We start from the raw sequence: 278,302 nt of genomic DNA on the forward strand, positions 1-278,302 counted from the left end.
CATAATGTTCACTGTTTGAGTGCATGCCACAGGTATGTGCAGACTGCTGGTTAATTTTCCCTGCTGGCTGTATGGATTTGGTTGCTTTGACCATGAGAGGGCAACATTTCTTTGATTTTCCTCATTTTAAGTCCTCCGATGAGTCTATGCCCAAATGGTATGTTTAAAAAAATGTTTTATTAGCTGGGTGTGGTGGCTCACACCTGTAATCCTAGCTACTCAGGAAGCTGAGGTCTGAGGCTCATGGTTCAAAGCCCGCCCCAGCACTGAAGTCTATGAGACTCTTATCTCCAATGTACCACCAGAAAACTGGAAGTGGCCCTGTGGCTCAAGGGGTAGGGCGATAGTCTTGAGCTGAAGAGCTTAGGGACAATACCCAGCCCCAGAGATCAAGCCCCAGGACTGACAAAAGAAAATGTTTTATTTTGTCAATCATGGGGTTTGAACTCAGGGCCTGGGTGCTGAACCTGAGCTTTGCGTCTCAAGGCTCTACCACTTTGAGCCACAGCACTCCTTCTTGTCTCTGAGACTTTCCTGCCCAGGCGGGCTTCAAACCATCGTCCTCAGATCTCAGCCTCCTGAGGAGGCAGAAAGACAGGTGAGAATGACCGGTGCCTGGCTCTCTGTTTTTGTCATGAGCTTGACTTGCAGCCATCCCTCGCTCCTGCCTTCCAGCCTGGGCCAGGCCCTGCTCTGATTCCCCCAGAGGGAGGGAGAGGGGGTTTCTTGATTACCATTGTGTTTCCTGGATGCAGAACACAGTAGGTGCTCAATTAATGCTGGCTGCGTGAGCACTGCCAAGATTTTCTCCCTCCACACTGCATGTGGCTGGTGATTAGAGACAGAGCCAGGCGGCCCGATGCTCCTCGTGCCTGATGGATGCCAGGGTGTGTGTGTGAGGCGGGGGGAGGGGGGGAGGCTGTCAAGCCAGCAGAACTTTCTATATGTTCCAGGCGCTGGGTAGACTTTTCTTCACAAAGCTATCTGGCACAATCTCAAGTTGAGAAAGTCATTAAACACATACACACTCATCCACGCACACACACGCACACGCGCAGACACTTGCTCACACATACTGTGGGAGAGTGTCTTGTTCCTGAAAAAAAACATTGTATATATATAAAAAACAACACGCAATTAATATATAACTGCAAATGTCACAGTCTGCTTCAGAAGGCAGCAAGGTCCACGGGTCACAGGGAGCAAGAGGCAAGGGGACCCCACCCCCATCACGGTTCTTCCTCCCCGTGCTGGCAATAGAGTGGCACAGTTAGTTATTTACTTATTTTTACATGATCTTGCATTGGGTTCTCAGCACTCTGTGTGTGTGTGTGTGTGTGTGTGTGTGTGTGTGTGTGTGTGTGTGACTTGAACTCACAGCCTGGGTACCATTCCTGAGTTTTTTCATTCAAGGCTGGTACTCTACCACTTGAGCCACAGCTTCACTTCCAGTTTTTTGCTGGTTCATTGGAGAGGAGAGTTTCATGGACTTTCCTGCCTGCGCTGCCCTTGAACTTGAGGCTTCAGATCTCAGCCTTCCACATAGTGGACATTATAGGTATGGGCGCTAATGCCCAGCTAAAGGCTGCTCCAGAGAATGAGGTGGAGTTAGGTGGATTGGAGGGGTAGGAGGGGGGCTGGCAGAGTGCAGTGATTGGATTATAAGGGGTTTTGAAAATACAAGTTTGGGCTTCTTTGGAGGGCACTGAACAGCTGAGGGGTGCTAGGGACAAAGAATGGTGGGAGGGTCAGGCTGGGATGAGAATGGGTTGGTCCTTGCCCTTCTGCTGGTTGTGTGGGGAGACGACATTTGTGTGAGCAGATCTAGCAAGTGACAGATAGAAGGGTGCCCTGAAGTCAGCTGTAATTATCATCCATAGGTGGTGGGAGCCTGTGCCTAGGGCTTAGGGACTGGAGGAGGGGCCAGGGAGGTGTGTTCCCAGCATTCCAGACAAGAGTGGACCACCACTGGGGTAGAGAGGCAGGGATGGGGGTCAAAGGAAATCATGACCAGTGAGTGATCGCTGGTGGACTTCCAGGAAGAGGTATCACAGAGTAGATGGATGGATGGTGGATGGGTGGATGGGTGAATGGGTGGATGGATGGGTGAGTGGATAGGTGGATGGTTGAGTGGATGGGTGGGTGGGTAGATGGATGGATGAGTAGATGGGTGGGTGGTTGAGTGGATGGGTGGGTGGATGGATGGATGAGTGGATGGGTGGGTGGTTGAGTGGATGGGTGGGTGGTTGAGTGGATGGGTGGGTATATGGATGGATGGGTGGGTACATGGATGGATGGGTGGCTGGGTAGATGGATGGTTGAGTGGATGGGTAGGTAGATGGATGGATGAGTGGATGAGTGGGCGGTTGAGTGGATGGGTGGGTAGATGGATGGATGAGTGGATGGGTGGGTATATGGATGGATGAGTGGATGGGTGGGTGGTTGAGTGGATGGGTGGGTAGATGGATGGATGAGTAGGTGGGTAGGTGGTTGGTGGATGGGTGGGTAGATGGATGGTTGAGTGGATGGGTGGGTAGATGGATGGATGAGTGGATGGGTAGGTAGATGGATGGATGAGTGGATCGGTGGGTGGTGGAGTGGATGGGTGGGTAGATGGCTGGATGCCCAGCTGGGTGTGTTTGCAAGGGAAAGCACTTCTCCATCTTTGTGGCCCGTGTGGCGTTGGTGTGCTGACAGTGTGTGCCCTGGATCTGTCCTCTGTCCCCATCTTGGGTCTCCCCATGTCTGGGATGGCCTCTCTGGGATTCAGAAATGATTTGAGGGCCACACTGTCTATCTGTGGTCAGCAGTGGGCATCACAGAGTGGCTCTCTCTGTGCCCTCTCTGGAGACACAGCGTGCCCTGCATGTTCATGAGCCACATCCTCCCCAGTTCCTGGGGACAGGGCCAGTGGGGTCTCCCCAGATGCAAGGCATGTCCCCCAATCAGGAGTGGATGGATGATGCCCCTGGGCATGATGGGAAAAGCATTTGGGAGTTTGTAGTGCACTGGGGGCCAGCTTTGCTGGTGGGATTTGAATTCAGGGCTTTGTGCTTGCTAGGCAGGCGTTCTACCACTCAAGCCACATCTTCAGAACACTGGGTCTCCATCTTCCTGCCTCCACCTCCCTGAGGTACTGGAATTACAAGTGGACACTGCTGTACTTGGCCAGGGGCTAAACCTTCAAATCTGCAACACGGAGAGCTCTGGGGGCCCCAGTCTCCCCCCCCAGAATGACGGGTGCCTGCCCGTGAGCTTATGAGTGTGTGTGTGTGTGTGTGTGTGTGTGTGTGTGTGTGTGTCCCTGTCCCCATGTGCCTGGCTGACTTGGGGCTGGGCCCTGACCTTCCTCAGGTGTCCCGGCTTCCTCTTCTCGTCCCTTCCCCCACCCCTCCTGCCAGCCAGGACCTATGTGTTTTCCCTCGATGACATTTGGGATCTTTTAATAGTTGTCACATTAGCATAGATTTGCATATGTTATGCTAATCAGGCTATTTATTTTTTGAAGGAGCACTTTGACTCGCGGGGCCCTTTGCCACTGGGGATCTTTCTCTGAGTTTTTCCCCTGAAGATGGCTGTCACATCCCAGAGGGGCTCGGGGACGGTGGCTTGCCGCAATGTGGGGGCACAGAGCCCCTCCTCAGATGAACCCCGGGGTGAGCCTCTGCCTTGCTCTTGGCTGGGGCCTGGGCGGCCATGTCTGTCCCTCAATGTGGGAGAGTGGCAGAAAGGAGGGTGGTCCAGGATCCAACTGCAGCCACCTTGGTTCAGTCACCTTGATGTCACCTTGGGGGTCGACGCCACCACTGGGCCTCTCTTCCACTCCCACAACCTGGACTTGTGGTCCAGCTCAGCTGTCACTCTGCCTCAGGGACTGTGGTCTAGCTCAGCTGCCACTCTGTTCAGCCCCCTCCTCCTGGAGGCCACCGGACTTTCTCTATGGCCCTCCCATGATCCTCCTTGGTACCTGGCCCCAGCCTTGACACCAGCCTTGAGCTGGTGGCTCAGGCCTGTGATCCTAGCTACTCAAGAGGCTGAGATCTGAGGATCACGGTTCAAAGCCAGCCTGGGCACTAAAGTCCATGAAACTCTTATCTCCAATTAACCTCTAGAAAACCAGAAGTGGCGCTGTGGCTCAAGAGGTAGAGCAGTAGCCTTGAGCTGAAGAGCTCAGGGACAGAGCCCAGGCCCCAGAGTTCAAGCTCCACCACCAGCACCAAAGAGAAAGAAAGAGAAGAAAAGTCCATGCTACTTGGTGGTTATGTTTCCCCAGGCAAGTGTCTTTCCTTCTCAGAATCTCTATTTTCCCATCCAGAGAAAATGGGCAAGCCTCGACCACACCCCACCAAAGCCCTGCAGATCCATCCACCAGTGTAATTAAAAAAACAGATTATCCGCGGTGAGAAGTAGCGCTGTCTGCCATGCATGAAGCTCAAACATTTTCAATAAAGAAAAACAAATCCAGTCCGACGACTTTTCTGATTTATAGTCCTTGAGAAGCAGCCATGGTTTGCTCTAATTGCCAGGGTGGAGGAAATTGTGGGGGGCTCTGTGGGAGTCCCCACCCCGCCACGGGAGGGAGGAGCTGCAGCCCCCATCAGGTTAAGCAAAGCCGTTACTTTAATAACCCGGGGAGTCTGTGCAGCCATTAGCAAGAGGGTAAAATAAATATTACCCCGAGAAGCTCCGAAATGACTGGCTTTATGGCTCAGTTTCTCCCTGTGCTTTTTACTCTCAATTTAGATTCTCAGGAAACCGGCTCTGGGTTCACTTTATGTATGAGGAAATGGCAGCATTTGAAAAATGTCTGATTTTTTTTTTTGCCTCCAAGAGGGTTTTGCAGCTGGGATTTTTCTGGGTCCAGTCAGATCTGCTTGCTTTCTTGCTTGCTTGCTTGCTTGCTTCCTTCCTTCCTTCCTCCCCCACCCATCACTCTCACTCTCTCTCTTCCTCTTCTTTCTCAGTCCAGAGGCTTGAACTCAGGAACCAGGCACTGGTCCTGAACTTTTTCACTCAAAGCCAGCCCTCTACCACTTGAGCCACAATTCTACTTGTAGCTTTTTGGTGGTTCATTGGAGCAAAGTGTCTCCTGGACTTTCTGCCCACGCTGGTCTCGAACCATGATTCTTAGAGCTCAGCCTCCTGAGTGGCTGGAATGACAGGCGTGAGCCACCGATGCCTCACCTGACTTTGTCCTTCCTCTGCACCGGTCAGTGTGTTTACTGAATGAGGGGAACTGAGGCTTAGGAAGAGGCCGGCCATGGGCTCTTTGGCTCTGCTCACCTGTGGGTTTGTGTGTTTGTAGGGAACTCACCTGGAGGCAGGGGTGCGTGAGGAGGGGATGGATGGAAAGACACAACACTCAGAGAATGTTGGGAGCCAGAGTGGAATCAAACTGTACCTTGACTTGCATCAGATGATGGCTATATTGTCTTATTGCTTTCTGGCCCTATTCTATGTAAATGACCTGAGAATTACCATATGAATGTAACACCTGGAGGTTCCCTGGGAGAGGAGGAGGGAAGAAGGGGGAGTGGAAAATAAACGCGCGGCAGTCTCGGCAGTCTTTGCCTGGACTGCGGACATCCCGGACCCGGTGTGTCTGTCTCTCTTCTTTTTCTTCCTAGTCCTTGTCCCCTATTTCAGGAACCCCAATCTGCGAACCCTGGTTTGCTGCCGGTTAGCCCCGGCAAGAGAAGACAAATGGACGCTCTCCAGAACCCAGGGGTGGGGGAAGAGGTCTGAGGAGATGCCCTAAGACAATGCACAAAAGAAAGAAAGACAAAAAGACCTCGATAAATTAGACTTCATCAGAGTTAATAAATTTGCCAAGTGAAAGGCACTGTTTTAAAAGAAAAATTAAAAAAAAAAAGATGAAAAGCCCAGAGCTGGTATGGCAAAATCCACTTGCAAATCACATCTATGACAAAGAATTCGGGTTTGGAATGGACGAAGGACTCCGCCCACTCGGCAGGAAGCTGCTGAACAGCCAAGGGCAGGGGCATGGACAGAGCCTCTGATGGAGGGGCAGCCATCAGGGTGTCGTATATATGCCTGTGTGTGTGCATGTGGGCAGACAGTGGACCCCTGGGCCTTTGTACATGCTCTGCAAGCCTTCATCACGGAGCCACACCCCAGGCCTGGGAGAATGCAGACAAGATATTTGCTCTGGCATCCAGATTGGCATCAGCTTCCCACAGGCTGGGCACCCAAGCTCATACTTTTATACCTGACACAAAATGTAAATGAACATGTTGTTGTTATGTGAATAATATCTCCCTCAAGCTCATTAAAAATTCATAGAACTCAACACTCCTCAAAGAAAAAGTCAATTTTTCTTTTTTTCTGGGTGCCTGTGGCTCATGCCTGTAATCCTAAATACTCGGGGGGGCTGGGATCTGGAGGATGGTGGTTTGAAGGCATCACGGACAGAAAACAGGTGCCCACCACCCATTACCCAGCACAAAGCCAGGGTGGAGGCATGACTCAAGTATTAGAGCACCTGCCTCGCAAGCTCAAAGCCCTGGGTTCAAGTATCAGAACTGCCAACAAACAATCAACCAAAACACAGTTCCTTGCAATCCAGACTCAACGGTACATGACTTCCAACCCATACTTGAGAAGCTGAGCCTAGCTGGGTCCACAGCAGCGCCTGGCACACAGCAGGCACTCTGTTAGTGTCAGGAGCAGACTGGTTCCTTGGCTTCCACTCACCAGCTGCCCCGCCTTCCTAGCGTCCCCCACACAGAATTAATCAGATCTCCATGACTGCACCAAGACCTGCCTGGAGATGGCCAAAGATGAGGACAGAAGGGGGCCCTAGCCCTGTGGCTCAGGGCCTGTGGCAGCTCACCCAGCATGATGGCTGGGGGAGGAGGTTTCACTCATAGAGGCCCAGAAGCAGAGAGCAGAATGGGAGGGGCCTCGTCCTCCTCGAGGCCACGCCCCAATCACCTCCCTTCCCCCACTGGGGTTGCCTCTTCAAGGCTCCATCACCTCCCAGTAGCAGCGCCTGGGAAGGCGGCTTCCACTCATGGGCTCTTGGGAGCCATTCAAGATCCTATGCTCTAAGATCCAGTTCTAGAAGACTCTGTCCTGAGCACTGTCCTTGGACTTTCTCAAGGCTAGAGCTCTACCACTTGAGCCTCAGCACCACTTCTGGCTTTTGCTATGTATGTGGGGTAGCTAGGAATCGTCTTCATGCATGCTAGGCAAGCACTCTACCACTAGGCCAAACTCCCGGGCCCTCCACTCCCATCTTTTAAGACCCCAGTCATTTGGGAGTGTACGATATAAGGATCAAGGTTCAAAGTCAGCCTGGGAAAGAAAGTCCCTGAGACTCTTAGCCCCAATTAACTACAAAAAAAAAAGTCCGGAGTGAAGTGGTGGCTCAAGTGGTAGAGCAACAGATGAGTGAGAAAGCTCAGGGACAGCACCCAAGGCCCTGCGTTCAAGCCCAGGACTGACACACGTACATCCCAAAGTAAAAGACCAGAGCTTTTCCACAACAGTAAGATCTGCATGTGACCCACACGCCACTGAGGAACCTCTGCGACCGACAGGGAGACCACATGGGAACAAAAGCTCGTGGCTTCCCCACACACCCCCTTGGTGGAGTGTGTCCCATGACTCCACCTGCTGCGAAAGTGCCTGGAAATGGAGTCCACAGCTGGACAGACCGACAGACACCTCTCAGGCAATCACGTCACCCCATGGGATAGAGTTTTATAAATGCCAGAACCTTGCTCCCCCATGATAATGGGGTCACAAGAAGATCCTCGGTGAACCCCACAGCGTCCAGCCAGGCAAGGGAAACCAGGAATGGACGTCCAGTGCTTTCTCCAGGGCTGGAGCCTACATTCTTCCTTCCAGCCAAGGCCGTCTGCCAAGCCTGGGCCTTCTCCTTCAGAATCTTCAGCCAGGGTCCTCCTGCCTCCACCAGATCCACCCTCCCATCCTCAGATCCAGCTGGCTGAGTCTCCATCTCTCAACACCCACACATGGCTCCACCTCCATTCCCAGTGCCCTGAGATCCTGGGGTCGTGATCCTCAGGAGCTCAGGCTAAAGGCTGGAGAATGACCAGGAACTTGTCACGTGCGGAGGCCTTGGGGGAGGGGGCTTGGCAAGTGCAAAGACCCTGGGGCAGGAGCACCCTGGGGTGCTGGAGGGAGGGAACCCAGTGGTTGGAGATGGGGAAGGAAGGAGAGAGGGAGGGAGGAAGGGAGGGAAAGGGAAAACAGGAGGACTGGGCTGTGGGGAGTTCAGACAATTTAAAACTACTCAAGAGGCATCAGAGAGGGGGAGGGAAATGGGGACCAAGACATGAGAAAGGGTATCAATGTATGGGAATTAATGCACCTTCTATCTGGTGAATATCATGTAACTCTTCTATTAATTACAATAAAAAATATATGAAAAAAAAAGAGGCATCAGATAATCTGAATGAGTGAATGAGTGTGTGGCTCAATGCAAAGAACAGGGCAGCTGTGAGCTCAAGGCGGTCCCCTGCCTTCAGCCTGGGCCCCTGAAGATGACCCTCTGGTGGACAGGTCCCTCAGCTCACCCCATCCATGCCTCAGTCTATCTTAACTCAGGAAACCAAGTGGGCCCATCACAATTATTATAAAATATTAAAATGATTCACAAAATCAATTATTCACTCACCTCCGTGCTGCCGTTTCCAGGTGCCTGGGGCTGGTGAGATGAATCCCCCCCTCCTACCAAGTTAAGGAGGTGTGGCCCCTCAGCCCAGTCTCTGAGCAGCTGGGGACACTGAGGCAGGCGCGGAGCTGGCCAGGGGCGGGGATGAGAAGAGATAGGGGCGTGGGTCTACAGGGGGTGTGACCGGATGGGGCCGAGTTGTGGGCTGGACTTGGAGGGGACGTGGCTTGGAGGGGCGTGGTTTGGGCAGGGTGGGCGTGGCTTGGGCTTGGCTCTGCAGGGATGTGACTTGACAGGGCTATGGGCGTGGCCTGCAGGGGCGTGGCTTGGGCGTGGCGGGCGTGGCTTTGGCTTGGTTCTTCAGGGATGTGACTGGACAGGGTCATGGGCGTGGTCTGGAGGGACGTGGTTTGGGTGGGCGGGCATGGCTTGGGCTTGGCTCTGCAGGGATGTGACTGACAGGGTTATGGGCGTGGTTTGGAAGGGGTGGGCGTGGTTTTAGGGTTGGTTCTGCAGGGGCGTGACTGGATGGGGCGGGGTGGTGGGCGTGGTCTGGAGGGGCGGGGCGGCTCCACCCAGGCTCACACCTGTGAGCTGCTCTCGCACCCCCGCTCAGGTCAGCACCTCAGCACCTCGGACAGCGCCGAGCTCGGGCTGGGGCAACGTGTGAGGCCATCGGTCCTCTGGGCTCCAGAATCCACCAACTTTCCCAGCTGCCCCACCGCAGCCGTCCTTGCGTGGACCCGCGGTGACCCTTGGTAAACTGAGGCTCGGGCCTATGCAAGGTTCAAAACAGACCAGGAGTTCCTGAGGCAGATGGAGAGTGAAAGGAGGGAGCGTGGCCTCGTGTACAGGGCCTGCCCAGCACACACGCAGCCGGGCTCCGTTCCCCCGCCACGCACACAGAGAAAGCCGAAGAGGTGCCGAGGCTCGAGTGGTAGAGCTCTAGCCTTGGGACAGCCCAAGGACAGCGCTCAGGCCCTGAGCCCAGGGCTGGAAAATATATACACACCAACGCGCGCCCCTTTCCCAGCTTGGCATTCCCTGTGGGTTCCTGGCCGGCTGGCCTCCGGGGGGTCAGCTGTGGGAGGGGCTTCTGCGGCAGGGGGCCCGGGTCACCCGGGAGGCCCTCATGGGAAGGCTCAGGGCAAGTCCCGTTTGGGACATCAACCCCATCCCCATCATCAGAGCTGAGCCCCACACTTCCCAGGCATGGCCCAGCCTCCCCTGGGTCACCCCAAAGCCAGCTGTAGAACTGGGGTGCGGGTGGGGGGACACCCCACCACAGCCCCGTCCCCTGGGTGGGCTCCCCGGCTCCTACGTGGGTGTCCACTGCCTGCATGTGTCTCTCATGCTGTCAGCCAGTCAGCTGGGCTACCGCTGCTGCCATGGAAACCAGGGCACCCCCCCTCCCCCAGGGAGCTGTGTGTGCTGTGTCCACAGCCTGGCACACAGTGACCCCAGCCCTGGTGAGTCAGGAGACAAGGGGGGCCGTGACAGATTCTTCCACGGCCCCCCTCCTCTCCACTGTCCTCCTGCTCCCCCAAGCTCCATGGAAGAGCTGAAGGCTGCCTGCCTTGGTTTCCCCTCTCTCCTAGGTCCTCTGTGCTGCAGGGGTCTCCTTGACCGAGTGCCCAGGCTAGGCATTGATGCATTGGCCGGCCTGAACAACATGTCAGAAAGAGGCTCTGCCAGTGAAAAGGTCCTGGGGCAGGACAGGGCCTGACAGGGTGTAGGAGCAGGGAGGAGCCTGAGGGGCTAGAGTAGAAGAATGAGTAGGGCAGGGAGAGGATCGGGAGGGTGGTCTGCAGGTCCCTGGGGGCTGCAAGAAGGACTTGAGCTTTGGCCTCGAGGAGATGGGGCTGTGGGCAGAGGAGGGAGGGAAGGATCCGGGGTACTGTCTGGCTGTGGTGTGGGGGGGTAAGAGCCAGGGACCCTCAGGGGGAGAGATGGTGGGTGCTCAGGCAAAGCCAGGTTTCCTGACGTGGTGTAGCATGGTCCCAGGCAGGCATACGGAAATTAGGACATTGTGTGTGTGTGTGTGTGTGTGTGTGTGTGTGTGTGTGTGCACACACGCAGCACGTGCCAGTCTGGGAGTTTGAACTCAGGGCCTGGACACTGTCCCTGAGCTTTTTTGCTCAAGACTGGCACTCTGCCTAGCTTTCCTGCCCCGGCTGGCTTTGAACTTCAGCCTCCGGAGTAGCTGGGATTCCAGGTGTGAGCCACTGGCTCCAGGCTGACTTGTGTTCTGTGGACGCTGAAAGCAGAGGCTGCTGGACTGTGAGCAGCGCCCCCGGGGGAGGAAGGCCAAATGGGGGAACAGAGCGACAGACTTCTAATAAGCCAGCCTACTCGTGAATCCAGCCGCTCCTGAAGCTGGATCCTGCAGCTAGCACTTATCTAGAACCATTTGTGCTCTTCCTTTCTGACTTCAGTGTGGCTATGTTGCATTGCTCACCACCAAAATATACCAAACATCAGCTTCTTCTGCCATTAAAACTGATACATCCCTGTTATTTCTGTCTCTCCGCCCCCCACTGTGAGTCCAAAAAGAGAGGCAATCCATCTATTCTTTTTTTTTTTTTTTTTGCCAATCCTGGGCTTGAACTCAAGGCCTGAGCACTGACCTTGGGCTTTCTCCAGACTAGAGCTCTACCACTTAAGCCACAGCACCACTTCTGGCTTTTTCTGTGTATGTGGTACTGAGAAATTGAATCTGGATCTTCGTGTATGCTAGGCCACACTCCCAGCTCCAATCCATCTATTCATTTGGGGTGTATATGTGTCCAGATCTTCCCAGAGGTACCTCCTGTGTGCTTTTGCATGTAACTATACAACAATAAACATATATGCTTAAAATACAGCAGTGGCCATGTCATATCAGCTCCTGGATCCAGCCATACCTGAAACCAATATGCAAAACTTTTCAGATACAGAAGCCAATGTCATTGCTTCCACAGTACTGAATTGTGTGGGGGGAAGGGGGCGGGTTTGTGTCCTATCCCCCAGGCTACACTTCCTCCACCCAATCCCCATGCTGCCTCAGTTTCTCTCCTCCACTGTCCACTCCTCCTCACCCCCAACTTGAGAGAATGAATACCTACTGAGACCACAGGTCTCCCTCCTGTCCTCCCTGGGAGATGCCCCGTGGGCCATTCCAGCCCTTCAGTCATAGATGAAGGCTGGGGGAGGCCAGAGGCTGGGGTGCCAGGGGACTTGGGTTCGAGCCCCTTCTGGGAGCCTCCTATCTAGGACTCCAGTGGCTGTCTTGGTTGTGGTTGTGTGACTATCCTGGTCCTGTCCCTGTCTCATTCACCCACCCCTAGCCTCAGTTTCCCCACACAGGGGGGAGGGAAGGCAGAGCTGGGCCTGGAGGCTGGGCCTGGCCATCTGCTGGGCCCTGATTTCTCCCCACCCCGGTTGCCATGGCGACTGTGAGCATCCTCCAGTCTGGGGCCCAGGGACCAGGCCCTTCCAGGGGACCACAGCGCCTGCTTGCTGTCATGACAACCGTTGCCAGGCACCCATGTGGGGCTTTCTGATTGGCTGAGCCGGGCTGCCAGCAAAGGTCACCCCTGGGGTCACCACTGGGCGGGAAGTGAGAAGTCCACCTGAGGCTGATGTAAGCTAAACACATTCCCCCATCCCCAGAACTGGGGATGATGGGGAGGGGGGAGTGTTGTCTGTTTATAGGGGTGCTGCTCTCTGAAACCCCAAAGTCCTTAGCCAAACATCTTCTACACAAACAAAACATGTCCTGTGGTTTCTCAGAGAGAGAGACAGAGAGAAGAGAAAGGAAGGAAACCCCTCCCTCAGCTTCTAGAACCTTCTCCCAACCAGGAAGAGCTGAGCCCTGGCTGAGCCTGGGAGTGTGGGGGGCGGTGAGTGGATGGAAAATAAGTTACCTGAGAACCAAGGCTAGCACCTGGTCGGTGGTCCTCGGTTGTCAGTGACCCGCAAGGAGCCTGGGACTTGGCTTGGGTACAAAGTCTTGTGGGCGAGGGGAAGAGCGAGACAAAACTCCTGGCTTCAGATATGGGGAAACTGAGGCCTCAGGGGGAAGGGGAGTCTGAGAAGAGGGCTAGGGGCAAAGGGGGATACATTTGAGCTGGGGCTAAGCGGCTCAGCAGAAGTGAGTTAAATGCTGGGCCTATGCAAAGGCCCGGGGGCAGGACGGAGCCTGAAGGCGAGGTTGGGAAGGGGCAAGGGCAGCGAGGGAGAACATGAAAATGTCCACCCAGGGAAGGCCAGAGAAGATGGCTTCTGCCAGGAGGGGCCATGCAGGCTGAAGCTTTGGAAAGCAGAACGAGAAGGCAGGCAGCCATAGCAGGTGTGGGGAGGCCTTGGCAGGTGGAAGGGCCCTGGGGTTGCCAGCACCGGGCTTGCTCACCCAGCACCAGGGAGGCCCAGAAAGCAGCATCCGGAGCCAATCTTACCAGGTGCTGCCGCAGGGCCGAGGAATCCAGGCGTGATTTCGAGAGATGGCAGCCGGGCCTTGGTGCTGGTTGGAAGCGAGGGGAGGCAGACAAAGAATCAGGGTTAAGTGTCCACCCCGGGCCCTGGGAAATGGTGACTGGCAGCCATCGGGGTGGCTCATCACCCCAGTCCCCTCACTCAAGGAAGCAGCTGCTTCTCCCACCTGCCACCAACGCTGTGGCCAGATGCTCTGTACCAGCGACACCTGTGCCTGGCCTTCCCAGCATGGAGAGATGAGTGGAGTGCTGGGGGACCCCGTCTCGGGGCAGCCAGACAGCTGGGCTGCCGGCATGGGAGGCACGGGGTGCTCCCCTGTCACCCCGGTTACTTTGGAGGCTGAGCGCTGAGGACGGCGGTTTGAGGCCAGCCGAGGCAGGGAAGTCCACGAGACCCCCATCTCCAGTGAGCGTGGGAGGTGGTGCCGTGGCTCAAGAGGAAGAGCCAGCAAGTGAGAGGGAACACCCGCCCGATGAGCAAGCGAGAGGGAGCACCGCCCGATGAGCAAGCGAGAGGGAGCACCCGCCCGATGAGCAAGCGAGAGGGAGCACCGCCCGATGAGCAAGCGAGAGGGAGCACCCGCCCGATGAGCAAGCGAAGGGAGCACCCGCCCGATGAGCAAGCGAGAGGGAGCACCCGCCCGATGAGCAAGCGAGAGGGAGCACCGCCCGATGAGCAAGCGAGAGGGAGCACCGCCCGATGAGCAAGCGAGAGGGAGCACCCGCCCGATGAGCAAGCGAGAGGGAGCACCCGCCCGATGAGCAAGCGAAGGGAGCACCCACCTGATGAGCAAGCGAGAGGGAGCACCCGCCCGATGAGCAAGCGAGAGGGAGCACCGCCCGATGAGCAAGCGAGAGGGAGCACCCGCCCGATGAGCAAGCGAGAGGGAGCACCGCCCGATGAGCAAGCGAGAGGGAGCACCGCCCGATGAGCAAGCGAGAGGGAGCACCGCCCGATGAGCAAGAGAGAGGGAGCACCGCCCGATGAGCAAGCGAGAGGGAGCACCGCCCGATGAGCAAGCGAGAGGGAGCACCCGCCCGATGAGCAAGCGAGAGGGAGCACGCCCAGACCCTGGTTCAGGCCCCAGCGTGGGCAGAATCCAGCCCAAACACAAGACAACACCACCTCAAAATCAGGACCGCTGTGTGGCTCAGTTTCTGGCATTGAAGTAAGAATCTCACTGATCCCCCCCCCCCCCCGGGGAGGTGACACACGGGGAGCCCTTGCTGTTGTCCTCAACCCAAAGCAATTGAGATGGGACTGGGAGAAAGCCTAAGATGGCCCAGCTGCTCCAGGCCCTGACAGACGCTCCGGTGAGTGGAGCTGTATTTTGATGGCGTGTTCACAACTGATACGGCTTTTAAATATATTCCATCGCACATCGCGCATTGTCTGTCATTGAGAAAAAGCCTCTCCCGTGTCTCTCGAGTTTGCATTTGAAAGGTTCTTCATAGGAACAGTCTCCAAATCGAGTGTGTGTGTGTGTGTGTGTGTGTGTGTGTGTGTGTGTGTGTGTGTGTGTGTTTCTTCTTTTTTGGCTCCTTCCTGTAGAATTGCCACAGGGCCCCCCCCCCCCCCGCCCCGCCTGCGTTCCCACAGCACCTGACTGTCTGCAGTCCTGGGGTTCTGAATGCTGGGGTCAACGGCGGGAAGCTGGGCTCCTGCCCCCGTTTCTCTGAGATGGGGCGGAAGGAGTCACAAGCAGATGGGCAGAGTTGGGGGGTGAGTTTGTGCATAGGCTGAGGAAAGCCTGACTTTGGGGACCCGCCTGGGCGCCCCAGGGGACTGCTGAACCCCCCATAGTGAGCTTAATTATGCAGGGAAGGAGAATTAGGGAAGGGCTTTGAGGCGCCCAAGCGGCGGGTCTGCACAATTAGACATCAGGCCGCCTGTACAGGAGGTGCTAATAGCTGGGCTCAGACCATTAATGGGGACAGCTAATGAAGCCACATGGAGCCAGCCGGGAAGGGGGAGATAGGAGAACTGGGGTCAGGGTTCTCAGGCTTGAGTCCTCAGAGGGCCTCAGAGAAGGGGCTTCACCCTGTCCCTCCACACAGACACAGGCACCCAAGCAAGGACTCATCCCTCATGTCAGGCTGGGCATGCCCAAGTCCTAGGAAGCCAAGATAGGAGGATCAGAGTCTCAGGCTAGCCCTGGCTTCACAGAGACCCCACCAAGGGAGTGGGGCCGGTGTACAGGGTGAGAAAGAGCAGTTCACCGACACAAATCGGCAGTGCAAAGGCCCTGGGGCAAGCTGAGGGATGGTCTGAGGATGTCACTGGGCTGGGTGCTGTTTCTGGGGCTCCCTAAGAAACAAGGATATTTAGGCTGATCTAGGGTATCCTGGACAGGATCGCCCTACATGAGTTTAAGAAATAATCTGAAAGCTAGGTGCCAGTGGCTCAGGACTGTCATTTCAGGTACACGGGGGCCTGAGGTCTGCGGAGGATGGGAAAGTCTGAGTCTTCTCACCAATGAACCACCAAAAAGCCAGAAGTGGCGCTGTGGCTCAAGTGGTACAGCTTTTGCTCTCATTACCTTAATTCAGTAATTCAGTTCTGCCCTTCACTGCCTCACTCCCCATTTCTTTTCCTCCTCCTCCTCCTCCTCCTCCTCCTCCTCCTCCTCCTCCTCCTCCTCCTCCTTCTGTTTTAAATTGTACCAGTCCTGGGACTTGAACTCAGGGCCTGAGCGCTGACATTTCTCAGGGCTAGTACTCTACCACTTGAGCCACAGCACCACTTCTGGCTTTTTCTCTGTATGTGGTACCAAGGAATCGAACCCTGGGCTTCATGCATGAGAGGTGGCAAGCCCTCTACCACTAGGCCCGCTCCCGACCCTCCCTGAGCTATTTTCCTCAAGGCTGGCGCTCTACCACTTTGCGTCCCAGAGCCATTTTGGCTTTTTGGTGGTTTGTGGAGGTTTAGAGTCTCCCGATGCTCCTGCCTTGGCCTTCGTATTTCCTTTTGAAGTGCTGCCTTGGCTTCTGGACGCATGCCTCACCTCCTATGACCCTGGCCCCCAGCCCATCCCCATCCCAGCCGCCCTCTGGCTTAGGGATAGGGTCCAGGCCTCACTCTCCACAGCCGCTCCACAGCCCGTGAGTGCCTGACTTGGCCCACGCCCACTCTTCTCCCAGCCACCCCGCCTGCTGGGACTTCCCACGTCCTCCTCCTCCACGAAGCCTCCCCTGCTGCCAGCCACAGGCCTTCCACAGGCCCCAGGCCACAAGCTCCACTGCAGGAGGCCTTGCCTCCTCCCTCCCTCTCCCTCCTCCCTCCCTCCCCAGCCCTCCTCCCTCCCCAGCCCTCCCTCCTCTCTCTGCCCTCCCCCACCCTCTCCCTTCTCCCTCCCTCCTCCATTGCTCCTCCCTCCCTCCTCCCTCTTCCCTCTCTCCCTCCTTCCTCCCTCCTCTTTCAGCACCATTTAAAGGATCACAAAGCTGCTATTTTTATCAGGAGGAAAATGCAATTATAGACATTGACCTTTAAGGTTGGTTCCCCCCCCACACCCCCCAGACTCACGTGGTGTCACCCGGCCATGATGCAAAGGAGCCAGAGGGAACATTCTGGAAAGAGAAGCTCAACGTGGGAGGGGGAGGCGGGAGGGCAGCAGGGCGATGGGGGGCTGGCCCCTAGCCCGGGAGGTGGGTCCTGCATGTGTGGGGAGGGAGGGGGGAGCTGTCAGTCCCCCCCCCTCAGTTCTCAGCTGGAACAGCCGTCCAGATCCCCCAGGAGTCTGGACGTCAACCCCGTACATGGGCTGGCAGGAAACCCCACGGTCAAGGAGGAGCACTGAGGGCCAGAGCCCAGGCAGGCCGCCGCAGACACAGCGGCGCTGGGTGTTTGGACTCAAAAGCCTGTGCTCCGGGTCCCGTGAGGGGCAGAGTGAGGATTTCAGTTCAAGGACAGCCCGGAGAAGCACGTGGCCAGAACTCATTCCATGGTGCCGCAGGTGAAACAGGGGGATCACGATACAAGCCGACCTGGAACAAAAAGTGGCCAGAGCAAACTGTGTCTCCAGCAGCAGAACCGTCACCGTGAGGGCAGCTGCTGGCCCACACCGCAGTCCCTCCCAGGACGGAAAGACAATATATGAGGGAAAGAGGGTGGCTCCAGAGACAGTGAGAACCCAGGAAGACAGAGCATGGGGGCCGTGTGGGGCAGGGAAGGGGGGCCCCCACAGTGACGAGAACTGTGTACAACACACACACACACCTTCATCCGCCCATCTGTCCACCCATGTGTCCATACAACTATCCACCCACCCAGCCATCTACCAACCCATCCATCCATCCATGCATCCATCCACCCCTCTTATTTTGTCTTGGGGCTTGAACTTGGGGCCTGGGCGTCATCCCTGAGCTCTTTAGCTCAAGGCTATCACTCTACCACTTGAGCCACAGGCCCACTTTGGGTTTTCTGGTGGGTAATTGGAGATAGTCTCAGCACTTTCCTGTCCGGGTTGGCTTTGAACCACAGTCCTCAGATCTCAGCTTCCTGAATAGCTAGGATTAAGGGCATGAGGCACCAGTGCCCAGCTCTAGCCATCCATCATCCATCCTCCCACCCACCCATCGAGCATCCATCACCCATTCTCCCACCCACCCACCCACCCAGCCATTCATCCATGTACCATCTACCCACCCACCCACCCATCGAGCATCCATCACCCATCCTCCCACCCACCCACCCATCCATCCACCCATTTGTCCACTGGCCCACTCCATCCATGATCCACCCTCCCTTCCTCCTTCCCACCCACCCACCTGTCCCTCCACCTACCCACCTACCCAGTCATCCATCCACCCATCTATCTATACTCATGCACCCATCCACCATCCACCCTCTCTCCCTCCCTCCCACTGACCCATCCATCCATCCATCCATCCACCCACCCATCCACTCACCCATCCAGCATCCAGCATCCAGCATCCATCCATCCATCCATCCATGTATCATCCACCCATCTCTCCACCCACCTGTCTATCCACCCATCCATCTATCCATTCATTCACCACCCACCCATCTACCTACAGGCCCATAGAGCCCCTCACCCATGCCCCTGCCGGGTCTTCCCACCCTTACTGCCCCCTCAGCCCTGTCAGTCCCCATCCTCCCTGTTAGGGTATCCCAGGAGGCATCCTCCCCTCCCCTGTGCTGTTTCCCTCCCCCTTCCCTTCCCCCTCCCCCGTGTCCCTTTGAGGCATCTGGCTGTTCCTCGTCATTTTCTGTCCATCTGTGCCCACTCTGTCCATGGCAGAGCAGCAGCTCTCCCCTCCTGTCCTGCCTGTGTCTGTGTCCAGCTTGGACAGAGCCCATCCCCGCAGCGCTTCTCTGAGGAGCTCGTGCAGGTGTCCACGTCTAGGCCCCCGCTTCAGGATGACCAGTCCGACCTGGGGGCACCCAGAGCCGAGCGCCCTGGAGCCCTCCCAGTCAGAACAACTCCCCACAGCCCGGAACAGCTCCTTACGGCTCTGTCTTGTTTCTTGGTTTCCATTCTCTTTTTGGCAGTACCGGGCTTTGAGCTCTGAGGCTGGGCAGCCATTGCCAGGAACCCCCCTCCCCCCCAGTGTGCCCTGAGCCCTTCTCACTTTCGCTGTTGTTCCAGTGAGGGCCTTGCTTTTGTCTAGGCCAGCCTGGCCTGAGACCGACGTGCACCTCCTGGAAAGCTGGGATCATAGGCGGGAATCCCACGTCTGGCTTATGGCTTGAGATGGGGTCTTGCCGCCTTTGTGCCTGGGCTGGCCTGGAATCACCACCCTCCAGCTCTGGCTGGGATGACAGGCATGAGTCACCGCATTCAGCCATTTCCCTGCTTCTTGCATCACCCCAGAAGAGACTGGGAGGTGATGACCCCCACAGAGCACACTGAACCCCCCATGCCCCAGTGGGAAGGGGCCTTGGGCCCCACGGACCCCCCGTCTGGTGGGAAGCTGTCTTGGTTTTTACCTCTCTGAGGTGGAAAAACCTGGCAAGATGAGAAGAAGAAAGCTGGCGGGGAGGCCAGGCCCACAGGCGCCCAGGTCCCTCCTGGGGCAGCCCAGGTCCGCACAGCCCTTGGCATCCTGGCTGCCATAGCAACGAGCTCCTCTAGGAAGCAAATGAGCTCAGGAACAGGAGACACTTCCCCCTCCCCCTCCGGGGCCCTCACCTGCCTCCCATGCCCGCTAGGTGCAGTAAGGGCGGGGGGGGGGGGACCCCCGACCATAGGGACAGGGTTGATTTCCTAGGGTTGAGTCACACTTGTTGTCCCAGGGGGGCTACCCGGAGTGAGCTCACCAGCTGGGCGCAGGAACTAACAAACACCCTCTGTCTGCCATTGCCCGAGCCAAGGAGCTTAGTCTTAGACATTTCTTTGTTCCACTCAGTCCCTGACAAACCCAAGGACCCTTGCCCCAGGCTCAGTTCTCCTCCCCCACTCCTCAACCGGTTTCTTGGTATCCATTCTTTGGCGTCTTCTCCTATATAGTTCTGAGCTGGCCATAGGCACAGAGAGGTCAAGCACTTCCCCCAAGGTCACACAGCGGGGTCACACAGCCCTGCTTTTAACTGCTGCTCTTTCCCACCTTCCGAGGTGCAGAAGGCATCAGTGATAAAAAGTGAAATAAAGCCAAGGGCAGTGGCTCTCGCCTGTCATCCTAGCTACTCAGGAGGCTGAGATCTGAGGATCCAGGTTCAAAGCCAGCCCAGGCATTAAAGGCCGTCAGACTCTTATCTCCAATGAATCTCTAGGAAACGGGCAGTGGTTCTGTGGCTCAAGGGTAGGGTGGTAGCCTTGCGCTGAAGAGCTCAGGGACAAGAGTTCAAGCCCCACAACAGACAGAAAGAAAAAAAGAAAGAAAGAAAGAACAGGGAAAGCAAGGCGCAATGCAGCGCACTTTGCGGGTGATAGCTGATCACCCCGAAACCACGTGCAGGGAGGAAGACAGCCCGTCCTCTCCAGGCCCTGCCACCCGCCGTCCCCCTCGTCCGTGGGTGACCGGGGCCTTTTGTGGCTCTGTCTCGATCCCCGCATCCCGAGGCCCAGACCCGCCCGGAGGAGCCGGTCCTGCCTCCGCCGCTTTGTTTTCATGTCTGGCTGGGTTGGCGCTTCGCGTGGTCACAGAAACGCTTCCCTTGCCGAGGATGGTGAATCGCACTGCCGTGAACGTGGAGGGGCGGGCGTGTAGGAACACTGGTTTGTGATTCTTCCAAAGCCCGTCGCCTGTCTCCATTGATTTCTCTGCCTTTGGCAGGGATGAGGTTTGAACTAGGGACCTTACACTTGCCATGGAGGGGCTCTACCAGCTTAAAGCCTCGCCCACCAAACAAACCACGCCCACCACCTAAACCACGCCCCGCCGGAAGCCACACCCACCGCATCCAATCACAAGCCATGCCCACTACCTGAGCTATAGCCATTCACGAAGCCACTCCCACCAGCCAAACCACGCCCACCACCCAAACCACACCCAGATCGCCAGTCACGCCCACTATCCAAACGTGCTTGACGACCAAGCCACGCCCACCACGCAAACCACGCCCACCACGCCCACCAAGCCGGCCAAAGTCCATCACCAAAGACCACGCCCACTCACAAAGCCACGCCCAACAATGAAGCCCTGCCCACCTCCACAAATAAGCCCTGCATCTACCATACAAACCACGCCCATCACAAAAGACCCCACCTACCACAGAACCCCTCTCCCAACCACTCATGCCACACTGACACTCGACCCGCCCCCATCACCTAAGCCCGCCTCCGCAAGTCACAGGCCCCGTCCCACCGCACAAACCACGCCCCCACAAGCCACGCCCACCACCCTGGTCAAGGAGTCCAGCTCCAGTCCTTGGTCTCCCTAAACCAGGAGTTTTCCTCTGAGTCGATGGGAGCCCTGAGCATGGTCATGAGCCTTCTCATCATGAGGGCCAGGCCCCAGCTCTGGGGTCACCTGCTGCATTGTCTGAGTGTCCCCGGCCAGGCCTGTGCACAGCAGTATTGGAGAAGGGTTTTATGAAAACCTGATGGCTCGCCCCTGGGCGGGAAGGGCAGGGAGCAGCAGTTTTGGTGGAATGGTATGCACGGAGGTCTTGAGGAAAAACTGAGGTGGGCGGCAAGTTCAGAGAGCAGGGAACCGGAATGGTAGGGGTGGTGTGTGTGGGGGGGGCTCAGAGTCTTAGAGTATGAGACCCCAGCTGGGGGCGGTGTGTTGATGTGGTCACGGGCATCCCGTGGTCTCTGGGAGAGACCCCAGCTGCCTCAGGTCTGCAAGATGGGCTCAACCCCACCCTAACTGTTCCTTCTGTTCTTTCCATCATTTTTTTAGGCCTGGCACAAGTAGGAAGCTTTGGTGCCCGGCGGTGGGGGGGGGTGGATGCTCCTCTCTCCCTCTGGCTCATGACAAGCATGGCAGACTGGTCGCCGCCACCTGCAGCATAAATGCCTGGAGAGACGCTGGGCCAAGTGCTGGCTGGTGGCCAGGCCTGGCAAGAGCTGGTCTGGCTGGGGTCAGTCCAGGGAGTGGAGGCCAGGGGTGGGCTGCCAGGCCAAGCTGTTCCCCTGTGCCTTCTTACCCTTCCATCGCCCCTTGGCCGGGCAAAGTGGGCAGAGCCCAGGTGCGAGATGCAGCTGGGGCCGCTGCCAAGGGTGGAAGCTAGAGTCGGATCCAACCCATGGCTGAGTCTAGGGGTCCCACAGGGAAGGGGGAGATCAAGTTTTGAGGCCAACCTGGGCAAAACCAAAAAAGAAAAACACTGGGCTCAGTGGCTCACACCACTTAGGAGGCTAAAACCTGGAGGTTTGAGGTTCAAAGCCAGCTTTAGGGAGAAAAGCTTGAAGAGAGTCTTATGTCCGGCCAGCCAGTAGACAGACACCTGAAAGGTGCCTTTCAGGTTGGAGGATCTGAGTTCAAAGCCCAGTCATACTGTAAAAGAAACAAGAGAGCCAGACTCCCGTGGCTCACGCCTGTCATCCCAGCGACTGAGGAGGTTGAGATCTGAGGCTAGAGGTTCAAAGCCAGCCTGCGCAGAGAAAGTGGGTGAGACTCTTTAACTCCAATGAACCACCAGAAAACTGGAAATGGCACTGTGGCTCAAGTGGCAGAGTGCTAGCACAAAGAGAGGCTCAGGGATAGCACCCAGACCCTGAGTTCAAACCCCAGGTTTGGCACACACACACACACACACACACACACACACACACACACACACACACAATTAAAATACTATCCACATTTGACCAATGGGGCAGCAGAGGCCCAGAGAAAAGGTGACCGTCTCCCCTCCTGCCCTCCAGCCTCCCCATCTCCCCCACCTCCTCCTGCCTCCTCCTCCCCCTCTGCGCAGGCTCCTGGCCCAGGCCAATAGCAGCTGTGGAGTCCAGCCCGGAAGACAGGAAGCGTCTATCTTTGCACCCTGCAGTCACCCGCTCCCAGCTCCTTCTAATAAACCAGAGTGTATTTCTGTAGCCCTGCCTGCCGCTTGCAGCTCCAGCCCAGGCTCACAAGGCTCCAGAAACTTCTGACTGTGTCAGCCTGCTTAACCCTTTCCTCTCCTAAGAGAGGAATGGGAGAGGAAGGAACGGGGAGAAAGGAGGGAAGCATGGTAGCCCAGCTATCATCCCAGCTACTCTGGAGGCTGAGATCTGAGAATCTCGGTTCAAAGCCTGCCCAGGTAGAAAAGTCCAGGAGACTCTTATCTCCAATGAACCACCAGAAAACTGGAAGTGGCTCAAAGTGGTAGAACGCTAGCCTTGAGCAGAAGAGCTCAGGGACAATGCCAAGGTCCTGAGTTCAAACCCAGTGACCATTACTGCTACCACCACCACCAAAAACAAATAGGAGGAAATGGTGCCTCTCTGATAGACCAAGCCTAGAGATGAAGCATTCATGTATTGAGTACCTGGTGCATACAGAGTGCTGTCCAAGGTCCTGAGGCCAAGAACCAAACAAAGCAGGTCGAATGCCTGGTGCCCAGAGAGTCAAAGTGAGATGAGTTCAACAGTCAATGGCTTAATGAAGCACAGCGGTTAATAATAACTTTGATTTGGGGGAGCAGTGGGAATTGGGCCTCCCTTAACTTCCAGACTCACTGGCCGGCTCTGTCAAACTCCTACCGCCTTTCCTGTTCTCCACTGCATGGTGCTGTTTCCTGCCCTAGGACCTTTGCACATGTCATTACCTGTGCCAGAAGTACTGCTCCCACACAGGGTCCCTGCAAGGATGAGTTAAAAGTGATCTGGGGGGGGTCGTCCCGGTGAGTTCTGGGAACTCTTAAGAGCTGGGTCCTATTTGGAGCAGCTCAGGGAAAAAGAAAAAAATGTCAAGCATGGATTAATTTGTTGAGATCGTGCCGGGTCCTGAACTGGGTACCGTGGCCAGTGCACCCACAGACGGCACCAGAACCAACAGACAGTTGCTGGGTGAAAGGGGGAAAACAAAAGAAGACAGAACAAAAACACTTTTTTTCTCTCCTGTTTGGGGCTTGAACTCAGGGCCTGGGGCTGCCCTGAGCTTTGGTACTCTGTCACTCTGAGCCACTGGGACCTGGGCTGTCCAGGGCCCAGGTAGGTTGCCACACACGCTGTCTCCTGACGCCCTCTCCCCAGGGAGGGTCCTACTCCAGCGCCCAGAGGTGCAGCTCACCCCTCCTTGAGTGCCCCTGCACATTCCTGTCTAATAAAACCACCCTCACCCTGGTCACATCAGCCAGCTGTCCTCCAATGGCCACCAGAGGGCACCTGTGAGCAGAGTCCCGTCCCTCCTCTCCTCAGCCTACAGCTTCCCTCGGGGTCAAAGCCCAAGTCCTCCCTGTAGCCCCCAGAGCCACGTTCCTCCCATCCAACCCATCCAGTCCAGTCTTGTCCCTTCCCTCCTCCCCCCTCCATCTGCCCGTGCACAGTGGTTGATGGACAGATTGTTGACTGAAGCACAACTAGGTAAACTGAGGCCAGCTTCATCATTGCAAAGTGAATCCTTGCTACTTGGTGAGTTAATGGCAGCAGTGCCATCCTCAATCCATTAGGGTGATCTACACCCTCACACTTTAATGTCCCCTCTCCCCCATCCCAGTCCCCTAGTTCTCCCTGCCCCTATTCAGTCTCAGTCCCCTTCATCTGCTTTCCCAGGGGCTCAGGATTCCCCTCCCTCACCTCCTTCATTGAGCAGTGGTCTACTCCCAAGATGCACTTGGGGGAGAATATGCAAATGAGTGGGTTCACTGTTCCCACACAATAGCTTGGCTCTTGCTACCCTCTCCAGGAAGCTTGGGGGGGGGGGTGGTCAGCTGCAGTGGTTTTTCTGAGAACTACAAAGCCCGGGAACCAATGCCAGCAGCTAGTGACACAGCTTTGGTTTGGATTTGTCATTGGGTCCTTCCATCACTCCACGTGCCAGCCATGCAAAGTCTGCATCTGAGTACATGGCTCCAGGAGCCAGGCCTGGCTGGTCTGGCGTTCACACTGTCTCCACGCTGAACATTTCTGTGGTCTAACCCTCGCCAGCTGGGCTGCTTCATTACAGCAGCTCTGCAAGTAAATACAGGTTCCTGGCGAAGCTTGCTGCCGGCCTTGGGGACCTCTAGGGCTCCACCCCACTGCTGGCTTCAGAATGTGAGGTGTGCCTCAGTTTCCTCTCTGGTTCATGAAAGCGTAAATGAGTCAGGTGCTGGGGCTCACGCCTGTCATCCTAGCTATTCAGCAGGCTGAGATCCGAGGCTCAGTGTTTGAAGCCAGCTTGGGCAGAAAAGTTCATGAGACTCTTGTCTCTGATTAAACAGCAAAAAATAAAATCCAGAAGTAGAGCTGTGACTCAAGTGGTAGAGCACCAGCCTGGGGCTAAAAAATCAGGGACAGCACCCAGTTTCTGAGTTCAAGCCCTAGGACTGGCACACACACACACTAAAAAGTGTTCATGACAGAGAGCCTCCTCCCACTGAGTGGGGGGTGGATAATGTGGGCAAGGGGGCGTGGGTAACAGCTCACAGCTGTGGGCTGGGTTAATCAGCATAGCCTAATGGAAAGGTTAGCAAATATAGAAAAGGAGAGGTGGTTCTCTCTCTTATTTATTTATCTATTTATTTATTTTGCCTTTCTTGGGGGCTTGTGTTTAGGGCCTAGGTGCTGTCCCTTAACTTCTCAGGCTCAAAGCTAGTGTTAACCACTTGAGCCACAGCATCACTCCTGGCTTTTTTTCTGAGCAGTTTCTTGGCAGTAAGAGTCTCGTAGACTTTCCTGCTTAGGCTGGCTTTGATGTATGATCCTAGGATCTCAGCCTCCTGCGTAGCTAGGATGACAGGCGTGAGCCACCAGCGCCTGGGTACAATCTGCCCTCTAACATTCATTTATTTTTCAGGCTGGGGTGGGACATGCTTCTAGCAGGCACAACGTCCTGAGTTCCATTCCCAGAATCTTCATCCCTAATAAAATGATGCTTTTGGGGGGAGGGTGGGGAGGGAGTGTTTAGTCACAGGACATGAACTCTGGGCCTAGGAGCTGTCCCTGAGTTCCAGGCTACCACCCCACCCTTTGAGCCACAGCACCACTTCCGGTTTTCTGGTGGTTAATTAGAGATAAGAGTCTCATGGACTTTCCTACCTGGTCTTGGCTTTGTACCAAGATCCTCAGATCTCAGCCTCCTGAGTCGTTAGGGTGACAGGTATGAGCCACTGCACCCCGCTTATGATGCTACTTTTGAAAGAAGGATTTAAACGACCCATCAAAACCACTCTGGGGTTATTTATCTAATGGACACCAAAACATATGCCCACGCAAAGAGGGGAAACCAAAACATTTGTTCTAGCAAAGCCGGTGATGTACACAGCCAAATTTGAGCAGCAACAGGGGTGAATGACATTTGTGTCCTGCTTGAGGAATGGAGCCAGACTGCAAAGGGGACCTATCTTGTGATCCACATCCCCACTTCTAGGGCACCCAAGGAAAACCCCCCCAGATATGGTGAAGAAAGTCACTAGAGCTGTCACTGCTGCAGCTGGCTTGAATGAGAGGACTGAATGGGTTTTCTCCTTTGCTTGGTTAAAAGATGGATGTGGATGCCGAGCTGGGTTTATACATATGCAAATATATTCTTTTGCCTATATTAAAAAGAATGACCTGGGTGTGGTCGCATACACCTGCAAGCCCCAGCATGCTGGAGGCAGAGGCAGGATTCGTCCCTGCAGAACTTGAACTCACAACCCTCGACTGTCTCGGTCTCCTGCTCAAAAAGTGGTGAGGCTACAGATAAGCCAGCTGGGTTTTGCTAGGCACTGGGTTGAGTTTAGGGGTGTGTCTCCATCCACAGTCATCTGCTTTCATCCACGAACATGGGGTGGAATTGTTGTCTTCATCACATTTAGATGCTATATATATTATATAGTATATAATATATAATATATATCTACATAGTATTTGTTGGTACTGGGGCTTGAACTCAGGGCCTGGGCACTGTCCCTGAGCTTCTTTTGCTCAAGGCTAACACACTACCACTTGAGCCACAGTGCCACTTCGGGCTTTTTCTGTGTTTGTTTGTGGTCCTGAGGGATTGAACCCTGGGCTTCGTGCATGCTAGGTGACTATTCCACCCCTAGGCCACGCTCCTGGCCCAAGATGTCTATTTTTTTATGCTTGGCTGAGCTGTGGTTTGAATTCAGGGCCTAGAGCTTTGCAAGGCAGGTGCTCTCTCATGCCAGCCACACCCCCTGCCGGCTGACCATGTCCACGACCCAGCCACGCCCCCCAGCACCAGGGCTACTGGAGGGCTAACCATGCTCCCAAAAGAAAGCCACGCCCAAAGATGAAAGCCACGCCTCTTCACAAACCCCACGCCCCCAAGCCTTTTGCATTGGTTGTTTTTGCCCTGGGCCTGGTGGGAGCCTCCCCCAGCCTCCTTGAGCTTCCTTGTGTGTTGCTGGGAATGGAAGGTGTGTGCCACTACCCCACTTTTGGGGTCCTCCCCTGTCTGCCTCCCAGGTCTCTGGAACTACAGGCGTGAACCAAGACTCCTGGCTGAGAGATGCCATGTTTCACCTCATTATCTTGCCTCCTTGCTTGGCTATAACTGAAACACAAAGTGGGATTGTCGCTTCTGTTTGGGTTTTTGTGGGGGGGTAGGGGGACATTCATCACTATCAAGTATGATACAGGCTGTAGGTAGGTGATACTTGTCAAATGGAGAAGGATCCTTACAGTTCCAGTTTATGGAGTGGTTCGATCAGGAAGCATTGCAAAGGCCACGATCAGGATTTGAACCTAGGTCTCTCTGATCCTCTGACCCAATGAACACCATTAGTGGATTCCCAAACAGTCTCTGCATAGGGATCCATGGAAAGCAGGGGGCAGGGTTGTGTGAGAGGGGAGAGAGAGAGAGAGACAGACAGACAGACAGACAGACAGAAGGGAGAGAAGCAATAGTGGAATGAGTCCCAGGGTGGATTTGTGGAGCAAAAGGGCAGATGTCAGGCCTCTCTCAGGGACGGTAGCTCGCTGCACACACGGGATGCTAGACTTGGCATGAAGAATCCTGTGTGATGGACGGCTGATAGTTCCCGGGAGTCAACTGAACAAAATCACCAAGGAGCCAATTACCAGGTTCTGTAGACAGAGGGAAAAGGAGGGGTGGGCGGCCGGTGAGGGGGGACCCCTCCCGTGCCCCAATTCCAGAAGATGGGGCTGATCGCAGAGTGAACTTTTCACTCAATAATGAATGGGTCATGAATCGTTAGCATGCGTGCCAGGCACCGAGGTTGGCAGACAAGCAGAAAGCCATGCCCATTGTACCCCACTGCACCCCACCTTGCCCTGCCTCCCTCTTTCTTACACTTTTTTTCCACCCTGTAGAGAGCTAGGCTCACCTGGGCCAGGACAACATAGCCTCCCTTTTTAGCCTCCCTCCAGATCGCTGCAAGATTTGGCTTGTGGAAGTCTCCGGTTGGCTCTCTTGAGTCCTTTAGCACCATCTTGATAGCTGCCCAGAGGCCCCAGCCTGTCAGACTAGATTGTTTTATTCTTTGTGGATTGATTATCACTATTTTTTTTCTTTTATGGTGCTAGAGATAAAGCCCAGATCCTGCTCCCCCCTGCATCTCATCCTGGATATTCTGGACAGGCCCCCCCATGACTTAACTGCACCCCAACCTTTATTAAATTGATTTTTATGATTACCTGGCATTGCTGGCAGGGCAGCTGAATTTTCTCATTGACAGGTGACCTGTGTTGGGTGGAGGGCACAGTTCATGCAAAGGCTCTGGGGCAGGATGGAGCCTGGCACCATGGAGAAGCAGCAGTCAGGAGACCCACAAGGCTGGAGCAGAGGAAGCCAGAAGGGGTGGGGGGGGAGCGGAAGGAGACAGGGAGGGAAGGGGCAGGTGAGCAGGGCCTCTGGGCTACAGAGATAATAGGCTTTTACCTACAGTGAGATATTGTCTATCTCCTCCACTGCACAGTTAACTGGAGGGAGTGTGTGTGTGTGTGTGTGTGTTTTGTTTACTTCTGTGTCCAGAGCGTTGAAGGCACGGTGGCTCACGGGGGAATGGATGGCCAGTTCCTGGGCACTCGTACACGGCATTTTACATCTGTTTTCCTTCGCTGCTCACCAGTGCCCAGGAGGCAGACACAGTTAGCACCTTCTTTAACACAGATTGTTACAGGAACTGATTCTAGGCCCTTCCGTGACAGCAGCCCGGCCCCTGTCACATCCACTCCGGCCTATTCAGCAGCCTCACCCTATTCTGCTTTCATACTCTGCAAGGTTTGAGCATGTAGGACATACCAGAAACTCATATGGAATACCCACTCAGTGCACCCCATTCCGGCCTTCAAGGTGGGGCTGTGTCCCCATTGCTCTGATGACAAAATCAAGGGCTGATTGTCAAAAGGCCACATCAGGGTCACTCAGCTAGAAGGCGGACAAGTGGGCTCTGCCAAGCTGGCCGCTGTGCTGCTGCCCGCTGGGAAACTCCAGGCTTAATTTAGGTCCTTGTTAAATTATTCATCCTCTCCTCTATCTTTCCTGTTTATGACTTCCGCCGCCCCATACCGTTCTTGTTCCCGGGGTTAATGCTTTTTGTTTTTCTGAGTCTTTGGCCTGCAATGAATGAATCAACGGTTTTGAAGAGGGCGGGGAGGGGGTGGGGAGGGAGGGGAAATCTCAGGTTTGAAACTTGAGCCTTATAGAGCACAGTAAGCCCCCTTCACATCCCTCACACAACCGGAATACAACTTGGGTTCCCACATTCATTCCCCCCCCCATTATTTTTTCTGGTGGTGGGACTTGAACTCTGGTCCTGGGTGCTGTTCCTGAGCTATCTTCTTGCTCAAGGTCAGTTGCTCTAGTACCAGTTCTGGCTTGTTCCTGTGTATGTGGTACAAGGGAAATGAACCCAGAGCTTCGTGCATGCTAGGCAAGCACTCTACCACTAGGCCACACTCCCACCCCACCCCCTTTTTCTTTCTTTCTTTCTTTCTTTCTTTCTTTCTTTCTTTCTTTCCTTCCTTTCTTTCCTTTCCCTTTCTTTCTCTCTCTCTTTCTTTCTTTTTCTCTCTCCTTTCTTTTCTTTCCTCTCTCTCTCTCTCTTCCTGTCTTCCTTTTTTTTCCCTCCCCCCCCTTCCCTTACCTGTTTGTTTTCAAGCCCCTACAATAATCTAATCAGGTTTGTTGTGATATTTGTCTTTCAACTCCTATTGCCCCCGCCCATCCCAGTTCTCAGGTGAGGACTGAGAACCCCTGACAGGTAAAGGTGGGGAAGGGTAGGGGACTCAGAGCTGCTTTGTCCTTGGTCCTGGCTCCTGGGCGAGGCTGGGGACCAGGGGGTCAGGTCAGGGAGGCTCTGCTTGGGTGTGTGTGGGGGATCCCAGGCCCTCAGGAGCCCCGCTCCGCCAGGCTGCAGGAAGAGCCGACAGATGGGGCCCGAAAGGGGCCGGGGCCGGGTGCTGGGGCTCTTGTCTTCCAGGGGTCGAGAAAGCTCAGGGCAGCGCCCAAGCCCTGGGTTCAAGCCTCAGGTCCAGCACCACAAGACGACATTGAAGACGCTGGCTCGACCGGTCCGGACAGGGCCGAGGGTGCGAGCTGGGCCGGGAGGAGGCATCAGAGGCCGCCGCCCAGGTACCCGGCGAAGCGCGGCGCCCCGCTGCCCACGTGCTCCCACGGCCTTTTAAAAGGGGCCAGGGACCCACGTGACGGCGCGGCGTCTTCTCATTGGCCAGGGGGCGTGGCGCCGTGGCGACTGCGCAGTGACGCGCGCGGGCCGGCTCCGCCTCCCGGCCGGCGGCGGCGGCGGCGGCAGGGGTGACGTCAGCGGCCGAGGGGCGGGGGGCGCGCGGCGGGCGCGCGAGCCGGCGCGAGCGGAGCGCGAGCCGCAGTGAGAGTCCGCGCGCCGCCCGCCCGCCCGCCCGCCCGCCCGCCGCCCGTCAGCCCGGCCATCCCGGCCGGCGCACGCCGCCCGCCGCGGGCGCTCGGGCTCCGCTCGGGTCTCATGCCCCAGCCAGGATGTGAAGCGGGGCGGTGCGCGGGGAGCCCAGCCAGCCAGCCTGCAGGTGAGGGCCGGGCCGGGCCGGGGGCGCCGCGGCGCGGGCGGGGGTCCGGGCAGCGCGCCGGCTTTGTGCCCGGGGAGCGCCGGCCATTGTGCGGCGCTCGGGCCGCTGCGGGCCGGCGGCGCTCGCGGGATGGCGGCGGCGGGGGGCGCGGGGCGCTGCGGGCCGGCGGCGCTCGCGGGATGGCGGCGGGGGGCGCGGGGGGCGCCGGGCTGCGGGGCCGGGGCGAGGGGGCGATGCGGGGCCGGGCTGCGCTCGCCCCGGGACGCCGCATTGGACGCTGCCCAGCGCCGCCGGCTGCACCGCGGGAGCCGCGGGCGGGGACGCGGGCGGGGGGGCGCGGAGGGGCCCGTGGGGGTCCTCGGGGACCCCCGAGTGCGGCCGGCCGGGGCCCGCGGCGGACCCGCTCCCTTCCCGTCCCCGTGGACCACCGGGGCCTCGCCCCACCCTTCTGCCGCCCGGCCCCCTCCCCCAGGCGGGCGGAGCCCCAGCCCCCTCCCCACCGGCTCCGGGGCCCCCGACACCCCCCTCGGCACCCCGGTTCTCTCTCCACACGGGGCCCCTTGGGGGGGAGAGGGAAGTCACCCCCACAGCGCGCCCCGCGGGGTCCCGCACGACCCGGAGCCCCCCGGGGGCTGCGGCGGGGGGAGGGGAGGTGACGTCATCGGGGGGCCGCGCGGCCGCCGCCGCCGCCGCGGGCCCCGGGGTGAGGGGGGTTCGGGGTCCCCCCCGGCGCCCCGTGAGGGGCTCCGGCCGGGCTGCGCCAAGTTCACCGCTCTGTGTGGGGACCGCTCCTGAATTGGTGGGGTGCGTGCACAAAGCCCCGGATCCCCTAACCCTTCGGCGCCTCCCCCTGATTTGGGGGAACCCCCCTGTAGCTGCCTTCTTCCCCCCAATCCTCAGACCCGGGAACCCCACCATCACCACCGCCACACATTGGAAATCATTTTTCAGCCACACCCCCCCAAATCCGGAGCCTCCCGCCTAGGCTCCCCCTGCCCGGACCGCATCCTTTGCCAGCAGCCGCCCCCGAAACGTGTAGACGCGGAGGACACCCCTGTTCTGTGAGACCCCCCCAAATCCACCTACCCCTGAGGACCCACAAGCCAATACTTCTCCACTCCAAGGTCTCTCCCGGGGGCTCGTCTCCTCATTCCCACCCCCCAGGACTCTGGGGTCCCCCCCAATCTCAGTCTAGCTGGGTCCCCCATCCTGAACCAAGGGGTCCTTCTGTCTCCTGCCAACACCCCCCCAAAAAAAAAGACCTCCAGCCAAGTCCAGTCTGCTGGCCAGGGGGTGTCCCTGTCCAGGCTCCACTCTGGGGACCCTGAGACGCCAGACAAAGCCCCAGGGTTCCCAGGGTTGAAAGGATGGGGACCCACCGGCTCTGGGGCCCCCATCTTCATCTTCCTCCATCCGTCTGGGTTCCTGGATGTTCCCCACTGGTGCCGTCCCTGGGGCTCAGAGGTGAGGGTCCCCTTTAGTCCCGGGTAGGTTCTGGTCCCCAGCTCAGCGCTGCCTTCCTGGAGGAGCCAGCTTGCTGCCGGCTCTGCTGCCGGCTCTGCTGCCGGCTCTGCCCCCGGTTCTTATTAATGGCCAGCACTTGGGCACCGCTGCCATTTGCATAGCTCCCCTCCCCCTCGGGGTCCCCTTCCTTGGTGCCCCCTCCCCCCTGCCAGGCTCTGCTGCCTTCTGTCCCTCCTCTCTTCTGCTGCCAGCTGATACTTTGGCATCGGAAGGCAAGCAGCTGGGGCTGGGGGTGGCTCCCTCCTGTGAGTCCCACAGCCCCTTCAGCTTGAGTCTGGGGCTCTGGCGGTCTCACCACCCCCCTCCCTCCCGTGTCCCCCAACAATGCCTTTTGTGGGCCATCACTTCCTGCCTTTCTCCCATCCATGCTGCCTCTTCCCCCACAGGGCCCTTCCTCCTGCCCCATCCCCTGGGGCAGGTGGGGGGGTGCACCCTCACCATGACGGTGCGATTCTGCCATGGGGCCAGCCCTCCCCAGTCCCTGGGGGGCCCCCACCATCCCCGATTGCCCTGAGACTTGGCATAATTGGGCTCAGGGCACAGGACGTCGTGGGAGACCCGTCCTGCCTGGTGAGCTCATCCGCTCGACTCTTTCTATTCATACAGCTGTGGCCCCTGGGGACACAGTGACATCCGGCCCCCCCCAGGGGCTGAGAGGCTGAGCTGGGACAGCTCCCACCTCATGCTCTGCAGGAGATGGGTGTTTTGGGGTGCTGTAGACACAGCCAGAGCTGGGCTGGAAGAGGGACTCTAGACAGGAAACCTACCCAGAGCTGAATTCCCCCCTCTTGCAGTCACGGGGTGATTTTACGATAGCCCTGGGCTTCCTAGGGTTTGGGGCATCCTCTTGCATTCCTCCTTGGAGACACAGAGCTCTCCCCCCAACTCGGGGCCACTGTGAGGCATGGAGATGCTCTGTGGATAAAGGAATTTGTGGCCCATCATGGAAGGGTCTAGAACTGCCTCTGCCCCCTGGTTCCTCTGGGTTCCCAGAACCCACAGGGGGTGTTCCTCATGTTGATTGGTGACTTGGTTTCCCCCACCTGTCCTGGGGGGGGGTTCACAAGCGTCTGACAGCAGCAACCCCACTTCCCGGGAACCTGGTGACCTGTGGCTCTGCTGACTGCCAGGTGGTTGCAGGGGGGGATGGGGACTGGGTGGGCCATGGCTTGGTGGCACTCGCCGTGTGTGGCCCGCCCGCTGTGTGGCCCGCCATTCACCTCTGTGACTCCTGGAGCTGCCGCCGCTGCCTGCTTAGGGAGAAAGAGGGGGGCGTCAAGAGAGTTCAGGACGGGGGCGAGCCAGAGGAAACCCTAAAAATAAAGGTGGATATTTATAAACCTGGCGGGTTTGGGGGATAAATCCACACCGCTAAAGTGCTCTCCACCTTCCCCCACCCCACAGCCGCCTTTGTGGAGTCCGACAAGCTGCGGGGCTCAGCCCCGGGTTTCCCCCCTCCCCAGGTAACCAGTGGGGTGGGCTGTGGCTTCCCTGAGCCTGCTCTGGGCTCCCCCTTTCCCACTCCAAGCAGAGTCTGGTCAACCTTAAGTCCTTCTGTCCTTCCTTCCATCCTGAAGCCCTAGCTAGAGGATTTGCAGAGTACCCAAGTGCACTGGCTTCCCTCCGCTGCAGAGAAGAGGGGACCCTGGGAGAAGAGGGGGTCAGAGGATTTGGAATAAAACAAAGGCACCCCGGGGGAGCCTGGACCTGGGACCCGTGCCCTGTAACTCTTCCTGCCTCTGAAGCAGGGACTCTGATGCTGGAGGCAGGGGGTCTTGGGGTGCTGTTACCAAGGGGGATACTTGACATTCTGACTTAGGGGGACAGTGGGCTGGAGCGGAGAGAGGAAGCTGAGGCAGGAAGGAGGAGATGCTGGGCGCTGCATCTCCTGCCTGTAATTCTGGCTACTTCAGAGGTGGAAATCTGAGCATCTCAGTTTGAAGCCAGCCTAGGCAGGAGAGTTCCTGAGATGCAGCTCCAGTGAACCACCAGAAAAGGCGGAAGCAGAGTGGTGGCTCAAGTGGTAGAACACCAGTCAGGAGCCAAAGAAGCTCAGGGACAATGTTCAAGCTCCAGGACTGGCACAGACAAGAAAGAAAGAAGAAAGGATGAGGCTGGTTGCAGCCTCTTGGTCAACACTTGCCAGGCTGGGGTGGGGTGGGGTGAGGCGAGGAGGGGCCAGTTCCATCTCAGCACCAAATGAAAAACAAAACAAAAACAAAAACAGGGCCGGAGCTGCTGCTCTGTCGCGGCTCTGGCTGATACCCCAGAGATGGGGGGGTGCGTGGGAAATATGAAAAATCAATTGGCTTTACACTTCTGCACAGCCGAAAATTACCGAGCAGATAAGGGTGAGTCACGGCGGCCTTGGTTTTCACATTGTATATTTTTGTCTCTCTTTCTCCCTCCTCCTTCATGCTTGTCCCCCCCTCCCACCAGGCAGGCTGGCATTGGTGGCAGAGGGGGGGGAAGTGGTGGGGGGGGCACGTGGTTGGTGATATTCTCTGGTCTGAGTGTGGCATCCCCTCCCATTCTGCCCAGGTTCCAGGGATCCCCCCATGTTGGGTGTTTGAAAGAGCTCGAGTCAAGGGGTTCCATCTCTTCCTGGGACCTGCGTGGCCCCTGCTACTTTTAAGTTTTATTTTCAATTCATTTATATATAATCTTTGTTGTTAGCTCTTTGTAGAAAAAGCAGGAGGCTCCCGTCTGCCCTGATTTGGGGTTGGGGGGGGGGAAGAAATCCCAATTTTACTTTTTTCCGGATGCTCTGCTTCCCTCCCCACGACCGCACCTTTGTGCTTCTTGCAAACACAAATAAAATGAAGCAAAACAAATAAAAGAGGGGGTAGCCTGTGCGACCCCCTTCACCTCAGCCACCTCTTTGGGTCCGTGGCCTGGCCTCTCTGTTCCTGTAAGCGTGCAGCAAGGAGGGGGCTCTCAGGTCCCCCATCTCACGGACGGCAGCTTCCCTAGGATTTCTGGGTTGGGGGACCCTGGGAGGGAGCAGCCTGGCAGATGCCCTGCGTCTGGGTGGTCTCGTGAGTAATTGGGCACCGGTGGAAACTCAGGGCTTCTGAGGCGGGGGAGGTGACACGCTGTGTGTGTACAATGTAACGTCTCTGATCATCCCCACGATTAGGAAATGAGGGGCTGTCGGGGAAGGGGTCATTGCTCCTCCGCCACCCAGTGCCAGGCACCCCTCTGCCAAGCTTTCCCTGTTGGCTGGGTCCCCGCCCGCCTTCCTCTGGCCCTGTGCTGGACTCTGCGGCTGTATTGGGGAGAGTAAAGCAGAGGCCCAGAGAGGGATGTGCACCCACCTGGGCTCACACAGCCAGCAGAGTCCCCCACCCGGGGTGGGGGGGTCCCCACCCACCGTTCTTCCTGTGGCTCAGGGCCCGTTGGCAGGCTCTCGGGCTCCTGTTTTTTACCTGCAGTGGCGCTCCTTTTGAGGAGTTGTGGGGGGACTAAATGAGTGCACCTGCAGAGTAACCTATGAAATGTGGGGTGGTACCTTTTTTTTTCTTTTTATGGCTGTTTTGCTTTGAAGCCCCCCAGGAGACCCTCTGTTCTGTGGCAGGGCTTGCAGGTGGGGTCCCCACTCCACCCCAACCCCTCTGCAGGGTCTAGCACCGGGCCCGGGATGAGTCAGCTTGGAAACTGGGGCGCGCCTTCCCCGCCGCTGCGGCCTGTCTAATCAAGGCCGCCCCACTTCCGCAGAAGCTGAGCCATGGGGGGCCCCCTGCAAGGGCTGGGGGGGCAGGTGGCTGCCATGGGGGTATCACGGAGACCCCAGGAGGACTCCCGCCTTCCAGAGACCCTGATGGGATGAGGAGAGGTGGGGAGCCTTGCCCGGTTCCTTCATTTATTCATTCATTTACCCGAGCTTCCCTCCCTCCCTCCCTCCATTCTTTCGCTCGGTTCTGGTGGCACACTGGCCTCTGGGGACGCTGAGGGCCGTGTTCTGGATTCCAGTCCTAGCCCTGTTTCTGGCTTTAGGGTACAGAGATGGCCGCTGTGTGACTCAGTTTCTCATCTGTGAAATGGGTCCCTTGGGCTTGTGGCCCCCATGGCGGAGATCTGGCCAGGATAGATGCTGCGCTCCGCTGGGTAGACAGGCCGCAGTGCGGACGTGTCTGCCCTCCCCCCTCCCTCGCTCCTCCCCCCCATCCTGCTTTTCTTCCTCCCTCCCTCCTTTCTTTTCAAACTCAAAGTGAATAAAAAGCCACCTCTGGGTAGACCCAGAACCCCCACGCGCCAGGCTTTGCATCCCAGACCTCTCAGAGGGCAGCGAGGGCGGGCAGTGCACGGAGGGCACGGGCATATCTATGTGGAGGGGCAGCATTTTAGCCAAGTCTCCAGGGCCACTCCAGCCAGCGAGGGGACAGGAAAGCTGGCACTGGAGAGAAGAGGGGCAGGGGCTGAGGATGGTGACTGGAGGTAACGGGAGACAGGACAGCTGCCAATGGCAGCAGAGACCTTGGCACTCAGGAAATGTCCCTTGTTTCGGCAGTGTGCCTGGGCTCAGAGAGGCCGACTGGGCTAGGAGAATCCAAGCCAGCCCCCAAGGGGAAATTGAGGCAGGAGACACAGCCAGACTGTCACTGTCAGTCCCTGTACCCCTTATGGTGGGAAGTGGGGACCCTCCAGCCCTGAGGGACTCCAGCAGGACACCTGCCCCTTAGTGAAGGGAATGCAGAGTCTAGACAGAGACATGTTCTACTTAAAACAAGCGCTGGCCGGGCGCTGGTGTGGCTCACGCGTCATCCAGCTCCTCAGGAGGCTGAGATCTGAGGATCATGGTTCGAAACCAGCCAGGGCAGGAAAGTCCATAGGACTCCATCTCAATTGAACTACTCTGAAAATCGGAAGGGGCGCTGTGGCTCCAGTGGTAGAGCATCAGCCTTGAGAGGAAAAGCTCAGGGACAGCACTGGGCCCTGAGTTCAAGTCCCAAGACCGGCAAAACAAAAGCAGTGGCAGAGGGTGGGTTCCCGGCCTGGCCCCAGGCGCTCTGCTGCCCTCACATCCGCCCCCTTGTCTACCCCAGCCTCGTGCTAGGAGGGGAAGAGAAGGGGGATCAAAGTTCGGGGCCAGCCAGGGACAGTGGCTCCTCGGACCCCATCTTAGCCAGCAAACCAGGTGCCCTGGGGCCCTCCTGCCAGAGGCCAAGGCAGGCAGCCTGGCTGCCTGGCCGGAACTCCTCAATACAACCACCTCAGAAAAGCAAACAGAAACAGAAAACTTGGTCCTGAGTAGGAGTCTGGTGATGTCAGCAGTAAAGCAGAGGATCCTTGTTGGTGGCCCTGGCCGGGGAATCTGGTGACAGGCATGGCTGGAGTAGCTGGGGGAGACCCTGGCCTCCGGGGAGCCTGCAGCCCCCCCCTGCTTCAATGGCCTGCGGAGTGGACGATTTCTTCCTGAATTCAATTAATGAGCCTATTAAAAACTATTTATTTTCTCTGGCGGTTGTTTACTAAGCAGGAGATGGATTGGGTTGTGTTCACCAGTTCTCTCCAAGCAGAGGGGGCCATGTCTGGGCTCCTTAGCCCCAGGGCCTGGGGCCTGGAGGCCCCATCCAGGCTGTCTGATGTTGGGATCATTGAGATGCCCACACGGTTTGAAGGCAGGTCACCTGTGGGCGGGCCGGGGACAGGTTTCCCCGTGTCCCTTTTGTGCCATCTGATTCATTCTAGGATACATATGGAGGATTTCCTGGAACTGCCTTTCAAGGGAGGTGTCATGTGCTCTTTTCTAGTCTCATCTTCAATCCGGAGGAGGTGATGGCAGGTGCTCAGGCAGCCGTTTTGGGCTATGAGACAGGTGTCAGGGAGACTGGAGAATTAAAGAGATTGAGGGAGCCTGGATCTTGATGATTATGGGGTGGGCAGAACAAGTCCTGAAAAGTCCCCCTCCCACCCTGGTGATGGTGGGTTTCCCTTATGTGAGGAGAGAAATGACTCATCTCCTATGGATTGGGAATGTGGCTGTCCTTCCCTCCACACCCCAGAGCTTGACTCCCAAACTTTGCCTGAGGATGGGACTCATCACTGCCCCCTTGAAGCCCAGAGAAGTCGTGCCAATGGCCCAGGGTCGCATAGCAAGTGTGACTGAGCCAGGATTGGGCCATCCCTGTCTTTGTGTCTCTGCCATCCTGGCAGAGAAGGGTGAGGGAGCCCAACCCCCTTTGTCCCCGCCTCCTTCACACGGGGTACTCCTGGCCCCCACGTGAGTCCCCCCTCAGGTATCCCCACGGTTTGCTCAGCGGGGAGCAGGGTTTTTTTCCTTTGGTTGGTTGTGGGGCCCGGGTGCTCTTTCTTGCTCAACTTTGAGCCACAGCGCCATTTCCAGTTTTCTGGTGATTCATTGGAGAGCAGAGTCTTACAGGCTTCCCTGCCCGGGCTGGCTTTGAACTGAGATCCTCAGATCTCAGACTCCTGAGTAGCTAGGATTACAGACGTGAGCCACCAGTACCCAGCTGAGACCAAGTCTTAAAGACAACACTAGCAAGTACTTAATGACCACCTACTGTGTGCTGCCAGCTATGAGTGGGGACAATGGCCTTGTCTCTTCTCCATACTGCGGGTCCTGTCAGCTCAGCTGGTCCTTTGCTTTGCCCCGTCCGTCATCCCTGCCACCACCAGAGGGCACTCATGGGCGCAGAGTCCCCCCTCCTCCCTCCTCTGTCCACAGCCCCCCAGGACTCCCACCTCCCTCAGCGGCAAAGCCCGCTCCCTCCCTGCCCCTGGGCCTTGGCACGTGCTGTAAGTGTGATCTGCCGCTGCGGATATGAGCAGCGCTTGTTCAGGTCTCTGCCCTCCCCTCTCCTGCTTGGCTTGGACGCAAGGCGCCGCCCTGGCCAGCCTTCCACCAGCTGTGTTTTGCGCAGGTCCCGCTGCACCCTCTCCACGGCAGCCCAGGCAGAGTAGGGCTCTGTGCAAGGGTTTCCTGGGGTGAGGAGTGAGCTGGGAGGGGCTGGGGGGTCCCCACTGGCCGGTGGTGTCCTCCGCCTCCCTCGTTCTCACCTCGGCGTCCAGAAATATCCCTGTGAAAATAGCAGGGCCCGCGTTCTGCGCTGGCACTGGCGCCCACGCCGTGATGGGGCTGGCTTTGAACCTGACGCCGAGCTCGCGGTGCTCAGCGCGGGAAGGGCGGCCAGCTGAGGGTGCCGGCGTGGGTTGTGGGGTCTGAAGTCAGGCTGCTTGGCGGGGGCCTGCTTCACCCCCAGATCCCAGTGCCTGGTGGGCCTCAGTTTCCCCTTCAGGGAGGTGGGCGTGGCCACGTGTGGGGCCTCCCTGCAGAACTAGGTTTGAGGATACACAGGTGGCAGCTGATGAGGCCCAGAGAGCAGGCCCTGGCTTCCTGTGGCTGCCCCAGCAGGTGCCTGGCCCCGTGCGTGGGTACAGGCACTTCCGGCACCAGCCTGGGGGCGGGCCCAGCTGTCCCTATGGCTCCAGGCTGAAGCTCCGGGACATCCGGGAGGTATAGCGGCCACTGGCCAGGACAGAGCGTGTGTGGGGGAGGGGGGCTGGGGGATAAGCAGGGGAGGAAGGAGATGTGGGCCCTGCAGCTGGGCTGTGGTTGGACACCAGAAGCTGAGTCTCCGGGGAAAGGCCCGGCCTGTGCAAAGGTCCTGCAGGGGCACTGTCTTTTAACAGCTTTCTTTTTTTTGGTATATTGGGGGACTTGAACTCTGGGCCTGGGTGCTGTCCCTGGGCACATCGCTCAAGGCTATCGCCCTTCCTCTTGAGCCACCGCGCCACTTCCATTTCCTGGTGATTAATTGGAGATAAAAGTCTCATGGTCCTTAGTGCCCAGACTGGCTTTGAACCTCGGTCCTCAGATCTCAACCTCCTAAGTAGCTAGGGTGACAGGTGTGAGCCACCGCCAGCTCCATGGACACCTTTTGCAAGGCGAGGGCTCTGCCACTTGAGGCACAGCACCATCTCTGGCTTTTCCTGTGTGTGTGGTATGGAGGAATCGAACCCGGGGCTTCGTGCATGCTAGGCAAGCACTCTACCCCTACGCCATATTCCCGACCCTCTATGTTTTCTTTTATAGACCAGAAACTGACAGCCAGAGAACTTAAGTCACCTACCCAGCATCCCACAGTGCCAGTGGTTGGCTGTACCAGTGCTGTTGGCTAGGTGCTATTGGCTGTGTGTTTCCTACTTTCTGTCTTCCTTATTCACAGGAATATCGGGTCAGGGGTGGAGGCAGGGCAGAGCTGCAGCCCTGCTCTCTGAATTTATTATTATTATTATTATTATTATTATTATTATTATTATACTTGTCTTGGGGCTTGAACCCAGGCCTAGTCACTGTCCCTGAACTTTTTCTCAAGGCTAGCCTACCACGTGAGCCACAGTGCCACTCCAGCTTTTTCCATGTATGTGGTACCAAGGAATTGAGCCCAGGGCTTTGTGCATGTTAGGCAAGTACTCTACCACTTGGCCACATTCCCAGTCCCATCTCTGATTTTCTTGAACTCAGGGCCTGGGCACTGTCCTTGGGCTCTACCACCTGAGCCACAGCACCACTTCTGGCTTTTTCTGTATATGTGGTGCTGGGGAACGGAACCAGGGCTTCGTGCATGCTAGGCAAGCACTCTACCACTAGGCCAGGCTCCCAGCTCCTGGAGATTTTTTTTGTCAGTGGTGGGACTTGAACTCAGGGCCTGGGTGCTGTCTTTAAGCACTAGCGCTCTACCACTTGAGCCACAGCGCCACTTCTGGTTTTCTGATGGTTAATTGGAGATAAGAGTCTAATGGACTTTCCTGCCCTGGTTGGCTTTGAACCAGAATCTTCTGGTCTTAGCCTCCTGAGTAGCGCAGATTGCAGGTATGAGCCGCTGCTGCCTAGCTAGCTTCTCTGTGAATTTTAAGACCTGTGTGAACTTGAATTTCCTTCTTCCAGTTGGGACCTGTCCTACGAGGTCTCAGAGAGGTCCCTGGCTACAGGAAGCCCAGCATTCGGTCCCAGTTGCTTCAGATCCCACTTTTTCCTCCTCTGTGCTGTGTGACTCCCGGCCTCTCTGGTTGCCTCTTCTCTGTGTCTTCAGACCCCTCTTCTTGCACACTTAACCAGGTGGTGGTGATTCTTCAGGCATTGTTTTTGGCCAAGGTTTCATTCCTAGCTTTTGCCGAGGATTCCCAGGCCCCTGAGATCCACCAGGTCCCCAGAGCCCGGTCGGTCACAGAGGAAACTGCTCTACCCCTCGAGCCACAACTTAACCCCCACTCCAGCTGTTTCTCATTGATAAAGATGAACGATAAGCGGCTGGGAGTTTGGCCTAGTGGTAGCGTGCTTGCCTAGCATGCGCAAAGACCCCGGTTCCATTCCTTGGTACCTCATACATAGAAAAAGCTGGAAATGGTGCTGTGGCTCAAGGGGTAGAGCTCTAGCCTTGAGAAAACCCAAGAACAGTGCTCAGGCCCTGAGTTCAAGCCCCAGGACTGAAAAAAAAAAAAAAAAAGGATTGAAGACAAGGTCTCAAGTCCTCTGCTCCATCTGCCCTTTTTCCTGCTTCCTGTCCTAGCTGGGATGCGAGGTGTTTGTCACTAAGCCCCGTGTTCTCTGTGAAGATGAGGTCATGGACTGGACTTTGGTCCCCCAGTTGACCAGGAGCTATGACTCTCCCAATCTCAGCTTGATGTGTAGTTTCAGCTGCTGGGGTGACCGGTTGAGGCAGTGTCTGCTCACTTGCTGCTCCCAGTCCTCCAGATCTCAGCCCCGCACACAGAGGGGATGGCGAGCGTGAGGACCCGTGCCCAGGTGTAGCCTTCTGCTCCAGGTTCAAGTGACGCTGGAAGTGTCTTGATTTACCGGGACCTAGAGACACAGAGCATGCCCTGGGCCTCCCCGACCCAGGGCAGGCCTCCCCGAGACCCACCCTGCCACTGTGCTGGGTCCCAGGATGCCCTGCCAGCCCCGTGTCACCAGCCTTCACTGCATTGTAGCATTATTATCATGCTCACTATGTTGGCATGAGTACAAATGCAGGTTGACTGTTCTGCTCTCTGAATTCTCCACACATCTTTCTTCTTGGGGTGGGGGTGAGGGGTTGGTCAGTCGTGAGGCTTGAACTGTGGGCCTGGGTATTGTCCCTGAGCTCTTTTGCTCAAGGCTAGCACTCTACCCCTTGCGCCACAGCGCCACTTCCGGTTTTCTGAAGATTAACTGCAGATGAGAGTCTCGCAGACTTTCATACCCCGGCTGGGATTCTCAGCAGGTGTGAGCCGCCGTGCCTGGCTTCCACACATCTTGGGCCCCATGTTCTGTACTCTGACCCTGTAATAGCTGTCTTCGGGGCCGTGGTGTGCAATTTCACCCGTCCCTCCTGGCATGTACCTGTCCTCATACAAGGCGAGCCATTGGCTTGGTCATGCACAGGGACAAGGAAGGGGTAGAGAGGGAGCAGGTGGGCCTGGGGGCCACAAGGAGGACGTGGGCTAAGACCCTGAGGACCCCAGAGGAGAGAGGGAACTCTGCTCTCTGGTGCCCTTTGTCTCTGGTGGGAAGCAGAGGGGCCATGGCAGGGGCTGGGGGGCCAGGGCAGAGGATATGGTAGGTTCGGGAAGGATTTTTTTTTTTCCAGGACAGTTGGACTGATTGGCTAAGCAGTGGGGTGCAGAGGACTTAGGGTCCCCACCCTGGACAGCCTCAGTCACGCTAGCGTCACCTTGGTCTCCCCCTATCTACAGTAAAAACAGTGAATTAGGGCCCCGAATGGTGGTACTCAACACAGCACCAAACACAAGTACCGAGCACAGCAGCACCCAGTGGAGATTCCAGAGCAGCGTCCTCTCCTCCCTTGGTGTTTCCCACCCTCAGGGCTGCCAGCTCTAGATTTGGTGGTTTCCAGAATTCCCCTCCCCATCTCCCCTGGCTCTAGCCTGGCACCCGCCTCCCGCCCCTGCAAGCTTTGTACTCAGGGCCCAATGCCAGCTGGCCTTGGAGACCAGGGGCTCTTGTGAGCTTCCCCCCACTTTACACCCACAGTTCTTTCTGCCCCATTTCCCCCGCCACCCCCCCACACCATTGCCCCCCCCTCCGTGCTCCCACTAATGAAAAAAAAAGGAGCGGGAGGGAGTGAGCGAAATTATATACACACGAACATATAAAAATGAGTTTAGGATTGAGGCCAAGAACCACTTGCGCTTGGCTGGGCATTGTGGGTAATTCATCGCTCATTACCATAAAAGCCATAGCCCCGCTGACAGGCGGCTGTGGGGCTTTTGTTTAAGATTCTGATGGATGCATAATGTCTTTCCCAGCCCTGGGCCCCTGGTCCCCCCCACCTCTGCCCCTGCCCTCGCCTCCCCCCCCTAAAAAAGAGACGGCCGTGGGGGTCCCGGGGGCAGGGGGGGTTGGCAGCTCTGGCTGTGGGAGAGGCCAACAGGCCTTTGCCTTTGCCCCCACCCTGACCCTGAACCTCCTCATTTGTGGGTTTATGGGCTGTGCGCAGGGCCTGGCGTGTGTTGGAGGTGTCCTATGACTGGGGCAGGCCCTGCCCTGGGGGTGCTGGGGTGCCAGGCCGCGTCAGCCCCATCTCCTGCGGGGGACACACAGACACGGCCACTCCGTGGTTTGGGCCACTGCAGGAGGAGGAAGGGGCATCCCTGAGCCCCGGGCTCCACTTATTTTCCTGGCCAGATAATGGGGGTGGGTACGTTTCGGGGCACCTGTGTTGTTCCCTGGAAGCTGTCTCTCAGCTTTTCAGGCGATGCCATCTCCATAGATCCCAATGAATTTGGTCCTGGGAGCAGCTGAGGCTGTGGCCAAGGCCAGTGGACGTGGCTGTGTGCCAATAAAACTTTATTGACAAAATCACCCGGCGGGTTGCACACCACTCCTCCACCTGTCTTTGCTCTGCAGCAGCTGATCACCGGAGCTTCCCTCCCTCCTTCCTTCTCTCCCTCCCGGAAGGGATCCCTCCTTCCTTTCTTCACTTCCTGTGCTGGCTCGGGGTTCCACTTCTGGATCTTTGGTGGTTTATTAGAGATAAGAGTCTCCTAGACTTTCCTGCTTGGACTGGCTTCGAACTGTGGTCCTCAGATCTCAGCCTCTTAAGTAGCTAAGCTAACAGGGGGAGCAACCTCCCCCCTTTAGATAGTTCTCCTCCTCCTCCTCTTTCTCTTCTTTTTTGTATTGGTCATGGGCTTTGAACTCTGCCCCTGAGCTCTTCAGCTCAAGGCTACCATCCTACCCCTGGAGCCACAGCCCCTCTTCCCATTTTCTAGTGATTCATTAGAGATTAGAGTCTCAAGGACTTTAGTGTCTGATCTGGCTTTGAACCTCCATCCTCAGATCCCAGCCTCCTGAGTAGCTAGGATGACAGATGTGAGGCAAAGTCTCATGGCGTTGCTTAAGCATCTGTGGTGGCACTGCCACCAGCCAGCCTGGGCCTTCAGCCCTGGGCTGGGAGCTGAGTGTCACTAACCCATCAGTCATGCATGTGTAGGGCTTCCTTACTGGAGAACACAGATCTGGACTAGAAGACAAATATGCCAGTGGTTCTGGATGACAGGAAATGCAGCCCTTGTGACATAGCATAGGAGGGGTGGTTCTGAACCCTGGTGGCAGGGTAGGGGGTGATGAGAAAGACATGACTGAATATGTGTGCAGCCTGCGCAAAGGCCCTGGGGCCAGACAGAGCCTGGTTGAAGCCTGACTTGTTGGAGGAGCAGCCAGAAGGGGCAGAGAGGTGGTGGGGGGCAGTTGGTTGTGCAGGGTCCTGGGGCTGCAGGGAGGACATGTTACTTTGCCCCTGGGGGAGGTAGGTGGGAGCCCTGGAGGTCTGTGGGCAGAGGAGGAAGGGACTGGACTTGGAAGCTGCTGGGAGCAATAGTGGGTAGGGACTGGTTGAGAAGGAGCACGGAGAAGGGGAGAAGGATTTTGGAGAGAAATAGTTTTTCCAGGCCTGTAACCTTTGCAGTGGGGAAGGAAGGGGGTCCTGAGCCCCTGGAAGATCTGTTACCACCCTTCCTGTGGAAATGTGGAGGACAGGGAGTGGCAGGCTTGTCAGAGGACCCCCCCCCAGAGCGTGCTGGATCTGCCTCACCTGATGGAGGGCGCCCAGGGCCTGCTGGGGAGGAGAGGGTGGTGCTGGGACTGGTAGGGAAAAGGGGTGAATGGGGCAGAGGCACAGCTGGGTGTGCCTGGCCTGCCTGCGGGGTGCTGTGGGCGGTGGCTGGCCGGCACATGCCCGCCCAGTGCCCCAGGTGTCGAATGCCAGGCTGGGAGGGAAGCCACTGTGGGCACAGGCTGCAGCGTGCAGCGCGCCCGGCGGGGGAGGAAGCTGCCACACCAGTTCATTCTGCTGGAGGGCACGGGGTTCGGAGACTTTAGGGGGCTTAGGCCCCTGAAGGAGCTGCCTCCTGTGGGGGAGTCCTGTGGCAGAAAGAGGGGACCTGGCTGTGTAGCTGGGCCGATGGTAAGGGGTCCACGCCTTTAATCCCAGCCACGGGAGGCTGAGGCCAGAGGAAGGAAGGGGGTTCCAGCTGAGCCAGGAGCTCCAGTACCAAGAGCCTCACAGACAGACAGACAGACCCCACCCCTGCACACGGTGTGTGTGGGGGGGGGTGTCCAGTAGCCCTCCCCCCATTTTCTGGCAAAGTGTGAATGAAAGTGGCCTGATGCTAACCCAGTCTGTTGAGGCCCAGGATGGGATTGTGGGTAATTTTTATTTTCTTCTTCTTGCTGATTTTCTCTCATTTTCTGCTGCACGCGCCTATTTTATAATTAGAAGGAAAAGTTATTTTGAAAAAAAAAATTGTGTCCAAATGTCCCAGCTGCAGGAGCGGACGTGATCCGGCCGGCGCCCCTCCCCCCCTTCCACCCCTCCAGTGGCCTCCCGAGTGTGGTCCCCAGGACGTGGTAATGGGAGGCCTGGGGGTCCAGGATGGGCTCCCTGGGGGAGGCAGCCCTAGCCATAGAGGCTCTGGGACCAAACCCCACCAAATGCATTCTCACTTCCCTTCTTACCTAACCACATGGCACAACCAGCCGTCTACCCAGAATCTCCCTCCCTCCCTCCACCTCCTCCTCTTCTCTGCTCACAGCCCTCCATGGCTCCCACTTCCTCAGGGCAAAGCCCAAGTCCTCCCTGCAGCCCACGGTCCTGCATGACTCCCACCCCTACCCCCTGCTCCCTCCTCTCTGAGCCCTCCCCATCCTGTCCTGCTCCAGGGCCTTTGCACATCCAACTGTTTGCATTCATCTTTCCCCCCCTGAACATGCATACTTCTTGGTTTGGTTTTGTTTTTGCTGGGCCTGAGCTTGTTTTGTTTTGTTTTTTCTCTCAAGTCAAGCACTCTACTACTTGAGCCACAGCTCTACTTCTGGCTTTGGTGTTTAAGCGTCTCAGGGGGCTGGGAAGGTGGCCTAGTGCTAGAGTGCTCACCTGGTATGCATCAGGCCCTGGGTTCCATTCCTCAGGACCACATATACAGAAAAAGTTTGTAAGTGGCTTTGTGGCTCAAGTGTTAGAGTGCTGCCCTTGAGTAAAAAGAAGCTGAAGGACAGAGTCCAGGCCCTCAATTCAAGTCCCCATAATTGCTCCCCCCCCAAAAAAAAAAAATCAAGAGACTGCCAGGGCTTTGAACTTTGACCCTCAGACAGGCATGGGACACAGTGCCTGGCTCTGTGCCTGCTTCTTTGAAATGCCCTTGTCTCTTTCTCTGTTTGCACAGATGTCACCTTCCTCTTCCCTCTTCTGTGTGAGTCTCATCCGCCTCGCCACCGGGCCCACTGCACGCCACCTCACGACGTCCGTGCTGTGTTTGGCTTTTGGTTCTGGGCACCAGCCAGGACCCCTCAGCCTTGGTCGCTGCCATGTGGGGAACCTGGCTTGGCATTCAGTGTGCAGCACTGCTTATGAGGGCTCCCGGTCCTGGCCTGGTGTGGGTGTGGGTGTGGGTGACAGTTCATGCTTCCTGAGCACGCCCCTCACCCCCCCAGGTGTCAAGGGCCTGTGCTGGCTGCTGGGTCACAGCGTTGTCCAGGCTGGTAGGGTGGGGATGGGGGTGGTGACGGCTGCACTCCTGGCCCTCTGCTGTCATTGCTGTCAAATGGGGACGGGAGGTTGTCTCTAGGGAGACAGGCGGGAGGCCAGGAGAGGCACAGGCAGCCGGGGAAAGGGTGGCTGGCCTTTGGCCTTGAGGATGTTCATGACACAGCCTGTCTTGATGCAGGGCCGGCCCCTCCGTGGGTCCTCCGTGGGTCCACCGTGGGCCTTGCTCTCAATGTTCCTGACACCCCGCTGTGTGCCATATGGGGGTGGGGCGCTCGCGTGTGCCACTCTTTGCCTGTGGAGAAGTCCCAGGGGCCAAGTCTGCTATCCAGGGGCCCAGGCCCAGGCCACTCTAGAATGAGGGGTTCTGTAGAATGGGAAACTAGGCACAAACGGGTAAAGGGTCTGTGTGCGCCCCAGCTGAGGATGCACTGGATGTGGAGAGGGGGCAGGACCCCCCTTCCTCCCGCACTGGGGGTGGGGGAGCTGCTACAGCTTGGAAGGGTCCTCAGAAAAATCAGAGGGGCTTTCCATTTGTGGTGAATTCTCCCTCCTGCTGCGGGTCTTCCTGAATCCGGTAAGTTTCCTGCTCTCCAGTCCCTCTAGCTAGGCCCTTGGGGTACAGGAGAAAGCGGACGCCCCCTCCACCGTGTGCAGCCGCCAAAGGGGTTCCCCCTTTGCTTTTCCCCTGATCGGGTGTGGGTGGCCGGGGAGGGAGCCCCCCCCGGGGTGCCCCTCCTTGTGCCCCTCCCTGCAACCCGTGCCAGCCTCCCAGAGCCCCCCTCCCCTCCTCTGGCCCGCCTCCCTGCAACTCTCCTCCCTGCGAACCCCCTCCCCGCACCCCGCCCCGTCAGGATCGGGTGTCCCGGCCTGGCACCACTGCATCTGGTTCCAATCTGCCCCCTCCCCCCGCGCAGAGTGGTGTCTGGGGCGGGGCCTTGGCCACGGGGGGCCCCCAGGGCCCTCGCGGGTGGGAGCCTCGGGCCCGGCACCCCGCTTCGGCTGGGAGCGGGTGCGGGGCGCCCCGGGGCGCGGGGCGCGGGGAAGCCGGGAAGCGTCTCCTACCCGGCTCGGGCCTGGGACTGCCTCCAGCTCCCTCACGCGTTGCCATGGCCACGGCCAGAGCAACAGGAGGGGGTGCCCTAAGTGGGGAACCACGCGCACCCCCGGGCTGCCCTGACGCCCCACCCAGAGCCCCAGCGCCCCCGGACGGGGGGGGGAGCCCCCACTTCCGGCCGGGACCCCGCCCACCCGCGCATCTCACCCAATCCCGTTTCTCTCCCCGCCCCATCCCACCCTCGGCCCCGCCCCTCCCACCCTCGGCCCCTCCCCTCCGCGGGCCCCGCCCCTCCCACCCTCGGCCCCGCCCCTCCCACTCGTGGCTCCGCCCCCGGGCCGGGCGCTGGGCCGCGGCCTCTCCCGAGTGCTCGCGGCGCTGGGGGCCGGGCCGACCGACCGACGGCGCTCGGCTCGGCGCGGGCAGACGGACCGGAGCAGCGAGGCAGCCCGAGGCCCGCGCGGTTTCCGGGACGCGGGCCCCGACCTCCACGCCGCGGGTGAGTGCGTCGGGGCCGCTCTCCCGCCCAGGCCCTGGTCAGCGCGGGGCTTTGTCCGCTTTTCCAGTCCCCCGACCCCGGGGCTCCACGCCTGCGGCCCCCACGGCCCTGCGAGCCCGCGCCCCGCGCCCCGCACGCTCCCGCCCCGCCGGCGGGGCCCCGAGCCGCGCCCGGCCCGCGCGAGGACTTGGGAAAAGTGCAAAGTGCGGACCGTTATGCCGGGCGCCTCCCCTCCCCCTCCTCCTCCTCCCCCTCCTCCCTCGCTCTCCCCTCCCCCTCCCTCCCCCTCCCTCCGCCCCTCCGCCGGGGGCGGGCGCTGGGCGCTGGCGGGGGACCCAGGGTCGGGAGGGCCCCCAGCAAGCCGCAGCTAAGTTTTCCTCGGAGCGTCTGTCTCCGTGGACCCAGGGGTGGCTGCGAGGCCCTGGGACCTGGACCACAAAGCCAGGACGAGGATGTGGTCCAGGGAAGGCCTCGGGTCACCCCTGCTGGGCCTGGGGAAGGCGGCTCCCTCCTTCCCGGCCCCGCGCCGCCCGAAGCCCCTGTATGAGCACCCTGAACCCAGGACTCCCCCAGCCCCTCCACCCCTCCAGCCTCCCCTGGCCGACCCTCAGGGCAAACAGTGGACACACCTGGCAGCCCAATCCAGCCCTGCCGCCTCAGTTTCCCACTCATGAGGAGTGATATGGATCAAGTGTCCGGCTAGGCTGGGCACACAATAGGTGGCGCGATGTGTGCAGAGGCTTTGTCACCTCCCTGAGGTTCCACAGCCCCTCTGGTGGGACTGGGACTGGGACTGGGGCTGGGTAGGCAGGTGCCCAAGGTACAGGAAGCCTGGGTGGGTCCTGGGCCCACCCTGGGCACCCAGAGGGGCGTCCTGGGGGAGCCAGCTTTGGAGACTACGCATGGGTTTTCACCGATGGTGGGGGCTGTGGATGATTCTGGAGGAAAAAGCAGGGCTTGGTGGGGGTTCAGCCTGGGAAGGGGGCGCCTAGCACAAGGCCCTGGGTCTGAGGGCTGCCCTCAGGGTATCTGGCTGCGGAGGAATTCTTGAGCTCTGTTGGCAGAGCAGGAGGAGCCTTGGCAGGTGTGTGGCCTGGCAGGATGGCACCCAGACGGTGGGCTCTCACAATCCCCCCAGGACCTGCCTGGGACAGGCTGGCCAGGGTGAGTGACAGCCCACTTCAAAGCCTCAGTTTCCCTACCTATCAGGTGGGAAGAGACCCTGGCACAGAGCAGGTGGGACTGTTGTTCCTTCTGGGCTGGGCCGGGCCTCTCCCACTGCTGGCCATAGGGACCCTCAGGGGACAATGTCTGAGCTTTTGTGTTTTCCCAATAGAAACGGATAGTCCATTAAGGCCGGACCCTCTGGATTCAGGAAGGGACACGTGCCTGGTGTCCATGCCTGGGGCATGGGCGTGGAGGCCCTGGGGGAGGTGCTCTCAAGCACTGGTGTCCGGGACACGCCTGGTGAGACAGCCTATGGGCTGCCGGCCGTGGCCTGGACTATAATCCCTCTTTATTCTCCTTGGTCTGCCTGCCTGCGTGGGCTCACAAAGCCAATCGCATGACCCGTTCTCCCACACTCACCACCCCCCAAAATGCAGCTCTGGAGTCCTCAGAGGCCTTTGCCGCCCCCTAGTCCTATCCCAAGTGTGGGGCCCTGCTCTGAAAGGCAGTCAGGGACCTTTGCTCATCCTCCAGGTCTCCCTACAGCCCTCCTGGCCACTCGGCATCCATAGCAGCTCACCCGACAACCAGTCCCTTTTAGTGGCCTCCACCTGTCTGTGGGGGCTTGTGGGCAGCTCCCTAGCATCCAGTCCCCCATCCCAGGAGGGGCAGGGTGGAGGACTGGCCAGGCACCAACCTGGCTGGGGCCTTCCCTGCCCAGGACTCTGCTGGCCTATGGGTCCCATCCACCTCTCCTTACTCTGGGTGCTGCTGCTTCTGAGGAGACTCTGTTACCATGCACTCTTTACTTTCCAGCCAATTAATAATGTTAGATCTGGGTGCACGTGCAAAGGCCCTGAGGCAGGATGTACCCCAGCGGTGGAGGCAGGAGAGCAGTTGGTACAAGGCCTGTAGGCCACAGGGGACTTTTGAACTTTGAGCTTGAGGGAGGTGGGCACCATAGAGGGCTGAGGGGGAGGGGAGAAAGGAGGGCCTGACTGAACTCACTGGTGCCCACTGGCAGCTGTGAAGGGCAGAGCAAGAGCAGAAGCTGGTTCAGGTGGGTAGGTGGAGGGCTTGCTGGTAATTTTAGGCTGACCATGGGCTTTGTAGGGGGTACTAGAGTATAAAAAATTGGTTTTGGGGTGGAGTCTGGGCTTGGTATCTGCCTGACCTGTGGGCCCTGGATGGGGCCCACCCTGTGTGTGTGGGGGTGGGGAGGTCAGCCCAGAGGTCTCCCGTGAGGTCCTACAGAGGCAGCTGATACCAGGGACCTCCTGTCCCTGTGTCCCATCTGCATATGACTCCCGTCTGTGGCCCCTGGGCTATGGGTGGGCTTTTTGCCTCCATTTCCCAAGCAACTCTCAGGCCTGCAAGCTGACTCTAGTGACCTGGGCTCAACCCCTCTCATTTGTGGCCATAGCCATACAGATGGCTCTGGGTGGGGCAGGCGCTGTGGTCACCCAGCCCCAGTGGGCACTGCCTTCCTCCCTGCTTGAAGATGCTGGGTCTTTATGGCCAGCGTGGGAGCTGGGCTCGGGTGTGTGTGTCCATCCATCCTGTACCCTTGCCCGCCTGAGTCCACATGTGTCTGTAGTCTGACTGTGCACATGGGCGGGGGGCAGCGTGTTTTCTTTGGGTGTGTGGTATCTGCTGGTCTGACTGTGTGCTATCTCTGACTTACTATGGGCTGTGTGCCCATCCATCTGGGTGTGACCCCCCAGCTCAGAATCTCCTGGGAGCAGCTGTCCCGAACCTCTGCTTCAGCTGGCTTTTTGGGGTGGTGCTCAGGCCTGGCGCCCTGGCTCAGGTGTGCCCGTGTGTGTCCAGCTGGGTGCATCTGGGTTGCGTGGCTGTGGTCTGTCTATGTGTGCATCCGAGATTTGTGTGGCCGTGGTCCGACGGCGTGCTGAGCCCTTGTCCTACTTTCTCCTGTCCCCTGGGACTTCACCGGGTCACCACTGATTGTCAGCCACCCTCGGGGCTGGCCTGGGCCGGTGACCACAGTGAGTATTTTGGGAGGCAGAATCACAGGGTGGCTCTGGGCTCTGTGGCATGGCCGGGACCCACCCAGGAAGCAGCCTGGGTGTGGGGGAGCCCCCGCACCCTTCTGCCTGGCTTTGGCCGAAGTGGAGATGGGGGGACCGGGTGCCCCTGAAGAGCGGGCCTGGGGCCGAGGCCAGAGCCAGCACTCACCTCTGACCAAGCTTCCTGGGGCAATGGCTGCCGAGCCCTGCACTGTCTTCCTGGAGGTCGGGAGCCACGGGAGACAGAGTGAGCGAGTGAGCCAGCGGCCGGCAGGCACGTTTGGGGACCCTGTGTCTGAGTCAGTTGTGGGGGCCAGGCCATCCCCAGAGAGGCTCATTAGAGAGTCAGAGCCCCATTTTCTTCTCTCTGCAGCGGGATCCATCTTGGGATGAGTTCTAGGCAGTCGATGCCTCCCGTGCTGGGATTCCAGGCTGGGGCCGCCATCCTGCGCCTGTGGGGCGGCCCATCAGTCCTGAGCTTCTCTGCCCAACCTAGTCCACACCGTCACACACCTTTCCCTTAAGAGGGCTCCTTCCTAGGCCAGGGACTGGGGACCCCTCCTCCTCGGCCCCCGGATCCGCCTCTTCCTCACGGCCCTTCTGTTGTCTCTGCAGACGCTGCCCCATTGCACGCTCAGGCCTCGGTGTGAGGGCCGGGGCCGACCCGCCAGGGCGGAGGACGCTGTCCAGCATGGCGCCCACCCGGGGGCCCCGCGTGGTGTCCGTGGCGGGGCCCGTGGGCCTCTTCCTCGTGCTGCTGGTCGGAGGCTGCGGGGCAGAAGGTAAGACGTGGGCCGGGCGCCGAGCATGTTTGTTTCCAGGGCTATGAGCCCCACTCTCTGGGGCTCTGTGAGATGACCCCTGCTCCTCCCGGGGTCCTCTACTCCTCTCTGGGGGGTGTCCCTGCGCCTTCCTGAGACTCCCCTCATGTCCAGGCTGCTCACCCACTATGTGCAGGGACCTTAGGACTCAGCACCCTGCAGAAGGAAAAGAACACCACGAGTGATGGACTCATGGCTGGCAAACCTCCCCAGGCTGGGACCCCAGCTTGAGTGTCAGGGATGGGGTACCTGGGTAGGTAGGAGTCCACTGATGAAAGCCACCTTCCAGGTGGGACAATCTAGAGGTAAAAGAAGTTGGTGTAGCTCAGAGGTGGACAAGGCTGTGATGCCAGCGCCCGCTGCCCCCTTGCCACCCTCACACACCTGTAGGCCTGCCCTCTCCGCTGGCTGGTGTGCACTCTGGGGACACACTTGCTTTGTGTGCCAGGCCCTGACTGTACACAGTAGGCCTGCGCTGGCTGGACATGGCTGCTCTGTGCTGGGCTTTTCCTGCTTTCATGGCAGTGTTAATAAATGCAAATTTTAGTGAAAGTCCAGGTTGGCACCTCCTGCCTGAGCAGAGGACATTGCCCCCTGCCCTCCACAAAGCTGGGGAAACGGAGGCACTGGGTGGTGACAGTGTCCTCACAGGTAGCATGTGACTGGGTTGGGTATGCTTACCTTTCCACTCATTCCTTTAAAGATGGGTTGGTTTTGTGCCACTCCTGGGACTTGAACTTGGGGCCTGGGCGTTTTCTCTCACTCAAGGCTGGTGCCTGAGTCATAGCTCCACTTCTGGGGTTTTGGTGATTAAGATAAGAATCTCACGGACTTTCCTGCCTAGCCTGGTTTCAAACCATGATTCTTGGATGGCAACCTCGTGAGTAGCTGGGATTGCAGATGTGAGCCACGGTGCCTGGCTTGTTTAGTTTTTTACTCACAGTCCAGCTGTACAGCCTGGCCTGCCCTGCCCTGGGCTCCAGAGTGCACAGGGCTGGTCCACGGGTAGGTTCCAGGGACTGCTCTTTGCGGAGAGCCGTCCTGTGTGTGTTTGGACGCTTCTCAGCACCCTGATGCCCTCAGTGCCCCACCGCCAGTGGTGCCTCTCATTCAGGTACAGTGTGGGCTGTACCGACCATCACACAGCCCCTTGCCAGCAGGGAAGCCAAGGCTGCACAGTTGAGGCCAAGGTTGCTGAGTTCACATCCTGGCTGTGACCGGACAAGCCTGTGCTCTTGTGAGCTCATTCAGTGATTTTTGACGGAGCTCCTGCCAGGGCTGGATCCTGGTGGAGGCCCCTTCCCAGGCTGGCACCCTGGTGGGAGCTTCAGTGAACAGGGTGAGGTGGCTTCTGGAAGGGCTGGGGGAAGAGCTCTGTGAGGAGCCAGGGGAAACGCGTCCCTGGGGGACTCAGTCGTTGCAAAGGCCCTGGGGCCCGGGGCGCAGCAGGGAGGTGCTTGTGAGCAGAGAAGAGGAAGAGAGGACAGGGAAAGGACAGGTGGCTGCAGGAGGACCTGGGCTGGCGCCATACCATCCCCGTGACTGTGCATACCCATGAGCCTGAGGCCAGGAGTTCAGGACTGCTGTATCCTGGAGACTTTGTGACCTGTGTGGCGTTGGCAGTGACACTAACTCAAACCTCTTCCCTGTCCCCACAGCTGGGACGTGGGGACCCTAGGAGGTGGGGTGCTGAGCCTGAGCTCTGGCCCCTGTGGGCTCCGTGGAGGGGTCTGGCCCTCAGGACTGTGCCCAGGGTCACTGGCTTGGCAGGGGACCGGCACACGGCTTGTGTGTCCCCATCCCGAGGGAGGGAGGTAGTGCAGAAACTGGTCCAGGGAGGCCTTCCCAGAATGCTGTGGGCCGAGCTCCCCAGCCCTGGCATGGCTGCTTCTGTGGAATCTGCAATGGAAAAACAGAATCAGGGCCAAGCCTGGCCTGGGCGGGAGACCGGGAGTCAGCTTGGGCTTCTCTGGGAATTGTGCTCTTAGCCCATGATGGGGTCATGGGGACCCCTAGTCTCCCCCACATGCCTGTCTCAACAGGTGTGTGTCTGCAGCTGTGGGGTTCAGGCTTGGCTCTGAGCTGTGTGGCAAACCTGCCCCCATCCGCGGGGGGAGGCTCGCCTGTGCAGGATGGGCACTGGGCCCCAGGCCTGGCATGGGCGGGGCTTCGAGGGCACCCAGGCATTCACTAATGAGGTACTATGGGGAGGCGGTTGTGTCCTCCAGACCAAGCAGGTGGGAGATCAAGGCTCCGGTTGTCAGAGAGGAAGTGGTGAGACCCAGGAGCCTGGCCCCGTGGGGCGGGCGGAGGACACCAGTGGAGGGACAGCCACAGGCTCTTGGGGATTGGAGGCTGCAGTGACTTTGTCTTAAGGGGGGGGCAGCTCAGTACTGTCCTTCCCCACCCCAACCCGAGGACCACCATAGGTGGCTCACAGAGGGAAGTGAGGCCCAGCCAGGCTCAGCCGGGTTCGGAGCCAGCCCAAGCCAGGTCTAGGGGAATCAAAACTCCTGGGGAAGTATCCCGTGTTCCAAGGGAGCCCAAGAGATCCCTTGTCCTGACACCAGCTGCTCAGAGACCGCCCAGTTCAACCCACGCCTGTCCTCACTCCCAAACCACCACGCTGAAAACCAAAATCGCCAAGCCCTGCTTTTGCTCTCTCTCTCTTTCTCTCTCATTTTTTTTTTTTTTTTGGTCATGGGGCTCTGCTGTCCCCAAGCTCTTTCTCTCAAGGCTGATGCTCTACCACTTGAGCCACAGCTCCACTTCTAGTTTTCTGGTGGTTCACTGGAGATAAGAGTCTCACACACTTTCCTACCCAGGCCGGCTTTGAACCATGATCCTCAGATCTCACCCTCCTGCATAGCTGGGATCACAGCACCGGCTTCTTTCTTTACTTTAGCACCTGCTCATTTCATAAAACAATTATATTGCATGAGTGCTGGGGAGGGCAGCATCCGCCCGCCACCCCCACGTCCCTCTACATGCACCATGTGCCTGCTTCCCTGCTGGGCAGTGCCTTCCCCCTCACCACTGCATTGTGCGCCCTGCCCTGCTGGGTCACATTGTGCCCTGGGCCAGCACTGGCGGCCCCTGAGCGAGTGGGTACAGGTCTGCTTTGTGGTGCCGCTGGAGGAAAGCCAGGCTTGGGCCTCAGTTTCCCTGTAGACAGAAGTCAGGGCGATGGTGGTTGAAAGGACTGGGTTGGGAGCGCCTGCCTCCAGCTCACACTGGACCTCCAGTGCCACTGCTGCCTCCCTTCGAGCTGCCTTGGTTTCCCCACTAGGGAAGTGAGATCATGTTATCCCCTCCTAGTCTTAAGGTTCAGCTGGTCATCCCCGAAGGCCTCCAGAATCTAAAATTGGGGGTCCCGGAGACTCAGGTACCTCCACCGTGGTGTCCAGGGGTGCTGGGTCTAAGCTGGCTGTGGCCACCCCTTCTCTGCTTCCTCTTTCTTCCTCCAGCCCATCCGTGGCCCGTGTGGCTGGATGGAGGACAGGGTCGGTGGGTGAACCCCGCAGGTCTGAGCCACCCCTCACAGCTGTCCCTCTTTTTGCCGAACCTCCAGAGCCGCCGAGATTTATCAAAGAACCCAAGGACCAAATTGGTGTGTCTGGGGGCGTGGCCTCGTTTGTGTGCCAGGCGGCGGGTGACCCCAAGCCTCGCGTGACGTGGAACAAGAAGGGCAAGAAGGTCAACTCCCAGCGCTTCGAGGTGAGTGGCGCGGGAGGCTGCGTCCTGGAGCACCCTCGTTTGGCCAGCACTGCCTGCCAGGCCCGCCTCCCCCAGGCCCCGCCTCCCCCGGGCCCTGCCCCTCCAAGGCCACGCCTCCCCGGGCCCCTCCCCTCATCGGGCCCCGCCCTCCACAGGCCACACCTCCCTGGGCCCCGCCCCTCCCCAGGCCCCACCTCCCCTGGGCCTGCCCTCCCTAGGGCCACGCCTCCCCGGGCCCGCCTCCACAGGCCACGCCTCCCCGGGCCCCTCCTCTGAGAGCCCCCCCCCTCCCCGCCAAGCCTCCTCAGCCAGGCCTTGCCTGCCCCCAGTCCGCCTGCAAGGCCCGCCCCAAGCCCTCCCTCTCACCTGCTGCCACAGACTATCGAGTTTGATGAGAGCTCGGGAGCTGTGCTCAGGATCCAGCCGCTCCGGACTCCCCGGGACGAGAATGTGTACGAGTGTGTGGCCCAGAACTCGGTCGGGGAGATCACTGTCCACGCCAAACTCACGGTCCTGCGAGGTACGAGGCTCCCGGGGTGGGCGAGGCCCCCACTGGAGTCCGGGCACAAATGCCCAGGTGGCCTTGAACTCTGCTTTGGGCTTTGCGGATGGCTTGATTTTCCTTGCCCAGCCTATAAGTCGGTCATGGCCTGGAGACTGGGCTGGTGGGCTGTGGCCCGCATCTGTGTCAGGCCTTGGCAAGGAAGGGAAGCGTGGGCCAGCTGTTGCGTGTGCATATTACCTCAGTCATGCGTTTCCACTCACAAGTGCCTGACCGGCTTTCAGGGGAAGAGCCACGAGTATTTGATTGCAGTGTCTATGGAGTAGGCTGGCTTCAGGTTTGGCTCAGTCCAGGGGCTCACTGGTGTTTTCAGATTTTCCTTTCCCCGCCTGTCCTGTTTTATTCCACGTTGTCTTGAACTCACCCTTCAGCCTCCCAACTGCCCAGTGGCTCTGGAAAAGTGTCCAATTGTGGCACCTTCCTTCTGGAACCACCAGCAGGTCAGGCCACAAGGAGGAGCTCAGAGAGGGACAGCTCCCCCAGACCCAACCCCAACAGTCAGGCAGTGCACTGAGCCCCTGGCTGCTGGCGCTGCCTCCCAGGCTCCGGCTCCTGGCTAGTCTGGCTGGGGTGGGCTGGGGATGCCAAGGAGTCCCCCAGCTGCCCTTTCTGCTGCCTTCTCCCTTCCCACATCTGGTTTTGGCTCACAGGCACCTCCACCCCGCCGCTATCACTGTGTGACTCTGGGCAGGTGCTCCAGCCTCTAAGCTATAGTCAAGAAGCAGTGATTGGTGACCTGGACGGGCAGTGCGTGGCTTGGGGACCTTGCCTGGCCACTGTTTAGTTTTTGCTGATTATTATTCTGGTTTTCACAAAGCGGCAGTCCTGGGCCAGGTGTCACCAGCCTGTCACTGGCTGCCTCTGTCTGTGGAGGGGGAGATGGGGTGGAGGGAGGGCTGGGAAGACACAGGGCCCACTGGGTGAGAACAGGCAGGCAACCTGCACAGCCTGCAGGGCCCTCCCTCCCGCCTCCTCCTTCCCCCTCTCCTCCCCCCCTCCTTCCCTCCCATCTCCTTCTCAAAGGCCCCTGGTCTCCAAGTCCCCGCCTGGAAATCTTTCCCCTTTTTCACAAGGACCCACAGTCTGCTGGGTTGGGGTGTGTGTGTGGAGGGAGGGGGAACTGGGTAGAGCAGGCGGGGTCTCCCCAGCCTCACCCCTCCTGGGCTATTTTTTGACTGACCTTTTCTGGTTGCAGACCAGCCAGGGCCTCACCATTGTCCATGCCGGCTCCCATTGTCAGGGATCTCAGAGCCAGGACCATTACCCACCCAGTCTCTGTGTGCAGCCCAACTCCTGCCCACGCCCCACTGGCCTCCCTGAGTGGCTGCTCTGGGCTGGCTGTGCCCTCTACACAGAGGCCCAGGCCTGTCCCTCTCCTGCAGGCCCCCCGCTGGGGCCTCCTGCCCCACAGTGGCTGCCAGGGCCCCTCCTCTCAGCTCTGCCTCCTCCTCCTCCTCCATTGCCATCTGATTGTGGACCCAGTGCACGCCTCTGCACTGTTGTTTTAATTAAGCTCCGAGGACGCCGGCGCATTGTGGAGCATGGTGAACGTTTTTGTTTAATTAGACACTGTTGGTATCGTGGGGTGGCCACGGCCCCTCCGTGCTGTGCTAGCTGGCTGCTGCCCACACAAGCACCAGGACCGCACAGCCTGTGCCATAGGCGCTTGGAGCGCTGGGTCCCCGGGCTCTGCTGTGTGCCCCATTCCCACGGCCTCCGGGAGCACTGGGCCTGCCATTTGGGGTGGTTTGGGACCCGTCTTGCCTGGCCCTGGATGGTGAGTGGGCCTGAGGCCAGAAGGGCCTGGTTAAGTCCTGCTGTGCCCTGTGCTGGGAATAACCAGGGTAGATGTGTCTGGCTGAGCCTCAGTTTCTCCCAACAGGGGGAACTCTGACCATCCTATGGGCCCCTGGCATGCGGTATAGTACATGGCCCGGCCCTGGGACTCTGCACCCCAGGGAGACTGGCCGGCAGTCCCAGCCTGCCCGCCCTTCCCTGGCTCCCTCCTGGGCCTGGACCCCGGCCCCTCCCCTAATGGTGCTTCTGCCTGGCCATCCCCACACTGTTTCCCATGGTCCCTGTCCTGCGGGCCTTTGTCAGCAAGCATGCACTGTCTGTAACCAGAGCTCAGCTCGCCACAGGGGTGGGGATGGGAATGGCCCTGGCCGTGCGTCCACATAAAGCAAGTGGGGGGCCCAGCATAGACCTTGGTCTATGCTGAACTTGGGGCACAGAGCCACCAACTTGCTCTGATGGGGGTCCCTGCCGGTCAGGGAGGGGTCTCCAGCGCCCCCTGCTGTGACTGGTGCCAGGGCCAGCCTTGGTGGGCAAATACCGGCTCACCCCTCCTGGCCTGTGCTGGGCTGAGAGCTGCCCAGCCCACCTGCTGCAGCGAACGGCAGATCCAGTCTTGGTTAGCGAGAGTCTGTAATTCTGCCCTGGCCATACTGACCGGTTGAGACTCAAACAACAGAAATGGCCTACTCAGCCCCTGTAGCTTTCAGTGCCTCCCTCTCTCTGAGTCTTCCTGGTGTATGCCTCACTTGCTCTTGTAAGGACTCCGACCTCATTTTGCCTTCATCCCCTCTTTCAAAGACCCTCTTCCTGGTGGCTCATACCTGGAATCCCAGCTACTCAGGAGGCTGAGATCTGAGGATCGAGGTTCAAAGTCAGCCTGGGCATGGAAGTCTGTGAGACTCTTACCACCTGGCTCAAGTGGTAGAACACTAGCCTTGAGTAAAAAAGCCCAGGGACAGCAGCGTTCAGGCCCTGAGTTCAAGCCCTATGACCAAAAAAAAGACCCGCTTCTGATCACAGGGTGCCCTGTGCATGCCATGTTTCGGCCAGTGGGCATCTGGTGGTGATGGTGGTGATTTTTTTTTTTGAGGCAGGGTCTCACCTGCCTTCCTGGATCACCTGACCCCCCCCCCCCGCCTTAGCCTCCTGAGTGCTAGCACCACAGGAGTATGCCACCGTGCCATCCCCCTCCTCGGGCTGCAGGGAAGGTGGGCAGGGCTGCGGTGGGCAGTGGTGGGTTCACAGCTGGGTGATGCCTGGCCCATCATCCTGGTGGCTGCCCAACTGGGGCTTGACCCAGGCCCACCCCGGGCTGTGCCCTCGGGCTGCCAGCTGGGACACCTGCTTGCGGAGGTGGGAGGGAAGGTGGTGGCGGGGACCTCAGAGGGCCGTGGCCTCTCACTGTGGCTGATGGGGCTGCAGTCAATGACCCCCTCTGTAGCCTCGGGGCTGTACACGTGTGAGGCATCTTGCTCATGCAGAAAGTGGGGTATCTGGGCTGTACCCACGCGACACGCCTCCCGGGCCTGGGGTGGCTGGGTGCCCCCCCCCAGGACCACCCATGGCGGCCATGCAGGGTCCTCGTGGTGCAGACGAGGAGCGTCCCGCCACGACCTGACCTTGGCCCCATCTCCCCTGCACCCCCAGAGGACCAGCTGCCCCCTGGCTTCCCCAACATCGACATGGGCCCCCAGTTGAAGGTGGTGGAGAGGACTCGCACGGCCACCATGCTGTGTGCCGCCAGCGGGAACCCTGACCCCGAGATCACCTGGTTCAAGGACTTCCTGCCGGTGGACCCCAGCGCCAGCGGCGGGCGCATTAAGCAGCTGCGCTCAGGTGAGGGGAGCGGGGTGGGAGGGTCAGGCGCTCAGGTTCGGGCTGGATGGGGGTCTGGGATCTGATCCCCAGGGACGGGGCGGGGGGTGTACGTGACAGGTAGAGACCCACGCAGGATGTGGAGATGTAGCCGTGTGGGCTGCCGTGTCCTCGCTGGGTACATTTCAGGGTGCAGTCAGCTGAGAGTGGGGAGCACGCCAGGTGGTGGGGGGCGTGCTCTGGGCAGAGGCCGAGGCCGTGGAGCCCTGTGGGGGGAGCCGCGGTGCAGGCGGAACAGGAGGCCCGGGGTGGAGCTGCAGTCTCAGCGGCGACCCGACCTGTCAGGGAGGGGTCCATGTGTGCCTCATGTCGCTGTCCCATCCTTGTGGCCTGTCTGTGTGCGTGTGCCAGTCCCCAAGGGGCCCGACCTTCTCCCTGTGTGAGTGACAACACGCAGGGGGCACCTCGGGCTCACAGTGGTCCTGCCGTGTGTCCCTCTGCCCTGTGTCCCCCTCCCAGCGCCCAGGTCGCTGGCCTGGAGCTCCCGCCGTCTCCTGAGCCTTTGAGGCGGCCCTGTGGAGTGGGGACCGGCCTCAGTTTCCTTACAAAGCAGCAGCGTGGGCTGGCGTCCTGACTCCCAGGCGGGCACCCGAGCTCTGCATTAACACTCTCTTCTCTTTTCTTGTCCCCCATAAACACTCAGAAACTTTTGGTAAGTCTGATCTCCATGACAACCACTAACGGCCTTCCTCCCTCCCCACACTAACAGCCACGTGCGGCCACTGTCCCCACGAGGCATGCGACTAACCACCCATGCTGCCCGGAAGGAAGAGAGGAAAGGGACCCGCTAGGCCTCGGGGCCGCATGGGCTGCAGAAGGGGGTCCATACCCACGTGGCTGCTGGAACTGTTCTGGCAGCACCGGTTCTGGGAGCTTCTCTCCCTTTTCCCGATGTCTAGCCTAAAGCCCTTGAAACCAACTCATTCTCACTAAGGTGTGAGAGACAGATAGTGGACCACCACGGCCCTTCTAGCCTTCCTCAGGCAGGGGCAGCTCAGAGGTGAGCCGCACGCGAGCCTGTGGGTCCATCACCAGCTCCACAGAGACACAATGGAGACTGCAATCTTTCACACATGCAGTTTGGCTGTCCTAGAACCCCTGGTTCTGTGGTCTCAGCTTTTAACAAGGCCTCGGGTGCAGGGAACCCGTGTAGGTCAAGGCTTGGCCTCTAGCCCTGCTGGCCATCAGCAAATATTTCCCCTTGCTTCTATGATGCCAGCAACATGGCCATCCGAGCACTGGGTGCGTGTCCACAGAGAACTTGAGAGACACCGGCAGTCAGGCTGGCCACTCCCTTGCTGTGGAGGCCTGAGAGCCAACTTGGAGGTTGCCTCTTTTGCTGACTGACCCAAGATACCCTTTTAGAAATAAGCCTGGGCCACCCAGAAAGAAGAGCCATGCAACTAATAACACAGCTTCTGAGCCTGGCCTTGGGCCCCCTCGTCCCCAGGGTAGAGACTGACCATTGGCAGGATGGTAGGACCTGGCCCCTTCCTGGCTCCATTGTGCGGGCGCAGCAGGCAAACAGCCTTTCCTCTTCTCCTCGGGAGCCTCAGGTGGCAGGGCTCCCTGTCCTCAGCGCCCCTCCCTGTCCTCCTCCATGGCCTGTTGGTGATGCCTGACCTTTGCTCCATGTCTGGCCCCGGGCACTAACTGTTCTCCCTGTCCTGTCTCTAACAAGACTCCTGAAACCCTGCTGTTCCTTCCCCCGCCAATCTGGACTTCACTAAAAGTAGCCCCTTGTTGGAACCCTAGAGCCATGAGAGGGGAAACAGCCCTCAGGCCAGGCCAAACCTGAGCTTGTGGGCTCAGCCTCCCTGGTACCCCCAATTGCCACCTCCTCCAGGAAGCCCTGGAGCCTGGGCAGCCCAGCCTGTGAGTCTCAGGCCCCTACTGGGCAGAGTGGACAGTCTGCAGTCCTGTCTCTGGCCACACCCCCACAACTGTCCTCATCTGAGTGGACAGGCCAGTTTGAGGTCCCACCTCCCTGGCCCTGCCCCCTGGCCACCCTCATTCATGTGAGTGGACAGGCCAGCTCGAGGTCCCACCTCCCTGGCCCCGCCCTTGGCCGCCCTGTCACTCACCTGACTCTCTTTGCTTCCCTTCACAGAAAGCACTCCGATCCGAGGTAAGAGGTCCCTCCCACCCACCTGCCACTCACTGCCCCAGCCCCACCCCCCATGACCCCCAGAACGTCGTCTTACCCCACCTAGCGTCTATCTGGTGTGTGTGTCTGTGTCTCTTGTCTGGGGCCAAGGGTGACAGTGGTGACACTTGGGGCCACCTGGTTGGGAGGGAGTGCTGGGAGCCAGGCGTGTGGTCACTGCTGGGTGCCCGGCCCTGCCCCTGGGCAGCTGTAGTTTTGCCACCTTTGTGGAGGACTCCAGAAGGGAACTTCCTTCAAGTGCTGATGGCCTCGGGGCAGCCCTGTCCCAGGGGCAGAGGCAGGCCCTCACAGGCCAGGCCAGGCAGGTCTGGTGTCTGCTCCCACATCCATAGGCGAGCACGTGGCCCAGGAAGCTCACCCTGGCCTGCACCCAGTATGCCTTGGGACCCACCAGAAAGCTTGTGCTTTCCTCCCTCTTAGAGGGCATCACTGCCTCAGTGGGCCTGTGAGCTTCATCACGCTAGGAGACTCGAGCACGGATTCTTGCATTCATGCACGCCGAAACCTTGGCTGGCGCCTGGAAATTCAAACGCCCCTAGAACAATCAGTTTCATCGTTAGGTTGACTTTAGACACACAAAGCGGGAGCCCAGCCCAGCTCTGTTGTAAGAAGCTATGGCACATTGCGTGGGAGGCCAACAGCGATCAGGAGGACTGAGGTTTAAGGCCAGCCGGGGCAGAATGCTAGTGAGACTTAACAAACACTGGGTCGGGTAGTGCCCGGCTGCCATCCCAGCTGCACAGGCAGAGTGGGTCCGAGGGCTGTGGAGCAGCCCCAGGCACCGGTGGGAGATCCTTCCTGAGAAGCAGTGAAAGCACACACGGCTGCCTACCAAGTACAGGCCCGAGTCAGGTCAAGACGTGGCGTGAGACCTTGGAAACTCGGGTGTGATGCTCAGGCTGCCTGTGCAGGACCCAGACCCTGGGCGTGGCTCGTGGGGGTCCTCAGTTCCTGGGGAAGCCCTGCCTGCCTCCCACCGGCCAGGCTCACAGCCTGTGCCTCACAGCCTCTCAATGGCTCCTTCTCAGCTTCTTCCCCTGGGCAGCAGAGCCCGAGCTCCACACTCAGCAAAGACACGTCCTCACAGGGAGAACTTCTTTTTTGGGGGTTGGAGTGGTATACAGGTGTGAATTGGGGACCTTGTGTTTGCTAGGGAGGTGCTCTCTGACACGGAACCATGCTTCCAGTCCTGATTTCCAGTATTAGGCCTTGAACTCTGGGCCTGCACGCTCTCCCTGAGCTTTTTGCTCAAGGCTGGCTGGTGCTTTACCATTTGTGCCATAGCTCCACATCAGGCTTTTTGCTGGTTCATTGGAGATAAGGATTTCCCTGCCTGGGCTGGCACTGAATGGTGATCCTCAGATCTCAGGCTCCTGAGTAGCTAGGACGACAGGCGTGAGCCACAGCGCCCAGCTTCACTGGTGAATTCTGAGACAGGGTCCTGCTTGGCACCCAGTTGCAATCCAGCTTCCCTGGGTATCCATGTGTGCTGGGGTGACAGGCACGAGCCACCACTGTCCAGCTGTCCTCCACTGTATGAACCTCGCAGACCTTTTCCAGGCTGGGCGGGCCGGTTGATCTCTAGATCTCAGCCTCCCTGAGTGAGGATGGCAGGCGTGAGCCGTGGGGTCCTGCTGCCAGCACTGCTGACATACAGCAGGACTCTGTGGGCCCAGGGACAGTCGGGGTGTTAGGCCAGCACCCACCGACACCAGGCCCTGACCACACCTTGCCTGCCCGGCCAGAACAGGAGCTGGACAGGCCGCAGGACCACCTTCCCAGCGCCCCCTGCAGTGCCCAGCTCTGTGGCCAAAGCTCCCTTCCTCCTTCTCCCCACAGGGGCCCTGCAGATCGAGAGCAGCGAGGAGACAGATCAGGGCAAATACGAGTGCGTGGCCACCAACAACGCCGGCGTGCGCTACTCCTCCCCGGCCAACCTCTACGTGAGAGGTAGGGAACGCCACCACGCTAGAGGCAGGGACCCCCCCGACCCCGGGCTCACAGCCACGGGCTCCCCTGACCCCAGCCCCGGCAGGAGGCCAGGACCCAGCCCTGCTGGACAAGCCTCACTGGTCCTCGCCTGGAACACGGGGGTGGCCGTCTCCTCCGCCCCACCCCTGTGGAAAGCAGGACTGGGGTGTGTGAGGGTGGGGTGGGGGCGGGGTCACAGGGCCTGCAGGGCGGGGGAGCCTGGAGGCCTTTGCCCTGCCCCCTCTCCCTCAGTTGGCTTTCGTGGTGTGTCGTGGCCTTCCTGTGTTGTGTGCTGGCTTTGCTTCTCCAAACTGTGGCCTCGTAGCTACCCTTCCCCACCCCACCCAGTGCCCTGGATCTAGGATTTGGGGAGGGGTTCTGGAGACTGCCACCCGTCCCTAGGGCCCCAGCAACCCTGGCTGTCCTGGAGCCCGGGTGGAGCCCAGGTGCATGGACAGCGAGTGACCCTCACAGAGGACCTGTCAGGCAGCTCTGTGCTGCTCACCCCAGCCAGGTCCAGCGTGTCCCTCCCTGACGGCTTTGTCCCCACCCCACCCCACCCCACCAAGTCTGCAGCAGGGTCCTTGTTCCCCCAGGGGTCTACCCAGTGTCTGTCAGCCCCTCCTTGACTCTCGGTCCAGTCTGGTCCGTTCAGAAGTCTTCATCTCCCCACTCCGCCTCTTCCTGTCTTCCCACCCTCTAATGGCCGTTCCTGTCACTCATGGCAGTTGGCTCAGTAGGAACTGACTGGGTTGCAGCCTTCTCCTATCCTCAGTTTCCCCCTAACCACCCCTGGGAGCCCCTCTGCCTTTCCTGCACCCCAGCGTGGCTCCCAGGTGGTGGGTTTATATGGGGGGGGCATGGGGGGCTGTGGGGTGGGCTCGTGGATCTGCCGCCAGGTGCTCCGGTGAGTTCTGATGCATTCACGGCTCTGGTAGTGGTCGTGAAGCTAACCTGTGTGTTTCCTGCCAGCACTGGGGATGGGGAGTGTCTGGTGGGGCTCAGAAGAGAGTGGACGGCAGGCGCGGCGGGTGGGCCAGGCCTCTAGTGAAGGCTCAAGGGGTCCTCGGCCCCTGGAGGTGGGGTCCCAGCCTGAGCCCCCTTCCTTCAAGGCCAGGCGAGGATCAAGCTCCGTCTCTGTGCTTTGCCTGGGTCTCAGCCGCTCCAGAGTTGAATTTAGATTGATTCAAAAAAGCAAATGTAGACTTTGTATGGCCAGAGCAGGGTGGAAGGCAGAAAAGAAGGTCATTGCTGTTCCTTTTCTTTTTTAATTTTAATTTTTTTTTTATTTTTTTGGTTTAAAGAAAAAAAAAGAGCAATCGATTGCAGCGTTAGCCTTGGGAAGTCCTCTTTTTACTCTCTGTATCTCCCCTATTTTTTCTCTCTCCCCCATGTCATTGTTCTGCATCAAACCCCCTTAACATCCCTCAGAGCTTCGAGAAGGTTGGTGTGTTTTTTTCCTTTTTACTTTCTTTACCCACATTTTTACATTCTGAAAAAAAATACACACAAGACACATACATGAGACACACACAGACACCACGCAGACGCATACAGACACGCACATGGAAAAAAAACGTCTAAAATATGGAATACAGATGATAAAACCAAAAACCACCAAGCGAGAGCAAAACCCAGAAAGACACAAAAATCTCAGCCGCGCCCAGCCCGGCCCAGGGCCGGCCGCACACATGCGATGCTTGCATTGTGGTCCCTCTGCATCCGTTGGTTATGTTGTTGCTAAGTTTCTGCACTCGTCGTCATGGTAACTGGGCCTGATGCATGCTGGGAGAATGTAAAATTTTTTCTGCATGCCACTCTTGTTGGTTTGGTGCCCCGCCCCCCAATGCCTTCTGTTGGAGTGTTTCTTGTCCTCTGTTCTGTGTTTCTTTTGGTTTTCTTGGGTTTTTATTTTTCTTTTCCTTTAAATTTTTTGTTTTCTTTTTCTTTTTCTTTTTTTTTTTTTTTTGGGTGGGGGGAAATGTGATTGGTTTTCCCTGCTCCTGCCCGCTCAGTTGTCCACTTCTCCAAAGCGATTGGTCTTTGGTCCTTCCTGTCTTGTTTCTGTGCTGTTTGGTTTTGGTTCCCCGGGCTGAGCTGTTCTGGTCTGTGGCTGCTTTCCAAATGCATTGTGACTCCAGAGCCAGTGTTCCTGTCCCCAGTCTCTACGGAGGGTGAGGGCTCCACAGCCACGATGCCGGTGCAGAAAGTGACCAGGAAGCCATGTGGGGAGGTGGGGGGACTGCAGCCTGGGCGCGCATCCCCTCTTCCCAGAGCTGGCTGGTGCCCAGGCAGACCTGTGGGCCTTTCCTTCTTTCCCTGGCATCCATTACCCTTGTAGACTGCAGCTGGAGGGCTCTGGGAGATAAGCAGGGCCGGGGCAACAGCGCCCCCTGCAGGCCGGGTGTTCGTGGCATTCTGCTCAGGGACCATTGGTGCCTTATGAGTCGTGGCCAGGCACAAATCCACAACTGCCCATCCTGAAACAGTGAGGCAAGGCACGGTAGACTTCACAGGGGCGCTCGGCCAGTCGTCTGGCCCCGGGCCTGGGCTGCCGCCTCCCTGGCAGTGCTGGCCCCTCCCCTCCCCGGCTCTGTGCCAGGCCCACAGGGAGTGCGGTCACTTTCTGAGTCACCTGAGCGTCGACGCTGTGGAATTCCACAGAAAACCGGGGGACTTCTGGACACGGCCTCTCCCCCACTCTCTCTGTCTTCCCAATCTTCTCTGCCTCTCTCCTCCTTCCCCCCCACTTCCCCACCCCACCCCAGTCTCTCTCACTTCTGCAAACCTCTGTAGGTGCTCTCCTCGAGAAAGGCCTTAGGGTCCCCTAAGTGTAGACCACACAGGGCCCTAGCAGGATTGCACTGCGCTGGCGTGCAGTACCCAGACGGCAGTGGGGCAGAGCTCATGCCCCTGCACCCCTGCCCTCGTCTTCTGTTATGCTGGGGGACCCAGAGCAGGCGCACTTGTACCCAGCTGCCCACCTGGCCCTAGAAAACCCGCGTGTGGAGAGGGGCCCCCAGCCTGCCACCAAATCTAGGTCCCAGCGCATCACAGCTGGGGGAGCCGCCCTGGGCTCCAGCCCCTACCTCATAGGCCCACTACGTCACATGACCCTGGGCCAGCCATTTGCCTTCTTGTAGTCTGTCCATATCCTAAGGACAAATGGAGTGGCGCCCCCACCCGCAGAAGTCCTCAGCCCGTGGAGTCCCCGTTTCCCACGTGCTTTGGCTTTCCTGCCCGCCCCCCCAGCTCCAACCCAAATAGGGGGCTTCTCCAAACCCAACTGCACCCCCTTCCTGCCCAGAAAGCCCCAAAGAAACCACAGTGAGACGTTGAGGGCTGAGCCCCCCTTGCAGGTGGCCTCCAGCCTGCTAGGACACTCGCCCCGTCCTGCTGTTCTCTGTGGAAGTGCAGGGGCAGGATTCCGCCTTGCTGCAGGTTGTCTGAGGGTCCTAAGCCTGTTCGCCCAAAGGCAAGGAGGGGCGACCACTCTCCCCACTAGTTCTCTTGTGTCCTTGAAGTTGCCAAGCCCTCTGAGTGCAGCTCAGTGGCCAGGGCTGCTGTCTTTACTGACCAATGCGGCCACAAAGCCCTGCTCTCCACAGTGCCTGCTGGCTACGCCAGCCGCCGTTGGCTGCGACCACCTTGAGCAGGTGTCAGGGATGGAGAGGGGACTGCTGCCCTGTCCACCCCCACATCTCCTTCACAGCCACTGAGCGCTGAAGACCCCGGAATCCATAGGGGTGATCTCTAGTAGCCCCCCTTGGAGTGGACACATGGACTGGGCTAGAACTCTCACTTCTCCCAGCCATGCTGGCCTTGCTGGCATATGCACACATGCACACATCAGGCCCCTGATTGGATCTGGGGCCAGCAATATATCAGGACCCCAGCCGCTGGGGTGAGGGGTTTCGGGGTACAGGGCTGCGGGGCACATGCAGGAACACTGAGCTGACCCGCCTGCTGCCTGTGCATTGCGCTTCCTGTGTGGGTGAGCTTTGGGCCGTTAGCTTACACCTGTCCTTCGGCTCAAGTGAGGGGTTGCTCCTGACAAGAGCTGGGGAGGAGACGGGGTGCTCCCCCCCCAACAGTTAACACAGGTCTACAGCACAGCAAAATGCCCAGCTCAGAAGCCAGCAGCATGGCCGGGGCCGCCAGAGCCTGGCGCTGTGCTCAAGGCGGGGGGAGGGGCAGCGCCCGCCCGTGGGCACAGGCGGGTACGAGGAGGGCACAGCAGGCTTTCATGGGGATCTCTGGCCTCCCAGGACAGGTGTAACCTATGCTCCCATCGCCTCTGAGGCTGCACAGCTCCCACTCCCTGCTTCCCATCCGCTCCCTCATTCTGGGGTGCAGAGAAGCTTCGCATTCTCTCTCTCACCCTAAAATGCCCTGCTGAGCCCCGCTTGCTAACTTATGGGGATGTGTGTATCACCGCTGAGCCCCACCTGGCGTCCACCCAGAGCACCTCACTTTTGAGTTCCCTCCCCACCCACCCTCTTCTCCCTGTCCCCCTTCCCTGAACCCCCACTTTTGTTCTTTGCGTTTTTGCCTCTTCCTGCCTGGGGGAGGGGTTGTCTCCTGGTTGCTTTGAGTTGTTTTTCCATGTGAATCGGGGTTTGAAGCGACCACCCCCTTCCTACCCTGCCACCCCGACCCCACCCCGCCGCCCACCTTCCCAACCCCTTGCCACGCGGTCCCTCCACTGGGAGCCCCGGCCGCTCGGTGACGAGAAGAGCTGGGGACCAGAGCCAGCTGGAGCGTGCTGAGGATCAAGGCTGGTGTGGTCCCTTATAACCTGCCTGGACCCTCCACTCAGGTCGGTAATCGGGGGCCAGGGTCCCTCGGGGCCTCTCCGTCCCGGGGGTCCTGCGCTCACCTTACTTTCTTACCCGCACCTCAAGCTTGCAGCAAGGGGTGGAGAGGACACGGGTGGGTATCCGCACCACGTCGGGCAGAACACAGCATTGGCCGTCCACTAGGCCGAGTGGGCCTCGCGGCAAACCAGTCCCTCCTGTGGGATCCTGCGGGCGTGGGTGACAGCTCCTGCCGTCTTAGTGCCCTGCACCGGGCTGGGCCCGCGTTGACAGCCTGCACAGCTGGCCTTCCGTGTTGCTTGGTTCCATGCCTAGGAGTCTGGGCATTTTCCGGGCTCCGGTGCCCTTGGTGTTTAGTGTCAGATCAGGTGTGTGCAGGCTCTAGTATGACATGGGGCCTCGATGGGGGGGGTCCCTGCTGAACCCCAGCACCCAGAATGGGGAGCTGCGTCTCTCTGTAGCTCCTGTGGGGGCCTCTGGCGGCTTCTGGGCATGAAAGGAAGCTGTGGGGGTGCCACCCCGTGGCCAGAACTCAGGGTGCACACAGCTGGTGGGCACGCTGTCCTGTGGTGTCCCCAGAAGACAGGGACCTAGAGGGAGTGGACTGTCCCCCCCCCCCCAGTGCTGGTGGGCAGAGGCCGTGCTGGCCAGGTTCATGCTCTGGCACTCCCTTCCTCACTGTCCTCTTGCGTCCAAGACCTCAGTTTCCCCATTTACCACTGCCCCACAGCTGGGGCTCACTGGAGCCGTGTGTCTGGGCTCTACAGGCCCAGGCAGCTGGCGGCCATGAAGCAGCCTCCACGCGGGACTGTGTTCACAGCCACATTAGGCCTGCATTTACAAGATGGGGAAACTGAGGTTCCTGTGGGGGAGGGCTAACACAGCTGGAGGTTCCAAGTCCACACCGGGTTAGTTGCACGAGTGGGGCCATGCAGACGCACTTGGGTGGCTGGTTTGCCATGAGGCCTCTTTCTCCACAGCACCCCGGCTCTGGCAGCCTGGGCTGAGGCCCTGACGTTGTGGGGAGGCCCGATCCTGTGTTCTGCCGGCGGGGAGGGGGGGCAACTCCCCGGGAAGTCACAGCCCCTGTGTTCAGACCCCGATTTTCAGCCCCCCACCATTCCATCCCCCCACCCCCTTGCTTTTGGGTGTTGTGTTTCATTTGGAGGGATGTTTATTTACGGGTTTTAGGATTTTTGTTTCTTTTTGCTTTTGCTTTATTTGGTTGTTACTTCTCTCCTGGTTTTGGTTTGGACGTTGGTGCTGTTTTCTGTGCTGGAGTAATTAGCTCCCTCGCTCATTCCATCACCTCCGTCTCCATGACAACACAGCCTCCGCATCGCCTGCCCACCCCCATGGAGGCCAGCCTCGGGCTGTGTCCCAGACCAGGTTCACTGGCTGGCCCCTGCTCCCCCTCCGCCAGCCCTGCCCGACGCTCCTCCATCTCAGCACCCTCACCTCGTCTGTCTGCATGGCCCATCTGTCTCCCCCTCCATCCCTCCCCTGGAGCGGCGCCTGCCGCCCTCCATCCTGTCTCCACTGTGACTCTGGACTTTTCAGGGGGCTCCTTTTCTGAAGGGCTCTAGCTCCTACCCTCGCTGCACCCCAGATTCAGGGAACAGGGGTCAGGGATTCCAATGAGGGACCAAGGCTGGAAGGGAGCCTTTAGGGCTGCCTCCCCTTGTGAGTGGAGCGGTGAGAGACTTTCTTACAGCAGTGCCCCGGGTCTGGGGCGGTCACTGCAGGCGTGATGAGGTGACCACACGCCCAGCATCAAGGTGCTGGGGACACAGCCTCTCCCAAAGCCCTGACCCAGCCCCATGCTTGCTCAGGTCCTAGAGGTCACTTGGGGCCAAGGCCTTTCTGCCCGAAGTCCAGCTTCACCCCGGCCCAGGTTTAGCATCTGCTCCCCCATCTTCCGAAAACGGAGCCCCCGAAATCTGTCCTGCCGCCTTCCTAGCCTGTGAGGCCCCCGCCGAAGGCGGCATCCGCCCCTCACTGCTAAGAAACGCCCAGAGTGGCTTCCATGTCCCCCCATTTCCTTGACTATCTACGACTGATTTTGTGCCAATGGCGTTGTGGGGATGTGGGAGCGTGCGCCCACATTCCCTCCCACCCTGTGCTAGGACCAACGCGCAGCCGGGCCCCTCCCTCCTGCCCGCCAATGCCCGTCCCTCTGTCCCCCTCCTCCCCCACTGTCCTCTGGTTCCCCTGCATCACCCTTCTCTGTCCCGCCTCCCCTCCCTCCTTCTCCCCCTCCCCTCCCTTCCCCTCCCCCCCCTCTCTCTTTCTCTCTCTCTCTCTCTCTCTCTCTCTCTCTCTCTCTCTCGCCCTAGTGTGCATGACGTCTGTCACTTTTGAGACCTGCATTTATGGATGGAAACTTGTCAGGTCTGACAGAAGCTTTAGAAGGGTTTCTATACCCCACACCACAAAAATTTCATCAGAGTTTCTCATCTTTTCCTTGGGGGGAGGGGGGGCACCCCAAGTTCCCAGAGCAGCCCCGTGGAGGTGGGGGGGGGCAGCCAAGCTCCAGGCCCTCCCTCTCTGCCTCCAAGACCCAGGGAGGTGACAAGCTGCCCCTCCCCCGGGGTCCTGCTTCCCAGCAGCTGCAGCCAGACCCTTGCAGCACCCCATGCCGTGGCTGCAGCCCCAACTCAGAGCAAAGATGAGAAACAGCTGATAAATTTTTGTGCTCCCGAGCGGCGACCCCAGCGGTCCCCGAAGCCCCGCTCTGACGTGCCGCTTCGTGTCTCTTGACTCGAGATGGAGAACTATTGTTTGTGAACTACCTTCCTTTGAAGTTTGGTTTCTTTGTGTTAGAATTTGGTTTTTTACTTTGGTTCTTTTGTTTTCATTTCGTTTTTTGGGGGGAAACTGACTGGGGGAAGAAGGGCCCTGTGTATATTTAAATGGTGTTCTGCTGTTTGTTTTTTTTTCCCTTTCCTCCTCCACCTCCGGTGCCCCTCCCTGCGGCCACCCCCCCCCAGTCCGCCGCGTAGCCCCCCGCTTCTCCATCCTGCCTGTGAGCCACGAGATCATGCCCGGTGGCAACGTGAACATTACCTGCGTGGCCGTGGGCTCACCTATGCCGTACGTGAAGTGGATGCAGGGGGCCGAGGACCTGACGCCCGAGGATGACATGCCGGTGGGCCGAAACGTCCTGGAGCTCACCGACGTCAAGGACTCGGCCAACTACACGTGCGTGGCCATGTCCAGCCTGGGCGTGATTGAGGCCGTGGCACAGGTCACCGTGAAATGTAAGCCGGGCACACGGGAGGGGGCCGCAGACCCCGGGCTCGCACTCCCCATCTGTTCTTTGAACAAAGCACGTACTGGTTGCAGAGCAGCCACGGGCGCTGGGCTTCACTGGGCAATGTCATTGTGCAAAGATGTGCCCTGTCTGCCTGTGTGTGACAGAGCTGGGGGTATAGGGCACTCCAGGCACGGGAGAGGCAGGGTGGGCACACCGGCAGACCCAGCAGGATCAAAAGCCCCAAACCAGCCTGGGCTACTACTGTGACTGCCTGAAAAAAAGAAAAAGGGGCTGAGAGGAGTGAGGGTGACCTGCCCAGCCAGTCACAGGAAACTTTGTACAGATGAAGTCTTAGGGCACCCTGCCTGATCATGTCACTGCTTCTAGGTGAAGCGTACCCCGGGGCTGGCAGCGGGCGAGGCTCCCTGGGGCTCACAGCGAGGTGCAGATCAGTGACCGCTGCACCCTGTCTGCCTCCAGGCTTTGAGCAGCAGGACGGGCAGTGGTTAGAGCCGGGAATGGCGCCCCGCTCTCCCAGTGTGGAGGGCACATGCGAAGAGAGTAGACTGTGGTGCTGCTGGCATGGGCAGCCAGGAATGCTGCCCAGTACACAAGGGCACACCACGTGCAGGGACAAGTGGGCGCAGACAGAGCCCAGGTGACCAGAGAGGCTGGGGCTGCAGACATCTCAGAGACTAAAATACGTGTGTGGGTGTGTGTGCTCACACGTCCACACACACTACACTGGACCTGAGGCACTCTCTGCACTTTTGTGCTCAAGGCTAGTGCTCTACTATTTGAGCCACAGCATTACTTTGGGTTTTCTGGTAATTAAGTGGAGGTAAGAGTCTCATGGACTTTCCTAAGCTGGCTTTGAACTGTGATCCTCCAGATCTCAGCCTCCTGAGTAGCCAGGATGACAGGCGCAAGCCACCGGTGCCCAGCTTTTTTTTTTTTTTTTTAATAAAGATCTGAAACAGGCACCTGAACTTGGTACCTTGGCACTTGTGCTCATTGGCTGGCACTCTACCACCTGAGCCATGCCTCCACTTTTCTGGTAAATGCTGTTCTTAGGATGCACATGTTTTCAGGCTGGGCACAGTGGCTGGCACCTGTAACCTCAGCTACCTGGGCTGTAGCATGAACATTCACAGGAGTCTCCCTCCATGGGTGGCTGGAGCTGGGGGACCCCGGCCCCACCCATGCCGGGAACAAGCTCATGGGAGGTTCAAGGCCAGGCTGACCTAGGCATAAAGTGTGACCCTAATATCTCAAAAACTAAGAAGTGAGATGGGAACTCAGTCCCGGGCTCTGTCACACACAGATCACTTGGTCTCAGCTTCACAGGGTGTGGGGTCGATGCGTGTGGCTTCTCCGTAGCAGGACAGCATGTCAGCGTGGCTCTCTTCCAGTAAACCCTGTGCTACAGAGCCGGGGTGGGGCCTGTGGTTCTGCCAGGGAAATGAAGGCTCAGAGGGTGGCCATGTGGGATGTGGTGGGAAGCCACACAGCCCGGCCCCCTGTCTCCCCACCCCTTGCCCGCAGCACTCCCCAAAGCCCCCGGGACCCCTGTGGTGACGGAGAACACGGCGACCAGCATCACGGTCACCTGGGACTCAGGCAACCCCGACCCCGTCTCCTACTACGTGATCGAGTACAAGTCCAAGAGCCAGGACGGGCCGTACCAGATTAAGGAGGACATCACCACCACACGCTACAGCATCGGGGGCCTGAGCCCCAACTCCGAGTATGAGATCTGGGTGTCGGCCGTCAACTCCATCGGCCAGGGCCCCCCCAGCGAGTCGGTGGTGACGCGCACGGGCGAGCAGGCCCCGGCCAGCGCCCCGCGGAACGTGCAGGCCCGCATGCTGAGCGCCTCCACCATGATCGTGCAGTGGGAGGAGCCCGTGGAGCCCAACGGGCTCATCCGCGGCTACCGCGTCTACTACACCATGGAGCCCGAGCACCCCGTGGGCAACTGGCAGAAGCACAACGTGGACGACAGCCTGCTCACCACCGTGGGCTCCCTGCTGGAGGACGAGACCTACACCGTGCGTGTGCTCGCCTTCACCTCGGTGGGCGACGGCCCGCTGTCCGACCCCATCCAGGTCAAGACGCAGCAAGGAGGTGGGTGAGCAGGAGGCCGGGGTCTTATTTAGGAGCCAGTCCAGACGGGAGCGTCCATGACACTCCAGGGCCCCATCAACTCCCCAGGGGCCAGAAACGGAGTGTGGGCCAGCGGGTCGGCCGGTCCCGCACTAGCCTTGAGTGAAAGCTCAGGGCAGAAAAACAGCCGTAAAACCCCAGTATCCAAATAATAACAACAACGACAATCCTGGTAGGGTTGAGAAGCTGAAGCTTCTCCCAGAAAGCCCCGTGGGGCTCCCAAGGACCATCTGACTTAAAAACCGCACCGGCTATCATCCCGCGTGTGGGCCAGGCCCGCGGCCGTGCCGCGCCCTCCCGGCTGGAGCTCGCGACCTGTCGAGCCAGGCAAGCACGCGGGGCCCCAGCTTGGACTTGGTCCTTGGGGACCTTTACTATAAAGCCCAGGTGAGAGGCGAGATGGCCAAGGGCGGGGCGCATGGGGCGCTCGCTGCCCCGGACAGCTGGAGCCTCGGGGACGCGGAGGCGCGACGCGGCGGCATCCTCCCTGAGCGCAAGGAGAGGAGGGCCCTGGGGCGGCCGCGGCCCCCATTTGTGCTCGTCTGCTTCCCCCAGTGCCCGGCCAGCCCATGAACCTGCGGGCCGAGGCCAAGTCGGAGACCAGCATCGGGCTCTCGTGGAGCGCGCCCCGTCAGGAGAGCATCATCAAGTACGAGCTGCTGTTCCGCGAGGGCGACCGCGGCCGAGAGGTACCCTGCCGCTACCCACGGTCCGCGCGGCCCGCCCGCCGCCCGCCACCCGCCACCCGCCGCGGCTCCTCCCACCACGGCCAGGCCCCGCCCCTCCCAGGCCCTGCCGTGCCTGTCCAGGCCCCACCGTGCCTGTCCAGGCCCCGCCCCTCGCTCCTCCCACCACGGCCAGGCCCCGCCCCTCCCAGGCCCCGCCCTCCATCTCCTGTGGCCTCCCCAGCCCCGCTCCCCTCCACCCCCGTCTCGCCTGTCCCCAGGTGGGGAGGACCTTCGACCCCACGACGGCCTTCGTGGTGGACGACCTGAAGCCCAACACGGAGTACGCGTTCCGCCTGGCGGCGCGCTCGCCGCAAGGCCTGGGCGCCTTCACCGCCGCGGTGCGGCAGCGCACGCTGCAGTCCAGTACGTGTCTCCTCTTGCTCGGGCGCCGCTCCCGGCTCCGCCTGCGGCCGGGGCTGAGCTAGGGGTGCGGGCGCGGGGGCCCCGCGGCCCCGGGCAGGGAGGCGTGGGCTCCTCTTCTCCCAGATCGGGCGCCCAGGCCGCGCAGAGCACGCCCCACCCTTGGCCCTTCGGGCCAGGTCCCCAGCTGCGGAGGACGGGAGCGGGGGGGTGGGGGGGTGGCGGGGGTCTCCGGGTCCCTAGAGTCTGCTGTGCCCGCCCGGCCACCCTGTCACATGCGATCGCGTGTCCCCCGCCGCCCCTGCTCCCGCTGGTCCTCTCCGAGCTCAGCCTCTCCCACGCTCCCCCAGTCAGTCACGGTCGCGCGCGCCACAGGCCCTGCTCCGGACGCGGCCCGAGCCCCGGGGCTGTGCACACGGGGGTCTCGGTCAGTCGCGGGGGGCGTGGACACGGGCCGGGGCGTGCCAGAGGCCTGGCCCCCGCCACCCGGCCCTGGGGTCTTCCCCACACCCTGCCCGAGCGCCGGGCAGCTCAGAGGCGCCTGGGTGTCCGTGAGGTGGAGGTCAGTGAGGGAGGCCTGTGGCTCGAGGCCGGCAGAGGTGGTGCAGGTAAGTACCAGCTGGTCTCAAGCAAGTTCACAAACACGACCCACCCTGCGTGCCGCCCGTCCCCGCCGCCCGGCCACGCGGACGGTGGCACCAGCAGCGTCCCTGCTCGCGCCCTCCAGGGCCTTCACGCAGGTTGGGCCGGATTGTGAAGGTCGAGGCCTTCAGGCCGTCTAGAAGGGGGCTTCCGCCCAGCCACAGGAGCCTCGGGGCGGCCCAGGACAGGGAGTGGGGGAGCAGGACCCACTTCTTGCCCCTAGCCAGGTGGGGCCCAAGGAATCAGCTGCGAGGCTCAGGGCCAGGCACGTCCCAGGACTGCGGGCTCCCTAGCAGACCACAAGGGTAGGTGGAGGTCAGAGCGCGGCCTGCCCGCCCCGCGTCCCGCTAGTCTCCTAGTGCACCCCGGCGTCCCCCGTAAGAAAGTTGTAATTTAGCACTCGAAGAGTGGAAGGTAGGTAACAGACTGGGAGATTTCTGGAAGGCGCCTTTCTTTCTTTTATTATGATTTTCCCCATCATCACCACCATCACCCTCGTTTCTTGTTTGATTATGGTTTTGGTTTTTTTTCCTTCCCACCTCTCAGCAAGTCCATCCCTCTGGCACATTCCCCAGTTGGTTTTCCACTCCTGCTTGGTTCTCCCAACTTCCCCACCCCCAGCACTTTTGGTTGGGTTGGCTGGTCAAGAAATGGGGGTGTCCCACACCCCATGTCTAGTTTCCAAGAAGGGTCTCCAGGCGCTCAGTGTCTGGGTGATGCCCCCAGGGCATAGAGCAACGGCTAAACACTAGTTAGACAAGCAATGCATGTGCTGAGCTGCCAGTGTCTTGCCCACAAACCAGAGGGGCTCCACACAGCAAGCAGAGCCTTGTTAGTGCAGGGGAAGTGGGGGGAGGTAGCTGAGCATCCCCATCGCCAGCGCTGAGAGCTGCACAGCTGGGCTTTGTGTCACCTGATGTGGGGACAGGGGACCGGCAGTTCCTACATGTGCCAGCTGGTAGTTACATGAGAAAATGCCTGCACAGCCCAGCAGAGGCCGAGCCCCTGAGGCAGGCCACAGAGCCTGTGTTGAGTGGGTAAAGGGTACAGGTGTGAGCTGCCCGTGGACTGGAAGCCCTCAGGCCACAGCTGCTCAGTACGTAAAACAATCACAGACACAGTGGCTGTGTGACCTGGGGATGCAGTTCTTCAGAGTCTGGCGCACATAATGTTGACTGCAATCTAAGCATGGGTTGGATGCATAATGTTGGCACTCAGTAAATGGGAATCTCCAGAGGTGCCCGTAAAACTTAAATCTGTGGCCAGGCACATAGTAGGTGCACAGGTGTGGGGCTGCGGTGGGGGCTGTGGAGCCCCCTGCACATGTCCTGCTGTTTGGTAACAGCTCAAGCAGTGGCATTTGCTGTAAGGAGGTTGTCCTCGGGCTGGGTGTGTAGCTGGCACTCAGATGGGTGCTGTGATCTAGGCAGGCAGGCCCTGCATGGAGGCGCAGGGCTCTGCTTCCATCAAGCGGCCGCTGTCCACAGCGCCTGTGTGCAGTGGCTCAGAATTCCATTTAAAGTCTGCTCTCCAGCAATGCCTGCCTAGTAGGTGCCTAGCAGGCAGGAACTAAGATTCTGGTAAAACCCCTGGCATGCAGTAGATGCTTATATAGGGATTAGGCCCATGGCCTAGTGCCCGGCACACAGTAGGTGCTTAGCATGGGCACTAAACTCAAAAAGTTTGTCATATGTGGCACTTAGTAGGTGGGGTTTGTGAAAGCACATAATACAGCATGGCACGTAGTGAGTGCTTAGTCTGTGGGGTTATGACTCAAAGCACCTGACTAGAACACAAGTTTCGTGTGAGGATTAGGACTGAGAAGTCTCCTACCACACTGTGTGTCTTACAGCAGGCTCTCAGTCGATGGGGACTGCCAAAGCCTCTGGCTCATAGTAGGTGCCGAGTGTGAAAGGCTTTGACTTTATTTAATAAAGCCCTTTGTGGTACCTTACATGCCATCGGTGCCACATCCCTGGCAATGGCTGGTTCTGTGTTCCTTGCCTGGTAATTGAGTCCTGCAGACTTCCACTGGGCTGCTGCACAGCCCCGCTCACCATAGGTGTTCAGGAGCCTGGCGCTTTCACTGCGCTCTTCTCAAGCATTAGGCACGCTAACTGGCACACAGTGGGCGCATGCTATTTTATCAATACTTGACGGGAGACCTGGTACCTAGTAGGTGCTAAGTGGCAGTTTGTAATCTTCCTGGCAGGATACATGGCACATAGTGTGTATCCAGTAAACGTTTACCATCCAGTAAATGTTTACCATTGATGACTCTGAGGCTTGGATTGCCATTTATCTTCACATAGTACTATCACATAGTAGGTCTCCAATAAAGGTGTTCAGGCCTTATTCTAAGAAGTCCCTGGTGCTCCAGTAGGATTTTAATAGGTGGAGCTTTAACGGGTAGTCCCCCTTATCCGAATGCCTGATCCACAGTAGGTATTCAATAAGCACACTTGCCCTTGGCAAGTGCCTGGCACATAGTAGGTGCCACAGAACCAGGCTTGCCTAGAGCCCTGTGCTTCAGGTGGTAGCTGCCACGACTTGAAATGCACAGGGTACCGGAAGCAGGTGCAGTGAATGGACATGCGTGTGGACAGTGCAGGGGTGGTGGCCCATGCCTCCTGGCTAGACGGCCACCCTGAGGAAGGAGGGAGGGAGGGAAGGAAGGAAGGAAGGAAGGAAGGGACGGACGCGAGCATTCTTGGCCAGCCGCCCCGCCGCCCCCTGCCCCTGCACCCGCCCGTCCGCCCATCTCACCTTCGGTTGACACCCGCTTCTTCTGGGTTCGACTTCTCTTTGGTTTGCTTCTGTTTTGTTTGTTATCATCTTCTTTTTTATTTTCTCTTTCCCATCTTTTGTTTCCCCGCCCTCCCCGCCCATCCCACCCCCTCCCCCACGTTCTCCCCCTCCAATAGAACCGTCTGCCCCCCCTCAAGACGTAAAATGTACCAGCATGCGCTCCACGGCCATTTTGGTAAGTTGGCGCCCGCCGCCGCCGGAAACGCACAACGGGGCCCTGGTGGGCTACAGCGTCCGCTACCGACCGCTGGGCTCCGAGGACCCGGAAGCCAAGGAGGTGAACGGCATCCCCCCGACCACCACTCAGATCCTGCTCGAAGCGCTGGAAAAGTGGACCGAGTACCGGATCACGGCCGTGGCGCACACCGAGGTCGGACCAGGGCCCGAGAGCTCGCCCGTGGTCGTCCGCACCGACGAGGACGGTAAGCACGCGCGCGCTGGCCGGTCACTCCGTCCGCCCGGCCTGACCCCGGGCCCGGGCGCACCGCGCGAGCCGTGCCGGCACCGAGGACGCGGGCCAAGTCCGGCAGCAGAACTCGGGAGTCCAGTGTAGGCGAGGTGTGGGGGCGGGCGGGCGGGCGGGCGCAGACAGACCGGTGCCCCGCGGACGTCACCGCCGCCACGCCGGGATCTCGGCACTCGGCGCTCCCGGCCTCAGCGTCTCCATCTCGGTAACGGCCCCGCCACCCCTCCCCGCCAGTGCCCAGCGCGCCGCCGCGGAAGGTGGAGGCGGAGGCGCTCAACGCCACGGCCATCCGCGTGCTGTGGCGCTCGCCCGCGCCCGGCCGCCAGCACGGCCAGATCCGCGGCTACCAGGTCCACTACGTGCGCATGGACGGCGCCGAGGCCCGCGGGCCGCCGCGCATCAAGGACGTCATGCTGGCCGACGCGCAGGTGCGGGGCGGAGGGCGGGCCGGGCCCTGTCCTGTCCCCCAGACCCTCCCCTGTCCCCCAGACCCTCTGCCCCCGCACCCCTGCTGCCTCCGCCTTGCTCACGTCCCCTCCTCTCTCCCTGCGGCGCCTCCCGCTCAGTGGGAGATGGATGACACAGCTGAATACGTAAGTTGTGCTCTGGCGTCCTGCCGACCTGCCCTGCCGTGTTGTGACCTGCACGCCTCTCACCCGAGGGTCTCCTCCCTGTGCCAGGGCCCTCCTATCACCTGGAGCTGCAGGCACCAAGGCCTTGGGCGCCTGACCGCAACACCCCCCCTCCCCCAGCAGCTCCTGCCGCTCCCTTGAGACACAGGCACAGGCCAGCCGGCCTGGCTCCTCTGGCAGCTGTCACAGCAGCATGGTCTTCCCCAAAGCTGCCTGCTCTCTGCCTCTCAGTGGCCAAGCTGCCTTTCTGCCCTAAGATGGGAGCCTGGAAAATATCACAGCCCTGCCCAGGTGCCACTGAGGCAGGCGAGGCAGGGTCCCTGTCACCACCAGGACTCCCTGGAGGGTGGACCAGAGGCTTACGGGAGGAGACCCTGAGTGTGCAACCCTGTCCCTGTGCTCTGTGCATGTGTGCAGACTCTTGCACTGTGTGTGCAAGGTGGGCACTTCCTCCAGAATGCCCGTCATTTACTGTGCCAGGGTCTGAGTGTAGCAATGGCCAGGCTGGGCTGGGTCCCCTCCTGAGGGTGGCAGTGCGGGTGGGGGTGCAGCACAGGGATACCAGGGTGTGTAGACAGCGAGTGGCTCTGGTCTGCTGTGGGTTGGGCAGATGGTGGGCAGTGTGGTGGCTGTTGTCTGAGGGCCTAGCTGTGCAGGGGCAGAGGGGTGAGGCCCCCAAGCTGCTCCAGAGCAGCTCAGGAAGAAAGGGAGTGAGACTCCACCCCAACCGGCAGGCCTGCGGTGGTGGGGTGCATCTGCCATCCCAGCTATGGACGAGGCATGGGGTAGGAAGATCACAGTTCAAGGCCAGCCCTGGGCACAAGGTGTGGTTCAGGTTGCAGGGGGTCTGGCTCCAGCTGTAGTGTACCTGGCTAACAAGCTAAGGTCATTAGGTCAAACCCAAGTCCATGAAAGAAATCTAAGCTCTCCGGGGACACCACATTGCACTGCATTTTGGCTGTGCACGTCCCATAGGGAAGGGTTGATGTAGTGGAGTGCCAAGTGGCTCCATTGAATGTTTACTGCTTTCTTCATGACTTACTTGAACTTAAGTTTGTGCCAGTGGCTCATGCCTGTAATCCTGGCTACTTAGGAGACTGAGATCTAAAGATCATGGTTCAAAGCCATCCAGGGCAGGAAAGTCTGTGAGACTCTGCTCTCTAGTTTACTTAAAACCCAGAAATGGACGTATGTGTGGTTTAAGTGGTAGAGCACTAGCCTTGAGTGAAAAAGCTCAGACAGGGCCCAGGTCCTGAGTTCAAGCCTCAGGACCAACACAGAGCCACACACCTGTGGGGATGGAGGCAGGGTTCAGCTCCAGCAGAAGCCCTGGAGCTCGACAAGCTCCAGACGTGTTGAGGGAACAAGGAGGGGGCCCGCAGGTTGTGCAGGGCCCTGTGGGCTCTGGCCCAAGGCTGGGACCTGAGTGGGCAGTGCCTCCGGTGTGAGGGACGGGGCCGTGCAGCCGGGCTGCATGTGTCCGTGGGTGCTGTGTGCAGCCTCTGCATGAGTCTGTGTGCATGTCTCCGCCCACAGGCTGGCCTGTGCCCCTCTCACTTGTCTGGGGCCAGGAAGGGGGTGGGCAGGCCTGGTCCGTCACTGTGGAGCTGACCCTGCTGCTGCCCACAGGAAATGGTCATCAGCAACCTGCAGCCTGAGACGGCCTACTCCATCACAGTGGCCGCCTACACCATGAAAGGCGATGGCGCGCGCAGCAAGCCCAAAGTGGTGGTGACCAAGGGAGCAGGTAGGAGGCCGCGCCGTGGCACACGAAGCAGCCCACTCGGCCTCCCCCGGTTCACCCCTCACCAAACCGCACTCTGGCCCCCTTCAGGGCCTTGACCTGGACGCCTTCTCCTTTTTTTGGAGTGGGGAATCTGGCCTGGTTTGCCTAAGCAATACCCGAAAACCTGGGTCCCAGCGCCACGGCGCCCCTTACTCAGGGCAAGGCCCCTCTGGAGACCGTCCAAGGCTCTGATGCGCCCCGCAGCGCGGCGGAGATCGGGCTTGCCCAACCTCGGCACCCCCAGCGAGGGTCCGGGTGGCCAGGCTGTCGGGTGGGGTCCGGGGCCGGTGCCCAGCCCTGAGGCCCGGCCCCCTGTCCCCACAGTGCTGGGCCGCCCCACCCTGTCGGTGCAGCAGACCCCCGAGGGCAGCCTGCTGGCCCGCTGGGAGCCCCCCGCCGGCAGCGCCGACGACCCGGTGCTCGGCTACCGACTGCGGTTCGGGCGCGAGGACGAGACGGCGGCCACGCTGGAGCTGCCCGCCACGCAGGCGCAGTTTGCGGCGCCGGCGCACAAGGGCGCCACCTACGTGTTCCGGCTGGCGGCGCGCGGGCGCGGCGGGCTGGGCGAGGAGGCGGCGGCGGCGCTCAGCCTGCCCGAGGACGCGCCGCGCGGGCACCCGCGCATCCTGGAGGCGGCGGGCAACGCCTCGGCGGGCACCGTGCTGCTGCGCTGGCTGCCGCCCGCGCCCGCGGAGCGCAACGGCGCCATCGTCAAGTACACCGTGGCCGTGCGCGAGGCCGGCGCGCCGGGGCCCGCGCGAGAGACGGAGCTGCCCGCGGCCTCCGAGCCCGGCGCCGAGGCGGCGCTCACGCTGCGCGGCCTGCAGCCGGACACGGCCTACGACCTGCAAGTGCGCGCGCACACGCGCCGCGGGCCCGGGCCCTACAGCCCCGCCGTGCGCTACCGCACCTTCCTGCGGGACCAAGGTAGGCAGGCGCCCCCGCCCCGGCCCCAGGTAAGTGCCTGGACGGACACGGACGCACGCGGGCTCCGGCCGCCGCCGCCGGCACAGGTGGGACCGGCCGAGGCCCTGAGGCCCCGCGCTACCCTCGTCACCCCCTCCCCAGCGCCATCGACGCGGCCCCCGCAGGGACCCGGGCAGGGCAGGCAGGCCGGCCGGGCACAGCGACCGCAGGGACCGCAGGGAGCGCCGGGCCCCCGAGCTGCCCTCACCCGCACCCCTCTCTCTCTCTCCCCGCCCGCCTGACTCGCCGCCCCTAGTCTCGCCCAAGAACTTTAAGGTGAAGATGATCATGAAGACGTCAGTGCTGCTGAGCTGGGAGTTCCCCGACAACTACAACTCCCCCACGCCCTACAAGGTGAGGCCAGACCCCTGCCCAGCGTGCCGGCCCAGTGGGGGCTCTGCCTGGGCCGGGGTGCAGCTGGCGACCGTGGCAGAGCCTGACCAGAGGCCCAGCCTATGGTTTAGTCAACTTAGTCTGAGATCCAAGCGCAGTCCATGTTAGGGCCCGGCTGAGGCACAGATGGGGTTTGCCTGGGGCTGCTCTGCAGGGTGAGGTCAAGGCACCGTCTCATAGCAGGGCAGTGGTGCTGAGTCCCGAGGGTTTCAGATTGAGCCCGAGACCAAGGCTCACTTTGGCTCAGACATGGTCACAGTCTGGCTCAGCAAAGGCCTCTGCCTTGGGCCTGCATTCAGTTGCGTAGAGGTGAAGCTAGGGTCCAGAACTGGGGCTGAGACCGGGTTTAGCCAAGACAGGTGCAGCACGGACCTCCCCCTGGAGGAGGTCCACCTGCAGTCTGAGCCCGGTGCCCATTCACAGATCCAGTACAATGGGCTCACGCTGGATGTGGATGGCCGCACAACAAAGAAGCTCATCACACACCTCAAGCCGCACACGTTCTACAACTTTGTGCTCACCAACCGCGGCAGCAGCCTGGGTGGCCTGCAGCAGACAGTCACCGCCTGGACCGCCTTCAACCTGCTGAGCAGCAAGCCCAGCGTGGCGCCCAAGCCCGACGCGGATGGCTTCATCGTGGTGTACCTGCCCGATGGCCAAAGCCCCGTGCCTGTGCAGTACGTGACCCGCCCAGGGCAAGGCTGGGGTTCTAGGCTGGTGGGAGGACTTTGCCCAAGGGCAGTGAAGGGCTGCGACATGCGGGCACTCGAGTGGGGGCTTCAGAACGTAGAATGACATGCAGCCAGCCGTGGGGTGAGGGCACAGCACGGTCCCGGGAATGGGCCACGGAGCCTGACTCTCCCCCGCCATAGGAGCTACTTCATTGTGATGGTGCCCCTGCGCAAGTCTCGTGGCGGCCAGTTCCTGACGCCACTGGGCAGCCCGGAGGACATGGATCTGGAGGAGGTGCGGCCTGGGCCCCGCAGAGGCTGGGGGAGGGGGATTGCCAAGCTCACCTCCAGGCCGTCGGTGGAGCAGAGCTTCCTGAGTGCACCAGCCCCGCTGACTTCCCAGCCTCTGTTCTGCAGCTGATCCAAGACATCTCCCGGCTGCAGAGGCGCAGCCTGCGGCACTCCCGCCAGCTGGACGTGCCCCGGCCCTACATCGCAGCCCGCTTCTCCATCCTGCCCGCCATCTTCCATCCTGGGAACCAGAAGCAGTATGGTGGCTTTGACAACCGGGGGCTAGAGCCCGGCCACCGCTATGTCCTCTTTGTGCTTGCTGTGCTGCAGAAGAGTGAGCCTGTAAGTCCCATATGGTGTCTGGTGTCTGCCTGTATTCCAGACGCTCTGTGGGGAGACCCCAGTGAAGCCAGATCCTGCCTGCTCCCTCTGGTCAGGCCTGGATGGGGGGGGGGGGGGGGGACTTGAGGTAGAAGGAGTCTTAGGCAAGGCTTCCTGCCCAGTCTTGGGGATAAGGTTTTAAGAGACAAGTAGGAGTTCACCAAGAAGAGGCTGCCCACAGCCACAGCGAAGCAAGGTGGTAGTGAGTGGTCCTGTGTGGTCTGTGATGGCACTGAGGACCCCTTGCTCCCACAGACGTTTGCAGCCAGCCCCTTCTCAGACCCCTTCCAGCTGGATAACCCTGACCCCCAGCCCATCGTGGACGGCGAGGAGGGCCTCATCTGGGTGGTGGGGCCCGTGCTGGCCGTGGTCTTCATCATCTGCATCGTCATTGCCATCCTGCTCTACAAGAAGTGAGTCCCTGCCGTGGGGGGGGGGGGCAGAGCTGGGCTCCTCCCCAGGGCAGGACAGGTTCTGTAGCGAGGTGACAGTGCAGGTGGGGGTCTGCGTGAAGTATGTCTACCAGACCAAGGTAGAGTGCCTGTGCGCAGCTGTGACATGCTCGGGGAAGGGAGGGGAGGGGAGGCATCGCTCAGAGGGTAAGGACAGGCTGGGAGCGAGGCTTAGCAGTCGAGGGCTGGCTTAGCATGCATGAGGCCTTGGGTTCTATTCCTCAGTGCCACACACCCAGAAAAAGCCACAAATGGTGCTGTGGCTCAAGTGGCAGAGCTCTAGCCTTGAGAAAACCCAAGGACAGTGCTCAGGCCCTGAGTTCAAGCCCCAGGACTGACCAAAAAAATAAACTGGGGCCAGCACCGCTGACCTCTGTTCTTCCTCCTCCTCTTCCTGTGTCCATCCGGTTTGGGGAGCAGCAAACCTGACAGGTAAGAGCTGCCTTGCAGGCTGGGGCAGACAAGAGGGGACCTGGAGGGGGGTGAGCACAAGCTCCTGGGATCAAGGGCCGAACCTGAGATTCACCACCAGGGCCCTGGGACCAGGGGTGGGTGAACTCTCACCACTGCACTCACTTTCCTGGGGACTGGCTTGCACGCCTGCGTGTGTGCCTGCATGTGTGTGTGTACCCTGAGGATCACCCACCCAGCCCTTCTCTTCCTCCCCTGAAGTAAGCGCAAGGACTCAGAGCCCCGCACCAAATGCCTGCTGAACAACGCCGACCCCACGCCCCACCACCCCAAGGACCCCGTGGAGATGCGGCGCATTAACTTCCAGACGCCAGGTATGCACCACCGCACCCCTGCTGGCTGTCTTCCCTGGGAGCCCAGGAAATGCCACCGCTGCCTTGGGCAGAGAGCCCGGGGTACCATCTGTACCATCCCTGTTGTCCCCGGCCTTGGCCACCAGGAGCAGATTGCCCGCCCCCTCTCAGCTCTGCACCCGATGGGTGGGGCAGGGGCGGCACACACGCCCTCCCTCCCTCAGGCTCAGCCAGCTGCTTAGTGTTGCATTGCGTTCCCCTTCTTCCACCCTAAGTGGGCTCCTGTCACTACACACACACACACACACGCACGTGACTGGTGGCCATGTCCTCCCAAAGAGCTGGTCACCAGGTGTCACCTCACATGCTTGCCTCTTCCTGCTGGCTCTGGATAAGGGCTGTTTCCAGGTCCCCTGTGTCACGTGGTATCTGCTGTCCCCGTGGATTTGTGGCCTTCAGACCCCCTCCCCATTTTCCTTGTCCATATCATGGCACCGGGGACACAGCCAGGCTGCTCGACCTCCATCCTGCTGGCGTCAGAGCTGAAGAGCCACTGTCCAGTGGCCATGTGAGGTGCCCGGCCTCGTGCTGCAGCCCCACCCCTTGGCTCTCGTTTGTTTATTGTTTACTGTCTCTGCAGATGCAGGCCTCAGCCGCCCCCTCGGGGAGCCGGGGTTCCACTTGGAAAGTTAGTTACTGACTGCTGTCTCTGCTTCCTCCCACCCCATTTGTCCCCCTCCCGGCCCTGTCCCCATCCTGCCCCCCATTTGTCTTGTCTGCAAGGCCACAGCCCACCCCGTGGGGCACCCGGGGCAGACATGAGGGAACCACTGGGCCCTACGTAGTGATGGGCAGAGGAAGCCTGGGTGCGGGAGTGTCCGCTTCAACAAGGCAGGCCCAAAGCCCCTAGATAGGGGGCCTGCGATGACTCAGTGACTGGCACGCAGTGCACAGAAGGGAGATCCCATCCGCTTCAGTCCCTCTGGTGTGCCCCAGGCCGGGGACAGCTGGAGACAGCTAGCATCCCTAAGCCATTCTGTTGCCCCCACCCCAGGCACCACCACTCTCTCTGCACTTCCTGTTCTCACCACAGAACCCTGGAGCTGGATGCCCCCTGGGCTTCCTCTAGCCCCTGTGTCCCCAGCCAGATGACGGAACCCTGGCAGGCCACCGTGGGGACACAGTCCCCCACCTTCACATCAGAAGTCTGGAGAAGCCACTCAGAGCCCTCTTCCCACTTGTACAGGCTGCTCTAGTGACAAACTGACCCTTGTCGCCCCCTGCTGTCCGGCCTAGGAGCGCCATGCCTCAGGTGCTGCTGGTGACCAGGGCTCTGCTTGTCCGCAGGCATGCTCAACCACCCGCCCATCCCCATCGCCGACATGGCCGAGCACACAGAGCGGCTCAAGGCCAATGACAGCCTCAAGCTCTCCCAGGAATACGAGGTGAGCCCCGCCCCGGCCCCTGGTGGTGGCCCCAACCCCGACCAGAGCCCTGACCTGCCCCCTGCCCTGCAGTCCATCGACCCCGGACAGCAGTTCACGTGGGAGCATTCCAACCTGGAGGTGAACAAGCCCAAGAACCGCTACGCCAACGTCATCGCCTACGACCACTCCCGGGTCATCCTGCAGCCCATCGAAGGTACCGCACCCCGAACCCCTGCCTGCGGGCAGCCAGAGCTGCAGGGAGGCCGGGCGGTGGCTGGGCAAGTCCCTGGGCCCTGGTGGGCTGTGCCAGTGGCGCAGAGCCCCAGGCTGAATGCATGCCCGGCTGCTGCCGCCGCCGCTGCAGGCCTCGTGGGCAGCGACTACATCAACGCCAACTACGTGGATGGCTACCGGCGGCAGAATGCCTACATCGCCACGCAGGGGCCCCTGCCCGAGACCTTTGGCGACTTCTGGCGAATGGTGTGGGAGCAGCGCTCAGCCACCATCGTGATGATGACGCGGCTGGAGGAGAAGTCTCGGGTGAGGCCCGAGCCCGCACGCCCACACCTGGCCAGCTCCAGCTCCAGCCCCTGCTCACCCGGCCCGTCCCTTACAGATCAAGTGCGACCAGTACTGGCCCAACCGGGGCACCGAGACCTACGGCTTCATCCAGGTCACGCTGCTGGACACCATTGAGCTGGCCACCTTCTGTGTGCGGACCTTCTCCCTGCACAAGGTGGGGGCCGTGCCAGGCAGGTGTCCCCTGTGCCCTTGCAGAGGGGGGCAGGCAGCCCCAAGACTTCTAGTGAACTAGAGGACCATGGACAGAGGACACACAGAGGGGGCTAGCAAGCACATGAGGGGAACCTGCAGAGGCTAGGCAGAGGCACAGCCTGTGCAAAGGTCCTAGGACAGGAGAAGCTAGTGTGTTGGGGAACTGTGAGGAGCTGGGTGGCTGGGGCAGAGGGAGGGGTGTGCAGGGCCTCAGGGGCTGCAAGGAGGACTTGGGTTTTGACCCTACAGGAGGGGAGAGCCATGGGGGGCTGCTGCCCCCTGATTGCTGGCAGGGGAGGCAGGGACTGGGGGCGGCTGTAGTGTCAGCAGTGGGGGCTGCAGCCCCAGGCACTGGGACAGGGACCCGGGTGGGCAGAGTGTGGTGACCCTGCAGCTCTGTCCCCAGAACGGCTCCAGTGAGAAACGCGAGGTCCGTCACTTCCAGTTCACCGCGTGGCCCGACCACGGGGTGCCCGAGTACCCCACGCCCTTCCTGGCCTTCCTGCGGAGGGTGAAGACCTGCAACCCACCCGACGCAGGTCCCATCGTGGTCCACTGCAGGTGCGCCCGCCCCGCCCAGCCCCCGCCCCGCCCCGCCCCCGCAGCCCCTGAGCAGCCCCTGGCTGTCCCCGCAGTGCCGGCGTGGGCCGGACGGGCTGCTTCATCGTCATCGACGCCATGCTGGAGCGGATCCGGCCCGAGAAGACGGTGGACGTGTACGGACACGTGACACTCATGCGCTCACAGCGCAACTACATGGTGCAGACGGAAGACCAGTACAGCTTCATCCACGAGGCTCTGCTGGAGGCCGTGGGCTGCGGCAACACCGAGGTCCCCGCGCGCAGCCTCTACACCTACATCCAGAAGCTGGCTCAGGTGGAGCCCGGAGAGCACGTCACCGGCATGGAGCTGGAGTTCAAGGTGACGGCCGGATGGAGACAGCTGCAGTGGGGTGCTGAGGAAGCCGAGGAGCCCCCTCCTGACAGCTGTCCCGTCCTCCCCGTCCCCACAGCGGCTGGCCAACTCCAAGGCCCACACCTCCCGCTTCATCAGTGCCAATCTGCCTTGTAACAAGTTCAAAAACCGCCTGGTGAATGTCATGCCCTACGAGAGTACTCGAGTCTGCCTGCAGCCCATCCGGGGCGTGGAGGGCTCCGACTACATTAATGCCAGCTTCATCGATGGCTACAGGTGCCTGCCCTGTGCCCCATCCGGAAGGGGCCACGTGGGAGGCAGAGCTAGAGCCCTCACCCCTGAGCGGCACCTCAGCCCTTGGGCTGCAGAGCCCAAGCTCGCCTCTGCCTCCTGTGTGCTGGGGTTTCGGAGTGGCTGCTGTAATTAGCACTGGGGACATTTTAGGGTCCCAAATGACCCCACCCTGGGGTGGGTGGAGCCAGGGGACCCTGAAGCAGCTTGCGACAGTAGTGGCTTTGGCACTGGGACTTTGGCCTCAGGGAGGTGGGTGGTTCAAAGGCCCTGGGGTGGAAGGGCCTGTCCTGTGGGTTCCTTGAGGAGCTGGACATTACCCCGAGGCTGACATGCCCGTGGGTTGTGGGCAATGGCGGGAGGGAGGAGGGTGCCCCCTCAGCGGCCCGTCCCATACCTCCCTGGCAGGCAGCAGAAGGCTTACATAGCGACACAGGGACCCCTGGCTGAGAGCACAGAGGACTTCTGGCGCATGCTATGGGAGAACAACTCCACCATTGTGGTCATGCTCACCAAGCTGCGGGAGATGGGCCGGGTGAGCAGGGATCCTGTGCGGGGGGGGGGGGGGGGGGGGGAGTGCGATGCAGCCTCACCCCACAGCCCTGACTCCGCTGACGGTGGTCCATGCTCCTACAGGAAAAGTGCCACCAGTACTGGCCGGCCGAGCGCTCTGCCCGCTACCAGTATTTCGTGGTGGACCCAATGGCTGAGTACAACATGCCTCAGTATATCCTGCGCGAGTTCAAGGTCACGGACGCCCGGGTGAGCCAGGGGCCAGCGAGGAGCCAGGGGCAGACCGCCTGGGGCTCCCTCTTCTCCATCTCCCTCTAAGCTTCCTGTTGGGTGGTGGCCCTGTGTTCAGAGCAGGGCTCCTCTTCAGTTACATCTGCCCCCCAGCAGACACTCCGAGCAAGCCTTACCCGCCTCCATGGGTCTCAGTGTAGTCTAGGCTCTAGCACAGAAGGAGGGGCTGGCTGCCCCCTAGGATGAGAGGTGTGTCTGTCCCCTGGCCAGCAGAAGCAAAGGCCCTGGGGCAGAAAGGACGTTTAGGGGTAGGTGGTTGCCCTGTGCTAGCCAGTTTCTGTATGCCAGGCTCCTCTCTGGAGGGAGCAGGCTGCAGAGTGGTCCGTGCCAAAGATGGAAGCTACGCAGGTGGCAAGAGGTATATGGGGGTGGAGACTCAGTGGAAGTGGGGACCCCTCAGAGCCAGAGGCCCAGACTTGGTGTGGGAGAGATAGGGACCGGCCACCCACTCACTGGGGATACACATTGGAATTTGCGGGCCCACAGCTGCTGCGGGCATGGGGGTGACCAGTGTAGTGTGGTGAGGACGAAGGGGGACTGTAGACCAGGGCCCCAAGACACAGCCAGGGCTGGTGGCAAGAAGTGGGAGAACCACATGGCGGGTCCAGCAGCCTTGGAAGGCAGGGGAGCTGAGGACAGGCCCCCAGGGAGGGATGGCTTTGCTGCAGGGGCACCCTGACGCACAGACACATTTTGGGAAGGCTCTGGGTTGGCAAGGCAGGTGGAAGGGCACCCTGCCGGGCGGTGAGTGGTACTTCACTGGCTTGTAAGACAAGAGGGGCAGGAACTGGGCCTCAGAAGGGGGCGGGGCATCACTAATGGCCAGGGCGGCCTGGAGTATCAAGGGATAGATACCTGGCAGTCAGGCTGTCTAGTGAGGGTGGAGCTGCAGTGATGAGAGGACCAGACCGGGCAGGGGAGGGGCGCTGGGGGAGGACGAGTGCTGAGGTCACATGGTGTGGTGGCTGGGGAAGTGGCCGACTCTCAGTGGAACTTGTCCCTCCACCACAGTGAAGTACTTAGGCCCTCCAGTAGGAAGCAGCATCTGCTCTAGAGGGGCAGGAGGGGGGGACACATGGCCACAGCGTGGGCACTGTTGTGCTGCAGGATGGCCAGTCGAGGACAGTGCGACAGTTCCAGTTCACCGACTGGCCCGAGCAGGGTGTGCCCAAGTCTGGTGAGGGCTTCATCGACTTCATCGGCCAGGTGCACAAGACCAAGGAGCAGTTCGGCCAGGACGGGCCCATCTCCGTGCACTGCAGGTGGGTGGGGCTGGCGGCGGGAGGGGCGGGTCCACTCCCAGCTGAGGGGTGGGGAGGTGGTGGGCGAGCCTCAGCCCCTGACCCGATGCCTCGCTGCCTCCCCCAGCGCCGGCGTGGGCAGGACGGGCGTGTTCATCACGCTGAGCATCGTGCTGGAGCGCATGCGCTACGAGGGCGTAGTGGACATCTTCCAGACGGTGAAGATGCTGCGGACGCAGAGACCGGCCATGGTGCAGACCGAGGTGCGAGGGGGTCAGGGGAGGGCGGGCCGCCTGGCTCCGCTGTGGCAGTGGAAGGATGAGAATGACACAAGCCCCTAGTGCCCGAGTGGGAGCCACAGCGCCTGCGACCAGCGGGGAAACTGAGGTGGGCTGGGGCGGGTGCGGGTGGCCGGTGGATGGACCGTGCCGCCTCCTCCCCTCCTCGCAGGACGAGTACCAGTTCTGCTACCAGGCGGCCCTGGAGTACCTCGGGAGCTTCGACCACTATGCAACCTAAAGCCATGGACCCGCCCTCCGCGAGCGGCCGCCCTGGGCCTCCAGGATGGGGCAGGATGGGGCCCGGCGTCGAGCCCGAGCCCGGACGCGGCCCTGACGCCGCCGCCTCCACCGCAGCCGCTGCCTGCCCGCCCGCCGGGCCGGCCGGCGCCCCGCCGACACTTAGAACATTCCTTCCTTCCTCGACCCGAGCCGCCCGCCGCCACCCGTCGTCACCTCGGTTTGTTTCCGTCTTTGATTTTTTTAAATAGCGTATTTTCTTTCACTTTTGTTCTTTTTAACGAAGAAACAACAAAAAGACTTGCCGGTCAACGACTTGAACGAAGGACAACCTTGCTTACTCATATTCCGTTCAAAGACAGTCTATTTTTTCACGATGGACCCCTGCCCGTGCCCTGCCCGGGCGGTGGCGGCCGTGGGGCACGCGGGGCCGTGCGTCCCGGCTCCTCCTGCGCTGCCCCTTTGAGGTTTGTTTTTTTTTTTAATTGAGTTTCAGAAGTACTGAGGTTTCCAAGTACCAGGCGGAGGCCGAGGCCGAGGCGGAGGCGGGCACGGCCGCGCTGCCCGCACCAGGAGCCCCGCCCGCCCGCCGCGCGCGTTTTTCTCTTTGTATGTATAGAGCCCTCGGAGCTGCTTCCGCGTCTGCCCACGCGGGAGCAGCGGGCTCCACGCCGTGTATGTAGATAAATCGACTTTGTATTAAAGGGAGACGGTCCGACCGGGCCCCTGGAGTCTTCTTTGCACCTCCGCCCCCAGCCGCTTCCTGAATAGGCTGGAATTTGAACGAGGTCCTAGCACCTTGAAATGGTGCCCTGGGACTCCACTGGGGGCAGAACTCAGATGCTTCTCACCTGACAGATGAGGAAACTGAGATTCAGAATGGGACATACACCAACCTGAGGTCACACAGCTGGAGGCCAGCAAGCAGGGCCTGTCCTCCCACAGCCCTGACACCAGGGTGGGCTTCAAGGAGGCCGGGCTGGAGCAGCAGCCCCTCTCTGTATCATAGATCACCAGTGCCAAGGGGGCGGCGGGGAGCGGCGGGGAGCAGTGTCAAAATGAAGTTACAAATGTTTAAAACCTAACCACTCAAAAATATGCATTACAGACCAAAATCTGGGGTGCAGCCCAAGTAACAGAGAAAAAATTGAAAGTCTTGAACACAGTTTAAAGTTGAGTGCACTCATAAAAACAAATGACCCAAGCTCCAGTTCAGACAAGTGCTGGGGAACAGAATCTCCTCACTGAGGAGGCCGGAGACCAGCCCAGCACACGATGCTCTGTGTGAGCAAAACCCATTTCTTGGAAAATGCCATTCATCTCACCTCATTAAATGACCACCACAGCCACCAGAAATAAGTGACCATGAAAGGCTCTAGGGGAAGACACGTAGGGAACACTAGCAGTGGTAAGGGAGCTGGCATGGGAGAACACCACAGTCCCCTGTGCAGTGCGCAGGAGAAGAAAACTGTGAGGAACTCATTTACCCGATTACCCAAGGCCTATACTATAAGAGAGCTGGATGCAGTGGCTCGTGCCTGTCACCCTAGCTACTTAGGCTAATATCTGAGGATGGCGGTTCAAAGCCAGCCTGGGCACTAAAGTCCGTGACATGGGAGATAACTCCAATTAACCACCAGAAAACCGGAAGTGGGGCTGTGACTCAAGGGGTAGGGCAGTAGCATTGGGCTGAAGAGCTCAGAGACAGCGCCCAGGTCCACAACCAACAACAACAAAAATAAAAATAAGAAAGTGGGGCTGGAAGAATGGCTTAGTTGTAGAGTGCTTGCCTAGCATGCATGAAGCCCTGGGTTCGATTACTTGGTACCACATACACAGAAACAGCCAAAGCTAAAAGTGGCACTGTGGTTCAAGTGGCAGAGTGCTAGCCTTGAGCACAAAGTATCCAAGGACATTTCTCAGGGTTCAAGCCCCAGCACTGGCAAAAACAACAACAACAAAAAGACCTCTCATGTCTCCTCTGGGCTTCCTGAGCCTGGTATCCATCTCAAGCCCGCTGAGCAGTTTCCCTTCTCTGTGGACTAACCAAACGCATCAGTCCCAGGACTCAGTATCCTCAGTGGCCCAGGTGCTACCACAGGTAGAAGGGGGATAAAGACACATTCATTAAGCACCTACTGTTAGCTCTGCTCCCAGACCCTCCCTGGTCAAGATCCCTAGCCCTGGGGACAGCAGGGATGGTTCGGGATGGAGGCTTTGCTTGGGCCCAGGCCTGCCACGGAGAGACAAGTGTGAGCCCACACTGGGCGCTTAGACAACAACCCGGCATGCACTGGTGCCGAACCACAAACGCAAACCGGCTCCACAAGTGCATGCCCACCCCCATGCACGCACAGGCCTCCGGCAACCGTAAGCCCCGCCCGCGAGAGCGCGCACGCGCGCGCCCGGGCCGCGCACGGAAACCTACGTCCCGCGTAAGCCCCGCCCCGCGTGCGCACGCCTCCCGCCCAGCCGGCCTCGTACACCTCACACACAGGCCACGTGCCCCGTCTCGTGACTAGAGGCCCTCGAAGCAATGAGGGCCGGGGATGGATGAGGGCCGAAGTGAGGCCTGCGGGGAGGCGGAAGGTGCGGGGGGGGCGGGGCCTGGCGGCTCCACGCCCAGGGGCGCTAGGAAGTGAGTCTGCGGGTCCCGGTGCGAAGCCAGCCCGGGCAGGAGAGTCCTCGAGACCCATCTCTAGCCGGAAGCGGCACTGTGGCTCTCGCGGTGGAGCGCCAGCCTCGAGTGGAAAAGCTCGGGGCCGGCGCCAGCCCGTGAGGCGAGGCTCCGCGCATGCGCACAGGCGCGCCCCCCGAGAGCGGGACCCGGCGGGTGGGGGTCCGTGACGTCAGTGACGAACCGCGGCGGGGGTCCCGTACCTGAGAAGGGTGCAGCCGAAGGGAGACCCCGAGGGCCCGCTGGCTGGGGTCCCCACAGCGGCCGCAGGAACGGCGGCGGCGCGCTCTCCTCAGGGCGGCCAGGAAGTGAGACGCGTGAGGGGCGGGGCCGGCAATGGCGCGCCGTGACGTCACTTCCCCCACTCAGTCCCGCCCCGTCGCGGGCTCCACTCTGGGAACGAGGCCTTCAGGAAGCCGGGGAAGGGAACGGAGCGCTGTGGCCGACTCGAGCCCCTCGCTCACCCTTCACGTCCTGCACCTCCGCTCTTGGCGCCGGGGCACCGTCGTTGGCATCCTGCGCCTCAGTGCCGGTAAGATCCTCTGTCCGGCTGCCCAGCCCTTCCACGCCTTCCCTGCCTTCAACTAGAGTGTGAGTGGTTGTCAGTCCTCCTGGCCTGGCCCCTAAGACAGCAAGAAGTTGCTTGAAGAGGACCCAGCTGCACGCTGCTGGCCTGAGATGAGGTGTCCACCGGGGAGGCGGCAGAGCGTCTGGTTTTGTTTGAGAGCGGGATCACGAAGCGATCCGGCTCCGCTCCCGCGCTGGGATTCCAGGGGGCCCTCCATCACCGCGGGCAGGAGTCGGCTTTGACCTTCGTTACTTCGAGGCCCTGTGTCTTCCACCAAGAAGTGGAATACTACGCAGCACTTTCAGAAAGCCAGAGGGTTAGAGTACTGCCGTTATCCGGTATCCGTTTCCTTCCTGACAACTAGCCTCCAAGTTGGAGCCCTCAGGCAGGAAAATTTACATGAACGTCATTGGGTTTCTATTTATCTTACAGTTATCTGCTTTGCCCAGTAGATAAGGCTCTAGAAAGCTGCCTGCTTGTGAATAAAAAAGAAACGCAGCCTGAGAGGCCTCAGGTGGATGTGAGGAGGAGCCACAGGGACCACAAAGCTTTGAGGCACATTGTGTTGAATAGAACCCCATTCAGTGAACAGCCAGCCTGAAATGAAAAGTTATTTTTTTTAAAAAAAACACTTTTTTAAAAAAATCTCTCAAAAGCCATTTTAGAAGAAAGCGAGAGAAAGCAGTGAATACTTTTCTGTTTTCATTTCAGTCAGTGCAGACAAAGGAGCTGGGGCAGGCAGATGAGGAGGCCCTTGAAAGGAGGGGGGGCGCTGCTGGCCCTGCCTGTATCTCTCTGCCTCTTCCACGCTTTTCAAACAGACTTGGGCTGACTGCCTCTCCTCAATAGCCTGGCTTGGGACTTGATGAAGGTTTAACCCTGTCTTCCCACTGGGATTCTGGTAGGAACCCAGGGAAATTGAGATTTGTCCTGGGGCTGTGTCCTTCCCCTGTCACTCAGTCTGAGACTGAACTAAGGCCTCACAAAAAGTCCCTACAGGGGGCCAGGAGTTTGGCCCTGTGGTTAAAGTGCTTGCCTAGCATGCACGAAGACCCGGGTTCGATTCCTCAGTACCACATACATAGAAAAAAGCCAGAAGTGGTGCTGAGGCTCAAGTGGTAGAGCTCTAGCCTTGAGAAAGTCCAAGGACAGTGCTCAGGCCCTGAGCTCAAGCCCAGGACTGGTTAAAAAAAAAAAAAAAAAAAAAAAAAAAGTCCCTACAGGCTCCACAAGTTTCCCGCGCCTCCCCGGATGGCCAGAATACAAAGTAAACGCCAATCGCAAACATGGTGGCACACATCTGTAGTCTCAGCCCTCAGGAGGCTGAGGCAAGGAGGACCTAGAGTTCCAGACCAGCCTGGGCTAAATAGACCGAATCTCAATAAATAAAAAATAGATGAAAACTTATGCCCACAGCCTGTGTGTGTGTGTTGGTCCTGGCACTATTTCTGAGCTTTATTGCTCAAAGATAGAGCTCCACCAGTTGAGCCACATCTCCATTTCCAGCCTTTCGGTGGTTAATTTAGAGGTAAGAGTCTCATTGACTTTCAAAGCACAATCCTCAGATCTCAGTCTCCTGAGTAGCTAGGATTATAAACATGAGCCACCAGTGCCTGACACCCCAGCAGGTATTTAAGAGGTAAACCTACTTCCCAGGTGGCAAGGACCACAGAGGAGTGCCCGACAGGAAAGTCACGGCAAGAGGAGGTAACCCCCTCTGTGTGAAGGCTTAAGGATGCCTGCGAAGGAGGCGGTTGTAAGGCGAGGTGGCTCATGCCTCTCATCCTAGACGCTGGGAAGACTGAGATCTAAGGATTATGGTTCAAAGCCAGCCCGGGCAGTTAAGTCCATGAGACTCTTCTCTCCAATAAACTACGTAGAGAAAGCCAGAAGTGACACTGTGGCTCAAGTGGTAGAGCGCTGCTACCCTTGAGCACAAAGAGGCTCAGATACAGTGGCCAGGACTGGAAAAAGAAAAGACTGATGGCTGGTGTCTTGAAGGAAGTAGCAAATACAAAGATCTGGAGGCATGTGTTCTTACTTGGAGAGAAGTTAACGGCAGACTGTAGTAAAATAAAACCAGGGCTGGGTGCTGGTGACTCACGCCTGGCATCCTAGCTACTCAGGAGGCTGAGATCTGAGGATTACAGCTCAAAGGCAGCCCAGGCATAAGTCTGTGAGACTCTTAGCTCCAGTGAACTGCCAGAAAACCACAAGTGGCCCTGTGGCTCAAAGTGGTAGGGCAGTAGTCTTGAGCTGAAGAGCTCAGGGACAGCGCCCAGGCCCAGAGTTCAAGCCCCATGACTGACAAAAATAAATAATACATGAAAGAAAAAGAAAACCATGACTCTCTGGTCTCCTAGCTGTGGAGATGTGGGTCAAGTATGGAGCACTAGCCTTGCATGAAAAAGCAGAGTGAACGGCCCTGAGTTCAGCTAGTACAAAAGAAGGAAAACATATGTATATTGATACACGGGTTAGGAATAATATTCAGCTTTTTCCTGCATCTCATCCCTCTGCCCCTGTTTTTTCTTTTTTGCTTTTATTTTTTTGGTATGTTTGTTCTGGATCTGAACTCTGGGCCTGGGTACTGTCCCTGAGCTAGTTTTGCTCAAGGTTAGCACTCTTCCACTGGAGCCACAGAGCCACCCCACGCTTTTTCCGAGTTTAGTGGTGATGAGTCTTGAAGACTTTCCTGCCCAAATTGGCTTCAAACTGGGATCCTCAGCTCTCAGTCTCCGGAGTAGTAGGGATTACAGGTGTGGCTGGCCGCTCGGGGAGGTCTTTGAATTGTCAACCCCTCGGCATGTCTCCGCCTAGTTTATGGACACCCGCAGGCATCTGTGGAAATGCACAGCTGCGCGGGCCCTGTCCAGGTGGACTCAGTGCTAATGCAATCCGATACCTGTTTCCTGATTGTTTCTCTAGAAAAGTTCCAGAGGTTTACCCCACTGTTCCCTAGTCTGAAAGTGAGTTGTGCCTTAAACAGAAAGCGGTCCTGGGGCACGAGCAGACGTCTATGGTGTTGGCACAAGCAGCCCGCCTTGCGGATGCACAGCTCCCAGCCCCTCAGCCCCTCACCCATGCCTGCCGGGTGCAGGCTTCTCCCAACTGCCCTCAGCTCGGCCAGTAACTGGGCGAGGGCCCATTGGCAGTGCCAAGGATGAAACCCAAGGCCAGTGTGTCAGGCACCTGCTCACCGCGGGGTGGCACCACCAGCCCTGTGCAATTGTTTAAAATGCTGTCAAAATGAAAACAAGTCGGGCCCGGTGGTCTGAGTTAAGGCAGGATATGGAAACAGGAGGATCACGGTCCAGGCCAGACTAGGGGACAAATACAGAGCTTTCTTTTAAAAAAATAAATGAAACAAGCCCAGTGCAGTGGCTCACGCCTGTCATCCTAGCTACTCAAGGGGCTGAGATCTGAGGATCACAGCTCAGAGCCAGCCTGTGCACTAAAGTCCATGAGACTCTTATCTCCAATTAATCACCAGAAAACCAGAAGTGGCGCTGTGGCTCAAGAGGTAGAGCAGTAGCCTTGAGCTGAAGAGCTCAGGGTCAGCCCCCAGGCCTAGAGTTCAAGTCCCACTACAGACAAAAAAAAAAAAAGCTGGGGGCGTGGCTGGAGCAGTGGGGGCGTGGTTAAATCATTAGGGGCGTGGTTCAAGCAGTGGGGCGTGGCCCCAGCATCAGAGGCCTGGCTTGGTAATAGGGCACCTGCCTAGCAAGAGGTGCTGAGTTCAAAACCCTGTACAGCCAACACAAACATGAAGGCATAATAATTACCTCCTATATTGATAGAAGCGGCTCTGTCTGTCCCCCTGGAACAACCTAAGGCAGCCTCGGGGCCTGCGCAGGCACTCGAACCCCAGCCCCAGCTCAGGTGCCTGTGAGGACCTTAAGCTCTCCCAGACATTCCACACCGGGCAGCACGACCAGATTATTTTCTGTAAGATTTGATCCAACTAATTAGCTCTCAAATACCAGCCTATCCAGGCAAGCTAAGGAGAGCGGAGATAAATCCCAGGCTGTCCTGCTTCATCTTTTAAAGGCAATTAACTCTTAGATATTAGCTTTTAATTAGGTGTAATAACGGCCTCATTAATACACCTTATTATACTTGTCACCAGGCAGCTGTTTGCAAGATTTTATTATCAGGTGCTGGTGGCCCTGTGTGGCTCTGGCTGCCACAGCGCTGGGGGGACCCCTCCCTGCCTGCCTAGGGCCCAGCCCTGCCTGCCCACAGCACTGTCCACTCTGGTGACCCCCAAAGCCTCCAGGGGCTTTGAGTTATCCCCTGAGATACACGGGACTGTGAGTTATCCCCTGAGATAACTTCCTATGTCTCCTTCCCACACCCCACCCCTCACCAGGGACAGCAGCCCCCCCCCAAGCCCCAAGCACATGAATGCATATTAGGTACCTGGGTTGGATTCCTCGGTATCACACACACAGAAAAAAGCTGGAAGTGGTACTGAGGCTCAAGGGGTAGAGCTCTAGCCTTGAGAAAGTCCAAGGACAGTGCTCAGGCCCTGAGTTCAAGCCCAGGACTGGGAAAAGAAAAAGAAAAAGAAAAAAGAAAAAGAAAGAAATGGATTCAGTGAATATGCAGGCAGGCTGCTGTCCCATCTACAATCTTGAATGGAGCCACTGCACAGCTAAGACTGTGTGTGTGTGCGCCCTTGAGTGTGCGTGCACGTGCTGGTCCTAGGGCTTGAACTCAGGGCCTCAGTACTGTCCCTGAGCTTTTTCTCTCACAGTTGGTGCTCTACCACTTGAACCACAGATCCACTCCTGCTTTTTTTTTAGTCTCTTGGACTATGCCTGGCCTGGTTTTCAACCATGATTCTCAGATCCCAGCTTCCAGCCAGGATAACAGGTGTGAGCAGGGGCCCTCAGCTCCTGGGCTATAACAAGTCATAACCAGAGGGTCAGCAGCTTGCACATGGCTGCTGACAGACAGGCAAGCTCCAGGCCGTGGACGCCTGCTGTGACGGGAGAAGTGGTCAGGGTTGGCTAGAAGAGGACACAGGGTGGGCAGGTAGGATGCCCGGAACTGCAGCCATGCACCATGGCCTTCCTCATATCCAGGCCTGGGAAGCGAACGGGAGGAGCTGTGGAGGTTCACGTGGGGCCCGCACAGGGCCTCCAGACGCCCCTAACTGCGTTCACCTGGCTTTGGAGCGGAAGCAAAGTCAGGTGCAGCTCCTGGCGTCCAGCTGCTGGGTTTCGTGGCTGAAGCCGCTGGGGGCAGCCGGCTTGGCTTGGCTCATCACACAGCAACTGGTCACATTTCCCATGCGAGCTGCTCACGCTGGCTGTGAAGCAGCTGCTGGGGAGACATTCAAGCGGGACAGCAGGCCGTTGCGCACATCTGTAAACCCCAGCGTCTTGGGAGCTGGGGTGGGGAGGACGGCAGTCTGAGGTCAGCCCTGTGAGCAAGGGAAACCCCTGCCCCTCTGCCCCGTCCTTGTTAGTGTTTCTGTAGGTTCTGGCTCCATAGCTTGGCTGTGTATCCCAGCTGCCTCCCCTGAGAACCGGGAGCTTCCATGGAGGCGGGATTATTCCTGTCCCCAGCACAGACCAGGGGCCTGGAGCACGAAGACCTCCACCTGACCACGTGGCCATGGCCGGCTCCTTGCTGTGGTCTAACCGCCACCCCCGAGGGTCACACGCCAGTGATAGTTGAGAGGTGTCCGGTCACTGCCATCACACAAGGCAGCAGGGAGGGGGAGCTGCTCCTCCCTGCTCTTCCTCCCTGGCCAGGATGAGGGGGCGCCATGTTGGAGGCAGGATATTGTCCCAGCAGAGGCCTGGAGCCTTGACCCTGGGCTTCCCAGCTCAATTGCAAGAAACAGAAATCTCTTCCTTTCAGTGCCCTAACCTGTGGTTTGCTCAGCAAAACCTGACTAAAGTCAGGCAATAGGGACTCACGCCCGACGCCCCAGCTATTCAAGGGGCTGAGATCTGAGGATTGTGGTTCAAAGCCAGCCTGGCTCCAAGTGGCAAAGCACTAGCCTTGAGTTGAAGAGCTCAGGGATAGTGTCCAGGCCCCAAGTTCAAGCCCCATGACTGACAAAATAAATAAATCCCCAAAGCCGGGGGTGTAACCTAGTGGCAGAGTGCTTACCTAGCAAGCACAAAGCTCTGATTTCGATCCCTTGGTACCACATACACAGGAAAAGCCAGAAGTGGTTCTGTGGCTCAAGTGGTAGAGCTTAAGAAAGCTCAAGGACAGACGGGCACAGTGGCTCACACCTGTAATCCTAGCTACTCAGGAGGCTGAGATCTGAGGATGGAGGTTCAAAGCCAGCCCTGGCACTAAAGTCCATGAGACTCTTATCTCCAATTAACCGCTAAAAAACCGGAAATGGTATGTGGCTTAAGGGGTAGGGTGGTAGCCTTGAGCTGAAGAGCTCAGGGACAGCTCCCAGGCCCAGAGTTCAAGTCCCAAAACCGACAAAAAAGAAAGAACGCTCAAGGACAGTGCCCAAGTTCAAGCCCCAGAACTGGCAAAGAAAATCCCAAAACAAAGCAAAACAAAGAAACAGCCATGCAACTACATGGTGGATCTCTGAAGAATGTTCTAGTGGCTTATGCTGTGGTTGGGAACCTGATAAGAAACCCAGCCTCTAGGCTCTAGCACTCTGTGGAGGCGGGGCCAGGCGGGAGGAAGGTGGGTCATTGGGCGTGGCCTCCTCAGAGCCCTGCCTCTCCCGGCATCCCAGCCTCCTTCCGCTCCCCACCCAAGGGTGAAGACTGGTCAAAAGCAGAATAACTCAACGTTAATTTCTGGAGGTGAGGACAGTACTAGGATTTGAACTCACAGCTTGGCTCTATCACCACCCACCCCTCCTTCTGCCCTTGTTTTTCCCACGTTATCTTTAAGATAAGGTCTTACTTCGTGGCCCAGGTGTGTGCCTACACTGAGACTTTTTTTTCCTTCCTGTCATGGCTGGAATGACCAGCATGCACCACCTGCTCAGCTTCTTCTGTTAAGATGAAGTCTGAAAAGATCTGAGGATCATGGTTTACAATCATGAGCCGAAATAAAGTTTCCTCCTTCCTTCCTCCTTCCTTCCTTCCTTCCTTCCTTCCTTCCTCCTTCCTTTCCTTTTTTCTTTCTTTTAAAGACACAAACTTCAGGCCGGGAGTATGGCCCAGTGGTGCTTGCCTAGCATGCACGAAGACCATGGTTTGATTCCTCCATACGTAGAAAAGCCAGAACTGGTGCTGTGGCTCAAGTGGTAGAGCTCTAGCCTTGAGAAAACCCAAGGACAGTGCTCAGGCCCTGAGTTCAAGCCCAGGACTGGCAAAAGGAAAAAGAACTAGAACAAAACCTCACTCCCACTTCCTGGAGTTCCCTTCCGTAAGTGTTATTTGTGTCATTAGACAGTATTGGGATTTGAACTCTGGGCCTTACTCTCACTCAGCTTGCTTTGCTAAGAGGCACTCTGCCACTGGAACCACACCTTCTGTCTGACCTTTCGCTGGGCTAATTGGAAACGGTGTCTCTAGGAGTTTGTGTGTGTATGTGTGTGCGAGTGCTCGTGCGTGCATGGGAGCTCAGGCTAGCTTTGAACAGCTGTTCTCCAGGCCTCAGCCTCCGGAGTAGCCAGGATTACAGGTGTGAGCCACCGCACCCAGCCTGTCTGCTTTTAACTCTTTGGCTACCAGTGGGGGCAACAGTGGCAGCCAGCGTCCCCGGGGCCTCCTCAGGCCGGCCTGCTCTCCTCGGTACGCTGGTCTGCGTGAGGCACTGCTCTCTTTCAGGACTGAGGCTGCATCTTAGAGTCCAGTGAGGAGTCAGCCAAGAAGTTCACAGCAACTGTGACACAATGTCCTCCCCAAAGCTGCGACAGTAACTTAGCTGGGGTGGGGTGGGGGAAGCATCTTTGTGGCTAAAGGTGCCAAGATGAGACTATGCTGGGGCCGGGAGTTTGGCCTAGTGGGTTGATTTCTTGGTTCCACATACATAGAAAAGCCAGAAGTGGTGCTGTGGCTCAAGTGGTAAGCAATAGCCTTGAGAAAGCCCAAGGACAGTGCTCAGGCCCTGGGTTCAAGCCCCATAATGGCAAGAGAGAGAGAGAGAGAGAGACAGAGACAGAGAGACAGAGACTCTCTATCCTGGGTGATCTGGGTGGACCCCCAAATCAACAACAGGAGTCCCTAGGTGAGGCACAGGAGAAGGTCGATGACAACGGAGGCAGCCTGACCAGAGGCCAGAGGGGTGGCCTCGAGGCTGGATGAGGTGAGAAGGGTCCCCTAGGGCCCTGCTGAGTTCCCGGCCTGACCTTGCCCTTGGGCCAGGGAGCTGCTAGGATCTCCAGGTAGTTCAGGCTCCAGACCCCTCCCAAGGGCCCAGCCAGCTGGGGTAGCTGCTGGGGACATTGGCCTGGCCCAGCTGCCCTCCACAGACTCCAGGAGCGGTGGGCAGCTCAGAGTGGACACGGGAGGTCTGGCTGGGATGGGAAGGGAAGGAGAGGTGGGCTGGGCTCCCAGTGCAGCCAGGACAGGACACAGAGATACGGATCTCTTTTATCTTGAGTGGCTGTGGCAGGACACTGAGGGTCCAGTTAGGGGTGCAGGCCCAGTGGTCTCCATAGCAGCCACACAGCACTGCTGCTGTTGGAGGCTGGCTTCCCTTGCAAATGAATGTCAGGGGCACTGGGTGCCAATAAAACTATCAGGACAAGTAGAGGGCCTCCCAGGCCACCTCCCAGCCCTGGACAGCACCAGTGGTGCCCGCTCCTGGTCACCTGGAACCACTGAGTCCCATCCTTCTCTCCTCTGCCCACTGCCCTCGGGGTCAAGGCCCCGCCTCCCCCTCTGGCCCTCACTCCCTGCTTGTTCTGCAGCCTCAGGGCTGAGCCGTCACCTGGGTGGAGCCCTGTGCAGGGTGGTGGCGGCGGCGTGGCCGTGGCTGTGGCCGTGGCTGTCTGGGATCCAGCCTTTCCCTCACAGAACACCCTAACCACCACCACGGGCCACTGCCCACTCACCAGACGGGCCCCCTGGCTCCCAGGGCGCCAGGGTGGCAGACAGGAGCTGGGTAGAGGGTGACAGGGCAGGGGGCTCCTTGGGGCTCCCTCTGTCCATCTCAGCCCTTCTACCCCGTGGCTGCTGGCTGCACACTTTCTCCAGGGAGACCCCCCAGGGCGGCTGACCCCCTGCCTGCCGCTGGCCAGCCTGGCTGGGAATGACCACACTTCCCACACCAGAGCAGAACTCCAAGTGCTCAAGAGCCTTTAATTCATGGCGGGAGGTCGGGAGGACACAGCGCGCCCTGCATTGCCTGGGGAAGACAGGGTGGTGGGGTTTTGTTTCATTTTGCTTTTGCACAAAATAAGACACAGGCGTCTCGGGGACCTGCGTGGACCCCTGCGGTGGCTTCTGCTGGTCACCCAGGCCCGCAGGCTGCCAGAGCGTGGCCCCCTGTCCTTCTTTACAATATAAATAGCGTTCAAACGTGGGTGCAGGCTGCCACGCGGCTCCTGGCTGCCCCCTTCCTTGCCCCAGGACCCTGGGCACATGGCACCCCCACCTCCACAGGTCCTTCTGACATGGAAGCTGGGCAGGGGGCGCCAAGGGGTGCAGGCCGTTGGCTGGCTGCCCTCCCCTGCCTGCAGTAAAGCCAGGGTCACTCCTCTCTGCTCCACCACACTTCTTGCGTGGCAGAGGCACCTCTGTCCATGCAGAAGGTCACACAGGGGGTGGTGACCTTGTCATCTGTGCCTGAGCAGATGGACGCGGGCCACCTCCTGGCCTGCCTCTTCTCCCCACGCCCCACTGCCTCCACTGGGGTGGCACAGGCCCCACTCTCCAGGACGTGGGCACAGGGGACCCCAGCAGAGAGCCGGCCACCGCTGTCCAGGGCAGTGCCACACTCCCAGGCCGCCCTGTGTCCCTGAGCTGGGGCGCCGTCCGTCTCTGCCCGCTCAGTCGGCGAGGAGATGGGAGACCCCAGAACCGCACGCTTCATCCCCGCTCGTCACGGGGCTGAGAAGAAAGACCGCCGACGTCCTTTCGCTTCTTGGTGTTAAAGCCACACATCTAGAAAACAGCTTTGGGTTTCTCCCTGGCTCCTGTTCCCGGCGGGGAGAGAGGCTCCCCCAAGGGCGCAGCCCGGGCTGTTGGTGGCAGGGGAGCGAGGCTGGCCCACGGGGCGTGGCCTAGGCTGCTGGGCACCGCCGCCGGCCGCAGCTGTAGCACCTTTTGGAGAAGAACAGGGCCCGGGGCGGAGGTGGTGGCATGGCCCTGCCACAGCCGAGCCTGGCCCTGCTCCCTGAGTCCAGGCTGCCATGCCCTTTGTCCTGTGCCCCGGAGGGCCCTGTGCCCCGGGTCACCCGAGCGGGGAGTGGCGCAGGGCAGAAATTCACAGCAAGCAGACGCCCAGGCCGCCGACGGGGCCCGCTGCAGCGCCGTCCTAGAAGGGGGCTCCGGGCCGGCCCTGCGCCTGCAGGAGGCTCTCCATGCAGGCCAGATAGTGCGGGCTGCGCCCCGAGTCCTCGGAGGGAGGGAGCGGGGGGCCAACCCGCGGACGCTTGGCAGCCTTCACCTCTTCTGAGAAGCTGGGCTCCTGTGGCGCCCCGGTGCTGAGTGACTGCAGGAGACCAGAGAGGGGTTAGCGCGGCCTGCCCAGCGCTACCAGACCCTGCTGGCCACCCCTGGCTCTCACTGGAACCCGAGCCCCAAGCAGGGGCAGCGGGTGGCCCTGGCAACCCATGGCTGGCTGGCCGATGGCTCCTGGCTGTCCCAGAGGACGCAGGCTGACCACACCAGCTTCCTCCCCTCTCCCACTGCCACCCAGAGCTCAGGGTCTGGTCAGCAGGAGAAACAAAGAAAATCAAGGACAGCCACAGAGCTCGAGCGCCAGCACTGGCCCTGCCACCTCCAGGACTCCCGTCGACGAGGTGGAGCTCCGTCCGGCTCAGCTGCGGCCTCACCAGAGTTAAACCCTCTGCCCCTGGGTCCAGGCCTGGGCCGGGTCCGGGGTGTGGTTGAGGAGGAGGGCAGGGCCTGGCGCCTGCCCGCCCGCCCGCCGCCACCATGGGGTCACTCACCAGCCGGGACCGCACTCTCTTGGGGAGCTCCTCCTCCAGCGTGAAGACGTCGCTGCGTCTCACCGTCAGCTGAGACCCGTCCTCGAACTCCACCTGTGGGTGGGGCACGATTCAGGGCAGCCCATGCAGCGGTCCCCAGCGGCCAGGCAGGCCTCGGCTGGCATCCGCCCCAGCGCTGCCCCAGGCCGGGCCACGCCCTCGCAGGTGGCGGATGCCAACGCTTCTCCCTCAGAAACCAGTTGCAGATGAGGGACACAGTGGGACAGGCAGAGGGGACACACTGTGGAGCTGGGGGACCCCTGGGTGGGCAGGTGAGCACAGCCTCCTGCCCTACACATTCCCACCCAGGCTGGATGCCCGGCAAGGAAGCACAGACCCCAAGGGCACTGGGCCCCAGGCCTCACGTGACAACCTCACCCAGGAGGATGCTGACAAGAGCATGTGGGTGCTGGTGCCACTCACAAAGTGGGTGCACGTGAGGAGCCCTGCTGTCCCCAGCACACCAGAGTGGTGCCCTGCCATATGGAAAGATGGCTGCAGCCCTGCGCCTGCCCTCCGGCTAGAGCAGAGGGAATCCACTGGGACCTTGTTAGCCCCGTGCAGACCATGGCCTCTGTGTGGGCTGGACGCCCCAGGCCAGCACTGGACCCCACGTCCTGTCTGGGCGGCTTCAGCCGGCTCTGCTTCCTGTGCGCAGGGGCACTGGTGGTCCCCACAGTGCTCCTGGCATGAGGTCCCCCACCCTTGCCTGCCCGCCCGGGAGCCTGGCAGACCCAGCTCCCCTCGATCTGGCCCCACTCCCAGAGCCGGTACAGCCTCCCACGCTGCCTCTGCCCCCCCCCTTGTGGAAGCCGGATCCTCAGGACCCCACGGCTCTCGGGCCAATGGGGACAGGGCTGCCCCGAGGGCACAGATTGGGTCACAGCCACACTGACTTGGCTGCTGGAGGGCAGCACCTCTCAGGGGCCTCCAGGGACCCGCAGCGGGGACCGTCAGGCTCAGCTGTGCAAGGAGGCCATGGGGAGAGGTGCCACCAGGGACTTCGGTGCAGCAGGGGCGGGCCCCAGGGACTCTGAAGTCACACGCCTGAACACGCCAGGAGCGGGCACTTTGCCATCTCTGACACTCAAACCCAAACCAGCCGGGCAGGCACAGGAGCAACGGCTGCCACTGGGGTGCGCCCCGCTTACCTGGTAGATGTGGCTGGTGGCAGAGGAGATGAACTTGGCCTTGTAGACGTTGCCATCTGTCCACCGCAGCTCCACGACCTCACCCTCGGGGGGCGGCCCCAGGCGGGCACAGTCTCTGCTCTGGAGACAGCAAGGCATGAGAGGGCGAGGAGGGCACCGTGAGGGCTGCTTCCCTGACCCACTGGGCAGGGGGCCAAGAGGCTCACCGTGATGCTCTCGGGGTACAGGTTGTCGCTGTAGGACCCGTCCTCGAAGTTCACCTCGTAGAAGGTCTGCGAGCTGGAGCCGATGACGCGGCAGCGGTAGTAGAGCCCGTTGCGGTTCTTGGTGATGACCACCTGGCCCAGCGACACGGCCCTCTGGAGCTGTGCCTGCGGGAGGGAGGGGCAGCGGGGCGTGAGGAGGGCGGCGGGGCGGGGAGCGAGGGGGCGGGGCAGCAAGGGCAGCGGGAAGGGTCGCTCACAGCGTGCCCCGGGGACGTGTGCTTGAGGCAGGTGATGGAGACCACGTAGGGCCAGTCGTCGGGCTCCATGAGGACGCCGGCCGCGTGGGCACACGTGGCGTGGAAGGAGGTGGAGCAGTGCTCGTAGGAGCACTGGATGCAGGCGCCCGACACCTTCTTCATCCGCTTCCGGCAGTACACGCACTTCTGCGGGGCACAGGCATGGAGTGGGCCCCGGGCTCGCCGCCTGGGGCGGGAGCCCCTCCGCCCCACCCCACACCCTCCTAGCAGTGGCCCCAAAGCCAGGTGGAACACAGAGTCACCAAATGGCCTGGCCCTGGGGGGGAAGACTTCCGGAAGAGCCCTGTGTGAGGAGGGGTCCACGCGACCTGAGCGCCCCCAGCCCAGCCATGCGCAGGGCTCTGCAGGCCCCCACAGCATGGGAAGCTGCTAGGAGCTTCCTGCCGGGGTGGTGGTGGCGGCCTGCCATCAAAGGAACAGGACTGGGGGAGAAGCAGGCACAAAAGGCCCTGCCATATGCAGCTCCACGGAGAGGAAAGATCCAGAACAGGTGCGTCCAGAGACAGGCAGCGGACTCCTGGGGGCTGCGGGCTGGAAGGGGTCCATGCTGCTCACGGGGAAGGTTTTGTCAGTGGTGGGGCTTGAACGCAAGTTCAAGTCAGTCCCTGAGCTTCTGTACTCAAGGCTAGCACTCTGCCACTTTGACCTACAGCTCCACATCCAGCATTCTGGTGGATCACTGGAGATAGGAGTCTCACAGACTTTCCTGCCCAGCTGGTTTTGAACTTCAGTCCTCAGATCTCAGGCTCCCGATTAGCCACTGGCACCTGGTGGGGATGGGTTTTTATTGTAATGACGGAATGTTCTGGAAGTCGATGCAGGTGATGGCTGCACAGTTTGAATATACTACATTAGAAAAGGCTAGGAGGAAGAGCTCTGCCTCAACCTGGATAGAGGCCCAGGCCATTTGGTAAGCAAGGCCTCTGCAGAGAAGCACCCAGGCGCCAGGGGTCGATGGTGACAAGGTCTCATTATTAAGCTGCCAACACCTAATTTCTCGCCAGCAGGACAGGGTCTGCTGGACAGGCAACAGGCAGAGCCACCTCTCCCTGGGTGTCGGGCCACAACCCAGGCCCATGTGCGTGGACCCTGCCACCCATCAGGGCCGAAGACAAAGCTCCCTCGGCTGCAGCTGCGCCCAGCACGAGTCCTTTGGACTTGGGGAGTGCTTGCTCTGTCTCCCCATTTCAGGGGTGAGGCCACCATACTCCCCCATGTCAGGAGCTGTGAATTGGGCCAAGGCTGCACAGTCACCACCTCCACGGGACAGAAGCCCTGAGAGCCCGGGAGCAGAGGCTTGTCCTTGGCATCCTCCCCTTCACGGGCCACGTAGCCCTGGAGGGCAGGAGGGGCCCTGGGATCCTCACAGGACCCTGGACTGCCCAGCCCCCTGCACTAACCCATGCTGGCCCATTCCTGCGGGGTGGACAGCCCTTCCCAGCAGAAGCCTGACCGCAGTCCTGAACCTGCAGCATCACTGTGGGCCACAGGCAAAGCTGGCTCTGCTGCCCGCTCCCATCTGCTGCTCCAGCCACTCTGCTCAGTCTCCAGGAAGCTTCCAGAACCCCCACAAGCCACCAGGGCACCTTGCCTGCGGCCACACACCCCACAACCTGCCTGTGCCTCACTAGGCCCAGCGCCCCATGTCAAGGGCTCCCACACCAGCTCCTGCGGCAAGCAGACCGGGAGAGGCAGCCCAGGGGCCCGCTGGGCCTGCACCAGTTAACAAGGCGCCGCTTGCTCGCTCCATTAAGCAGTACAAGCGCGCCTGGCGTAAAAGGATTCTTAATTCATCGTTACAAGCGCTCGCGATGCAGAGGCTGCTGGCTGGAAACATCAGATGGTCTGTGAAGCTTGGGGAGGAGGCTGCGTGGCGGGGGCCCTGCACTACCACTCCACCTGAAAAATGAAGCCTTCACACCACGCGGGGGCTGCCGTCCCGCTGCGCGGCGTCACCTGCAGCTTGTGGCCCCTCAACTGCCCATTTGTGCCAGGCCGGGCGGCAGCCACCACATCCAAATAGGCCCTGCCAGCCCCCACCTAGCCTGCCAGGTGGCCTTGCCCCTGTGGGCTCCCGGGCCTGGCACCACCCCCTTGGGATGCCCAGCATGCAGGACATGGCAGGCTGGTGCTGGCCACAGCTGCTGGCCACTAAGGTGGCACCCTGGAGCTGTCCCCTCTACCCTACTCTGTGGGGATAAATGAGCCAACACAACCAACAGCTGCATACTCCTGGGACTTGCCTGGGCGGGGACACAGAACCTCTGTGGCTGGTGGGAGCCCCAAGGGCCTTGGGCACAGGGGCACAGTGAGAGCAGGAGCCTGGACCCAGGTCCCAAACTCCTCACCTGCCAGATGGCTAGGGCAAGGGTGCCCCCAGATGCTCTTGCTGCCACTGCCTGGACCAAGCATGGTGCCAGACAGGCAGCCCCTCCCTCTAGGTGGGAAAGCTGCAGCACAGGGACAGCGGGGTCTGTCTAACCCCCCCCCCCCCGGGACCAGGCGGGGCCACTGCCGTTCACGAGAGCTGGGGCCAGCTGGCAAAGGCCCACACCCGGCCAAGGTCCTAAAAGGGCCTCTGAGGGACCAAGGACATACACCTTAATGGCAAAAACCAAGTGACACTTGGGCGCGGAACACATCTCAGCACAGACATCACCAGCGGGAACCTGACAACTCCAACACGCAAACCACCAAGACGACGCAAACCAGAGCCAGAAGACCTGACAGTGCACGGGGTGCTGGCGGGCACGCGGAAGAGGCCCGGTACACCATACACGCCACATGGGGACACAGGAAACGACAGCACCGTGAGGGTCTGTGAGTAGGTCCAGCTGCCAGCCACAGCCCGGGCTGGCACCAGCCCAGAGGTCAGCACCTGTGGTGCCCACTGGGCGGGATACACGAGAGCGTTCCTAACATTGTGGGGGAGGGGGGAACGGGAGGGGGAGGGGACAGGCAGCCACCACAGACACAAAGACAGGAGCATGAAGTCCAGCTACACCGTGGAATATTATCCAGCCATGAAGAGGAGGAAATGCTGCCCCTTTCAGATGGTCCTTGGATGAATCCCCAGACATTATCCTTAGTGGAACACATCAGTCACAGAGAGAATACAAGAAATAGGCTAGGCTAGGAGTGTGGCCTAGTGGTAGAGTTCCTGGAGGCATGGAGCCCAGGGTTCAATTCCTCAGTACCACATACACAGAAAAAGCTGGAAGTGGTGCTGTGGCTCGAGTGGTAGAGCTCTATCCTTGAGGAACCCAAGAGCAGTGCTTAGGTCCTGAGTTCAAGCCCCAGGACTGATTAAAACAAAAGATGGAGGGTGGCCGTGAGGCACAGTGGGTAGAAAGTGGCGGGGGTGGCAGTGAGGGTGAGGTAGGCGTGGCCTCAGGGCCCGCGGAGCCCAGGGTGGACACGGCTCCTCCCTGCACTCTGTGCGCCTGGCAGCCATGCTGGGGGAGCTGCCCGGCTCTGGGGGAGGAGGGAGCGGCGGGATGGACAGAGGCCACTGGCCTGGGGCCGCACCAGTTTCCACCGCTGCTCGGGAATGCCGCTGATGTCCACTGGGTTACGCTCCATCACGTTCAGGAACCGCACCTCGGGCACGGCGATGGCGCAGATCACGTGGATCCACCTGCGGGAGGGCAGGTGTCACGAGGCCCCCACTGCAGGCTGGGCAGGGCGGGCGGGCAGGGGCGAGGGTGGGGGGGCAGGGTGCACCTGTGCTCGGTGGTTGTCTGCAGCGCGCCTCCACGGAGGTTGCACAGGCAGCATTCCTGTGGGTCAGAGGGGGTGATGGTGAGGCCACCCCACCGCAGCGCCCCCCTGCGGCTCCCACTTCACCCCAGGGCCACCCATCAGGTGAAGGGAAACGGGACCCGGGCCCAGCTCAGTCCCTTGGTTCAGGCAGAGGACCACCCGGGGCCCAGCACCACGGTGCACGCGGGGCGAGTTACCGCAGTCCAGGCGTGGGCCGCACACCGGGAGCAGGTCCAGCCTTCCTTGGCCAGCTCCGGCCGGACGCCGTAGCAACCTGCCAGACAGCGGGTGCTGAGGATGGGGCCGAGGTCGGCAGACGGTCCTGGAAGCCCATCCTCAGCCTGGGGCGCCCTGGCCCCGCACTGGAGCTGTGTCCCTCCCAGCCACCAGAGCAGGCTGTGTGGAGCAGGGGCTCTGCCATGAAGGTCAGCCAGGACACCTGCTCTGTTCACCAGCCTGCTGAGGGGGGTCCCCAGCATCTCCTCACCCCCACACCCCGCCTGGCCCAGACACTCACTGGCGTGGACCTGCAGGCAGCACTTGGCACAGGCGATGAGCGGGCTCGTGCCGTCGTCGCCCACGTAGGAGTTGGCGGGCAGCGGCTCAGTATTCCCCCCACTGGACGTGAAGCACATTTCTGGGATGAGTGGCCGCGTCCGCTGGCCGCTCCTGAAAGGTGGTGGGGCAGAGGCGCCCTCCCCGAGGAGGCCTGGGGCCGCCTCCTTCTCTGCCTGTACAGACTGCGGGAGGAGGGCGCTGTCAGCAAGCCCATCCCCAGACGCCCCTCGGGGCTCTGCCCGGCTCCAGGACACCTGTCTTGTTCAGCCTTCCAGGGTCCCCTGCGAACCCCCCTAACCTCCCATAGTCCTTGGTCTGGGATCACTGGGTGGGTGGTTAACTAGTCCAGAGGTGCCAGGCAGCACAGCCCCTTGACCCCTGGGCCCTGGGGGCGGGGGGTGTTATTACCCCACTGGCCCTGCTGCCGGCTTTGGGGAGATGGATGTGGGCAAGGTCCCAGGAGAAGGCCGTGGCCCTTTAAGCACCAGGGACCCATGGACCGTGCGTGTGTCAGGTGAGGGTGCCTCACCTGGCTGTAGGGGTAGAAGAGGGCGCAGACGGCGCAGTAGGGCTCGGTGAGGGCGGCTGCTGCATTGAACCTCCGCTCAGCCTGGAAGCTGGCAGCCTTGTTCTCTGACTGCAGTGACAGCAGGGACCGCAGTGCATCAGGGTCGCGCATGTCCTCCTCCCCAGAGAACCGGGACGCTTCTAGAGTGCACGGCAGGGTGGGGAGGGATGGAGCCCTGAGAGCATGTCGTGGGCAGGCCGCGGTCCCTCACACTGGCGCCTTCCCAGCCCTGGAGCCTGGGCCCCTCCCCTGGCCTGGAGCTGCGCTCACTGAGCACTGAGTTGCCAGTGTGGTGGGGAACTGAGGAGGGCCGAGCAGGGCCAGCAGGCAGTGAAGGTGGTCATGGCCCCCTCCAGGTGCCAGGCCCCCCCTGCTTGAGAGAAGCACAGCTAGCACCCCCTCCTCAGCCTCAAGCTCTCAGACTGAGATTAGAAAAGGGGTGCACTTCGCCAGCCCACGTGGAGGAGTCAAGGAGACCTCAGGATGACCTCAGTCAAATCCATCCTGCCTGGAGCAGGGGCCTGGGTGCCCCCGGCTCAGCCACAGAGGGCCCAGGGCCCCAGGACTGCATGGGGTTCTAGGCACAGGTGGGCACACCAAGGGTTCCTTAGCCCATGGGCAGTGGGGGCGCTGCCACACTATTGGGCACTGTTTGCCAGCTCGCTGCTGCTCTAGCCCCCAAGTTACATCAGGAAGAAAGAAGCCGGTGGATGGCCAACAGCTCTCAAAGGTGCAGAAGATGATGAAAAGTCTGGCTTAAAGACAAATGAAATTGAGGATATTCTTCTCTCAGAAGAATAAAAGGCTGGTGTGGAGGGCCAACTGAGGATTAAGCTGAGCTGGCGCTGGTGACAGGCCCTGGCCCTGGTAGCCAGCAGTGGGGGGGGTCCTCTAGTGGCAACCCCATCACCCCACCCCAGCCCTAGCGTGCCTGAAGACAGACTGGCACTGCTGGTTATTTAGACCAATGCACGAGGCCCTGTAGGCTATCTCCCCGGGCATGCACCCCGAGACCGGAGGGGAACACTGCCGTGCACAGACCTCAGGTATGGGGACACCAGACTTCCTGGTGATGCCCAATCCTGGCACATGAACACACATGCCCACTGCCGGTGGCACACTGGATACAGATCCTCCAGAACACAGTGGCATTCTGTGTGTGCCCCAAGGGCAAGGATTGGAATGAGAAGGGAGCCAGGGAGGCTGGCTACAGAGCTCAGGCTGCCAGGGCTGGGATGTGGGGGAGCAGCTAGGGGACTATGTCTGATGATAGCAAGAAGTGCTGCCCACCCCGGATCGTCTATTGACCCCTGGGCATCTCGGCATCTCTGACTCCCCCTCACAGCCAGGCCCCGGCTCCCTGGCTCTTCCTGACAGACCATGGAAGGCTACTTATCCCCTGCCCAGCTGATGACAGTTACACATGGTGGCGTCTACCTGCCACTGGCCACACGGCATTTCAGGCCTTTCAGCAGAGCAGAACCGGATGGGAGCGGGTGAGGAGGGGAGGAGGGCCTGCAGGGCCTGAGGGGCAGGGAAGGGGTGGCCAGTAGCACTGCCAGGCCCAGGGCTGCGGGAGCCCGTGGGTGGTGTGTGGGAGACTAGAGATGTCCCCTGATGCCAGCGGGCACATCGAAGGCACAAAGGGAAAGGGGCGGGGGCCTCTGTGTGCCCCAGGGCCCGAAGGGCTGGTGGAGAGGTGCCCGCTTGGTGTGGAACGGCTGCTCAGAGGAGTGTCGCCAGCCACTCACCACAGGGGCATGCGTGTGTGTGGGGTGGGAAGGCGGGACCTGTGCTCACCCTCGTCACTGGAGGCCTCCTGCTTCACCACAGACAGTGGGGACCGGGTGGGCGGCCTGCCCAGCGGGTGGCGCCGGCTCTTCTTGATTTCCATCTTTAACTTGGAAAAGGTGGAGGGAACCTGAAACAGTGCACTGCTGGTCAGGCCCTGCCCCTGCCCCCCGGGACCCCAGCCGAGCGAGGGGCCACCCACCTGCACCTCGCTGGCCAGGGCTCTGGTCTCCTCCGGGGGCCCCGTCAGCTCCATGGGGGCGGCCTGCGGGCCGGGGCCGAGGCCCCTGTCCGGCGGGGTGGCGCTGGCCCGGGGCACCACATAGAGCATGGGGATGATGGGCCGAGGCTTGTCCTGCTCTTCCCCAGGGACCTCGGGTGGCACCACATTGAGGGGCACAGGCGAGGGGCCCTCCTCGGCGGCCGAGGGCTCGGATGGGGGTGGCAGCCGCAGAGCCTCCTCTGTGGGCATCGGGGCTGGCAGGGCTGGCGGCAGCTGGGACAGCAGTGGGGACGAGAGAGGGCCATAGCTCTTCTTTTTCCGCTCGCTCTTCAGCTTGGTGGGCCGAAGCTTGCCCCTCCCGTCCTCTGCACGGGAGAGAAGAGGCCAGGCAGGGGCCGTCAGGGCCACTGGGACAGGCAGGTGGGGGGTGAGGCGCCCGTTGACACAACGCCCTGTGCCCCACACAGCACTGCCATGCCGGCCCTGGAGCGGATGTGACAGAACCTGGGTCCTCCAGCCCCCTGTGCCCCGCAGCCCTCACACTGGGAGGTCACGTGCTGCTCTGGGGTGGCTCCTGTCACAAGGCAGGCACAGACTTAGCAGCCCACATCGCAGGACCTGGCTTGGCCATCTCTCCAGGGATATCCCAGCCACGCATCCCAGGGGGGCCTCTCCTGTCGGCCCCGCAGCCCCACTTGGCCGACTCTGTGCCTAGTGTGTGCAGCTCTCCTCCCGAAGGCCTAGGCGGCCTCATGCAACCCACAGGAACCATGCGCTCTGTCCACGGCGCACTCCCTCCCACGACACCCAAGGCACAGCCCGGGGTCCCTAGGAGGTCCAAGCTGGGGTCCCCAGGGGTGAGGGGTGGGGTCCCTGGCTCACATCAGCGCAGACCCATTTCCTGTCCCTTTCTTGTGATGGACATTCCACTGTCTGCCTGTGGCCACTTGCGGCTCTCAGAGAGAGAGAGGGCCGACTCAATGAATTCCATGACGAGAGCCACTGTTTCCTCTGCTAGCTAGAACCAGCAGCCGGGGCAGCAGGCAGGGTGGGGATGGGCGTTGGTGGAGGGACCCAGATCAAGGATGAAGGACTTGTGGGCCCAAGCCCCTCTCTGCCGGGCCTCCTCTGCCCTCGCCTGGCTGTGGGCAGTGAGCACCGCCTTCCTCACAGCTAGTGTGATCAATTCTCATCATTCTGCTGAGATTAACACAAAAAAATGAGCCTGAAGAAACACTTCTAACCTCGTGTGCTGACAAGCCTCCAAGTTCTGTCTTAGCACACAAGCTTTTTAAGGTGGCAAGTGGGGGGGGGAGGTGGCAGGACCATGACCTGGGATACCACGGGGTTCTTCTAGGGGGAGGCCAGAGGTCAGAGGCAGAGAGAGAAACCCCCACACTGCTCTGAGGAAGAGGCTGGGCAGACACAGCCACTGGAGCCCAGAGGGCGCTGGCTGTAACAAGGTGAGGCAGGCAGGTGAGCTGTCTGGTCTCCTGGTTTTGAGACAGGGGACACACAGGCCCTGAGAGGGGGACACATCCTGATGTGTTGGGGCTTTGGGCTCTGAGGCCCTGTCTGGACCCCGATGGCCCAGACAGCTTGATGCTGAGGGTTGGCATCTAAACAGGATTATCCATACCCACACCCTCACCACAGACTGCTGGGCCCAACTGTGATGGCAGCAGGTGGTGGACATGGATCCTGGGGGTCAGAGAGCCCCGGGTACCTGGCCCCCACTCTGCCCTGCACCTATGGCTGTCATTCCTTTTCCAGGGCTCTTTCCTGCCTGTGTTTATTCCAAGGTACATCATGTTCTTGTTGGGGTTACTTTTAAGTCTTCTGTGTGGATGTGTACTGATCCTGGGCCTTGAACTCAGGCCCTGGGTGCTATCCTTGAACTTTTTTTTTTTTTTCTGCCAGTCCTGGGCTTGAGCTCAGGGCCCGAGCACTGTCCTTGGACTTTCTCAAGGCTAGAACTCTACCACTTGAGCCTCAGCACCACTTCCGGCTTTTTTTTTAATGTATGTATGTGGTACCGAGGAATTGAACCAGGGTCTTCACGCATGCTAGGCAAGCACTTTAACCACTAGGCCAGACTCCTGGCCCCTCCTGAGCTTTTTTGCTGCAGACTAGTGCTCTATCTCTTGAGCCACAGCTCCACTTGCTTCTCTTCGGTGGTTCACTGGAGGTGTGGCTCTGGTGGGAGAACATTATCAGCCCAGGAGGAAAAGAATCAGATACTAAGTTTCAGTCCCTGTCTCTGGCCCAAACCAAAAGAGGAGAGAGTCTCATGGACTTTCCTGCCTGGCTGGCTTTGAACTTCAGTCCTCAGATTTCTGCCTCCTAAGGAGCTAGGATCACAGGTGTGAGTCTCCGGCATCTGGCTATTTTCTTATCTTTGTGAAGATGATGCTTTCCTTAAACGGCTGGTGGCTGAGAACTGCGATCCTGCTGCTGCGTGTTGAGCTTCTCGCACGGTGCCCACTACTTGCCTGTGAACCACCGCTGGCTGCTCTGCTTTTCACCCTGGCACGTGCACCACTTACGTGTCCTGCATCTCTGGCCGGGAGACCAGTGAGTGAGTGCAGGGTGGCCAGGTGCACCGGAATGTCCCTCTGCCAACCCCCTGTGGTCTCTGGAGACAGACATGTGGCATCCCCATCACATGGCCCCCACAGGTGCCCTGCCCCTGCCTGCCCCTCCTCGGCGTCCCACCCCCCAGAACAGGACTAGCAAGGTCATCTCAGGACACAGGAGGTCAGGAGGGCCCCTGACCTGCTGGCACTGACCTTCTGCGCCCTCTGCCTCGCGGACCTGGCCCTGCGGCGCTGGCGGAGGCTCCTCGTCGTCCTCCTCCGGGTCAGCCTCGGGTGCGGCCTCCTCTAGGAGGGCTGCACCAGCTGGCCCCTCCCCTGGGGACTTGGGGTCCTCAGGCTTGGCCTTCCGGGGCTGGCTGCGCTTCCGGTGGGACCTGGGGGAGGAGAAGCGTCAGGCGGATGGTGGCGCAGGCGCGTGGGCCTGGACCTGGGCCCTCCGCTGAGGCTGGGGTGAGGAGGGGATGGGGTGGTGCGGAGTCAAGCGGGTGGTGATGGCAACTGGAGATGGGTGCCGACCAACACTGAGCGGGTAGGAGTGGACCCCAGGGGCTCCTGGAGCCCGCGTGGGGCAGGACACACGGGGAGCCGATGGACAGGGCTTGCGTGCGATGCGGGTGGAGGGCGAGGGAGACACACTTACGCCAGCCCCGGCTTTTTGGTCTGCTCTCGCCTCCTCTCTAGACTGGGTTTCCTCTCCTCCTCAGTCTTTCTCCAGTGTCTGTTTTCTTTCAGACTAATTTGTCTAGAATGTAAATTTTCAGGGGTTTTTGTCTGATAGCTCTGCTCAGGCCTCCAGGACACTCCAGGCTTCTCTACTCGGGACCTGAGCTCGGGTCTCTGGCCCATCCTGGCTCGCCCTGGGGCCTCCCAGCTCAGGGCTTCCACAGCACTGCCCCGGCCCAGGCTGCGTTTGCTCACAGGGCACAGGGATGTGCTGCTCTCTTAGGGGGTTGCAGGGGAGGCCCCAAGTTAGATTGCCCCAGGCAAGGCGTTCAGCCTGAGGACTACAGCCTCGCCCAGCTACTTCTCAGTAACAATGAAATCAAAAGCTGGGTGCTAGTGGCTCACCCCTGTAATCCTAGCTACTCAGGAGGCTGGGATCTGAGGATGGTGGTTCACAGTCAGCCCAGGCACCAAAAAGCCAAAAATGGAGCTATGGCTCAAGTAGTAGAGGACTAGCCTTGAGCAAAAAAAGAACAAGGACAGCACCCAGGCACAGAGTTCAAGCCCCAATACGGGCACTAACAAACAAATAAACAAAAAAAGATCTAGGCTCAGTTTTTGAGTAGTGGCTCACACCTATAATATTTGCTACTCAGAAGGCTGAGAACTGAGGATCATGTGTTGAAGCCAGCTCAGGCAGAAAAGTCTCTGTGAGACTCATCTCTAATTAATCATGCAAAAACTGGAAGTAGAACTGTGGCTCCAAGAGGGAGAATGATAGCCTTGAGTAGAAAAGCTCAGGGACAGTGCCCAGGCCCCAGGTTCAAGCCCAATGACCAGAAAAAAAAAAATTAGAAATACTGGGGTATGTCTTAAGTGGAAGAGCACTTGCCAGGCAAGCTGGGGCTCTGGGTTTCAGCCCCAGCCTAGGCAAAAGGGAAGGAAGGCAAAGTGGGCAACCTGCATTTGGGAACTAACCTTCTATCCAGGACAGAAGCTGCTTTTAGATTGACAAGGGGGCGGGGCTTCCCGACTGCTGCTAGGTCAACGATGGGTAGGGGTGGGTGGGTCCTTCTGGCCTGTCTCTGGTCTGTCTCCTCCCCAGCAAGAATCCCCCAAACTCCTCAGGAGCCAGGCTGACAGCACTGTGGGCAGCGCCCCTGGGGGCCCTTCTTCCTGAATGAACCCTGCCCCCTGAGGCTGCGTGTCCCCCGGGGAGGGCCTACACATGTGCAGCATGAGCCCGCAAGATGACCCACACCCACAGCAGCAAGCAGGGGTGGCATTCAGGGAGGGGTGCGCAGGCAGAGGCATGGCGGGGTGCACACACAGGGCGGGGTGCACGCAGGAGAGGCGCTGGCAGGGGGAGGAGGAGGGGAGGGGACATAGGGGCCAGTCCTGGAGCGCTGCTCCACCCAGCGCAGTCTCTGCCACAGAGCAGACAGCCTTAGTCTGCCTCAGTGCAGAGATGCCCCAAAGCTCTGGGGTTGAGCACTGGGGTTGCCAATTTTTATTCTACCAGGGCACCCTGCCAGGCCAGGAGCTGTCTGGGGGCTGCAGGCCAGGCTCCCACAGGCAGATGCCCACCTGAGCTGCCTTGGCTCACCGGTCGCGCCCATGCCCACCATGCAGCTGGCCCCGCAGCCACTTGCGCTTGCCCCAGGCCTCCTTCAGTGGACCAGGGCCTCCCGGCCTCACATCTATACCACAGAGCACCAAGGTGCCCACCTGCTGCCCATGGTGCCCAGGGCGCCAGGGACCGGCACCCGCCTGTGCAGCCTCACCGCCCGCGTGCACCCCAACACACAGGGAGGGCAGGGCACCATCGGCAGGTCAAGGAATGACAGGAAGACAGGCTAAGGAAGTTATCGCATCCCCCACAGGCCCACAGACCCCCTACAAAGGCCCCTCCCAGGTGCAGGGCCTACACCTCTGACATCTCTGGTCCCTGGATTTCCTTATTTTGCCATGTTGTTTGGTCCTGACTTCTCTTCAGGAGGCTGCACAGACGTGTCAAGCACCCTTCTGACCACTGTGAGGCCCCACGGGTGGAATTCTGGGCCACATCCCTGCCACTCCCACTCCCGGGCCAGCCTCATGCTGGGGTGACAGGCTTCATTCGCTTGTTGTTCTGCAAGCAACTCCTTCAGCTGCGGTCCGCTATGCAGGGTGATACTGCTTTTGGCGATGGCTCTGGAGGCCTCTGTCAAGCGGCAGCCATCCAGGTCACTAGGGTGGAATCTGACCTCCTCTGTCTCTCCTTGGTCGGATCCACCTCCATCCTGTGGTCTTCAAGACTTCCACTCCTGTCTGGCTGGAACACATCCTGCTGCAGCTTTCTATGAAAGCAGGTGATGCCTGAGACTGGGCAGCTGGCAGGCAACCTGGGTGATACCCCTTCCGGGGGGAGACGCTTCTACTGCCGAAGGCCTTATTCCTTTCTTGTGGTATATGACCTCTTCTGCCAACAGATCCGTCATCTTTCCACTGGCTCACTTTGGGACCTCTGGAGATTTCCTGGCCAGTTTCCTATGCCCACCTCTGCTCTGCACTGCACTCTCCATGTTTCGGGAGGCAGCTGATAGCACTCTGCAGGATACTGAGGCCGGGGTGGTGGCTGCGTGAGGGAGCATGCTAACAGAAAGGTCTTCTACTTCCTGGGGAACCAGATGTAGGATCTGTACAGGTGCTGTTATCGAGGTCCGCTCGCTTCCCAGACTTTCTGTCTCCTCAAGCAGGGCCCCTTGGCAGAGCTGTGTGGCCTCTCCTAACCGCCTCCAACAGTTCTGGTTTCATGGGGTGTAAGATCACTCTGCATGCCGGGCTGAACATGCAAAGCCCAGCAGAAACATTCCAGAAGGAAGTGGCTATCACAGGGTCGTCCGTGGCCGGAGGTGGAGGGATGTACTGCCCAGCAGCCTCAAGGAGGGCTTCGAGCCCTTCCAGTGTGGGGAATCTTACTACTGGGGAGAACTGGCAGAGCTACAGTTGTTGGCCACAGTTCTTTGGCTATGGCCTCCTCTCCCTGGCTCTCCTTCCTTCCTACCCACCCTGCTCTCTGTTTCCCAAGCAAGAACCTGCATGCTAGAGCCCCATCAACCAAAGTGGGCAGGCGCAGTGTCTCTCACCAGCTATCTGGGAGGTCAAGTTTGCAAGGACCACAGCTCAAGGCCAACAGGGCAAAACAGGCCCAGAGTCCCCGCTGAACTAACAGAGGGCAGCATGGTCCACATCTGTCATCCTAAGCTCAGTGAGAGGCTGAGCCTAGGAGGGTAACAAACAGCTCCAGGCCGGCCTGGACAGAAGGTCGGGTAAGACCTCATCTCAGATGGGCATGGTGGTGCATGCCTGCCATTTTGGCCATGCCCAAAAAGCCAGAATCAGACAGTTCAGGGTACAAGTGCATGCCCAGGAGAGAAAGCAAGGCTCTCAAAAACCTCAGCTCACAAAAGGGCTGGAGGCATGGCTCAAGTGGAAAAGAACCTGCCCATAGCAACAGCAAGGCTCCAAGTTCAAACCTCAGTACCACCAAAGGAAAAAGAGGAGAAAAGAATGGTAGTCTTCTAGGAGTCCCTGGCTCCAGCTTCCTCGGGGCTCACAGGCCCTGTCTCAGGCAATATGGGACAAGCTGGTTTGCAGACAGGATCCGGCCACGGTGAGGTGACAATGCTCAGCCGGGCGGGTACTGCTGGAGCCTGATGGCGGCCAGAAAATAAAGGCTGGCCTGCTCCCTCCCATGGGTGTGCCCTGGGTGGCCAAAGCTGCTGGGGGGGATTTGTTTTGGGTTTGGCTGGTGGCACGAGAGAAGACTCCCATGTGGGTGGCTGGTGAGAGCTGGCAAAGCTGGCAGCTGGGCCCAGGAGGAAGGGTACACGTTTGCCTATCTGCCTTGCTAGTACCCGTGGCATGATCCTGCAAAGCCACAGTGAGAACCAGAGGCGGCGAGATGGGCAGGAGAAGCGGCAGAGACGTGGGCTGTGGCAGTGGGACAGTCATGATGGGCCACTTCAAGCTCAGGTGTTGTGGCTGTACAGACATCTGGGGTGGCGGCCATAGACACGCAGCATAAGGGCCTGGTGTCCTCCCACCATTTTTTACTCCAGGGCATTGGATCCCAGCCAAGGGACTCTGCCACATCTGGGGACATGTGGCTGTCATGACTGTGGGTGCCATTAGCACGTGATGCGTGGGTGCCAGGGGCACTGCTCAGCACCTTGCAGAGCCTGGGATGTGCCCATAGGCCTCTGATTGGGGGGCAGAGCCTGAGCCACTGTGCCACCCTGAGGCACCCTGTGGAGGAACCCCCAGGCCTAGCCTTGGGTTGGCACAGCTGGGGCATGGAGATGGCCACATGGATGGCACAGGCTCCCAGAGAGGGGATAAATGCCCACAGGTGGAGGCTTTCAATGAGACTCACAGCCCTTCTACAGAAGAGCCCTCCTTGACGGAGAAGGAAATCAGCCTTATTTTACATACTGAAGGCGTTAAGATTCCATCCCTGGGAACATGACTTCATTTGCTATTCAGCCCCACTGCTGATTGTTCCAGCTCGCAGGGGGAGCAGAAGCAGAAGCGAGGGCGGGTGCTCCAGAAAGGAACCAGTTCGTGACTCCGGCTTACGGGGAGGGGTTTCCGCTGCTCCTGTGAGGAAGGTTCTGGACAAGGTGAACCGCCTTGGCGTCTCCAGTTCTTTAGCCAGCTTAGTCTAATCCCCAGCATCCCAGCACTGGTGCCTGCTATTGGCAATCTCCCTTGCTGACCAATTAGCCCAAGGCACAATCAATTAACTACTATGCAAATCTCATGTCCAGGCAGAGTCCCCACTGGGAGCAGCCACCACAAGACTGCCTTTCACGGGGACCCATGGAGCAGAAAATCAAAGGCCACGGAACAAAGGGAGCCATGAAAGAGCCCACCTGCGAGCCGAGCAGTCCAGAGCCACAGAGCTCGCCAACAGACGGGTGGTAGACAGGGGTTTACCCAAGTGACCGAGGCTCACGGGGGGCCCAGAGCCAGGCTCATTCCAGATGGGTCCCCAAGGAAACACAAAGCGTGTTCTGCGGTGTGTGGAGCTGCACACCGCATGACCCACAGGCGCCCACAAGCGGGGAACACGCTCCCAGCGGAGAAGGCAGCCTCGGGGACTCTGCCGAGTGGCAGGCGTTGAAGGGGTCAGCAGCCAAGAGCATGTGCTTTCACTCAGCAGGGAAGGCATGAAGAGAGACGAGGAGGGGGAAGGGAGACATGAGCAGGGGTGAGGAGACAGTGGTGGGGAAAGGCCGTGCGGGGCCACTGACCTGCGGAGGAGCTTGGCCTTGAGCGAGGCTCGCGAGGTGCTCCAGGAGCTGAGCTCGGGGCTGCTCAGGGCCGTGGGCCTGGTGTGGTCCAGCACGGTGAGGTCCTTGCCCTGCTTCCACTGCTCATAGCGCTCGGGCTGCAGGATGCGCACGAAGACGTCCATGGAGATCTTCACCATGTCCTTCCGGCACGTGCACTGTGGAGGGGGACAGGCCCTGAGCGCAGCACCGCGGGCAGCCGGCAGCCCTGGCCCCGGCCCAGCCCACGCGACGACAGGATGGGGCAAGAGCTCGGCTGCTGCTGCTAAGTCGAGATGGCCCAGGCACACAGAAGTGGGACTGGGCTGTCTCAGACATCCTGGGAGGGTCAGCAAGAGGACAAAGCCGGCAGTCCCCTGAGGGCAGAGGCTCCTCAGGAGACCTGGCCACACTCAATACTTTGGGCGTAGGGGCAAAGCAGCCATTTTCCTTCTTGGCAGGGTGGGGCCTGGCCCAGGGCCCTGAGTGCTCTGGCAACCGGCCCAGGTCTTGCTCTTCCATGGCTGGCTGACATGGGAGTGGATAGCCAAACTACTCTGAGGGGCAACACTGGGGCAGGGGCTGGCAGGCAAGTGAGGGCCCACGAAGGGAGACAGTCAGGTCTCTGCTAAGGGTACTCTGCAGGACACTCTAGCAGGCCCAACCCCCAGGCTAGCACCCCAGCCCTAACATCAAACCTGCCTCCCCATCAAACCAACAGCCTGTTTCCTAAGTGTGGTGGTAAAGCTGCTTTGTTGTCCCTGCGGCCTCCAGAGAGGCAAGCAGGGGGATGGGATAGAATGAGGCAACACCCCTTCTCCACATCTCTCCTCTTGCCTTGGAAGTCCTCAAATGGGATCTGCAGATGGGGGAGTCTGTGGAGCATCCCTGCAGCCCCGCTCGCTCCCGCACTACCCTCTGCAGGACTGCGGGTGGGGACAGCAAGCAGGAGGAATATTTCTGGGCCAGTGATTCCCAGCAAACTCAATTCAGTTCCTGGCAACTGCACAAGGCCAGCGGTGCAATTTGGCCACCGAGTGGTGGGGGCACAGATGGCGCCCATGTTTCGGATGCCAGCCCAGCCACGAGCCCTTTCCCCATGGCTTAAGGGATTTGTATGGCGCGGCCCCGCAATTGCTTTTTCTCAAGTAATTAGGGAAAGCACCTGGGTGCACGCGTGGGGCAGGTGTGCTTGGTGGAGCGCATCTTGTGGCCTGGAACCAGCCTGGCCTGGCCAGGCCTCTGGCATGGGCTCTGCCCAAGGCTGGTGCCCTGGGTTGGGTTGAAGCCTGGAACAGGCCTGTCCACAGTGGCAGGTCCTTCAGCACTGGTAAGGGGGCCACAGGGGGGGGGCAGTCCCACAGACACCCCATCAGGGGGCCCCGCGCGTGGAGGCGGGGTGGCCGGTCTCCTGTATCAGCACTACAGCTGAGGAGAGCCAGCCAAGGCTGCCACCACAGCCTCTTGGTTCAGCCAGGCAGGGCCAGCAGCCCCTGGCCTACATCAGGCCTCCATGAGGAGCTGTTCTGAGGCCACGGGGAGGGCTCAGACTGGTGGAGAGGACACTCATCAGAAGTCTCAGGGTGGTCTCCATCTGACACCCCAGGGGCAATAGTGGTCACAGGCTAATGACAGAACTCCTATCCCACCCACTACGGGAAAATGGTGCAATCTGTCTCCACTGTGTCCCCCACGAGGCCCCCTTCCCTCTGGGTGGCACATCTGGTCAATGTTGCTGCAGTAACTGAGGTTGACAGTTCCTCCTGTCCCCAAATAAGTGGCCAACAAGTGTGCACAACAGACATGAGGGAGCCCTCAGGGGTGCAGGGTGGGAGCAGGGCGGACACACCAGCATCCACGTGCCACACATAACACAGCCAAGGACCCAGCCACAGAGGTGCTAGGCAGGCTGCCCCACGTGTCCAAGAGCCTGGAAGAATGAAGAAGGCCACCTCACTCCAAGATAGGGCCCAGATGAAAGAGCAGGGGTGAGAGGGGCTTGGGCCCTTTGTCCCAAACAAGCTGTTTTGGGCCTGGCTGCTGCTGTCATCTCTCAGATTTCTAGGGAAATCCAGAAAGCATGGCCACCAATACAGCGAAGATTGGCTCATGAGGACATGAAGACCCATCACCACTCCAGCCAAGCTCTTTGGCTATGGAACTAGACAGCTCCAAATTATTTGGCACCCTAGACCCTTTCCGGAATAGTGAGGTATCACTCTACTTGCCTCTTGGGTGTTAGACCCAAGCACTTGCTATGTAGGCCAGGCTGGCCCAGAGCTCAACACCCTCCTGCCTCTGCTTCCCCTTGTCCTGGGCTCACTGGCATGAGCCCTGCCTGGCCTGAACATGGTCCCTGGCACAGCCCTGACTGTTCCCTCCGCTATGGCTCTCAGTAGCATTTGGATGCAAGGCACAGATGCAGCTGTCAGCACAGGCACACATTCGGTGAGGTGAGTGCCACAGGACCCGGCTCTGCAGGAAGTTTGGAGTTTAGAGGCATGGCTCAGCATGCAGAAGGCGCTGGCTCTCCCCCAGACTCAGAAAAACAAAGCACACCTAGAGAAACTTGCCAGCCCGATTTAAGGTGTGGTCATGGGTTGCTGTGCCAGAATCTTGTGTACTACACAGGTGACTGCAGCCCATGTGGAAGCTTACACAGCCCCATCTGCCCTGCGTGGTATCTGGCTCCTGCTCTCCCCACATCTGCCCATCCACTCAGCCGGGGGTCTGCAGGGAGCTGTGCGTCATCCCTTGTGGCCTGGGATGGCATAGCAGAGGCGCCCCACGCCACCTCTAGCTAGCTCCAACCCCAGCTGTGGATCTCACGTGCTCTGCCTGAGACCCAGCTCCCTTTAGCTCTGCTGCACTTGTGACCCTGGACTCAGCGAGAGGAATGATGTCAATTACCTGGGCCTTAACGGGTCACCCCCAAGAACCACGCCTGGCCTGAGGCAGAGGGAGACATGCAGCCTTGGGGGTGAGTATGGCTTTCTCAAATTTGGGTTTTTCTTTTTTGGCAGGGGGCAGACTAGATTCCTTACTGAGACTGAGCTCAGGCTAGGAAGTCAACATAGGTAAGCAAGCAACTGAGGAAGAAACTATCTCTAGACAGAAGGACATGGCCCTGCCAGACTCTCTATGGCCTTCAAAGGCTCACACAGCACTGAATGTGTCTTTAAGGCCCTCACTGGAGGTTTGAGGTGTTGTGACACAAAGCATCAGGTTTAGATTAGATTCCGTGATGTGGCAATAAAATCCAGAGCACAACATTTTCAAAGTCTGAGTCAACTTGGCCACATCGCGCTTGGCACAGACACAAAGCCAGCGCCACTGGAAGCAGAAGCGGCTGCCCTCTCCCCACAGCCAAGGGCAACACACGGCCACGACCTCCTCCACTGGCCACTGGACAGCCACATGCTGCAACTAGCCCAGGGAGGCCACTCCTGCACGTCACCACTCAGGACCTCACCAGGGTCCCACAGCCTGCTGAGCCTGCTGAGGTTCAGCGAGTGTAGTTACAGCCCCAGGAGCCTGCAGGGCCTTCTGCTAGACCAGGGCAGGGAGGGGCTGTGCTGGGCATTGGCCCTGTGTCCTCACTTGGGTCATGAGTCCCCAAGGGGACACCTTCTCATCCTGCCCACGAGGCCCATGATGAGTCCTGTCACAGCTTTAAGAACTGCCTCGGGTCCGGTGATTGCCTGGCCAGAGGCTCAAGTATGCAGCTGTCACTTCCAAGTGACAAGAGAGAGATTTACGACCACTGCATTCCAGGCCAGCCCTCATCTACTGGCCTCAGCTTCTGGCTTGCCCCTGTCACTCCCAGCCCAGACACCAAGCCAAAGAGCTGGGAGCTGTGTGGCTGTCACCCACACTGGAAGACTGACATATCAAATAGCCCAGCATCCAGGGCGGGTCTCCCAGGACCAACCACTAAGCTCCAAAGAAAATTGAGAAAAAGGGGGGCTGGTAGATTGCCATGAGCAGAGCAGGGGTGGAGGTGGGAAAACAGCAGAAATAAAATCATCATTCTGTCTAAAGTATAGAAATTCAGAAACAGGGCTGTGGACAGGTTCAGAGTGGACAGCTGCAAGGCTGGGCCCACTGTGGAGAGCAGAGGTGGGCCAGGACAATGGACACCTCTCCACAGCCATGGACCACAGCACAGCCGCCAAGACCTCCCTCATCCCTCCACTTCCCCAGGGGACATGTACAAAGCCACAGACTCTGGGGAGGGGCAGACACAGCAAGGTGACCCTTGCCCTGCTTCCCTCGGCATCTGTCACGGCTGGTCTCCTGCATGGCCCATCCAGATGCCATAGGCAGGAATGTGCGCCTGTCCTGCTCACTTCTGACTGGTGCTCCACGGGACATACCATGGAGGGGCACTCATGTCGTGGTCCTGAGGCCCCCAGGGGCCAGGCATGTCCCAGGGGACACCTTGTCCCCCACAATCCCTGAGGTACAACTCCCCATGGCTGGCCCCCACTTCTGGGAGCCCCCGTGACCACATTCTGCCCTTCTGCCCGGGACCACCCGCATCTGCTGCCTGGTGGAGGCTGGGGGTCTGCCACCCCTCATCTCTGCAGATGGGCCCCACCAGAACTTCCTTTCCAGATGTGCACATGCACACACTCCCTAGTCCCAGCTCTTCCGGGGCCTGGAGGTGGAGGCCAGCCTGTGGACACACCAAACTCATCCCCTCTGCCATGTGAGGCATGTAGGCGGGCTGCGGGCCCGTGGACAGCCACCATGCCGCCCCACTTAAAGGCACTGAGCTTTAATCAGAGGCCAGCTCATCTGAAGACCCTGAACAGACATTAGAACTACTCCTGAGAAACAGCCAAGTAGGGGAGAGGCCTGAAGAGAGAACATCACTAATTGTGGCTCAATAAAATCACCAACCTTAACAGCGCGCAGCCGCGGGGCCTCAGAGCAGCAGCGCTGACTCCCAGCTGAGGCTGTGGGAAGCAGGGCGGAACATCGAGGCCGCCAGGGCGGGCAGAGCAGGCGGTGAACAGCTAGGGCTGTGGGCAAGCATGTGGCTGGTGTGCGGTGTGGAGAATGGGGCTGGGGCCGGGCAGGTGGGGCTCTGAGCACAGAGGACAGCAACTGGAAAGCGCTCATGCCCCCAAACTGAGTGGGCACCACAGACCCTGATGCACAGCCACAAACCCCTCCTACTCCATGCGGTCCCGGCCCACCTGGCGGTGGCTGGCCCACAAGGTCCCTGCTCTCTGCTTGGTCTAGTTGGTGATCTACCCAGACCCAAAGCCCTGTGCTGCAGTGCCAGGATGCAGGTCTTTCCTGTGTGTGTGGACAGTGGAGTCCTGAGGCCGGGGGAGTGGGTAGTGTCCTTACAAGTGCTGTGAGATCAGGCGAGGTCATCAGGCTAGGTGCCCATTTGGTGCCCCGTTTCCTACTATAAAGAGGGCAGGACACACAGAGATAGGGCTGAGTGGTAGAGGTGAGAGGGAGGCCTGTGCAGCCCACAGGGCCCCGCCCACTGCTGATCGGATCCCCAAGGACAGTCAAGTACTGCCTGGTTAGAGGACTTGGTTTCATGTCTCCTGGGAGGACCCCAAGTTCTCAGAGAAGACCCTGGCTTCCCCAGGTTCTGAAATCTCCCTTCACTGTGGTCTGCCTTCCCTGGGCCTCTTGGCCTGGTCCCGGCCCCCAGCTGTGGACAGCTCACACGGAGCCATCTGTACTGGGAGGTTCTTGTCTGGGGGCACAGCTCTGTGTGCTGAGCACGAGGAGTGCATGGCTAGAATCCTGCGTCTGTGGCTGAGCCCACAGAAGTTATGGGAAGGGCGGCTGGGCCCCCCATTTCCCATGTAATTACCAGCGAGAAGCTGATGAGAAACCAGTTCATTAGGAATCCACTGGAAGCATCGCAGCGCCTGCCTCAAGAGCAAAACAGTAAGGCTCCCAGGACTCCCTCAGCCCCGGCAGATAGCAAGCTGCTGCCTGCTGCCTACAAGGCCACAGCCCAGCCCTTGGGAAGCAGCTTTCTGAGCCTGGTATCAGTGGCTCCCACCTGTAATCCTAGCTACTCAAGAGGTTAAGATCTTAGGATTCTGGTTCAAAGCCATCCCAGGCATGGGAGCTAGGGATGCCCACCCCCCAGAGGCTGACCTGGCTTCGAGAGCACAGTGCCAGGACCCCTGCACTACACCAACTCCCTTCCTAGCACCTTCCTCTCAAGACCTCTGCGCCTGCCATCACACGAACACCAGGCGAGGGCTCCCGGTAGCTGGCCGGGTTTGGGGTGCCAGGCCTGGGAACCACTCCGCCCCTGCTCTGTACTCTTTGCACTCAAGCAAGTCCACACTCCAACGCCTTAGCCAGGGACACATGTCAGGGAAGATCCACAACAAGCAACAAATGACAGACATATTTCACAATGCAATTTGTAAACCCACACACCCAGCCCAGCCATAAATCAGAGGGCCAGCGAGGTGGAGGCAGAGCCGCACACGGTGGCACCTGACATCGAGCCAGTGGAGGGGGGGCTGCAGCCCAGCCCCCACCCCAAGCTCCCGCCGCCACCCCCTGGGATGCTGTAAATTGCCCAGAGCAGGCGGCACCAGCATGGAACAGAAGGAACATTGTTTTCCCAAGCAGCAGAAACAATTAGGTTCCCATCTTGTAGTAATTAAGTTCATCTTAGCCCAAGCTGGAGCTGGAGTGGTGGCTTCTGCCAGTCTGGATACAGGGTCACATGGGTGTCAAGTGGGCCATTTTGACTACTGGGACCTGAGCCCCCACTCCCTCACCCCAAACCCACCCTGGATCTCCGACAACACAGACATCCCTCAAAAAGGGAGGCTCACAGCACGCGTTAATCACAGCAGCCGGCAGGAAACCAGTCTAGTGCACTGGGCTCCCGAGCTGTGCCCACTGGGTTTAAATTCCTCTCTCTTTAATCTGCTCCAACTCTGCCTGGTAGGTGGTTTGGAGATGCTGGCATGTCCTGGGCTCTGGAGAACAGCCCTAGTCCATGGGGCTGTCTCAGGATGAGCAGAGGTAATGTGAGACATGGCCCCTCAAGGTCAGTGGAGAGAGCTGGTGTACTGTGCACCTCCTCTCCTCTCACCCCTCCATTGGCAATCCTGGCAAAGAGCCAGCCCAGCCACATCTGTCGGGAAGCTGAGCTAACCAGGCCTCACCTGTGCCCAGGCCCCAGTTTGGCCTGGAGACTCAGGCAGGGAGGGGCTCATACCTCTGGGAGGGAGGGAGGAAGGGGGCGGGAGAGCTTGGGCAGGCTGGGCTTGGTCCCCATAGCTGTTATCTCAGTGAAGGAAGGGATCGGCCATGGAGTTTGCCCACACCTGCTCCAGGCCCGGGCATGGGCTGATTCTGGCTCTCTGCAAGGGCAGTAGCCATGTCCCACAGTTGATCTGACTGCGGATGGAGGCCTGGCCTGCTCCTGCTGCGCTGTTCCTCTCTCCCTTCCCCAGGTCTATTCAGAGGGGGCCCCAGGGGCGAGCACGGCTGCTGGTGCCCCCACCCACATGGCAGGCCCACTGCGATAGGGTGTAGGCACTGAGCCTGGTCCCCTGAGGCACAGCAGATGTGGAGGCAGGAGCACGTGTGCGGGAGTCAGTGCTGGTGATGACTGGATCAGTGCAGGTTCAGCTACCAACGACCTGACGGTGAGTGGCAGGGGCTGGAGGCTGATTCAAGGAGGACCTCAAAGGAGTCCTAGCAGGTGGCAGCAGCAGGCTGGTGTCTGGCTAGGCCCACCAGCCCCCATACTTCCACTGGGTCAGAACCTCTAGAGTAGTGGGGTGGGCTGAGCTGTGCAGTGAGGAGTGAGGGGTCTCCCCTGTGCTGGGGTAGCCCCTCTAAGGCAGAATCCAGGCCAGGGGGAGAATGGGGCTGGGGCTGGTGACAGTGGTGGCTGGCTGACATCCAGGCCCCTGGAGCCCAAGGCTTCCTCTGTGAGGCCACATGATGTTGGGAAACTACCCCATGGTGGACAGTACAGCTGTGCACAGGCCCTATACACCTCTTTGGATTTCTCTTCTCCCACTAATCTTTTTTTAATTAACTTATTTTTTTGGTCATGGGGCTTGAACTCTGGGCCTGGGTATTGTCCCTAGTTCTTCAGCTCAAGGCCACCGCCCTATCCCTTGAGCCACAGCGCCACTTCCTGTTTTCTGATGATTAATTGGAGATAAGAGTCTCATAGACTTTAGTATCCGGGCTGGCTTTCACTTGAGATCCTCAGATCTCAGCCTCCTGAGTAGTTAGAATGACAGGCGTGAGCCACTGCGCCTAGCTCCTTTTTTATTTTGCTGGTCTTGGGACTTGAACTTAGAGCTTAGCCACTGTCCCTGAGCTTTTGTGTTCAAGTCTAGTGGTCTACCACTTGAGCCACTACCAGCTTTTGGCTGTTTTATTGGAGATACAAGTCCCACAGACATTCCCGTCTAGGCTGGCTTTGACCCACAAGCCTCAGATCTCAGCTCCTGAGTAGCCAGGATGGCAGGCTGGAGCCACCGTGTCTGGCTTCCACTGACCTTTCAACATGAAACCACTGTTCTGCAGACTGACGGAGATGGAGGCCCTGGTGAGAGCCTGGACTGCCAGAGGTTGGCTGGACCCAGGGGTGATGTCATTGTTGCTGCTGAGCCCAGGAGACATAGGGATGGGGGCAGGGAAGAAGGGGAGCAAAGCAATACAGAGAACAGCCCCCAAATTCAGGATATGGAGTAGACATTTGCCCTGGGTTCCCTCCATCCCACTGCAGCCGCTGGCCCTGAAGCCCAGGCCAGACCGTGGCCCAGTGGGGAGCGTGGAGAAGGGCACTGGCCTTCACTTCCCTCTGAGAAACCTCTCTCCATGGCCTCTTCTGGCCTCCCACCCTGGCCTCCAGCGATAGTGCTGGGGAGCAGGGGCCCATTGATGGCAGTCCGGCTGCCCTGTCCCCACCACACAGCCACCAGGCCAATGTTCCAGGCCCACAGGGACACCTCCTCTCCCTAGTGGGGTGCCCAGACAGGGGCTAGTAGGATGGCCGAGGGGACCCAAAGCGGAGCTGGGCATCAGCCGTACAGCCGTGAACCCCATGCTGGCTCTGGGCGCGCGTCACTTGTTCAGTAATTTCACGCTACGCCGCCTGACAATGGGAGCGTGGAGCCCAGTCGACGGCTGTGCCTCCTGAATGTCACTTGTTTGTGAACACATGGCTGAACCCAAAATTGCTTTTAATATCTAGGCAGTCCCGCAAGCCTGGCACCTCCAGGACACGCTGCTCACAGCTCAATCTGCCGCAGGGCAGGCTGGCACCGCCCAGACCCAGCTCCTCACACAGCCACCCCGGCCCCACAATCACAAAGGAAGTCACCATTCTTTCCCCAAGACACAGCCCATTTCCCTTTGGGAACAGCACCCTCGAATCCTCTGTGTCCAGGCCCTGCCTGAGGCCTGCTCAGGGGTGGGGGTATGGGAGGAACAGCAGGGGAGAGGCGGCTGAGGGCCAGGAAGTGACACTTGAGTGGACAGGGCCAGCCTGCTTGGCCCTCAGAACTGACAGGTGAGACAGAGCACAAGAATCACAGACCTTAATCCCCCGTAGTGGACAACCCGGTGTGGGCGGCTGGGAAGCAGAGTGCACCAACACCAGAGGCTACCGTGGGCCACATAAGCCTCCCCCCCTCAACTTCCCTCCCCAGTGCGTGACGCATGCTCTTGAACACCCCAGACAGAGCCTGGAAAAGCTCCGGAACCAAGGCTGGAGTGGTGGCACTGGACAGCCCTGGGCCACAGCAATGGAGGGGCAGAAGGAGAGCCTGCATGGTGCCGTGGGGCCTACCTGAGTGGCCACTTTGCCATAGTCAATCCACCGCAGCGTGGCAAAGTTGGTGGACTCGGCGCAGTTGAATCCATGATTGAAGCCAGCATGGTAGCCGTAGGGAAACGTGATCATGAACTCCCCAGCCTCCTGCGTGATCTGAGGAGCAAAGGTGTATAGATGAGGACGGGCATGCAGGGAGGGGAGCCCCACGCTGAGGAGTCCGTGGGGCTCCACAGACTCCCTGCAGGTTCCTGCATGTTGGCCACCCTGGAGGCTGAGGTAGGAGGAAAGAGAGGTCCAGGATGGCCAGAGTTGCATAGGAAGATACTCTTTAAGAGAGAAAAGAAAAGAAGAAAAAAGAAGCACAGCTCCCCCAGCAACGGCGATGTCTTCTGGAGGGAGCGTGGGTCTGCGGCACGTAGGCAGTGCGGCGCCTCCTGCTGTGGTGGGGCTGCGGCACACTCAGTCACAAGGTTAGTGGTAGCAGAAGCATGGGGACACATTGGTGACAGGGCCCACGTCCTCCCTCACCAGTGGTGTGCACATGGCACCCCTGGGTCATGTCACCATCACAGCCCTCTGCTCACTGTACCCCAAGAAGTGGCTGTGAGGAACACTCCATCTACCGCATAACGAGGGGCTCACCCTACTAACCACAATTTTATGGGATCACTAAGACAGCTAATTCACCCCAAAACACAGGCCAAGTCAAAGAGCGGGCTCGAGTGTGACGCGTGGGTAAATGGGGATACCAGCCTCTGGAGGAGAGACGCTCGTGCCCAGGCAGGGTGCACCCCCTCCCAGGGAGGGGACATTCCAGATGACCAGACTGGCCACCACTTGGCCCTTCAACAGATATATTTTTCCCCCCTTGGGTGCATGTCCAGGGGCTTGAACTCAGGACCTGGGCACTGTTCCTGAGTTGTTTTATGCTCAAGAATAAAGCACCACTTGCACTAAAGTTCCACTTCCAGCTAGAGTTTCTCATTGGCTTTGCTGCTCAGGCTGGCTTTAAACCACGATCCTCAGATCTCAGCTTCCTGAGTAGCTAGGATGACAGGCGTGAGCCACTGATGCCCGGCGAAGCGGCAATCACTTCCCACGGTGCCCTGGAGCCTGGCAATGAGCTGCTTTGGAGACAGGGCTGTGGGCCTGAGCTGCAGGTAGGAAGCTGAGGCCTGGAAGGTGCTCTCTGAGGTCAGATGGGCTCCTTTGTTCTCCTAGAACAGGGTGAGAAGTGCGGCCATGACTATCTGGAATTCTGGGTGTGGCCGCCAGGATGTTTCCCCTGGTGTCTGGGTTACGCAGCCCAGAGTGGCCTGAGGGGCACAAGGCTGCCTGTGTCTCTAATAACCATGGTGGCACTCTCCTGTGCTGTGCCTCTCTCCGTAATAGCACCATGCTTGGGCCTGTGCCTTTCTTGGGCGTCTGGTGTTGCTGAGTGCCAAGCAGGTCATATGGGTTGGTTGGTAAGTACATCGAGTGTCTGAATATTTCTCCTGCTCCTGGGTCATTTGTCTTTTCACTGTGGCTCCATCCATGTTCTCCAGCAGACACGAGAACTGGATTCATCTTGGAACCCAAGGCGTAGGCACAGGCGGGTGGGTGGGGGCGGGCAGCAGAGGGGGGCCTGCAGAGCCAGCCCCCACTCACACATCCGTCAAAACTGACACTGCCTGGAGAAACGCCAGCTCCTGAGAACATGGTGATATTTTTCTTTTCAAAAAATTAATTGCACCAATCATAGGAAGTCACTGTGCATTAAGTTGTGTATTTAAATTCCTGTCCAAGTGACAGCCATCGTGCAGGATGGGAGAACACCCCCGGTGTGGGGCCAGCATCCACGTCACAGCCTCGACTTCCAGCCCTTGTCCCTCAGCCCTGCAAAGCCGGGTTGCTCTTCCTGTCACCCCAAGCCTGGTGTGGTGACAGCCCCCAAACTCAGCCTTCTGGGGGCACAGCCGGGTCCTCTCACCCCAAGCTGGAAACTTGGAGAGGCACATGGCAGCGGGGTGTTAGGTTAGACGGCAGGGCCCTGTACCTCTGGGAATGGACCCCAGGATGGAGGATGCACAGTGAGGATGCTGAGGTTCCTGGGAGAATGTGGTGTGTTCCTTCCGCATCTGGCCCACCCCAGCAGTGATGATAAGTCAGGAGGAGTCTGGGATGACAGACAGTGTGCAGCATTAGCTGGCAGTCCAAGATGCCATCCCCTGATGCCAAGCCCAAGGAAGCTGTGCCCATGTGTTCTGTGAGCTCACACAGAACAAATGAGGAAGTCAATGGCATATTACACAAGTACACACTTTTAATTATTAAAAAGCTCTGCTATTGATCTGCTTTTTCTTCTAGAAGTAAATACCATTACTGAGATTTATGGCAGGGAGCAGGGAACTGCTCGTGTGAAGATGCTAGGAATTCAGATGAGGGATCCACACCAGGCCGGGCCCACGGGCTGTGCCACGCGGGGGCTGCGCTCCACTGGCCCACAGCATCAGGGGACACGGAGGGTAGCCATGCAGGTGGCTGGGGGCTCGGTCATTCAGGGCAGGAGTAAGGTGGCAGGGTGCTGGCAGCCCTTTTGGGATGGGGGGTACACTGGCCAGGGAGTTTGGTGTTTCAAGTTCAGGCAGACAGCAGCGTGGGGGATCCCCAGGTGCCACTTAAGTGGAAGGATTTTCTCCCAGAATCAGACCCAAGGTCAGCCCTTGTCACTTCCATGACTGAGTAGTCACCTGATAGGAATCTGACCACCTTTTCCTGATAAGGAAGGATTTCTGACAAAAGCCCCAGGAGCTGGCAAGCCCGGGGAAGCCGCCTTTCTTCCTCAGCCTGATGTGGCGGCACCGGGCAGGAAGAGGGAGTCATCCTCGGTTGCCACAGCAATGCTCCGAGCAGAACGATTGAAATGTCAGAAGCAATTTCCACGTGCCGACATGCGACATGAGCGAGGGAGTGCAGGGTCTCATCACAGAACGCGCTCCTGGGCCTGACAAATTGCTCTTCACAAAGCCGCCATCCCCCAGGAGACCATGTCTCCTGCAGGGCGGGAGGCTGCAGGCAGCTGAGCCGGGCCAGCACTGCGGGACCCATGCAGCTCCATCGTGGGGCTGGAGGCCAGGCAGGAAGAGTGGCACGAGAGCGGCTGCCACCCAGGTACCCTGGAGTTGCTGGGTCTGCAGAGCTGAGCTTCACCCCAGTGTGGGGGCCCTGAGCAATGGAAGCTGGACCTCTTCAACCCAGCCCTGTGAGGGTCGTGGAGCTCATCACACGAGCTCAGGAGTCCCATGGCTCCTGTCAGAGGGAGCCTAGGTGCGGGGATGTGTCCTCTGAGATTATCACTAGCTTTCTGGCCCCAGCAGGAGCCACCATGCCTACCACATGGTCCCAGGGTACCTCCCTCTAGAGGGAGGGCCTGGGAGGCCACGCCTAACACTGGGCGTGGTCTGGTTTAGGGGTCATGGGAAGCAAGTGAAGACCTCACTTGACCCACATCTTCCGCCATATGCCCAGCCCCGAGCAGGCAACATAGCTCGCAGCCGGTCACAGCTCTAGAACCTTCTCCAGGTTAACAGGTCTATCTCCTAGGCAGCCTAAGCCAGCCAGCTAGAGCTCAGGGCCTGTCCCATCATGGGCATCTCCAGGCTCCGTCCCCAGGACCCACCCCACCAAGGACAACCCCAAGCCCCGTCCCGCCAGCTTCAGGCCTGTACGCACCCTGCTGAACGGGATCCCGTACTTCTTCAGGATGATGGGCGAGATGAGGGTCATCTTGTGGCGCAGGAAGGCATCGCAGCCCTGCGAGCTCCCGGGGAAGAAGCCTGGGGTAGGAGAGGACACTCAGTGAGAGGGGCACAGGCCAGGGTGGCAGGGCTGGCATGCTGGCCCTCCAAAGTACCATGGGTGGACAGCACGGTTGGGGTGGGTGGTGGGGGTGCCTGGAGCCTGGCCCCACGGAAAGGAGAGGCCCATGTCTGTGACAGGCCCAGTGCCGGGGCACAGCCGTGCAGAGGGCAAGGCACACTCAAGTCATGGATGCCAACCTCATGCCACCCTGAGCAGAGATGGAAAAGACAAGGGGCCGCCAGGGTCTGAGAGCCAGACAAGACAGGAATGTGGCAAGCAAGCAGTGCCCACACAGAGGCACCTTCCTTCTGGGTAAGAATAAAGAACCAAGCCTGAGAGCTGTAGGGGGGTCAAGGCGCCCTTGCCACGCCAGCCCCCCATCTCCCCACTCGGATCCTCTTCCGGCTGCTCAGTGAGGAGGCTGAGCCTCGTGGTGTCTGGATCTGCAGCGAGAGCTCCCACAGGGCTGGGTCTCAGGTGGGAGAGTATGCGCCCTGCCTGCTCTTGCAGGCTGGCTAAGCAGTCCCGGTGGCCAGGGTCAGCTCCACAAGGGCAGTAGAGGCCAGGGTCAAGTAACGCCCCTGGGGTCCCAACAATAAGGCAGCCAGCCCTGGGGTGGGGCGCAGATGCTTGCTGAAGCCCAGGCTGTGCTTGTGGGCTGTGCTGAGAAGCACACAGGGCCTTGCTGGCTCCGCTGCCCCCTGCTCCAACACCTGCTCTGCCCATGACCCCAGGGAGGACTGGCCTCAGCACGGGTACACAGGCCCAGGAAGGCCGGGCGGTGGGATGGGCAAACACCAAGTACCCACAGGCTGTGTCTACACCCCATCATCCTGCATGGACCAGGCCGCCATGCAGATTAAATGGAGAGGTGGGGTATCAGGGGGTGGTGGAATGGGTGCTTGTGGGTGGGGGTGGTGGAATGGGTGCTTGTGGGTATCCTATCCTCCATGACTCACTGGCAGCCACAGGCCACCCAGGGAACCTTCTGGAAGCCCGTGCATACCCTGGGCCTGGCCTTGAGGCCAGCACATGCCCTTGGTGGGTGACCACCAGGAGAGCACACGTGCCGGCATGTGAGCGCAGGATGCATGGCGCACACCGGCCACAAGTGCATGGAAGGTACCGGGAATCATTGCACTCACAACCTCCCCTGGCACTAAAAGCATTTCAATTAGAGTTATGACTGCCTGCCACCCAGCCGCCGGCCGCGCTGCAGTTCCTCTTTTTAATGCACAGTTTAAGTGGCTCTCATTAAAGCTCTAATAAAGGCACACATTTTAAGTGATTAGCACCGATAATGCGCCAGCACATTAATGTGCTCTCCGCGGGCCCCACAACTCTCCCCGCGAGCCCACTTGGAGCGGGGCTATTCATTCTGCACATTAGTTGCAGCCGTTCTGCCCAGCTTTGGGATGGGGTGGGGGGACACCTCTCCCAAAGGTGGCAAGGCCTGAGTCTGTGGAGGAGAGTGGTGTGGCCTCCTGCTGCCACTGCTGCGGCCACAGCCCTGCCCAACCTCCCCCCAATCCCGCCTGCCTCTGACCCATGGCCCAGCTATTCCTGAGCTATGCACAGTGCCCTGGCAGGAGTGAGCTGGCATTTTTAAAAGCACACAACAGGGAACCCACACAGAGTTGCCTTTCCTTATACAGAAGCCAGAAAGGCCTGGGAGTTTGGCCTAGAGGTAGAGAGCTTGTCTAGCATGAATGAAGACCCAGGTTTAATTCCTTGGTACCACATACATAGAAAGAGCTGGAAATGGTGCTGTGGCTCAAGTGGTAGAGCTCTAGCCTTGAGAAAGCCCAAGGACTGTGCTCAGGCTCGGAGTTCAAGCCCAGGACTGGACAAAAAAAAAAAGCCAGAAAGAGCTGATGGTGGCCCTAAGACTGGCCTTCCCCTTCTTTTCCAACACGGACCAGCATTGTGGGGTCTGGGCACTGGTGATATTCTCCAGGCACCTAGGATGGCTGCTCCACCACCCTCGCCACCATCTGCCAGCTTCTCCAGTACAGCTGTTTACAGGTGTGGTCGGCCGAACCATGGCACCCTCCCTGACTGCAGCCTGCTCCCAGACTCTGTGGGCAGGAATAAGCTAAGGACCCTGAGTAGGGACCATCTTGAATCATGCGATCCTTAGATCTCACCCTCCTGAGTAGCTTGAGTAACGGGTGGAAATCACCAGCACCCCAGCTTGGATCTGCAAGTTTGTTTTTTTTAAATCATTTTGCAGCCACTAAGGCTGTGGCCATTTGTTTTACACAGTAGAAAAACATGCAAACTATATTTTGGAATGAGCTTCACGCCTTGGTTTATGTTTGGAAGCGTAAGGGGATGCTGTGGTGGCTGGGCTGTTTGTGAGTGGTGGCACTGAGATGCCTCTGCTATGGGATCTCTGCTAGGGCTAGCAGCAGAGTGGTGGACAGCGCCTCCCTTCCTCCTGCTGCTTTGGTAGCTGGCATGTCAGCTATACATGGGCACACAGAAGCCACACCAAGACAGGAGCAGCTTCTCGAATGGGGGGGGGGGCTCAATACCCTGTGCCCTTGTTGCCCTCACATAGTACCCTCACCACTGTGCCTGGCCAGCCCAGGAGGAAGTGCCTCTGTTTAAGGATAGCCTCTTGAGTGGATATGAGAGTAAGGGGACTCTTTGAGCCAATTAGAACTTGCTATGGTCTGAAGGTCCCCACATTCTTACACTGATATTTACACCCCTATGTCATGGTGCCAAGATGTGGCAGTCAGGCACACATGCAGGGCACCACTCAAGAGGCTGAGAAAGGAGACCAGCCTGGACTACACAAGGAGACACTGTCTGAAACAACGGAAATGAGGGGGGTTGTCACACTGGAGTCTTTGGGGCCCCGTCATCAGAGGATGCTTGGCTCCTACCGAATGCACTGGCCCTGGACCTGGGATAACCAGGAGCCAGAACTGGGAGCATCAAGCATTGTGCGTCCCTAAATGAGTGGGCTCAGTGGGTCCAGCAGGTCAGGGTCCTTGCAGGGCAACCCCGTGGTACAGAGCCCTCCAAAGATGTAGTAGTTCCTGGAACCCGAGACTGCACTGACCATGGCTGGGATCAGGAGCTGTCGGGGAAATCCTGCTCTACGCACCTGCCCGGCTATCTTCAACCAGGGTGGTCAGGGCCTCCAGCAAACCTACCCTGGAGAGAGGCCCTGGACGGAGGGAAGGGGTGCAGGCGGGTGGTAAGTGGAGGCATGGAGAAAAGACCTGTGCTGAGGGCTAGGTCAGCAGGGAGGATGGCCTGCTTACTCAGTATCCCCACGTGCTGGAGGACACATGGCACAGACAGACATGTGCAGCAAGAGGCAGATCAGGCTCACTGGGCCAGGCCTTCATGCGGAGAACTAAAAACAGGGAATGCAGGGCAAAGGTAGTGGGGATGTGGGGAGTGGGGAGCTCACCTTCACGACCGGACAGCACTCAAATGCAGTCCTTCTGGGTGGCTGACAACTGCTTTCCCTGCCTCCCTGCCACCCAGCCCAGCCCGCCCTGCCTGCTGCAGGCACAGACACCTACCGATAGCCAGCCGCTCCAGGCGCTTGCCGTGCTCGGGGGGGATGGCATACCTGCAAGAGAAGGGAGGTGGTCAGCACATACTGAGCATTCCCAGCACAGGGCAGGGAAGCCAGGACTCAGGACTGAACTCAGAGGCTGCCATGGCCACTACGTGCCAGGAGGTGCCAAACCCTAGAGAGGCCAGAGGAGCAACAAGGGATGCAAAGCCCTGCGCTGAGCCTGGGGATTGGGGACAGAAACTCTGCCTAGCTGGCACTTCTGGCTGTGCCATCCACATTCCCAGCCTGGAGTCAGCAGGGAAAGCAGCTTCGGGAGGAGAACATCACCACTATCACCGCTTCCTAAGTTTAAAAGATTCTGAGGCTCTGTCATCTGCACAAAGATGAAGGTGAAAGTTTGCAAACAGGCGGAGGGCTGCTGAGCCGCTGTCACCAAGCTGCCGACACCAACTGGAGCTGCGGGCTGGGCCTCTTCTTGCCACTGCCTGGCCAGGAAGATGCCAGGAAGCACATGTCCCGGGGACATGTGGCTGTCACAACTGGGAATTGGTGGGGGCCAGGGACACTGCTCAGCACCTGATCCCCCCCACCCCAGATCACAAGCCTGCTCTGGAGCGATGATGCTAATGTCTCACCTTCTAGAACATGTAGTCAAGCAAGTGGAGGTGTGAGGCAGCCTGGCAGCCTTTCCCCACAGCCCTTGGACAGGAAGCAAAGCAGTGAAAACACCAGAGAGGAAAAGACCGCCCTGACCAGAGCTGTACAAGCCCACACCAACCGCCAGCAGAGACATTTGTTATTTTTCTAATGAAATGGAGGGGTGGGGTGGGAAGATAAGAGAAACATCTTGTTGTCTCTAATCTAAATAGGATTCAATAATTAATTTCTGGGCACAGCACATTCATAGGGCCTCTGCCAGAAATACCCTGGGCACCTTCGGCTGGGTGGATGCTGGAGAATTTTCCACTGCGTGGACAAAGTGGAGGGGGTGCTTTCTCACTCAGCCAGTCCCCATTTACGTAAGGACCAGGGTGCTAATCCCTGGTCCAAAGCGCCTTGCTGGGGCAGTGCCCCCCCCTCGGGGAGTGAGCCAGTCCAGGCCTGCTGGGAAGACGCCTGAGGATGGGAAGGAACTAATTTATGGCTCCAGGGCTGCAATGATTAATGCAAGATCCCCAGCCTACAATGCTGCTTTCACTTAATTACCGCCTGTAATTGGGAGTTGTAAAGATAAGATTAATTGAATCTGGTGGATGTTAAAAGTTTAATACATTGGAACGTGGCTCCTGTTATCGGAAAGTACAGACTGCAGGCCGCCGGCCGAGTGTGCAGGAGAGCAGCCCCTGGAGAGATTAGGAAGGTTTTCGGATGGGAAGCAGGTGGGCATAGACTTGTGGACCTGCCACCAATGCCCAGGAGCACAGAGCCTCCTGCCACCCAGAACCTAGTGACAGCCTTAGGTAGCCCACACCCCAATGCCAGGTATGTGCCAAGCCTGCTCTGTAAGACTCAAGAAAAAAAATCCTCGGCTCACAAGCCAAAGCCACAGGGCAAGGGCATCATTCTATAAGGAAAGCACTGTGGCTCTATGCCTCAAGGGTGGGCGACAGGAGCCCCCCACACAGCGGAAGCCATTGAAGTGCCAGTGTGCTACCTGCCCACAAGACGCTGAGCATGTCCCAGCCCAGGTGGTAGGGCTGACCATGGAGGACAGACAAGGACAGGACAAAGCAGGCTCAAGCCGGCTGGGATAAGCCGGGGAGATCAGGACCAACACTCCCCAAGCCAGGTGTCTTACAGACCCTTCAGGACCCCCAGAGCTGAGCCCCAATGCCCCCCTAACACACACCTCCCCCACCTCCTCCCAGACTGTCCTGGCGCCCACTGGGGGTTCGAGAGGTTTGTTCGCTCAACCTGCAGGCAGTCAGGCATCTTCCTGGCCATTAGCAAGCAATTTCTGGGGCTGTAAAATAAAGTGGGTTTGATTGGTCATGAACACAGGGAAGCAGTCTGCCTCCTCCCTGCCTGCAAGCCTGGACTCCACGACAAGGTCAAACTTCATGGCCCAAATCCACTGCTCTGGGCATGCCTGTGGTCCAGGTAGTCGCTGTGGGTGGACGAGGCAGTCCACTCACCCAGTAGCAACTTTCTCAGACAGATGGTATCCCTAGATCTTCCTCCAGACTTCTCCCAGGGTCTTCTCTGGGCTCCTGAACACTGGGCAGTCTCCCTGGGCTGCCTTGACCTGCTTGGGGTCTCTCACCCCACCTGTTGGTGCTGCTCTGACCACAGGCCCCACCTCTGACCTCCTCCTCCATGTCAGCACCCCCATCCTCCTGTCATCTAGGTTCCTCTGGAGCTGACCTCAGCTCACTCCCCACATCCCGCAGACCCAGACCTCCCAGGATGACATCAGCTGGGCCCATCCCCTGACTGGGGCCTCAGCATGAGGGAGGCTGGGCTTTGCCAGGGCAAGGGCAGCCTTCCTGGGCTGTGCTGGGGGTGGGAGCCTATGTGAGTAAGGCCTGAGAAAGATGCCAAACTGAGATGCCATCCTTGGGCTCCCAAGGAGAGGAGCCCCAGGTCAAGTCACCCCTCTGGAACAGTCCCCATGGTCTCTCTTGGTATCTTTGTGTCTTAAAAGCCTCTGGTTTTGTCCCCGATCCCACCTGCTCTTTGTTTAAAAAAATAAAATACTGGACCATTTCATGAATTTTCCTGTCATCCTGGCACACAGCCATGTTAATCTTCTCTGTACTGCTTCTCTGTATCTGAATATCTTACCCAAGCAAGCACACTGTACTTTTTTTTTTTTTTTTGCCAGTCCTAGGCTTGAGCTCAAGGCCTGAGCACTGTCCTTGGACTTTCTCAAGGCTAGAGCTCTACCACTTGACCCTCAATACCACTGCTGGCTGTTTTTTCTAAGAATGTGGTACTGAGGAATTGAACCGGGCCTTCGTGAATGCTAGGCAAGCACTCTACCACTAGGCCAAACTCCTGGCCCCACACTGTACTTTTGAATGTTTACTGCAAGGTACTTCTGGAAGATAGGAAGCAAGAACCCATGAACCATTTGCTTCTGTATCTCCCTGGAAACCTGGTGTCCTGCACTGGCCAGCAGGATGCATTCTGTATTCAATGCCAATGCCAAGGGGATGCTGGGGGTGGGGAGGGGCACTGGGAAGAACTGAGGGAGACAGGCCAGGAGACCCTGTATTCTGTAAAGCCCAAGGGGCTTCCATTTTTAGATGAGGCATCAGCATAAGACCAGTGGGAGGCCAAGAGGGGAGGTGACCCCAGAGGCTCCTTCTGAGCTGGGGACACAGGATGGAGTAGGACCAAACTCAGGCCAGCAGACAGACAGAGGCCGCAGGAACAGGTCCGGGAGAGGTAAGGGTGAACTAACTGCACAGAAGGCTCCAGAAGGAAGCTACATCCTGGGCCTGGGCCCTCTGTCCTTCCAGATTTCTTCCTGGAGGAATTACTGCCACCCTAAAAAAGGCAAAGCTGAAAACCCACAAACGTAGCATTGGGGCAGAGGCAGAGGCCAGGCCACCCCAGCATAAGCCGCATGGATGAGAGCAAGTGTGAGCGTGCCAGGGTGGCGGAGGGTGCACGGTTGTGGTGGGGACCCTGGACCTCCAGGCAGGACCATCAGAGGCACCAAGGCTAAGGACAGGAATGCTAGGTGAGAAACAAGCCTGTAGCCAGGCTGGCGCCACAGCCATCGTGGGGCTAGCTAACAAGGCTTCCTCCAGCTGATGAAGAGCCTCTGGTGTGAACAGGCCAGAGCACAGCCACAGGGTGCTCTGGGCCTCCAGGAGGGGCAGCCACAATCCCAGTGGCCACTGAGCCTGGCTGTGATTGGAAACCAGCACCTTCCGCTTTGGACAGGCGGCCTCCCTCTCCACTATGCCGGCCACGGTCTCAGGTCCGCCATGGAGGATGCTATTAATAGTGTAATTTTCTTGGTGTTTTGTTTATTCCCCTGGAATGGCTTGATGGATGTGAATAATTATCAGACTATAAAAGCCAGCAAATGTGCTATTTTCTATCGCTCTAAATCATCAAACAAATAAAGTGTGAAACAGCATTTTTGAATATAATTTTCCCCTCTAATGGCTTAGAATTATTATCAAGAACAATGAAAATAAATAAGCAAATGCCTTGCGAGTTAAGCATTAAATGAGTGTGTCAGGAAGAGGAACACAGGCCGTCCTGGGGCGCGGGGCCTGCTCAGGAGCCGTCCGTCACACGGCAAGTGAGGAGTGCCAGGCCTGTGGGCCACAGGCTCAGTTCCGCTCATCCAGCCCCTGCCCACGAGCCTTAGAGGCTCTGCAGGTGCTGCCCACAGGGGCTGGGAGCTCCAGTTTCGGGTCACTGAGTGTAGGATGGCCTCTTGGGTTCCGGGGTGGCATGGGGAGGCATCTACTCGTTAGTCCAGGGGGGCTGACGCATCCTCAGCTAGCCAAAGCCAAACACAGGCGAGGTCTCAGAAGAAGGAAAGCCCCACACTGTGGTCATAGCGAGGCCAGCATTCTTCCCAGTCCCTGCCCTAGGGTTACATGTGCAAGGAACAGAGCCACTCCTGAGACAAGGATGGTGGGCTGAGGACCCCAGATCAGGGCTCTGAGCCCTGTCTGTCCGTGTTCACAAGGCGCAGGTATTGGGCAGCAGCCCCTGTCTAGGACCCTCTCACTCAGATCCTCTGGAGGCCTGCAGCTGGGGAGAGCTGGTGACTTTCTGCATTGACAGCCCTACCATGCAACGCTCCAGCCGTTAGGTGCCACGGTGATCACCCGCCCCGTCCCCGCGCAGTGCCAGGAGCAGTCCAGACAGCAGCCCTCTGGAAATGTCAACTCAGCCACGGCAGTCGTGGGCTGTGGAAGTCAATTTCACAGTGTGTGCACAGGGCAGACACAGGGCCCCGTGCCACTTAACATGGGCTATGATGGACACAGAAACAAGAAGGCAGAGCCACAGAGCCTGGCTGGCTGTGAGCTGGAGGCTCTGGCAGGGGTCAGCACCACTTGCAGCCAGGAGGCCACAGCATAGCCAGGGCCCTGCCTCAGAGGGTCAGTTCCAGTACCATGCTCCTTGAGCCTCAGTAGCCCTGGCTGTCTTCTCTACCCTACTTTGCCCATCCCTGAGCTCCTCGCTGCCCAGGCCCTGGGCAAATCCCTCTGCTCTGCTCCTCCAGCCTCAGCATGGAAAGGTCAGAGAAGCAGAGAACCAGGCGTGTGGCTCATTCCTGTAAACCCAGCGATTCAACAGGTGGAGATTAGGAAGATTTAAGTTCCACGGCCAGCTCAGACAAAATGAGACATCATTCCAACAAACCAGGTGTGGAGGCAGATTACCCAAAAAGGAAAGAAGGTCAGAGGCCAATCCCAGGTATGGGGGTGAGGCCCTACTTGGCATGGTCCAGGTGGCAGGGGCCTGACTCCAGTGAGAGAGTGCCTGCCCAGCTCCTGGGAGCCTTTCGGGTCAAACTCAATGTGGACACACACTGGGGCAGGAGGAGGGGACTTCCGTGGTGTTGAAGGGCCCAGCCACAGGCATCCAACAAGCAGGGAGCCAGGCCAGCTGTCCCCCAGTCACCCACCAGCTCCACACTCAAGGTGCCAGCTTACAGAACAAAGCAAGGAAAGGATGGGAGGGGGAGAGACTAGCACAGACTGTGACACACACATAAACAGCCCTCCCAGGTCCAGAAGACTGACTACACCAAGAGTGCCCACAGTGGACGTCCACAGACCACGAGGCCACACAGGCAAAGCCCAGCTGGGATCTGGAAGCAAGACACAGAAGACATAGCTCAATGTTCCCAGCAATGGGACATGGAAAGGAGAGCAGCAGATGCCTGTCGCAAGGCCCCCTGGCCAGCAGCCAGGACCAGTGGCAAAAGCAGGACACAGCAATGGTGCAGGGAGGAGAACGTGGCCCACAGGCTTACAAAAGGCAGGGGTGGTGGCAGCGGGTGGTGAGCGGGGCGGCGTGTCACTGCAGCTCAATTGCCGAAGGAGGGCTGCCAGCATTCCCAGCAGGACAGGTAATCTGGACAGATGGGCCCCCTGTGGGCCAGTGCAGGGGGACAGACAGCAGCTCAAGGTGCCCTTGGCACGCAGCGGGAGGAAGGAGGGCACCCCCATCCACAGTCTGCCTGAAGGAGACTGCAAAGATCCAATGTGGGGGGACAGGATGTACAGCTGCCCCCATCCCCATCCCCATCCCCAACCACTGTGACATGTCTGCAAAAAGAGAGCTCGACCTGGGCCACCCCACCTCTGAGACGCCTGCACTTGTCCTGCACCTGCACAGCACAGGCAGCGCTGGAGGCAGAGTCTGGGAGGGCGCAGCTTGTTTCCAGGGAAGTGCCTGATTGAGCCTCGGCTTTTATCTGTAATGGATCGTTTTTCGGGACAATAGATGGAATTTGGTATCTCACACCAGCAGTGTGGATGATTTCAAATAATGACATTTTTATTGAAACACACACAAGGATCAAGAATCTTGGGCGTGAGAGACAACCACGAGCTGAAACCGAAGCCAGGACCAGCCACCATGGGACACCAAATAAAGCTCAACAAAGCTGGCGAGAGCTAGTAAAGCATGAAACAGGCAGCAGGAGGGGGCGGTGTGCACGGGGCGGGGGGGGGGGGTCCTAGCAGGGTAGAGGTGGCACTACACCTCCCTGGGGGCCTGCAGAGCCCACTGACCACCCTCCACTTAAGCATGAGTGGGGACTGCACAGCCAGGCAGTGCTGGCTGGGTGGCACGTGAGCCCCCAGCTCTGGGTTCACATCTGAGTTGCTTTTCCTAGGTGGTCCACGTATGTGACAGTGTCACGGGGAAGGTGCACGTGGCTGGGGATGGAAAGAGGCTCAAGTGGGCAGCATGGGGGACCACAGTGGACATGCTGGTCAGAGTTCTGTGCTTTTACAATGCGGATGCCTCACCCCAACTGGTCTGGAGGCCAGCCCACAAAACAACCAGGAGGCACCCCAAGCCCCAACCATACCCCACCCCACCTTGTGCTCTACCCACACAGGGGACCCCCACCCTCTCCTATTCCTACCCAAACACACAGGTCAGCTGGAACAGAAAAATAAGGCCCCAGAGTCCTGAAGGGACAGGCCGCTATTGGGGAAGGGGAAAACATGAGCAAAGCGGAGAGGGGGGAACACAGGGGAAAGCGGTGGAGAGAGAAGGAGGGGAAGGAGGGATCAAGAGGCTCCCTGTGTCTGGACTGGAGAGTGATTAGGCTGCCTACAACAACTGCCCCCATGTGTCCTGAATAAAGGACAGGAGGGACAGCTGGGGGCAGTGCTGAGGTGGGTGGCGGAGAGGGCGGGAGACGGGAGTGCCTGCCCCTTAAAGATGACTTCAGACATCTGTCTTTACCACACACCCAGCCCCATGGTGGCCCCTGTGTGGCATCTTCCCTCTTAAATGCAGGGCCAGCTTAAGAGGTCTTAAGCGAGATCCCTGCACTCAGGGCCAGGGCCACAATCTTGAGGCTGGCATCTAGAAGCAGCAGGTGCACTACAGAGTGACATGTGCCATGGAAACCACTGGTGTCCATGGTGATGGGAGGTGGGGGCTACAGCCCCACGCCCCAGGTGGCTGGACGATCTCTCTACAACTCTACCTGGCATGCTCGGAGGCAGGAAAGCGCTGCCAGGGCATTTCCCCATACTAACTAACAGCTCTGCTGCAGTGGGCAGAGAAGGATTTGGGTAGCTAGCCCAGCCTGGCCGGCCTGGTTGTTTCCACCCCTTGCAACAGAAAGCCCATGGTCTTCCAGCACAACCGGCCAGGCCGTATGTCTGTCACCATTCCAACGCTAAGCACCCACACTGAACAAAAGACACCAAAACGATGGGCCATCTGCTCCTGCCAGACCACGCCAGCATGCGGCGACGGGCCAGCACTGCCTGTATCCGCAAGTACTGTTCACGAGGCCCCTTCAGGGGCATGCCTGTCCAGGCTACTGCCGCCATCCACCACCATGGTAGGCCCCCTCCCCCAGAGCCTCCCCAGCCCTCCCTCAGGGCACTGTGCCAGGCATGGCTCACGGGGCCCAGTGGGCCCTGGTCCACTGTGGCAGTTTTCTGGCCACTCTAGAGCCAGGTACGGAAGCAGGGGCTTCACACAGGTCACCCCCCATACCCCGACACGCCAGCCCAGACTGACACATGGCTAACTCATGCCCCATCTGCACACAGGGATGAAGGGCCTGGCCGGAGCCACATGCTGCTGGCAGTCAAGAGTCATGAGAAGCGGTGGCTGCACAGGTCCTTTTGGCAGGGCTTGGGGTCAGAGCACATATCCTGCACCTACAGCAGGTGTGGCAGTAACCAATCTTTTGCCATAGCCCCATACTGGGGATGGCTGGTGATTCATCACAGAGCAAGGCCTGGCCACACCACACACAGGTAGGAAACCAGCAGGAGAGTGCAAGCACCTCCACACACGGCAGTGGGCCGTGACCCGGGCTAAACATGCAGGAAGGTCATGCTCAGCCCCATGGTCAGGGACGTGGGTAAAAGGACACACAGGGCTAAGGGGTGGTGGCTTGAAGTCCTCAAAGAGAAGGCACAGCTGGCACTGAGGGCACCTCTGTATGTGGGGGCTGCAAGGGGAGGGCCAGGTGAAGAGCAGCACGCATGCACCCTTGGCACTGAGACACTTTATGAACTTTGCACAGTAGGACAGGTCCCTGACTAGTGAGGGCACGGGGAGGGGGACAAAAGGAGGCCCCTGACTCCAGGGCCCCAGGCACAGTGACTCAGACCCACGCTCCTCTCAGTGGCTGCACTGATTATGGCCTCAAATCTGCGAGCTGGGGCCAGGAATTTGGCCTAGTGGTAGAGTGCTTGCTTAACATGCACTAAGACCCAGGTTCAATTCCTCCGCACCACGTACATAGAAAAAGCTGGAAATGGTGTTGTGGCTCAAGTGGGAGAGCACTAACCTTGAGAAAGCCCAAGGACAGTGCCCAGGCCCTGAGTTCAAGCCCTAGGACCACAGACTAGGTGATGAGGAGTAGGTCTGGCCTTCCTGGGGAGCCCTTCAAAGTGGTATCAGACAGCAGGTGGGTTCTGACAGTCAAGGGACTGAGGTCTGCTCACAAGTCCAGCCACCAGCCAGAAAGGCGGGAGAGTCCTTCCTGGAGTCTCAGACAATGGTGACTGGCCACAGGCCACAGCAGAGAGCTTGCTGGGAGGCGCTATGGAGGAAGCTGCATAAAGCAATCCCACCCACCCGCTTGTCCACCACCCACCCTGGAGCAAGGGAGGAGGGGGAGCAAGAAAAAGGAGCAGGCTCTATATACCTCGGTTTACAGAAGCACTAGCCAGGCGCCAGCGGCTCACACTTAGAACCCCAGCTACCCAGGAGACTGAGATCTGAAGATCTCCATTCAGCCCGGGCACAAAAGTCAGTGAGACTTTTATCTTCAATTAATCACTCAGAAACCGGAAGTGGCACTGTGGCTCAAGTGCTCAAGCACTAACTTTGAGCTTACCAGCTCAGGAACAGTGCCCGGGCCCTGAGTTCAGGCCCCATGACCAACTGGAGTTAAAAAAAAAAAAAAAAAGCACTTGGAGAACTGAGGAACTGAGGTTCAAAGACAGCCCAGGCAGGAAAATCCACGAGAGTTTTCCCCAATGAACCAGCACAAAAGCCCCCGAGGACCAGTAGAGCTACAGCTCAAATGGTAGAGCACTAGCCTTTAAGCACAAAAGCTCAAGGACAGTCCATAGGCCGTGAGTTGAAGACCCTGGATTGGTACCACAAAAGAAAAGCACTTTGGGGGCTAGGATGTAGCTCAGTAGCAAAGCATTTACCTAGCAAAAGTGCGACATCCTGGGTTTGATCCCCAGTACCAAAAAAGAAGACAAAAAAAAAAAAAAAATGGGGCCGTGAATTTGGCCTAGTGGTAGAGTGCTTGCCTAGCATGCAGTAAGACCTGGTTTGATGATTCCTCAGTACCACATAGAGAGAAAAGGCTAGAAGTGGTGCTGTGGCTCAAGTGGTAGAGCTCTAACCTTGAGGAAAGCTCAAGCCCCAGACTAGTAAAAAAAAAAAAAAGTTGGGCCGGGAGTTTGGCCTAGTGGTTAAAGTGCTTGCCTAGCATGCACGAAGACCCGGGTTCGATTCCTCACTACCACATACATAGCAAAAAGCTGGAAATGGTGCTGAGGCTCAAGTGGTAGAGCTCTAGCCTTGAGAAAGTCCAAGGACAGTGCTCAGGCCCTGAGCTCAAGCCCAGGACTGGCAAAAAAAAAAAAAAAAAAAGTCAGTGGGACTGACATTTCTATGTGTGGACAGCCGCTCCCTTGAGCCACACATAAGCATAAAAGCACATTTCATTTCGGAAGAGGCAGGACCAAAAGGTAAAAGCAGAAGTCATTCTGCATAGTACCTGACAAACAAGCCTGAGTGCCTCACCCCAAGCCCACCACCCATCGTGACCCCAGGGAGAGCAGCAGACTGACTCATAGTGGGGGCCCACAAAGTCCCTGAGCAGAAGGGAGAGAGGGAGAGCCCTGCCCCGCACTGGGAAGCACAGGTGACATTGCCTGGAGCGGCTGACAGTGACATCCCCAGAGCGGAAGTCACTCCGAGGACTCAGCATTGTCCCCAGGCTTCAGCAAATCCACTGCAGGGCTAATAAACATGGCATGTTCTAGAAAATCACCCACTGAAAAAGCAAACAAAGTATCAAAACCAGGAATCAGCAGAGCGGCATGGGGCATCTCCAGAGCCCCTCACCCCCTCTCCAGCCAGGCCCCAAGAGTACAGGGCCAGCAGCAGGAGGCAGAGCACGCACAGGGACACAGTACACACAGCCTGCAGCCCCGGAATCGGCGTGTGTCCCCTGCTAGCTCTGGAGACACACAGAGCAGCCTAGGCCGGGGCTGGCAAGAGCCACGGGTGAGTCCCCTCATGCATAGGGTTTCCTGGCTGCTCTGCCCCAAGCTCCCCTGTCCTGGGAATGGAGGGACACAGTGATCGGTGCAGCAGCGCTGGGCGGGAGGCCTCAGCAGCTGCTCAGACTAATGGGGCGGACAGGCTGTGACTCAGAACCGCACCATGCCGCGTGTGCCAGATTCCCCGAAATTGCCCATCGTCATCGGTCCGCCGCGGCTGTTAATGACAGCGCCATTCCCCTGCGTGACGGCACTCGATGTCCCAATTTGAGACTCAGACGTCTCTCAGTCTCAGAGCTCATTGTTTAGATGCCCAGAGCAGCCTGCGGTGTGAGATTGACTGCCCAGTCCTGACAAGCAGAAGGCGGGGGCTGGTGGCACCAGGCAACAACAGAGTGGCTGTGACAAGAGCAAGGCCAAGGGCGTGATAAGGAGGCTGAGGAGGGAGCCAGGCCAGGGACAACACAGCTGTCCCTCCATCAGCCCGTGGGCCTGAGCCAAGCGCCGTGTAGAAGCGGTTCCTGTCCAGACTCTCAGTCCTGCAGGGATGCACGAGCTCACACTGTGTGACCTGAGACCCTGTCATGTCTATCTGTGTCTCTGTCTATCTCACACACGTACAAACTGCAATATAGAATACACACACAGCTCCATGCATGTAGACACACACTCTGGCTGACCAAACACGGTGGCTTGCCACATCTGAGGGTACCGCCAGGACATTGAGCAGAGGTCACATTACTTCATCTTTTTTTTTTTGCCAGTCTTGGGGCTTGAACTCAGGGCCTGAGCACTGTCCTTGGGCTTTTCCTCACGGTTAGCACTCCACTACATGAGCCACAGCACCACCTCCGGCTTTTTTCTAGGTATGTGGTACCAAGGAATCGAACCCGGGTCTTTGTGTATGCTAGGCAAGCACTCTACTACTAGGCCACACTCCTAGCCCCTTCATCTTTTTGGGGGGACGGGGGGACAGTATTTGGGTTTTGGCTAGGCAGGTGGTTCTACCCAGTCCTTTTCTGCTTTCATTGTTTTTCTAGTGGGGTGTTGAGTTTTTACCTGGGGCCAGCCTCAGGGCACAATCCTATCTATACCACCCTAGCAGCTGGGACCAGAGGAGTAAAGCACCACGCTCAGCTTTACTCAGCTCACAGGTTGAGACAGGGGTCTTATCAACTTTTGACCTAGATGGTCTTAATCCTCCCAATCCCTGCTTTCTAAGTAGCTGAGATTACGAGTACGAGCCACCATACGGGCTCCACGGACCCCCTTACCAAAGAGGCCTGGGCTTGGGGCCAGGAGGAACGGAGAGCAAGCAGCATCATGGACACCTCACCAGCAGAAGATGAGAGCATGCACAGGGCGAGAAGAGTCCTGTCCTGCCTCACTATGAGGAGCACCAGGGAGGACAGCCAGCCACACTGTGCCGGAGCTCTGGACGGTTCTTGGCACTCCTCCTGTGACAGCCAGTCCCAGGGGCTGCAGAAGGGTTCTGGGAAAGGCCAGGGAATGGGATGCTTGGTCTCTGCACCAGACAGGGAATACGAGGCTTCTGGGTGCCTAGCAGCTGTGGGGTCCTCCTTGGCCAGCACAGACCTGCAGTATAGGCCACAGGGCCTGGTGCTGTGTCTGGGGATGGGACCACTGGCACGGCCCCTAGCAGGCCTCCCAGCCCCACACAAGCCCCTCCTGTGCCTAGGATGGGAGGTGTGCACCCTCACATGGCATGGCATGGCATGGCTGCCTAGCCGCTCAGCCCCACAGGAGATGAGGCTGTGGAGGGGAACAGGAGCTGGCAGAGATGGGGAGCAAAGGAAGGCAAGGGCACCCTCCCGACAGACACACCTGCCGGCCTGCCCCCCTCACCCCCTGCTGGAGGCACAAGCTAGGGAGGCCTCTCATCAGCGGCCCCTGGGTAGGGAGCCCTGTGCGTGGCACCCCAGGACCTGCGGCAACCCCTGTCCACCACTGCCTCAGAGAGTCCCAAGGAACAGGACAGCACCCCCAAAAGGAGGAACCCGAAGAACCATGGAGGCTTAAGTGTGGGGTGGCTGGGGAGGGTGGTGGCCACACGGCACGGAGGACCCCAGACCAAGGCCCGTCACAGGGACTGGCCTGGCTCCACACAAAAGGAATGCCCACTGGCACAGTGTTCTGCCTGCTCCCCAGCCCAGGGCATGCCTGAGAGAGGTGGCAGGAGGCATGGCAATTCAAGAGGTGGGGCCTGGTGGGGCATCTTGGGCGATGTGGAGGGACCCCAGGGTGTGTTGTCAGTATGTCTGGAAAGCTGTGAGAGCCTCCAGGAACACACAGCACTCAACGTGCTGTCTCAGGGGATGGTGGCAGTGACGGGAGGCTGGGCAGGTGACAGGAGCCAAGGTGAGGGGCCCTCAAGCAGGCCATGGAAGTGGTCAGGGCCTGCCCAGTTGCCAGGGCCCTGGAGCCCAGGTGGGGTGGCTGGCCAGCATTGTACCCTTGTCCACACCAGTGCCCGCCATGCCTTTGGCCTCACGGGCCAGGCAGTGGGGGGGGGGCACCTCAAGGCCCCATGCAAAGGCGGATTTGGAGGCTGATGGACATCTGAAACACATGACAAAGTGGCCACACTCGGGGTGGCTCCAGAAAATGCAAAGCAGCTGGTACAAGGCACTAAAGCAAACCCCACATCAGAACAGGAGCAGCTCCCACTCGGCTGTGCGGCTGTGACAGGTGCGGTCTGATTAGGGAGACAGATGTGGAGCCCAGCTGCGGCAGCCCTGGAAGCATCTGCTGGAGTCCCCACCCCACTCCTGAGCCAGCAAAGGGGGGATGGGCAGTGGGCACTACTCCCCCAGGGCTGCAGGATGGATGCCCACAGGAGCCCCAAGAGAGGGCAGACAAGGCCTGACAGCTCCCAAGGTGCACAGGGCACCCAGGTCCCTGAGCATGCTGGGACTGGGGACACAGGAGTGACTGGACTCTGCCATATCTGATGGGAAGACTGAGACCTAGTATGCACATGCCAAGAAGGAGGAGCACCCACCCGGGCCTCCTCCCTGGAGAGGAAGGCTCCTCACAACTCAGATACTGCAAGCCCACGGGAAGCCCCCTCCCCCTGGGGCACCCCACTCCCTCAGGATCACAAGCCAGGGCTAAGGTCAAGGTGCGGCCAGAACTTTCTATCCCCAAACTCCCAACTGTGGCATCACTGCTCGCCTCTGCTCCCCAAATGCTCTTAACATTGGATGGCATAAGGGCGGGGCCGGGGCTCACCGCTACCCATGGTAGAGACGGGGCAGCAGGCAGGGCTGGCCAGCCTGCGACATCCTGTAGAAACCACTGAAGGCCACAGGTTCTGGCCTTAGGCATCTGGCCCGAACCCTCCAGTTATTGCTGACCCCTGGCAAAAGGCTCTCTGTCCAGAGGTGGCTTTGAGGGAGAGGTGGGCATGGCATGTGCTGCCAGCATTGCCTTGGTCCCTGCAGGGGGAGGATGGACATGCCACTTGCTTTTTGTTTTTTGTTTTAGTTGGTCAAGTGGCTTGAACCTTAGGCCTGGATGCTGTCCCTGAGCTCCTCAGCTCAAGGCTCGTGCTCTACCGCCTGAGCCACAGCGACACTTCCTTCCCATGTTGCTTGCTTTTGTCCTATTTTTTTTTTCCTGATCATCAGGCTTGAACTCAGGACCTGGACATTGTCCCTAAGCCTCTCTATGTTCAAGGCTACTGCTTCACGACCTGAGCCACAGTGCCTCCAGCTTTTTCGGTGTATGTAGTGCTGAGGAATTGAACCCAGGGCTTCATGCATGTTAGGCAAGCACTCTACCACTAAGCCTCATTCCCAGCCCCTGTCCTACCTTTCTTTAATGACCTTTCTCATGGAGCAAGGGTCTTTCTCCCATGAAACCCTCCCCCGCGCTCCCCTTCCCTGAGATGCCAGAAATGCCAGGGATGAGTAGACACCGCCCCTCCTCTCTGCCTGCTGCCCTCCCAGTGCCTCCTCTGCCCTGTCAGTGGCTTGGCTTCCTGCCAGCCTGGTGCTAGTTACTGCAGTCCCTGATCCGGCCCGCAGCCTTAACTTCAGGGCCTGGGAAACTTCCATGAGGCTCAGTCTTGTGGAAAGACGGGGGCGCCACCTAGTGGTAGCAGAGCGCAGGACTCGGGCAGCCCACTGGATCCCATGTCTGTAAGTCCACATCACATCCACACACGCCTCAGCCCACATTCCATACACCTGACAGGGGAATTGCTGGCTCCCAGGGCCCCAAAAGGAGCCACCGCTTACAGAGAACCAGCGCGGATCCCACACCTACCTCACTCTCGGGCAGGGACTTAAGGGTCTGGGGCTGCAGCTGTTCGGCTTCTGGTGTTGCATCAATGCTGCCCTCAAGAGAAAGCAGCTCTGGGGACCTCAGTGCCAAGGCGTCCTGGTTAAGTCCTTTCCATGAAGGACATGGTGCCACCCCTCCAGAAATTGCCACTGGAGGCTCAGTACCATGCACGAAATGTGCCCCCAAATGCCCAGCTGGAGGGGAGGACACAGGGTAGGACGCCCCAAGACAGGGGCACAAGTGGAAACATGGTGCCTACAACCACAAGGACCAACATGCACGCAGGACAGATCAGAGAGCCTGAAGCCTGCAGTGAGGGCCCCAGACACACCACAGAGGGGTCACCTCTGCAGGCTGGGTGTCACCACAAGAGACACAGGAGAGCAGGGGAGGGAGGAAGGGAAGGATACCTAGCCTTAGCACTCAGGTACACTGGCTTCCATGCCCAGCACCAAAACCAGAATCAAGAATCCAGAAGTAAATCTTACCCTCCTCCCCCCCCCCCCAAAAAAGGAGGGAAAGCTGGGTACAGTGGCTTACACCTGGAACCCTTGCTGCTCAGGAAGTTGAATGCAGGGGACTCCAGGTACAGGAAGAAAATTCACAAGACCCCATCTTAGTCAATAAACACCAGGTAGTGTATGAGTGTCATCTTGTCTATATTCTGCTTGGAGAAAAAGTGAAACACAAAGGACCAGGGGCATGGTGCAAATGCCAGAGCACCCAATTCACAAGCACAAGGCCCTGAGTTCCTAGTGGATGAAGGGGAGGCATCCCCTGGGGATGCACCCTGGGTGCGGTGGCCCTCTCAGCCCCACCACTCTGGGAGCAGCTCATCCCTGAAGCTGCAACAACACTGTGGCAGGGACACAGAAAGGCCCTCAGAGCAGCACGGGAGCCAACACGGACCCCGGCTACCACAGGCTACCACTCACAGTATGGCCCCACCTTGACACCGCAGGAAAAATGAGAGCTAGAGGGTTTGAGATGGCCTGCCCAGCTCTCGGGGCCCAAGGAACATGTATGTGCACGTGTGCATGTGTGTGTTTCACACAAACACATGCTGACACCAGAATGTGAACTCAGGGTCTCACGTTCTCACTTGACTTTCTTGTTGACAGATCTACCACTGGAGCCACACATCCACGCCAGCGCCCACTTCTTAAGAAGCAGAGCCTGGTCTCTGGGCGGTGGTCTGAACCCCTCCCGGGCTGTGCGCATCAGGCCTTGCCGGGCACTCACCAGGACTTGGGCTCCCCGAAGTGTAGGTAGTTGATGCTGTACAGGTCCATGTCCTCCGTGTGCCAGGCAAAGGTGGTCTTCCACATGCCGAAGTACAGGTAGGGCGTGTTGACGCCCTCGATGATGGTGCCGCACTCCCGCTCCACCATGTCCAGGATGGTCCTCAGGTTGCCAATGTTCCACTGCGACACGTCCTGCGGGGCCCCAGCACACCGTCAGTGCGCCTGCCTGCTCCTGGACAGCCTCACGGCCGGGCCCTCCACAGGGGCCCACCCGAGCCCTTGCCTTTGTGAAAGAGAACGGCCCAGTCCACCCCCCAGCTGCCCTGTGCTGCACACGTGCTCATCTGGGCTATGCTGGCCACCGGCACATGGGCTGCAGTCTCAGGGTGAGCCGCGCAGCGCGGCTGTGAACAAGTAAGGAAGTCAGGGGGTGGGACCGGGACAAAGGCATTTGATCCCAGCACTGGGGCCTGGCCTCGGTGCCATGGCAGCCCTTCTGGCACTTGCCACCATGGAAAACCAAGACAGAACCTCACCCGCCCTCGACTCTCACATAGGAGCTGTCCATAGCCCCTAGGCTGTGCCAAACCTGTGTGCATGTTCACATCCTGTCCCCATGTCACAGGCCCATGGACAGGTAGACCAGGGATGGCCTGACAAGGTAGCTTTGGCAGAGCCTGGAACAGAATCCAGACCCCTCGTGGCTATGGCAGGAAGCCACATCCAGAAGGTAGACGCTGGGGGACCCTGGGGCAGGACATCCTTTCACTTGAGTCTTCCTGTCCACATATCACCTGCACACTGTGGAGGGATAAGGGAAGAGGACCTAGGCCTCTTAGATCAGGATCAGGTGCTTCTGTGGTCTCAGCCTCAGTTTCCCCATCTGTAAGGGCAGAGAGCTGTGCTGCACCAGGCAGGGTACAGAAGCTCCCCCGGGACCAGAAGGAAGTGTCCCCCACGGGCCTGGTGTGGGGTACTGGGGCTCACAAGGACTTGGCACCACTGCGTGGTGAGGTGCCCTGGTGAGCCCTGGCACATCCATGCTGCCCCGATGGGCACAGCGATGCTGCCTGGGCTCTCTACAGACACAGGGCTGAGGTGCAATGAGGAGCAGCTACTGCACAGGATCAGGCATCCACGACCTCCCCTCTCCTTCCCACCCAGCGATCAGAGGTGAGAGCCATGCCTGCCTGCCTCTACACCTGCCCAAGGGCGTGGGTAACAGCTGTCACCATCGCATCCCCAGGGAGGGATGGGTGGACACTACCATCACCAGCCAGGAGGACATGGGGGACACAACCAAGGAAGGCTGTGTGAGATGACACAGGTGACCACAGCTCTGTGGCTACACAAGGGGGAGCCTTGGGATGCTAGTGGGCACATGCCACACCACATGGTGCCAGCCCCAGGTGGTAGAGGCATGGGGTGAGCACTAAGGTAGCTGGTGGCTTAGTGACATTGGCACATGGAGGCACGTGAGACCTAGGCGGGGACGGATGCCCTGCTAGAGCTCTGGTGATTAGATTCAAAGGCTGGTAGCCATAGCAATGCCCTACCTTCTCTCAATTTTATTGGCACCTAGAAGTGCACTAAGAAAATAAGGATCAAGCCCGGCGCCGTGGCTTATACCTGTAATTGTAGCTACTCAGGAGGCTGAGATCTGAGGATCAAAGCCAGCCCAGGCACTAAAGTCCATGAGACTCTTATCTCCAGTTAACCACTAGAAAACTGGAAGTGGTGCTATGGCTCAAGGGATAGGGTGGCAGCCTTGAGCTGAAGAGCTCAAGGACAGCACCCAGTCCCAGAGTTCAAGCCCCATGACAGACAGACAGACAGTCAGTCCTAGCTACTCAGGAGGCTGAGATCTGAGGATCAAGGTTCAAAGCCAGCCCGGGCACAAAAGGACCTGAGACTCATCTCCAATTAACCTCTAGAAAATGGGAAGTGGGGCTTGGCTCTAGGGTAGGGTGTTAACCTTGAGCTGAAGAGTTCAGGGACAGCACCCAGACCAAGTTCAAGCCCCATAACCCACAAAGAAAGAAAGAAAGAAAGAAAGAAAGAAAGAAAGAAAGAAAGAAAGAAAGAAAGAAAGAAAGAAAGAAAGAAAGGAAGGAAGGAAGGAAGGGAGGGAGGGGAGGGGATCTAGGATGGACACCTAGGGCCAAGACCACTCCAAGAGGAACAGTGAGATTTCACAGCAAAAATCGGGGCCTGTTCCCTTGCCAGCCATAAAACCACTTCAGCTGTGCTCAAGAGGGATGATAGTTTGAAGTGTAATATCAAACTCTCAGGAGAAGCCCAGGAGCAGACCTGCATGACATCAGGACAGGAGATGGGTTTTTATACAGAACCAACAACAAAGGCAGGGAGAGACAAGCCAGGGTAAGTGGGAAGGGCTCAGAGGAGCAGCTTCCAGGAAGGCGTGGGGCGGGGCGAAGTGTTTGAAGATCACATACCAAAGAAGACCTTTCCTTGGGTATCTGGCCCTACAACTTGAGCAAGGCCCTGCCCTCCTCAATTTCTTTAGTTTTCAAATAGGATCTCATGTCTGGTCTGGATACACCCTGTATAGCTGGAATGATGAGGTATGCTACTGAGCTCAGAATTTTTTTCTTTTCTTTGTTGTGCTAGTGCTAGGGCTTGAACTTGGGACCTTGTGCTCTTACTTAGCTTTTAATGCTCAACGTTGGTATTCTACCACTTGAGCAACACCTCCACTTCCACCTTTTTGCTGCTCAATTGGAGATAAGTCTGCCCACGCTGGCTTTGATCTGTGATGCTCTGATTTCAACCTCCTGAATAGCTAGGATTATAGGTCTGAGACATTGGCAGGCGCCCAGCATGGCGCCCAGGATTTTACTGGTTGAAGTGGGGGTCTTTTAACTATTTACCTGAGCTGGCCTTGAACCATGATTCTTTCCACATGCCAAGTAGCTGAGATTACAGACCTGTGTGGCCAGTTATAGAATGCACAGAGTTAAATATATCATACAACTCAAACATTAATGGACAACTCCAACCATGTGAAGAATGGAGCTGACATTTCTGTAAAGACAATGTACAAACAGGAGGAAGGCACAGGAGAAGCCTGGTGTGAAAGCCTCTCCCCTCTGCTGGCATGGGCACAGTACAAGGACTGAGGGTACCACATGGGGGTAGACTCCAGGAGACAGAGAAGCCTCATGCCCAGCACCAGGCAGGCATGCCTGCAGGCATGCTCACAAACCTAGGCACACACAGTCTCACACCCCTCAGGGACCAACGGACACCTGCCACTGTCCCGCTCCACACTGGAACGTCACGTAGCCAGGCACAGGACAGGACTGAGTCACACCACAGTCCAGAGAAGCCCCGAGGACACAATGCTCCTCCCCAGAGCAGCAGACACAAAGGCCCCACAGTGTGTGACAGGAGACATCCAGAGCTGGGGTGCCCGAGACCAGAAGTGGGCTGGGAGGGGATGAGGAGATGCTTCCGGGGACAAAGATATTCTAAAATTGAGAGTGGCAATAGTCACACATCTCTGCACGTACTAAAAGCTACTGACTGAGCTATGAGTGGGTGAATTGTGCGGTTTGCGACTCATACTTCAAAAATGTCAGATAACCAAGGAACAATGGAACTTTGCTGGCGGAGGTGAGCGGTGACTGGGCCGCCTTCCCCTTGCCTGGTGCCGTGAGTGACCGCTACAACATGCTGTGGCTGGCTAGCAGCTGCCATTAGAGAGATGGGCAAGCTGTGGCCAGCTCAAGGGTGGCAGTGAGCAGAGCCCCAGGCCTGGCAGGAGGCTGAATGTGCACACAGCTGCCAAATGGCTTCAGGAACTGCTGAAGAAGCTAGCAGGCACCAGGGGCTCACTCATGTAATCCTAGCTACTTTAAGAAGCTGAGATCTGAGATGGTGGTTCAAAGCCAGCCTGGGCATGGAAGTTTGTGAGATACTTATCTCCAATGAACCACCAGAAAACTGGTAGTGGCACGGTGGGTCAGGTGGTAGAACTCTAGCCTTGAGCTGAAGAGCTCAGGGACAGTGCCCAGGACCAGAGTTCAAGCCCCATGACTCACTCCCTCATCTCGCTCAGGCCAGACAATAAAACAGTCTCTGTGTACGCTCCGAAGAGTAGCGGACAGAGCAGCCTCCTGTTGAGGTATCAGGAAGCCCCCTTCTAAAAGTAGGGAGGAGGATAAGGAGAACCCCCTTGAGCCAGAACCCCTGCTACTCCTGCAGGAGGGGGCGGGCATGCGGGAGGAGCCAGGGCAGGGAGGCCCCACCCCAGAACAGCTGCTCAGTGTGGTAGGCAGGTGCCAGGCACTGCCCATAATCCTGTCAGTCCTGGTGTGGTACACCAATGCATGGCAGGTGCAGTCGGGCCCATCCTCACTGCACCCGAGAGGCTGTGATCCACTAGCTGTCCCCTGAGGAGGGTGGCATATAATCATTTTGGGACCATAGGGACCCCACCCCCTCATAGCCAGAGTGTTCTGCCTGTCCCCACACTGTTTCAAGACAAACCTGTGGCCCAGGGAGGTGAGGAGAGCAGGTGTGGCAGAGCTCTTCCTCCTGCCTCCAGGCCCAGTGTCTCCCTAGCTCTGAGCTCCCCAGAACCACAGCCCCTACCACGAGCTCAGAGCCAGGGCGAGCAACAGAACCAAGGCCGCTGACCCTGCACTCAAAGTCTGTGGGCCAGAAACCATTCTTTCTGAGGCCTAAGGAGCACCCCAACCCTGTGCTCAGGTCAGGGCCTTCTCTGAAACCGGGGAGGAGGGGCCCTTGGCAGGGGCAAGGCTCCACTCTCCCATGGCTGTGCAGGACCTCACAGGCTTACTAGGCCACTCCAGCCCGGTAGGTTCATGCCAGGCTCCGGTCCTCTGAGGCCCCGAAACAGCAGTGAGCCTTCCCTAATCATAGAGGCTTGTTTGATATCCATCAGGTCATACCAGCACCTCTAGAACCCAACCTGTCCTCCCATCCACCAGTCCTGGGGCTCCTGGCCAGAGGCAGGGAGAATCCAGCACGGGACTGAGGTGGAAGAGGCCTGGGGGCCCATTGCGGATGGGCTGGAGAGGGCTGGAGGAGCAGGGTAGACCAGGGTGGGAATCAGTTGATCAGGGTAAATCAGTTGATCTGGGCCTTTCCCTCATCACCCACACTGACCAAGACGGAAGTGAAGCCCCTCCACTGCCTGGACAAGTAGAAAGGTGGGTACTTACATCATCGTACAGAGAGCCACTGATGTCAGCCCCATAGATGGGAGACACGAAGGTGAGGTTCTTCCAGTACTTGCGTTCCAGGTCATCGAAGTCCTGGTGTCGTGGGGTACAGTACCTAGAAACAACAGCACCTCAGACTCAGTGAGAGACCCAGGCACCAAGCAGCCACCCTGGACCCGAGAGACATCATGAAGGACTCAGCTCAGGTGCACAGGTGGGACGGGACTGTGCTGTGGAGCAGGGTGAGTGCTCCCCAGAACCAGGCCCAGGAGGGACCCAGAGGCACAGCACCCCCACAGGCAGCCAGAACAGAGGATCGGAGAGCCCAGCAGCTCTCAGCCCTACTCTACAGAGACCAGGGAGGGGACAGGGTCACTGTGAGTGGGAGAGGCCATCGCTGCCCTCACAGGCCACTTAGGAGCCAAGACACAGATTGGGCATTTGGGATGCAAGCCCACGGGGGAAGGAACACACAGCTGAGGGCCTGTGTGAGGCGAGGGCCCCTGCTCCATGGGCCAGCGGGTGGCAGCAGAAGGGAGACTAGGTCCTCCCTGGAGGGCTTCAGGGTGTGGCAGAGCCCTAGGGACGGGGTGAGACCAGGCCCCCCCATGTGGAGGGACTGGAAGGGGCATGCAGGCGGCTGTGCACCTGGGCCGAGGCACAAGCAGGGGTGGAAGACTCAGGGCCCACACAGCAGCAGGCCACGCATGCCTGCCACACCCACCACTGCTGTCCACCTACTTCTCACTGTTGGCGAGCCGTCGGTACTCCCCCACGGTCATGGCCTTCTTCTGGATATTGTACTGTGTGAACAGGCCCGACTGCCCGGTCACCACCTGCTGGATGGGCGCTGGGATGACCACGTCATCGATGTCATCGTACGTTTGCCTCGGTTTCCACTCCTTTGGGGGGATGATCTGCAAGACCAAGACAGGAGCTCCAATGCAGCTCCAGGGGTTCCAGCACACCCCAGCCCCATGCCAGCTCTAGGCCTTGGGGATACCAGCCACAGAAGCTGCCAACTGGACAGGTCCCTTGGCAGCCGGCCCCTGTGCCATCCCAACCCCAATATACGCAGGTCCCCATGGTGACAAGCTATGACTCGTCTGCACACATCCTGCATGCGACCTCTAGACTCAGAAACCTGAATTTTTGAGACTTGCAAACCTCAGCTTGTGGCAGCAGGTGCTGCACACAGGCGCCCCCTAGCCCCAGGAAGCCACACTGCGCCCTCCAGCTCCGTGGCTGACCCCTTGGCCACAGCTCAGCTGCACCCAGCCTGGGGGCTCTCTGGAGAACAGGGAGTGCTGCATCTACTCCGGGTGGCAACCCAGAGACTTAGCCAGCACTGCTCCCATCTGCTAGCTAAAGAAACTGAGGCACCAAGGGTACCCACTGGGGTGAGGGGGGGAAGCCAGGTGGGGAGTGTGGGTCCAGGGCACAGACAGCAGAGGAAGAGGAGGATGCTGTCACCCTAAGGAGCTGGAGAAGGATCAGAACTCTGCAACCCTCAACTGGGAGCTGCTGGATGGCCTGGAGGTGCACCATCTTTGCCCTTCCTTGGGGTGAGGGTTCAGGGCCAAGGAGATGCATTGAGGATGGGGTGAGCCCCAGCCTGAGCGTCCTGAGTGGAGGTAGGACCATGCAGGCCTGGCTTCCCTTCAGGGCCTGCAGCTCCCACTTCACTCATGAGCTAAGTCCTCCAGACTCCCACACCTACTCAGGCCCTTCAACACGAGGGCTGAGGAGATTCTAAGATTTCCAACAGCTTCCGGAATGCCATCACTGTCCCCAGGGATGCTGCCGTTTGGCTGCCTGCTTTCAACAGGGCTGGGAGGGGCACCTGCACATGTCTGCATGGCTCCCTTATGAAACAGCAGACAGCGCGAGGGCTCAGCTAAGGGCTCTGTCCCCACTCCCCTGGAGACCCGCACCTTATCTCAGGTCATGTGACTGTCACCATCAGGGTGGTCCTGGTATGGAGGAAGTGGCAGCCTCCTGCAGTGCCCGAGGCAGGTGAACGGGAGATCCCCAAGACAGAGCTAACAAGGGACATAGGCAGGGTCTCTATGGGAACTGGAAGTGGTGCTGTGGCTCAAGGGGTAGGGAGGTAACCTTGAGCTGAATAGCTCAGGGACAGCGCCCAGGACCCAGAGTTCAAGTCCTACAACTGACCCCCCCCCCAAAAAAAAAAGAGCATCACGGGGGCTGAGAGAGTGGTCTAGTGGTAGAATGTCTGCCTAACATGCATGAAGCCCTGGGTTCGAGTCCTTGGCACCACATACACAGAAAAAGCTGGAAGTAGTGTCATGGCTCAAATGGTAGAATGCAAAAGAAGCTCAAGGGGCTGAGATGTGGCTCAGTAGCAAAGTGCTTGCCTAGCAAGCCCTGGGTTCGATCCCCAATATCAAAAAAAAAAAAAAGAGAGAAAAGAGAGAGAGAGAGAGAGAGAGAGACAGACAGACAGACAGACAGAAAGACTCAGTGACAGGCCTGAACCCTCGGTTCAAGCCACAGAACTGGCAAGAGAGAAACAGAATATGAATCACAGTTCAAGGCAAACTCTGACTTCTAACAGTGAGCATGAGTCCCTAACCAAAAACCTAAAAGCAAAGGTGCCCAGGGTGTGGCTCAAGTGGTGGAAGCATCTGTTAAGCAAGTAGGAGGCTCTAAGTCCGAGCCACAGGACCCCCCAAAAAACGAACAAGGCAAAGCTCAACCACCTGCAGCCTTCAGAGGCAAATGACAGCCGAGGGGCTGGAGGCTCCTCAGCATAGGGTCAGGGCATGCCTCAGCGTGCAAGTCCTGAGTTCAACTCCAACATGCACACACAGACACACACATCACAAACACACGCTGGGAAAGACAGGAGGTGCCATGTCACCATGTCACTGTCTTTCAGGAATTACAAGTGACAACTCCAGCTTCCTAGCACCAACATTCCCAATGGCCTCCTGAACCCCCATCCCTGGGATGCCCTGGGCCTCACACAGCAGGGTCCAGGTCCCCCCAAGCCTGCAGTTGCCCTTGTTACTGATCAACACTAACCCTAGCACCCACAATCCTCCCTGCCCGGCACACAGTGAGAACATCCACAGGTGAGGAGGTGAGGTTGCCGTGGCTCAGTGAACACACAGAGCTCCTCAGAGAAGGTGGGCGGGGGGACACGAGGGGCCACCCCGGTCTCATCACCTACCTTGGCCAGGCCCGCCCGGTGGGCGCCCTGTGACTCTATGTAGGCCACGTATTTGTTGAAGTCCTTAAATTCCTCCATGGTTGGGCGGAACGTCATGATCTTGCAACTGGGGTTCTGGGCCCCGTGGTCCTCAGACCCCATGGTGGCAGCTGTGTGGCCGTCGCACCTGTGGGGAAGGAGAGAGGGTGAGCAGGTCCACACCACCCTTGCCACCCACCACATCTCCCAGGGGAGGACAAAGCCCACAGACCCTGGCAGACAACCATGACTGACCTACAGTTTGTGGGCATCAAGGCCCGGATTGTCCTGGAAACATAAGCACACACGCCAAGTTCACCCCGGCCCTGGGGGTCAACGCTGCCCCCTCAGCAGTCTTGGCCACAAGTCAGTGAGTGCCCGACCCAGCCTGGTGCCCAGGAGAGCAGCAGCTGGGCTCTGGGGGTAGCATAATCCTTTCTAATCGCCGAACCTGCCCCACCAGGTGCAGTGTAGCTATGAGAGTCCTGGGAGAGAGAGAAAGGCAGGAAGCCCATCTTGGGAAAGATCACTGAGCTGCGGCCCTGGAGTGGGCACTAGAGGGCGGCACAGGCCTAGCAATCAACTGGATCCTGAAGCCCAGGCCAGCGCCCACCTCCTCACCGCCTACGTCCTCACCGCCTGCCCTCCACCAGCCACGTGCCCTGGGCCATCCCATCCCGCCTGCACACACGGGAATGGGACAAGAAACAGTAGCTAAGACCTGGCACTACAGTCCCAGTGCTGGACTTGGTGAGAGTCCGTGATGACACTGACCCAGTTCAGAGATGGCCATTCATTTTGGCTTCTTCCGGGGGAAGGGAGCACAAAGCCAAGTCTGCCATGGAGCCACGGGGACTCTGTGGACAGCAGGGGATGGAGCTTTGGGCAGGACACATAAAGGTCTACAGAGGAAAGAGGTCACACTAACTTCCCTCTAGAAGAGTAGGCACCATGTCCCCAGTATCCCATACTGTCCTTGCCCCTCCTCCAGGCCCAGTATCCAAATCTCTCCTGCAACCCCAACCAGCACCCCCCCTCCCACCAAGACATACTCCTTGGGCTGTGCCCACTGAGGACACAATCCACATCAGGAGTGTCTCTAAGTATGTCCTTGGGGGCAATGGGTGTCACCGAGCCAAGTGTAGAAACCAAAGCACCTGCCTGGAGGAGGCAGGTAGATATGACTCCACCCCACCCTGCCTCAGTCCCCCAGGACCAGCCTGATGCCAGTTCCTGAGGGAGCAGTCTCAGTGGGGGCAGCCGCAGGCTGCGCATCTCCAGTGGGTGGTGAGGATTCAGACCACAGCCTTGGCACTATGGCTGACAGCAGAGAGGGCCTCCAGGCCCAGCCAGGCTCTACAGTAACCACCCAAGTCTGTCCCCTGCCTGCCTCCTGCTCAGCCTCCTCCAGCCCCAGGCAGTGGGATCCAGAGGCTCTCACAGAAGAAGCTGCCTTCACCCCCTGTCCTCCTCCTCCTGGGGCAGCAGACCTGCAGACCCTGCCTTCCCTGCTCGACTCCTGCCCAGGCCAGTGTATGTGCAGGGCAGGCAGAGCCCTAGGACCAGGCTGAGGCCCCGTGGGCACTCTGGGGGAGCCGGGGCCTGCACAGGGATGTGTGTTGTGCCCTGTGGTAGAGGCTCTGCAGAGCAGCACCTCACATGAGAACCCCGGGTGAAGACCCGGCACAGGGAAGGTGGGTGGTTCAAGAGACAGGTACTCTGCACATGTACAAGGAAAGGTAGAGCCTGGGCAGTGAACCGGATGGAACTTAGACAGCTTTTTTTCTCCTGACTTATTTGAGCCCTGCGAAATGACCTTTGTGTGTGTCCTGGTATGGGGACTTGAATTCAGGGCCTGGGCACTGGCCCCTGAGCTTTTTTCCTCAAGGCCAGCTCTCTACCACTTAGGCCACAGCACCACTTTCCAGTTAATTGGAGATGAGACTATCTCAGGCTTTCCAGGCCAGGCTGGCTTTGAATTGTGATCCTCAGATCCTTGGCCTCCTGAGTAGCTAGGATTACAAGTGTGAGCCATCAGCATCCGGCTTGAAATGCTTTTGTTTTTTTGCCAGTCCTGGGCTTGGGCTCGGGGCCTGAGCACTGTCCTTAGATTTTCTCAAGGCTAGAGCTCTACCACTGAGCCACAGCACCCCTTCCGGTCTTTATCTATGGTACCGAGGAATCCAACCTGGGTCTTTGTGCATGCTAGGCAAGCACTCTACCACTAGGCCAAACCCCTGGCCCACGAAATGGCTATTTTTTTTTAAGTTTTGCTGTGTGCTTTCTGAGCAAAATCTCACTATGAAGCCCAGACTGGACTAGAACTTTAGGTCTTCCTACTTTATCAGCCCCTAACCACTCCAGGCTTTACAATTACTTTTTTGTACCAGTACTGGGACTTGAACTCAGGGCTTCAGCCTTTCTTGGTCACCAGCAGTGCTCTGCCACTTAGGCCACACCTCCATTAGCTGAAGGTGAGTGATTTGCAGAAGGATAGCTACAAGGTATGCGGAGGCCTTCAAGGAAAGCAGATGCCCTGGCCCGTCTCATCCCCATCTGCATGAACTAAAACCCCAACAAGAGACTCATCCCTCCGTGAGCTGAACCTAAACAAAGCCACGGTTTAATAACACAGAGGAAGCCATGTGCTTAGTTCCCTGCAACCTCCATCCTGAAGGTGGCCACTGGCCAGGTCCTCCTCACCCCAGGAGTGGACCCAGCATGCCTGCAGATGGACAGGAGACTTTTGGCTATGTTGAGTGGGCACCCACTCCACCCAGGCAGGACCCTTTATGGTGGTCCCAACAAGCCTGGAGCTCTGCAAACATGGGCTCTGGTGGGGGGGGACACAGCCCCTCTGGAGACACTGCAGCAGGGACAGTCTGATGCCCACAGAAGCCCCACCCCTGCCAGCATGGCACTGCTGGGACTGCAGTCCTGTCCTCCCATTCCCCACTGCACAGCCGACAGGGCCTCCCCTGTGGCCTTGAGGCAAGGTCATGGTGGAGGAGGGCAGGATGCTCTCTGGGCCTCTCATTGGCCTGGTAGTCCAGAGACAGGCAGACCATGCTGACAGAGGCCCAGCATCTGAGGCTGGCCATACTGGCAAAAGACAGAGCAATGGCAAAGGAAGTGGCTAGTTTGCTGGTGATGGCACTGGGGCAGCATCTCCTACTGTGCCACGCTTCCCCACAGAGCCACAGAATCCTGCATGGCCAGCAGCTGTCCCTGTAGAACTGACATGCACTGTGCACAGGTCTACAAGTCCCCCAATGAGGAGCAGGGACCCTCTAAGCTCTGGTCCCTCCGTGTGCTACCACAACATTTTCAGCTCTCATTCTTTCCACTCCTCCTGGAGTGTACTGTGCTCACATTCTGACTTCTGACCTCACAAAGAGTGACCACTACAGCCCAAGTGGCCCCTGCCAGGCTCCAGGTCAGTGGAGCCCTCGGCCTGCTCCCCAGTGGGGCTGCAGAGCCAAATTTAGGGTTGGTGAATCCACCACTTTCACCCTCCTGCCAAACAGCAGGGCATGGCAGCTTCTGGGAGCTCAGGGCTGAGAGACACAATGAGAGGGTCAAGATTTACCAGGCCCCTGGCCAGCCTGGCTCTCCCAGAACACCACCCCTGGTCCAGAAACACCCCATAGAATGGGTGGCCTGAGCCCCAGAGACAGAGGCAGAGCAGCAGGTGGGAGGCTCAGACTGACAGCTTGAGGGGGCACCATGAGAGGAAGTACAGGATCAGGCAGTGACAGAACCCCAGTGACCACAAGCGGGCAGAGCCCGCAGGCCCACACTCCTGTGCTGTGACCAGTTAGTGACAGCAAGCACCATTAGCTGATGAGGGCCTGCAGGGGTCTCAATCTGGGGGCCCACATCCCTAAGCTTGTGGCCATGTCCCCCCATCAGAGCAGAGCGCAGCATCTCCCCCATGCTTCCTGCTTACAAAGGCCTTTGGTGACACTGGACTTCAGGGAACCCAGGCGGGTCCCAGCCCGGGGTCCTGGACTTGATCCTTCTGCAGGGCCCTGCCTGTGAGGTGAACACACAGGGGCAAGGGAGCACTGTGGGCACTGTAGGAACATGTCAGTAGCAAGGTGTCTGCCCCCATCCCTCAGCACGGCCCGCTACGTGACATGGCGAGCCTCTGCCTACACGCACACAGACAAAAGCAGGTTCGAAATCAGAGAGGAAACTGCGCTCCCACCGATGAGGCGCCACCCCCCATCCCCAGCCTGCACAGGAACAGGCGGCAGTGAGTCGATGCCATGGAGGGACGGGCAGGGGAGACCAAGCACTTACCCATCCTAGACCCCAGACCGAGGATGGGTGCCCATAGGACCATGGGGACCGAGGCCACACTGGCAGAAGGTGACCAGGACTCAGGCCTGGCTAAGTCCACAAGCTACATGGGCAGAGCCAGAGGAACCACGCACGCTAGTGTCAGCTGTCTGCGACCAGGCACACAGCCTCGCTCCACCTCTACTGCTCCCATCTGAGTGCTGGGACAGGCACTGACCATCCCATGCCTTTCCTTGGAGCCTTGGTCAAAGGAGATAGTAGCAGGAGGAGTGACCACTGTGGACCCCCCACCCCTGTGGCCTGTGGGAGCCTTCTTCTTGCTCTGCCCCACTTTTTTGGCATTTAGTCACTGCATTACAAAAGTCCCAAAGGGCTGGCAACATGGCAGAGGAGTCCCTGCCCCAGCATTCCGCCACAGTGCCACATGCAGCACTCAGCACTCATTGAAAATGGGGGCGCAGTCACCACCCAGGTCGAGGCCACACCCCCAGCAGCGTAGGGGCTGCCATCACAGGCTAGGTCTGGCAATGCTGTCACCATGGAGAGGAGGGGAGGAAGGGCTGAGGATTCAGACGCCTCCACCTCACCCAGGCGCCAGGCTGAACACGTGTGTCAAGTCACACGCTTGGCTTGGGGTGCAGCTCAGGGCTGCAGCATCCACAGAGCATGTAGAAGGGTTCTGGCTTATATTTGTAGCATAAAGGGGAAAAAAGAAAAAAAAATCACAGAGCATCTTATGCATAATTTTGGTGTTTTGGGTTTTTTTTTCTAGTCCTATGGCTTGAACTCTGGGCCTAGGTGCTATCCCTGAGCTTCTTTTGCTCAAGGCTAACGTTCTTTCATTTAAGCCACAGCACCGCTTCCAGCTTTTTTGGTAATTTATTTTGTTTCTTTTTTTATTATTTGTAATTTTTTTACCTTTGCCAGTCCTGGGTCTTGAACTTAGGGCCTGGGCACTGTCCCTGAGTCTCTCTTGCTAGCACTCTACCATTTAAGTCACAGAGCCATTTCCGGACTTACCTGTTTATGTGGCACTGAGGAATTAAACCTGGGACTTCATGCATGCTAGGCAAGCACTCTACCATTAAGCCACATTCCCAGCCTTTTTTTGGTAATTTATTGGAGATAAGAGTCTCATGGACTTTTCTGCTGGGCTGGCTTTGAACTGTGATCTTCAGAGCTCAGCCTGTATAGCTAGCTAGGATTACAGGTGATCCACTGACACACAACTGGTGGCTTCTCTTTAAAAATCATTTTGAAAACAGTCTTGCACCCAACTGTGTGTTGTAATGGATCCCTGCTTCCCACTGTGGGTAGAGCCTGTGCCCCAAGAGGCCCTGCACTAAGTCACAGGGGCCCTGCAGTGGCTCAGTCATTGTGGGTAGAGTGTCACCTCTGCTGGAATGCCCCCCCTCCCATCCCAGGGCCTCTGTGGGAGCACTCTGCTCTCCCTCCCATCCCGAGGCCACATGGGAACTGACAGTGGGCAGCAGCCCCTCCTTACTCACTCAGAGTCGCTTGCAGGTGACTGAGGTGGCTAGGTGACAGGTGCTGGGGACACAGCAGGATTTCCCGTCAGGACGTCCTTCTGTCAGGATTTCTTGTTCAGCACCTCCAATGAAAGGGTCAGTTCCTAAAATATGCAAACACACCTGCCATTGACTCAATCTGAGCACACTGTCCTGGAAACGGGGCACCAAGGACCAGGGCCTTGGTTTCACACCCCACTGGGCTGAACCTTCACCAACTTCTTTTCTTTTCTTATTTTTTGTTTTGCTTTTTTATTTTTTTCTTTTCTTTTCTATGGCAGTCCTGGGGCTTGAATTCAGGGTCTAGGTGCCACCCCTCAGTTTTCTCTGCTCAAGGCTGGCATTCTACCACTTGAGCCACAGCTTTGCTTCCAAGTTTTTGCTGGTTAATTGGAAATAACTGAATCGCACAGATCTCCCTGCCCGTGCTGGCTTCAAACCCTGATCCTCAGATCTCAGCTTCCTGAGTGGCTGGGACAACAGGCATGAGCCACCAACACCTGCCTGTCCTCAATAATCTCAAGAACATAAAAACCTGCAGGTAAAGCACTTAGCCCAACCAACATCATCCACCTCACCCATGGTAAGCTCAGGAGCTGGGTGGACAGCAAGAGCCACCATCAAGAAATCACCACCATGGAAACATCTGGAAGCCTTAGGCCACTAAGGCTTTCTCAACTAGTTTTGTTTCCTCCAATCCCCCTCAGCAGTGTGGTAGAGCTCAGTGCCTCAGCCATGTCCCCACATGGTGAAAGCACGAGACAAGCAGAGGCTGCTCAGATCCCGGTGCACAGAAGTCGAGGCCCATTCTGGTCAGTGACCTGTGGTCCCAGAACAGGGCCTCAAGTGCTCAGTGTTTGGCAATAGGGGGCAGGGTAGGGTACCAAGGCAGTGACAATATGACCCTTAGCTCCTCCCAAGGCCAGGCATGACACCGCTCAGCCTCTGTCCCTGCCCCTGAAGCCTGCAGCCCACCATGGACCCCTGCCCAATCTGCAACCCCAGGTCCAAGGGGAACTTCTGGTAGGGGAGGGGGCAAACTCTTAAGCCTTTGTACATTTAAAGTGGCAGGTTTACTAAATAGTACATGTTCAACAAGCAAAAAGCCCTCAGATGTTTTCGGTTTCATTTTGATGTTTGTTTGTTTGTTTTCCAGAATCATTAGGGCTAGCCATTTCACGATGTCCTTGTTTCTCCCTCACCTCAGACCTAGATGGGATGCACACTAAGTCACTGCCCAGGACCCCTCGGCCCCAGGCCCTGCCTGGGGCTAAGCACTCTGCCCCTTAGCCTGCTAGCACCTGACTGCTCAAGCACTGGGATCTGAGGGCCTGGGCACTTGGGAACCTGGGCGTCACCTGGCCAGCAGAGAAGCAACCCAGAGCCTGCAACCATCGTACCCCCAGGCAGGAAACCTGCAGCCAGGATTCAGCAAAGGACCCTGAGCTGGGGTCGCCTGGGTCATCCATTCAAGGGAACTCAGCTGCAACTGGAGCAAGCTGAGGTGATGCCCCACCACCCAGTGCCAACCCTGGACCAGCCTGCAGCCTACCAGAGCCACTACAGCGCACTGCTGCCAGGACCTGTGCCCCTCTTGCCCCAGCCCCACTGCCAATAGTAGTGGGCACTTCCTGAGTGGAAGTGCCCTAGGCCATCAGGCTCCTGTCACCTCAGCTGCCCAGGCTGATGCCTGGTGGGAAAAGAGCCTGAGAGAGCTGGGCCACACAGGACAGCCCACTTCTGCCCTGGCCTGATGCAGGCTGAAAGGGCAGGGAGGTGGCTTTGTGTCCAGACTTTCCCGCTCATCCCTAGGCCACAGGTCTGAAGCCAGCTGCAAAAGGAACGTGCCATTTACTGCCTCCACCCTCAGCTCTAGACCAACAGGAGAATGGCCCCTTTTGTGAGGGTCTCTGTGGACCTCACACAGGGTGGGGGGCACTCAGCACATTATGGGGACTGATACACATGGGCAGAAGTCAACAAGGGCAACACGAGGCCAGGGCCCCACTAAGCCTAAAAGAGGATACCCTGCCTGGCCATGGAGTTCAAGTCTCCTCCTCCTGTACACACTGGTCAACTGTAGGGCTGGGCAGGGGACACGACACACAGGACAACTGTGGCATCCATGGAAGAGGAAGGGATAAAGTAGACAGAGGCCCTTTGGGGTGACCTGCAGAGTGACAAGAGAGTGATCACGGAGGTGCCTTTCCCTGGACGATTCCAAATGGAATCACCAAGTACGGGAAGGGTGAGTACAGCCTCCGAGCACTCTCAGCCGAGCCTTGAGGGGTGCTGAGATCAGGAAAGACACAGCAGACAGGTGAAAACCACCAGGTCAGTCTGAGGAGCCAAGTGGTGCAGCACCCAAGTTCCCCACGGCAAGAGGAGCCCTCCCCCAGGCAAGGCTGGAGAGCCACCATCCAGCCAGGCTCAAGAGGACGTGGCAGCACGGTGTCACATCCCTGTCCCCTACATGGAGATGTCACACAAAGGCAGGCAGAACAGCAACTCCCTAACATCCTGTTCACAAAAGACAAGGAAAGCAGAGGGACTGAGACAAGACGCTGGCAACCTGGGCAGGAGCTGGGCCACAAAAGGACAGCCTACAGAAACCTTCATGCTTGTTCACCTGTTACACTGCAGCCTGCTGGCCTGGAAACCCTTCTGAAGGTGGAGATATGCTGAAGGACACAGAATCACAGCCCATGCAAACTGTGCTTCCAACACCCCAAGCTGAAAGCATTTCAAAATACAAAGTATAAGTCAGGGGCTGGTGGCTCACGCCTGTAATCCTAGCTACTCAGGAAGCTGAGATCAGAGGATCCCAATTCAAAGCCAACCTGGGCAAGAAAGATTCTTCTGTCCAATGAACCACCAAAAAGCCAGAAATAGAGCTATGGCTCAAGTGGTAGAACACCAGCCCTGGGCAAAAAAAAAAAAAAGCTGCTCAGGGGTAACACCCAGGCCTGGAGTCCAAGCCCTAGGACTGGCACCAAAAAAAAAAAAAAATTTAATAAGCCATTTTGCCCTCCATGGTCTGAGGCTAGAAGCACAGCCCCTGTTCACTTTGATGAGAGAGACATAAGCAGACAACATGCTACAACCCCACCACGGGGATCATGGAAACACACTCATCCATCTTAGCTGGAAGAACAACCTCATATTTATAAATACTCTGCCAAATCTTCTATAGCCCTACTGATACCAAAACCCAGTGGGGGAGGGGGATTTTGCAATGGCCACTTGAGGAGGGACAGAAAAGCCAAAGTGTTCTGGATCCTAGCTAAGAAATCTTGTCAGCCTGTTTGGGGCTTTCATGGAGAAGATATGCAAGGCTAGCTACAGTGACAAACTGACAGTAATCGCCAGTGTGACACTGGCATGAGGACCAGTGGCACAGCAAGTGGGGATGGATGCACACACTTAAACTCCATCCATTTCCACTGGTGACCAGCAGTCTTCAAGGGGGAAAGGGCATGCTTCCACCAGAGGTCATGGCATACACTCACATGGATGCGTAGATCCAGACCCAAACCCTACATCCTATGCAAAAACCCACTGTAAATGGATCATAGACCTATACTTTAATCCAAAACTAGAATGCTCTTAGAAACAGGAAATTATGGTCCCTGTAAGGAGAAAGTTTCCATCAAGAAAGGTTATAGAGAGAGGCTGGGAATATGGCTCAGTAGTAGAGTGCTGGCCTAGCATGCATGAAGCCCTAGGGGAGCTTCCTTAGTACCACATACACAGAATAAGCCAGAAGTGGCGCTGTGGCTCAAGTGGTAGAGTGAAAGAAACTCAGGGACAGTGCCCAGACCCTGAGTTCAAGCCTTAGGACTGGCAAAAGAAAGACAGGAAGGAAGAGAGAGAGGGAGGGAGGAAGAAAGAAAGAAGGGGGCAGAGGGCAGACAGCTCACCAAATAAAAACCCACAGATTGGGGCCAGGAATTTGGCCCAGTGATAGAGTGCTTGCCTAGAATCCACACAGACCCCGCCTGCTAGCCACCATATCCCTGCTCTCTGAGGCATGGCCAAGCCCTCCAGCCACAGGTGGGTGGCTAGACCATGTGACTACAGTTCAGGTCACCACAACCCAAGCTACTCCCCACGGGGCCAAGCGACCTCTGGCCAGGAGCTCTGAGCTGTGAAGCCAGCACACCTGGATTCTCACAGTGGACTGGGGGCTCAGGGCCAGGTAAGGAAAGGTAACAGGGCATCTGTGGGATGGGTTGGGGGGAAAAGAACAGGCCCCTGGCTGGTGACAAAATGAGGATCTGACTAGAGTCTGTGCTTCTACTTGCCCAGAAGAAAATTTCAAGGGTTCCATTTAAATGGTAGATTCCATGCTGTGGGGGACAGGGGACTGGGACAGGGCAGGGATCTCACTCACTCAGCTCCAAGCACACAGAAGATGAGTGCCCCACAGGAGCTGACCTGAGGGGCCCACAGGGACAGGTATGCCATCCATGTGACACAGTGGTACCTCGAAGCACTGGGGATAAGGACGGGCCCTTTCCTCAGTGATGCTGGACAGGTGGGTGGCTTCGTGGACACATGAAAATGGCTTCCGCCAGCACAAGCAGCTCAGCCCCACTCCACTCCCAATACAACTCCGGGTCCTGCTCCCTGGCGCTCACCCTGGACAGTGCCTGAGACAGGGAACAGCGCACTCTGCTGGAGAGGCAGAGAGTGGCACCTCCGGCAGAGGTACACGCCCCCTGGAGGACTGTGGCAGAAGCTACCACAGCACCTTTGTCTTTTGACCCATCAATCTTCCACCTCTATGAAAGACACAGGCACCACATAGCTCCCTCAGTGGGTTTGTGGATTGCAGGATCTTGGAAACAAGAGGTAGGGCACCCTGCTCTGCAGCACATCTGTGCAGGGGAGCAGGAAGGCCTATGGATGTTAAGTAGAATGGCTATCTACCTTTGCATGAAAGGAAGAGGGCCTACCTGCTCCTTTGAGCTAAAGCTAAAGGAGGATGCCCTGCAGGGAGGGGCTGGGCAGACTCCAACACATTCCTGACTCTGGAACCATGCAAATGTTCTATACTTGTGAGCAAGCAAACAGGCATCAGTAAGACCTAGGGGTCCTAAGGCAAGCAGAAATAAACCAAACTGTATTCTAAGTGAAAGCAGAAGGGGTAGGAAGAACCACCAATCCAGCTATATACCTCCCAGGTATAGAAAGGGACCTGGGCTTCTACTTGAGACTATTGTTTAGTGTAGGTAGGCATCATCTGTTAGTAAAAAAAGTTTCTAATAAGGGCAAACAAGGACAGCAAAGGACCTGGGTTTCAATGTGAATTCAAGGACAATGATGAGTAAGCAGGTGGGTATATGAATGAGTGAGTGAGCAGATAAATAGATGGATGGGTGAGTGGATACATGGATGGATGGATAATGAAAGGGTAGATGGATGATGGATGAATGCATTCGTGGGTGGATGGACAGGTAGTTGGATAGGTGAGTAGATGGATAATGGATGGGTGGGTAAGAGGATAGATGAATGAATGATTGGGTGGATGGGTAAGAAGATGGATACATGTGTGGGTGAGAGGATGGATGGATGAGTGAATAAATGGGTGGATGTAGACAAACAGATAGATGAATATGTGGGTGGACAGATAACCAATGGATGGGTAGATGACTGGGCAGGAAGATGGATGGATGATGGATACATAGAAAAGTGGATGGATGATTGGATGGCTGGGTGGGTGGATGGAAAAGTGGATGAACAGATAGACAAGAGTGGATGGATGGGTAGATTGATGGATGCATGCATGCATGGATGGAAGCATGGTGAATGGATGGGTAAACAGATGATGGACAGGTAGATGGTGGATGAATGAATGGATGAATGGGTGATGGATGGGTAGATAATGGATGGATAGGTAGATGGATGATGAGTAGATGGATGGATGGACTGATAGATGGGTGGGTAGATGGATGATGGGTAGATTGATGGATGGATGCATGCATGCATGCATGGGATAGATGGATAAGTGGATGGGTAATGGGTAGATGGCAAATGAATGAAATGAATGGATGGGTGGATGGTAGGTAGATGGAGGGTGGATGGATGAGTAGATGGATGATAAATGAGTGAATGGACAATAGATGAGTAGATGGTAGGTGGATAGACGCATGGATGGAAGGATAATGGGTAGAGGGTGGATAGATGATGGGTAGGTAGATGGTAGATGGATGGGTGGGTGATGGATGGTAGATGGGTAATGCACTAGATGGATAAATGGATAATGAATGAGTGGACACATGAGTAGATGGGTGGGTAGATAGGCAAGACTGTTAGGTGAATGAATGGATGGGTGAATAGATACAGGAAGAGATGTAGATGTCAGGGTGAGATAGATGCAGAAAGGAACAAAAGAATACCAGACGCATGCACACTAGCTCTAAAATGTGTATGTGTATGGCGTGCACACATCTGTCTCCCAGCTCTGTCTGATGACTGAGCTCTGGGATCGGTGAGCATAATGGCCGTGGCTCTTGGTCAAAACCATGGGAGCACTTCAAGAAGGTGAAGGATTGAGTTCTGTCTTTTTTTTTTTTTTTTTTTTTTTTACACTCTCCTTGGATTTTCCTCAAGGCCAGCACTCTACCACTGAGCCACAGCACCACTTCCAGCATTTTTTTTTTTTTTTTAGTGCACGTTGTACCAAGGAATCGAACCCAGAGCGTAGTGCATGCTAGGCAAGCACTCTACCACTAGGCCAAACTCCCAAGCCCCTTTGAGTTCTGTCTTTTTCCCCAAGGTCAAGCAAAGCACCTGGTGCAAGCTCACATGCTTGTCTGCAGGCCGGTCACGCTGACCTTGGTCCCTAGGGGATAATAGCTCCCACATCCAAGGTGGACCATTCTACTGTGGGCCAGCCAGGAGACCACCACCCATTTTTAATCTTGCTCCCTTGTTTAAAGCCCTATCTAAAACTACCTCAAAATCCAGTCCCTAGCACAGCCTCCACTCCCACAGGAAGGTCTGTGACCCTCGCTGTTTCTCCTCAATAAACAGTCCTTGCCTGTCGACGATCGAGTCCGGCCTATTCCTTTTCCATTCTCCTCCATTTTCCTTACAGGAGGAAGGAGAGCTCCTAGAAGGGGTCGACATGTACAGGGACCGTGTGGCTCCCAGCCACATTCACAACAGCAGTGGACTGACTGAGTCCACATGGATGGAAGGAAACAGAAGGGAAAGGCATGCACAGTGAGGTGCCACCGAGATCTTTGCCCTTGGGGATCCTTGGGCAGGGAGGCGAGTATGAGGCCAGCCTGAGCCACACAGTGAAATTCTGTCACAACACTGAATAAAACAATGCCAGAAGAAGCAGTGTGAGCTGCTCCTTACAGTAGGAGCTAAGTCACAGAGGAAGGAAGGACGGGCAGCCTCCACGTCGGAGGCGTGACCCTAAGCCCACAGGGTCCGTGGTCTCCCCAGACTGTCAACAAACAAATGGTAAACCAGGAACCTTATGGTACTGAACCTGGTAAACACGATCTCAACCAAACAATCCAGGTTCATCTCACTAGAAACAAGACGGACCCACGCAGGGTCCGTGATACCAGGCACTGAGAAGAGTACAACGTCAGCTCTGTGCATTCCTGCGGAATGCGGTGAATATGGAGGGTACTGCAGCGTGGCTGGCTGCGAGCACGAGGAGCTCTCGCTTCTGGATTGCCAGCTGGGGATGAGACAGCAGGGCTGTACTCACATTGGCTTCCTGAGTGACAGATCTGATGGCTTATAAAGCGCCTTCCTCGAGTGGGGAAAGCCATGGGAGGGTTGTGAAGCATGGGGCCTCTGCCTGCACCCAGCCCAGAGACAATGAAAAGGAAAGGCTGGATGGTGGCCACTCCGAGTCTGGGGACAGGTACCTGGGATTCTTTATATTATTCTTACAAGTTTTTACCCAATCTGAAATTATGTCCAAAAAAAGAAAAGAAAGAAAATCTACAAAAAGATGGTGCTTGGATAAAGAGGCAGAGCCCTAGGAGGGCCCCAGGCAACGAAGTCACCCTGGCAAAATGTACTTCTTCCTTCCCACTCATTCGTGGTCTCTGGTGCTCCATAATTACCCAGTGCAAGCCACCACCTCTAAAGGAATAAGGCCACATTCATGGGTGAGTCTGCCTTGTAATGGGAGCAGGGGAGCACCATATCTGGACAGAGCCAAGACTCCTGAGGCCTCTGTGCCCCAAAAAGCAGCTCCCTCACGTGCAGGTCCCCCACCCGAGAGCCAAGGCTCCCATATGAGCCCGGCCACATGGATGACAGGAACGCGCCAGCCTGTGTAAGCGCCCGGCACTGCCAAGCAGCTTTGCTGTCCCAGGTCCCTCCCCTGACAAACATACAAGGATTGACTTATCCAAACCCACACAGCTTCCAGCCGGGGCCACCAGCCACCCAGTGAGACATGGGCAAGGCAGGAAGAGGCGCTCCCACTCCTCGATGCCTCTAGAAGGCACACGTTCATCACCCCAAGAGTTCAGGAGGAAGAGATGGGCCAGGGTGTTTATGATCTCTGGGGAGAGTTCTCTCTAAGCAGGTCACAAAGCCCAAAGCCTCAAAGCGAAAAGACAAATTTGGCAACAAATTACAAAACCTCCTACGTAACCACACGGCAAAAATAAAAGTGAAGATAAACGAGCAAGTGAGAAAAAAACGGGTAGCACTCAATTTGCCCCATACAGCAATGTCTGGGGACATGTGTGGCGGCCCTCCACAGGGGACACTGCTCCACACCTCCAGGCCAGCCCCACCCCACAGAATGATCCAGGTCCTATGTGTCCACACTGCCAAAGACAGGCCCTGCCTGAGTCACAAGCACCACTGAGCCTCTGGCTTCCCAGGCAGGAGAGGCCGTGACTGGTCATCCAAAGCAGAACTGTGAAACAGCCTGAGGGGGGGACCACAGACTAGAAAGCCTTCCCTGCCAGCTGTCAACACTTGCTGGAACACCTGAACTCCAGCTTCCAAAAGTGTGCCGCCAGGTGTTAGGGGCTCATACCTGTCATCCTAGCTGTTCAAGAGGCTAACATCTGAGGATCGTGGTTCAAAGCCAGCCCAGGCAGGAAAGTCTGTGAGATTTTTACCTCCAGTGAACCACCAGAAAACCGGAAGTGGAGCTGTAGCCACCACTGAGCAAAAAGAGCTCAGGGGCAGCATGCAGACCAAGTTCCAGCTCCATGGGCCAGTGGTAGGGTGCTCGCCTAGCACGCCCAAAGCGCTGGGTTTGATTCTTTGGTGCCACACACACACACACATACAACACAAGCCGGAAGTAGCGCTGTGGCTCAAGTGGCAGAACACTAGTCTTGAGCAACAAATGTCCAAGGACAGTGCCTAGACTGAGTTCCCTAAGACTAGGGGGAAAAAGAAGTGTGCATGTGCCCTGAGTGCTCCACCTATGGACATGGCCCCAGAGGCACAGGGAGGAGAGCGAGGAGCCGCTGCAGCACTGGTTATGAGACAAGAATTAAGAGCACAGGCCAGGGCCTGAAACCCCAGCTACAGGAGGCACTGATAGGAGGGTGCTATGAGACCCCTAACCTGAAAACCAAAGAAAAGGCGAGGGGGGTGGTCCAAGCAGTAGAGCACCTGCCCAACAAGTATCAAGTCCAGAGTTCAAACCCCAGGAACACAATCACCAAAAACAAACACACAAAAAAACAAGCCTTCCAAAACATATAATGAAAACAATCATTAAAGGAATTAAAAGGTGACATTAGGAAATACAAAAGCTGTGAAGGAAGAGAAAGCACACACGCACGCACACACGCGCGCGCACACATACACACACACACACACACAAAAGAGAGGGGGGCGGAGGGAGAAGAGGGGGAGGGAGGGAGGGAAAGCAAGAAGGAAAAATGGAACACAGAAATGGAACCGGGGCTGCTGGCTCACATCTATAGTCCTAGCTACTTAGGAGATTGAAGTTTGAGGATTGCAGTTCAAAGCCAGCCTGGGCAGGAAAGTGTGAGACTTATTCCCAATAAAGTACTCAAAAAGGACTGTGGCTCAGGCCCTGAGTTAAAGCCCCAGGACCAGCCAACAAAACAAAACAAAACAAATAAAAACCTGCTGGGTACCAGTAGCTTACACCTGTAATTCTAGCTACTCAGGAGGACCTAAGGATCACAGTTCAAAGCCAGACAGGGTAGAAAAGTCTTATCTCCAACTATCCACCAAAATAACAACAACAACAAATTTAAGTAGAGCTGTGGCTCAAAGTGATAGAGAGCTAGCTATCTTTGAGCAAAAAAGCTCAGGCCTAGTTCAAGCCCCAGGACTGGCACAAATAAAAAAGAGAGAAAAAGAAAGAGATGGAAACCAGGTGTACCGCTTGCATCCTACAGCCCCAGGAAGCTGGAGTGGGCACAGGCAAGAAGATGGAGCCAGCTGAGGCTAGGTACAGACACTACCTCCAAAAGCAAATGAAGAAGAAAAAATGTTACTACAGATAAACAGGGGTATTTTATAATGAAGATAAGGCAAATCAATCAGAAGACGTAACAACCACTATTACATACATAACTGATAACAAAGTCCCAAAATAAATGAAGCAAAAGCCTTCAGAGACGGGACTGGAGCTGCTGACCTAGAACCCTAACTTCTCACGAGGCTGAGGTCTGAGGATCTTGGCTTTTTTGCTCAAGGTTGGCACTCGACCACTTGAGCCGCAGCTCTGCTTTTGGTTTTTTACTGGTTAATTGGAGGTATGAATCTCACAGAATTTTCCACCCTGTTTCTATGCTCCTCGCCAGCCCACTTTCAACAAAAAGAACAAAAGAACTCAACAGATCAATAAAGAAACAGAAGCCTAAATAATTGCCAATTCCCAGGCATTGATGGCTCAGGTCTGTAATCCTAGCTACCCAGGAGATGGAGATCTGAGGATCAATGTTTGGAGCCAGCCTGGGCAGGAAAGTCAGTGAGACTCTTATGTCCAATTATCCCTCAAAAAGTTAAAAGTGGAGTTATGGCTCAAGTGGTAGACTGCCAACCTTGACTGAAAAAGCCAAGCAAGAGCAGAGGTCCTGAGTGCAAGGCCCAGTACTAGCTTAATTAATTAATTAATTAATTAATTGAACCTATGGAACACTCTACCTAACAACAGTCAAGTATACTTTTTTTTGTTGTTGTTTTTGTTTTTGCCAGTCCTGCCTGGGCTTGAGCTCAGGGCCTGAGCACTGTCCTTGGACTTTCTCAAGGCTAGAGCTCTACCACTTGAGCCTCAGCACCACTTCCGGCTTTTTTCTATGTATGTGGTACCGAGGAATCGAACCCGGGTCTTCATGCATGCTAGACAAGCACTTTAACCACTAGGCCAAACTCCCGGCACGATATAATAACATTTTTTTTTATTGCCAGTCCTGGATTTGAGCTCAGGGCCTGAGCACTGTCCTTGGAATTTCTCAAGGCTAGAGCTCTACCACTTGAGCCTCAGCACCACATCCAGCTTTCTTCTATGTATGTGGTACTGAGGAATCGAACCCGGGTCTTCATGCATGCTAGGCAAGCACTTTAACCACTAGGCCAAACTCCCGGCCCTCAAGTATACTTTTTTTCTCAGTTTGTAGGAAACATTCTCAACAATAAACCATGCCAGGCCATAAAGCAAGTCTCAAGCAAAATTTAATCACACAAATTGTTGCTCCAGCCACAGTGAAAACTAGAAATCGGTAACAACATGGATAGATGGATGGATAGATGGATGGATGGATGGATGGATGGATGGATGGATAGATAGATAGATAGATAGATAGATAAAAGTAGTATTCTGACACACATATAGATGTGAGACAATGAGTTAGTCACAGAAAGCTGCACAATAGTGGCTGGTGTCTATTATCTGAGCCACTCAAAAGGCTGAGATCTGAAAATTGAGATTCCCAACAAATTCATGAGGGTCTTATCTCCAATTAACTGCAAAAATTAAATCAAGTAAAGGCACAGTTCAAGTGGTAGGGCCATCTGTGGAAAAGCTGAGTGTATAGGGCCTGAGTTGAAGCCCCCAGGAGAAAAAGGGAGAAAGGGGGGGAAGGGAGGGAGGAAAGAAAAAAAGGAAGAGGAAAGAAGAGGAGAGGGAAGTAGGGAGGGAGGAAGGGATCACAAAAGATGTCATGAGACCAAGAGTTTGGCCTAGTGGTGGAGTGCTTGCCTACCATGCACCAAGACCCAGGTTCGATTCCTCAGCACCACATACGTAGAAAAAACTGGAAGTGGTGCTGAGGCTCAAGTGGTAGAGCTCTAGCCTTGAGGAAAGCCTAAGGACAGGGTCCAGGCCCTGAGTTCCGGCCCCTAGGTCTGGCAAAAAAAAGAGATGTCATGAAAGAAATGACAATAAAACTTCAGAGTAAAAATGAAGATACAACAACCAATACCCATTGGAGAACTCATAGGTGTGCATAATCAAAATCTCAAGTTAATTGTGTAGATTTCCACCCTGAGCCAGGGGCAACCGAAGAGTGTGCTAAACCTAAAACAAGCAGAAGAAAGGAAACAATCAAGATGGAAGCAGAAAAGAATAAAACAGGAAACGAAAGTCAGTGGAAATCTGTAAAAGGAAAAATCAATGAAGAAAAAGAGATTGCTCTAACTGCTAAGATTTGGAATGAAGGAGAAGACATTAGTGCCCCACTTTACAAGAACAAAAAGAATTATAAACTAATAATTCTACAACCCTGGGAAGGAGTCTGCTGACCACAGAAAGAAGGCAAAGGCTCAGAGACGTGCCCAAGGTCACACAGTTACTGAGGAGGAAGCCTAGACATCACAGTGTGTCCTTTTCTTCTCCAGTCTCATCTACCAGCTCCCCTGCTCCCAGCTGTCCCTCCCCTAGGCCCACACCACCTTCTTCTGAGCCCCTGGCTTTACTGTGGTAATAGGGGGCTCTCGCCAGGCACAGGTGGCTCATGCCTATAATTTTAGCTACTCAGGAGGCTGAGATCTGAAGATCATGGTTCAAAGCCATCCCGGGCATTAAAGTCTGAGAAACTCTTATCACCAATTAACCACCAGAAAACTGGAAGTGGTGCTGTGGCTCAAGTGGTATAGGGGTAGCCTTGAGCTGAAGAGCTCAGGGATGGCACCCAGGCCCAGAGTTCAAGTCCCACAACCAACCAAAAAAAAAAAAAGAAGGGAGGGAGATGGAGCTCTCAGCTTCAGTCTGACAATAAGAAAAGCCTTAAAACACTGAAACCAGGGCCAGGAGTGAGGACTGGTGGTAGAGTGCTACCTAGCATACACAAAGACCTGGATTTGCTTCCTCGAAATCACATGCATAGAAAAAGCCAGAAGTGGTGCTGTGGCTCAAGTGGTAGAGAGCTCCAGCCTTGAAAAATCTCAGGACAGTGCCAGGTCCTGAGTTCAAGCCTCGGAACTGGCAAAACAAAACAAAACAAAACAAAAAAACCATTGAAACCTCTGCCTCACTGGCACCTGCAAAAGCCCTTCCTGGTCATAGTGGGGTCTGTCCTCTCACTGCAGACCACTAAGAGGGCCCACTCCAGCCCGTGGGACTCTCCAGCCCTGTAACATTCATCAGCTGTGGCCACATCAGCTCCTTCTGATCCTGCAACAAGCCAAATAAATACATTCCGCCTCAGGGCCTTTGCACATTCTGTTCTCCCTTGCAACATCTGTCTCCTAGATCTTCTGACAGTCAGCTCCACATCACATGTGGTGACAGGCGTTTCCTGTGCACCTAAAGAGTCCCTGAACCTTGGGTCCCAACCAGACCTCTCTCCCTGGTCTTCGTTTGTCCTGGCTGGACATGATGAGCATGGAGATTTTTAAGAATATGGACTTACGGGCCGGGAGTGTGGCCTAGTGGTAGAGCGCTTGCCTAGCATGCACAAAGACCAGGGTTCGATACATAGAAAAAAAAAAAGCTGGAAGTGGTGCTGAGGCTCAAGTGGTAAAGTTCTAGCCTTGAGAAAACCCAAGGACAGTGCTCAGGCCCTGAGCCCAAGCCCAGGACTGGCAAAAAAAAAAAAAAAAGAATATGGACTTACAATCTCTTTTTTCTGCCTCACATGGTTTTCATGCAGAACATTCCTCTCAGAAGCTGGTCGCCATGGTGACTGCTGACCGCACAGCTCTTAGCCTGTGGCCAGCAGCCACATGGATGACCACAGGACGCCTGGGGCTCGATGGCCTCCCTGGGATGTCCTGAAGAACTCTTCATCCCCACCCTTGCTGGGCATGGACACCTGGGCCTGAGCCCGGGCAGGGGACAAAACCTGACCAAGTTCCCCTTGCCCTGAGGATTCCACTGCCAAGGCCACCACCTCTGCCCCCCGATGGATTGACCCTACAGTCATCAGTCATTCTACCACCAAAACACACTCCAGCCCCAGCTCACGAGCGCAGGTCTGAGATGGCACTGGGAGCAGGCCTACGGGTCAAGTTCTGGCCTTGGGGCTGGCACTGCCTTGGGCCTTCTGCCCACGTGCCCTGCTAAGCCCTGAAACTCCCAACAAGGCGAGTGGCCTCTCCCAGGCCTCCCTGCCTCCCTTGTCTCCCTAGGGAATGAGAATGGAAGGGATCTGGAGAATTGTAGCCAAGGGAAGGGGGTTGAGCTTCTTCTGATACCCCCATCCTGGCCTCCTAGGGGCCCCTCCAAACTGCCACACCACACTGGCTGGCTTGTGGCCGTCTGTGCTGTAGCCCAGTCAGAAGCCATCAGAGCCAAGGCCTCTGCAGGAGGAAGGGCGAGGGCGCCACAGAACCCGGGGCAGGCCCATCTGTCACAGCCCAGACCACCGCCGCTGCAGCTCACCCAGACATGGTCACCTGCCCAAAGACCAGCCAGGCTAGCTTTGGGCTTTAATCTCCAGTTAACCACCAAAAAGCCGGAAGGGGAGTCCTGCATGCATACACATGTGTACACGCACACACACACACAGCAGCTAGATGAGGCCAGCAGCGTGGCCTAGTGGTAGAGTATTTGCCTAGCATGCATGATAACCTGGGTTTGATTCCTCGGTACCACATACATAGAAAAAGCTGGAAGTGGTGCTGTGGCTCAAGTGGTAGAGCACTAGCCTTGAGAAAGCCCAAGGACAGTGCTCAGGCCCTGAGTTTAAGCCCCAGAACTGACAAAAAAAAAAAAGCAGTAGCTAGATGTGGTGGCCACATTTGTGATGCAAGCATTCAGGAAGCACAGGCCAGAGGACAGAGGCTTCCAGGCCAGCCTAGAACACATAGCAAGACCATGTGTTAAAAACAAGTTCCAGAAAGGGAAGGAAGTGTTACATTATCCAAAAAGAAATGCACTCATTACCTGACTTATGAAACAGTAAGTAACCTTTTTTTACATCACCTTAATAACAACAATTTAATTATATTAAAAAAAGTTAAAGCCAGGTACCAGTGGCTCATGCCTATAATCTTTACTCAGGAGGCTGAGATCTGACCACAGTTCCCAGCCTGTGAGGGGAGAGGGCAGGCTCTTATCTCCAATAACTTAGAAAAAGCCAGAAGTGGTGCAGCTCAAGCGGTAGAACATCAGCCTTGAGCACAAAGAGGCTCAGGGATAGTACCTGGGCCTCGAGTTCAAGCTCCAGGACTGGTAATAAATAAAGAAAGGAAGGAAGAAAGAAAGAAACAGAGAGAGAGAGAGAGAGAGAGAGAGAGAGAGAGAGAGAGAGAGAGAGAGAGAGAGAGAGAGAGAGAGGAGAGAGAGAGAGTAGAAAAACTAAAGCTGGGTGCCAGTGGCTCACACCGGTAGTCCTAGTATACAGAAAGGTAAAATCAAAGCCATCCTGAGCTGATAAATCCTATAAACTCTTATCTCTCCACTTAACAGGCAAAAAGCCTATAGTGGAGATATGGCTCAAGTGATAAATCACCAGCAAAAGCCAAGCAATAACACTAAACTCTGAGGTCAAGCCCCAGTACTGGCAAAAATCTTTTTTTCTTTTTCATTTCTTCTTATTTATTTTTCATTCTTTTGTCCTGGGCTTGAGCTCAGGGCCTGAGCACTGTCCTTGGGATTTCTCCAGGCTAGCACTTTACCACGTGAGCCACAGCACCACTTCCAGTTTTTTCTATGTATGTGGTGCCGAGGAATCGAACCTGGGTATTCGTACATGCCAGGCAAGCACTCTACCACTAGGCCAAACTCCCAGCCCCTGGCAAAAATCTTTCAATACATGGCAGGGCCTTGAAGATGGCTGGCTTAGCACCCAAGCCTGAAGCCCTGGGTTTACTAGGGCTGTGCTGGAAGGTTCAGGCTCAGGCCACTCACCTGAGCTACACCGAGCAGTGTCAGGCTACTCTCCCTGAAGCCCTGGACTCAGGGCTCCGGAGGCAGAGCTGCCATCCCACCTCCCCAGAACTGGGTGCCCAGTGCAGGGGGGCTTCCAGGAGAGCCGTGGCCCTGCTGGCCCCTGGCCCCCCACCTCCTCCCTGCTCTTCACACACAGGTTCCCAGGACACAGCCCAGTGCCTCTTCCTCCCTCTCCTTCTAAGTCACTGTGATGGACGAAGCCTTCCTGAACACTCCCCTCACCAGCTGCCCCGCCTCAGTTTCTCCCATTGGGGGGCGGGGAGGGGAGCATTGAAGCCACCTAGCCAGACACATATGAGTGACCACAGAATTGGAGAAGGACAAACACATCCATGGATGCCGTGGGATTCACTGCAGCCCCTCTGAGCTGTGGGAACAAGGGTCATGGCAAAGGCTTAAGGAACCGACCTCCATCCTCACAGCCATTCAGCCAGCATTGGAAAGCCAAGGCAGGGCTGTCAGCTCTGGAGCCCAGGGCGGGGCAGGTAAAGGAGGTGCCTTGCCCCCCCCCCAGGGCCCTGGAGCCAGCTGCCCCACCTACTCACTCCCTGCTCTCCCAGGAGGCTGCTAGAATTGAGCTGAACTAGGGCTCCGAAGCCTGGGGCTGGCTCTCGTGCAGGGCAGGCCTTGCCATCTGCCCCTCTCCTGATGCTATAATAGGGTCAGGTGGCACTCCAGGCTCGGATGCCTACTCAGCTCTTGTGCCAGACAGAGTCCTGAGCTGCTGCACGAGTTGAGGGGTGAGCTGCACCCCCAGGCCCTGCTAGGACCTGCGGGTCACAGGCCTGGGCTGAGGACGCAGCGAGTTTCCACCCACTGTGGTCAGGCAGTCCTTGACCTCAGCAGTTAGCACCCCACAGAGCCTCAGCCAGTGGTCAGAGGGGGCCCCGCTGCTCCCACAAAGCAATTCTGATTGTTCTCAACTCAACTTACACAAATCACTTCTCCCATGTCACAGAAACACACAGGGACCAGGCCCCGCACCCAGCTGCCAGAGGAAGGAGCTGGACCTGTCTGGGGTGTGAGTGCGAGCACAGAAAGGCACCCACACCCACAAAGGGACCGAGCAGCCATCACTGGGACAGGCCCATGGGGGCGGGGTCCCGCGTGGGGTCCTCTGCCCTCCGTAGCTGAGCAGCACTGGGATGGCACATCCGCGGCCACAGTCGGTGTCATGAGGCTCCTTGTCCACTGGACAGGCCCAACCTCAGGCCAGAGATGGCCCAATATGGAGCTCCACACCTACCACAGAGGCAAAGATGGCAAAAGTGCAAGTAAGGAGAGGGAGAGGGAGAGAAGGTGGGAGGGAAGAAGAAAAGGGAGTTAGAAGTGTGGGAAGAAGGAAGGGAGGGAGGGAGGGAGGGAGGGAGGGGGTAAGGAAGGGAAAGAGAGAGGGGGAAGGAGGGATGAAGAATAAAGGGAGGGGGGGCCGGGAGTTTGGCCTAGTGGTTAAAGTGCTTGCCTAGCACGCACAAAGACCCGGGTTCGATTCCTCGGTACCACATAAATAGAAAAAAGCCAGAAGTGGTGCTGAGGCTCAAGTGGTAGAGCTCTAGCCTTGAGAAAGTCCAAGGACAGTGCTCAGGCCCTGAGCCCAAGCCCAGGACTGGCAAAAAAAAAAAAAAAAAAAGAATAAAGGGAGGAGAGGAGAGAAGAGAGAAGAGAAGGGGAGGGGAGGGGAGGGGAGGCACAGAACTCAGAGCATGGCTCTCAGGTGCCATCTCCATGGTAGTGTATCCCCACACAGACAAGGCCCCCCCATCATATCAAGTGTGGGGGTGGCTGTTGAAGCCAGAGGACACCCCAGTCTCCAAGATGCCTGCTGCTGGCTGCCCACTCGTGTGCATCAGCTGTCTGCTAGGTGGAGCACGGACAGGGACAACAGAGCCCTGAGGCCTCAGTTCGGCCTTCAGCCAACCCCTGGGATGACGCTGGCCCCCTGGCTCTTGTTTATGAGCCCAGGGCCTCGCTCACCCCTGCACCGCAGTGGGTTGCATGTTTTTTCCTCTCATCATGAGACAGCGGTTGTTGGGGGCCCAGGCCCACACTCTTCTATACTAGCCACCATGGCCCACCTCTGATACAGCCAGCCTGGGCTAAGATGCAGACACACATTCAACAAGACGCCGATTTGCCTTCACTAGGCCGGCCGCGCACACGGGCCAGCGTCAGCCATGACGGAGTCCAGTCCTGCTCCCACCGCAGCCTCTCAGTCTGTGAGCTGAGGATAGTACTGACATGTTTCAGTGGTGGGGCAGGAAACACTCAAAAGAAGAACACTTCACGACTTGAAAACTTTATGAAACGTGCATTTCTGTGTCCATAAATGAAGTTTTATTGGCACGCAGGTTCTCACATTCAGCCTCTCTCTTGGAAGCTTTTTTGTTTTTTTTTCTTCCTGTCTTGCTGGATAGGCCAGGCTGCCCTCAAATTCACAATCCGCCCACCTCCAATGTGAGTGCAGGGATTACAAACATGGACCACCATACCTGGCAGGACAGTTTTCTGGGCGGGGCGGGGAGGGGGGAGGGGGGACAGAAACTGACTTAACACTGAAAAATGTTTTCTGTCCAATCTTTACAGAGAGAATTGCTGCCTCAATGAATAAGACAAACCACAAATATAGCAATAGTCACTGATAGACATTTCTGGTTGTAATACCACAAAGAAAGAATAGGGTGGGGCTGGGGGGGGCATAACTTGAGGCAGGTAGTCAGAAGGCTGTGCAGAGTTGAGACCTAAATGAAGTTAGCTAGGTGAAGGCAAAGAAAAAGCATTCTGAAAAGTGAGTGCAAAGGTCCTGAGGCAGGAAACACAATTGTGCCTGAAAAGGGCAGACATAGGCTAATAGTGGTTTCAAGAAGGGTAAAGAAATTCTCCCAAGTGTGAGTTGAAGCCACTGGAAGTTTCTAGACAGGGGAAGAACAGTTTTTGGTTTTTACTCCTCTTGATTTTGTAATAGACTATTTTCTCAAACAGCTTTCCACTGCACAGTAAGAGAAGGCAGGAGATGTTCCACACACTCCCGTCCCCACAGGGAAGGCTATCAGTTTAAGGAGCACCTTGAGGACACAAGAGTGAAAAGTGACAGAGCACAGGGGCTCCCCATCTTATCCAACCAGGCCTCACCCAGCAGAGATAGCCCTCCAAGAACAGCTCACCGCAGCGCAGAACTGAATTAGCTATGGGGATGGAGGGAGTAATTTTGTTTTGTTTTGTTTAGTGCTGGGCCCCTGGCATGCCGGACTGCATTGCGTCCTGGCACATGCGTGTGCATGTGCACATGCTGGCAGCACCATGCCCCTTGGTGCCCAGGCTACACACATCTACAGAAGCTCAAAGCTACCCAAGACTGCAGGGTGCAGGAAAACACCAGGATCCCAGAAGTAGAGGGGAAGAGGCAAGTGTGGATGGAACTGTCACATGGAGGTGGCTGGAGACACCAGGGAGACCCCTAGCCAGTACCAGGTGGGCACCAATGGCAAGCAGCTCCCCTCTTCCCTGTGATTTAAGTGTGGACAATGGAGGACTGGTCAGCAGGGCTGAGGGGCAGAACAGGACACGGGTCTCTGGGTTTTCTGTGTCCTGAAAGGTTCACTCTCAAAGGGCAGCGAGGGAAAGACAAAGGAATCAAAATTCCCGGCAGATGGGTTCTCTCCAGAACCTCAGTGGCCATGGGGTTAAAGGCTAAGCCGGGCTCCCATCTGGAGGTGAATGCACCCCCAGGGACCCTGGGCCAGGCCTGGACACATGTGACTGTGGGGCCTTAGGGGTTTCCTGGGATGAAGTGAGGGTTGGACCTAGCAGTACCCAGGCCATCACTCAGGGGAAGCAGCAGGCCACCAAGTAGACAGACACAGAAGAGCCAGGGCCCCAAGCGGGAAAGGGCTGCACCTGGTGAAAGCTCTGCTCTTCCCACCCTGGTGACCCAACGCCAGTGACTCACCCGGCCTAAGCTAAGGGACCAGAATCCCACACTCCAAAACCCAGGCAGGGCTCAGAACCCAGGCCAACTCCTCTCCCTGCAAGCGGGATAGGGGGCAAGTCCACATTCTGCCCTCCATCCTAGACCTAAGCCAACAGTAGAGCCTCTGCTACGGAAGGAGAGCAGAGCAGCTCCAGGCAGCGGCATGGCAGGTCCCTGGAGCCCTGCCTGGAGTCCGGGTTGAGACTGCCATGAGGGCCAGCCATCTGTCACTGTGCGGCCAGCGCAGCCTGTGACCCTCAGTTCTGCTCTCCCTACTCGCTCCCACCCCTGGGCTGTGGAAGCTGATACCTCCACCTTGGCTCCTGAGCAAGTGATTGGCCCAGGACCGCACAGTTTAGCCCACTGCCTGGTGTCCAGATCCAGGGAAGCAGGGGCAAGAAGTGTCCACCTGCCCACACTTCAGGCCCCCTCCCACACATACTGCTCCTCCCTGCTCCCTCCTCACTGGGCTGCTCACTAAACCCCCAGGACACTCCATCTCCTGGAGTCAGGCCTCCTCCAAGCCTGCCCAGGACTCAGTGCCCAACCCCCACAGGCCAGGTGAATCCTCACAGGTGTCAGATGACAGGACAGATGGCTCCCGAGGCTGGAGGCTAAGGCTCCAGGGCCCACTCAGGGAGGGGGCTGGCCCAGGACAAACAGAACTGGAGACCGGGAGGAAAATCAGGAGTCAGATCTAGGCAGGGCACTCAAGTGAGCTGGGGAGTGCAGAGGAGCCTCCCAACCAAGAGGACAGGGCAAAGGACAGAGGACAGCCTGAGGACAAACTTATCAGTGACATGTCCAAACTCTGGCAGTTATGTCTTTACAGACCCACTCCTCAGAAATAAAAGGATTAAAAAGTGGAGGAAAAGGGGAGGAAAATCAGTTGTCTCTAAGTCTCTGTGCAGTCTCTACACCTACCACACACACACACACACACACACACACACACACACACACACTCTCTCTCTCTCTCTCTCTCTCTCTCTCTCACATACACATACATATACACACTATTTTCTTTCTGGTCTCCATGTATACTCACACATCACATGTGTACACTCATGCATGCCCACACATGCACATGTGTATGCACACACACACACCCAAATGTGTGCAGATGTGCACACATGCACTTACACACTAACATGCACATGCGTGCATGCATGAACACACTGCACGTACACGAGGAGATCTGTGCACATGTGCTCTCATGTACCCATGTGTGCACACATGTACAAATATGGGTACCCACATGTGATACCTGTGTGTATTCACATGTAAACATGTGCACATTTGTTTATATGTGTGCCCTCCCAGGTGCTTGTGTATATGCATGCGTTGTCCATGTGTATGCTTCTGCAAATGTGTGTGTGCACATGTGTATATACACCTATGCTCACATATGCACATACATTCGCACAAGCATGCACCTATGCATGCATGCGCATGTACCCTCACACACACAACCACACTTCCAATTGCAAACACCCTTGGCTTTTGTGCACAGAATGCCCCCCTTCCCTTTCCTCCCGCGGAGTGACCTCCAGCAGGCCAGAACAGTGTTCGGGACCATGGAGGGGGAGCAGTGACACCTGCCCAGCAAGTTTTAGAAACACTCCGCTCCACACAAAGCTGAAGAAGTTGACCCTACCACTCTGTCCTTCAACGGTTTGGAAATTTTAAAAAGCCAAAGCTGACTGGCTGCCTCAGTTTCCCAGGGTGCCAAGAAATGCTGGCCACTCGGCTGACACGCCCTCCCCTGGCTAGACTCTAGGCAGCTATTAGGTGAAAATTAGGGGTCATTAGCTCTGGCAGGGTAACGACCAAAAGCCCCTTGGGAGTCAGCTAATGAGACCAAGTCAGCTCAAGTGAGGTTTCCAGGCGCTCCCTCCAGCCCAGGGTCAGCAGGGGCTGCGGGGGTGGGGAGAGAGAGAGAGGTGAGGCCGGGACCCCGATCTCTCTTTTATCACTCAGGCGGGCCCCCATGGACATCTCTGCCACAAAACCCACGGGGGAAAAAAAAAAAAAAAGACACCCTTCACCTATCCCGGGAGAGGCCCCGACTCCGCGGGGCGGAACCACCTTCACACTAGTTTAGCAACTCAGGCAAACAGTTCCCCAGGTGCCCCTCCATTATTAAAACCCAAGCATCCCCCCCCCCCGCCCCGCCCCAGCCGGACAGCTGGGACAGCCCGGGAACAGCCCTCCTCCTCCCGCTCCACCTGCGGGGGAGGGGACCTCTAAAACCTTCCCGCCCCCTCCCCGCCGCGCTCCGGGGCAGCGCACACCTCCTCCCGCCCCACAGACCCCGGACCACGCGTGCCCCGCACCCGCCGCCACAGCCCCGGAAGCCCACCAGGGCGGGGAGAGGGGGGGGACGACGGCACAGTTCATCTCCAACAGGGAAAAAAAGGGCTCCCCTCTCCGGGGGGGGGGCGAGGTCCCCAAAGCGGGAGGGCCGGAGGGACGCGTCCTGAGGCCGCCACCCCCCACTGCCTGACAAGTAGGGTACATTTTCTTTCTTTCTTTCTTTCTTCAAAATTAAAAACAACAACAACAAAAAAATCCAAGATTGCATGGCTGGGGGGAGGGGGTGCTCTTAGAGACGGGGTGGGGTGGGGTGGGGGGACAAGTTTGGAAGCAGCGACGATCGCACGGCAGGTTGACCTGGTGGGAGGGGGCGGGCGCGGACGTGGGCATTATTTCGGGGATGTAGCTCTGGGGTGTCTTCAGTGGGGGTTACCCCTTTTTCTCGTCTCGGGTGCCCAAAGGGCTGGAAACGCCGGCGGGCGGGCGCGCGGGCCTGGGGGGTGGGGGGAGTGGGTGGTCCTTTATTTCCTATTCTCCTCTGAAAAGAGATTCTTCCGAGGATTGTCTTGAATCCTAAGGAGAGGCGGCCGAACCCGGCCCACCCACGCTGTCATCTTTTGTGCCCGGCTGGCAGGGGCCGTCTGGGCCCAGCCCCCGCGCGCCCCCGGCCCGGCCCGGCCCGGGGGAGACGGACGCCCCCGCCCCGCCCCCGCTCGGGGCGCGCCCCGTCTTTGTCCGCCCCCCAGCCCGGGCGGTTAACGCCCCCAACCGCCTTCGCCACCCGGACAAAGCACGACGGGCCCGGCCGAGCAGGCCGCGCCCGAGGCCTGGGCCTCGAGTCCCAGGCTCGCCCGCCAGCCCCGAACCGTGGCGCGGGGACGACGGGGCGACGACGGCAGGGCCCGCGCTCAGACACGGCCCACGGGCCTGTCTCCCCCGCGGACTCACCTGAGGCGGCGCGCGCGGCCCAGCCAGTCACAGCGGCGCGCGCTCCACGCCCTCGGCGTCCGTCGCACCCCCAGGCCCAGCTCGGGCCGGGCCCTGCTCGGTCGCTGGCGGCCGAGCTCTCCGCGAGCGCCCCGGGCGGGGCTTATAAGGCGGAGCACCAACTCCACCCTGGCTGCCATTGGCTGTCGAGCCCACGCCCGTACTCTGATTGGTTGTAGCTGACAGCTCCGCCCCTCCCCTCTGTCGGGCCCATCTACCCCTCAAGGCCCGCCCTCTGCGCGCCGCAATTGGTCAGGCGTAGTGCCTACCTCGCCAGCTCACTGGCTGTCCAGCGGGGATCCGCCGGCGCCCACTCACGTGCCCATTGACCGGCTCCGCTCTCATTGGACAGGACGCACGCCAACCAAGGCGTAGGCGACCAAACTGATGGGGTTGAGCCTGGGATTGACTAGGGCGACTTGGGGACCGCCCAAGCGCTGCTCTGAGGGAAAAGGATATTGGCTGGCGGGATAAACCCGAGTCACCGATTGGCCGAAATGGGTGTCGATCACTGTTCCCTTGCTCCGGGGCCCCGCCCCGGTTATCAGTGGGAGCCTGAGTACGTGAGAACCTGCACAACATCAGCACCAGGCCCTGGACTCACGCAGTCACATGGTTCGAGACCCGTAGGTGGAATTAAGGCGCTGCATTTCCCAGATTGCTACTGAAAGCAAACCGTTTTGCAAAAGGAAGTAGAGAGATAAGCAACCAGACCCTGCTGCTGCGCACCCAGCGTGGTTTTTTTTCCCCCATCACTGTCAGCCTGGGTTCAAGGCCTGGGCAGGCCTCAGTGCACACTGTAAGTAGCTGCCACCTGTCTGCTCCCCATTTGGAAATCTCTCAATAAGCTGGACGAACTGCGTTGTCTAGTTGCTTCCCACAGTGCTGGGCGATTGGGAATTGAACTCAGGGCCCTGAGAGGCCATGCACTTTATTCATACATTGGGAGCTGCATTGCTGGGCGCAAGTAACTTGCTGGGTTAAATCCTCACCCAAGTTGGGGAGAAGTGGGTTGAGATCTCTACAGAAGGACATGAGTTGATACCTGGAAAGCAGGAATCTCCAAACAAGAGAACATTAATCTGTAGGGAGGGATTGCTAATTTTCACGTTTCCAAGGGGATTTGAGTCTGTTCTGGGGGTGTAAAAATCCATATGGGGCTATATTCTAATTCCCAATGGAGTTGAAATTTAATTTAAAAAACAGGCAATGCCCTGGAGAAGCTCCCTAACCTGTGGGGGGGAAAGGTGGGAGTGGATAATGAGAAAATGGCATTAAAAGGCTCCTTCAACAAAGGAATTTGCCAACACACAAGGGGTTTATCCATCCCAACTTTGGAAGGCAGCATTCCAGATGTTTAGATTTCACCAACTCTGAATTCCTTTTGAGGATCAAGAGATTGGCAACTGAATTTGCTCAGGAACTTTTCACCAGCCTGGGAAAGACCCTGACTCAAAGAGGGGAAAAAAAAAATAAGTTGGATTTTAAAATGGGGTCCACCAAATACTAGATTATCACACAGTCAGGAACAAGACAAGTCCCCCTCCCACATTACAACATGAAAGAGCTTGAGGACAGTGTGCTCAGTGAGAGAAGCAGACACAAAAGTCCCAGTGTGTGGCTCCACTGATAGGGAGACATCCAGGACGGGTGGCTCTAGAGACATGCAAGGGGGCTGGGGGATGATTCTGAATGGGGACAAAGTTACTGTTTGGTGAGATGGAATATTTCCAGGATTAACCACACAAAATTCTGAATGTTTTAAACAATGAACTGTATGCTTGGGCAGGAGAACTTTGTTGCATTCAGTATCTGAAGAGTTATATATTTTAAAAAGAAAAAGCAAAATAAGGCTCATCCCCACTGCCTCCTTCCATGGTACGCAAGATGCTATTCTGAGACATGCTGTAACTGCAATTCCTCAGATTTTTAGCACCTATACACACACAACTATCATCATTTTTGTGGGCAGTACTGAAGCTTGAACTCAGGGCCTGGGCACTGTGCCCGAGCTTCTTTTGCTCAAGACTAGCGCTCTTACCACTTGAGCCACATTACTATTTCAGGCTTTTTCTGAGTAGTTTATTAGAGATAAGTCTCTCACCGACTTTCCTGCCTGGGCTGGTTTTGAATCACAATCCTCAGATCTCAGCCTTCTGAATAGCTCAGATTACAGGTTGAACCTCTGGTACCAACACCCTTACCATTCCCCCTTCCCCAGTCCTGGGCCTTGGACACTGTCCTTTGACACTTTTGCTCAAGGCTTGCACTCTGCCACTTGAGCCACAGCACCACTTTCTATGTACGTGGTACCAAGGAATCAAACCCAGGGTTTCACACATGCTAGCATGCACTCTATCACTATACCATGCTCCCAGTCCAACCGTTACCTTTCTAGAAACCAGCTACAGACAGGGAGACACAGGCAAATCTGTGAAAAACATTTATTCTCAAGCTAAAACCTGGACAAAGATTACTGAACTTCAGAAAAAAGCCTACACAGAATTTTCCTATTTCTTCCCTAATGCATTAACCAATCTAACAAAGGAAAAACAAAACAAAACCACCTTTAAACCCAGAATTGTGCTGATTTGTCTGCAGGTCTGTGAAATTGCAGATATTCATGACCCAGTGAGGTATCAACTGCAAACTTCTGGTAATATTTAGAAAAATGAACAAACCATTCTGAAAACATAAAACAAAAACCAGAAAGAAAAATAAACAACCCTAAGTTACATCTTCGTACATATACAGTAACTACAAAAAGAAAAAAAGAAAAATTCATTTCAAAAAGTGTTCTCGTTCCAAAAAAAAAAAAATAATCAAATCCCTCATCTTCCCTCATCTTCTCAATCATTGAGTTAAAAAGAAAAGGTGAATTTAAATGATCGAGAACTCAAACCATCCCCAAACACGCCCAAGTGCACTGGGAAGACCTGCAGTGAACCGCCACTTCCTGGATTCTGGTTGGCATGTTTCAAAAATTCAGTGCTGAGAAAGAAGAACCCGTCTTTAGAAAAGGGTAGGCAGGTGAAAGGCACTTGGATACACGGCACTGAGTGCTTAACTCCTGGGGACCCCATCCCCTGGGGTGGCGCCTGGCCTCCCCCCATCAGTGAGTCCAGCTGAGGTAGATTCTGCTCGGCCCCAGTGCTCTGCCCATGGGGACAGAAGCCTTCCAGGCAGGTCTGAGGCTCCCACAGAAATGGCTTTCAGGCCATAGGAGCCCCCCATTCTCTCCAAACACCTTGGTGGACTGGAAGCTGGGCTGTCTCTGTGGCTTTCACCTCACAGGGGGGACAGAACCCACAAGCCTTGCAAAGACTGTTCTCTCGGCAGCCAGACACCATTTCCTGGGGTCAGAATTCTGTGAATCTGCTCTTTTGAGCCACGTGGGAGCTTTTTTTGGGGGGCCCCCCCGCAGTTGCTGACTCCATCTTCAAACCATCGGGTTTTCTTTTCTGTCTTGCAGGTCAAGTGGCGGGCTTTGTATTTTGATTTTTTTTAAAAATTGCAAAAACGCAGTGAAGTCCACCTTTCAGCCAGAATGTGGGAATTCTTCCAAATAACCAAAAAAGGGGAGGGGGAGGGGAGGCGCTGGAGAGAGAGACAAGCCTTTGTAGGGAAACTACCTGTTTAAATAAAGCCCACTAAGAGAAAACCAAGGGCCAGCAAGGGCAGCGACTGGGCTGGGGTTCCAGGACGGGAGGAGGAGGGGTGGCATCACCGGCCGCTGCCATAGCCAGGGAAGAGCTGGTTGAGGACGCTCTGCAGTGGCTGGTTGATCTCCGTGACATAGCTGTGACCCAGGTCATAGCGGCAGGCTGGGCAACTGAACACCTGGGCTCGGAAGGACCTGTCCAGGCAATCCTGCAAGGCACAGGGCAAGGCAGATGAGGCGGGGGGGGGGCAGCCCCTCTGCAGGCCCTTCTCCATTCTGTCTTTTTCTATAGTGGCACCTCCATTTTTGTACATTGGAACCCAGGTTCATCCCTCCTTCCCCAGGGAACGCGGAGTGAAGACTCCATCGGTCTCCACTGGACTCCACGGGCCTCTCCAAGCAGTAAGCCAAGCACCTTATATCTAGGTACTCAGTACACCACCTCTTCTGCCCCCAGGACACCTCCTCAAGGAAGCCCTCCTCCCACAACAGGGTCACAGTGGCCCAAGGTTACAGGGTCCATCTAGGACCCGAGGAAGGCCACGGGCACACGTGGCAGGGCCAGCACCTCACCTTGCACACATTGTGCTTGCACACAGTGGTCACGGGCCGGAACACCAGCTCCTGGCAGCAGATGCACTGGAAGGCCTCCTCTACTTTACTCAGGAACACCTGCAAGTGGGGGCCGCCATTGTGTCCCCATCAAGTGGGGCTCGGGTACAGCCCCCCACCTCCACATTCTGCAGGAGATCGGGCACCCCAAGGCAAAGACAAAAGATGAGGAGCAGGGGAGGGAAGGGAGCATGAGAAGACTAAGTATCACACAGGGACAGAGCTTTGGGGTGGGAGAGGGAAGATTCTAGAAGGGGGTGGTGAGACCAGCTGCACAGGAGGCACACATGCTGTGAGCAGTGGGTACATCCAGGCCCAGAGGTGGGCACGGGGAGGGAGCCCACGCACGCGTGGCGACTCACAGGCCCTTCGCTGAGTGACTTGAGGACCTCGTCCCACAGCTTGGCGTTGCTCTGGTCTTCCTGTATGAGGCTGCTCTGCTCCGCTGTGAGGCTGTGGGGCTCCAGCTTAGTCTTCTTGCTGCTCTGGAGCGCAGGGGTGGCCTGGCCTGGCAAGAGCCATGGAGGAGACAAGGTGAGGGGAGCAGCTGGCAGAATGGGGAGGGTGTGTGGGGCAGGGGGGGGGGACACCCACCTGCTGACTTACGCTTCCACAGCCCCTGTGTGGGGGACATTAGGGTTCCCTGCCCGGCGGCTGCGCCCCTGCTGTTCTCCTTGTCCTTATTGGCCAGGGCTTCTAAGTAGCCTTCCGGGTACTACAGGGGGGCAGGGGGGAACATGATGTGATGTGACAGCAGAAGACCCCACTCACCAAGGCCTATCAAAGCTGGGCTGGCCCCAGCCCCACCCTGACCCCCCCAAAGGCACCTAAGGGCAGATTCCTGTGCACCAGATTGTCACTGGCTGGCAGATCTGGGTGTGACAGGCACAACTGTCTTCCCACCCTGGAAGGTTGGCAGTTCTATGCCACCCAGACAGAAAGGAAATGAAACCTCATCACAAACACACCAGCCAGGAGTGGTGGTGTCTACCTATCATCCCAGCTATGGGGAAGAGTCTTCTGAAAAATCCTTCCTCCTCCCCTCCCCCATATTAAAATAAGACTAAACCAAAAAAGGGCTAGGGACATGGCCAAGCATAGAGGGCCTGCCTAGCAAAGTACAAAATGTTGAGCTCAGATACAAAACCACCACACACACATATATAATATATAAACATATACACACACACAATATACACCCATCCCACTTTATTCATCACCATCCATACCTACTAGTAGACAGATACCCATGTATATATGCCCGTATAGTAATGAATAAAATGGGCTGGACATGGCTTAGCAGTCATCTCTGTGGGGGAGGCACTGGGTCCCACCCCAAGACTGCAAGAAAAAAGCAAAACCAAAGCCAAGTGTGGAGCCTGCTTCCTGGCCAGTACTGTTCAGCTGGCCACTAAGTGTCAAGAAATCTTTTCAGCGGATTGGAGGCATGGTCTAGGTGGTAGAAGGCCAAGCCAATAAGTAGAAGTATCAGACACAGAGTTGAAGTCCCCATCTCAGATAAAAAACAAAAGGAATCCTGGAATTCAAGGAAACTTCCTTTTAAACAACTGGAGGCCTAGGGCCTTTTTTTCTGTGCTTTGTAGACCCCTAACAGAGCCTTACATTGTTTGGCTACACTGCAAGCCCAACCAACTTAAGATTGTTTTCCTGTATCGTGTGCTCCATTGTGTGTGTATGTGTGAATATTGGTGATATGAACTCTCAGCCAGGCATTGGTGACTCACACCTGTAATCCCAGGTAATCCCAGCTACTCAGGAGTTTTAAGGTTTTAGTCTCAGCAGGAAAAGTCCCCAAGAATCTTATCTGCAACAAACTATCAAAAAGCAGGGAGTGGGGCTGTGGTTCAAGTAATACAACAGCTAGCCTTGAGCAAAGAAATTCAAGGACAGCTGAATACGCAAAGCCCTGAGTTCAAGCCAAGACTGGCCTCTTAATTTACAAATAATAAAATGACTAAAAATGTCCCCTGTGTTGCCTTTCTTCTCTGGCTCTGGCAATTCCTGGGGTACAGGAGCACATTCAAATGACAGCTCCTGTAACCCCCTGGGGGAGGGGCAGGCCCTATCAGCTTCTCAGTAGCAATTAAGAATCCTTAAATAGCCCCACATTTATCAAGCTGGGAAGCAAGCCCTTACAGCAGGAACAGAAGACACCAGAATTACACTGGGAGGACTTTTGTCTTAGGAACTTACTATCTGCGATCTGCTCTCAGGAAACTGGGTGCAGAAAGGGGAGCCCTGCAAGGTCCTGGATCCCTGTACTTTCTACCAGTTCTACCTGCTCTGATGCTGGAGCAGGAGGGGAGGCAGTTCTAGCGGAGACCACCACTAAGCAGCCTCTGACCAAGGCCCAGGTGCTATGTCCTGGGGTCCTGGAAGGTCGTGCTGAAGGACAGGGACCCAGGAGAAACCTTGAGTGGGCCAGCTGGGCCCTGGGGTACAGGAGGCAGTTGGGGAGGACAGGGGTGCTCGGGGGCTTTGCACACACCTGCATGGTGAGCCCCAGTTTCTTGATCCGGTCCTTCCCCTGCTTGGTCCAGGGCCCGGGCTCACTGTCATCCCTCCGCAGTAGGTACCGCCACACCAGGAAGCCAGACTTGCCCTTCTCGGGCCAGTACTTCACCACCTGTGGCAGGGACAGGGGGTGTCAGGGCAGGGCCCAGGGGTGCGGGGGGCAGGGCCCAGGGGTGCGGAGGGCAGGGCCAGGACTCACCTTGTAGATGCCGTCATAGCGGTTGCCCTCAGCCGGGGCGTACTTGCTATGCTTGCCGCCCTTCATGTTCCGGACCACCCGGACAGGCTTCCCTGACCTCCAGTCCTTGGACTCCGCCCCTTTTATGTCATTAATGGGTGCCGAGCAGTTGAGTGCCAGGGCCCTGTGGAGAATTGGACCAGTGTCTCCCCCAAAGAGAGGTACAAGGCCCTCCCTGGAAGGAGGGAGGAATGGGGACCAAATAGGATCCCACTGCACTCGGGCTTCCTGAGAAGAGGGCACACAGTCGATTACTGGTGGCTCACACCTATGATTCTAGTTTCTCAGGAGGCTGAGATCAGAGGATCATGGTTCAAAGCCAGTCCAGACAGGAAAGTTCACGAGACTCTTATCTCCAATTAACCACCACCAGAAAACTGAAAGTGGACAAGTGGCTCAAAGTGGTAGAGTGCCAACTTAGAGCACAAAAGCTCAGAGACGGCGCCCAGGCTCAGCCCCAGGACATCCACAAAAAAAGTCGATTCCTTGCAGGCTTACTTCCTGACTTGGCCAATACAGAGCCATGCTCGCTCGCTCGTTTCCTCCCTCCCTCATGGCCCACAGGTGCTTTCTGCACTAGGATGGCAGGACCCCACAGTTGCAGAAAATGGGCCCCACACAGCCTTGGAAACGAAAGAAATCCCTTATGGCCTTTGGATGTTTGCTTCAGACAAGGGGCTGGAGGCATAGCAATCTCAAGTCAGGAGTTCAAACCCCAGAAATGCATAAACAAAAGGGACGGAGAGCAAAAATATCCATCATCCCCTCCCCTCTCTGGCCATACCAAGACCAAAACCAAGCACAGCACAGACAAGAATGAATAGACAAAGAAGAAATGTGTTCTCCACAAACCTGTTGGTGTTGGTGAGTTTCTGATCACATGACTGTTCTGCAGTCCGCTTGTTACCGGAAAGGTCTCTCCCTCCACTCCCCGTGTATGTGAAAAAATTCCCATGGTCCTGGGACAGATAAGACAGAAGTCGGTCATGCCTGTAAGCCTAACTACTCGGGAGGCTGAGATCTGAGGACCAAGGTTCAAAGCCCAGCCTAGGCACTAAAGACTGAGAGACTCATATCTCCAGTTAACCACTAGAAAACTGAATTGGTGCTGTGGCGCAAGGGGTAGGGTGGTAGCCTTGAGCTGAAGAGCTCAGGGACAATGCACAGGCTGCCCCCCCCCAAAAAAAAGCAGAGTGAGCAAAGCACTAATGCTCACCTAGAATCCCACTACTCAGAGGCGGAGATCAAGAGAATAGGGATTCAAAGCCTGGGAAGGAAAGTTTCAGAGACCCCATCATAACCAATAGCTAGAAGCCATGGCACCTGATTAGCTCAGCTTCTGTGAGAAGTAAAATGTACGTAGATTGGCTAGGCGCTGCCAGTGGCTCACACCTGTAATTCTAGGAAAGCTGGGGCAGAGGAGAGGTTTTTTTGGGGGGGGGGGCAGGGAGAGTTCATGAAAGGGTTTAAAAATTGATAGCTGCTCTGGGACACCAATGGTTCATATGCCTGTGATCTCAGCTACTGGAGAGTCAGATCTGAAAATCACTGGGCAAAGCTAGCCCAAGCTAAGCTGAGACTCTTACATCCAACCAACCATCAAGCATCAGAAGTAGAGCTGTGGCTCAGCAGAGATGCTCAGAGACAGCGCCCAGGCCCTGAGTTCAAGCCCTAAATGGGGCTGGGAGCGTGACTCATGTGGGAGCACCACCAAGAGGAGGCTGTGATGGTGTACCTGGGTGCTGGGCCACAGCCTAAAGGTGAAGCCGTCCCCGGCATACTCACCACGTCATCCTCGTAGCCGCCGGCCAGGACCAGGGAGTACGCCCCGTCGTTGCTGCGGCCATGGATCCCTGCCACATGTGGCCGGTGAACCCCGGATTCGCTGACCTGCCAGCATTCCCCAGGAGATGAAGGTCAGTCCTCAGCTACTCCATGACAGGCTTCGGTGTGACCAGCCCCACCCCGGGGGACCCAGGCTCTCTTGGAGGGACGTGGGCATCTCAACACCCAAGACACTGTGTGGGGCCCCTGTGCACAGGGCTCCGGCATCTCCTCCCCTGGTACCCAAGCCAGGGCAGGTCTGTCATCATGAGCCCCCATCTTGGCTGCGGCCAACTTCCCTAAAGGTCTTCTCTGGGCTGGGCAATGCTCAGGACCCGGTGGGTTGTGTCCCTGGCGATCCCTAGTCGGCTTGTGCCCTCCCATGCCAGCCCAGACTCGTGGGCTCCAGCCTCTACCCTGCTGGGCCACTGACAGGAAGGGGTGCCGATGCAGTCTCAGGTACCTGGACACGGAACCGCCACATGGTGCCCACGGGGACGCCGGGGATGGGTCCATAGTGGTTGGAGGGGACGATGGTGCACTCCTTTGTGCGGCCGACACACGCCATGCCCTGGGCAGAGGTCAGCCAGTGAGCAGGGGCAGCAGAGCAGAGCCCGGGGGGGGGGGGGGGGGGGGGGAAGTACATAGGGAAGGGGAGCAGAGGGAGCAGGGGCAGGAGGGCGGGGGACAGAGTGGGTCCTGCGCCCCCACCTTGCCCCAGTCCCGCTGGGAGGACGAGGTGGCGGAAGCCATCTTGGCCTTCTTCTTGCTTTCTCGCAGCCGCTCTCCCGCCAGCACCACCTCGCTGGCGTCGTTCCGGCACTCCGGACAGTACCTGCACGGGCAAGGCTGGGTGAGTCACGGGGCATTCTGCCCACAGGCCTGGACGTGACAGTCACCGAGCACTGGTCATTGTGTGTGGCCCAGAATCTGGGGTCACACAGGCTTTCACATGGCGAAGCCCCCTCCCCCCCACCACACACACACACACACCAGGGCACCGGCAGTGACACTGCACAGGACAGGGGCTCTCCTTATCCTTCAGGGGCCAAGAAAACCCAGCGGGCCATGTGCCAGCTCCCATCCGTGACTCAGTTTCCCCATCTCCACAGGGGAGGGGTGAGAACAGTGTGGGGAGGAGTATACTGTGACATAGGTGATCAGAGCCGGAGACCATGTCTGCTGGGGACGTACCCCGCCCCTCCCCAAGGCCCGGGCCTCTCACCACTCAGCCTCGGTGGGCACACTGGTAAGGGGCGGGCACAGGCAGTACAGGTGGTAGGCCATGTCGCACTCGTCGCACATCAGCTGCTTCTCGGGCGCCTCACGGCCCCCACACAGGTGGCAGGCGCACACACGGCACAACTTGTTGGGGTCATCCTTGCAGTACTTGCAGGACGGGCCGCTCTTCCCTGAACACGGGAGGCCTGGGTCAGCCATGCCTGCTGGGCAGGGGGGGCAGTGGGGAACCCCACAGCAGGGAAGGCCCAGTGGGGTGGAGGGACTCACGTCTCAAGGGGTTCTCTACCATGGGGCTTGATTCTCCGGGGCGCTCGATCTTGAAGACTTCATCCACAAAGACAATCCGACAGTCATCGAGAGAGTTGTCCCTGCGGGAGGAATGTTCTGGAATGTTACAACACTCTAGCTGCCCAGACCCTTTGCAGAGCAGCACAGACCGCTTCTGAGTTGCCAAGGCCAGACCGGAGGCTCCGAGGGCTGCGCTCAGCCTGGTGACTCCAGGCAAAATGGCAAAACCCTGTTTCCAAAAACGCTGTCATCAGCAGACTCAGCGGGAGCCTTGGCACACGCAAGGCCAATTAGACCAGAGTCGACGGCATCTCGGCCGAGCATGGGCTGTACATAGCAAACACCATAGCAACGTGGAAGCAAAATTAGGGGCAGCCTGGTTCGTGCCCATGAGAACAAAAATATGAGACCCTATTTGAAAATGAAGCAGTAAAAGCAAACAGGGTTAGGGGTGCAACTCGAATGGCAAAGACCCTGCCTAGCAAGTCTTAGGCGTCTGTGAAAAACCCTCGTGCCACCACAAATATGTGCGGACACAGAAGGAAAGTCTACCAACTGGCCAATGGAAAAGAAGATTCACCATCTTCCTGTGGGTACAGTTAAGTCCCACCACAGCTTGTAAGAAGCATAATGCCACCACAGGTGAGCCCTGCTCATGTGGGGCACTGCCCCATGTCCCTATCCACCCATCTACACACACAGAACTGGGGCCTATACTCATGCCTGTCTGTAATCCCAGCTACTTGGGAAATCTGGTTCAAAGACAGTTGAGCAGAAAGGTCCATACTAAAGATATGGCTCAAGTGGTACAGTGCCACAGCAATCAAAAAGCCAGAGGCCCTGAGTTCATGCCCAGCTACCAGCATGAACAAAGTTATTGAGGCCTGGGTACCAAAACAATCATAATGTGCAGATACCATGCACCACAGTCTGGGGATTCCAAAACTGGGAGCAGGGAAAGACAGTCCTATGGATGTGGCCGGGACTTCCTATGAATCCTTCGCCACTGGCCAGTCAGAAGATCAGTCCCGAGCTCCTAGCAAATCTAATCCTGATTGACCCACACCTGCTGCAGAGGCAATCTTCATCATGACCTTCATCAGACAGCTGACATCACAGCTGACCACAGTGCAGTCAGATGAGGACTGACACAGAAAGACAAACAAAATCTCAAAGGAAATTTTAAAAGATCAAACAGAGCTGCAATCTGAGCTACTTAGGAGGCTACTCGAAGCCAGCCTGGGCAGAAGTCAAGGAGACTCCTATCTTCAATTATCCATCTAAATGCCAGAAGTGGAGCTGTGGCTCAAGTGGTACAGCACTAGCCTTGAGAAATCTGTCAATGCCTACATCAGAAAAGAGAAAACAGAGCCTCACAACTATTGTCCCAGCTACTTGAGAGGCTGAAATCCAGAGGGTCACAGTTCAAGACTAGCCAGGACTAAAGTTTCTCAAAACCCCAAGTCAGTCAGTAAAAAGCTGGGTGCAGTGGCTTGCACCTCTCATCCCAGCTATGAGATTCCAAACAGCAGTAGCACATTCCAGGCTAAGCTAAGCACAAACGCAAAGACGCTTGGAGTACCTGATCTTTACAAGTTGGCTGTGGAGGTGATTACTAACAAAATATATTTTTCAGCTGCTCTCTGGGAACTACTTTGTCATTTTCCATAAAGGAAATCTCATTAATGGCTGCCTCGTCAACAAAAGTATAATATTTTCCCACAAGGATACCAAGAGTGACTTTAGAAGTGGGGTCTTAAAGTACTGGACACATATTTTTAAATTAATGTACTTGGAAAATTAAGATTATATATTATGAATGTTAATTTTTGTTGTTGTTGTTCCAATTAACCACCAGAACACTGGAAGTGAAACTGTGGCTCAAAATAGTAGAGTGATAGGTTTGAGCAAAAGAGCTCAGGAACAGTACCCAGGCCCTGAGTTCAAGTCCAGTGACAAGAAGGTGGAGGGGTAGGAAGGGGAGGAGAGTGGGGAGGGAATACTAAGAGTGTGGCTCAAAGAGCAACCTACCTAGTAAACGTGACTGAACTCCAAACCCCAAGTACACACATGTGTACACACACACACACACACACACCCCAAGCGCGTGCGCACATACACAGGAAAATATCTCAAATTCCGAAAAATCCTGTATTAGAAAAAAGAGCAAAACCAACCCAAAGCAAGCTGAAGGAAGAAAACAAGAGCAGCAGTCAGTGAATGAAACTGAGCTGGGCATGATGGCACCTGCCTATCATCTCAGCACTGGGGACAGCTGAGGCAGGACTGCTTGAACTTGAGAGTCTCAGGCCAGCCTGGCAACCCACTGAGACGCCATCTCAAAAACAAAAGGCAGAAAGGACCAGTCAGTCCACGGCACCCTGCCGGGGTTTGGCTTAGTGCTGTGTCTCGCTGCACCCCAACAACCCCGAGTTCCTGAAGCTGCTCCCCAGACTTGCAAACCTGCACCAGGGCTTCTGACCCTCAGCCCCTCATGTTCTCCTCCAATAGCTCAGATAACATGGGGACAAAGGGGAAGCCTCCCAAGGGCGGGTGCAGGGCTGAGGACAGGGCGGGAAGGGCTCACCCCAGCATGACGTGGGCATAGAGTTCACGTGCCGTCCTGGTCTCCCGCTTCCTGACAATCTCTGCGTCGTACCAGAAGCCCCGCTCCTTGGGCTGGTCAGGGTTGTAGTTGAGCATGACCACTTGACCCACCTCCAGCTCCTGCCACGAGAGCACTGTGCGGGCGCGGGCACGGACGTCCCTGGAGTTCATAGTCACCACGCCATTCTCGGGGTAGCTGCAGGAAAGCCCTGGCCTGAGCCTGCATGCTGCCACACTGGCTGGCTTCAGTGGGCAAAAGATGCCACCTGCCACCCCCACCCCCCTGAGCATGCGCTGAGCACAGGCCACAGCTGAGGGAGGGGGCAGTCTGGGGGTACAACCTCCCAGGGGCCACCCAGGACCTGGCATCTTCTGGATATGGGATCCTGGAGAGACTCTGAGAAGTATCTTTATAAGACAGGGGGCAGAGGGGTCGACATCACCGAAAGATCCAGGCAGGGGAGAGGAGGAAGGAAGGAGGGGAGGAGAAAAGGGAGAAGCGAGAGGGAAGAGGAGAAAGAGGAAAAGGAGAGGTAGAAGGTGGAGTGGCCACAACTTTGAGAAAGCACAAAAAAATTTACATGAACCTCCAAGACAGATTCACCCCCAAACCTCGGAGAGGCTAGCTGAGCCAGCATGGTGACCCAAATCTCCAGCCATCACAAACTGCAGAGAAACTAGTCCCGTATCTATAACTACCCAGGTTTTGGTGCGCGTTTGCCAGTCCTGGGGCCTGAAATCAGGACCTGGGCACTGTCCTTGGGCTTTCAAGGCTTTACTCTACCACTTGAGCCACAGCACCCTTCTGGTTTTTTCTGTGTATGTGGCACTGAGGAATTGAACCAAGGCTTCGTGCATGCTAGGTGAGCACTCTACCACGAGGCCACATTCCCAGCCAGGACCACTCAGTTTTTGACACTGGTTTTTGGCAGTACTGGGGTCTGAAGTCAGGGCCTCCCACTGGACAAGGACTGTGGCCTAAGCCCCACCCCTGATAACTGAGCCATACTTCCATCTCCCAACCACACCCCTTCCAATGACACCAATACTGGAGAAATGTGGAGATGTTTAAGATGCTTTTTCCAGCTGGGTGCAGTGGCTCACGCCTGTAATCCTAGCTACTCAGGAGGCTGAGATCTGAGGATCAAGGTTCAAAGCCAGCCTGGGCACAATAGGACCTGAGACACTTATCTCCAATTAACCTCTAGAAAACAAAGTAGGGCTTGTCTTAAGGGTAAGGCAGTAGCCTTGAGCTGAAGAGTCAGGGATGGTGCCCAGACCAAGTTCAAGCCCCCTGACCTACACATACACACAAAAAAACGATGCTTTTTCCACATGTCAGCCATGAAAGTAGCTGTATGAAGCACACACACATCAACATGGCTTGGGGACTATCCCTCTAACAGGAGGTTCCAGTTCTAGACACGTGGAGGCCTTACACCAAAGACCCTTTATCTTAATTCTGTAGCTGGGTGCACACAATGGCAATCAAGTCATCCCAACTACACAGACAGCATAAACACGAGGATCCCAGTCCAGGACTCGTCAGGCATTAAAGTTAAAAGAAAAAGGGAGGCCGGGAGTTTGGTCTAGTAGTAGAGTGCTTGCCTAGCATGCACGAAGACCCAGGTTCCATTCCTCGGTACCATACACATAGAAAGAAGCCGGGAACGGTGCCGTGGCTTAAGTGGTAGAACTCTAGCCTTGAGAAAGCCCAAGGACAGTGCTCAGGCCCTGAGTTGCCTGGGACTGAAAGCAAACAGGACCAGACGCCAATGGCTCACACCTGTCATCCTAGCTACTCAGGAGGCTGAGATCTTGAGGATCACGATTCTAAGCCAACCCAGGCAGGGAACTCCATGAAACTCTTCTCCAATAAGAGAGGAGGCAGGGCTGACAGCTGTAATCGAGTCAGGACATGCTGGCCCTCACAGGTCCCCCTGGCCAGCATCGTGTCCTTGGTGACCAGCCCTGTGTGCAGACATGCCAATCCTGTCCCCCAGCTGGGGCCTGGGACACAGGGAGCAGCCGCCAGGGCGGAAAGTGGTCACAGAGGAAGAAAACAGAACAAGAGAAGGAGCGCCCCCTACAGGCTGTGCCAGGCAGCACGCTCCCGGGGGGGGGGGGGGGGGGGAACCCTGTGTCTACCCAGGTCACTCACAGGGGTCTCATGGGAAGATTCTGGTTGTGATCGCCCCATTGGGCCCAGGTGCTCTGGAGCTGGCGCCCCAGGGTCCCCCAGCCCACGGCACAGGGCACTCACTCGTCGTATTTCACCCGGTACACGATGTCCTCCTCCAGGGTGGGGATGGCCGTGGAGCTGCAGGGCTCATCTTGGGCCGGAGCCTTCCTCAGCACCTGCACCACCTGAGCCTCAAACCACGCACCCATGCTGGTGTCCCGGGCGTCCACGTACTCGTTCACCTGCACAGCAACAGTGGGTTTATTCTACCTCTACCCTGGGGACCAGGAAGGAGTGGGCCACGGGGGGGGGGGGGGGCAGTGGGGAGGGATGAGGTTTGTTTGGGCTTCAAGGCAAGAGTGCAAACTCAGAGCTCTGCATTAGGCTGGCAGCAGTAGGGCAGTACACAGAGGCACGGAGGCAGGGGGTTCCTCTGTGGGCAGCCTGGGCCTGCAAGTCTCCCGAGTTGTGCCAACATGTGCCCAAGCAGCGCCTGGTAAGAACAGGAGCCACAGGCCCAGCCAGACAGACACTGTCCAGCCACAGCGAGTTCCCCGTTTGTCCAGAGATGTTAGAAACCCAGGCTTCCTGTGCAACCTCTAGAAACTTCTACCAATCGGTGGTCCTAGGCTCTGACACTGGCCCTAGCTTCAGTCACCAGGGACACCCCCCCAAGGCCCACACACGAGTGGGTGCCAGAGATAGTACACCTGGGCCCCTCTTTCTGGGGTCCAGGCCGGCAGGGGGCTCGGGCCATCTGCAGGCAGCTGCCTAGACCTCACCTTGTACAGCCCCAGGTCCGTCTCATCCATGGCGTCCTTGTCACCCGCCGCCTCGCCGTGGGTGGAGGACTTGTCGGACTCACTCTGGCCCAGGCAGCAGCCAGAGTCGGTGTCAGACAGCTCCGAGTCCCTCTCCTTAGAGGTGGATGGCAGCCCCAGACTCTGCCGCACGAGCAGCTGGATGGTGTCATTCAGGCGTACGTCGTAATCGAAGAGTGTGTGGCCATCTTCCATCTGCAGAGACGCAGAGGGGACATTTGTCCTGGGCATGCCAGGGGGTACAGGCAGGCCCAGCCCACTGAACCGCCATCAGCTCCCAATCAAAGGTGAGTACACAGGAAACATCTGGCCACATTTGGAGACACTGGTGGTCATTCCAACAAGGGGACCAGGGAACAATTCTGGCAAGAGGACCTGCACAGTGAGTATTCTCATTTTCTCTTCTGAACCCACCCCAGTGCTCTGAGCGTGCGCAGAGGCCTGGCTCTCAGTCACTGGTCAGCCTGCCCACACCCAGCATCCTCAGCTTTCCCTCCGCCCATACTAAGATGCATCACTGCTTCCAGCAATCAATCTCTGGGGTGCAGCAGTCCACCTGAGCCATCAGGATCTCAGCCTGTTCTCTGGGGAGGGAGGGAGGAAGGAACTAAGGCCTCTAGCTCCTCCCATGCTCAAAAGTCCCGCCTGGCATGACAACAGAATCCTTGTGAGTTGCAGGCTGGGCCCCAGGGTGCCCAGCGAACTCAGCACAGGTGCCCAGGTGGCAGGAAACCCATCACTACAGCTCACCCTAGCTGCAGGCAGGTCTCTGAGGCAGCCAAACCCAGCTTCTGTCCCACCTGCCTGTTCACAGACAGCACAGATGGGAGAACCTCCAGGTTGGGGGCAGGACCCCAGCCCTCCAACTTGGGCACAGCTCTGAACCAGCAGAGGGACCAAGACCTCTGAACAGGAGGAGGGACCAAGACAACCAGCACATAGGTCATAGACATCACATGACATCAGTCCCCAGAGGAAACCAAGACAGACAGACAGCATGGTCAACCTCACAGTGGAGCATCACCCAGCCAGGAACAAGCTAAGGCTCCAACTCTACTACAGCACAGGACACCCAGTGACAGAAGCAGGCGTGAAAGGCCCAAAATATTCTGCCAACATCCAGATCAGATGACTCCAGAGATAGGAATGGGGGCGGGGGGCATGGAATGCGGGTGGGGACTATTGAATGGGGGTCAGACCTTCCTTTAGAGATGAGGTGGTTCTAAAGATCACTGCAAGGGATTCTCACCTGTGAGTGGACCTAAGAATAACGGATTATACCCTCCCTCCATAGGGAACTCAAGGATCTGTGGGCAGTGGGCACCTGCCGGACAGGTGTCAGCAATACTTCAGAGGCAGGAAGACCGCAAGGGTGAGGTACAACGTGAGCTGCATACCTTAACACTGTCTCAAAAATAAAAAAGGGGGGCTGAGAGTTTGGCCTAGTGGTAGAGTGTTTGCTTAGCATGCGCGAAGACCTGGGTTTGATTCTTTGGTACCACATACACAGAAAAAAAGCCAGAAGTGGTGTTGTGGCTCAAGTGGTAGAACACTAACCTTGAGAAAGCTCAAGGACAGTGCCCAGGCCCTGAGTTCAAGCCCCAGGACTGGCCAAAAGAAAAAAGCCAGCCCAGGCAGGAACACCCATGAGGCTCTTAACTCTAATTACCAAAAGCAAGAAATGGAGCTGTGGCTCTCAGTGGTTAACTCCCTAACCTTGAGTAGAAAAGCTCAGGAACGGGCAGGGAATTGGCCTAATGGTACAGTGCTTGCCTAGCATGCGTGAAGACCCAGGTTGGATTCCTCAGTCCTGCATACATAGAATATGTGGCAGTGGGGCTGGAAGTTTGGCCCAGTGGTAAGTGATTGCCTAGCATGCATGAAGACTGGGTTCAATTCCTCGGTACCACATAGAAAAAGCCAGAAGTGGGCTGTGGCTTTAAGTGGTAGAGCACCAGTCCTGAGAAAGCTCAAGGACAGTGCTCAGACCCTGAATTCAAGATCCAGGACCATGATTAAAAAAAAAAAGGGGGGGAGGGCAGGGAAACAGCATGTATAGCCTACACTGTGTGATTACTGCTGCAGAACCTTCTGGAGAAGGCGGGCTCAGGAAGGACATAGAGGGATCTGCTGGTTACTAAGGAAAGAACAGGCAGCCTCTAAGCACTGGGACACTGCCATGGTAGACGTTTTGCCCAACCACAGGACACCCCCAGAGTGGCCAAGGGATTGAAGCCTGTATGGAGGGAAGACAGTGGGGTGTAAGCGGCTACCCTCACACCTCTCGGTCTAAAGAGCATGAGTCTCCCTAGCCACTTTTTGAAGACTACTATCCCCAGCAGAGCTAAGAACTCAAAGGACAAGGCACTCTGCATGGCTCTGTGAGCACAGCACACCCCACTCGTGTCCCTAGGTGAACAGTACTGCTTGAGCACCACCAGGTACAACCGCAGCCACACGTGCCCAAGGGTGGCACAGAGCAATAGTCATGGGTCACCCCTGCATGGCGCCTACATTGCCACTGGGAGGGCCCGGAGAAGAGGGCAGGCCCCACATCTGCAGACATGGCACAGCCAGAGGCCCCTCTGCCAAGGGCAGTGAAGAGAATGACCATGAATCAGCCCCCAGAGGAACAGGAAGTGATGCTCGGGGGAGGAGAGTGGCACCCTGTGGTAAAAGCCAGAAGACAGAGGAGCCTAAAGAGCCTGGCTCACAGCAGAAACTGTTGGGAAGGGGAGGCAGTGGAGAGGTGGTAGCTGGTGGGGGTAGAGACAGGTGACAGCCATGGCTTTGTGCTGCCAGGCCGGGTCCTGACCCAGGGAGATCAGGGTGGCCAGGCCAGGTCCACCCCTCCTATTTCCCCTCTCCCCACCTCCACATTCCTAGCAGCACTCTGGGGGCTGGGCAGCCCCAGGCTGCAGAGTTCACAGCCACATGGAGGGGGCTACTGAACTCAGATTCCATGAGGGAGGCATCTTACAAGATGGTCGGGCTGTTCCCTGAAGTTTCCAGAAGGGCTCACAGAGGGCAGGTACCAGCTTGTACTAGCCAGGGACAGGAATATAAGGCCCCTCCCCCACAATGCACCAGATCTCCTCTGCACAAGCGCAGACTTGTGTGCACATGTGCATTTCTGTGTGTGTGTGTATCTTTCTCACTTGGGCTAGACTAGTTACAGAGCCACTCAACACTGAACCTTCATGGTTGGTTCCAAGAGCCTAAATCCCCAACCCGGGAGCCAGTGGCACTAATAAAAGCAACAAAGACCCGGCCATGGGATGGCCACAGGTGCTTCTGTTGTTAACAATTAACCAGGAAGCTGAGTGCTGGTTGCTCACACCTGTCATCTTAGCTACTGAGGAGCTGAGAATCACACAGTTCAAAGCCAGCCAGGGCACAGGAGCAAGTCCATGAGCACTTGTCAGAAAAAGCTGAAGGTAGCGCTGTGCCTCAAGGGGCACAGGGAAAGCACCCAGACCCCCAAGTTCAAGCCCCAGAACCGACCAAAAAAAAAAAAAAAAACCCACAAGGAAACACGGGCAGGAGACACACCACAGAAGCGTGGGGGAGCCGCAAAGCCAGACAGGGTGCAGCCAAGGCCGATCCTCTATTTCTGGGATCATCCAAGTCGTTTCCAGAACGCAGTGGGGCACAGGCGGAGGAGGAGGAGCCCCAGGCGGAGGAGGAGGAGGAGGCCTGGACCAGGACGAGGACCAGGACCCCCAGCGCCCTGCTGGCGGGAGGAGGAAAAGCAGCAGCGGGAGGGGTAGGGTGGGGGGGATCGCGGGAACTGAAGATCGCAAGAAGAAAAAAAGGCCTGGGAAATTGTGACCAGGCCCGTGATGTTGCCGGTGTGTGACGTCACCACCGCGGCGGGGGTCGGGGCGGCGCGCATTAAGTGAGGGCGCATGCGCCCCGGGCCACCCACCACGCATGCGCGCCAGGTGCCGCGTGGTCCCAGGCCCGCGGGCCAGGGCGCTGGGGAACAAGGCAGAAGCCATCCCGCAGACGGGCTGATCTCCGGGACCACCGGGTGGGCACGGCTGAGTGCAGGGCCCCTAGGCCACCTCACACGAGTGAGGGCAAGACGTTAAGAAAAGCCAGGCGCTGGTGACTCTCAGGCCTGAAATCCTCGCTGCTCAGGAGGCGGAGATCTGAGGATCCTGGTTGGGAGCCAGCCTGGACAGGAAAGTTGGTGAAGTCTTATCTCCAGATAACCACGGGAATGCTGGAAGTGGGGCTGGGGCTCAAGTGGTAGCGTTGCTAGCCTTGAGCTGAAGAGCTCAGGAACAGCGCCCAGGCCCCGATTTCAAGCTGCCAGACACTGAGGGCTTGTCTGTGTAACTAACTCAGGAGACTCAAGGTCTGGAAGATCTGGGATCAAAGCCAGCCTGAGGCAGAAAAATCTCCAACATTCTATCTCCAAATCAGCAGAAAACACTGGATGGAAGGGTCCCCCTCCCAGTGGGAAAGCACCAGCCATGACTGGGAAATATTGAGAGTTCAAGACCCTCAATCCAAGCCACAGTACTGGCACACACAAAAAAAAAGGTCTACATACTCCCATGTCTGCCATCTACCCATGTCTTCTCGAGGACCTTAGAGGTGAGAACACAGGTGGCACTTCAGGCTGGCTCAGGGGACTGTGAGAGAAACAGAGTTCTAAGACAGCTCAAGTTGTTATGGCTGAGCAGTGGACTTTGGCACTGGAAAATGCATTCTCCACTGACCTGGCCCAGCCACAGAATCCAGAAGTGAAGGTGAACAGACATCCAACTGCATGAGACATGGGACAGAAGGGTACCCACAGGAAGAAGGGCCAGCCAGCCAGCATGCCTGCAGGGAGAGTGGACCTGAGACTTGGGAAGAACAGGTCAACAGTGACAAGCAGGCCTGGCTCAGCCACAGCTGAGGACCTGGCCTAGACCAGCACCAAGGGGCTGGTGGGGTCAGAATGCTTGGCACAATGATAGCGACATGGCGTGGCCACTCTTTGGAAAAGCTGAGGAGCTCATGGAGTGATAGGTGACAGCCTGGGGCTGCCTGTGTCTAATTGCATGTCTAATATCAATGACCAGTAGAATCCAAATCAACAGTTCTGGGGTACCCCTGATCATCCTGGGGGTGTAAAGGCTATTGGGACCTATTCCTGGCACATTCCAGAGCCCACTGTTCCTTCCAGAAAAGTTGGGTCCGCCAACTTAAGCTGGTTGGAAACTGGCTCAATTCCAACTGTTCTTAAAAAACTTTAACCAGGCACTGTCCGCTCACACCTGTAGTCCTAGGAGGCTGAGATAGGAGGATCATAGTTCAAAGCCAGTCCAGGCAGAAAGTCTGAGACATATTGCGAAGTGCGCATTAACAAAAAAGCCAGAAGTGGTTCCAGTAGTCAAGCACACAAAAGCTCAGGGACAGAGCCCAGGCCCAGAGTTTAAGTCTCAAGACCTGCACACACGCATCTATGCTCAAACACACACAGCTTTCTGCTTCTGCTGCTTTGTGTTTGTTTTTTGCCAATCCTGGACTTGAGCTCAGGACCTGAGCACCGTCCTTGGGTTTTCTCAAGGCCAGAACTCAACACTTGATTCACAGCACCACTTCTGACTTTTTCTCTCTATATATAGTAGTACCGACGAATCAAACCCGGGTCTTCGTGCATGCTAGGCAAGCATTCTAACACTAGGCCAAACTCCCAGCCTTGCTTTGGTATTCTTGAAGCAGGGTCTCCCTGGGTTATCCAGACTGTGCTTGAGCACCTAGGCTCAAGTGATGCCCCTGCCAGGGTATGAAATACGTCTCCCTGGCACACAGCCACATCCATTCACATGGCTTCTAAACCATAATGGCCAGGACTACTAGGTCAGCAGCAGACTCAGGCTCACAAGGCCACCATTCATTGTCACACAGCCCAGGAGGTATGGTGAGCCTGACTGGCACTCACAGGCTCCACGACCATCCTAGGAAGGCACTATGGGAGTGGGCCCTAAGGAATAGAGACCCTCCCTTACAGCTTCGGGACAATGTGATGACCTCTGGCAAGTATGAGATCTACTACCTGACCCACCTTCAAGGTAATGGGCCAAGCGAGAGGGTATTGTAACTGTCACCCCAGCAAAGACACTCCCCGGCTATCTGACTGATAGATCTGACCCAGGCTGTTTGTCACCAACTGGGTTTGACTGTCCTCATGCAATGAGGTGCCATGTCTGTGGCCATGGCAGAGGTGAGGTCATGGGGTGCATAAGCGCGTTCTGGCTGATCAGGAACCAGGCTCAGCATACCCATTACCTAGCCTGCTGAGCCTAGCTGCTGAGTTGCATCAGGGCCCATCCCATCTCAGTCTTGGAAGGTGTAGAAACAGAAGTTAAGGGCATAGGGGACAGCGCATGTGCGTGGGAAGTTAGGCTCGGCTAGTCCTGGGACTTGAACTCAGGGCCTATGCACTGTCACTGACTGGACTTAAGCTACACCTCCACTTCCAGCTTTTTACTAGTTAATGGTAGAAATGAGGGCTTATGAACTTTCTTGCCTGGACTGGCTTGAACCGTGATCCTCAGATCTCAGCCTGCAGAGTAGCTAGGATTGTAGGAACGAGTCACCAGCACCAGGCCCCATTGCTATTTTTTTTAAGGAAAGTGTTAAGAAAAAGCCAGCTGCCAGATCCCCTCCTGCCTGGGTTGAGACTGGGTAGGAAGGAGAGTCCCTCCTCCCCCCTGCCAGCTCACTAAGCTCCTACATCTGTAACCATCAAGAAATATAAGCGCCACACAGTCCAGAGGAGAGACCACCATGACTCCCCCACTTTGAAGCAGACATGCTGTACTCCGCTTTCAAGTTTCACTTCACCTCCCTGGAGACCTTGGGCTGCAGGACCATGTTTCTTTCAAAAGAAAAAATAAAAGACTACGCATGAATACTCTCTAGAACCGCCTCTGTTTAAGAACAGCCTGCTGGTACTCCCCTGCAAGTGAGTCAGGCTGACTTCCAACATTCTCAGCTGGCTTCCGGCCCGCTGTGTGCCTGGCCCCTCCTCCTGTCACCCAGCACCTCCTCCTGGCCCCTACCTGGGGAAATTGCATCACTAACTGTCTGGGCTCCTTTCCCTTTGCGGAAACAGGAAGCAAGCACTTTCTCTTACAGAGCTGGGGTGTGGGTACAGACCTGGGAAGGGGGGCAGAGACAGCTGAACTCAGAAGCACATTGCTGCCTTCAGTCTTGGACATCAAGGTTCCAGGTTCAAATCCAGACCAGTCTGGGGTGGCTTTCTACCCCAGGGACAGGATAGACTTCCTCCTGGCTCTCATTCTGGGATAAAAGGCCTAACCAACAAGGGCCTGGCTGTGTGGAACAGAGCTTCCCCTGGGTGTATAGCTTGGCAAGCTTACAGATGTGACAGGCAGACACTTCTGTCTAGGTGTGGACACACGTGTAACTCCAAGCACTATGGTAAACATGCATACACTTCCCTCCATATAGCTATCCAGGCCAGTTAACTAATGAGCCCGCTAGACAGCTGTCCTCAATGTACTTTGAAATAAGTGCACCCAGCGGGAAACATGGCCTGATGGCTGGACAGAGGACTGACATCTTGGAAGAGCTGAAGATCCTGGTTCAAGACCAGCCCAGACAGGAAATTCTATAAGATACTTATCTCCAATGAATCACCAAAAAGCCAAAAGTGAAGATGTAGCTCAAGTGGCACAGCACTGGCCTTGAGTGAAAAAAAGGAAAGGGGCAGTGTCCAGCCCCCAAGTTCAAGCCCCAGGATGGGGGGACACATGCGCACACATCTTCATACACTTGATACCATGCTGAAGTGACGACCTGTATGGCCAAACAAGATCCACTTGAAAGCCACTAAAAACAAGTCAGGGTGGGAGGAAGGAAGAAGAAGGAAGGTGGCCCCCAGCAGACCTTGGCTGGGTCATGGTGCCCCTGCCCAGGCCGGCATGTGGCTGTTTTCAGGCTCTGCTCTGGGCTCCTTCCCAGGCAGGCAGGCAGGCAGGCAGGCAGGCAGGCAGGCAAGGGGGAGAGGCTTAGCTCTGAATCCTGAGACATTTAAGTCATCCAGTGTCTTGTGGGAAGGCAGCCTGAAGGTCTCCCAACAAATTAATCATCGCAGCTCATGGGAGTTGGCTCAAAGGGGCCTCCCTAGCCCCTAGCCAGGCCGGCACAGTGCCGGTTTTCCAACCTAGACAGTAGGTGGCAGCAGTACCCAGCTCGACAACAAAGTCGGGCACAGGCACACTCGGCTGGCGACTTTTTAATCCAGTTTAGAGAGCTCGTGGCCTCCTTGCTGGAATTCACAGTTGGCGGCAGCTCCTCCACCATACCATCTCAGCACCTTCAGGAACCCTGCTCCCAGAATGCACCACTGTCCCCCCAAGACACCAACCAAAGGAGAGGCCCCCAGTACTGACAAAACAGCGTCCCAAGTGTGGATTAGCTGTTCCGCCAAGATGGCGAGCCCAGAAAGGAGGTAAAGGGGGAACGATTGCTAGCACAGAGATTCCCCAACTCCGACTTCCACCGAGCTCATCGAAATACCAAAACAAGCCGGTCTGAACCTAAGCAGGGTGGGCTGTGGGGCAATCAGGATGTGGTTTATAGGAAAAACCTGGTCCCTCCCATCCTAATTGCTTGATGATTCCTAGCCCTTCAGGGAATTCCTCACCTCTCAGGGAGCCACCTCTTATCTCTTTCTCTAGAAATTATTTCAAGGGGTGCTTTAAAAAAAGAAAATTATGTAGCCGACTTTAAAAGCCCACGCTCTAGACTACAGAGTGCCAGCTGCCGGGTCTCGTGTGTCCATGTACAAGCCTGGCCTTTGTTCCTCTCAGGCATTTGAGGTTTCCGTGTAAGACGGGCTCCTTCCTTCCGGGAGACATGAAGCGGGACCGGATGAGAGGTGGGGGGGGAAGACTGTGTGTGAGTGGGTGGCTGCAGAGGCGGGCTGCCTGTGTACCAGGCAAGAACAAAGGTAGGACTCTGGGGGTGAGAAGCCTGCTTAGGGGTAGAGGGGGGGCTTACCTGTTTACCCCGGTAAAAGAGCCTCTGCAGGCCCGGCTCCACGTGAAACAGGTCTTGGATCTTTCGCCGTAGCTCCTCGACTTTGGTGAGCCTGGACAGGGAGTCTATGGTGTAAGTCTCCTTCCCATCCATAGTACGCACCTGGACCCACATGGTTGCAGTTGCTAAAGGGGTTCTGGGGAGAGGAAGAAAGCAAGACCTGAGGTCAGTGCTGCCTACAAACCATGTAGCCATGCCAGGGTATTGGGATGTGTGTGGGGGGGTTATGTTGGCTTTTGTCCAGTGGATACTAGGTAACTTCCAGATCACCCTACCAGACCTCTCAGGGCCACTAAATGAGGGAGTTACTGAGGACCAGATCCTCCAGATCCTGCGGGAACAAGTAGGACTCTCAGGACCCACCCGGAAAGGGGAGGGGGGGAGAGGGTGTCAGACCAGCCAAGACACCACAGATTGTTGGAAGATTGAAAACTCCATCCAGGGTTTTAGAAAGGAAAAACTCCTGAGGCCTGGACGCGCTCCACCCACCCCAGGAGTGGACGCAGCTGTTCATTCGCTCATTCATTCGTTCGTTCACTCATTCATTCATGCCTCCTGGATACTTTTGCTAACCCAGGGTTTTCGTTCAAGTCTGGAACCGGCTGGAACTTCCTTCACAAGTCCCAGAGCAACTCGAAAACAAGGACGGCCGAGATGGCAGGACGCCACCACGCGACACCCCACCTCGAGCCTCGGGATGTCCTAGGGGACAGCGGAGGATCCCCTCGACACCCCCACCCCATCCCGGCCCCGCCGGCGCGCGTGCGCCATGCCGCCGGCCCCGTGGTGGCCATGGCAACCGGCCACCCCCGAGCGCCCCTGGAGACCCTCCTGGGGACCCTAGCACTCTCCGATACCCTCCGACCCCCGACAGCCCCCCCTACAAACTCTCACCGACCCGCGCGAGTCTCGCCAAACCACCCCACGCCCACCCCCAGCGCGGGGTCCGACCGAGGGGCCCCCCGCTGGACAAGTACCGCCCCCTTCACTCCAGTCGCTTCTCTTATTGGCTCAGCAGGATCAAGACGCCCCGCCCCGCTCTCTTCCTATTGGTGGAGACGCGCCCGGGGAAGTCAGGGCGCGCGAAATCAGGCCCGGGCGCCACAATTGAACTGCGGGGCTCCCCGCGCGCAGGCGCGGAGCCTTGACATTCTCACCCCCCCACCCCCCCACCCCCCCACACACACACACCCCGCACACACAGACACACACACACACACACGCTCGCACCGCGCAACCCCCGCGCCAATCGCCCGGCCCCGGCGTTCCGGGGAGGAAGTGGGGAAGGGGACCTTACGGGACTCACATGTACCCACGCCAGCTGCATGTCCCTATTCACGCGGGAAAAGTTCTGCCGAGTGTCCCGCTCGCAGCAGAAGAGCTGACCCAGGCTGGCACCGCTGCGCCCAGTGTCCCCACCACCCCACCGACACCCCCCAGGCAGCTCACCCCTCTCCAAGCCGCCGCGATCTCCTCCCGATTGTAACCCGGAGCACCCAGGCCTAACCGACGCCAACCAGCCCGGCTACCAGCTGCTCTGATTTGTTTCCCGCGAAAACTCGGCATTTGGGAGCTGCGGGGGCCGCGGGGGGCAGAGTCGGGGGGCGGGCTCCTGCCTCCTGATTGGTCGTGGCAGTGGCGGGAAGCGAGGAAGGAGGTGGGGGCGCCCCCGCCTCCCTCCACTCCACTCCCCCACCCCACCCCAACTCCGCCCCGCCGGCCACCGCCCCGCCCTGCGCCGCGCGCGCGCCTTGCCGGGTGCGTCCAGCGTGCCAGGAGGCCTGGGCAGCAAGGCCTAGGCCCCCCCACCACCCCCCGGCATGCCCCACGGGAACCCTAGTGGGGGGGACCTCACAGGTAGAGAAGACAACCCCCCCTCCAGACTCCAAGGCCCTTCCCCGGAGCCCCCCTTCCCAGGACACACATTAATGATCCGCGGAGTCGGAAAAGCCGGAACCAATGTCCAGCAGCATAAGAAAATATGAATGACCACCGTCACCAGCCTCCTCTGACGCCCTACAGCGGGCCTGATCGTCCCCCAACCCCACTCCCGCGGGGCCTGCCAGCCCTCTCCACTCTACCCACCCGCAGGCCTTGTTCTCTTGGCGTTTTCCCGCCTCGCCTCATTTTCCCGCCTTCTTCTCCCGGCTGTCCAGGCGGGCAGGGCCGCCCTGCCCCCCTCCGTCCTGGCCCTGGCCATTCTCTTCCCTCCATGACTGGCAGGCACACAAGTGACCCAGGCCCCACACCTTCAAAGTATTTGGACCAGGGTGCTGAGAGCTGAAGGGAGTGTGGTCACTTCTGATGGCAGGGAGGGTCAGTTCTCCATAGAGACACCCGGAAAGGAATAAATAAAGAGAGCAGATAATTGCAGATCCATCCAGAGCAATGAGGACAGAGAGAGAGAGAGAGCCGCACTGGGGCTGGGGAGACAGGAGATCCTGCCTGGGTAAGGCCTGGGCCAGGCCTGGGCCTCTCTTCAGTAGAGGACATGTGAGCTGAGATGACACTCACAAGGACACGTGAGAAGGCTGGGGACACAGGAAGGAAAGAGACCTTCGGAGCTGGGTCGGGCTGGGGGATGGGCTGGGCAGGAGGACAGCAGGGAGGTGACACAGAGGACCTCAGAAGGCCACCGGAAGGATTTAAGTGTCTTCATAACAGTAAGTGGCAGTGGTGGGGAACCTAATGACAATGACACAACAAAGTGCCATCCTACACACACACACTCACACACACTGAATTTTATACAATTTCTCAGGCTCCTTTTATCTTTCCAAGGCAGTTTCTGCTATCACCACCCCACCATACACACAGACACAAGGCCTCAGCCCCTAAATGTGAATGCACTATAATCCACAGGAAAAGAAAAAAGGGATTTTGTAAGTGTGATTAACGTCTATCAAGGTGGGTAGATGAGCTCTGAGGGTTCCGGTGGCCCCCACACCACAACAAGGGGAGAGCAAGTTAGAACGGGGAGGCAGGAAAGTGAAAGGCCAGCATGAAGATGGAGCCAGAGGAGTAGACGGAGAATACAAGAGGACACAGCGCTGTCAATACTTTGTTGTTGTTAACCCCTAAGACTCATTTCCAACCTACAGAACTGTTGGATAAATGTAAGCCAGGTCTGGTGGTACACGCCTGTAATCACAGCACTGAGAAGGCTGAAGCAGCAGGATGGTAAATTTGAGGCTAGTCTGGGGGTCATAGCAAGATCTTGCCTCCAAAGAAAACTGACCTAAGCTAATGACAATAGGAATGAAGTTGGTGGTTTATTACAGCAGCCACGGGAAACTCACACCTTCTAACCCAGAAACTCAGAGCTGGCTGGTAATTCTCTTCAAGGCTCAGTCCACGCCACTGCATGTAATTCTGAACCTTCAAACCAACGGCCAGCAACAACTGTGGGTAAGAATCAAGTATGCCCACCTGAGTCTTCCTGCGGAACTCAGCCCATAACCAGAAGCACAAAACACCTGTTTGAGCAAAAGCCAAATGTGGCTGAAATGTGCAGATTCCTGAGTTAACCATCCCTCGGTTTAATCATTTAAAATCCCAAGTGAGCTGGGCGTCTGTAATCCCAGCTGCTCGGGAGGCTAAGATTTGAAGCCAGTTCAGGCAGGGAAGCCTGGGAGTCTCTAATCTCCAATTAATTGCCAAAAAAGCTATAAGTGGAGCTGTTGCTCAAGTGGTAGAGAGATAGTTTGGAGTAAACAAGCTTAAGGATGGCCCCCAGGCCTTGAGTTCAAGATGAAGCAGCGGCACAAAGAAAGGAAGGAAAAGAAAAAGATACAAAGACAGAGGAAGGGAGAAAGGAAAGAAGAAAAGGAAGAAAAAAAGGAAGGAAAGAAAGAAAGCTGAGCCCAGGTGGTTCACTCATGTAATCTAGCTATTTGGAAGGCTGAAATCTGAGGATTGTGGTTCAAAGCCAGCCTGGACAGAAGACTCCCCGTGAGACTCTTCATCTCCAATTAACCACCAGAAAAGTAGAAGTGGCACTGTGGCTCAAAGTGATAGAATGCTAGTGGTAGAATGCTAACTTTGAGCAAAAGAGCTTATTCTCAGAGTTTAACCCTGTAACCAACCAAAAAGAAAGGAAGGGAGGGAGGGAGGAAGGGAGGGGGGAAAAAACGAAGGAAGGACGGAAGGAGAAACTAGGCGGGGAATGTGGCCTAGTGGTAGAGTGCTTGCCTAGCCTGCATAAAGCCCTGAGTTTGATTCCTCAGAACCACATAAATAGAAAAGCCTGAAGTAGTACTGTAGCTCAAATGGAAGGCAAAAGACGCTCAGGGACAATGTTCAGGCCCTGAGTTCAAGCCCCAGTATTGGCAGGGAGAGAAAATAAGAAGAGAGAAAATATTTTCAGGTAGCTCAGAAAGAAGTTCACAAACCAGTTAGACAAGATGTCTGTACAAAAACAGTAAAATAAAAACGAGACACAGCAAAGGCAATAAAGTCTGTTTCCAGAAAGGTCCTTCACGACAACTTTGTGGCTTAGAATGTCCATCTCAAGTGCAGTGGCTCACGCCTGTCATCCCAGCTACTCAGGAGGCTGAGATCTAAGGATCCAAGGTTCGAGGCCAACCCAGGAAGGAAACACTGTGAGATTCTTATTTCCAACTAACCGCCAGAACACCAGAAATGGCACTGTGGCTCAAAGTGATAGTGCTAGCTTCCAGCTGAAGAGCTCAAGCCCAGGCCCTGAACTCAAACCCCTCGACGGTACCCCCGCCATTGCAATAAGAAAGAGAAAATAACAAAAAAGTCACGACCCCTCCCTAGGGAACAAACAAAGGACTTAGTTTCCCTTTCACAATAAGACCCTCCCAGGTCATTGAATCACTCAAGGAACTTTTATTGTCACCACCACCTTTGTCAGAATGGGACCCAGGGTTGGACAGATATGGCTGAGCTCTGAAGCTCTTTGACGCAAGGTCTGACCACAGAGGGACTTCCCAGCTACTGAGGAGTGTTCACTACGCGTGCAGATGGGGCCATAAGACAGGACTGGAGCTCAGCTCGCCCACAGGATCCTCTGACTGCCACCCCCTGTGTATACAAAGTCCTTGTTCCGGCCAGGAGTTTGGCTTAGTGGTAGAGTGCTTGCCTAGCATGCACAAAGACCGGAGTTCCCTTCCTCAGTACCACATACACAGAAAAGCTGGAAGTGGTGCTGTGGCTCAAGTGGTAGAGCTCTAGCCTTGAGGAAAACCAAGCACAAGGACAGTGCTCAGGCCCTGAATTTAAGCCCAGGACTGGCAAAATTAATTAATTAAATAAATAAAATAAATGTGCTTGTTCCCATCCTGGATTTACCTGTAATTTTCTGTAGTACCAACTGGTATAATAAAAGTATAGCTTTTTTTTTTTAAACTGTATTTTTTTTTTTGTCACTTCTTTTGGGTTCCAGGGATTGAACCTAAGATAATGCACGTGCTAGGCGAGTACTTTGCCACTAAGGTATGTGGAGCCCTTTTTTTGTTGTGTTGTTGGTAGTGGTGATTGTGGCACTTGAACTCAGGGCCTAGGTGTTGTCCCTGAGCTCTTTTGCTCAAGGATAGCGCTCTTGAGCCACAGTTCCACTCCTGGTTTTCTGGTGGTTAATTGGAAATATGTCTCATGGGACTTTCATACCCTGGCTGGTATGAGATCCTCAGATCTCAGCGTCCTCAGTAGGGAGGATTACAGGCGTGAGCCACCAGTGCCTAGCTTAAAGTTTTTCACAGGAAAATAGTTTTCTGCATGTAACCCCAATTGAGGCAACAGACATGCCATTCAGGAGAGGGAACTGTGCTGTGTGTGTGTGTGTGTGTGTGCACACATGCATACGTGTCCATGTGGGCATACCAGTCTTGACATTTGAATTTAGGGCTTAGACACCGTCCCTGAACTATTTTTGCTCAAGGCTGGCACTCCACCACTTGAGTCACAGCTCCCTTCCAGCTTTTCACTGGTTAATTGGAGATAAAGGACTTTTCTTGCCTGGGCTGGTTTTGAACTGGGATCCTCAAATCTCAGCCTCCTGAGTAGTTAGGATAACGGGCCATAAGCCACAGAGCTGGGCTTTGCCTTCCCTCCCAGCCATGGCAGGGGAAGGGGGGAGGGGGCAGTGGGGAGAGAGTTGAGTCTCCCTCTCCTTGGCGGAATCCTATGTGGAGTGATGTCACAGAGACAAGGTGACCTCACCACAGGGTGCAAGGGGGACCAGAATCTCCATGGCCTGGGGAGAGGGGGAGGATGTTTTTCCATCAGCCCAACCCCCCATGCCTGTGGTGAAGTCCATCGATATACTACTCCCCAAGGACGCGGTCTATCTGGCTGGCTCCAGCATAGACGGGCAGGTGCTTCTCACCCTTAACAGTACCCTGGTGGACCCCATTGTGAAGGTGGAACTTGTGGGCCGGGGCTACGTGGAGTGGAACGAGGAGATCGGGGCATCCCGGGATTATAGCAGAGATGTTATTTGCAACAATAAGGCAGATTATGTGCACAAGACCAAGACATTCCACGTGGAAGGCAAGAAGTGGGGGCATGGAATGGGGTCTTGGCAGGAGATATAGAATAATGAGCGGGAAATCCACACCACACAAAAATCACAAGACACAACAAACACAGGAATCCTTCCCAGATGAGCAGGTCCCAAGTCAACTGTGGAAAATGATGGTCTGGAGTAACTGACTTGGGGCGGGGGAGGGGGGGTGTACTCTAAGAAATCTTTATTGTTGGGTGACTGTGCTTACACTCCTGTAATCCTAGTTACTCAGGAGGCTTGAGATCTAAGGATCAAGGTTCAAAGCCAACCTGGGCAGAAAGTCCAGGAGACTCATATTCAATGAGCTGCAAAAATGCCAGCAGTGGAACTGTGGCTCAAGTAGTAGAGCGCTGCTAGTCTTGAGTGAAAAAGCTCAGGAACAGGACCCAGACCCTGAGTTCAAGCCCCAGGACTTGCACACACACACACACACACACACACACACAAACACACACACAATGGCATAGGTACTCAGAACACATCTGATGGTCCCCAACTTGCATTTTCTCAGGTCCACAGCTGGGGTGTGCAAGTTCACACAGCGATAGGGAGAATCCATGGCAGGTGCCAGTCCATCCATCTTCATGTCCAAATAGCCAAGAGCTGGGCACAGTGGCTCACACCTGTAATCCTAGTTACTAAGGAGGCTGAGATCTAAGGATCTTGATTCAAGGCCATCCACAGCAGAAAAGTCCATGAGACCTTCATTGCCAACAAACCACCAAAAAGCTGAAAATGGGGGCCAGGGATTTTTTTGGCCTACTGGTAGAGTGCTTGCCTAGCATGCATGAAAAGCTGGGTTCAATTCCTTAGTACCACATATACAGAAAAAAAGGTGGATATGATGCTATGGCTCAAGTAGTAGAGCTCTAGCCTTGAGAAAGCCCAGGGACAGTGTTCAGGCCCTGAGTTCAAGCCCCAGGACTGGCAAAAAAAATGAAAAAATAATTTTAAAAGCTGGAAGTGGGACTATGGCACTAGTGGCAGAACACTAGCCTGGAGAAAAAAAACAAAAACAAAGCACACACACACACACACACACACACACACACACACACACACACACACACACACACACAGAGTATAGGAGGGGAGAGGCAGGACTGCAAAACCCCTGATGGACAATTGTGTTTTGCTTACAGATAACTGGTTAAAGGCAGGAAGCCACACCTTCAACTTCCATTTGAACTTACCTCCCAGGCTCCCTTCCACCTTCTCCAGTAAAATCGGCCACATCTTCTACTTTGTGCAAGCCTCCTGCACGGGCCGGGAGCACATCTTAGCTAAGAAGAGGGTCTATTTATTGGTTCAAGGGACTTCGGACCTCCGCCGACAAAGGGCAGTCCAGGTACTCCTAGAGGAGCTTCTTGGTGGCTCTTGGGGGGCGGGTAGAGTGGAGGGCTTGGAGGTAGTTTTCTCTTTCCAGGCCCAAAGAACTAAAGGTATGCCAGGACAAGAAAGGTTTAGGGTTTGGCAGTGCCCCAGGGCCTAGCCATTTCACAGAGGCACAAAGGCCTCAGTCAGTGGTTCTCCTCTTGGTCGCATTGTGACCATGTGGGGTGCTATTATCTCTAGATGCCAGTCTAGACCATTGAGGCAGGGATGGTCTCAGATTGCCCTCCATCACCCCAAAAGTCCCTCAGGGGAACTTCACGTATTTTACTGGGGAGGGAGGGAGAGAGAGAGAAAGAGAGAGAGAGAGAGAGAGAGAGAGAGAGAGAGAGAGAGAGAGAGAGAGAGAGAGAGAGAGAGATGGGGCTTGAACTAGCCTGGGCCTGGGTGTTGTCCCTGAGCTCTTCAGCTCAAGGCTACCACCCTACCCTGGAGCCAAGCTCCACTTCCCACTTTCAAGTGATTAATTGGAGATAAGAGTCTCAGCTTTTTTGGCTGGGAGTCTGGCCTAGTGGTAGAGTGCTTTCCTAGCATGCACAAAGACCTAGGTTCAATTCCTCAGTACCACATACATAGAAAAAAGGCCAGAAATGGTGCTGAGGCTCAAATGGTAGAGCTCTAGCCTTGAGAAAAATCCAAGAACAGTGCTCAGGCCCTGAGCTCAAGCCCAGGACTGACAAAAAAAAAAGGTTCTTTTGTGCCTAGTCTGGCTTTGAACCTTGATCCTCAGATCTCAGCCTCCTGAGTAGCTAGGATTACAAGTGTGAGCAATATTACTGGAGATTTGGTCTCAGGACCTTGCTCTTGCTAGCCAGGTGGCCTATCCAGAGAAGAGAAGGGAAGGGCACCTAGTGGACCAGAGGACATAGGGCCTCTGAGAATGACCCTGCTCAGAGTCCACAGGACCTGGGCCTGGGGATCCTTCAGTAAGTCAACATCAAAAGAAAGCCCCACAGGCACAGGCCAGGTGCTGGTGGTTCATTCCTGTAATCCCAGCTACATAGAAGGCTGAGATCTGGGAACGGCTGTTTGAAGCCAACCTGGGCAGACTTATCAGACCACCAGAAAACGGGAAGTGAAGCTGTGGCTCAAGTTGTAGAGCACTAACGTTGAGCAAAAAGGAGTTCAGGGACAGTGCCCAGACCCTGAGTTTTAGCCCTGGAACCAATTAAAACAAAATAAAACAACAACAAAGATGACATACCAGTTCCATTGTCTGGGTTACAAAGATCATATGTGTTTTCAATGGGAAGAGCCAGTCTTCCAAGGGTGGAAGTTTCAAGAAGAACCCAGAGGTCTGCAGACCTGGGTTCCATCCTGTTGCTTGGCTGAGCACCATGACCCGCCCCCCTCTCTCTCTGAGTCCCCATGAAATCAGAGAGGGAAGGGAGCAGTGGATGTGAGAGGATCTGAGAGAGGGATGGAAGGACAAAGGGGAGGAAAGAAGAGGAGGAGGGGAGAGGAAGGGGAAGGAAAGGAAGGAATGGAGCTTTCAGACCCTTTAGACCCTGCTCTGGACCATTTCTGATGCTTAAAGCACAGGTGTGCATTCCAGATGCTCCTTAGAACACTTCCATGATGTCAGAACATGGCAAGAATAGAAGTGTTAGCCAGATGTTGATGTGCCTGCTTGTCATCCTAGCTACTCAGGAGGCTGAGATCTGAAGATCACAGGAGAAAAAAAACAGCCAGACAAGAAATATGTAAGACCCTCATCACCACCAACCAACAGTGAGCCAAGCTCCGTGGCTCACACCTGTAATCCTAGCTACCCAGGAGACTGAGGTCTGAGGATTGCAGTTCAAAGCTATCTTGGGCAGGAAAGACTGTGAGATTCTTATCTCCAATGAACCACCAGAAAACCAGAAGTAGTGTTGTGGTTCAAGGGGTAGAATGTCAGAACCCAGGACCAGAGTTCAAGCCCCACTCCCACCCTCATGGTTTTCCAGAACCCCCTGTTTGTGGAAGTAGAGAAGAAGATCTCATACAATTGCTGCAGCCAGGGTACCATCTGCCTGCTGGTACAGATGGACAAGGACACGTTCGTCCCGGGCGAGAAGGTCGTCTTCACCAGCGAGATCCACAACCAGACCAACAAGTGCATCAAGACCGTGGTCTTCGCTCTGTATGCCCACGTGCAGTACCAGGGCTTCACGCCCTCGGCTGAGCACCGCAGCCGCTCGGACAGCAGCGAGCTCCTGCGCCAGGAAGCCAACACGCATATCACCGCCTTCGACACCACCAAGGTGGTAAGCACCTTCACCCTGCCCCTCGTGCTGTCCCTCAGCAGTGACGCCCAGCACCCCGAGATGATGGCCACGCGCTACGAGCTTGTGGTCACCGTCCACTTGCCCTGGTCCCTCACGAACATCAAGGCAAAGGTTCCCCTCACCATCATCAGCGCCCCCTCTGATCCCAGTGGCTGCCAGGACTCCATGAGCCAGGACTATCTGAAATAAGTGCCCAAACGTCTAAATATTAAAAGCTTATTCTCACTCTACCCAATCGAACTCCTTGATGGGGGGGGGATTGGGAGGGGGAGAGAGTGGGGGAAGGATCGTATTACCTCCTTATCTCCCCACCTGGGGGGAGATGATTATGCAGCCAGCCGTGATGGTGCATGTCTGTCATCCTGGGCAATTCAGGGGATTGCAATCTGAGGATCAGGGTTCAAAGCCATCCCCAGGCTGAAGGGTCCATGAGACTGTGTGTGTGTGTGTGTGTGTGTGTGTGTAAGGACACGCACGTGCATGCCAGTCCCACATGCCAGTCTGGCTTTGTTGTATAGATCAGAGTCTGTAGCTCTGAGGATCACGGTTCAAAGCAAGCCTGGGCATGAAAGTCCATTGGGGGCCGGGAGTTTGGCCTAGCGGTAGAGTGCTTGCCTAGCATGCACGAAGACCCGGGTTCAATTCCTCGGCATCACATACATAGAAGTGGTGCTAAGGCTCAAGTGGTAGAGCTCTAGTCTTGAGAAAGCCCAAGGACAGAGCTCAGTGACTGAGCTCAAGCCCAGGACTGGCAAAAAAAAAAAAAAAAAAAAAAAAAAAAAACTCATCTCCAGTTAACCACCAGAAAACTGAAGTGGTACTGTGGCTCAAGAGAAAGGGCAATGGCCTGGAGCTGAAGAGCTCAGGGCAGCGCTTAGGCCCATGACTAACCAAAAAAAGATGTAGATTCCAGTTGTGGGATTCTACGGCTACTTCCTGGCCCAGCGTGACTCAGACACGCTGAATGTGCTAACGTCCCAACTAGGTGTCCTCCAAGCACCCCAGGCCTGTCTGAACTGTCCTTGCACCCCAACAGGGGATGATCTCACTTCATTTGATTTCAATAGTGTGTCTTGAGTTGCCGCTTCCTCCAAGAAGCCTTCCGGCTTTTGTTATTTTCGAATGGGAATAACCTCTGTTATTCTCCATAATTTTTCAGCCATAAAGCCCATGTCCGGTTCTCTTCCAGCCTGGGGTACAGAAAGGAAGAACACTACCACAACTACCCGGTGCTTTTAGACCGATTCCAGGCATTCACTTTGAGGTCTGTGGGCTGTGGATCCAGGATGGAGCGCGGCTAGCTCTGCGGCACTGGCACTCATTGGCCGTCGGTTGCACCTTTTGTCCGCAGACGTTCATGCGGCCGATTGTACCGTTCCATAGAACGATTCCAGGACTTATATCTTTTGGTTGGAGAGTTTAGTTTTATTTTGGAGAAGGGGGCTAAGGAGACCAACTCAGAATCCACTTGTTCCATAGTCTGTCCTCAAGTCTCAGTATGTCGTGATTGGGGGTGCATGATCGGGTTTGGGGCTTTGAGATTTCAGGTATTAGTCTATGGTCTCCTCTGTGAGAAAGAGCTGGGGCCACACAGCCATCTTGGTGACACCCAGTAAACAGGGTGTCAGCCGGGGTCCATCTGATCTCTTATAACTCCATAGCCGGAGACTAGGGCAGACCCCAGCCCCCATTCTACCTTGAATCAGTAGCTAGACTCGGGGTTGCAAAACAGTGTTTTGTTTTCTCTTTCTATACAGACAAGGCCCAGTTTTGGCTCCTCCATTGTTCTGCTAAGAAGAGTTTTCAACGTCTTCCTGTTCCCTTTCTAATTGTCTTGACCTCCCGCAGATCGGCATTTCCTCTTCTGCCAAACGCCCTCCTCACTTCCCTCCTTTCTCCCCACCCCACCTTCACCTCCTTCCTCTCACCTGAGCCCGGTTCACGGTTTGGATCTCTGCTAAAACCACAATCTTAATGGTTTCTTTTTCCTACAAGGCTATATGGGGCCTACAGCTTCCATTGACCTTAGATCCTGAAATTGCCGCAGTGATGGCTCATTTCTTTAGACATCCATAGTTGGACATCTGAAAAATGAAATGGAGGCTGAATGTTTGAAAGAATAGTTTGAAAATGAATGCGTGCACGATCCCGGTGGCTCATATCTCTCTTCCTAGCTACTCAGGAGGCTGATATCAGAGGATCACAGTTCAAAGCCAGCTCCAGCTTGAAAGTCCATGGGACTCTTATCTCCAATGAACCACCAGAAATCCAGAGGTGGCAATATGGCCCAAAGTTGTAAAGCATCAGCCTTGTGCTGAAGAGCTCACAGTCGGTGCCCAGGCCCAGAGTTCAAGACCCACAATGGAAAAGAAAAGAAAAGAAAATCAACGTGGTGGCTCACATCTGTAATGCTCTCCACTCAGGAGGTTACAATCTGAGGATCACAAAGCCATTCTGGGCAGAAACGTCCACGAGACTGTTATCTGTCTTTAAATAGCCACAAAAAGCTCAACGTGGATATGTGACTCTAGTTTTATAGCAACAGCCTTGAACAAAGGAAACTCTGGGACAGAGGGCAGGCCCTGAGTTCAAATCCCAGAGCTGGCAACAAAACAAAACAAAAAACCTTTCTGTTCAAGCCAATTCTGTCTTAGGAAGCACATGGCATGATTGAACTACATTTCCCAGAATCCCTTGGAGCTGGAGCAAGCCATGTGACTGGTTCTAGCCAATGGGATACATGAGAAAGTAGTAGCCATTTCCTGTCTAGCTTCTTTATTTCCCTTCCTTCCTTCCTTCCTTCCTTCCTTCCTTCCTTCCTTCCTTCCTTCCTTCCTTCCTTCCTTCCTTCCTTCCTTCCTTCCTTCCTTCCTTCCTCCTCTTCCTCCTTTTCCTCCTTGTTAGCCATGGGAGGTCCCTGGATCCCCTGTCTCCCTGTGGGGAAGATGGCAGCCTAGAAAACTTCATCTTGCCCTGGACCTTCTCAGGCACAAGTAAAACAAGCAAGCACCTGTCTGGCACCACTTATCCTATTGGAGCCCTGACCCTCCCAGCCCCAGTCAAGTAGACATGACAGAGGAGGAAGGACCTAGGGAGGTCTGTTACCTCCCTGGCTTTGTTTCACAAGATGACAGTCCTGCATGTTGTCCCACCCACAGTGTCCCCAAACATTGCTGAGCATATGCCCTGGAAGGCCAGAACTCTGCCTTGATCACGCAAATGTGTATGGAGAAGAGCCCAGGAGCCGGTGAGACAAGGCCCCAAACATCCCCCACCTTCCCCTGTTCCTCCCTCTGCCGGCATGGGACACCCAAAAGGGTCCCCACCCACCCCAACCCTCACTCACTCCCGTGCATGTTGGTGATTAGGGTTTAGATTACCGGAACTTTGATTCTGAAAGGAACAGACCACCAGGAGGGAACTCCAGGCTGTGCCATGATTTCCCAGTGAAGGACCCAACCTCTGCCACCACCATCCCGGGTTATCACGGCTGCCTGGGTTAACTAGAAAAGGACATCTCACATGTGGGGGTACAGTGGGCGGGAGTCCAGATGTGAGACCCACAGTCAAAAAGGCATCGTGTGTGAGCAAGGCAACACACTGGGGCTGTGGGGGGGGATGCAGAGATGTGGATTGTCCTACCTGCCTTCCCTTCGTCTTTTCTCCTCTCCCTCCCTGCTTTCCTCCCTCCTTCATTCCTGTTTCTCCTTCCTTCCTTCTCTTCCTGCTTCTTCCCTCCCTCTCTCCTTTCCTGTCCTTTTATTCTTTTGCCTAGCATGCACAAAGACCTGGGTTCGATTCCTCGGTACCACATACATATAAAAAGTCAGAAGCAGTGCTGTGGCTCAAATGGTGGAGCTCTAGCCTTGAGAAAGCCCAACGACAGTGCTCAGGCCCTGAGTTCAAGTCCCAGGACTGGCCAAAAAAAAAATAAGAAAGTCTGGGAATGTGACTCAAGTGGTAAAGTACTACCCTTGAGCAAAAGAAGCTCAGGGACAGTGCCCAAGTTCAAGGCCCCAGAACTGGCAAAAAAAAAAAAAGGCAGAAGTAAAGCTGTGACTCAAGTGGTAAGAGTGCCGGCTTTCACCAAAACAAAACTAAGAGACAGCACTCAGGCCATGGATTTAAAGTGGTACAGGTACAAACACATATACACAAACACACAAAGAGGTAGGGCCTGAGTTCAAGCCCTGGTACCACAAAATGTTCCCAGTGGTACACAGTTTTCTATGCCCCACTCTGTGGTACAAAGCAGGACAGAGAACACATCAAAAGGTGACTGGAATTTTCCAGCCTCAGTATTCTCCTGAGACTCCCCTTTTTGGTAATTAACGGAAGCATGTCACTAGCTGTTTCATTTTGTGCTGTGTGTGTGTGCGTGTGTGTGTGTGTGTGTGATTTTTTTTTTTTTTTTGCCAGTCCTGGGGCTTGAACTCAGGGTCTGAGCACTCTCCTTGGACTTTTTCTCAAGGCTAGAACTCTACCACTTGAGCCACAGCACCACTTCTGGCTTTTTCTACATATGTGGTACTGAGGAATCGAACCCAGGTCTTTGTGTATACTAGGCAAGTACTCTACCACTAGGCCACACTCCTGGCCCTTTTTTTTTTTTTTTTTTGCCAGTCCTGGGCTTGAGCTCAGGGCCTGAGCACTGTCCTTGGATTTTCTCAAGGCTAGAGCTCTACCACTTGAGCCTCAGCACCACTTCCGGCTTTTTTCTATGTATGTGGTACCGAGGAATCGAACCCGGGTCTTTATGCATGCTAGGCAAGCACTTTAACCACTAGGCCAAACTCCCGGCCCCTGGCCCTTTTTTATATATACTATGAGGCAGAGTCTTGCCCTGTGGCCCAGGCTGGCCTAGAGCTTAGAATGCTAAGTGGCTCCAAAGTTCTGGGATTACAGGACTGTGCTACCATGCTGGGCTTCCACATGAAAGCCACCTCAGAAGGAATACATTCAGGGCAGGCCATTCTCTGTGAGGCACTCTGGGCACTGGAGGGTACTGGGCTGCATCCCCTGCCTCCTCCCACTCCATCCCCATGGCTTCCTTGTTGTGACAACTTTAAATCACAATACAGCCAGTCTTTCCTGGTGGAGATCAGATATGAGGCGACATTCCTAAATGGGACCCATAAGCTTCCCAGTTCTACTTTTTGTTTACTTGTTTGTGTCAGCTCTGGGGCTTGAACTTGGGGTCTGGGATCTGTTCCTGGGGTGTTTTTTTGTTTTTTGCTGCTGGTGTTTTTTGTTGTTATTTTTTGTCTATGGTGAGACTTGAACTCTGGGCCTGGGCATTGTCCCTGAGCTCTTCAGCTCAAGGCTACCACCCTACCATTTGAGCCACAGCCCCATTTCCAGTTTTCTAGTGGTTAACTGGAGATAAGTTTCACACACTTTAATGCCCAGGCTGGCTTTGAACCGAGATCTCATATCTCAGCCTCGTGAGTAGCTAGGATTACAGGCGTGAGCTTCCATGTCTGGCTCTGAGTGTTTTTTTTTTTTTTTAACAAGGCTTGTGCTCTATCACTTGAGCCACAGCCCCATTTCCAGCTTTTTGGAGGTTAACTGGACATAAGAATCTCACAGGTTGTCCTGCTTGGGCTGGCTTCGAACCCCCATCCTCAGGTCTCAGTCACCTGAGTAAGCTAGAATTCTAGGTGCAAGTTGTCAGCGCCTGGGTTCTAGTTCAAATTCTGTACTTACTGTGTGTCTTTGGGCTAGGCCAGCTCCTCTGAGCCTCAATTTCCCCACATGCTTCTGGGGTTCACCCATTCCACTCCTCCCTCTGGAGCATCCCAGGCACCCAGATTTACTAACAGGGCCAGCCCACAGAATCACTGCCATCACCATCACTGTCCCAATTTGTACATTTCTGGAAAGTTCCTTCTGACTTGGCAGCCCTCCTCTGCACCCCCACAGCAGTTCCTTACCCTCTCCTGCCCACTGTGGCCCCTCTGGACTCTGTGGGCCACCAGGGAGGGCGTTGGTAGCATTTCCTGTGCAACCACCACCCGTCCAGGTGGGCCAACGGGAGGAGGCAGCTGGAGCCACCACTTCCTGCACCCCCAGCTGGGTTGGGGGGACTCCTGCTCCTTTGTTCCCACTCCCAAAATACCAGTGTGCCTACTACACCAGCTGCAGCCTCTGCTGGCTTGAGGACTAGAGCAGCCACCACACCCTGAGAAGGTCCCCAGACCCCCAACCATCTCTCATACCCCAGACTCAGAGGGGGTAGCCCCTGATTTGGGGGGAGGGAGGAAGAGGCTGGATCACAGCCCCCCCATCTCCATCCAGGGAACAAAGGCACAGCCAGGATCACCAGGCACAATTTGTTCCTTGCCTACCAATGTGACAGACCCGCCTGGCGTGTCCTGGCTGCTGGCCCTCAGCTGTTCAGCCCTGGGCCACCGCCTGGCCACCTTGACAAGGCTGAGAATGTGGAGGCCCCGTGGAGGCCCCAAGAGAGGGAGTTATAGGGGTCCCCACAGAGATAGGCCCCAGGCAGCTGACTCCAGGCATTTGTCCTTTGGGGGACATTTGCAAGGCCTAAGCCAAGGGGACGCGGACGGCTGGGAGAAGCAGCCGGAACAAGAGGACCCGAGCCCTGCCCCCCCACACACACTGGGGTCTCTGCGCCATGCCCCTCCCCCAGGCCGTCCTGCCACCGCCTCCCAGGGGGTGAAGGTGGGGGCAGCGGGCAGCTGGCGCCAGGAGGGCGGAGGGCGGGCCAGCCTCAGCTGCATGCTAACCCACCCCCCATGCACACTTCCTGCGGGGTGCACGCCTGCGCGCGCGCAGTGCAAGGGCCTCAAGGACAAAACCCCCAGTCTTCTCCAGAGGTCACGTGGCTAGGGGCCACCGGGCCACACAGACTGGACAAGGGCTGGCAGGGTCACTCCATGAAACCACAGGACCTAGCTGGGTGCTGATGGCTCATACCTGTCATCACAGCTACTCAAGGGGCTGAAGTCACAGTTTGAAGCCAGCTTGGAGCTGGAAAGTCCCCAGGACTCTTATCTGCAATGAACTATTCAGAAAAAGCCGGAAGTGGCACTGTGGCTCAGGTGGTAGTCTTGGGTGTTCAACACTAAAGGACAGAACCCAGGCCCCAAGTTCAAGCCAGCACACACACACACACACACACACACACACACACACACACACACACACACACACAAATTTACCCATGTGTGTGTCAGAATTTTCAATGGAGCCCTAGAGCTTGAGCCTTGGCTGTGTGCTCTCATCTCAGCTAGCTGGTCCAGTGCCAGCCTGGGTGGGGGACTCTACTTTGATTTCCTTCTCTAGGCCAGGCGTTATGGGGATACAACTCAGGTCCCATCCTCTGCCCACAGCCCTCCATAGCTCCCACCTCTCTCAGGGTCAAAGCCCAACTCCTCCCTGCAGCTCACAGGGCCCAGCACACCTAACCCCACCCCAACCCCTCCCAGCCTCCTCTGCCCTCTCTGCCCCTTGATCCTGTTTCCACCAAACAGGCCTCCATTCAGCTCCTCCAAAGCTCAGGCTACAGCATGACCCAGGGCCTTTGCACAGGCTGTAACTGCCACTTGGCCTCTCCTAGAGAACCATACAACTCAAAGCCTGCCTGGGGTTGGGGTTTTGCCCACGTGGCCAAACAGATCTCCTTTGTCCTTGTCCATCTCATTTAAAACTGCTAACTACCCAACTCCCCCGCCCCGCCGTTGTTTGTTTTTCCCTCCCTGGTTCATATAGGAGATTGGTATATGCTTGTCTTTTCTTCCTTCTCACACAAGGTCCAGAGCTCTGGTTCCAGCCCTGGCACACAGGAGCCTCACAGATGCGTTCAGAATGAATGAACTTCACTGAGCCAGATGGCCTTGCACCCAGCCTCTCCCAATCTCCTGTGTTCCTCAAGCCTGGAGCTCCACCTCTGGAGCCGTAGTTCCATGTCCAGGTTTTGTTAGTTGAAGACCCTCACAGACTCTCCTGACCCAGTTGGCTCCAAGGCCTGATTTTCAGATCTCGGCCTCCTCTGTAACTAGGATTATAGGAGGGAGTCACCAGGACTCATCTTCTAATATTTTACTTCGTAGAAAGAGTGCCCCCCTCCCAAATTATTGAAATGACTGGGCCAGTCTTCACGGGTGCCATCCTACTGGATCTAGTCCAGTGTGTGTGTGTGTGTGTGTGTTTTGTGGGTTGTGGGGTTTGAACTCAGTGGATGTTGCCGTTTAACAATTTTGCTCAAGGCTGGCACGCTACCACTTTGAGTCCCAGCCCCATTTCTCATTTTCTGGTGGTTCATTGGAGATTAGAGTCTCACAGACTTTCCTGCCCAGGGCTGGCTTTGAACTGGGATCCTCAGATTCCAGCTTCTTGAGTAGCTAGGATCACAGGTGTGAGCGTTTGGCTGAGGCCAGTGTTCTGAGTCCCCAAGTCTGCCTCCCAGGGGTGTCTATACAGCAAGTTCTTAATAACTGTTGAATGACTGGGCAGACTTGTGGGTCCCGGGGGTGGGGGTGGGGGGACTTAAAGATATGGAGAAAGGTGTGGTCAATGGACTTGCCAAAAGGGGTCAGAGGGCAGAGAAGAAATACATGGGCTAGGTATGGAGTAATACGGGACCCGGCCGCCATCTAGTGGCCGCTGGGAGCCACAGCTCCACTTCCAGCTTTTTCCTGGTCAACAGGCGGGAGTTTAATTAAGAGTCCTCTGGACCTTCCTGCTCAGGCTGTCTTTGAACCCCCACCCTCCAATCTCAGCCTCTCTAAGTAGCTAGGACTACAAGTGTGAGCTGCCGGCACCTCAGCTGGACATTGTGATTTTTTTGATGGCCACTTGTGGTAAAGGCTCCCAGGCTTATCTCCCCCCGGAACTTTGAGCTGTGTGATCTTAGCCGTCATTTCGTCTGTCTCAGTCCCCACCCTGGGCTTCCAATCTCCCCATCCACACGCTGTCCTCTCTCTACCCTGGTTACCTCGCCATCCCAGCAACATGCAGCCTCCCTCCTGCCTTCAGGGCCTTTGCACATGCAGAGCCCTCTGCCTCGATTCCTGCTGTCCTTCACATTTGTACATGGCTCCCTCCTCGGCTGCAGGTGTCACTCAGGATAAGCTTCCCCCACCCTCATCTCATTCCACACTGCAGCCACCCCCCCCATTATGATCCCCACTCGCCCATTTGACTTTCTGATTCTGATAAAGTCTACCGGACTATCTGGTTTGGGCCCTTTTCCCCTACTGTCCAGTGTCACAAGGGCTGTTTTGTTGCAGGGGGTAATAAAAATGGTGTAATGCATGAGTCAGAAGAAACTGCCTGCAGCACCAGTGACTCATGCCTGTCATCCTAGCTACTCAAGAGCTTCAGATCAGAGGATCATGCTTCGAAGGCAGCCCGAGCAGGAATGTATAGGAGATTCTTTTAAATCATTGTCTTGTTTTTTACCAGTCCTGGCGCTTGAATGCAGGGCCTGAGCACTGTCTTTGGGCTTTCAAGGCTAGCAATCTACACTTGAGCCAGAGCACCACTTCTGGATTTTCCATATATGTGGTACCAAGGAATCGAACCTGGGTCTTCATGCATGCTAGGCAAGCACTCTACCACTAGGCCAAACTCCTGGCCCAAATCTGGGAGATTTTTTTTTTTCCAGTCCTAGGCTTGAGCTCAGGGCCTGAGCACTCACTGTCCTTGGACTTTCCCAAGGCTAGAGCTCTACCACTTGAGCCCCAGCACCACATCTGGCTTTTTTTCTATATATGTGGTACCGAAGTCTTCATGCATGCTAGGCAAGCACTCTGCTACTAGGCCAAATTCCCTGCCCATGGGAGATTTTTATCTCCAGTAAACACAGAAAAAGGGGCCCAGGAGTTTGGCCTAGTGGTAGAGTGCTTGCCTAGCATGCACGAAGACCCAGGTTTGATTCCTCGGTACCAAATATATAGGGGGGAAAAAAGAGATTAAAAAACAAAACAAGGGCCAGGAGTTTGGCCTAGTGGTAGAGTGCCTGCCTAGCATGCACGAAGACCCGGGTTCCATTCCTTGGTACCACATACTTAGAAAAAGCCAGAAGTGGTGCTAAGGCTCAAGTGGTAAAGTTCTAGCTTTGAGAAAAATCCAAGGACAGTGCTCAGGCCCTGAGCTTAAGCCCAGGACTGGCAAATAAATAAAAAAAAAAAAAAAAAAAAAAAAAAAAAAAAACTGGAAGTGGTGCTGTGGCTCAAGTGGTGGAGCTCTTGTCTAGAGAAAACCCAAGGACAGTGCTCAAGCCCTGAGTCCAAGCCCAGGACTGTGAAAGAAAGAAAGAAAAAAAGAAAGAGCCTGCCACAAAACACAATTTCCAGGTGGGCGCTAATGGCCCAGGCCTGTAATTCTAGCTACTTAGGAGGCTGAGATGTGAGGATCACAGTTCAAAGCCAGCCAAATAAGACAAATCCAAGAGGCTCTTATCTCCAATTAACCAGCACAAAACTGGCAGTGGAGGTGTATGTAGCTCATGTTGGCAGAGCACCAGCCTTGAGCAAGGGAAGGGCCTGAATTCAAGTGCAGGTACTGGCAAAAAAAAAAAAAAAAAAAAAAGATGTTAACTTCTTGTCTGCATTGAAAGTCTGACTAGGGCCGTCACTTGGAGCCAGTCTCGTGGCTCACGTGAGCAGGCCAGTGGGAGGAGGAGCTCAGGTGTGTTTATGGCTCAGGGAAAGTCCTCACACTTGAGGAAAGCTGGCTGGAGCTTCAAGGCCCCTGGGTCTCCTAAGCAGAAAAACAACTGCTTTCCCAGCCCAAGCCTGCTTAGAAAGGCCACCCATGAAGGAAGGCATTGTTTGTTTGTCTTGTAGGAGACTAGTTCTCCCTGTTGCCGCCCAAGCTGGCTGGGAGCTCGTGATCCTGCGGTCTCCAGAGCTCCAGAATGACACCCTGGCCTGGTCCGATTTTCAAATCGTCATTGCTTCATTGTGGCAGAAATATTTACCTCCTGCTTAAGTCCCTGGAACTAGTGAAGATTAAGACCTGGATTTATAGAAAAAGGAAGATTTTTATTTTTATTTATTTATTTATTTATTTGGTGAGGGGGAGGGAGATGAAAGGAGAAATCCATGTGTGACAACTTCAGGAAAAGGTTGATCCCAGAGTGAAGGGGCAGGGACTGAGCCCAGCTCCAGTTCCTGGCCCTCCATGACCATCTAGAACCAGTTACCTGGTGTGGAGCTCCCAGGACTTACGTGGTCACGGCTGGGTCTGAAGTTTCTCAAACTGCGGGGTGTACCACAGGCGCAGGGCGTATCCCCAAACACTCAAAACAACGTCACACACCCCCAACACACCACCTCCGACCCGAGAGGGCGTGGCCCACTCGGGTCCCGCCCACCTCCGGCTCTGATTGGTCCTGAGGCCAGTCACTCCGGTGACCACGCCCTCCGATGTATCTATAAAAGCCTGCCCCGCCCCTGACAGCTAGTGGGGAGCTGGCTTTGGAGAAGTGGCCGCCGCGCCCGCACGTCCCGCGGAAGCAAGAGGTGTGTGTAAGGGGAGGGGGTGGGGGGCTCACTGATCGAGCTGGGAAGGATGGGGTGCCCCCCCCAGGAGGGTCAGGCGCGGGGTGCAGCGGCCTGGGAGGGTCTGGATCGTCTGGAATCAACTTTTCAAACTTTCTGCCCGGGCCGGGCCTGAGGTTTGGGGGGCGGGGCGGGGAGGCGTCCCCGAGGGCCCGGGGCGTCTGCACCCCACCCGTCCTCTCCGAGTCGGGGAAGCCACATTGGCTAGGCGTGGAGGCCCAGCGGTCCCCCATACACCTGAGGGTGCCCCCTCATCCCGTGGGAGGATGCGCCCCGGATTGCGCAAGCCCCCCCCACCCCACCCTGTGGCCACAGCCGGGACCTCTGGGTGCTGGATTTTCCCTGGCTCCAGTCTGCTTTTTATTTCTTCTCCGTGTGTGTTTGTGTCTGTCTGTCTGTCTGTGTTTGTCTGTCTGTCTGTCTGTCTGTCTGTGTTTGTCTGTCTGTCTGTCCTGGGTTTGAACTCAGGGCCTAGGCGCTGACCCTGAGCTGCTTTTGGTCAAGGCTATAGTGCTCTTGACACAACTCCTCTCCCAGCTTTTCTCTTTGGGAGGGGAAGGATCGTTTTAGTGGAGACAGAGTTTTTTCTGTCCACGCTGGCTTTCACTATGGATCCTCAGATCTCAGCTTCCTGAGTAGCTAGGATTGTTGGCATGACACCAGTCCTGGGCTCCCAGTTTCTTTTCTTTTTAGTTAAGTCAGAGTCCAGGCAAGCCTGGAACTCGAGATCCTCCTCCCCGCCCCCCCCCCCTTGCCTCAGCCTCCCTGTGCTGGGGTCACAGGCAAGGCCACTTGGGCCAGCTCCCAAAGTTCAGTCTGTCTGTACACAGTCCTGGGGCTTGAGCTCATGGCCTGCATGCTGTCCCTGAGCCCTTTCATTCAAGTTTAGCGCTCCACTACTCAAGCCACAGCTCTTTTGTAGTTTATTGGAGGTGAGAGTCTTACGGACTTTTCTACCTGGGCTGCTTTTGAACCCAGAGCCTCCTGAGTGGCTAGCTCCTCTGTAGCTGGGAGACATCAGAAGGGCCAATACTGTCCCTCAGAGGAATCCAGGGGCCACTGCCTTCTGAACAGGTCCTGTCAGGGGCCAGCACAGAGAAGGTGGCCAGAAGGAAAGACAAGATGATTCTCAGTGGTGTTACTTCCCATTTGGCTCTTTGGAAGAGGCAGAAACCTCTCAGCAGACCCCAGCCAGGGTGGGGTGAGCTCCCACCTTTTGTTTATTTGCAGTATTGGGGTTTAAGGCCAATCTGGACCCTTCCCCCACCATAATAAATAAATAAAGGCAACAAGGCCCCACTTCAACACAGGCTGGGCATGATAGTCCATTCCTGTAATTTCAGCTAAGTAGCAGGAGGCAAAAGTAGGAAGACTCTTCCTACCCTCGGTGGGGGAAGGGTCCAGGTTGGTCTTAAACTGTAACTCTCCCATTCTGCCTCCTGCCTAGCCGGGATCACAGGTGTGAGCCACCAAGCCTGACTTCCAGCTGTTTGTTGGGTTTCTCCTAACCCAGTTAATATGATTGACTCCCTTCATCTCATGGACATAGTAAAGGAGACTAGAAACCACCCCCCACTGCCAGCCCTCAGCCTCACAGCATTGCAAAGCCAGGTTGAGAACCCCACCCTGATTCCTGAACCCCAGATAAAGAGTGTCCCTGAAGTTCCCTGTAAAGCCTCCAGGCAGGGGCTGGAGCCACCTTTAGTCCATTTTTCTCAGGTGAGCCAGCAGAGTAGAGGGGAGGGTAGCCACAGGGCAGTCATTGCTTCCAACCCCATTGTGGGGACCCCCCTGCCTATGCTAGGGTTCACTTACACTGAGCCACGCCCCAGTCCTAAACTTTTTTTTTTTTTTTTTTTGCCAATTCCAGGCTTGAGCTCAGAGCCTGAGCACTGTCTTTGGACTTTCTCAAGGCTAGAGCTCTACCACTTGAGCCTCAGCACCACTTCCAGCTTTTTCTATGTATGTGGTACTGAGGAATCAAACCCTGGTCTTTGGGCATGCTAGGCCAAACTCCTGGCCCATACTTTTGTCTTTTTTGTAGTTGACGTTAAGAGTCTTATGAACTTTCCTACCCAGGCTGGCTTTGAATCAGATGCTCACATTTCAGCCTCTTGAGTAGCTAGGATGACAGGCGTGAGCCACGGACACTGGGCTTATTTATTATTATTTTAACCAGGTACTATTATCTGTCTCGAAAGTCAAAAGTCTTCCCTGAGCCATGTGCCAGTGGCCCAGGCCTGTCATTCTCGCTACTCAGGAGGCTGAGATCTGAGAATCAGGTTCAAAGCCAGCTGGAGCAGAAATGAGAATGAGAAAAACCGAAGTGGCGCTGTGGCTTCTAAGTGTAGAGCACTGGCCTTGAGCAAAAGAGTCCGGGGACAGCACCCAGATTCTGAGTTTAAGCCCCAGGACTGGCAAAAATAAAAATAAAAATAAACGACCATTAAGTTTCTCTGTTAGTGACTTCTGCCCTCTGAAGTGGACTGTTGGTTTTTCTTGATCTCTGGACAACATCTTGGTCTCTGTCAACTTCTTCAACCTCTGCTTAAGACACAGGTGCTGTTCCGTCCATGTCCTGCTGCTGGGACCCCGGCTGCCCCTGTGAGGCAGTGACCCAGGCAGGAAGCCACCCCTCTGCCCCCTGGCACAGCAGCCTTGGACTCTTCTGGATATGAGGTTTCTAGGTGAAAGGAAAGAGTGTTGAAAGTTAGGTCAGGTGGCTCGCGCTCGTCATCCTAGCTACTCTGGAAATGGAGCCTCAAAGATGGCAGTTCAAAGCCAGTCCTGGAAAGGAAAGTCCCCGGAGGCTCTGATCTCCAATTAATCACCCTTATTCCCCCCCAAAAAGCCAGAAGTGGAGCTGTGGCTCAGATGGTAGAGTGCTGTCCTTAAGTGCAAAAGCTCAGGGACAGGGACCGGGAGTTTGGCCTAGTGGTTAAAGTGCTTGCCTAGCATGCATGAATACCCGGGTTTGATTCCTCGGTACCACATACATAGAAAAAAGCTGGAAGTGGTGCTGAGGCTCAAGTGGTAGAGCTCTAGCCTTGAGAAAGTCCAAGGACAGTGCTCAGGCCCTGAGCTCAAGCCTAGGACTGGCAAAAAAAAAAAAAAAAAAGAAATCTATAGGGGCCCAGGGAGTGACAGCCCATACCCCAGGCTGCTCATGGCTATAAGTGACCTTGGCTCCGAGGAGTTGGGCGGAGGACAGCTTCGAGCCCTAGTGTGGGCCTGCACTTGGCCCTGAGCGCGGGCACGACCAGCCGTCCTGTGACCATCATCCATCCACAGTGCCTGCCGCGCACACCATGTCTGCGGCTGAGATAGCTGGGGCCGAGACGCCAGAGACGGAGACACCGGAGACGGAGACACCGGAGATGGAGACACCGGAGACGAAAACACTGGAGACCGAGGCGGACGCCCCCACTCAGTGGACAGAGGAGGATCCCATACCCCAGGCAGATGCCCCCACCCAATGGACGGAGGAAGAGCCGGTATCCCACACAGACACCCCCACCGAGTGGACGGAGGAGGAGCCGGTACCCCAGGCAGACACCTCCATGTACTGGACGGAGGAGGAGCCTGTACCCCAAGTGGACACCCCCACCCCAGTGATGGAGGTGATGAAGGAGGAGGAGCCGGAGCCGGTACCCCAGGTGAGCGATGGGGACTCCCACACGCATCCCTGGAGAGCACCCCAAAGATGAGACGGCCCAGGACACCCCATTGTCTGTTTTCTTTTCCTTTTTTTTGTTGGTCATGGAACTTGAACTTTGGGCTTGGGCCCTGTCCCTGAGCTCTTCAGCTCAAGGCTGCTGCCCTACCCCTTGAGCCACAGCCCCACTTCTGGTTTTCTAGTGGTTAAGTAGAGATAAGAGTCTCAAAGATGGGCCGGGAAGTTTGGCCTAGTGGTTAAAGTGCTTGCCTAGCATGCATGAAGACCCGGGTTCGATTCCTCGGTACCACATACATAGAAAAAAGCCGGAAGTGGTGCTGAGGCTCAAGTGGTAGAGCTCTAGCCTTGAGAAAGTCCAAGGAGAGTGCTCAGGTCCTGAGCTCAAGCCCAGGACTGGCAAAAAAAAAAAAAAAAAAAAAAAAAGAGTCTCAAAGATGTTAGGGCTGGGAGCATGGCCTAGTGGTAAAGTGCTCAAGTACCATGCAGGAAGACTTGGGTTCAAATCCTTAGTACCACATACATAGAAAAAACTAGAAGTGTTGCTTGTGGCTCAAGTGGTAGAGCTCTAGCCTTGAGGACAGCAGAGCCCAAGGAAAGTGCTCAGGCCCTGAGTCTAAGCCCCAGGACTGGCAATTGAAAAAAAAAAGGAAAGAGTCTCGTGGTCTTTAGTGCCCTGGCTGGCTTTGAACAGTGATCCTCAGATCTCAGCCTCCGGAGTAGCCAGGATTACAGGCATGAGCCACTGTACCCAGCTAGGACACCCCATTTTCAATGAAAAAAAAATGAAACAACTCGGGGCCAAGAGTTTGGCCTAGTGGTAGAGTGCTTGCCTAGCATGCACGAAGACCCAGGTTCGATTCCTCAGTACCACATACATAGAAAAGGCCAGAAGTGGTGCTGTGGCTCAAGTGGTAGAGCACTAGTCTTGAGAAAGCTCAAAGACAGTGCTCAGGCCCTGAGTTCAAGCCCCAGGACTGGCAAACACAAAAACAAAATAAAACAAAAAAACTCAACAGATGAGCCAAGAAAGAGCAGACCCTGAACAATGAGCTGTGTGTGTGTGTGCACACGCATGTGTATGTGCTTGTATGTGTTAGTCCTGGGCTTGAACTCAGAACCTGGGAGCTGTCCTTGAGCTTTATTTTGCTGGCACTCTCCCACTTGAACCACAATTCCACTCCAGCCTTGTTTGGTAGTTCATTGGAGGTAAGAGTCTCATGGACTTTTTTTTTCTTTGCCAGTCCTGGGTCCTGAACTCAGGGCCTGAGCACTGTCCTTGGACTTTCTCAAGGCTAGAGCTCTACCACTTGAGCCTCAGCACCACTTCCAGCTTTTTTCTGTGTATGTGGTACCGAGGGATTGAACCCGGGTCTTCGTGCATGCTAGGCAAGCACTCTACCACTAGGCCAAACTCTCAGCCCTCTCATGGACTTTTCATGCCTGGACTGGCTTTGAACTTTCATCCTTGAATCTCAGCTCCTCAGTAGCTGGGATTCCAGGCGTGAAGTCCCAGCACCCAGCTTCAGTGTGGGTTTGGTTTTCATTTCCTTTATGGCTAAGGATGAGGAATGTTTCCTCCTGTATTTCTTTCTATAGAGATGGCTATAGAACCATCGCTGAGAACCCTCTAATTGATTTGCTGTCGTAGTAGTTGGCTTATTTATGATTCTGCTGTTTAATTTCCAGAGCTCTTTATATATTGAGATGTGAATGCCCTGTCCCAAAAGAGAGCTGGCCGCGATGGGGGAAGGGTTTAGCTTTCCCGTGGGCACAGGTAGTGTGGGATGTTAGGGATTCCTTGAAATTTCTCTCTTCTCCCTCAGCTCCAGGAAGAGAAGAGGTGGGAGCTGGGGCAGGAGAAGTAAAATGGGGTGTGTCCTGTCTCTGCCCCCTCACTTCACACTCTCCACATTTGTCCTCTTTGCCCTCCTCAAATACAGCCCACTGTGTACCCCAGGGCCATTACACATGCTGTTGTTTCTCTGTGTATTGCGGTATCTAGTAGAATCCCCTATGAAAATGGAGTTGTCTGCCATGTCCACTGTGGAAACCAGAAGCTCTGTGTGGCTGCTAAGCTCCAGGAAACTGGCCAGTGTAACTATGACAGTAGAGCCTACTCTAAGAGGCTCACATCTGTAACCCTAGCTACTCAGGAGGCTGAGATCTGAAGATCAAGGTTCAAAGCCAGCCCAGGCGTTAAAGTCTGTGAAATTCTTTATCTCCAAATTAACCACCAGAAAACTAGAAGTGGCGCTGTGGCTCAAGGGGTAGAGTGGTAGCCTTGAGCTGAAAAGCTCAGGGACAGTGCCTAGGCCCAGAGTTCAAGTCCCATGACCAACCAATTTAAAAAAACCCACACAGAGCCTCGAGTTTGGCCTAGTGGTAGAGTGCTTGCCTGCCATGTACAAGGACCCGGGTTCAATTCCTTGGTACCACATACATAGAAAAAAGCCAAAAATGATGCTGTGGTATATCGGGGTTTTTAGTCCTTCCTCCCTCCCGACCTGCAAGAGGGATGGAGAGAACACGCCCTGACCAGGACGAGCGGAGAAAGGAAAGGGCCGACTGACAGCCCCCCAGCCCTCCCTCACCAGAGGACAATCACACGCATCAGGGAGACCCGTCCAGGCAGGAGCTCATTTATTGAGGAAGTCCATTCAGCTAATATAGGATGCAGGAGCCAATCAGCACAAAGCCGGGCAGGGCGGGGGAAGGTAGGTAAAGAAGGGGAATCAGGTGCTGTCTGAGAGGGTGGAAGGGTTTGGGGCCAATCCCAGAGGTAGCCTTACTTTACATCACACACCACAGCCACGCCTTCCAACCGGGCAGCAGGCAGGTTGGGTCCCCAAACCAGGAAATGAGCACTGGGCCAGGAGTTAGGCCTCCTTTTCTACAGCATAGGTTTCCATTTCCCTGATGTGATGTGTCCCACAGTGGTAGAGTTTTAGACTTGAGAAAGCCCAAGGACAGTGCGCAGGCCCCGAGTTCAAGGCCCAGGATTGGCAGAAAAAAAAAAAAAAAGGGACTGGAAGTGCATGACAGGCATATGGGCCCTTTCCAGAGGTGAAGAGAAAGTTCGGGGTTAGAGGTCCTCATGTTTTGGCCTTTACCAAGCCGTGGGTCCCATACCAACACTTAAAAAACAACAAAAAGCGGCCAGGAGTTTGGCCTAGTGGTGGAGTGCTTGCCTAGCATGCACGAAGACCCGGATTTAGTATGGCACCACATACATAGAAAAAGCCGGAAGTGGTGCTGAGGCTCAGGTGGTAGAGCTCTAGCCTTGAGAAAGCCCAAGGACAGTGCGCAGGCCCCGAGTTCAAGCCCAGGACTGGCAAAAAAAAAAATTCTGGCCTGGCACAGGTAGATCATTCCTGTCATCCTCGCTACTCAGGAGGCTGAGATCTGAGGATCCCAGTTCAAATCCAGCCGGGGCATGGAAAGGCCATGAGACTTAACCTCCAACGAACCATCAGGAAACCAGCAGCGGTGCTGTGGCTCCAGTGGTAGAGTGCTAGCCTCATAGAAAAGAGCTTAGGGACAGCGCCCAGGCCCTGAGTTCAAGTCCCCTGACTGATGACATCACACTTGTAGAGTATGAAACTTTGAGGCCAACACAAATAGCAACAACAGAAACCCTGAGGTGGGGGACGAGGCCGGGCGAGGAGCTAGAACCTGCACATGGGCATCGTAGACTACTTGCTTTGGGTCTCGCCTGTAGCAGAGATTAATTCCATGCTCACACACAGGCACCACAGAAAGCAAAAAGGTCGCCCCCTGAAGTGTTGGCCCCGTCGCCACCACCACCGGTCCTGCCCCGGGCCCTGCCCCGGCCCCGGCTGACTTTCGTTGCTCCTGCCCCCCAGCCGGGTGTGGTAGACCGCGTGGCATCCATGCCATTTGTCAGCTCCACCTGCAACATGGTATCAGCCGCCTATACCTCCACCAAGGAGAGCTACCCCCACGTCAGGGTCGTGTGCGACATGGCCGAGAAAGGCATCAAGACGATCACGGAGGCTGCGGTCAGCGGGGCCCAGCCGATCCTGTCCAAGCTGGAGCCCCAGAGTGAGTGACACAGGCGGGCAACACGGCAGGTGGGGTGGGGGACCTCGCTCCCCAGCTGTCCAGCCTGGGGTGATTGATCCCTTGGGCCCCTAAAAGACAATGACAACTTCTTCTCTCTGCTTCCTCCCATCCCCTCGTAGTCACCTCGGCCAGTGAATACGCCCACCGGGGCCTAGACCGCCTGGAGAACGTGCCAATCCTGCAGGAGTCCTCAGACAAGGTGACTGCCAGGTGTCTAGGGCTCAGGGAGATCACCTGGGTATGGTGACAAGCAGATGGGACAAGTAAGAAAGAGCCTTGATTCCAGGGAGGCTAGGGGAGGCAAATAAAATGAACGGCACCCTTTTGCATCCTGCCCCAGGACATACTTTTTCCACCATGGATCAATCTCTTCAACTCTTTGATCTTCAAAGTATTTTCTGCCCTACTTAAAAGTAAGTCCTCAGCTGGGCATGGCTGCTCACACCCATTATCCTAGCCTCTCAGGAGGCTTGAGATATGAGGATCACAGTTCAGAAAGCCAGCCTGGGCAGGAAAGTCCATGAAACCCTTATCTCCAGTTAACCAGCAAAAAAGCCAGAAGCGGAGCTGTGGTTCAAGTGGTTGAGCATTTACTAGCCTTGAGCAGAAAAGTTAAGAGACAGCATCATCCAGGCCCATATATATAGATGAGCAAGAGAGTGTCTCAAATGGTAGAACGCACACCCCCCACCCCGCCTAGCAAGCAGCAGCTTCCCTTGAGTTTTCTCCTAATATCAGCAACAATACGAAAAGCCTCCACCTGGCTGTGGGCTTGGGACATGGGCAGAAGATGAATTCCACCGAGGCCTCAGAACGCTGGCCGCATCCCCAGTGTCCTTGCCCTCTCCTTCCCCGTGTGGATTGCAACAGGCTCTGGAATGTCCTGTGGGCCAGCTTCCTTCTGATTATGGAAGCGTAAGCTCAGTCCCTACTTCTCCAAGGTCGTCTAACTGGGCCAGGCCAGGCCGGGGCCTCCAGCTCTTGGCTGGAATCCTGCAGCAGAGCAGGCCGTCCTTGGGGCCTGACGCAGAAAAGGGGTATGTGTGCGCTTTAAATGTGAGCCTCGTTCATGGAGATCTAAGTTTAAAACATGGGTTCAAGAGTATGTATATAACCGGGTGTGGTGGCTCACGCCTGTAATCCTAGCTACTCAGGAGGCTGAGATCTGGGGATCAAGATTCAAAGCCAGCCCGGGCACAAAAGGTCCTGAGACTCTTACCTCCAAGTAACCTCTAGAAAACGGAAGTGACACAGTGGCTCAAGGGTAGGGAGATAGCCTTAAGTTGAAGAGCTCAGGGACAGCACCCAGGCCAAGTTCAAGCCCCATTACCCACACACACACAAAAAAAGGGGCACTCAGATGCTGGTAGCTCATGCCTGTAATTCAAGGTTCTCAAGAGTATCTAAGAATCCCATTTTAAAGCCAGCAGGAAAATCTGTAATCTGTGAGACTCAGTGTGTGTGTGTGTGTGTGTGATGGGGCTTGAACTTTGGGCCTGGGTCTTGTCCCTGATTAACTGGAGATAAGAGTCTCACAAACTTTAGTGCCCTGGCTGGCTTTGAACTGCTATCCTCAGATCTCAGACTCCTGAGTAGCTAGGATTACTGCGGCCCGTGCATTACTTCTTAAGTGGTAGAGCACATAAGGTCTTGAGTTCAAAGACCAAAATCAGCAAAACCACCATAGGTAACTGGGATGGGGCCACATTCCACCACACTAGAGGGGGGGCAGTTCTTCAGTCTAAGAATTTGAGAGGGAAACACCACAAACCACCCTGGATTAAGAAAACAGCAGAGCAGGAAGCGCTGGTGACTTAACATCTGCCATCCTATCTACTCAAGAGGCTGAGATCTGAGGATCACAGTTCAAAGCCAGCCCCTGTAAGAAAGCCTGTGTGACTCTTATCTCCAATGAACCGCCCGGAAAACTGCAAGTGGAGCTGTGGCTCAAAGTGGTAGAGCTCTAGGCTTGAGTGGACCGCACCCAGGCCCTGAGTTCAAGCCCCCCACGACTGACAGAAAAGAGAAAAGCGCAGTAGAGAGGCAGCGTGACTTGGCTAAGGTCACATGCACAGCTAGGAAGAAGCAAGGTGAGGAGCTGAAGGTAGGCAGGTCAGCTCCCCAACCCATGGTCTTTGCCTCACAGGGTGCTGAGAGCCATGGTGGGCCATGGGCAGGGAGGCAGGGGAGGCGCTCGTGGGCGCCCCCTCGTGCTCGCTCTGGGGCTCGCAGGGCCTGGGCCTGGAAGGAAGAAGAAAGCTGTCACTGTCCCTTCTCCTTAGGTCCTGTCTAACACCAAGGACCTGGTGTCGTCCAAGATGACGGAGGCTCGGGAGATATTCTCCAGCACGATGTCCAACGCCAAGGACACGGTGGCCACTGGCGTGAACGAGGCAATGGACATGACCATGTTAGTGCTCAGCAGCGGCATGAACTCGGTCATAGGCTCCCGCATGGGTCAGATGGTCAGCAGCAGGATGGACACCATGCTGGGCAAGTCGGAAGCCTGGGCCGACAACCACCTGCCCATGACCAACGAGGAGCTGGGTGAGCGTGTGCCACCTCCTGCCCACCTCTGCCCTCCGCACTGTCGGTCATCCCCGAAGCCACTGGCGAGGGTGCCTGTGAGCCACGGCCCGTCCCTCCTTCCTGGGCCTACAGTCCATCCTGGCATCCAGCGTGGCCTGCCCGTCCCTTCCCTGCCTCCTCCTCCTCTTCCCTTTCTCTGCCCCAGCCACAGGGGCGCTTGGCTTGTTCCCCATCTTGCCAGGTTGCATCCATCCTGCCTCAGTGTTCCCTTTGCTCTGCTTCACTCCGCCCATTCATTTGGTCCTAATTAAGCATAGCCCTCCCCTCCCCCAGTCTACCCAGCCCCCACTTGGGTCTTTTCCATGTGATTGTAGGGGTGGGGGGAACCGAGTATGAGAGAGACCATCTGGGCATTATCCCTGAGCTTTTTGTCCTCTAGTCTGGTGCTCTACCACTTGAGCCACAGCTCCACTCCCGGCTTTTTGGTTGCTACGTGGACATGGTAATCTCATGAACTTGGCTTTGAACTGCAGAATCCTCAGGTCTCCCACTCCCGAGTAGCTAGGATTCCAGGCCTGAGCTACTGGTGCCCAGCTACATGGGATTTTTTTTTGGGGGGGGTCTGGGAGTGAGGTGGGGCAACCAGTGTGTGTCTAGAACTTGAAATATTTTATTTTTGTGGTGTTGGAGATAGACACGAGAGGGCTTTGTGCAGGGCAGGTAAGCACGCACCCCTGAGACCCCTCTCCAGTCCTGGCTCTTCTGTTTAGTATTATTTTTATTTTATTCAGGCTGGCCTGAAACTTGATCCTCTTGCTTCTGTTTCTGCAGCTCTGAACTGACCCTATAGCTACCACGCCCTGGCTTCCTTGGAATTCTTAAGTTCCTCCTGGGGTAGGGAAACCCTGTTTAGGCCTTAGCGGGGAAGCTGGAGCCTGAAGTCTTGTGCCCCGGTCAGAATGGCAGTCCCACCCATTCAACTCAGCCTGGGAGGAGAAATGCTGGGATTGCACTGGGGTGGGGCCCTGCCCGGAAGGGAAGAGTCTCAGCAGAGCTGACTGTGGGTGGGTGGTTAGGGATGGCCCGAGCATGGGGGTATCAGGGCCTGTCTGGACTACCTACCTTTGCACCAGGGAGGGTAAGGTGGTACGTGCCAGCAGGCGGAGGCTAAGGCAGGATGGGAGTTCCCAACCTCATGTGTATGTGATGTGTGTGCGTGTGTATGTGTGTGTCCTGGGGCTTGAACTCATGGCTTGGTCACCATCCTTGAGCTTTTTCTTTTTCAAGGCAAGCACACTTGAGCCACAGCGCCATTTCCAGCTTTTTCTGAGTAGTTTATTGGACTTAAGAGTCTTACAGACTTTCCTGATGGTCTGGTTTCAAACTGTGATTTTTAGATCTAAGGGTTATAGGCATAAGCCACCTGTGTCAGACTTACATTTTTAATTAATTAATTAATGTATTTAATTGTTGATCATGGGGCTTGAACTCTAGGCCTGGGTGCTGTCCTTGAGCTTCTCAGCTGAAGACTACTGTCCTATCCTTGGGTCTGTGCATTGTTCGTGAGCTCTTCAGTTCAGGGACAACCCTACCCCTTGAGCCACAGCACCACTTCCAGTTTTCTAGTAGTTAATTGGAGATAAGAGTCTCATAGAGGAGCCGGGAGTTTGGCCTAGTGGTTAAAGTGCTTGCCTCGCATGCATGAAGACCCGGGTTCGATTCCTCGGTACCACATGCATAGAAAAAAGCTGGAAGTGGTGCTGAGGCTCAAGTGGTAGAGCTCTAGCCTTGAGAAAATCCAAGGACAGTGCTCAGGCCCTGAGCTCAAGCCCAGGACTGGCAAAAAAAAAAAAAAGAGTCTCATAGACTTTGATGCCCAGGCTGGCTTTGAACCACAATCCTCAAATCTCAGCTAGGATTACAGGCGTGACCCACCATGCCCAGCTTAATTTTTTTTCTTTTTCTTTTTTTCTTTTCTTTCTTTCTTTTTTTTTTTTTTTTTTTGCCAGTCCTGGGCTTTAGCTCAGGGCCAGAGCACTGTCCTTGCATTTTCTCAAGGTTAGAGCTCTACTACTTGAGCCTCAGCACCACTTCTGGCTTTTTCTATGTACTGATACCGACGAATCAAACCTAGGCTTTTGTGCATGCTAAGCAAGCACTCTACCAGTAGGCCAAACTCCCAGCCCTTAAATTTTCTTTTTAATTATTATAAAGGTGAGATACTGAGGAGTTCCAGTTACATAAGTCAGGCAGGCAAATCATACATTTTCATTTCTTTCCCTTTGGTCAGTCGTGGGCTGTTTGGGTCCCAGTGGTGGAGTGCTATTCTTTGAGCCTCTGCTGCTCCTCGTTTTCTGGTGGCTCAGGTTTTCTGGTGGTTCATTCGAGGTAACAGTCGCAGGGACTTTCTTATCCAGGCTGGCTTTGAACTCGGATCCTCAAATTCCAGCCTCCTGAATAGCTGGGACTACCCAGACAAGAGCCACCACGGCTTAAGGGTACATTTCTTTGGGGGGGGGGCTATGTCACCCCTTTCCTCGTGCTCTTCTCCTCTGGTGGGGACTGCTATTGCCGTCAAGGGAAGGGTGCAGAGCTTAGCGAGGGGGCCTGGGGCCCAAGGTTCACACATTGGGGGCGTGGCCGAACGAGGGGGCGTGGCCAAACCATTGGGGCGTGGTTTGTTTCTCGTGTGGGCGTGGCTTGGGCGGTAAGGGCGGGGCTTACGCTGTAGCACGCCAACCGATCCCCCAGGCGTGAGTTTAAAACTCCAGTACAACCAAGAGAAAGGAAAGAAAGCTAAGAACCCGGGGACGGATATCTAGACTTGAAGGCCCGGCCTGCTGTCCACCCCTGCTGTGTGGGCTGAGCCCCCGTTTCCTCGTTTTAAAGATCAGAGAATGGAGCTTACGGCGTGGAGGTGCCCCCCCCCCCGCAGGACCTCACCCCGCCCCCTTTGTTCCTGCAGCCCGCCTGGCCGCGTCGGAGGAGGGCTGCGACCTGGCCTCGGTGCAGCAGCAGCGGCAGGAGCAGAGCTACTTCGTGCGCCTGGGCTCCCTGTCGGAGCGCCTGCGGCAGCGCGCCTGCGCACACGCGCTGGGGCGGCTGCGGGGCGCCGGGCAGGGCGCGCAGGACGCGCTGCAGCAATTGGCGCATGCGCTCAGCCTGGTGAGGGGCGGGGCGGAGGCCGAGGGGTGGGGCCTGGGGCGGGGCTCTCTCCTGTCCGTGTCTGTGTGTGTGTGTGTGTGTGTCTGTGTGTGTCTGTGTGTGTCTGTCTCTGTCTGTCTGTCTGTCTCTGTCTGTCTGTCTCTGTCTGTCTGTCTGTCTGTCTGTCTGTCTCCGGCCTTGCCTAACCTCGGGGTTGTCTTTTTATTGCTTTTCCCTTTCTGGTTCTGTGGTAGCCAGTCCTGAGGCTCGAACCCAGAGTCTGAACTGCTTCTGCTCAAGGCTACCGCGTGGAGCCACAGCGCCACTGTCCCGTGTTCTAGGGGTGGATGGGCGAGAAGAGCCTCACGTCCTTCAGTGCCCCGGCCTGGCTTTGAGCCGCCACCCTCCCTCCGATCTCAGCCTCCTGAGTAGCTCGGATGGCGGGCGTGAGCCCTCGGCGCCCGGCTCCTGTTCTCTTCTGTAGAGATGGGCCAGTTCTGGGCCTTGAACCCAGGGCCTGGGTGCTGTCAGCTTTTTTACTCAAGGCCGGCGCTGAACCGCTTGAGCCACAGCTCCGCTTCGACCGGATGGCGGTTCACTGGAGAGAAGAGTCTCCCAGACTTCCCTGGCCAGTTTGGCTTTGAACTTCCATCCTCTGATTTCAGGCTCCTGAGTAGCTAGGATTATAAGTGTGAGCCATCAGTACCTGGTTAATCATCTCCCCTTCCTCCTCCTCCTCCTCCTCCTCCTCCTCCTCCTCCTCCTCTTCTTCCTCCTCCTCCTCCTCTTCTGAGCAAGTACTGGGACATGAAATCAGAGCTCTGTGCTCTTGCTTTATACTTTTTCCTCTCCAGGATGTCACTCTACCACTTGAGCCATGATTCCAGTCCAGCTTTGTGTTGGTGAATGGGAGATAAATGTCCTGGCTTTGAACTGTGATCCTCAGATGGCAGCCACCTGAGCTGCTAGGATGACAGGCGTGAGCCACTGGTGCCGGGTTCCTTTTGCGCCTCAGCATGCTAGGCAGGTGCTCTACGCCTGAGATGACTTCTCTTACCCCCATCTTATCCAGATGGGACGCACATCTCAGGAGCATTCAGCACGGTCACATGGCCATTCAGCTGGGCCTGCTATTGGTTTCCAGAACCTTCCATCTCTCAGACTGCACCTTTGTCTCCATTGGATACTAACTCCCCTCCCCTCCCCCATCCTGCTGCCTGTCTTGGGGGGGCTCTGATTTCTCCAGGGAGCTCTTGTTGAGGTCCTGTCCCGTCCTTCTGTGTCTGCTGGGGCTCGGAGTATCGTCTGCACATTCTACCGTGGGTCCTGGATGTCCTTTTTCATGGCTGTATTGTAGTCCACCGCAAGCAATTTCAAGCTGTCATGTCTCTGTGGCTAAAGCCAGTGTTGTAGCCAAGCCCTGGGGCCAAGAGGAGGAAGTGCCTTCTTCCTGTGTCCCCCCTAGATACCTCACATCGCAGGGGGGCTCGGGCCCCTTCTGGGCCTGGGGTTGGGGAGGAGGGGTATCCAGACACTCCCCTCACCTCTTCCTTCATCAACTGCAGATAGAAATGGCGAAGCAGGGTGTGGACCAGAAGCTGGGGGAGGGCCAGGAGAAGCTGCGCCAGATGTGGATGAACTGGAAGAACATGGAAACCCTGAACAAGACGGAGAGCAGTGAGAAGGACCCGGGCTCCGCAGAGCCAGAGGTACCCATCTGTCCCACCATACCCTGCTCTGTGGACCTGTCTGTCGGCAGTGATTTCTCTCCTATAAGTGGCGGTTTGGGGCCGTGCCACCTCCTCCAGGCAGTCCACCTTGCTTCCACCCTGGCACGTGGCTGCGGCCTTTAATGATGAAGTGGCTCCCCCTATGAAAAGCCGAGTCTTGGTGTCTTTCGTGCCCCACGTGCCCCCGCGTAGCTGGAAGCCGCCGTGCGGGTGCTAGTGTGGCAGTTTGTGACTCTTAGTTTTGTCCCTCCCTGTCCCCAAATCTGGGTGTCCGTGTGTGTGTGCGTATGTGTCTGTGTGTGTGCAGTCCTTGCCCTCTACCACTTGAGCCACAGCTCTACTTCTAGCTTTTTTTGGTGGTCCATTGGAGATAAGATTCTCACAGGCTTTCCTGTCCTTGGCTGGCTTTGAACCCAGTCCTCAGATCTCAGCCTCCTGAGAAGCTAGGATGACAGATGTGAGCCATGAGGCCTTGGCTATAGGTCAGTTTTGTTTTTTGTTTCCCCCTGTTCTGAACTCAGGGCGTGAACTCAGGGCCTGAGCACTGTCCCTGAGCTTTTTTTTGCTCAAGGCTAGCACTCTACCACTTGAGCCACAGCACCATTTCTGCCTTTTTCTGTGTATATGGTACTGAGGAATGAAACCCAGGGCTTTGTGCATGCCAGGCAAGCACTCTACCACTAGACTGTGTTCCCAGCCCTAGGTCAGTTTTAAGAAAGATTCAATGATAACAGGTTAAATAATGAACCACACAAAATAAATAAGTAATGAACCACAAATATCACTGGGCCCGTGAGCGCCTGGCTATAATTCAACTTCCTACCTCAGCCAGGGCCCTGGGTCCCTGTTCCTAGCTTTGCCATTTCTTTATTTCAATATGCTCATTTCTAGGACTCTCTCTCTCCCTCTCCCCCCCCCCCTTTCTCTCTCTCTGTCTCTGTCCCTCCCTCCCTCCCTTCCCTCCCCTCTCTCTACCAGTCCTGAGGTTTGAACTCAGGGCCTGGATGCTGTCCCTGAGCCTCTTTGTGCTCTAGGCTAGCGCTCTACCCCTTGAACCACAGCACTACCTCCGGTTTTCTGGAGGTTCACTGGCGATAAGAGTCTCACAGACATCGCTACCAGACTGACTTTGAATTGTGATCCTGAGATCCCAGCCTCCTGAGTAGCTGGGATGCTAGGCGTGGGCCACCAGCGCCTGGTTTAGATCTCCCTCCATCTAGGCGAGCACTCAATCACTAGGCTACGCTCCGGCCCTAGATCTCTCTCCTATCCTCCTCTGCTTGGCTGTGGATAAGTGAAAGTGGTTAATGGGTGGAGAATTGTGCCCGTGGAGTTTGGACCGTAGGACTGGGGTGTGGCTGGTAGGAAAGGCCTGGCCTCCAACCCCAGAACAAGGGAAAGTAGGACTCCATAGAATGGAAGCAGGTTTTGGGGTACTCACAGAGTTATACAACCATCACCACCACAGAATCCATTGCCTTCTCAGTACTGTCAAGGAGCCACCTCCCCAGCCCCCACCATCCACTTTCTATCTGTGGACCTGCCTGCTCCCCACCTTTCCTGTCCACTCCCTATCCCTGCAGCCACGCACGCCTTTTGGGTCTGCAGTTGACCCTAGACCAGGTGGCCTCTGGTCCCCGCCATGCTGTGCCATGATCAGAGTTTTGTCCTGTTTTGGCTGCAGAATGTTTCCCGTGCTAGAATTTAGAGATTTGGGTCTAGGAGTTTGGCCTAGTGGTAGAGTGCTTGCCTAGCATGCACCAAGACCTGGGTTTGATTCCTCCGTACCACATACATAGAAAAAGTTGGAAGTGGTGCTGAGGCTCAAGTGGTAGAGCTCTAGCCTTGAGAAAGTCCAAGGACAGTGCTCAGGCCCTGAGTTCAAGGCTCAGGACTAGCAAAAAAGATTTGTCTCTTTTTTCCCTGGTGTTCCTTTGAAGCTTCCTGAGCACGATAGGGAGTGAGGAAGCTGGGTGTCGTAGCTTGTACCTGTCATCCCAGCCACTCAGGAGGCTGAGATGTGACGATCACGGTTCAAAGCCAGCCCAGGCTTTAAAAAAAAGCATGACCAAATGGTAGAGCACCAGGCTGGGGGTGGGGGGAAGCCAAGCCAAAGAGCCCCTAGCAGTGTGTACATGCATGCACAGGCACGCACGCACATGTGCACACACAAATCCAGCACACCATGGATGCTCAGGTTGCTTTTTTTTTTGGTTGGTTGTGCAGTGTGAACTCTGGGCCTGGGTACAGTCCCTGAGCATTTCAGCTCAAAGGCTACTGCCGTACTCCGTGAGCCACAGCGCCACTTCCGGTTTTCTGGTAGTTAATTGCAGATGAGTCTCTTGGAGGGCCGGGAGTTTGGCCTAGTGGTAGAGTGCTTGCCTAGTATGCACGAAGACCCGGGTTCGATTCTTCGGTACCGTATACATAGAAAAAGCTGGAAATGGTGCTGTGGCTCAAGTGGCAGAATGCTAGCCTTGAGAAAAGCCCAAGGACAGTGCTCAGGCCTTGAGTTCAAGCCCCATGATTAGGGGAAAAAATAAGAAACTCATGGACTTCAGTGCCTGGCTGGCTTTGAACCACAATCCTTAAATCTCAGCCTCCTGAACAGCTAGGATTACAGGTAGGAGCCGGCCTCTTTCTTCCTTCCTTCCTTCCTTCCTTCCTTCCTTCCTTCCTTCCTTCCTTCCTTCCTTCTTTTCTTTCTTCCATTCCTGGAGCTTGAACTCAGGGCCTGAGCATTGTCCCTGAACCTTCTCAAGGCTACAGCTGACCAAAAACAAACAAAAAGCAACCCTGGTCCCTGAGAAGCCTTTTCTGTCAGGCCCAAAGGAAGGACCCCTCTGTCTGTCCATCTGGCCAGCAAGAGGCCATGACGGTCCCTGGCTGTGTTTCTCAGCAGGTGGAGTCGCAGGCACTGAGCATGGTCCGGGACCTCACGGGGCAGCTGCAGAGCGCATGTGCGTCCCTGGGCACCAGCCTGCAGGGGCTGCCGGCGCAGGTGAAGGAGCAGGCCCAGCAGGCCCGCCGCCTGGCCGAGGCCCTCCACGCCACCTTCGCCCACACCCAGTCCTTCCAGGACCTGTCCAGCAGCGTCCTCGCCCAGAGCCGCCAGTGCGTGGCCCAGGCCCGGGAGACCCTGGCATACACGGTGGAGTCCGTGGCCCAGAACCCACCCCTCATGTGGCTGGTGGGCCCCTTCTCTCCCGGGATCACAGAGAGAGCCCCCAAAGCTGAGAAGTAGGGTGGGAGGAAGAGCCAAAGGGAGGGGGTGCGTCTCTCCTGGAGTTGGGGGTGGGGGGCTGTCATGATCTCTCCTGAACGACACAAAGTTGTCCTGGAACGGGTGAGCCCCTCGCGCCCGCTGAGCTGCGGGGAAGCATTTGGGGGTGAGCCTGGCCTCATCAGGTGATGTGCTCAGAAGAAAAGAGAAAAGAAGGTTTCCTAGAAGGTTCCAAACCAACCTACCGACCTTCCTTTCTTGCTTCCTTCTAACGGTGAACAGTATTGTTCTCATGATGCCCTCCTTCCTTTCCTGTGTCAAGGCTTGGATGCTGGACTTGGGGGGATTTAGGGCCAGGAGGAGTTGTTCAGCCTTGCTTGGTCACCTTGTGCAGGGGTGCCTTAATAAAGGGTTCCCCGCACTGTGGCCCGTGTGCAGTCCCTGTGTCGACGCGTGTGTCACCAAAGCCAGGAGGGAGGCTGCTTCACTTTCCAACAACAGAGGTGTTCTGACGGCCATTGCATGAGGCTGGAAGCCGGCCCTGGAGGTTTTCCTGCTAGACTCGGCCTGTGCTCTGCATCCACCCCGGGAGGCCATGCTCCTTACCGCTCCCCCCCACACACACCAAGGAAATTTGGGGTGTGTGTGTGTGTGTGTGTACTAGAGCCACATTCCCAGCCTCACTTCTTTTTTTAAACTGGTCAGTTGGAATCTCATGGGTTTTCCTACTGGGGCCGGTTTCCAACGTTGATCCTCACATCTCAGCTTCGTGAGAAGCCGGGACGACAGGCGTGGGCCAGGGCACCTACTCCACTGACATTCTCCACAAGCTCTTCGCAGCCCATTCAGCAATAAATCTGTGAATATGCTGAACACTGAGAGGCCATGTGAGCCAACCACTGCCCTAGATCAGGGGAGGGGCAAGGCATTGGGAAGCAGCCTGTGGGGGACATTTCAGATGCAAAGCTTAACGAGCCTTCTGCTAGACACACCCTAAGCAAAAAAAAAGATAAAACCCGTACCCCAAACAAATCTATCAGGTTTCTGCCCCCCACCCCCTCCAGCCCGGGACAGGAGGCTTGAACTCTGGGTGTTGTCCCTGAGCTCTTCAGCCAAAGGCTACCAGCCTACCCTTGAGCCAAGCCCCACTTCCCGTTTTCTACAGGTTAGTTGGAGATGAGAGTCTCAGGTCCTTTTGTACCTGAACCTTGATCCTCAGATCTCAGCCTCTTGAGTTGCTAGGATTACAGGCATGAGCCACTGCACCTGGCTTGTTGGCTAAATGTTAAGTTTTGCCTTGTATTTTGTTTGGCATTGCCTGTTTTTCCAGCCTTAACCATGTGGTTCTATCATACAGCGGGCAAAGTATTTTTTGCCATTAGAATAAAAAAAACCGATGGTTTTCTTTTTACTTTCTTTTCTTTTTTATTTTTTGCCAGTCCTGGGACTTGAACTCAGAGCCTGAGCACTGTCCTTGAGCTTTCTCAAGGGTAGTGCTCTGACACTTGAGCCACAGTACCAATTCCACTATGTATGTGGTATCAAGGCTTTATGTATGCTAGGCAAGCATTCTACTACTAGGCCACACTCCTGACCCAAGTGTGCTATTTGTTAAAAGGAAGCATCTTTATCAAGAAAAGTAGTAAAAGGAATGGGAGCCAGCTCTGCTGCTAGCCAGCTGTGATGAAGAAAACCAGTAAGGACAAATGTTAGGGATGGGGAGTAGTTGTAGAGTGCTTGCCTAGTATGCATGAAGACCTGGGTTCAATTCCTTGGTACCACATATACAGAAAAGTCAGAAGTGGTGCTGTGGCTCAAGTGGCAAATCCCTAGCCTTGAGGAAAAAGCCCAAGGACAGTGCTCAAGCCCTGAGTTCAAGCCCCAGGACTGGCAAAAAAATTAAAAAAACAACCTCATACACAGAAAAAGCTGGATGTGGTGCTGTGGCTCAAGTGGCACAGTGCTAACCTTGAGCAAAAAGTGTCCAAGGACAGTGCCCAGGCCCTGAGTTTAAGCCAACAAACAATGACAACAACAACTAGCAGCTCATTCTTTATGTCCCATCTCTGAAAGTAATTGTGTAAACCAAAGTTCACTTAATTGTTTCTGCCAAGGCCCTTCAAATGAACACCTTTTAACTCAAATGTAATTTTTTCCTATGCAATGTCTGTGTCCCAGATAATTAGTAACTAGATTTTTTAATCATTCCCTGTTCGAAAGCTGTCATGTTTACTCACCTACTTTTATCCCATGAAGCATTGAATCAGACTCACAGGGGTACAGGCGACTTACAGGTTTGTCAGATTTAACTTAGTTTAACTTTGATTCTTTTTTTATTGGTTTGTTTGTTTTTCTTTTTTCCTTTTTCTTTTTTTTGGGTCCTGAGCTCTTCAGCTCAAGGCTACATCCCTGCCCCTAGAGCCACAGCTCCACTTCCGGTTTTCTAGTGTTTAACTGGAGATAAGAGTCTCACAGACTTTAGTGCCTGGCCTGGCTTTGATCTGTGATCCTCAGATCTCAGCCTTCTGAGTAGCTAGGATTACAGATGTGAGCCACTGAGCCCAGGGTTACTTTGATTCTTAATAAGTTTCAGGTGAGCCCTGCTTAATTGAAAACTCTATTTCTAGTTCATCTCCTTGTTCCTATCATTGGAAGTAAAGGGAACTCTGTGGATCACAGTTCAAAGCCAGCCTGAACAGAAAAATCCTAGAGACTCCACTTGCCAACTGAACCAGCAAAGAACCAGGCTGGAATGCGGTTCAAGAGACTCTCATCTATAATCAACGAGCAACATTCTGCAGGTGGCCTTGGGGCTCAAAGTGGTGAATTAGGGACAGCCAGGAGTTTGGCCTAGTGGTTAAAGTACTTGCCTAGCATGCACGAAGACCTGGGTTTGATTCCTCGGTACCACATACATAGAAAAAAGCTGGAAGTGGTGCTTGTTAGACCCCCGACTCAGCGGGATGTCTTCCAGACGGAGCCCCCTTTCCAAGGATCAGCGAGTCCACGCAGTCGGATGCAAACAGCAAGAGGTTTATTTGGGAACACGGGCGCCCGGGGCAACAAGGTCTCCTAGAAGACTTGCGCGCCTAGGCTAGGGAGAGGGGGATATTTATGGGTGGCTGAAGCAGGTTACAGAAGCAGAAGCATAGTTACAGGGTAATGATTGATTATAATCACATTAGGTAAGACTCAGCTAGGGGTTTATTGAAGTTTCCACTTGGTTAAACAGGCAGTTAACTGCATGTCTTGTTTCTGGCCATATTTTATTGTTTTATTCCTGGAATTTCCTCCTCTTATTCAGGTTCATAAGGTATACAGTTTCACTGACTCGAACCAACTCAAACTGTACATCCTGTTGGCTGTTTTTCAGCCCATTGTATAAACTGCAGCTACTTGCACTATTCTAAAGGCCATTCTTTTAAGACTTTGGATTTCTTAGTATTACTTCTATAATCAAGGAAATTGGAAGACGTTTGTGTGAAGGTGATTTAGAGTGGTTACTATTGGTTACTATTACATTATGGGGAGATTCTATATTTCTCAGTGCTGAGGCTCAAGTGGTAGAGCTCTAGCCTTGAGAAAGTCCAAGGACAGTGCTCAGGCCCTGAGCTCAAGCCCAGGACTGGCAAAAAAAAAAAAAAAATGACCAGGGTTCGATTCCTCAGTACCACATACACAGAAAAAGCCAGAAGTGGTGTTGTGGCTCAAGTGGTAGAGCACTGGCCTTGAGGAAAGCCCTGAACTCTGGCCCTGAGTTCAGTCCCCATGACTGGCAGAACAAACAAACAAAAAGGTGGTGAAGTACTACCTTGAGCAGAAGTGCTCAGGGACAGTACCCAGGCCTTGAGTTCAAATCCCAGGATTAACAAAAGAGAGGCCAACTTGGACGTCCTATCATTGGCACCTAGACCCCTGGGAGAAAAACTAGTCCTGGAAGTAGAGCGAATGGTGCCATATCCACAGTGGAGTCACTTTACCCTGGCCTTTTCAAAATGAATCAGAACTGGGGGACCAAGAGAAATGCTTCATATGCTGCCTGTCTACCTTCTCACTGCAGAGCCGCTTCGGATCTTGCCTTTGTTAGCTGCTCTTTCTGTACAGGAAGGGATCAAGGCCTCTCACCAGGCCCTTAACCAGGCCAGTCCAGGCCTGGCTCGCTCCTGCCTGGACTAAGGCTGGGAGGAAACTTTCCTGGCTTATGGCCAGGGGGTGTTTTCTTGTGTCACTCTCGCCAACTCGTCATGACCATGCGGTCAGCCTTGTGCCTGATCCCCAGGCTTCCGGTAATACCTGCCCTGCCCAGCGCTGGCCTGGACCCCGGCCCGGTGACTCATCCACGAGCTTTGCATATTCCTTTCAGTTTCAAAGGATGGGGATCCGCTTTGTTCTCCTGACTCCACGCTGCTTCCTGCTCGGCCCATGCTGTGTTGTTGCTGTTTTGTTAGTCCTGGGGCTTGAACTCGGGACCTGCGCACTGCCCTTCGTTATTCCTCTAGGCCAGAGCTCTGCCGCCTGAGCCGCAGCACCACTTCTGGCGGTGTGTGTGTGTGTGTGGTCTTCGTGCACGCTAGGCGAGCACTGTGCGCACGCTAGGCGAGCACTGTGCGCACGCTAGGCGAGCACTGTGCGCACGCTAGGCGAGCACTGTGCGCACGCTAGGCGAGCACTGTGCGCACGCTAGGCGAGCACTGCGTCACCGGGCCACGCGCCTGCGCCCACGCCGTTCCGTGTCTGTTGCTGCGGGTGGTGGGGTTTGAGCCCAGGCCTGGCCGCGTCCCCGAGCCTCCATGTCCGGTTTGTGCGCGGTTCTGGGGCTGGGAGCCTCTCGGGACCTTCCTGGGCGCAGGCCGCTGGCTTGGACCGGGACGCCCGGCTCTCAGCCCTCTCGGGAGTGAGGAGGCCAGGCTGACCCGGGCCCTGGCCAGGTCCTCGCTGCGGCCCTGGATGGCGGTGACTTCCCCGTGGATGAAGGAAGGCCGGCTTGGGGCCGCGCTGCCGCGCCAGCCCGGCGTGGTGTCCCCGGGGGGCGCCCGAGCCCCTCGCACCCCTTCTTCCCCCTCGCACCCCTCCCCACGCGGGGAGGGCGGGCGGGGTGCGAGCTCAGCCCCGGCTCCAGTCCTCCCCGCCCTCTGTCCACGGCCTCTGTGGGACCGGGCGGGGGCGCGGCTCAGGGGGCCGAGCGCCAGCCCGGAGCGGCCGGGGGGCGGGGACTTTCCCCGGGGGGAAGGGGTGGCCGCGTCACGCCGCCCCGCCCGCCCGGCTGGGACCTCGGAGCGGCCCCGCCCCGGGACGTCCGGGGACGCGGAAGCCACTGCCCTCCGCGCGGCCCGGACTCGGCGCCCCAAGTCTGCGCCCGGACTCGGCGCGGCCCTGGTAGGTGGCGTGCGGGACCCCCCAGCTCAGCCCCCGACCCCCGACCCCAGCACCCCGATCTCCCCCGCACCCCGACTCCCGCAGCCCCCTCCCCGCACCCCGATCCCCGCAGCCCCCCATCTCCCCCGCACCCCGATCCCCAGCACCCCGATCTCCCCCAGCCCCCTCCCCCGCACCCCGATCCCCGCAGCCCCCCCATCTCCCCGGCACCCCGATCCTCAGCACCCCGATCTCCCCCAGCCCCCTCCCCAGCACCCCGATCTCCCCCCAGCACCCCATCCCCCCGCACCCCGATCCCCCCAGCCCCCTCCCCAGTCCCCGATCTCCCCCCAACCCTCCATCTCCCCCAGCACCCCGATCCCCCAGCCCCCCCAATCTCCCCCCAGCACCTCCCCAGCCTGGGCCCAGGCACCTCTGCTGGGCCCCAGGAGCCCTGGGGCCACCCGGGGCCTGCACACCTGGGCCTGCCTGGCTGGCTTTGAACTGTGATCTTCAGGGAGCTGGGGTGTCAGGCCTGAGCCCTGGCTCTTCACCAGCCCTGAGCAGGGGTGGAGGGAGCTCTGGGCCCTGTGGCTTCATCTGGGCAGCCATTCAGGCCAGAGGAGCTCATGTCCCCGCCTGGCCCCACCCCCAGGTTTCCCCACCCAGGGGGACCCCTGCTCCTTGGCAGGCATCAGTCACAAGTGTGGGGAAGACTGTGTGAAGGCCCTGGGTGGGGAGGTGGGGGAGCCAGGAGCAGAGGAGGAGCAGGAGGGAGAGAGGTCAGCCTAGGAGGAAGACTCTTGACCCCCGAACCAGGTTTACCCCCCCACACACACACCCCATCTTGGGTTCTTAGGGCCAAATCCAAGTGCCTCCCCGCCACAGCCTCCGCTCCTCCCATTCAGATCCTGACTGCTCCTCTCCAGATTAGGCCCTCCCTCAGCTGCTTTCTCCCTTCCTAGCACCGCATCCCCACCAGCTCAGTTCTCCCTGCCATGGTCATAGATCAGGCCCTCACCCCGCCTGTTCTGCTGGAGGCAGCCAGGGATGGAGTACTGAATCACATCTCCTCCTCCTCCTGCTCCTGCTCCTCCTCCTCCTCCTGCTCCTCCTCCTCCTTCTCCTCCTCCTCCTCCTCCTCCTCCTCCTCTGCACACAGCCTTTCAAGGCTCCCACTTTCCTTGAGCCCACAGGACCCTGTGCCCACCCTCTTCCTTCTCTGCCTCTTGTTCTTTTAGTTCTCATCCAACCAGTTTACCTGCCCCACCCATGCCACACTCCATTTTGCCCCAGGACCTTTGCACAGCCTGATACCAGACTGGCTCTGGGAGATCTAGGCTTGGGTCACCTCCCTCCCAGGGCATCCATAACTGCCCCCCCCCCCCCCGCCTCCATGCCCTAGACTTTTGCAGCCCAACCCAGGCTGCTTCCTTCTGGCACTTTCTCTTCTCAGTTCCTGTTGTGCTGAGAGCAGCTCAGAATACCCACAGGGACTGGCAGTGCTCAGAAACTGCCCACTTCACCTGGGGAGACACCACGTCAGACATGGCTGAAAAATCCCTGCCCCCTCTCATGACACAGAGACTTGAACTCAGGACCTTGAACATGTCAAAGAAGTGCCTTGTCATTTTCTCTAGGCCTTCAGCTCCTGAAAAATGTCTAAGAAGAGAAAAAGAAAAAGAAACAAACAAACCTCTGCTAGTCATGGTATAATCATGTTCGTTTCCCACTTAATGATTTATTGATTTCTTGTGCCGGCCCTGGGGCTTGAACTCAGGGCCTGAGCTCTGTCTTTTAGCTTTTTAGTCACAGTTCCACTTTGGACTTTGCGATGGAGGTTCCCTGGAGATGAGAGTTTCATGGACTTTCCTGTCTGGGCTGGCTTTGAACCGTGATCCTCAGGATCTCAGCCTCCTGAGTAGTTGGTACGGCAGCTTCTTGTCCCCTGAGGCCTGGTGGGTCTCACCCTCGATTTTTCCCAAATGCCAGAGTTTCACACAAAAGCTCCTTTGTGGCTGGCCAGGGCTCTGGGCAGGTGCCACAGCGCCGGGTCGGGGACGGGTGCAGCCAGGAAAGAGCTGGTTTTCTTTCCCCTCCCATGGCAGTAGTTCTGGCAGCCATACCTGCTGCTCTTCACCTAGCTGGCCCCCCAGGCTGGCTGAGCCCATAGGATGGTGGATACTGCAGACAGACAGCCGGGGTTCTGATCCAACGGAAACCCCGAGATGAGCTGAGTAGTTCTTTCCAAGGGACCAGATATCCAAGTTAGTCCTTCGATTTCTCCCTCTTTCCTCCCACCACCACCAGCATGTGTTGCGGGGCGGGGGGCGGGGGTGGTGGGGGTGGGGGTGGGGGTGGGGGTGCTGACCTGGGGCTTGAACCCAAGGCTGATGTATTTTCTCAGATCTCCACCTCTTGAGTACTTGGAACTACAGATGGGAGTCATCAGTGCCCAGCAACAAATACTTTTGGGGGGATTGGAATATTCTGTACCTCAACAACTCAGTTCAGCCCAGAAGAGGCCTCAGCTCTGCTCTGTTACCCACTGCTGGTGGGACGCAGCGCATACGCAGAGATCTAACATGCAGGCCAAGCATAAAAACTCAGAAAATGTAGCAAGAGCCCAATTTAGAAAAAACCAATTGGGGCCGGGGGTTTGGCCTAGTGGTAGAGCATTAGATCTGGGTAGGGAAAGTCTGTGAAGCTCTATGTCCAATTACTTAGTTAACCAGGAAAAAGCCAGTCCAGTGGCATGGTTCAAATGGTAGAGTGCCAGTCGTGAGCAAGAAGACTGGACATGAGGACAATGCCCTGAGTTCAAGCAGAAAAATAAAATCAAAGGATAGATAAAACACACAAGAAAAGTCCATTGGACAAGGTTATTTCTGTGTGGTTTTGAGGAAGATTGAGGGAACAGGGAGAGACAGATGGGCCCTGGGGGCTGAGGGTGGCAGTGGAGAGTGCCCTAGATTTATTTATTTATTTATTGTCAGTCATGGAACTTGAACTCTAGACCTGCGCACTGTCCCTGAGCTCTTCAGCTCAAGGCTACCACCCTACCCCTTGAGCCGCAGTGCCACTTCTGGTTTTCTACTGGTTTATTGGAGAGAAAAGTTTCAAGGTCTGTAGTGCCCGGGCAGGCTTTGAACTGCGTTTCTCAGATCTTAGGCTCTTGAGTAGCTAGTGTTGTAGACCTGAGCCACTGTGCCAGACAGATTGATAAATTATGATGATGAGGATGATTTTGGCAGTTGTGGGGGTTGAACTCTGGGCCTGGGTGCTGTCCCCGAGCTCTTCAGCTCAAGGCTAGTGCTGTACCACTTTGAGCCACAGCGCCACTTGTGGGTTTCTGGTGGTTCCGTGGAGGCAAGAGTCTCACAGACTTTTGCCTGAGCAGGCTTGGAGCTGCGATCCTCAGATCTCAGGCTCCTGCGTAGCTGGGATGACAGGTGTGGGCCACCAGGGCCCGGCACAGGCTTAGAACTTTCTGCCACTCAGTTCCCTGTAACCCAGCCAGCGATGAGCCGGGGCCCTTGCGGTCCTCCAGAGTGTGGCCTTGTGGCTCGGCCACAGAGCCCACAGAGCCCAGTGACCTAGGTTCAAATCTCAGCTCTGTCTCTCCTTGGTTGTGTGAACTTTGGGGAAGTGACCGTCTCTGTGTTTTGTGGGTACACCACCGTGGGTTGTCCAAGGCCAGGGAGACAGGCAGAGGCCCTGGGTGGTCAGCGCATCCCCTCCTGTCCCCGCAGGTGTGCTCATGTCCTGGAAGCGTGCAGAAGGTCGGGCGTGGACCATGCCGCCACCAGCTGAAGCTGCGGGCTGCGACTTCCTCCCTCGTCCATGGCCAGCCTGGGCCCATCCCTTGCCGGTGTCCTGCAGGTTCTGAAGGCTGCTGGCCCGGACAAGCTGATTGGCCTGAAGCACAAACTGAGCAGCACGCGCGGGCCAGGCTGCCCGGGTGCCGATGTCCTGCACGCCATGGTGCTGCTGGCGCTGGGCCCGGAGGCTGATGCAGCAGAGGACCACATGGCTCGGGCGTGGGTCGGCGTGGATGGCCCCCAGGCCACGGGAGAAACCCCGGATGTGTCGTGGGCCGTGGCTCGCCTGTATCACCTGCTGGCGGAGGAGAAGCTGTGCCCGGAGTCCGCTCGGGACACGGCCTACTGGAAGGCCCTCCAGGTCCTGGATTCCCACGGTGACCGCCGGCTGGATGAGCTGCGGAACGAGGCCCGGGCCCGCTGTGGGTGGCCTATGGTGGCTGACATGGGGGGCTTCCAGCCGCTGCAGTCCGATCGGGGCGACCTCTCCCCTCCCTCGCCTCCGCCCCCGGGGGGCCGCAGCCAGCCCTGGCCCATCAGTGCCCTGTCTGGCTGGAGCCACGCACGCTCCCTGCGGTCCAGCGGCAGCCCCGGCTCTGTGGGCCTGGAGCTAGAGATCAGCCAGTCCCCCACGCTGCCCTTCCTGGGCCCACAGCGGGGCACCCACGGGCCCAGCAAGCTGTGTGTGGAGGCCCGGGGCAGCCCGGAGCCCTGGCGTGGGCCCAGGGGCTGCCAGGAGCCAGAGGAGGTGAGCTGGCCCTCGTCCGTGGAGCCCCTGGACCCGGAGCAGCTGTACCCCAGCTCAGGACACCCCGGGGTGGCCCCGGCTTCCATCGCTGCAGACTTTGTGGTGCCTCCAGCTGGGGGCTCCCAGGTCTCACTGGAGACGACCCGGGTGTGCCCCAAACCCACATCACTCCCCTCGGCCAGCCTGGACCCCACGGACAGTCCTAGCGCTAGGGAAGATCCCATGCCATCCCAGGATCCTGGAGAGGCCACCGGGCCCAATGCCCGGCCCTGCCTGGCGGCTTCCTCCATCCTGCCCGCACCAGAGCCTACTCCTGCTGCACTGAGTTCTGGTCCCCAGGCCTCTTCTTCCTCCCCAGCCTCCCTTCCTGTATCCTCTTTCCCTCCAGCCTCCTTCCCTCCAGCCTCCTCCTCCTCAGCCTCCTTCCCTCCAGCCTCCTCCTCCCCAGCCTCCTCCTCAGCCTCCTTCCCTCCAGCCTCCTCCCCAGCCTCCTTCCCTCCAGCCTCCTCCTCCTCCTCCTCAGCCTCTTTCTCGGCCTCCTCTTCCTCTTGGGACTTCCACGCAGACCCAGCAGGACAGAAGTTCTATAACTTCGTGGTTTTGCACACCAGAGCGGATGAGCACGTGGCCCTTCGCGTCCGGGAACGCCTGGAGGCCCTCGGGGTGCCGGATGGAGCCACGTTTTGTGAGGATTTCCAGGTGCCGGGCCGAGGGGAGCTGCAGTGCCTGCAAGACGCCATCGACCACTCGGGCTTCCTCATTCTGCTGCTCACGGCCTCCTTCGACAGCCAGCTGGGGCTGCACCAGGTGAACCAGGCTCTCATGAGCAGCCTCACGCAGCTGGGCCGCCAGGACTGCGTCGTCCCCTTCTTGCCCCTCGAGGCCTCCGAGGCACAGCTGGGCTCCGATGCCACCAGCCTGCTGGCCGGCCTGGTGCCGCTGGAAGAGCGCTCTGCCATCTTTGCCAGGAAGGTGGCTAACACCTTTGCGCCACACCGGCTGCGGGCGCGCCGCGCACACTGGGCCCGGGAACAGCGGGCCCGCGCCCTGCGCCTGCAGCGCCACCAGTCCCACGGCCACACAGCCCAGGCCGGTCGCCCAGGGGTCTGGGGGGGCCCCCAGGCCCAGATCCACGCTCTCCAGGAGGCACTGGGGAGCAGCCTGCTGCTGGAGGCTCACACGCCTTGCCCCCCTCAAATGCCTTCTCAGGGCCAGCTGCCCCCCTTTCCTACTCAGCCAGGCCGTCCGCAGACACAGTCCTACCCATGGCCAGCGGGCACCCCATCACCGGCCTTCCTGCAGCCCCCTTCCTTTCCCCAGCCCCCCACTGGGCCTCCAGCCCCCACAGTCCCTCCTCAGACACCCGGACCACAGCCCCTCATTATCCACCACGCTCAGATGGTGCAGCTGGGGCTCAACAACCACATGTGGAACCAGAGGGGGGTCCCAGCACCCCAAGAAGACGCATCACCCCCAAAAGTGGACAGACCAAATGACCAGAGCTGATCAGGCTCTGCCTGGGAGCCTGGCTGCATTCCAGCCTGGGGCTTGGGGAACCTTGTGCATTCCACCTGCCTGGGCTTTGGGGGACCTGGTGCCCCCCCCAGCCACCCCCACTGGCAGAGGAAAATGCTGTCCAGAGGGCGGTGTTTTTACAGGAAGAGACTTGGACATCTTATTATAATAAATATTTATTGAGCAATTCTTCCACCCTTCTCAATCCCGGCTAGCAACCCCATGCTTTAAAGTCAGAAATCAGACATGAGTGTTATACTCTCATCTCCCTGCCCCACCCCTGCTGCAGGGGCTTCTGGGAAATGTAGTCTTTGGGGGACACCATTTGCATTTCAGTAAAGTTGACTGCTAAGGCCGGGGAAATGGGAAGAAAAAGACCCAGGGAGAGGTGGATAATTCCTACTACAGTTTTCTGTTTGGGCAGGGCAGTGGGCTGTCTCCTCCCATCAAGCCTGGGCTCAAATACCACTGTCAGGTGTCAAGTCTCAGTTCTCTGAACCCCTGCTTCTTCTTTTTTTTTTTTTTGGTAATAGGGCTTGAACTCTGGGCCTGGGCACTGTCCCTGAGCTCTTAAGTTCAAGGCTACCACTGTACTCTTTGAGCCACAGCACCACTTCCCAGTTTTCTGGTGGTTAATTCAAAATTAAGGGTCTCATGGACTTTAGTGCCCGGGCTGGCTTTGAACTGAGATCCTCAGATCTCAGCCTCCTGCATTTTTAGGATTACAGGCATGAGCCATCATACCCAGCATTTGATTTAAATTTTATTGTAAAAGTGATGTACAGAGTGGTTGTATAGTCTCATAATTCAGGTAATGAATAAATTTCTTTCTTTTTTCTTCTGGCTAGTCTTGGGCCTTCAACTCAGGACCTGAGCACTGTCCTTGGGCTTTTTCCTCAAGGCTAGGGCTTTGCCACTTGAGCCTCAGCACCACTTCTGAGTTTTCTGTATATGTGGTACCAAGGAATTGAACCTGGATCTTCATGAATGCTTGGCAAGCACTCTACCACTAGGCCAAACTCCCGGCCCCCATTTCTTTTTGAACAGTGTCACCCTCCCCATTTTCTCCTACTTTCTCCTCTTCCCCCGTGAGACTCTGCTTTCTTACCTGAAAATCAGTTTACTTCTTGTTTACCTAACCTATATATCTCTCTGTCTATCTATCTATATTTATTTATTTTTTGGCTAGTCCTGGGGCTTGAACTCAGAGCCTGGACACCATCCCCGGGACTTCTTTTGCTCAAGGCTAGCACTCCACCACTCTCCCGGCTCCATGGCTCAAGTGGTAAAGCGGTAATCTTGAAAAGTCTCAGGGACAGTGCTCAGGCCCTGAGTTCAAGCCCCAGGACTGGCCCCTTAGACTTGCTCAAGGCTAGCGCTCTACCACTTGAGCCACAGCACCACTTCCAGCTCTTTCTGTGTATGTGGTACTGAGGAATCGAACCCAGAGCTTTGTGTATGTTAGTCCAGCACTCTACCACAAGGCCATGCTCCCGGCCCCATGTATATAAATTTTTCTGTGATCAAGTTCCTCCCCTAAGAATATCCTTTGGTCTCGTTGTGTGTGAATGCCTAGCGCCCTGTATAATTTCTCATGTCTTTCCGATCTAGCTTCCCCATACAAGAGAAAACAATGGCTATTTGTTTCTTGTTGCATGGCTTACCTCACTTAACATGGATTTGTTCATGCATTTCCCTCTGAGTGATATAATTCTATTCTAATGGCTGTGTAAAATTTCATGGTGTATAAATGTAATGAGCATAAAGATGTGAAGGTAGAACAGGGAGGAGTGATGTGAAAATACTAACTTAATGAAAATAGTAACGAATCTGACGTGAAAATACTAACATAATGAATACGATTAGAATGAAAACAATGGGATGAAACATTTGAAGAAGTATATCACCAGGGAAACATACCTAAGGGCGTGTGACCATAAGAGATAAAACCACTGGAACAGGGTGTGTGGTAGTAACCATGGAAACAGCTAACACCCAGAGATAGAGTAATCGTAAACGGCTAAGAGTCCAGATACCTGGCCACAGGAGATAGAGTAAGACACCAGTGCACCTCTGAGCCACAACACCTGTGGTTTTCTGGTGGTTCATTGGAGATAAAGAGTCTCAAAGACTTTTTTTTTTTTTGGCCAGTCCTGGGGCTTGAACTCAGAGCCTGAGCACTGTCCTTGGGTCTTCCTCAAGGCCAGTGTTCTACCACTTAAGCCACAGCACCGCTTCCAGGTTTTTCTATGTATGTGGTACCGAGGAATCAAACCTGGGTCTTCATGCATGCTAGGCAAGCACTTTACCAGTAGGCCAAACTCCCAGCCCTTTCAAAGACTTTTTTTTTGCCTGGGCTGGCTTTGAACCTCGATCCTCAGATCTCAGCCTCCTGAGTAGCTGGGATGACAGGCGTGAGCCACTGCGCCTGGCTTGTAGCTGTTATGATGAAGGTGATGTACAGAGGGCCCACACGTACACGAGCCAGGCAGAGAGTACATTTCTTTTTGGATATGGCCACCCCATCCCTGGATCTAATGCATCAAATCCACCCCTGCTCCCCAGAGACCTTCAGGACAGCTTTAATGAGGTGTGGGGGGAGGTCTGTCCTACAGATGAGGAAACAGAGGCTGCAGGCATTGAATTCTGGCTCCTGCAGTCACTCAGGGAGGGGAGATAAAGAAAGCCAAGGTAATGGGGAGATAGGCCAGCTGGGAAGGGGAACCCGCCATGATGTGGCCTCTGGGCCAGGTCAGCAGCCGGACCTTTAGGTCGGTGCCCACGCTCCACGGCCACAGGAGGCCCCAGGCCCCAGTGAGTCACCCAAGGTTTGCATCACTTGCTATTTCAGTCCTGCAGCCTCACTGTGCCTCACCTTTTCCCCTTCCTCAGCCCCAGAAGTGAAACCTGGAGCGCCCGCCCTCAGAGCTGACTTGGGGAGGGGCCAGGCCCACTGTGGCTGACCTTTGTGCAGAGAGGGGCCCTGAGCTGGCCCTGGGCTCCCTCCACCAGCATGGATCGAGCACCTGCTGGGTGCCACACTTACCCCGGGCCTGGAGGGAAAAGAGCCAGGATGGGTGTCCTGTTCTTGGGGCCAGCGGGGAAAGAACAAGGCCCAGGTGTGGGGTGTGTGCCTGTAATCTCAGCACTGACAGATGGTCAGGGCAGCAGTGCGAGTCCCAGACCAGCCTGGTCTGTATGTGAGGCCCGTGTCACAAATTCAAGAGGAAAGGGTTGGGTGGGGAAATGACCCATGAAACGAGGAAGCCCGTGAAGAGATTTCCACTCAAACAAAGTAGGGACTAAGCAGGGAACGGCCCAAGAGGGAGAATTCTGGGAGAGGCCAGAGGGCTGGTAGTGCTCAGTCTAGACCTAGAGGAAGAAGATCTGGTCCTGGTGAAAAGTGCAGCTGCAGCCAATATTAGTGAGACCCCGGCTACGGCTGTACTGTAACTGCTGTTGCCCAACAAAAGAAGTTAAAAAGCAGCCCCGCAGGATGTTTGTGGATGAGGCTGATAAGGTTGTAAATCCAGATGAAAGGCACGTCCGCCCTCTTCTAGCTAAGTGAGAAATTCCACTACTGCCCAAAGTAAACTCCTAGCCTTATTTGAAGTTAACCGACCCCTACCCTGTAATTACGCTTCTGCTTCTGTAACCGTGCTTCTGCTACCCATAAATACCCCTCTTCCCCAGGCCTCGGCGCGCAAAGTCTCCTAGGAGGCTTTGTCGGCCCGGGCGCTCGTGTTCCTGAATAAACCTCTTGCTTTTTGCATCCGACTGCGTGACTCGCTGTTCCTTGGGAAGGGGGCTCCGTCTGAAAGACGTCCCGCTGAGTCGGGGGTCTTACATTGGGAAAAGCCAGCACACATGCCAAGGCCCTGGGGCAGGATGGAGCCCAGCATGTTGGTGGAGCCATGAGAAAGGGCAGAGAGGGGGTGGGGCGAGTCCTGCAGGGCCCTTGGAGCTGCAGGGAGGAAGGGGGCGTCTCAGAGGGCAGTGGACAGAGGGAGGGACAGGCTCTGCTCATAGGCGTCCTCTGGTGGTCATGGCTGGGAGGACAGCGTGAAGGCCAGGCAGAGGCAGGGCCTGACCACCTGGGGCCAGCGCTGGGCAGCTGGGAGTGGGGGGAGCATCAGACGGAGTGCCCATGCCACCTCATCCTTGTGGAGCAGGTCATGTCTGTGCCCCCAACATCCACAAGGAGCCCAGCTGATCCTCAGTCTGCCCCCTCCCCCCCACCCATCCAGGCTTGGAGCCCTGCCAGGCATTGCCAGGGTCATCCTGACCCAGAAGCCCGAAGCCAGCAGGGCCTGGCCTTGCTCAGCAGATAGGAACTGGGGACTCAGAAGGAAGGCTGGAGGGGCTATGGCTGCACAGGCTAAGGTGCCTCCAGCAGGGAACTCAAAGACCCTCGGGACCCCTCCTTCCTGGAGGCTTCATACCCAGGCCTGCCCCAGGGCATAATGACCCCACATGATCAGACACACCTGTTCTCACCCGACACCAACTTCCTCTTCCCACAACATGCCTCCACAGCCTCCACGCTCCCTGTAACCCCAGGGCCTTTGTGTGACCCACTGTCTGGATTGTTCCTGGCTCTTGCCACATTCTCTAGGACCCTGCATTCGCTGAGGGTTCCCCTGAACATCCGTTTCAATCCCAACAGCCATGGTTTTGGCTGGGCCCAAGGGGCTGCGATGAGCCAGCATGACCACCAGGGGGCAGCAGCTCCAGGCTTTGCCCTGCTCCCTGCCTGTGACTCCGGCCCCGGTCAGTGACCGGATGACAGGCCTGGAACTCTCCCCAAAGAGGGATCACCATGGTGGCCTTCCCTGCTCTGCAGGCAGGGAAACAGGCACAGTGGGTCAGTGCCAACTGCCCAACATCACCTGCCCAGACTGAAGACTCAAATGACACGAGAGAGCAGAACTCAACCCCTGGGAGTGGTTCAGAAAACTGGAGCCCAGACAGAGCTGACAACCCCCCCACCCCCCACCTTGAGCACAGGCCTGGCCAGGCAGTGTCCCTCACAACCCCGGGCTCGAGTGACTCACAGATGCCACTCGAGTGACCCAGTGCTGGGTGGGGTGCTTTATTTTTAACCTGACCTGTAGCCAGGCCTTTTTATAGCCTAGGGAGGTGACTTGCAGAGGGAACTTACGTGTTTTCTGGGATTCTCAGGCTGGGGGGTGCACAGGGAGCTCCCACTGCCTGTCCCTGTCCCTCTGGGGGCCTCAATATCTCCAACAGGGCCGGGGTGCACTCTGGGGTCTGTCAGCAGCCTTTCCTCTCCCAGCTCTGGGGAGACTGAGGCAGGAGGATCAGGAGTTCTAGGCCAGCCTGGGCCACACAGAGAAGGAAAGTTTTCTGGCATGTGAAAACTCCAAGTGTTCTTTTAAACTTCTGTGATCTTGGGGGCTCACCATGGGAGGGGGGAATCTGTGGAAGTTAGGGTGGACGCTAGACATGGCTGGCCCTGGTGGGCAGGTATCTGGAGAGCTGAGGTGGGCAGCCGCTGGCACGGAGGCCTAGTGCCCAGGTCTCCAGCTTGCTGCTGCAGATGGTGACAGATGCTTGTTCTTGGCTCACTCGGGCACTGCTCTGCCCGCCTGCCTAGCTATCTTCAGCCAGGGGCAGCCCCCCACCCCCCACCCCACTGCTGTAATGTGCTGGAAGGCCCTGCTCTTGGTTCCTGTGGGCAAACAGCCTTCATTCCCTCATCTTATTTCCCTGTCTCTCTTTGGGCTTAGGGAGTTTAGGGTGCAGCTCATGCCCAAGATAGGGGTGCTGAGGACTCAGCTGAAAGGCAAAGGGCAAGCAGGACTTCCATTGCGGCCAGCCTGGACACCAGGGCCGGAAGCAGGAGACTGCGGCTCCTTCCCTAAGTGGGGGTGAGCTGCCTGCCTCCTGATATCCCCCCCCCCCCCCGCAAACAAAGCCCTGACTCAATCCTGAACACCGCCCCCCCCCGGAGGACGGGGCCCCCGGGTGCTGCAGTGTAAAAGGCTCAGTCCCCCTGGCTGTGTGGACTTGGGTGGCCACTGGTCATCCGATTCTGATTTCTTCACCAATCAACTGTACCAGTAACCACCGCAGCCCGCATTCTGATTGGTGGAGTTTGAGCTCAGGCCCCATCCACACTGACAGACCCTGAGCTACACCTGAAGCCCAATCCTACAGCTGAGCCAGGCCTGGTGGGGCAGTTTGCTAGACCCTGACGGGTCCAGGTGAGGTTCATGTGTGCTCTCCGCATGGG

The 278,302-nt window shown here is 57.0% G+C and overlaps 6 protein-coding genes and 1 non-coding gene across 16 annotated transcripts; 4 read left to right on the plus strand and 3 right to left on the minus strand.

Moving 5' to 3' along the window:
- Positions 1-34,504: 34,504 nt before the first annotated feature.
- Positions 34,505-92,473, plus strand: Ptprs (protein tyrosine phosphatase receptor type S). Of its 6 annotated transcripts, XM_090340465.1 has the most exons (37): positions 34,505-34,519; positions 52,542-52,708; positions 56,319-56,464; positions 56,843-56,984; positions 60,471-60,659; positions 62,809-62,826; positions 64,705-64,815; positions 66,268-66,279; positions 72,644-72,913; positions 74,455-75,036; positions 75,631-75,764; positions 76,022-76,166; positions 79,730-80,035; positions 80,314-80,507; positions 80,646-80,672; positions 82,341-82,458; positions 82,822-83,424; positions 83,720-83,817; positions 84,280-84,533; positions 84,729-84,822; positions 84,945-85,160; positions 85,455-85,612; positions 86,072-86,083; positions 86,324-86,436; positions 87,056-87,103; positions 87,763-87,860; positions 87,933-88,056; positions 88,207-88,382; positions 88,459-88,578; positions 89,023-89,177; positions 89,252-89,537; positions 89,629-89,807; positions 90,231-90,357; positions 90,459-90,584; positions 91,734-91,888; positions 91,995-92,130; positions 92,318-92,473. In XM_090340465.1, the coding sequence occupies exons 2-37, from the start codon at positions 52,618-52,620 to the stop codon at positions 92,384-92,386; spliced, it is 5,832 nt and encodes a 1,943-aa protein (XP_090196591.1). In that variant the 5' UTR covers positions 34,505-34,519; positions 52,542-52,617; the 3' UTR covers positions 92,387-92,473. The 6 variants fall into 6 exon arrangements, with proteins under 6 accessions (XP_090196591.1, XP_090196610.1, XP_090196600.1 ...); XM_090340484.1 differs by lacking the exons at positions 34,505-34,519; positions 62,809-62,826; positions 66,268-66,279; positions 87,056-87,103; XM_090340474.1 differs by lacking the exons at positions 34,505-34,519; positions 62,809-62,826; positions 66,268-66,279; positions 80,646-80,672.
- Positions 92,474-104,864: 12,391 nt separating this feature from the next.
- Kdm4b (lysine demethylase 4B) lies at positions 104,865-172,998 on the minus strand. The gene is made up of 23 exons (XM_090340523.1): positions 171,804-172,998; positions 165,973-166,138; positions 163,518-163,693; positions 162,777-162,891; positions 157,565-157,758; positions 141,079-141,128; positions 137,405-137,508; positions 133,706-133,843; positions 123,865-124,061; positions 118,545-118,646; positions 118,097-118,278; positions 115,287-115,672; positions 115,094-115,214; positions 113,255-113,433; positions 112,685-112,907; positions 112,365-112,441; positions 112,129-112,184; positions 111,934-112,042; positions 108,346-108,531; positions 108,089-108,253; positions 107,883-108,002; positions 106,693-106,785; positions 104,865-106,232 (listed from the first exon to the last, which is right to left on the minus strand). Exons 2-23 carry the CDS (start codon positions 166,111-166,113, stop codon positions 106,056-106,058), a joined length of 3,291 nt encoding a protein of 1,096 aa, XP_090196649.1. The 5' UTR covers positions 166,114-166,138; positions 171,804-172,998; the 3' UTR covers positions 104,865-106,055.
- On the minus strand, positions 143,768-143,870 carry LOC150068684 (U6 spliceosomal RNA). The gene has a single exon (XR_016538473.1). It is a non-coding gene; the product is annotated as a U6 spliceosomal RNA (small nuclear RNA).
- Positions 172,999-199,031: 26,033 nt separating the features above from the next.
- On the minus strand, positions 199,032-221,958 carry Uhrf1 (ubiquitin like with PHD and ring finger domains 1). Of its 3 annotated transcripts, none has more exons than XM_090340542.1 (17): positions 221,944-221,958; positions 220,456-220,630; positions 211,387-211,620; positions 210,686-210,846; positions 208,403-208,618; positions 205,795-205,895; positions 205,511-205,697; positions 204,997-205,120; positions 204,749-204,856; positions 204,247-204,351; positions 203,314-203,420; positions 202,423-202,585; positions 202,198-202,335; positions 200,283-200,403; positions 200,051-200,196; positions 199,650-199,748; positions 199,032-199,285 (listed from the first exon to the last, which is right to left on the minus strand). In XM_090340542.1, exons 2-17 carry the CDS (start codon positions 220,606-220,608, stop codon positions 199,139-199,141), a joined length of 2,310 nt encoding a protein of 769 aa, XP_090196668.1. In that variant the 5' UTR covers positions 220,609-220,630; positions 221,944-221,958; the 3' UTR covers positions 199,032-199,138. The 3 variants fall into 3 exon arrangements, with proteins under 3 accessions (XP_090196668.1, XP_090196674.1, XP_090196660.1); XM_090340548.1 differs by lacking the exon at positions 221,944-221,958 and adding an exon at positions 221,068-221,117 and having other exon boundaries at positions 200,295-200,403; XM_090340534.1 differs by lacking the exon at positions 221,944-221,958 and adding an exon at positions 221,068-221,116.
- Positions 221,959-226,675: 4,717 nt separating this feature from the next.
- On the plus strand, positions 226,676-230,918 carry Arrdc5 (arrestin domain containing 5). The gene is made up of 3 exons (XM_090329011.1): positions 226,676-227,010; positions 228,169-228,374; positions 230,368-230,918. Exons 1-3 carry the CDS (start codon positions 226,710-226,712, stop codon positions 230,875-230,877), a joined length of 1,017 nt encoding a protein of 338 aa, XP_090185137.1. The 5' UTR covers positions 226,676-226,709; the 3' UTR covers positions 230,878-230,918.
- Positions 230,919-242,102: 11,184 nt separating this feature from the next.
- Positions 242,103-261,027, plus strand: Plin3 (perilipin 3). 3 transcript variants are annotated; one of them, XM_090340581.1, is made up of 8 exons: positions 242,103-242,183; positions 245,514-245,878; positions 249,762-249,960; positions 250,101-250,180; positions 252,264-252,528; positions 255,476-255,675; positions 257,220-257,363; positions 260,284-261,027. In XM_090340581.1, the coding sequence occupies exons 2-8, from the start codon at positions 245,531-245,533 to the stop codon at positions 260,626-260,628; spliced, it is 1,581 nt and encodes a 526-aa protein (XP_090196707.1). In that variant the 5' UTR covers positions 242,103-242,183; positions 245,514-245,530; the 3' UTR covers positions 260,629-261,027. The 3 variants fall into 3 exon arrangements, with proteins under 3 accessions (XP_090196707.1, XP_090196688.1, XP_090196699.1); XM_090340562.1 differs by having other exon boundaries at positions 249,645-249,960; positions 260,284-261,025; XM_090340573.1 differs by having other exon boundaries at positions 249,645-249,960; positions 260,287-261,025.
- An 8,689-nt stretch (positions 261,028-269,716) lies between these two features.
- Positions 269,717-272,233, plus strand: Ticam1 (TIR domain containing adaptor molecule 1). The gene has a single exon (XM_090340595.1). The coding sequence runs from the start codon at positions 269,806-269,808 to the stop codon at positions 272,035-272,037; it is 2,232 nt and encodes a 743-aa protein (XP_090196721.1). The 5' UTR covers positions 269,717-269,805; the 3' UTR covers positions 272,038-272,233.
- The last annotated feature ends 6,069 nt before the right edge of the window (positions 272,234-278,302 follow it).

This window comes from Megascapheus bottae, chromosome 1 (assembly GCF_031878675.1).
Source record: "Megascapheus bottae isolate mThoBot1 chromosome 1, mThoBot2.hap1, whole genome shotgun sequence".
Taxonomy (NCBI): domain Eukaryota; kingdom Metazoa; phylum Chordata; class Mammalia; order Rodentia; family Geomyidae; genus Megascapheus; species Megascapheus bottae.

Coding starts and splice junctions, on each gene's coding strand:
- Ptprs (XM_090340465.1), top strand. CDS start 52,618: ATGGCGCCCACCCGGGGGCCCCGCGTGGTGTCCGTGGCGGGGCCCGTG. Junction 80,508..80,645: donor TCATGCTGGCCGACGCGCAG/GTGCGGGGCGGA, acceptor CCTCCCGCTCAG/TGGGAGATGGATGACACAGC. Junction 87,861..87,932: donor AGCTCTCCCAGGAATACGAG/GTGAGCCCCGCC, acceptor CCTGCCCTGCAG/TCCATCGACCCCGGACAGCA.
- Kdm4b (XM_090340523.1), bottom strand. CDS start 166,113: ATGGGGTCTGAGGACCACGGGGCCCAGAACCCCAGTTGCAAGATCATG. Junction 108,254..108,345: donor ACACGTCCCCGGGGCACGCT/GTGAGCGACCCT, acceptor TCCCTCCCGCAG/GCACAGCTCCAGAGGGCCGT. Junction 108,003..108,088: donor TGTACCCCGAGAGCATCACG/GTGAGCCTCTTG, acceptor TGCTGTCTCCAG/AGCAGAGACTGTGCCCGCCT.
- Uhrf1 (XM_090340542.1), bottom strand. CDS start 220,608: ATGTGGGTCCAGGTGCGTACTATGGATGGGAAGGAGACTTACACCATA. Junction 205,121..205,510: donor GTGCCCACCGAGGCTGAGTG/GTGAGAGGCCCG, acceptor TTGCCCGTGCAG/GTACTGTCCGGAGTGCCGGA. Junction 200,197..200,282: donor GTGGAAGCGTAAGTCAGCAG/GTGGGTGTCCCC, acceptor GGCTCTTGCCAG/GCCAGGCCACCCCTGCGCTC.
- Arrdc5 (XM_090329011.1), top strand. CDS start 226,710: ATGGCCTGGGGAGAGGGGGAGGATGTTTTTCCATCAGCCCAACCCCCC. Junction 227,011..228,168: donor CAAGACATTCCACGTGGAAG/GCAAGAAGTGGG, acceptor TTTTGCTTACAG/ATAACTGGTTAAAGGCAGGA. Junction 228,375..230,367: donor GCCGACAAAGGGCAGTCCAG/GTACTCCTAGAG, acceptor ATGGTTTTCCAG/AACCCCCTGTTTGTGGAAGT.
- Plin3 (XM_090340562.1), top strand. CDS start 245,531: ATGTCTGCGGCTGAGATAGCTGGGGCCGAGACGCCAGAGACGGAGACA. Junction 245,879..249,644: donor AGCCGGAGCCGGTACCCCAG/GTGAGCGATGGG, acceptor GCTCACACACAG/GCACCACAGAAAGCAAAAAG. Junction 255,676..257,219: donor TGGCGCATGCGCTCAGCCTG/GTGAGGGGCGGG, acceptor CATCAACTGCAG/ATAGAAATGGCGAAGCAGGG.
- Ticam1 (XM_090340595.1), top strand. CDS start 269,806: ATGGCCAGCCTGGGCCCATCCCTTGCCGGTGTCCTGCAGGTTCTGAAG.